Raw genomic sequence first — 229,638 nt, forward strand, 5'->3', positions numbered from 1 at the left:
TTTTCGTTATGATATGAATTTTTCATATACCGCAATACCGGTGAATAGCCCAAACAACGTCCGGAACGTGCGCGGCGGGAAAGTGTTTCAGCGGGGACCCATTTCACCGCTGCACACCACAGGCACGCTTGAGCGGGTGAGAGTGAGAGCATAGAAAAGTTTAGAGGCGAGAATGGCTGCCGGAGAGAGTCCTGAAAGCAAAGCAACTGTACACAGTGACCCAGAAGAACTCATACCAAAAAGAGCAGTGTTTCCCCTATATGCAACTAGCAGTGGCGCACCGCCATTTACAATTCTCCTCTGCCCTCTGTATCGCGCGCGGCGGAGTTTCGCCCCGATGCGCACACACCCACACACACACACACACACAGACAAAACGCGCACACACACAGGTGAGCACACTAGAGCACGGCTCGGGCCGCATTTTCCTGTCCGAAGACGACCCGTCCCGAGTCCAAGACAGTAACGGCCGGGCTCCGCGTGACACGTCTGCAGCGCGAGTCCCGTAGCAGCGCGCTCCCCTGTTAATCAGCGGCTCCACCGGCAACGGGAGCAGCGCGACAACCCCCATCTGTCGCGTGACAACACTCTATTTTACGCGGCTATTGTATTTTTGTTGCGCTACGCTCCCTTACGCGACTCTCCAGCAGATAAAAACTACATGAAATAGTGTGCTAAACGAGCACAATGTGTTTTTAAATGAATAAACCATTATCTGAGGTGATATGTCATGATGTTTTTTTCATGCATTTACCCATGTTTATCCGTGACATTTGAAAGCGAGTAGATGCCAAACAGTACAGTAAACTTGTAGATAACTCAAATATATGTAATAACTTAGGTGGAAAATGCTTTAACATTTCATGCAGCCTACATGCAGCCTCTCGGCTCGGCAAACGGTAAACAACCCCTCTGGCTTCTCTACGTGTCGCTTCCGTACGCAGTCAGTGGAGCCCAAATGAATGGAGTGGAGCGTGTGTTGCGTTCAGGCGTTGTCAGGTAAATAACAAATTCCGGCACTTGAATAGGCCATAGCACAACACCGCAGCATGTCAAGTTGACCGAACCTGAGCAAAATACCATGAAATACCGTGAAACCAATATGATTTTTCTTAAAACCGTGATATGAAAATTTTGTCATACCGCCCAGCCCTACAAGTGAATGTCTGAAATGTTCTTTATCTCTGACCCAACCAAAAGCTATTTGTCCTAGAGCATCCCTAAGTGACCGGAGGAAAATGCGTGACCCTCACACTCAAACGTAATGCCGGTATTGGAGCCAATGCAATGAGCAAACAGCATGGAGGGAGTTATCACCAAAACAAACAGCTTATTTCTTAAGCAAAATGCAAATCATTCTTACAAATTGTATCACTACACAAGCTGTATGCACCTCAGCAGAATATGTGCACATGACAGCTACACCCGTAACCAACGAAATTTAATAAGCCTACACGTCACACAAATGCATGCACATTGCAATATCAGCAGACATCATTAGATTTTAAAGATGTACCCTTTAAAAGTGTGAAGTTTAACAAATTTGAATTGACAAGCTTTGGTTTTTCACTATTGTCGTGGTTGCGCGAGCACAGCATTTAATGTTTTTTACAGGACCTGATGCAAACGGTTAATTTCTGGTGAATTTTTAAATGAGACATGGGGCTCTAGTTTCCTGGCACAGCGCAGGGTGGCGAACCCCGCGCAGAGCTAGTTTTGAGCAGCGCAGCCCAAGGTGCGCTCAGTTTGGTAGTTTGGCAGACCGAGGTGCGCTGAGATGGGTGTGGCGGCGCAGCAGGGGGAGGTGTCGACAGATCCAGCTTGGCGCAGTGACAGTTTCGTGCCAAAAGGCTTTGCCGAAGGTGCGCTAAAAGCTTGCCAGTTGAAACCAGGTCTACTGTCAGCACAGGCGGAGCACAGCCGGTGTAAGCCGAAGTTTGGCTGACCAGCGGACAGTGCGCACACGTCACCAAAACCTCACAGGCAGGTTTCCAGAATATCAGGCACATTAACGATGCAATAAATACCCACAAAAACCACTATTCAATGCAACTATCTGCAATCAGCACATAAATGTATCTCTATATCGATTGTCCCGTCACATCTGATGTCAGATCAAAGGGGATTGGCACCGTTTGGCACGTTTAGCACACGTAATGGAAACCCAACCTGATCTGATTAACACAGCAGCAAACTAATGAGTTCACATCCCTCTCAGCCAACCACAAACAGCCACAGCATCAGATAGGGAGTATATATTCAGCATCTGTCATCTTAGAAAAGTCAAAAGAAAAGAAACAGAGTGAGACTGCGAGAGAGAAAGAGAGAGAGCGTGCGCACGAGAGAAACGCAACATTGATTTACAGTTGTGGTGACCTCCTCCCAGGCTACCTTTGCATCATCAGCCTGTGGAGGTCTGCTCGCAGTTCCGTATATTCGGACACTGCGAGCTTGGACCTCCCGGACCAAAAAATCAGTTTCCTCCTGGGAGAAGTTTGGCCGTCTGACGCTGCTGCTCTCTTCTGCCATGGCGAATTGAGTAAACTCTCATTACGCCTTCGCGCGGCGCATTTAAGGGCGAGGAGAGGGGCTCATTTGATTGGTGTGATGTGTGTAAAACCCACTCCAGAGGTGGGAAAGAGGAGTAGCTGCGCCAGGCGCACGGTGTGCCAAACTAGCAAAATCCGCCTGGCCACACCCAGTTGGCGAAGCGCAGGTGTGCTGCGCCCTCGCCTCGCCCGGTCTGCAAAACTAGAGCCCATAGAATTAAGTGCATTTTAAGACAATATCCATTTTTTTTTTTTTCACAAAAACACATTTAGACCTGCCTGTAGGATTTTGGATTCAGAGGAGATTCAAACACAAGTCCCTCCTCATTGCTTGAAAAATTATTCGACATGCCTCACCAGTTTGTGCACCCCCCAGTCCCTAAGCAGCTACATTTTCAGACCGAAGCTCTATTTGTTAACTTGTCATTGGCTGACACGTGAATTAAATCTGGATTTTAATCAGTTTTTCTTGAGTGTTTTAGGCTAAAATAAACTGTAGTTTAAAATTTGGTGTTTGGGACATTAAAAGTAACACATAACTCTCCGAAAAGGCCTGGCAATGTTATGACAAGTGGTTTTATTCTGCTGAGAGAGACAGACCTCATCTGTTTGAACAGAATATAACTAGACTGTCACTCACTACAGACAGAGACAATTCGATTTAACAGAAGAGAAGATGCAGTGAAGACAGAAAAGTCCTTGTTGGGTCCCAGTACATCTTAACTCTTCCTGACAGTGTCCTCTTTTGTGTTTCTGACACAGAGTGAGAAGCTCTGGACATTTTTGCCAGACAAAGACTCATAGAAAACGTCTTGATCAAAACCAAAGCATGTCTCTCTGCCAGGCCTTTTTATTTTATAATAAGTGGAAAAAGAGGCGCTTTGCTTGAAAGACATTCAGTGTGTCTCAGTTTCCTCTGAGCTGCGACCCTGCAGGCTTTGGATCATTTTGGACATCCTGACATCCAGTAATCCCTTCTGTCTTTTCATTCACATTTCCAGTGGCGGGTTGACTGATATTATTTTGCAGCACAGCAGCGTAACAGCATGGTAAGAACTTCTTTTAACTGCCTATTTAAACTGTGCTATTTAAAGAAGAGCTTGCATACATAACAAGTAGAGCAATTAGAGGCACTTTGAAATATAATATGAAATGCATACAGTATCCACGAGGAGCTCACAGAAACTCTGTTATCTGATGCAGAAATTTTGAATAACTGTTCATCTGGTTTGTGTTGAGATACAAATCTCTGAAACAATTTTGTGCTGCACTCTAACATTGAGGCGGAGAATATTTTAAGATGTGAAAGAGTAAATAAACGTTTAAACTATTTAGATATGCAGTAGTGGAAGAAGTATTCAGATCCTTAATTAAAAATAGCATTACCACACTGTGAAAACACTAAGTGAAAGTCCTGCATTTCAGTCATGCAATGTTTCCAGTCAGTGTTTTACTCATATATATGATGTGTTTGGATTAATATTACTGCTGCATTAATGTGTGTGTGCTGCATATTACTGCTGTAGATGTTTAAGGTTGTGCTCATTTTAACTCCTTTATATACTGTTGGGTAGTTTAATCTACAACAATGCATCATATTCTATAAGGTCTGTTTGTAGCATCACTGTAGTAGTAGAAGAATTTTCTCAGCACATAAAGGAACACTTCATCCTTCAGTTTATCACAAACATTGAAAATCAACACATCTGGGAATACATGGTTTTCATTGGACAGGAAGGAGATGAAAACTTTAAATCTATAAAGTAACTAAAGCTGTCAGTCAAATGAAGTGGTATAAAAAAGTACAATATTTACCTCTGAGATGTGGTGGAATATAATTATAAAATGGAAACACCTAAAGCAGCCTACAAGTACCTCAAATTTATCCTTAAGTAGTACTTGAGTAAATGTTAGTTACATTCCACCCCCAGGAGCAATGTAGGGAAGTACACTGTAAAGATGACACCTGCTAAACATCACATCATCACACACGTTAGCATTTTAGCATTCTGACTTCAGCATGAAACTCTAGGTACTTTAAGTCCCAAAGGGCTGCCATGAGCTATTTTTAAAGGGACACTGCAACCCCCCAAATCTAAAATACATATTTTTCCTCTTACCTGTAGTGCTATTTATCAGTCTAGATTGTTTTGGTGTGAGTTGCAGAGTGCTGAAGATATCAGACGTAAAGATGTCTGCCTTCTCTCAGATATAACAGAACTAGATGGCACTTGGCTTGTGGTGCTTAAATCACCAAAGAATTCCATTTGAAAAACTCAAAAGCAATGTCTCTTTGCGGAAATGATGACATGATTACTCAAGATATTCCACAGACCTTGTTGTGAGCAGTTTTATGTGGGAACTACTTTCACAGACACTGAACTACACCCACCAATTGTATCACCATGCAGAAGGAAGCGTGCATCTACATAAGGATGAGAGGCTTGTGCTCGTGACAGTGTGAGATGTGAACATTAATGAACTCCTCTTCAGCTAAACTGCATCAATAGCTAGCTCAGTGGTGCTTGGTCAGCTAGCAGTAGATGCACGCTTCATTCTGTGTGGTGATACACTTAACTTGTAGTTCCTGAAACTGCTCACAACAATGTCTGTGGATTATCTTGAATAACTGGGTCATGATTTGTGGAAAGAGGCATTGCTTTTGAGTTTTTCAAATTTTTGTTTTGGGTGCTCTGAGCACCACAAGCTGAGTGCCATCTAGTTCCATCATATTCAACAGAAGGCATACATCTCAATGGCCGACATCTCTGCAACTCACACCAAAACAATCCAGATTGATCAATAGCTCTACAGGTAAGAGGAAAAACATGTATTTTTGATTTGGGGTGAACTGTCCCTTTAAGTTTCCATTAGCTTTACCTTCTTCTTTTTTTTTTTTACTAAGATGTAGCATGTTCTTTGTCACACACTGCAGCTGTCAAAGTATTTCAAACAGTTAGCTTTAAGATGTCAACTGCTTCTCAGGCTCAGTACAGTCTCTTTTCATTTACATCCTCACCAAAGCTCCACGTCCCTCTGAGGAACAAAAGCCAACCTGCCAGCAGGCTGAGTGATGTGCTGCTATATGCTCGTTTAGCCTCTGAGAGAATAAAGGCCTCATTGCTTTTTCCATGCCCTCTGCTTCTTTTTTATATCAGCATCCTGTGTGGAGTGACTGTACATTCCTCTATAAGCCCTCCTCTTGTTTTTTTATAATTGCTAGTGTTTGAACCTCTCAGCAGCTGCCTCAGGACACAGAAACAAATCATGTGAAAAATTGTGCTTTTAGCTTTTGTCGTATCTAAAATTACACACAGAAGCTTTTCCTTTTTGATCATTTAAGATTGCTTATGCAGTTCAGATTCCAGAATAGATTTATGATAATGAAACACTTTTTTCTGGTGATGAGATGTCCTATTTTTAACTTCTCTTCCCTCATATTTTCTGTCTCATGTCACTGCTTTTCTACAAAACAACCTTTTTATTTATTCCGCTTGTATAAAATGGACCCTTGGGAATTGTTAGAAATTATATATCCCTGTGAATTAGCTGCAGAAATGGTGGACAAAAAGCAGAAAAATCTAAACATCAGCTCTTCTCCTTCGCCACTATAAGACGGTTGAGGTTCATTAATCTCATTTTCCAGGTAGAAAGGAATCTCAGTGCGTTCTTTCTTTCCCTGTCAGTCCTCATCAAGGAGCTCAGTAAAGCAGCGAGAGGCATCCTCCCTTCTGACACAGTCTGTCTTTTTAGTTTCTTCCTATTCAGAGAGAAGTGAGCTAACACGAATGGAGTGAAGATCCTGGTTTCAGGGTTACATTGCGAGCAGCACCTCAGAGGATTGTGGGATTTGGCAGGGATATCTTATAGATCTGTGTGTTTTTTTCTTTTCTAAGAGTTTCCATTAAAGCTAAGATACCATTCAGCTGCACTTCTCCTAGCAAGTCAGAGGACGTGTGAAATCTCATGATAAGGTTTTATCTTATCTAAACCTTTTGGATCATTCTGTCACAATGGGGTAATTCTTTGTTTTTTTTCTCTTGCTTGTGAAAAAAAAAAAGTAGTATGAGTGCCTTTTAGTGGATTCAAGTCTTCTTCAAGTGACATTCTGATGAAATGCATCTGCTTTATCCATTTAGTTTGTTCCCAATAACACTCAGCTGGCACAGTTTTAGTAAAATAAAGGTAAAGAAGTCAAGATGGTGGATTGGCATAGACCAGGGTTCAACATTACGAATAGGTCTAAATGAGCATTCATTAATATGATTTACCACAAAATGGCTGCTCTGCAGTTGGCTATTTATAATTATTTAGTAATTTAACTTTGCAGAGTTGGTGATGAAAGCAAATTAATCTGTCCACACACTATTAAATCCTCTATTTTCTTTCAAGACTATTCCCTTTTTTGGATATGGAATCCATCGCTAGCCTTGCAAGAGAAACTCCAGGCTAGACACTGCTACTGAAGTTTAGCAAAAAGTACCATACCAGTGAAAGTATCACGGTTCTGAGTAGTATCACGGTACCACGGCAAAAAATGAGGCAGATGTGCCTTTTGTCATTTATAAAAAGATAAATCACTTTTCTATAATACATCACTGATATTTCAATGGAATAAAGGTTTGTGGGCCATTACTGACACAAAGACAGAAATGTGAACGGCTCGTTTGTCCTCTGACACGCCACATACCTGTGTGCCACCACGGCTCCGTTGTCCAGGTACTACTGGGCAGTCATGACACCAACGAAAGAGGAAATTACTGGACCTGGAGTCGGACGTCATCTTGCGCCGCGGAGCACTATGAGCCTCCGCCGTATTCCTGTCTGTGACCCCCGTTCAACCCACAACTGCCAGGATTCGCCTTTCCTTTCTGCTGCTGGTTGAAACGTGATAATAGGGGCGCCCCAGCGCCCACTCCACTAACATGACGTGGAAATGAGCGGTAGTCTAGAAAACTGGCGAGTTTTGTTTTGTTTTTTTCGCTTGTGCGCCCTCACATAGATTGCGCCCTGGGCGGTCGCCCACATTGCCCATAGCAAAACCCATCCCTGGGTGTACAGGAAATCTAAAATAACCACTTGTCAACCAGACCCGCTGTTGACACTAACCTCGCGACAACTGCCACCCAGGCTACTGCAGGTGGCAGTTCTCGCGAGGCTAGTGACAGAGTTCAGTTTGGAGAGGCAGAGGAATGTTTTCTTTTTTTAAAATTATATTATAATACGGGAGATTTACGGGAAAATACTAATACGGGAGGATGGCGGGAAAGAAGGGTAAAATACTGTAGTTTCCCGGCCAAAACGGGAGACTTGACAGCTATGAGAGTTGGTCCGGACTCCTAGAGCTAGTTACCAGCAACAAGCCAAGTTGTAAAGATAATCTACAGAAAACCAGTGTCTCCCAACTACGGTTCGGAGCACCAGACTGGAGAAAGTAACACAGTCTATCACAGTTTGTCAACAATTAGTATTATTAAATCCAAAATGGCGACGGCCAAAATGCCAGACTTTAGGCTTCAAAACAGGAGACAAAGCAGTGGGTTATTAATTTGAGATATAAACAGGCTCTGTGGTTAATTTCCCCATTTATGACAATTAATTTTTGTATAAAATACGTTGCTTGGCTTACAATTACGCATAATTAAAGGCGCAGACTCTTTAAGTGACAGATCAGTGCTGTGAGCTGATAACTCCCTACATTAGTTAGGCAATGTAACCATGGCATAACCCCCGATTGCCCCAGTGCGGCCTCACAGAGCTGCTAGTCTTAGCCATATTAGCAATACTGAAGGTTTATAAGGCAATTACAGATGACCTTTTTTGTTATTTAGCTATGAAGACTTGTCAGCTGTCACTATGAATGTTCTGTCTGATTAGATAAACATAATCCAGTCATAGTCTTTCTAATGCAGTGCAAGGTTTATTCTTACAATCTAGGCTGCACATTTGTTTCCCAGTTATTGTGTGGATATAAAATAAAACAGGATGACCTGACGGTGCATGGGTCACTGTAAACTGTCAGGAGGTGACATTACTTATCTTTTCTGTGCAGCAAACGTCCCCTCAGCAGCTGAAGTACTGCAGCACAATACAGCTGAAGCTATCCGCTGCCCTCACTGCAAACCAGGAGCAGAGATAGGAGAGAGTCCCTTTTAATGTTACACATCAGTCGACTTTATCCACCCACTCTGCCCTGTTGCCCATGCGAACAAAGGAACATGATATGACTCCTTTATCATTCTGCTAATAATCTCCCCATTTATATATCTGTCCGATCACATCCACCCACCTCCCCTCAGATGTCTGATTGGAGTGCACCGTCGTGAAGTTCAGCAGACAGATCTGAGTGGGCCATGCACTGCTGCGTCTGAAAATGAACAGCCAGCCAGCGGTGGCTGCAGATTAAAAGCTGCTTTTTCCTTGTAAAGCACAATGCAGTAATTTCTGGCCCAGTATAGAGTGTGTGCAGCCTCTGTGGTGGAGGCTCCTGGGGACTGCTGATAAGGTGGAGCGAGCATTTATCATTATTTATCCATTTAGTGGATCATATTTCACCATATGAATAACACCATTATTTAGAGAACTGCTGAAAAGCAAAATGGGGATTTGATGATAATAACATCACTTATTGGAGAGGCTGTCATGGCGCCTGCGTTTACTGTATATGCAAGCTTGTGGAAATGTTGCAATTCTACATAAACTTTAATGAAGCAGCAGCATCACATTATAGACTTCATTACTCAGTGTTCTCCTACCATTCCCACAACCCTCAGGATCCTCAATAGATAATGTCCACATTATTCAGCAAACGTTAAACCAGAGTGCCGGAGTTACTTCTTCTTCTTCATTTATGGATACACCTGTGCATGTCCAGGATTTATCAGCTCAATTAGAACTGAATGTTCTCATATAAGATGACTTCCTGTAACCTGCAGGAAATCAGTAGCACTTAGTAGCTTAATAGAAATGTAGTGACAATTTTGAGACAATCCTGTTAATGACAAATATTGTGAAGCTGGATTTCCAATAACATGCAACCTAAACACAGCAACAGCATCACTTTCAGGGCCATTTTGTTACATTACATGATACTGTAAGATTTTCCTGTTCCTCCTGATTTCAGGTAGTAATAAATTAATATACATATGGAGATGTTAACAGTTAAAAACCAGGGGGAACCAATGCAGTACAATATGTATGTGCAGTACTTGTAAGTATAAGTATATTATGGCAGTAGTAATTTGAAGTGGTGGTGAAATGAACGTTTCTTTACAACAGAAGCCAGCGGCCGTGAGCTCTACTGCACCCAGGGAGGAGACTGACAGCCAACCTCTTCCCCCAGGATGGAGGAGCTACATGTCACCTGAAGGACTCAAGTACTACGTCAACAGCTGCAGTAAAGGTGAGAGCGACACCTGAAAATATAAAGACATCTTAATACATCAGCTGAGGTCATGGTTTTGTGGATGATGGTCTGGTCAAATCATGGTTAGGACTGTTTTTATGTCAGAGTGTTCCTCTGGCTTTATATTCTGTGAATTTAAATATATCAAACAGAAAAGTATTTAGTATGAGCAGCATTTATTTATCAGCCTGGCAACACCTGTCCACTCTGACTGCATCCACCCTCATGTCACTCTCTCTCTGGCTCAACCAGCACACGCTCGCTACACCCTGAGCTATTCACTAAGATGACATTGACACATAAGGTAGTGAAGTTGATATGGTAGTGAGTGGGGGTGCACACTACGTGTTTGCACATTTCATTATTGAGAATTATTGGTTAGAATTTGGTAAACATCATCCATTAATTAAAAAAAATGAGGTTCTGCAGCCAATAGCATTTTAAAGCAGTTACAATAAGTCTTTCTGTTTTGCCTTTTCCATGCCCGTCAAAGTGATGGACGGCCTGACGATTATACACACCACTGCCAACAATTTGCCCATGTCTGGCAGGTGGCGGGTGCTAATTTCAGGTCCTGTTAATAACTGTAAAGCTGTGATCACTGATGGATCTCTCTAGCAAGACTTAACATGTCTGTTTCCTTTATAAAAAATTTCGATAAGAAATACTTGATATTAAGCGATTTTCATGCAAAGTTTCTCTGCCTTTGAGACACATTTGTGGGTAAATAAAAAACATTCTATTGATTCCATCAAACTCAATGTCACCTATCTGTATTCAGTAACCATGTGGTGAACTGAGCATCACCTCCTCTTGTGTTTTAGTTTGCTTATCATGTCATTCACTGCCTCAACACCACGAACTATGAGGGCTCATTATCATTCCTCCCCATCATTAGGTCTCTTAAGTCCATTCATGAGGACACAGGGCCTCAGATTCGATCCACTTTAATCTGATTATCTTAAACGTGTTGCACAGCAAGTACCTCAGCAGTAAAATCTGTGGATTCAGAGTCCAAGGGATATTTGTCTTCTGCTCTAATACACTGTTACCTAACAAGAGACTCAAGAGTTATATTAATGTGGTGGCTGGGAGGCAGGCGACCTTTCACAAACATCTGCTCCGGTGTGTGTGTGTGTGTTTTACACCTCATTTGGGAATGAATCCAGGGGGATAGGACAGACTCCCACGGGACAGACGAAAGGCTGCATCAACAACAACTCTGGCAGTGATTGCACTTTGGCTCACAGCACACACACACACTGAGCAGGAAAAAACAAAACACCCAAAAGCTATTTTTACATTCAGCAGCCATATGCTGCAGCAGTCACTTTTTATTTTGTTACGGTTTGTTGTTGTTTCGTGTCTGAATGTGGAGCTTCAGAAAGCTGCTACTGAGACTGTGCGTGTCATAAAGATGCCAGCAGTGTTTATTAGAAAGCTGCTTGTTGTTTATTGTCTGTGTCATTTAATGGAGGAGGTGCACAAATGAGGATCAGTTGAAATCCTTACACTTAATCCCTTTGGAGTTGCAAATATGACAGTGGGGTTTAAAATGATGAGAAAGAATTGCAAGGGGGAACTGAGGCTTAAAAAAATGTGATTGTGTATGAAGACATTTTTTTGTAATTTGGTACCGATAAGAAGTGACTGATATGACAGAAACAAAAGAAAATTTACAGTCAAGATAAGAAGACTTTTTTGATCCCTAGAGGGAAAATTGGGTTGTTGCAGCAGCACACAGAAATAAACAAAGTTAAATAGAAAAACTGTGTTTCTCATTAATTACCTAGAGTGTGGTGGCCTGCCATAGTTTCATAATGAGCCGAAAATATTTTTACATTTCTCATTATAATGTAAAAGATCTCTAATTTTGTGTTTTGCATGGTTACTTTGCAAACCATGCACACTTACACATACACATGTGCGCACACACACTAGAACTTAAATGGCTGCATCCCAGACACCAAGCAATTTTTAGGACGCAACTTCATTAAAGGTAAGTGTTCATTTACGTTACAGTATCCACTCCAGTTATCCAAACACAATTTTATCATCATTGTATGACCGCAAACACATAACATAACAAACGAAGCTTTTATTTACTTTAATTTCATAGATAAGAAACAATTTATTGTGTAGATAAGAAAGCCTCCACTAAATAGCAAGTCTTGAGTGTGATTTATCCTGGCTTCACGCTAATTTATACAATCTAAAATGCCATAGGCTTGTGCAAATAACGTTAGCATGTTGTATTTGTTGGGAAAATGTGTTCAGTAAAAGACAAGTGCTTTTTCTGCGAATGCTGCAAGTTATAGTGAAGTTGTTTTGTGTGTTTTGAATCAACTAAACTTTATCACACTTCACAGAAACCCTACCGCCGACTAGAGTTTTGGAGGTGTAACTGCAGCAGACACAACACCGCACAAGTGTGAATGCTCACAACGGTGGAGGCCATGTGCGTGGGCCACGTGTAGGCTCTGCATGGAGCTGACGCACACGTATAAACGCTGCTTTAGTTATCATTGATAATTTCTGTTAAAAGTTAGCTAAGCTAGGTGAAATTAATGGTAGCTAGTCTCTATATACAGACTCTACATTCACTGAATGTAGAGTCTGTAGGCAAACCCCGGAGATCTTGCCTCCGGAAGAAGAGCGGAAGAGCCCTGGTTTCCGGTTGTAAACTGTTTGTAGTCCGCATGATATTGACTGATCATGTTTGAGCCGGCTGCATTTGTTGCCAGGTTAAACGGTCCGTGCGGTGAACTAACGAGGCGGAACATAATTGGCGTCACTGCAAACTCTGAATCCATTGCAATGGCTCAGCATATTTACTTATATATAAACGGAAGTCGGAAACAGAAATTCGTCTCCTCCGCCCAAATCAAACCGGAATGCCTAAAAATCGGGGGTCTGCCCCCAGAGGCTGTATCACAATCTGCCGGAAGTCAGACGCTGAATACAGCTCATGGGTTCCGAGAATGAATGTTAGCTAACAACGTTAGCTGTCAGACTCCTCGCTTATGTCAGCTGCTTGACATGAAAAACAACATGTTACGTATGTTATACCTAGCTAGCTAATGTTAGCTAATTATCCTATGTTAACGTTATTACCAGTGGCTCTGATGAAATAATTTGCAGCACCTGAAGAGCAGGTTGGCCCATCTTGTAACGTAATTTTATGTCCAGGAAGTCATACTGATCTGGATTCATGTGCCACTGAGCAACTTTATCAGGAATGCCCCGCCTCGAACACTTTATCCATTTATTCATTCATTCATTTTCCATCATCACTTATCCTAGTATAGGATCACAGGAGAGCTGGAGCCTCTTGCAGCTGCCACTGAGTTAGAGGCGGGATACACCTTGGACAGGTTGCCAGACTATCACAGGGCTGACACACAACAACAGACAACAACTTGCCTTTACATTACCCCTACGGACAATTTAAAGTCACCATGTACATCTAACCTGCATGTCCTTGGACTGAGAACCTGGAGAAAACCCAAGCTGACATGGGGAGAACATGCAAACTCCACACAGAAGGGCCCCCGCAGGCCAATGGATAAAACCTGGAACCTTCTTGCTGTGAGGTGACTGTGCTTATCAATGCACCACCAGTTCTCTTTACACATCAATGTGAACAACAAGTGCATTGGCGTGCGGTGAGTCATACTATGGCTAATATAACAGGATGTCAAATATTGTATAATATAGATGCTGCAAAAATCCAGGGAAAGGAAGATGAGCTCTAAATCAGTATTTCAAATATTAGTGCTCATCATACTACAATATATTTAGCAACTGTGATTCTTAATTAAAATATTCACATTTCAGTCATGACTCTTGACTTTCAGCTTTCCATCCACTGACACATTTGGACATTTGTGCTTTGAGTTTGCTTGATTGCACTTAAGGATCCACTGAGAGAAACACAGATTCACCCACAGCTGTTACAGTGTGAAGGACTTCCTGCTCTACCAAGTGGAATGACTCGTGATTACTTCGTGTGATAGACGGCTAAAATAAAGGAAGCAAGTTGAAAATCCTCTTGTTTTATCTTACAGGAAATAAAGTTTATCTTGTATTTACCTGATGTGCTGGCCTGACAGGGTTACTGAATTACATTTAAAAAAGGGCAAGGAATTTCTTTAGAATTTCCTGTGCTTAAATTGGACTGGCAAGAAGCATACCACAAGGAAAATCACAATCGAAGGGCAAAATGTCCTGTTCATTGCTCAGGGAGTCTGTCGGTGGATGCTCATTACACACACACCCACAAAATAAAATGTTTCAGTAGAGCATAAAATATTTTAATATAATTCTGCATTTGTGCATGACATAAAACCATGTACCACATAGAAGTAATGTCACCCTTTGGTTTTTGGACCCCCGTTTTGAAGCCTTGAGTTTGGAATTCTGGTGCACATGATAGACGTTTTCCTTGTAGGGTCTCTCCCTGAGAGACCTGTCTGGGAGAATTTTTTTCATTTTAACCCAAATCACGACTTTTTTCCTAACCTTAACCATGAAATCCCTTTCTGGTGAAAACCCCTTAGGAAAACTTCTCCCAGCTGCCATTTTGGCCGTCGCCATCTTGGGTTTTTGGAGCCAGAAGTCACCCAAGGTGACTATATTTGCATAAGAGGTTGAAGCTTGGGAGAAGCTATGGGTGGATCTGTCCACTTAGATGTGGTGATGCCTTGCAGACAGCCTGTCACTCAGAGTGGCCATGCCCTTAATTATGCGTTCTTTAAGCCTTAAGAAAAGTAAAATAGGTGACTTACATAAGAATTCACCCTCCTTACAGTTGTCACGAATGTTGAAATTAGCTATAGAAAGCATTTTTGTACCAGGCTGTAAAATGTAAATTTGGGCATTTTAACAAGGGGGTCAGTGAGGATTCACTTGTTTAGAGAGCCAGACTTAAATGGCTGTTAGAGGAACTGCATTTTTTTACACTTCTGCATTGGCTTCATTTTACAACCCTGGAGGTTGCGACTTGCATAGAACATCCTTGTTTGCTGGTTTTATTTATCTTTTTCTAGTGGTTGATTTAATAATAGTTTTAAAATCATGTTTTATTTGCTCGAGAAGCTGGGTATCAGTACTGAGCCTGGTCCCACTCCGAAGACATTAAAATTTGGAGCTTGGGCAGTGAGTTGTGGTGTCAGAAGCCAACCAAAAAGGTGTCCTTTAATGTCGGCATGATACGCGGCCGCTTGCAGATATATATATATAACAGTGCCCAGCAGCATCAGGGGGAAACGCTGTGAAAAGTTAAGGTGGCGAAAGTCCAAATGGGGCAGGAAGGAGTGGTGATGGATGGGTCCAACAAGCACAGACTTTCAACCAAGAGAGCGGTGTTCGCGTCCCGTGAGATTGTAAAGCCAAACCCTGTTCCTTTTCCTAAACCTAACCATGTGTTTTTGTTGTTGAGGGAGAAAATTGTCAATTCGTGGGAGTGTACCAACATGGTGCGTTTATTTTGGAAGACACTCTATGTAAATGTTAAATTTCCTGTGAAAATGGAAGTGTGTCTTGAAAGAAGAGATCTTGACACGGTGTCCCAGAACGTCAACAACCAACACACCCAGGGTACCTTGCACGTTGTATGTGGACGTGGAAAGTTTATGACCAAAACGTCAATATGAGACGAGGTCGGAGTGAGAATGCGTTGCAGTACTCCATACCTTCAAGGTATCAACCAAAATAAACCGGTACCAAGTAATATTGAAATGTCTCCAGTCAAATGATACCTGCATGTGATCCTTTTTTAGCCAGCATGGTAAACAGAAGTTTAAAGTGGTGATTGCCTACCTCTGAGGTGGTCATACAGTCCCATTGGCTAAATTATTCAGTAGTAGTCCAAAAGGTTGTTAATATTGTTTTCAGAGGACAAAGAGAGGGGATGTGTCATCCGTGTGCCAGTTGTCATAATTCTCTGGTGCTATAAAATGACTGGCGTAACATGGTCCGTCTCCATCTGGCTGTCTCTACTTCTCTCTGATGCGCTCTCTGTCTGAGCTAGATCAGTTGAGTTCAGTGATTGAAGCAAATAAGAGCCCGAGCTATTGATTTAAGTTTTATGGTGTACTACAGGCCACTCCAGTCACATTATGGGTATCGAATGAAGTACTCTATTGGTATCAGTGTTGCTTTAAGGGTACTGGTATTGGTAGTGGTATCGTAATTTTTTAAACAATACCTAGCCCTACTGTTATGTAGGGATAGCCCCACGCTTACAATATCAAGTGCTCTGAGTGTGAGAAAACAAACTATGCACATGCCCAAAGCCTTTGGTGATGAAAGAAGATGACTGTAAGTTTGAAAAAGGTTTAACTATTACTCAGGTGTCAGTGTATGCGCAGAATGTATTACAGCAATGAGCAGGAAATGGGTATTTGAAGAAGGAGGATGTATGTACATGCTGCTGTCATCAATATTCACAGTTACAGGTGCACCTTGTGGGGTTTTGTAGATGTAGCTCACATAAAAGTTCTGCCAGTTTGGGCGTGTACATCACTACCTTTATCGAAAGTGGAGATGAAAGCTGTGCAGAGACATGTCGATGTGCAGAAGGAGCTGATGTTATGTAAAGCTGTGGCACATTTTTCTTTTTCAGCTGTCATCCTTCCTGTTGTTTATGTCGTTCCAGAAACAACATGGAGACGTCCCTCCTTGTCGGCTGAGTCCCCACAGAGACCGCTGGCACGACAAAACTCTTCACCATATGGTAAACTGAGCCTTTATCTTCGCAGCTACCCGTTCTTTGACACAATTTCTAAAAAGCACTAATATGTAGAAGAAAAACAACAGCACAGGAAGCACAAACACTGAAAATAGACGTTAAAGGAATGATGTTTTAGAGGTTAAGAGTGTCAGTCTTATATCTGTGTTTATTTCTAAATTGCTCTTTCCATTAGGATTGTTTCCGTTTAGAGCCACAGGTCATAACTTCATTTTTCAACATTATTCCTGTCAGATGGATTAAGCCCTCTGGCAGCCAGTCATCATCAGCAGTAATCTGCTTATTATCCTTAAACCAGATTCCTTCAGCTGAGCAGTTTAAGTGACACAATACAAGTAATCACACTGTATTTCCAAGAGACTTAGTAACATTTTCCCAAAAGGTTTGTACAAAACCTTTGACAAATCCCTTGTAATACATTTCTCTGCTATGTCCCACATTATCATGCACCTCATTACTGGAGGAAATCCTGCATTTTCTTAATGACTGGCTTATTATGTTTCATCGCTGCCAGCATCCTCACTAACGACATCTTAGCAGATAGCAGATGGTTTTCTTCTTTCTGCTGGCATGTGGCCTAAACACACTTAGAGGAAAAACGAGTCAGCTGCAGGGGAGTTTGTCAGCATTCATGCAGACAAGTGTGATCCTCCTTAGAGAGAAAGAAGTTTAATGAAGGCCAGGTTTAGATGTGAGCAGCCTGGACGTCTCCTCCAACCTCCGGACAGGAAACTGGGGATTTAACCGACTGCTTTGAGAGAGAAATAGTGGTGCAGTGTTCAGAGGGAAGTAGATAAGACTGAATTGCTGAACTCGGCCATAGTATTACAGGTACATGTAAAGGGATTAGCACATGTAATCTGGTTTGTTTTTGTTTGCACAAAGCGAGAAATTTCAACCCTTTTTTGAGTGCATTTATGTCAAAAGTCCTTTTTCTATTTCTGTAGAGCGTTACAGTATTTTTGAGGACTCATCTTGAACTCTGGAGTGTTTACATAAATGTCTCCATTACATGTGATTTAGGGCGACTAGCTAACATCTCTAAAACTGCACTTGACCGTTGGCTCAGCTTTCATATCAGCAAGTTAAGCTGTATCATAGAAGGATGAATGTGTTTGAAAGTCAGTCTGCAACATATTTCATCTACATTTCCCAAAAACGTGGCTGAAGGCTAATAAATTAATTTTCCTCCATCCTCTGATGTAACAATGTGGTAAGGTAGGTGTAGGTTTAGTTCACAGTCCATCACAGTTTCATAAAGCCCTGCCGTGTTTGCTAAACCACATGAACAAATCTGTGACCCCCTTTACAGCTTGCATTGAAATGCATTTTGGGTGATCGGATTACTGTCGGATAGTGCGTGACCACATGAAAGTTCAGGTGAAAATGCACCCAAAATACACTGAGGACTGTGATCTGATCAGCCAAAGTTTCTCCAGAGCTGGTCAGGGATGCATTGTGACTAAATAAATATGTAGTCATGTGCAACTGTTCCAAATCAGCGAGGCGGCAGTGGCTCTCCCTCATCTTGACATTCACTACGTTTACATGCACACTAATATTCCACTGTAATTCCTAATATGACAGTATTCTGAATTTGATGTGGGTCATGTAAACAGCGTATTCTGTTTGGATATTCCCAATTAGGCCTTCTTTCAAGTGACTTCCTCTTAAGCATTTTCCAATTAAGACATGTAGGATATGCATTCTCTGAACATTTATACGGAGCATTCTGATTATGTGTCTCAATTTGGGTTATTACGGCAGTTTGCAATACATGGTCAGCTCTGTGCGTTGTCACGGGTATCTTGTAAACAAACCGACTCGAAAGCAGTTTGTGAGGCTGGGGTAGAGATAATGCCCAAAAGAAAAGCCCACATATCTGGTCATAAAAAGAAACGCACCTATGTTTGAATATTATGAAAGACTTAGATATCGACAAGTTTTTGGATATCCACAAATATCGCAACTACAGCCTTTTCAAAAAGGTGGTTGAAGGAACAAAAGATGATGTCGAATATCATAAATTACAATTAGGGCTTTACAGCATATGACATCCCTCTGTCCTTGGACGAAGCAACATAACAAGCAGCTCCAACTGTTACACTTTTCTATATTTTGACTCATACACAACATGTTAGGGCTTGTGAATCAGAGTGTGCAGGGCTGCATGTAAACAGCAATATTTGTGGAATACAAATTTTCATAGGGATATTGTCTTATCAGTAAAAAAGACATGTGGGAATATTGTCTTTTTTGGTATGGACAGCCTATACTTTGTGGGCCCGAGGAAAAACAACACCAAGTCTCTGCTTTTACTTTGGTCTGAAGAAAGTATAAAAGTGAAAATTGGCAATTATCACAACAGAGCGATTTATGAAGCAGTGGCTGAGCAAATGGTGGAGAACGGCTACAACTGTTTGTTTGAGCTGAACAGAGCGATCAGATTTTAATCAGATCTCAGTGTGAAGGCACAATCTCCTCAGGTCTATCTAGATACAATCTTGATACAAGATGCCTTTTAATGCAAGGTGTGAAGGGGATTTGATTTTAATTTGAATCTCAACTAAAACCCGCACGTAGAAATACATCAAATTACAGAAGCGAGAGACGCTCCCACTTCAGCTTCACTGTGACTTTCAAGGGTAGTTAAATTGAAATTACAAAAACATATGTATTTTAAATTTTTCATCATTTTTTGTTTACTTTCCTCTTGTGGTTTCTAGTTGCACTATAGTTCCAATTGTATGTGCTGAGATTTGCTGCATTTGAAATGACTGCAGAAAAGACTAACAGAATTTTGTTCATACTATTGAAAAATCCAAAACTTGTTTACTTACATTTAAAACTCAGCAACAATGTGTATCATCAGACACACTGTCTTCAGGATACCTGTAGACCATCAGAAGGAGAAAGTCATTCCTGCATAGTTCAATATTGTCGGAAATACTTATTTACTTTCTTGTGAGAGTTCACTGAAAAAGACTGATATGACTGTCTTAAGTTCAGAACTGTAGCCAAAAGGGGATTAAACTAGATTAGTATAAAGACTGGCAGCGAGGGGAAACAGCTCGCCAGGCTGCCTCCAAAAGTAAAAAAAAAAATACACCTACTGTCACACCAAAAGCTCAATAATTAACATGTTAGATCTCGTTTGTTTCATTTGTAAATATAGACAACAATTTTATGGTTTAAGGGGGAGTTATGTGCTTTAATTATGAACAATAATTTATCCATCTGCCTCGCTGTCTCTCCTGCTTTAGGTCGTTATGCTAAGCAAGTTTAACCAGGTCCTGTTTCCAGCTCTGTACTTACCGCACAGCCACAAGAGTGGCATCAGTCTTTTCTAATCTCTCTGAATTCCAGAATTGGCTCATTTACAGCGATGCTGAAGTGTTTCTTTAATTGTACAGGAATGGGCCACAAGCAGCTCCATTTTCATCTAATAGTTAATGACAAAGCACGTTTTTATACCATATAGCCCTCATAGATGGAACATTACTTCTGTTTCTTATGGATACCTGCTCTCTTTTTTGAAAATGTGACTCACTGTTTTTTATATGTCAGGGACCTGTTGAATTTTACTGGTCACTAACTGAGGTCAACAAAAGGTCGATGCCCCTTTAAACAAAGTCACCGTCATTGTTATTTTTGGAGCCGACCTGTTTTTCGCCGGTCCTGCTTTGACCAGCATCCATGGCTGTGATGTGTGGCCTCCGGGGTCACACTCTGCTGGGCTCACGTGTTTACCTTCAGCTGGAGATGGGAAGATTTGATATGCAACGAGTGGACAGCTCATGAATCACAGGCGATGAAGAACCGTTAAGGGCCTAAAGGATGAAACCAGGGACATTACCACAGAGCTGTGAAGCCCCCTGGCTAGGCTCATTCCATCAATATGTGGATATATGTAGATACATGGCTGTGGGGAGAGAATGTACAGTGTAAAAACCTGGAATAAGAATAATTCAGGGACAGGAAGAGTCAAGAAATGCCCATCCTGGCCATAAATTGCCTGTGAACTTAACAAAAGCTGCATGAAATGGTCATTGTTTTGGTGTGAGGGAGAACAAATCAGTGTCTTTCTGCTCTTAAATGTAAACAACAGCTTGGATACACCAATATTAGGATGTTACACATCAAAATCTCAGTAAAAATGACCTTTTCGCTGTAATTGAGTTGCCTCTCAAACTGTTGATTCCTTGCTTCCCACCTGCTCACTGATGTGGAGTTACTGTACAATACAAAAACTCCAGCTGTCACTTTCATCACTAATGTGTGGTTTGTATTCTTTTTTGTCTTTAGCCAAGGGATGCCACGGCAGCACAAAGACCAGTGCGCCCACAGAGACTGCTGCTGTTGCCCTGAGGAAACCCACCATTAACAAACAGGTAAGTGTAAAGAGACAATTTCGCAGTAGGAATTGTCAGCTCTGTTTGCACACAAAGAGGTTTGACTGTCTTTAGTATGAGGCCTCACATGATGAAGCTGCTTTACAATGTCGGTTTCCCTTTATGGTTTTTTGTGGCCTTCAAACAATAAGGTGATTAACTGATTTGGTCATTGACCAACAAGTCCATAAAATTACGACAAAATATGTTTGAAATATGATCATGGTCATGCTGTAAAAAAATTATGTTGACGGTGGACTTTAAAGGTGACCAGTGGTCTCTTCTGTTAAAGTCTGATGTTTTATTGGTCCATCTACCTCAACCACTACTACTACACCCACTAGAGGCTTTGTCACTCTGAGGTAAACATATCATTCTGGAGATTTGCTTAAACGACTGATGCTGTTGTTCTTCTTGGGAGGACAGTCCCGTATTTATGTTCTTTAACTTAGATATGTTAGGTATGGGGCCTCACATATTGATGAAGATGAATTCCATGATGGTTTCATAAAGTGCTGAAACAATAAGTCAATTAGTGGATCTGTAGGTCGTCAGAAAATGAATCAACAACAACTTATAATCCATTTAGTCATTCCCATTTTACGGCCTCTCAAATTTAAGGACTTGTTTTCTCTGTTTTAAACTGTCGTAAATTGAATATCTCTGGGAATTTGAAGTTGATTTTTGACAATATAATAAAGGATCATTTGATCTTGCGATGGGCTCACTCCAGCTGTGATAAAGCGATTCATGACTTAAAACAAATCTGCGCCAGGGGCATGAAGTGGAGTAGGCAGTTGTGAATTCGCTACTTCCTACCCCCCTACTACCAGCCAACTTGCTCAGACCACACTCATCTACAAACTCAGCCTTCACTGTGATTCCAACTATGCACCTGTAAAGTTTTGTGACTGCATCTTGCTCAGTTCCGACATTGCATTAACTATATCGGCCCAAAGACAGACATATAAACACCTGGCGAAGTACTCAAAATGGCTTCTCTGATAGTCACTACAGTAGGTGTCACCGGGGCCACATTTTACCATGATGACGAACACACACACACACACACACACAGACACACAGACTTACATGGTGAAAACAATACCCTCCATCGCCACATTGCTGTGGCTGGTAATAACTGATAGCTTAAACAGTTCACCGTCCACTCTCACAGTCTCCGTCTTCTTGTCTCGTGTGGCCTTGGTGCAAAAACATCAAATCCACACTTGGTGCTTCCACACGTTCAGCTCACAATCTGGTATGATATAAAGCTGCTGCGCTCTGTCCACTGAAGGCAGGGCCGCTCCCGCAGCTCTGATGGACCCAGGCCAACACCGATTACATGCCAACCCACGTGACTAATTACGAGTCAGATGAGGGCATACCGTGTCATGATCACACAGGAGAGTATAGATGGACAGACAGTTGGTGCCATATGGACAGCTGAGATTTGGACTCCACTTCTCAGAGTTTGTCAGCATTGGAAAGGAGGCCAGCCAAGACAGTAGAAACTCACGCAGGGAGCGCTGGGGCCACAGATCACAAAACCTGGACTGGGACTGTGATGGTCAGAGCTGCCCGCCGCCGCCATGTTCTGTACAGCGAAGGTGAGAACGGGGTTGTTGTGCTCCTTGGTGTGGTTTGTTCTGGCTGTGATGGTGATGTCGGACCAGCGCAGGTGGATGTTGTGACAAGGCGTGAGCGCTGCTGTGATCACGTGTGCTGTCGTAGCTGCTCGGCTTTGCACACAGCTTGTGTTTGACGCCTCGGGTGAAACGCTGTCATACAGAGAGATGATAACGATGTCGCTTGCATGCACATATTTACTGTAAACATGAGCGTTGCGTTTGGCACACATACATAAATACACAAATACTCAGTTTTGTGCAATATTTTGACACACAGTCCTTGAATCCACCTCCTCAGCACACTTTTATAACCCCTTCGATCTCAGACACACATTTCTTTCAACACATAAACACACAGTCAGAGAGGCTGCATCTGATTGGCTGCCTGTTTTCCCTCCTGCTTTCTCTCTCCTCCCCCCTCCTCCAGTTTCCCTCCCAATCGTAATTAGTCTTTTAAAGATCATCATTCAACCATTTCCATCAAACCAACCCCCACCACCATCACCACCTTCAGCACTGCTGCTCCCTCCTCCCACACTATCTGCCTCTCTGGGGAGGGAGGTGTGGCAAGGATCATGTAAATAAATCCCCCTCCTCTCCCTCCTCCTCCTCCTCTTCCTACTATTTCTTTATGCTTTTTTTTTTTTCTCCACATCCTCGCCTTTACGCTCGAACATCTCCGTCCATGAGCTGGCTCAGTGCTCTCTCTCTCTTTCTCTCTCTCTCTGCATGGACGTCGTTGGGTGAGAGGTGGAGGTGAGGCTTGATGGGGATGGAGGGGACGCAGAGCCCCTGGCAGGCAGCATCCATCTCCTCGCAGCCTTCAACCTTAAAACTCGTGTGACAGCAGCTTAACCGGAGGCTAGACTTCATCACGCTCCCACAGCCGCCACCGATTCCCCCCCTCATAACCCCCCCTCCTCCTCCTCACCCCTAACGCTACCTTCCCAACGCTACATTCCCCTCCTTCCCTCCCCTGCTCCCCCCCACCCCCCTTTGCAACGCGACTCCTCTCCACTCACTGTGTAGCTTGTGAGACTGAAGGCAGCCTCAGCGCGTGGAGGGAAAGAGAGAGTGAGAGAGGAGAGAGTGAGGCTTTCCCAGAATAGAGAAGCAGGAGGAGGTGAGAGGGATGATGATGGAAGCCAGCTTTGACACTGAGGAGAGTTTTGACGATCCCTCCTGTCTCGCCCCGCAGCCCCCGGGCTCTGTTTCACCGGCCAAGAGGCAGATCAAGGAGGTCAAGGAGACCAAGATCACAGTGAGTATCCAGGAGCTCCAACTTAAACCTCCTCTCTTCTTCTTCATCCTCTGCCATCTCCATCTCCATCCTCTGCGTCTCCTCATGCTGCAGAACTTCGTCTTTCTTTCTTTACTATCTATCTGTTGACATCCTCCTCGAGCTTAAATCATAATGCATTGTGGGTCCTGCTGGAGTAACATGGGGTTCCCTGCATACTGGATGCCACATTAGTCTGAATGAAGAAGCCATCCAGGAGTCTTGTACTCATCTCTGTCTCACTGACTGACTGGCCTCGATCCATAATATTGATTTAATGGCTGCCAGCGATAAATTAATGTTGTCAAGACACTGCAGAGTGTGTCTTCGCTTTGCTTTTTGCACCATATTGAAATCTGGTAGACTACTGTTGGTATTTTTAGAGTCACTTCTGTCTGACAGATGAAGATATTGAGTGTTTTTGTCACCGAGTTGTTGCTCAGTGTGATACTGTTTCCCCCCTGCTCCACGTATAATCTGCAGGGCAGTGCGGGTCACACAGCAGCATTTGGGAAGTGAACACTTTGTGCGCTGAGCTATGAGGAACTCCCCCTTTTGCTTACAGTTGTATTTGGGTCTGCAAAGTCCCCAGTATCAGTCTGTGATGAGGCTCAATGCAAGACACAAAGGAGAAATTAAATGTGCTTTTCACCAAGTATATACAGTATCTTTGTCTTAAGATGCCCAGACAGAAGCTGTGGTTATGTAATCTGTTATAATGATGACTGCGAGGGGGTGAGTCGACCGTGTGGCAGTGGTGATGGTGAGGGGAGAGACAGACAGACAGAGGTGGTTTTGTGTCTCGCAAGGGTCTGATCTTGCGCTCGGTGGGCTCGCTGACCTGCTGCAGCCACGGGAGCCGTCAGTCTGGCTATTGTGAAAAACCCTAACCAGACCTGCGTGAAATGCAGCAAGTCCAGTTTCCATGGTGACAAAAGCAACAGCACTGATTAATGGGTGTTCAAATGGAAAACATTGGTATAGGAGAAGAGGGGGGGGGGGGGGGAGCCATTCAGAGATTCACTGAAGACATACAGTTTAAAAAAAGATTGTTTTCTCCCACTCTCTTTGCAGGGCCTTTTCTCGCTCACGGATCTATTGTTGACTCTTTGTTTCATCAGCATCCAGTCAAATTCTCCTGTAGAGCTGAGGCATGACAGCAATTTTTATATATTTGAAACCCAATTTCATATCTTAATAAGTTCCCAATTAACAGGATTGCAGAGACGTGTTAATTTTTGAAAATGCAGCTAGTAAACAGAAGAAAATATTCAGCAGTGTAAACAAGACTCATGTATGAATTTAAGATATTTCTGCTGCAGCTGATGAAGGGAAAACAAATACTAAATACAGGTGATAACGACTTAAACTGTAGCAGTGGCTGGATGACGTCAGTCCACAAAGGTGTCTTTTTGTTCGCCACGGTGCACCTCGCATTACACAACCCTCCACAGTTGTCATGGAGACGCACACATCCATGACTGTTGGCAAAATGGACCCTCGCAGGACGCCGAGGCTTTAACACATCAGATAGCAGGCACTGTAACCTTGTGTTCACCTTCAGGGACTGTGACCAATCAGAACAAATGCTGTTAGATGTTTTTTCAGCTTATTTAACATTCATTCACATGCGGTTTGACTTGTTGCTATGCTGCGTACGCTCCGGCGTAGGCACTTGGGGGAACAGCAGCTCGTTAAGAGTGTCATCTGGCCCCGTTGGCAGGACTCGGAAGGGGCTTTTTGATTGGTCATTGAGGAAAAGAGAATGGAAGGAGAATAGAGAGAATAGAGTCTGAGATTGTTTTGTTGTGTTAAGGTATGTGTGTGTGTGTGTGTTGACGGGAGGGGGGTGGTCTTTTACAGCAAAAGTAATTTGTCGCTTAGCAACAGCAGCAGAGCATCCTACAGTCACATTTGCTGAAATATTCCACTCAGAGATGTGAGAGAGGGTGAGTTTGTTCCACAGCCAACCAATTTATTTTTTTACGTCTCTCATGGGCTGTTTCTTCTTCCACTGTGTCATGTTTTTTCCCCCCCTGTATTCAGCAAAGCAAAAAATAAAAAATAATAAATGAGTATAAACATTAAAATGTGCCTGTAGCCTGGATACACAACCCTCATGAGAGCGAATGTTTATGAATGCTGAGCGAGGACAAAATGTCCCAATTCACTCAACAGATCTGCGCTCTTGTTGCTCGCAGCTTTGTTTTGTGCTAAACTGTAACATTCAAGTATATATACAAACACGGCAATGTAGCCTGCTGAGACAACCCACGTCCAACAGCTGGATATGAGGTCCCTCAGATGGATTTATTACAGGCTGTGTAATAAAGACAATCTATATTAATATTTTATCCCCGAACCCTGGAGCACCTCACTAAGCAGCCATAAAGGAGAAGTAAGTTAGCCAGACAGCCCTCCTTTAGATAAATGGTCTCATTTTCTGCTGGATGTGAGAGGCAGATAAACAACAGTCATGATAGATGTGGAGCCAACGTAATGGAAAATCTGGTGCCCATGACAATCAGTATGATCTCTGAGGCAGAAAATGAACAAAGTGACTGGTCGGCACACGGAGTAAATCACTCTGTTGTTCCTTTAGATTGTGAAGTGTTGCTGTGAGTTAATGTGTCTCTTGTTTATGCATGTTTTAGCTGTTTTCCGTCGTATCGGTTTGCTCGTTTGGCAAGTAGCCATTTCTGTATTTCCTCTGGATTTTTTTCAGCGATTATATAAGGGAGAAAGAGTATTACTCATCTGTTTTTGAAGTTGTTTATTGGAAGCTGTTCAGATCAAGTGCTGCGGTGGCAGCGCAGAGAATAAAGAGGTCAATGTCGAGTGTTTATTGGAAGTTCAGCTTTTTCAAGCTCAGTATGTTTTATGCAAAACTACACCCAACTCATCATCATGAATCACACAATGAGGCTGCAACAAAGAAGAGAATGTCAGAGACAGATGTTGTGCATTAACTTTACATTTTGAGGAATAAATCATCTGTGTGTGCGATATGAAAGGAGTCACAGAGCTCCTGCAAACTTGTCACCTTTCAAAGGTTGCGCATTATCTGTCTTTGCTATAAGATGGTCCTTCTCACTGATTAAGGCTGGCATCAACCTTATTGGATTGTCCAGTCAATAGTGTAGAAGCTCGGTGACGTCCACTTGAAGACGCCCTCTACCCTCAGCCTTGGCAAATGTGTCTTGCTTTTATTTTCGGAGCAACAATAATGTGCATTGTTACTGAATGATTGTCCACGAGTTTGCCATGGGTCAAGCACTGGGCAATATATCAATAATATATCAATAGCATGATATGAGCCTAGATATCATCTTAGATTTTGGATATCCTAAAACCATTGGGTGTTGCCTTCTCCGGTTTTAAAGGCTGCATTACAGTTAAGTGTCACCATCAACCCTAGGGGTGGGCGATATGGCTGAAAAGTATATCATGATATAGCTGGTTCATATTGATCGATAACGATAACTATCGATAATTTTTTTATAACCTATTTAAAATAAGGACCAGGAGAAAATGAATACATTTTAACACATTTATTTTAAACTCAATAGCTTTCTTCTGATTTCAATCACAGTCTTCAGTCAAGGCACATGGAGGAAAATGCAATGTCAACACAACAGTTAGAAAACACTCAAATAAATGAACATACACAAGATGGTATAAAAACTACTACTCGACTATTTCCTCGCTATCCGCACTAATTCTTGCTACTCACTTCACGCTGTGTTCAGTGTTGCCAGATCTTGGGAGAGAAACAAGCAACCAAAATTACTTTACAAACACATTATATTTATTGCCCTTGAACTCTACCAAACCAACTAGCCGACCAAAAACGTAAAGAAGTTGCATATATAACGAGCCATTTTACTTTCACTGTAACAGTGCTGGTATATGTTGGACAAGATCTGAATGGTGAGTAGGCTACATATTTCACACAGAATCTCAATCTGCACACTGCCTTTGAATCCTCCCCCTCTTTCTCTTTCTACAAATCTTTATTGTATTCTTTACATATTTTGTCTACTTGTTAGTGAAATAGTTAAAGAACCTCCATTAATTGCGCAATTTAAATGTGAAAAGTCTCATTGACTGACCGTCACCTGTGTGTATGCGGAGAAGGAGAGGGGCGGAGGGAGCGGAGCTGTGGAAACACCACGCAGTCCCACATACTATCATGCGCTTAAATAACTTATTAGACGGATATATATATAGAAAGGCGACGTTTAGAGAGCAAGCCCAAATAAGCAACTCCACTTTAGAAACAAGCCCAAAAAAACACAACCCGCGACTACCAATATTTGTTTTTTTTAAGATACTTTTTGGGCATTTTTGCCTTTATAGATAGGACAGTTGTGTGTGAAGGGGGGAGATAGAGAGGAGTAATGACATGCAGCAAAGGGCCACAGGTTGGAGTCGAACCCGGGCCACTGCAGCAACAGCCTTGTACATGGGGCGCCTGCTCTATCCACTAAGCCACCGACGCCCCGCAACTACCAATATTTGTAAGCGACTGGCAACCCTGTGGTCATACGCGAGGATGGCACAACCAAACCTGACGTTGTTAGCTGTTTGCGTGACACCGTTTCTAGGTTACCAGGGAGCAAGTGAGTGTGTTCATGCAACCAACCATGCACAGCCCGACTCCCCTCGGGCGGCTTTCCTCGTGTTTTTTCCCGACAGAATACAGTAACATTATCGAACGTTATAAGGAAGGTTTTTTCTATCGACGGCGCATAAGTGTTTATCGCGAGACGATATGTTATCATTTTATCGCCCACCACTAGTCAACCCCATAATATTTTGCAATATCAATATTGCAGTATTTGGTCAAAAAGTTTGTTTTATTTGATTTTTTTTAATAGCCCAGCCCTGAAGTCAAGTTTGACTGTTATCTGCAGCCTGAGCTAATAAAATGCAGTAAACCTTATTTGTTAATCGAAACTAGATGTTATTTTCTCATTGTGTTCTAACTTAAAACGCTCCAGAAGGCTACATTTGCAAATTAAAATAACTGTAATTTTCCTCCAGGGGAGAATGCCCTCGATTCCCCCTACCTGATTTTTTGAGTTTAACCACTTTCATCATCTTCAACATATAAAATTGTCATCAGCCATTTCCATGAAAACTCTGATTGCACATTACACTTCCTGCCCAACACCAAACAACACACAAAGTTAGCGACTATCAAAAGCGAGTACATTTGATCAGATGAAGACAGAAACATAGGGATGATAGTGGGATGAATAATATTGTTGCTCCATGTCTACTGGATGTAAACAGGCAACTGTAGTCATATAAACTGTAAAAGATGATAATACTGTATGTCAGTGTTGTCTTTACAGCTTAATGTGGCTATAATGGTTATTTTTACAATCACAATATATCTGATGATGATGAGACAACGTGAAAGGGGTCGCCAGTGATGAACCAGAGAGGAATCATCTGAATCTCCCCTCGGCTTTACAAAGCTGTATATTGAGTTTCAGCCAGCATGCTGTTTTTCTATCCGACCCACAACTTTTCCATTCTAGTCCACAGCTCTCATAGCGTAGTTTTCAGCTACAGCAGGGAGCTGTTTTCAAAGAAAAAGCAGTGAAAACCGTCTGTACACTACCTGCTCAGCAGCAAACAGCACACAGACACAGTTAGAGACTAGCTGGTGAACATAGTGGAACATTTAGCAGCCACAGAGACAGATAGTGTTACTAAAGACCAAAAATACAGCTACAACAGAGTGAATACTGGACTTACATTCATCACATGGACACAAACTCGAATCCAAATGTATCATCATGTTGCTCTGGAACTGCTGGATGTGTAAATACTGTAACTGTTTCCTAACAAGTCTATCAATATATTAACTGTATAAGAAATGTCATGATAGTGGACCATATGGCTCAAATGTTGATGGTACAAGGAGTAAATTTGTGTATCTTTTTGTAATGATTGTGGGTGGGAAAAAGTCCTCCAGCACACCTAACCTGCCACACATCCTTCCTCTCACTTGCTTCACCTCAGTATTCTTTAAGTTATTACAGCACCCCTTGTCCTCTGCACCATTTCACTGCTTAAATATGATTTGACTTTATGTATATTTCTGTGTATGTGATGGAATACTGAGAGCAACAGAACCAGAGTCAACTGGCCATTAAAGCTGATTCTGATTGTAAAGCATCCCACACAGCACAAGCTGGTAAACATGAACGCCCTCTGTGCAGTTCACTGACACCACGTTGCTCAGACGATTCCAATTATTCCCGTCACACCTTTTTATTGGAAAGTTAAAAGAATGAAGCAGTTCATTGGAGCTAGCTTGTAAATGCTGCGTGTTTTTCTTGAGTCTGTGTGACAGCAGTACAGTGGTGAGCTCATGCAGTAAACACCGTGACTCAGTGTGTTTTTGTATGTTTGTGGATGAAGCATCCTGTCTGGATGCCCATGTAGTTTGCAGCAGCGGTTGACATGGCACAGAGGGTATCTTGCAGTGCCAGGAGGGAGGGCTCACAGATGGTGAACATTACATAATTGCAGCCCCAAGAGTAATTGAAGACGCTGTGGACCATGGAGTCTGTATTCAGGCTGAGTGCTGGGTGTGTTTATCTGTAACACAACATATTCTCAAGTGTATAAAGCTTGTTCATACTGTAGAACAAAAGGTATCTCTGTGTTCTTTGAAGTGGACAGAGTTGTCTCTCTCTCCCCCTGAAGGCTCATGGGTCACCTTCCTTCTGGATGGCCAACGTTTGTATGTTTACTCATGCCTGACCTTTTTTTTCCCCCTCTCATCTGCATGATCCAAATTAACCCAGACCTGATAACTTGCTCTCTTAAAGACATCATTATATCTCCATTCGTTATGTCATCTCCTGACTTCTCACAGATCTGATAAATATCACAGTTTTAGGGTCAATGTTATAAATGATTTATATGTTTCTTCTCTTTTTGCATCAGATCAACTGTGTGACTTTCCCTCTGCCTGGTGAAGGTCCGGAGCAGCAGCTCCTGAAGCCCAACGAATGGAGCTACTGCGATTACTTCTGGGTGAGTCCTAAAACACAGGAAGTACAGTAGATCTATCCTTTGCGATGTGTTGATGACAATGAGTGCCAGCTAAATATAGACACCTGTTCAAACCAGTAAGATCAGGATAGATAGTCACTGTCCTCTGAAAACATAGGGCCAGTATAACAGCCAATAACTTACTGCAGATAAACCAGAAGTGGTGAACGTATTAATACCTCACTTAAGTAAAAGTAGTCATACTACTTTGCAACAAGTAATCTTACTAATCCTAATCTTACTTCAATTAAAATACACAAGTATTACCATCAGAATTTGTCCAGTCACAATAATTACATTATCGACTTATCGTATATGTCCTCAATCATTTTGCTGACAGAAACGCCAAACATATGTTGGAGCTACTTTAGAAACCTCCACAAAACACTGACAAGTTAATTTTATTACTGTAAAATGTCCTGATCAGTACACACAGAATCTGTGACAAATAACATAAACCCCATCACCTCCCAATATTCCTGTGTAATCAATGTATTGTATATTTATTTTATTTATTTGACAGTAATTAGTATCTAGACCCCAAAATGTTCAGGCAGAGGGTACTTGTTGTAGCTCTGGTTGAGGGTGAGCGGCTGCCAGTAAATAGCTTGTTGGGCACAGGGAAACAGAGAACTGTGTGGGTACATGACCCTAAGAAAGAGGGTGGATCACAACAGGGAGTACCACCAGTTGGTCCAGGAGCTTTACCTCGATGATGGCCGTCTCCAGGCATATTTTAGGATGACTCGGGGGCAGTTTGACAACCTGCTGTCTATCGTCAGGCTGTATAGTTCTGGGTATCCAGCAACCACTACCACCAGTTTCTCCTCCATTGTTTGTCAGCTGTAAACTTGTTGTCATAACCACGACAGTAGGCCCGCCTCTCGAATCATCTGATAGGACAATGGGGAAAAGGCGGAGATGACGTGAGGCATTTTTCCGCTCTGAGTTGACATTTTTTCAACTCTAACTTCAGTCCACTGCGGATAATAAATTGCACAGTTGTGGGCGGGAACCATGTGTGACAGGTCTGTGGAGAGTCTGAGCACCAAGCCACAAAAGGCGGAGATGACGTGAGGCGTTTTTCCGCTCCGAGTTGAAGTTTTTTCAACTGGAGCCATTCAGAGGCGCCCCAGCTGCTAAAATGCATCCTGTGTGATCAGGGCCTAAGAGTGACTTATTGAAAATGTTTATGTTAAAAAAAAATCTATGAATTACTGATTTTGTTATCAACCTCAAAAATCTGACCGAAACTGAAACTGTTTTGTTGATAAGCCTTAACTTGGTCTTGTAACTCCCAAGCCATTTTTTTAACTGAACCATAAGACAATGTTTCTAACTAACGAATCAAAGATTTATCATCCACTGTCTATGTGTTTGGTCCAACTCCACACCCAGCAGAAAAGCTCCAGAAGGTTCCTGTCAACACATCTTGTTGACCTTTTAGAACAAATCTTTGCTAGCAAATGTGAAGTGCAGTTAAAAGCATCTAATGCTTGCACTAAAAAAGCAAATGGATCCACTCTTCTTCTGGTTTAACAAAAGGTACAATTGGCTTTCATGTTGAAGGTTCACAAGTGGAAGACTGATCGTCTGGTGTCTCTTCAGTGATCATCCAGCTCTAAATGTCCCCCCAGTGGCTGCTGTAATTTTTAGTTTCCATACATTTCCATCCTAAATTAGATTTGTATCGAAAAGCCATTCAGCCTGCTTAACTGACTGAAATCCGATGCCCGTTTCCTCCACCATTATTGCTGTTTGGCTCCTTGTTTGCAGCCTGTCATGTTATTGCTGCTTGTGATGTTTGTACGTGCACTGACCTGCTGCTCAGACCTGCTGTGTGAAATAAATCTGACACCTCTGCTCAACATCAGTCCTGTCACATGCAAGACAAAGTGCTGCACATCACCCTGTTCTTGTGCACAGAAACACACACATAATACACATCCACCCGGGAGTGATTGATGCACACACACCAACGCATGTCCTCCTTGACATACAAGTGTGAGTCACACATTCAGAGCTCATTCTCACAAACCCCTACACGCTCTCAAACATAAACAACAAAGAGGTGTTGCTGGACGCTCTGTCCGTGAACTCATGCTGTAGCTGTGTTTGTTTATTGGTCCACTGCTGTTTTTGAATGATGCTCTCCTCCTCCTCCTCCTCCTCCTTAGACCGACAAGAAAGACCCCCAGGGGACCACCTCGGTGGCGGGCTTCGAGGTCCTTCTGCAGAAGCAGCTGAAGGGCAAACAGATGCAGAAAGAGATGGCTGAATTTATCCATGAGAGGTAACAGTTTCATTTCAGATCAGACTGTTATAACAACAAAACAGAGGCTGCAGTTTTGTTGACAGCAGCTTTAATTAATTAATAAACAAGAGTGCCAGACACACAGTGTCTTGAGACTCCGGAGGAAGAAATATTTCCATTGCAGGAGCCAGAGAAGCTTTTATTAGACCTAGTCCTCATGTATGTGGGTATTTTTGGAAACAGTGATAGAACCCTAAAACGTGTTTCATGCTACTTGTAGCTTTGACGCAGTGCGTATAATGAAATTGCGCAATTGCAGCTGGGAATTTTGCGTGAAGGGTCTGTGGAGGGTCTGAGCACTGAGCTGCACACCTCCAAGACTTCCTAACAATACGGATAGGGTCACCCTAGGACCTCTAAGTGCATATACGCTGTTGAAATTTCAGCACTTAAAAATTGGAGCGCTTTGATGAAATGTTGACTGAGTAAGCTGGAAAATATAAAAACCTGACAGCTTTGACTGCAGTCAGTACAAATGGCAAGACGTTTGTAGGAGACCATGCGCACCACACTCACCACGCCAACTGCGCCAAACACATGAAACTTGAAAGTCACATAACCCTAAAGCCGTGTGGGCCAATCACACAAGGAATTAAAAGATGTTGGCCAATCAGAAGCCTCGGAAAAAAACTGTTATCAGAAGGCTACTTGGTTGTAATGGCGCATCATAGCTGACGCCTCTGTTCTTCAACATAGTTGAAGACTAACTGTGCATTGATGTGTAAACATGTGAAAAGTCCTATTAGCAAGGTTAGAGCCAGAACTGTTTTTGCCAAGTCGGCCATATTACACGAAATGTCACCTCATTTGTGACGCCTTAGAGTAGACATTGGTTATATGAAACAAGCTAATATAAAAAAGTTTGACCTTGGATGATCAGTAAGCTAATTATTATCTCAGTGACCTCCTCACTTAAAATATAAGTGTGGCAATATTCTATGTTTCTCTTTTTGTCAACAAATCCAATAAAAATCCTGAAAATTAACGATAAATTGATCGTACTAACTAGTGTTATCTCCAGTGTGTATCCAGAGCCTGATATATCTTCTTCCTCTGTGCCATAGAGCTCCATTATTGTCCAAAAACTATTAGAAACACATCAGTGAGCCACACTGTTGCACTGGGTGACATGTTCCTTCATTACCATGAACACACACACTGTAGTTTAATCTGACTCAGTCCCGCACACACCGTCCTGCTGCCACAAATACCAAATAGAGCAACAAATGTGGATTAATCCGCCGCTGAAAATGATCCTCAACAAATGCCTGTTGTCATCCTGTTTATTTGATAAAACTACAATGAGCAGCTGTTTGGAGGTGGAAGTTACAGATCCTTTCTAAAAAATGAAAGCATATATTTTTTTAGTCAATTTACGTCTTGTTTGAGACAAAGGCATTGTTGGTTTTAGGATTTACTAACGATAATAAAATCTTTAACCTTCTTCTTTTAGATGGATTTCAGTCCAGTTTTGTCAATTCTGGTAAATATTCAACACAGCTACATTCTTCATCATGGTCAGAAAAATCAATTAATGCACCTTCTTAGTGTTCAATAGAGCCGTCAGAGTTTTATCTCTCTGTGTGTTATCACCAGCAGTATTTGTTAGTCTGTGTTCTTTTGTCCTTGTGGTGGCACGATGGAAACTTTGAGATACTTCTTGCATCATTTATTTTCAGGGGGAAACTGAACCTTGCACACATCAAGTAACACTGTGGCAGTTATAGTAATAACACCTAACATACATATAACCAGTGGTAGAATGTAACAAAGCACATTTACCTCTGTAAGATTTTGAAGTACTTGTACTGTGAATCAATACATCCATATAATGTATTGATTCACAGTACTTCAAAATTGTACTGAGGTAAATGTGCTTTGTTACATTCTACCACTGGTTATATGTATGACACTTTATACTTTTTATAGTTATAGTTATTGGTTATTTTGCAGGTTCAGCTATTGCATATGTTGAAGCTGGTCGTGGAACAGATATGTAGACAGGAGGAGATTTTAAAGGTAGGATCTGGAGGATTTTCAAACAAAACAAAATATAGACATATACAAATGAAATCCTGCTTAATCATCACCTATGGGCTTCTACTCATGTGTGGTGGTGACTCTGTTTGCAGAGCTCCTGCCCTTTAACTGTATTTTGATGTTTTTGTGAGCTTGGACCGCTTCTGGGCAGAGATTTCCCCAGCCAATGAGAGAGCGCATGTGCCGTGCCCGAGCGTGTCCGAGCGTGCACCAGCGTGAGCCTTGCCTGAACCTCTTCTGTGAAGCCTTCTTCCATACCTCTGGGCTCCGTACACCCGGGAGAGTTGAGCCTGATAGGAGGGGCCGAATTTGAATGTGTGTTTACAAACAGCAATTGGAAAATCCTCCAGACCCTACCTTTAAGGGGTGCAAAGGTAGTGGCCCAGGCTAAGCAGGGACAGTGGTTGAATGGGAACTGCCCATTGGTCGGACAGCCCATTGGTCCGACATCCCATTGGTCCGACATCCCATTGTTCCGACCATATAAAACCCATTGTTCCGAAGTCCGATCTGAAATCATCATGATGCCTTGTGGTTAAGGTCTGGTTAGGTTTAGGCACAAAAACCACTTGGTTAGGGTTAGGAAAAGATCATGGTGTGGGTTAAAATGAAAAAGAAAGTGACAAACACACAAGCTGTGAGCCTGCTTCGCCTCAAGCTGACCCAGAGCCGGTTGCGGCGCACCATCAAGGCAGAAATATGTCTGCCGGGAGCCGTTCAGCACCACGGACCGTCAGACTAATGGGATGTTGGACCAATGGGCTGTCGGACCAATGACATGGACCTGGTTGAATTGGGACGGTGTAGAGAAGAGGAAGCTTAGTTGGAGGGACCTGTGGAGTATGGAGGAGAATCGTATTATATTCCTGGTAGATATATACAATGTGTTACCAACCCCCCAGAACCTAAAACTGTGGGTAAATGGGGACCCATCATGCCCATTGTGTTCAGGTACTGCAACCTTAAAGCATATTTTGTCAGGCTGTAAAGTTAGCTTGTCACAAGGCCGATATACATGGCGACATAACCAGGTATTGAAAAGTTTAGCTACAGACATTGAAGGGAAATGATGACAGGTGAATTCAGAAGGTGTTAAGGATAGGAGTTTAGCAGTTCAGTTTGTCTGCGAGGGGGAGAAATACAGAAGGGATACGTTAGTAAGGAGGCAAGGGTGTGGCCACCTAGAAGGTGTTTGTGATTGGGAAATGCAAGTAGATTTAGGGGGAAAGCTTGTTGTTCCCCAGGAAATAGTTTGTACCAAGCAGAGGCCTGACTTAGTGTTGTGGTCAGTGAGTCAACGGATAGTTTATTTCACTGAGCTGACAGTAGTAGTAGTAGTAGTAGACTTAGGAGCAGAAGCTGAGCAACGAGGATGGAAGACTAGGATTTGTCCAGTGGAAGTGGGGTGTAGGGGATTCATAGCAAGATCAGCTGTCTCACTCCTGGGGGAACTCGGAGTGCGGGGACAGAGTTTGAGGAAGACAGTGAAGGAAATGTCAGATGAAGCAGCCAGAGCAAGCCAATGGATCTGGAAGAGAAGAAATAATGTCATTTGGGGGTCAGCAGGGGGAACTATTAAGCAGGGTACATAACTCCTTGAGATCAGGTGGAGAGATCCACTTCCTCTCAGGAGGAAATCCAGGAAGAGGGAGGTTATTTAATTGTGGGAGTGGCCTATTTGAATCCCTTTTGTTTGAGACCATGCTGCAAGGTGAGTGTGTTTGCTGATCCTGTAAGTTTATCTATCTCCTTTAACTTTAACTTATATTGTAGTTATGCTATGTAGCGTGTGAAATAGAGTATGGTGAATGTGCTAGGAAAGATAATATCAGCACTGTCTCTACCTGGAGCTCGCATAAACAAAGCCTGGGTTTGGTTGAAGGTGGCGGTGCTGTTTGGGCTGAGAAAGCCATGTGTAAGTAAGGTAAAGGAGGTTATTGGGTTGGTGCGGGGAGCAGTGAGACCTGGCATTAGGGGAGTGTCTCTGGGATGCCAGAGATCACTGTCTAGCCTCCTGGAGGTGTCGTGGGACCAACTAGACGAAACACCGGTGAAAGGAGGTTCCCACCCAATGACCCCGAAGACATGCTAGTTATCACTGCTCACTGGTCTGTATAGTTAAGCCTTGCCATACTAGCTTATCATAGGGCTTAGGAGGTTTTTCACTGAGTGCTGATCCTTTCTCTAGAGCACAAACTTCTTGTGTTTATTTGAATTGAATACATACCGGGGCTTACAGTATAAAATATAATGCTTTTTCCAGAGATTTAACTACCCAACAGTATTTAAACTAAGTAAAAATATCAATGCAGGACTTCTACTTGTAACAAAGTATTTTTACACTAAGGTACTTACTGATTTTACAAAATTATCTGAATACTTTCTCTTCATAAAACACGACATTTCAGATTTACAAAATGTATAAAAATGTTTGTTCTTTATGACCAACATAAATAAAATCAACAAGGCAAAGCTGCACCATCTTTCTTTATCTATCTTGACCAAATTATAAGTAAAGTATTTTCGCTATTTATGTATGTAAACAACCTTGGAAATCATGATTTCATCATGATGTATGTAAAATACATAACAACACCCCAAATTTGAGTGAATGGTGTGTGTGAAATCTTTTCAAATGTGGCAAAATGCAAATTGTCTTTATTGTTCTTTACACACATGAGACGATCATGAAGCTCATTTTATAAAGGATCCGTAGGTTCCAAGCTTTTGTGTAAAGGCTGAGGGTTGAAATAATTGCTTGCACTCAGTAATTAAAGGGGCTTTAGATCGCAACTGAGCAAACAGGAAATGCATAGATTGCTTAGATCCTAGTGAATCTGAAACAGGATGTCAAAAAACAACATGCATAATTAGGAATTGGGTTACAACTTTTACATCCGCTCTCACGTCTTTCTATATAATTAGCTCCAGCTAATTGTACAAAAGCTCTTTTCACAACCTGGTCCGAGTCGTGGGAAGTTAATGAGGATTTGTCTCTGAATAAACTCATAGATTTGATTCAAGAGGCCGCCGTCTCGCAAATCCTTCAGTTAGATTTCTATTCAGCGCTGACCTTTCCGTGTTTCGCCGTGTTGCTTGGTGCTGCTGCGTATCTGAACATTAAGTCAAAGCGTGTGCGTTGTGACCTTCTTTAGGTGACAGATTTACTCAGGTGTGGATGGTAAATGTGAGACTGGCGCAGGAAGTGAATGTCACAAAGGGCACAAACATGGCTACCCTGGTTGAATGGCCCTCGGGGTTAATCTGAGCACATCTTATTTCCATCTTCCAAACGGAGAAGGAAATGAGAACAGCTCTGAAAAAGTGCTGCTCTGTACAATACTGCAGCAGAGTTTCTCAAAAGTACAATGAGATTATTGATGTACGTGGGTCAGGGCTGGATTTTGCAGCAAATTGTAGTAGAAGTTTCTGTTATTCTGCTGCAGTGCACCCCTGAAATCATCTGTGTTGAAAATATTTTTACCACCTCACTAAAGCAGTTTCTGCCCTCCCTTGAGCCAGGCAGCTCGGGTTTTCACATCTTGGTTCTTTGCGTTTCAGGATAAAGATTGAAGAAGAATATGCCAAGAACCTCTCCAAGCTGTCTCTGAGCCCCCTGGCAGCACAGGAAGAAGGGTGAGTGCAGTAAGCAGATGCTGTGCGCAGCTTGAAAGCTTCCTCTGCACAACACTATATAGATTTAGTAATTACAGACCTGTGTCTAAAAATAGTTGTTTTTAAAATAGACTTATTCCCACACTACTTCTTGTTTTTGACGCACCGTGTTACTACCATCAAAGAGCAGTTGTTTAGTCTGTCAACAAAATCACACTGAAATCCCTGAGAACATCTCAAAATCAGTAGACAGAAAACTTTTGGCTCGAGAAACAGTGGATTTTGGTCGCTTTCCAGCTCTGGAAATTCCACTATTACAGAACATTTTTGTTATTGCCATAAAATTTTGACAAATGTGAGACCCACACACAAGTCCTGATGTCAGGTTTGCAGGGTCAGACAATCAGAAATTTTGTGAACAAGCCAACAGATTAATCAAGTTTATCTGGCAGGGAAAATGAAGGCAAACAGTAATTTACAACCCGAACTGTGTGTTGTAAACATCCATCACAGTTTACAGCCTGACTGTGCTAATCTGGCAAAACTGCTGGCTCGTTTACAACTTGTCTGATTGTCTGACTGCTTGTGTTTGTTTGAGAAGTACGCAGTTACTTTAGTGACTACAATATTATTAACCAACGGTGTAAGTATTGAGAGATATCCATCATAAGTGTAAGTCCTAAATTCCAACATTTACTAAAATGAATGTACTAAAGCCTTCAGTATTGTAAAATGTAAATATACTCAATATGGAAAATGGCACCAGTCCAAGTCTTTTTTAATCAGTTTTCATATATATATACACATTATTGGATCACTGACACATTAGTGTACTGTGTACAACTTTTTGGCAAGTTTTTACGTTGTTTGATAGTCTACTCTGTAACAGTGGATCTTAAAATGAAAGTAACTAATAAAAAGCACAATATTTCCCATTAAAATGTGATGAAGTAAAAGTATAAAGTATAGATAGATAGATAGATAGATAGATAGATAGATAGATGGGGGTTGTGACACAGATGTCTCTTTTCCCATGTAACTCTATGGGAAAAAGTCTTTTTGGGCCCAATGGCATCATGTGATGGACCCAGGAGGTCTGGCTCACTTCCTGGGGTCCCAGTTTATCTGCTCTTCCATAAGAAGAAGAACATACTGTATATTTTATTAATCCCTGAGGGGAAATTCAGTTTTTCACTCTGTTGTCATATACCGAACATTCCCAAACAGGACTTATACATGCATGAAATGGAGAGATGTCAGAGTGATGGGGCACCCAGGGCAGTTGGGAGTTCAGTGTCTTGCACAAGGGCACCTCGGCCCAGGAGGTGAACTGGCACCTCTCCAGCTACCAGTCCACGCTCCATGCTTGGTCCATACAGGGACTTCCTGAGCCAAGTCCCTATGGGCTGAGCTACTGCAACCCCTAAGCTGTTAAAGTTAGCATGTCTGGCTAACTAGCTCACTATCTGCAGTAATAAGCTAACTGAGCATTACAGAGTTAGCATAGCAGTGGGTAAACTGTTACAGTTATCATTTCCCTGATTATTATGACTAGCACCTCCACTGTTTGCGATAAACTTTAACTTTAAACATCTCTGGGGGAATAGTTTTGGAGAATTGTTCAGTGTTTATGCTCTGTAGTATCTGACGTGCCATATGTTATGTGATGACCAGGGTCTTATATGATCAGTTAGGGGCCCATGGATTCCATCTAGATTGTCTCTCTGTCACTTGTCACATTTTGTCTCTCTGAGTGCTTTCTCTAGTCCCATCACAAAGGTGCTTACGGGTGTAATTTATTTTGCATGGCTATTTTCTCAGGACTCTCGGAGAAGCCTGGACTCAGCTGAAGAAGAGTCTTCATGATGAGGCCGAAGTTCATCTAAAGTTCTCCAACAAGGTAATAGCTGCTGAGGACACTGTCGGAAAGGAATGCAATTATTGTGATGTTTTATCTAGAGTTGAAAACCACTCATTGATAGAGTACTTAATTGACAGAGATATTAATCTGCAACTCTTCTGATAATGGATTAATCATTTTGTTCATTTTTCAAGCAGCAATGAATGAAAAACACTGACTTTAGATTCTTAATCTGCTGCTTTTCTTTGTGATATATGAGAGTGAACTGAAAATCTTTGGGTTTCCAATTAATGGTCACATAAGCAAGAAATTTTTTTGACAAAAACGATCAATTAATTTGTAAAGATTTTAGGTGTAAATAGTAACTAATGGATTAAGTAAGTAACATTTATGGCTTTCTCTAAATCACAATCGTTTAAGAGTCCACTTTCATCCTGGTGTGGGTGCTTTTGTTGCGCAGATCTCTGCACCTTGAGGTCAAGTGTGTAATGTTTTCAATCAACTGAAGTAATGGATACTTGATCTGACCACATCCTGAGGTGACGGGGCTTGTTTACCTCAACCTTGTCAGCGCTGACCGAAGAAAATGACCTGTCCGCGGTCCGATTACCAGCGATGCAGAAACGGCACACTGGCCTCAGACTTAAATAACGCAGAGGCTGCCTCTGAGCTCTTCCATAGCCCTCTGTTGTCTAATTAATTAGTTTCGTGTTCTGACGAGCCCCCACCCAGGGCCATGCAGCCTCCTCCCTGCTCCACCAGTGCACTGACACTCCATGCTTCATTATGAGACGGGTGAGGAGAAAGTAATGCATGGTCAGGCAGGGAATGAGAAGTCTTATCAAGCCTGCAGAGGCGCTGGCTCATTTTCTAATAAGCTACATTTCATCTATATCTTCCAGCTCTGGCATTTGCACTTGATTAGCATTCTGTGTGGAGAGCCAACACTGCTGACAAGCACTTTGCAGTTTATTAAAGTGTCATAAAAAAAAGTCTTTTTCATATTATTGGACAAGTGTTTGGTGAGAAATAGAAACTGAGACTAAAAGTGTAACAGTCTCCTTTTATGGTGATAGATGTGACTTTGTAGAGCAGGAAACAGGGTTTCTTCAGCAATAAGCCCGAAGAAGCTATAAAATGCACCATGTCAGGAGATGTATTGATCGTAGAGAAAGGTATTGGCACGTAAAGATTAAGAAAAAGAAAGTAAATGTTCTGTGAACCTTTTGTTTCGAACAATAATGAAATAATAATAAAAAAATAATAGAAAGTGAATGTTCTGCCAGGGAGTTTAGTTTATGAGTGATACCTTAACAATGTATAACAATGTATTTGCCAATCTGCACTTACTTTAAGTGCGTGTACTGTAGTGGCGGTAGTAGTTGACTTCTTGTTATCAAACTTATAACAAATGAATAGTTATGTGATGTAGTCACAGTTGTGTACCACTAACCATCATATATTTAGTCATGAGATTGCATAACAGTACAACATACAGTGCATTCAGAAGCAGGGATTTTTTTTGTTTTGTTTTTTTCTGCCATCTTCAACAAGAACATTTCAATTACCAACAGCTGACTTGTTTTCACAGCTCCACTCTGAGGTGGAAAAACCCTTGCTGACATTCAGAGGCGACAACTTCAAGAAGGACCTGAAAAAGTACGACCATCACATCGCTGACCTCAGGAAGCAGCTGGCAAGTCGCTACGCAAGTGTGGAGAAGGTACTGAGTCTAACATGCTGGTAGATTATTATGATAAAGGCCAAACGCAGCACACCGTGCATTTTTAGACGGCAGATATTTGTACATATGAATTTGTTCCTCGTCATTCCTAACTGGCCAACGTTTCTCCCAAATAGTGCAAAACATTTCCAATGTCAATCTCCAAATAGTGATAGTGTAGCTGCAAAACAAAATACACATCAGTGTTTGTATATGTCAGAGAGTTACATAATAAAAAGAGCTCCAGTAACTCCTACACTTGGAACATATTGGTGCAATACTTTACTGCTTCCCACCTGCTAAAATCATTTCATGAATGAATTCCCTCTGTGTACGCACATTTGAGTTTTTTTATTTTCATACATTTTCTTGTAGGAATAATGCATGCTTTGAGGGGACGCAGCAATATGTATTATGCACAAAAGACAAGAGGCAAAGTGGAAGCAAGAATATAATTCTACATTTCTTTGTTGATGGACCAACATTTTCACCTCAGCCAGGAATCATATGAGATATTGATAATATTATGGCCTTTTGACAAATGTATGTGCTTCTATTTATTTTTATTTTTTCAGTACACATTCTGTATATGTATAAAAAAAAGAAGAGCCTTAGCGGGATTTATATTTGTGCGTCAGCTCTATGAAGACCCTTTGCCGTAGCCTACGCACGTGGCCTAGGCCGGTGTGAGCATTTATACTTGTGCAGTGGTGTGTCTGTGTCACTCTGCAGGTACACCTCCAAACCACTAGTGAGTGTCGAGGTTTCTGTGAAGTGCTGTAAAGTTTAGTTGATCAAAGACACACTCAAAAGACACATTAAGAATAACTTAATAGAGACAATTTTAAACACAAGTACACTTATCTGCTTCATTATAACTCACAGCATTCACAGACCTTTGCTGGACACATTTTCCCCACAAATAAAACATGCTAGTATTTTTAGCACAAGCCTATGGCATTTTACATTGTATAAATTAGCCTAGCAGCTAGTGGACTTTTCCTCTACTCACACAAAGCCAAGGACAACAGCAACATTTAACAAAGGTATTGGTACATAATTTGGCTCCATTACAACTCACATGGTTCACCGACAAAACAGCAGTCTTATACTAAACACGTTTTCCAAACAAATGTAACATGCTAACATTATTCGCACAAGCCTATGGCATTTAACATTGTATAAATTAACCTAGCGACGAGCGGAGATTTCCTCTTCTCATATGAAGCCAGGATAAATTCCGAAGTATAAATCCCCAAAGGATAAATCACACTCAAGACTTAAAATGCTATTTTGTGGGGGCTTTACTGTCTTCACAATTTATTGCTTCTTATCTGTGAAATTAAGTAAATAAAAGCTTTGTTTCCACTGAGAGAAATGGTTTTAGCCTCCAAATATAGACAGGAGGTCTGCATCGCCGACAAATAGTTACATTTCTGGGGTGGTGTCTGTTAGTTGGTTGTGTGTTCATTACCTCTGTCATTCATTTGGCTGTGCTTTTATTTATTTTTTTACCTATTTTTCATTTAGTGTTTTCTGTCTTTGACTAAAGTTTATCCCTGCTGTAAAAATGATTTCCAGCCAAAAACAAACTTTTGGCTCCATCACTGCTTCGCTGCATTAAGTGACCTAATCAGTGGGTTTATGTTGACTCCATTACACGTGTTTATTTTCTTTTGTTGTATGTTGACAAATCGAAATTTTCTCTGCATCACAGTTAGTGTATGTTCACTTTTCACACACTGTTTCACTGTGACCTTCAGAGAGGTGTCTCAATAAGAGGAAAGACTCAATAATATGGATTAAGAAAAGATTAAAGGATGAGACCAGGATCGGACGTCAGTAGTCAACATGAAAAGGCCGTAATGACTCTTGTAATAGATGTAGCCACAGTAAATCTGAGGATTATGCTGAATGAGTCATTGTGTCTACCTTCACACATCCTGCTTGATGTGTTTGTGTGTGTGTGTGTGTGTGTGTGTGTGTGTGTGTGTGACGCAGGCCCGTAAAGCCCTGGCAGACAGGCAGAAAGATCTGGAGGTGAAGACCCAGCAGTTGGAGATCAAACTCAGCAACAAGACGGAGGAAGACATAAAGAAGGCCCGGCGGAAATCCACACAAGCAGGTCAGGAGTCACAGAGCTTTATGAGAGAGCCAGTCACAGTAGCCATGTTTGGAAATAGTTTATTTGTGCTCTATTTGAACTTTACTTGTCACCAAGTTACCAGACAACTGCACCGAGACACACGAAACAACTCCGGGTTTAAAGTAAACTCAGGGTTTTAAAAACACAAGGAAACAGACTTTAGCATCTGTTAGCAGTGTTGTAAAGGTAAAGAAGGTGAAACACAGCCAGAAATATCCGTCACATGTTCAGCTAAAATTAAGGCAACTACAGTCTGATTTATTTGTCTGTCCTGAATCAGACATCGCCTTTAGTCTGGTTTTGCGTAGGCTAGTTTTGTAAGTCTTAAAGGAATAGTTTGACATCTTATTCGCTTTCTTGCCAAGAGTTAGAAGAGAAAATTCCACTCTCATGCCTGCACAGTTAACATTAAGCTACAGCCAGCTATTTAGTTTAGCTTAACAGAAAGACTGGAAACAGGGGGAATCAGCTAGCCAGGCTCTGTATAAAGCTAACAAAATCAATATATCAGTTACTTAGTCTGTTAAAAAAAAACATTAAAACAATGACAGCTTTGTTGTTTTACAGTTATGTGTTGGAATATTTTGTGGCTGGAACTAATTCAACATTGTAAAATCAAATTAACTTCACATTACAACAAACATGCATCAAAATCTGCAAGTTGAAATTGGAATTCATAGTTTTAAGACAGTAACTATCCACATGTAACCCATTCTTTCTCTAAACTAGGGGTGGGCAATATCACGATATTTCAAGGTATTTTTGCGATAACGATATTTTTGATGATATGACAAGTTAGTAAATATATGTTTTATTATTAATTTAAGAAAAAAGAATTGCAACAAAATAATTGATATAGTTTTACATGTCAACCAGTTTGCCTTTAAATGTTCAGTAAAAACTAAAGAAAAATGATCTCTCATTTCTTTAGTTTATAAACAACAACAGTAACTCAGAGTGCGATTCAGATTCTGTTTACAATATTAATAGTTAACAAAATAAATTTTACCACAAATTACACATTTAAACAGCTCCCAAATACAAAAAGTGTACCCTGGGATCTATATATATAAATCAACAGGTGATTTCCTTCTTTTAGCAAAATTCTAAATGATTGAGTTGTCCTTTTTTTTCCACCTGGACCTTTATGCTCTGCCATTTCTCCTAATCATCACGCTGTAACCTGTGACAGGCTGTTATGCTAACATAACTATTGCACATTCAAATATAATATATGCAACAAAAACTACATATTGTGTAGTTACAAAAAAAACCTACATATTATGTAGTTTTCCCATAACTGCATATTATGTATGTGTTTTTTGTCGAGCCGCGAGTGTCACGTAGGTTTACATTGACAGACAAAATCACTTGACAACACAGACTCCCGTGTGGACGAGAGGAGGAGACGCTGTGCTGCTGCCGGAGGAGCCGCTGAATGAGAGCGGTAGCTCGCTAAAATAGTCTGTACATAAACACTACTGAGGCTGCTCCTCTTTTTGGAAGCATCGTGGAGTTAGTAATAATTCCACTTTCAGCCATGCTTGTTGTTGCCGTGAGTAACAGTATGACGTCAATATGCCAACAAGTCAAAATAACGCTAGTATCACGATATGAATTTTTCATATGATTTTAAAGATTATAGAGGTATTATCATGAACAAGATGATATGGCACACCCCTACTTTCAACCAATAAAATGCCAATCTGCCCTACACGTCAAACTGTGATGTGCTAGGTACCCCACTAGCATCAAATTTGGATGCTCAGTGACTGCTTGTGACATGCATTGTGTCTTTTCAAAATAAACCTCCGTTTTCACAGGAAATGTAAAGTTTCTGCTCATTAAATGCACACAGTCTCTTTTTAAAATAAACTTAGACCACAGGTAAAAACTTTGTTTTCAGGTTTACTTCCATAGGTTTAGGCAACAAAAGGGAGTAACTTAATTGGTCAGGTTTGGAAAAACACCCACTATGGTTCGGCTTAAAGTAACTACGTTTGTTACTAATGTTATGTGAAGTCGTCCCCAGTGTAGCATGCTACACATATTAGCACACTGCATTGCTAATAAAATAACTCCATTGATTGACTTGTGGTTTCACAAAGGAAAGTCTGGAGTTTGTCTGACCAGTCCACCTCCCTTCCCATCTCTTTGCCTCCCCACCCACCCACCTCTGCGGACTTTCTGGCTCTTCATGCTACAGCATGCTGGTAGTATCAAAAACTGCATTGCGTCTCATACCGCTTCTGGAGGGTGCCTTGCTGCATTGGTATCTGACACCAAGGGCCACTGACCAGGTGTCAGATTGGAGTAAAACCAGACTGCCACAGGAAGAATTTATGGAAATCTGGCTAGAATGCTTCCGTATTGAGGAACGAGCAAAAAAGAAAACCCACTGATGTCAAAATTTTATTTGCCCCTTTTTATAATCAAATTAAGAGGTTCCATTAGCCGCACTCTTATCTTTTATTTGAATGAATTAATGTTTGTTTTACTGGCTGTTCACAGAGGCGACACTTCACTGGTCCTCTCCAGCGTGTGATATAACATTAAATTTGATGTGAAGCTAATTTGGTTTTGTATTGTGTAATTAGTGTAAATTGTAGAAACGGACGAGCACAGCAAACGACAGACATCCCACCTGAGATACTCTGTGTTTGACATTTTAATAAGAAAGAAGATGAGTTAATGTTGTAATTGTTCTGCTCGGCTTCAGCAGACAGAACAGCACTGCAGGAACCTATCTCTGTCTGGCTTTCTTCCACTCAGTAGATTAGTCACAGTCCACAGCACTAATCAATAGCGCTCAGTTACAGTTAAATTATGTTGGCCTTGTGTCGGTCATCAGCGCTGCTGTGTCAAGGTTGGGCCAAATGTCATTACGGCTGACTACAGTCGCTGTCAAAGAGAGGGATGTGTTTTACCTTCACTGAATGAATTTTAATAAGCCTCAGTCATGTTTCTGGTTTACTATCTGACACTCCCTGTTTTATATAGATATACAGAGAGCTGAAATATTCTGCAGTGTTCGGCCAATTGACAAAAATTGAAAGAAGATCTAATTAGGATTTGGGACAGAGATACAATAACTAGGAAAAATCTGAAGATTTATACTCGGCTCCTTTGCTGAATTTTTAGAAAAAAAGCCCAAAGTTGAATTCAAACTGCGAGCAGTTCAGGTTTTTAGCACTGGTTTAAAAATAGTAATTGTCAAACCAAATCTGAGACCTGTTTCATTTTTGTCCCAGAAATGTGCAGCATTGTGGGCAAAGGGAGTTTCAGCTGTCAGGAGCAGTTATTTTCAAGAAACCATTCCACATTTTTGTTGTAAAACAATCCCAAGATATTAGAATAGAACTCATCCAACAGTACAGCCTAATTTAGACCATATAACAACCATGACAACATGTTCAAGTCCACGTTAAACCATGAGTGATTTGTGAGCGCCCTCTGCTGGTCCTTTAGGTTTTTGCTCGATGTGTACCACAGCTCACACTGATAATAATAACAGACATGCATCTGAAAAGGAGCATTTAAAAAGCCTGATGGAAAAGAAGTAACCTTGTAAATGCTGACTGGTGTTTTCTTGTGAACTGACCTCTGACCTCTCCTTCATGCTCTTGTCTGTATTCTCCAGGAGATGACCTGATGCGCTGCGTGGATCTGTACAACCAAACCCAGTGCAAGTGGTTTGAAGAAATGGTCACCACCAGCATGGTAAGATCTTCTCTTTGGAGAGAACTAATGTTTAGCCTCAACAAACACACTTGAACTCAACATTGTTTGATAACTTTGATTAATTTTATGAGAATCACCTATAAGATTAATTCAGAAATGATACAGGAAAAGGACCATTCCTTCTGCCCAGGGGGTGTTAGGGACCTCAGTATGTAAAATACAGTTACTTTTTGTGGATTTTTATTTGTGGACGATTTTGAAAGGACATTTTATACAGAATTACCCGTATCAAATCCCATATAAGTGTATTTTTTCTTTTGTTATTAGAGTATTACAACATAAAGTAAAATTTAAAAAAATAAGTCACACTTCCCATTTCTTTGTCTGTGAATGACTTATGGTGAAAAAGGATAAACACTTGCTCATAAATATCCAATATAACATAAAATATTTGATGTAATAACAATGTTTTATCACCTTCATCAAATATGCAGCTTAATTTGTGTCACAGGAAACTTAAATACTTTTTTATGAATGGGGATTTAACATGGTGATAGGAAACAAGAGAATATTTGAAGGGACAGTTCACCCCCAAATCAAAAACATATATTTTTCCTCTTACCTGTAGTGCTATTTATCAGTCTAGGTTGTTTTGGTGTGAGTTGCAGAGTGTTGGAGATATCGGCCGTAGAGATGTCTGCCTTCTCTCAAATATAATGGAATAGATGGCACTCAGCTTGTGGTGCTCAAAGCGCCACAAGTCGGCGAAAAAAGGTTGATTTTGCAATTATGATTATCATTATCATTACTGGCAGTAGTAGCAGCAGGAGTAAACATATGGCAGTCGTGTCAAACAAAGAGGAAGAATAGCAAATGTCAACAAAACACAAGGGTTAACAACTTCTCTCAGCTACTGGCGATGAACTTTTGTCTTTCTTCCACTTCAGGAGCTGGAGAAACTGGAGGTTGAACGGATTGAGTGGATTCAGCAGCATTTACGCCAGTACACGACTCTGCGGCACGAAACGGACATGTTCAATCAGAGTGTGAGCTCCTTTTTCTTGATTTTTCTCTGTGCATGTACTGAAGATAGGAACTTAAGTTGATATCAAACTGATGTGCTATGTATGAGTATTGAATACCCTCTAGAAACAGCCCTTTAAACGTGCTTGATTTTCTTTTAGGTTGGAGATTATTTGCATTTTGAATCAGTTCAACAGCAAACATCTGAGCATGCCATTATTAGATGTGCCAGTGATTGCAACTGGTTTTGACATGATTTGCGTGCCACTTTGTGTAACTGCTGTGACACAGTGTGCCCTACAGTTGGTCTTTCCCCCTGCCAGCCTTTCATCCAACACACTGACGCTGTCATCACTGTGTGCCCCAGAGAGAGCCCACCCAGATGCTCTGCTTATTTAGGAGGGGAAGAGTAAACCCTGTAAATCAAATGGGACGTAGTCTGCCAGCACTGTGGGAATAACAAGGGTGCTTCTCTGTGTGAGGCTGATGAGACAAACTTCTAAGAGATGATACACACACTAGAGATCAACCTCTTGTGATGATTTGTAAGCAGAGTTTATATTTTAAGTGTTCTCTTTTATATGTTATAATACTCACTGACTTACATTGATGTACAAAAAAAAACAAAAAAACTGGAACAATTCTTTAGTGTTTTACCCAGAATTTAGCTCGTCTGGATAGAAAATTATTTAATCTCAGATTACTGATAAAGTAATTACAGGCATTTTTGTACCTTTAACCCTTTGTAGGGAGATTTAAAATGCCATGAAGGGCAAATACCCATCTAAAGTTATGCTAACAGAATGTCGTGAATGTGAAAACCTCTATAACAGTGATTTAATAATTACTGTAGAACAAAAAGGCATTCTAGCATATTCTAAAAGCATCTCTACACTTTGAATACAGACAATAAGGTTTAATTCTTTGTTACATAAAAATGTGTTAGTAGAGTGTTCACAGGTGCAAAGTACAGTATAGCAAAAGGTTCTTGATTTTACAGAAAGTAAACATAAAACTCCTCATCTGTAGCCTAATGTTGATCTGTTTCAGCTGTCTCTGTTTTATTATAGCTAGCCAGCTAGCTTAGCAAGCTAAGAACCCTAGCCTGGCTCTGTCCAAAGGTAACAAAATCAGCCTGCCAGCTCTTCACCTATAAACATGTTACTGCTCAATTGCTGCACCCGCATCCTATGATATCAGCCCATTAAATGGCCATTATCTGTTTGTTTTTTTTAGCCATATACAGTACATATGGATTAGAAGGGGCCTGCTGCACCCATTAGGTTCAAAGGCCGTTATCAGCCCATTAAATGGCCGTTTGCATATCCAACATTGGGAAATGGTCACAGTTTTTTAGGCTTGTTTTTTTACTTATGTTAAGTATAGGCATAAAAACTAGTGAAAACAATTGTTTCTTGTTAAAGTGAATATTGACTTTTTGGTTCACTTAACATGCGAATCCCACTTTCCTGAGTAAAATTCCTGTTTTGTTTGTTTGTTTGTTTTGTTTTTTATCCATCTACCACCCCTTCCTCTCGCACAACATGTACTTTCTCACTTTTTATTTTACATAGCCTGACTTCCCCCTTTGCTCCCATAATTATTATTACTGCCACCACAATAAATGGCTATTTTATGGCTTGACAATGACCCTCTGAGTCTAAAACTGTAGTAGGTGTGACAGACCCCTTCTAACCAATCTCTGAGATGCTTATAATGACTGATAATGGCCATTTAATGGCCTGATAACAGCTGGACTGGCTGGTTCAATTCAAGTTAAACACAATAATTCCCCTTTTCCTCTCTTTGTGCTAAGCTAAGCTAACTAGTTGCTGCTTGTAACTTCATATTTAGTGGACAGACATGAGAGTGGTATCCAGTAGTGGACTGTAACTAAGTACAATTACTCAAGCACAGCAGTTGTACTTTACTTAAGAATGTTAAGTTTCATGCTACTTTATATTTCTACTCCACTTCCTCCAGAGGCAGATGTCATTTTTTACTCCACTACATTTGATAACTTTAGTTACCTAACAGATTCAGATGATAAATACAAAATATGATAAATAATGATCAGTTATTAAGTAATAAACCTATGAATGCATAATAATTATAATCCAGTAATATGATATATGATTTTGAAATGAGGCAATCTACATGATGAGTACTTTTAGTTTTGGTTCCCTAAGGTTTATTTTGATGCTAATACTAAATGGCTCTCTGCCATAAAGTGAAAAAGTGTACAGCTAGTTTCCAAAATGTCAAATTAATAATTTAAATCATGAATACCAAATTTTCTGCCAGGTAGTTGTTGAGAACTCAAACTTTGCACCAAAATGTTGGACGGACAAGCACCTTGAACCAGGCGAACAGACGCAGACATTTTATGGTGTTATGTAACTTTTATTATGTCTGTAGACGGTGGAGCCGGTCGACCAGCTGCTGCAGAACGTGGATCCAGCCAAAGACAGAGAGCTGTGGGTGAAAGAGCACAACACTGGTGAGGTTCGGCCAGTGGACATGGACATATAGACTATCCTGACCTGGGATCAGCCATTCTGTCTTCAGTATTACAACACATCCACAGAGTCCCAGAACCCTTCTGATAACACTGATCCAAGGACAGTGCATGTTCAGACTGCTGAGTTCTGCTCATCCTCTCTCTGACTGGAATAACAAGAGGAAAGGTTCATACTTAATGCAGTCAGGAAACAGTAACAGATCAAAGTACCAGCATGTTCCTTCTAAATTTTAATCCTCTCATAACCAACATTAGCTTATTGAATGCCATTTAACATATTCTGCTGTTTAACCTGTTGTAAAGTTGACACTATTAGAAAAAAATTATATGTATTTTGAATCGTTTAGTTTAGCTTCAATTGACACTTTTCACAGTTTGAGTGAACCAAACAAAAAAAAAAAAAGTCTGATTATTGATATTACCTTTATTTTAGATACGGATATTGAAGCATATTGAGATCCTAGACTGAATATGATATATTTTCATATTTTGCTGGTTCATTTTTGGTGGAAATGCATGTTTTGAATATCTTGCTTTTTCTGTATATGGAGAGCTGCACAATTTGTGGAACCATGATGGTTGTTTTTGGTGTAGTTCATTGAATTTACACAAGGTATTCTGCATCTTGTAACTGACAGAATCTAGGAGATTTCTCAAAAACACAAAAAACAGAATTGACGTGTACAACGTTAATATCCAGTAACCTCAATTGTTTTAAAAAAAAAAAATACAAACACACACAGTGTTTAGGAATGTGATTTTGATTATGCTCGCCACAACTCAAAACAAGTGGTGGATCAGATTTAGGCCAGGGTCTATTTTGGATCAGTCCGGAGGAAAAAGGTGGTCCAAGTTACGCTGAAACACCTTTTAGTGCCTAACGGTTATATACCTGGAATGTCCTTGACATATTCTACTCTACTGCATCAGTGTACATTTGTACATACAGGCTAGATGTATTTTGCTGTCAGATGTTTAACAGGCCCAAATGAGCTTTGAGGCCGATGAGGTGTTTGTACTGTACAATGTTGTTTGTTTTATTTTTGGTAAATGTACAGAGAATATCTTTACGATGGTGGTTGAAAGCAGAAAGCAAAATTCAACAAATTAAACGCTCCAAAAGAGAAGATAAGGTAGTGAATTTGTGACATGGCCAGGGCGTTATGGATCGATCCAGTCATCCCAGCTGCACAATTTAAACATTTTATCAGCGACTGCATGAACAGTATGTGTCTATGTTTACATGTGTGTGTCTGTCTTTGTCTTAACATTTCTGTTGTGGTCTATCTGCTCTGGATTTATTTGGATTATTACCTTTCTGTGGCCGTTCTTCTCAAATTTCTCAAAAGCACGAAGCTGATCAGATAACAGAAATCATAATCCAAGTCCAGCTGCTGAGCACAAGAAAAGAACTGCTAATAAAAAAATATACAAATGCTTACCTGCCTTATCACCAACTTTGATAATGCATAAAGTGCATTACATTATTTTTGTGTTAAATGACGAAAAGTCATCTTTATTTCAGACTTTGCATTAAACCCAAGAGGCTTCATGCGCAGGTTTAAATAGCATATCTGTTGTAGAGGTTTTATCAATGTGTCAATGTTGTGCACTAAATGTAACAAGTTATTATGTTCCAACTAAATGTTCGACAGTTTCATGATGACGTAACGGTTGAGTTTACTGCCCTTCTGTGATTAACATTTTCATAACGTGCATTAAATCCGATGTTCCCGATGTTTTACGAATGTTTGATCATAGGTGACCTCTGTCCAGACGGTGTACTGTGGAATGCAGTGTCCAAAATAAATCTCCTCTTTGAAAATTTAATATCACGGTGTGTTATGTAACTATTGGGAAGCAATATTTTCATGGTTTTCAACACACGCATGTGCACACATGCACGCGCGCGCGCACACACACACACACACACACACACATATCTGCCTTCCCAGCTGAAACTTTGATCTTTAGTTTAAAGCCTCACCAAACGGCACTGAATCCAGTCCAGTAAAGATTGGAAGGGACAGCAGGACAGGTGGATGGACACTAGTACAGTGTGTGTTCTGACCAGGTATTAACCTGAGCCAAAACAGGCTTAGGACAACATGAACCTTCCATTCGGCAAAGCACCATTTTTCTGATGAAGAAGCTTGACTCTGGGGGCTCAGATTTCATACTGATTCTTTTGATGTAACTATTTATATAATTACCTAGAAAAGTGCACTCAGTAGAGTGCAGATATTCGTCAGGCGGCCGCCCATCCTGATCGCACTTTTTCCGCCAACAGGCACTGTATGTGAAATATAGATACAATGTAACTACTGTATGTGAAAGGATGTATTTTAAATAACTGAAACACAGCCACAAATCTTTGATTCATGTGATCCATTTGATGATTCGATCCGTTCAAAAGTGGACTTTTAACAATATTAACTTTGTCTGTAGGCTACAGAACAACAAAATAATTACTGATAACAATAAACACCTATAAAAGGCCAAAAAAGAAACCATTTATCTACTGAAGCCTACTTATTTGCTTAGGGTAAAGGGAAATATCAAGGTAAAATGACCAAATCAACAAAATTGTGCAGGTAAAGTGCTTCCAGTTTGGTATGGCACCATGCAGCACACAGAACAAGCAGCCCGAACAGCTGCACCCAGTTGAATTGTCCCTCCCGCCTCCCCACCTCCCTTTCTGTCAAGATTGCAGACCAAATGTTTTTATGGGTGTCAGTTTTTTTAGCCATGACGAAGGCCAAAATGTGACCAACAGATGGTCAAGCTTGTCATTTTCAGCCAAGCCGGTATCTGTAAAACTTGCACCCCATAGAGAGTGGTCAAGGGCTCATTTATGCTCAATGTTAGATACAGTACAGGCCAAAAGTTTGGACACACCTTCTCATTCAATGCGTTTTCTTTATTTTCATGACTATTTACATTGTAGATTCTCACTGAAGGCATCAAAACTATGAATGAACACATGTGGAGTTATGTACTTAACAAAAAAAGGTGAAATAACTGAAAACATGTTTTATATTCTAGTTTCTTCAAAATAGCCACCCTTTGCTCTGATTACTGCTTTGCACACTCTTGGCATTCTCTCCATGAGCTTCAAGAGGTAGTCACCTGAAATGGTTTCCACTTCACAGGTGTGCCTTATCAGGGTTAATTAGTGGGATTTCTTGCTTTATCAATGGGGTTGGGACCATCAGTTGTGTTGTGCAGAAGTCAGGTTAATACACAGCCGACAGCCCTATTGGACAACTGTTAAAATTCATATTATGGCAAGAACCAATCAGCTAACTAAAGAAAAACCAGTGGCCATCATTACTTTAAGAAATGAAGGTCAGTCAGTCCGGAAAATTGCAAAAACTTTAAATGTGTCCCCAAGTGGAGTCGCAAAAACCATCAAGCGCTACAACGAAACTGGCACACATGAGGACCGACCCAGGAAAGGAAGACCAAGAGTCACCTCTGCTTCTGAGGATAAGTTCATCCGAGTCACCAGCCTCAGAAATGGCAAGTTAACAGCAGCTCAGATCAGAGACCAGATGAATGCCACACAGAGTTCTAGCAGCAGACCCATCTCTAGAACAACTGTTAAGAGGAGACTGCGCCAATCAGGCCTTCATGGTCAAATAGCTGCTAGGAAACCACTGCTAAGGAGAGGCAACAAGCAGAAGAGATTTGTTTGGGCCAAGAAACACAAGGAATGGACATTAGACCAGTGGAAATCTGTGCTTTGGTCTGATGAGTCCAAATTTGAGATCTTTGGTTCCAACCGCCGTGTCTTTGTGAGACGCAGAAAAGGTGAACGGATGGATTCCACATGCCTGGTTCCCACTGTGAAGCATGGAGGAGGAGGTGTGATGGTGTGGGGGTGTTTTGCTGGTGACACTGTTGGGGATTTATTCAAAATTGAAGGCACACTGAACCAGCATGGCTACCACAGCATCCTGCAGCGACATGCCATCCCATCCGGTTTGCGTTTAGTTGGACGATCATTTATTTTTCAACAGGACAATGACCCCAAACACACCTCCAGGCTGTGTAAGGGCTATTTGACCAAGAAGGAGAGTGATGGAGTGCTGCGGCAGATGACCTGGCCTCCACAGTCACCGGACCTGAACCCAATCGAGATGGTTTGGGGTGAGCTGGACCGCAGAGTGAAGGCAAAGGGGCCAACAAGTGCTAAACACCGCTGGGAACTCCTTCAAGACTGTTGGAAAACCATTTCAGGTGACTACCTCTTGAAGCTCATGGAGAGAATGCCAAGAGTGTGCAAAGCAGTAATCAGAGCAAAGGGTGGCTATTTTGAAGAAACTAGAATATAAAACATGTTTTCAGTTATTTCACCTTTTTTTGTTAAGTACATAACTCCACATGTGTTCATTCATAGTTTTGATGCCTTCAGTGAGAATCTACAATGTAAATAGTCATGAAAATAAAGAAAACACATTGAATGAGAAGGTGTGTCCAAACTTTTGGCCTGTACTGTATGTACATGCACACAGACAAGCCTTCTGTTCGTACACTGTGCTAATTTCTTTGGTATTTCTGCATGTTTTCTGAAAGCTTATGGATACAGAGAAATCGGCGCACTACCAGTGGAGATCGTGGGGGTGGTGGAGTGTAGTTCAAGCGAGACATCACCACAGGACATGACAAAGACATTTGAACGAAACAAACTGGTAAGAGAGACTGTCTGTTCACATGTCCTGATGCATTTAATGACCTCACAGACCATCACTGGCTACAATGCTGCCTCCGTTAAATGAGTACATTATTACAACCTCCTCTACTGTCACCATGTTGGTGACATAAAACTTTCAACTCTGCCATCTAGTACCATCTAGTGGATGTATCTATGCTATGATAAAGGTTGCATGGAGGTATGTGGGCAGTGACATTTACGTTTGAAATGACCGCATCTATTTTTGTATGTAAATAAAGTATAAATGGAGAATGGGGAGTCAGCAGTCAATGACACAGGTTTTGGAGCAATTTTGAATATATTAGGCTGATTGGTCCAGTAGTATGCCAGATTAACTGCGTACATAGCAATACATACACTCACACGCGGAGATAAATGTATTGCAATAAAAAATTACAATACCCTCCCACCACCCAAATAATTTCCATACTATCCCTTTAAAGTCAATTTTGCACATGTTTAATGAGGGAGGACATGCACACAAAGCATTAGGAAACTCCACAGGGTACCATGAAGTAAAAATAGTGATTTCAAAATGTACATTACATAATCAAAGTAAGCACAGTTTTCTTCTTTGTCACTGATGACATCGATGTGGTAGAAGCCCAGTGTTTTCAGTTCTTACATTTCCATGGACAACATTTCCTTTTCTCTTATTCCAACATATCAGATTCAAACTAGCTGGCACACATGGAGGGAGACTTGGGACGTGGGAAGAGAATGTGAATAAAAACAAGTAAAAAATTGTCACACATCATCACATATTAAAGCTACAATACGCTAGACAACAGATAACAGCTAGAGAAAATACATTTATTGTTATGTTATATTACTTGGAAGGTTATCCACGATTCCAAGATTACTGTAACTGTTAATTTTATGACACATCAAAATTCCATTACTTTTCCAAAACTTTAAAGGATTTTACTAATTCCATGACTTCCCCATGCCTGGAAAATGAGATTGTGAAATTCAAAGACTTTTCCAGATTTTCCATGAGCGTGGGAACCCTGGTCTTTGCATATTCCATACTTTAACTACTTAAAGTCAGAGTATTTGTCTAAACTATTGCATTAATTTCTCCGTTATCACTTATAGCTTGCCTAACTATATTTATAACTAAACATAAATGCTATCCAGCAGTGCATTCTTCACTGTGCCAAGCTCTCATTATCCTTACTAGACACCTGAGTAAGGAGGTTGTCTCAACTGACCTTCAGCTGCTAATCGGATTGGCTAATATGGGTGGATTGTTAACCTGAGCCTAATTCCTCTCATAAGGAGCTCTCGTCCTGACTTTCATGCTATCAACCTAATGAATGAATCCAAGTGTGAACAAACATTGCTGCTCTGTTGCCAGACATGAGAGAGTAAACTGGTCATCAAGGAAAAGCTGTGTGTAAACACAGAGGGGGGCAGGGGGAGCCAAGAGACATGTTGAATTCTGCTGACAGCAATATCTCCAGCTGTACCGTCACAACCACTAACGAGGCTAGCAAGCATGCTAGAGAGTAAATAGCGAGAGTGCGGATGTAATAACTATGCACAAGGCCCTTTGAACTCCTGCATAAGCGACACATTCTCACTCTGACCTCCTCACATATCAACGTTTGGTCAAGGACTGTCCATGTCGAGATATGACATGCAAGGTACCCTGGGTGCGTTGGCTGCGAATTGACGTTTTTTTCATTCAACAGCAAACGCACGTGGTTACATTTAGCCAACACATGCATGTGGTTGGGTTTAGGAAAAAAGAACAGGGTTTGGCTTTACAATCTTATGGGAAGAGAACACTCGCCTCCTGGGTGAAAGTCTGTGGTTGTTGGACCCATCCACCACCCATCCCATCCACCCCACTTTTCACCTCCCTATAACTTCCGTCATTGTCCTGCTGCATTTCCCCCTGACGCAGCCAGCCGCCGTTACTATTGCGCATCATGCCAATGTGAAGGAATGGCTTTTTTAGTTGGTGTCTGATGCCTGAAATCACTGCCCACTCGCTAAAATTTGACAACTTTGGAGTGAGACCGGGTTGGCGTACGTGATGTCAGCAGCAATAAAATCTGAACATAAGTGGTCTGCTGGAGATGCATGGTAGACACAGGTGTGAATGGCGATGTGTCTTGGCTGTTATCTTGTGGTTAGATCACCAAAACGTATGATAATACAAGGGCTGCGTTCAGCCGTGACAAAACATAGCAAAACATTTAAAAGGAAACGGTGGTGCGTTGAACAATCTGTTGTCCTACACTGCCTTTAATATGGTAGGGTTTCATTCAGTTCAATTCAAAACGGCTTTATTTATATATATTCATTTATATACACGTTGCTGCTGATTAAGTAACACCAGTGACACACCCACCAGAAAAGAGAAAAACATATGCCTTCCTCAAAGCCAGTTGCACACCGTCTCACGAGAACATGTTGTTCAGCCTAAAAACTACAACCTGAAAAGTACAACCTTAAAGATTGACCATTCCCCTGGTATAAACAGGTTCACACAGGCTAAAACAAAAACAGATGTACTGCACTGGAATGGACATTTCATAGGAGGACATACATACCGTAGCACTGTTGTTTGGGAGGCCAGTATTTTTAGCTTATGTTTTCTTAATCTCTGATGAGATATCATGCCTATTACATGACTTAACACAGTAGATATATGACATATTGTTCCTTTAATTGTTCTCTGGGTACAAAGACAAAAATACAACACTGGCTTGTTGCTATGGCCAAAAAATTAACAAAATAGAAAAAGAGAAAGGTGTAGATCAAGTGGTCAAGACCCAGATCATGTTAGAATGTAAACAGAAAAATAAAACAGTCTTAAGATGATATGAGGGGGCTTTCTTCTGTCCCCCTTTGCTGCCAGTATCTTATTGCTTCTTCTCTTTGAGCTTGTCTTTAATTTTCTGTGGTTCGTCATATTGTATCAATCGCAGGATGTCCTTGTTGTCCATCACACCTTGGATGAATTCTCCCTCTGAGATTTTGTCTGGCAAAGGATCAAACACGGCACAATTAGAGCAGTATAAAGACACGTGGCTGCTTGTGAAGGAGCAGTAAAGCTTGATAAAGAAGATAAAGAGAGTGAATGAATTGTGAGTTACCGTTGTCCTTCTTCCCAAAGAATTCCCAGATTTTTTCCGCCCTCTTCTCCGGCGTATTTTCATCCTCGGGGAGGTGCTTCTGGTCATCAACAGGAATCATGTTGAATATTGACTGCAGGAGATTAATTTTTGAATGTCTTTACAGTGCATGCTTAATTATATCACAAACAACACAAAATAACATTTTAAAGAATATAAAGCATTTACTGGTTCCAGCTTCTCATGACTTGCTACTTTTCTTTGTATAACTTTATATTGAATATACTGGGGTTTGAGCTCATTGTCTGACTAAAGGAGCACTCTAAAATTGGGAGATTATGATGGCAATTTACACCATTACACTTTTATTAAAGAAAATAATTGTGTAGTCGAGCCTGGTTATTATTCTGCTCATTAGAATTTAAAATCATGTAACCAAGCCTGCAGCATTATGAACTCATTAATCATTTACTTACAACCCCTTTTGTTTCCATTACACGTCTTTTTGAGGGATTACAGGTGTAAATAGCAATACATAAATTGATAAATTATCTGCCAAGCAGAAAATAAATAAATTAAACCCAATTATGAAACAATGCACCATCTTGTTTTCAATGTTTATTCATGTTAAAGGCTTTGGAAAGAGCCCAAGAGGAAGTCAAACATTATTAATTATTGCAAGAATGAAAAAAATATAGTATAGACGAAGGTATAAGTACCCTAACAATCTCTAGGATTTCACTTTTGCTGATGGTTCCATTCCCGTCCACGTCGTATAAAGCGAAGGCCCACTCCAGCTTCTGCAGAGTCTTTCCCCCGGATGTCAGGTGCAGAGCAACAATGTACTCCTTAAAGTCCAACGTGCCGTCCGCATTGGTGTCGAAACTCCTGAACACATGCCGTGCGTACTCTGTGGGGTCTGCGTTTGGGAAGAAGCTGGCGTAGATGCCTTCAAACTGCTGCTTGGTGATCTTCCCGCTGGGACATTCCTTCAGGAAGGACTGGTACCAGGTACAGAGCTCAGCCTCTGAGTATTTTGTGTTGGATTTCAGTTCCTCCAGGAGCTCCTTCGACAAAGCACTGCTCTTAGTATTTCCCATCCTGCAAACTGACTCTCACAAAGGTGACACGTCTTCTTCTCCCTCTGTCCTCTTGCTTTTCCTGTGTTTGAGGTTAAAACTTCTGCGGCGCTTGTTGGAGTCACTCTGCCTCGTACTCACCCTGGCGGCCCTCAAGGTGCCAAACGGGATTACTGTCATCACTACCTAAATCCAGACAGCTGTCTTGAAGATTAAGGGGATAACCACGACACAGCACTATGACACCTTTTTGAAGACACAGTTAAATACTGTAGGTATAAGCAGTGGATTAAACACAACAGGTGGCTAACACTTTAAAGGTCAACATCTGGGAGACCTCCTATCCCTTTTGCAGCATTATTGCATAAACGGCAATCCCATCTGCCATACCTGGGCTAAATAACTTTCTGTAATATTGAGTTACATTGGACCACTTATAATTTGATGCTATCAAGCCTTTATACGTTCCTCCACTTCACATAGATTTGCCTTTAATTTAGCTGCCATTTTACAGTATATTTTTATTTAAATTTAAAGGTATAATACGCAGGATTGTTGGTTACCGTTTGTAAAAATGCTCGCCAGCAGAAGTGAAAGTAAAAGCCACACCAGATTCATTTTTGTTTGGTGTCTCACCTCGCTACATTTGTGTTTTTTCAGCACTGTGTCTCATGAATTAACAGTCCAATGTTAATATACAGTAGACTACATATAGTTTGTGATACAGTTAAAATGGCCAAAAATGTGAATAATTGCGTTGCAGGACGATTTAAGGCGCACCCCTAAATTTTCTGCTTGTGCTCCTAAAATTTTCAGTTAGGGGCTACAGCACTACTAAATAAGTTAGTCTTTAGCCCTTAACAGTCAATAAAATTAGCATCACGTAATCTTACAAATTGCTGAGCAGAAAAAAATAAACATACATAAACTAAGAGCTTCCAGTTGTTAATATGCTGAAAATTATTACTCACCCTTAAAGGCTTGGACATTTTTATACACTGAATGTCGGTGAAAAGCTGCTGAGTCTCAGCTATATAATGTGGTTTCCTTGTATATTAGCACCTCCATTATGTGAAAATTGTAATGACACACAGTCCTGTTTTTTAATTCATAACTAATCAGAGACTTTCAATACATCCCCAAAAGGAAAAGGTGGTGTTTTCACAAAAGATGATGTTTTATCAGGTTGTTTGTTGGTTGCTCTCGGGACCAGCTCAGTTTACGTGTACTCTTTAATAATCAACAGTAAACCTATTTCAAATCAAACTCTGAAGTTTTTTATTGAGGATTAGAACAGTATGGGTGACAGTCTAAGAACAACTGGCCTGCATGAAGATTTGTATCCAACAGGGTCTGTGTGAACTCTTGTGGACATGGGTGGATGGCGACATTTAAATCACACAGACCAAAGCAGACCCTTGCAGAAACTATGACTTGGCCTTAAGGGTACAATTTCAGTCCACGTCATAAGTATGGAATTGACTGAACTGAACGTATTCCTAAAAGGAAAAAGGCACAACAAGCTATTGCTTGATTTAAGATGATTGTAGTTGCACAATGTTTTTATTTTTTCCATAAATAAAAAGTATTTGAGCAAGTCAGCAACGGAGCTACTTCCTGAATCCAAAGGAGTTCCCTCAGGGATCTATCCTGGGTCCTGTTCTGTTTACCTTACACATACTGTACATTATATTATATCAGCACATCTCTATACCAATGACAAAATCTTATATCATAATGCTCAAACTATGACCCTATTAAACAACTACAGCTTTAACAATCTCCAAAGAGCACTGACTAACTGCTGTTTCAAACATGTTTTAAATGCAGGCTAAACTAAATTCATTTTGTTTTCCGAAGTGACAGACTATGATAACTTACTTGGGCTACTAGGCTTTACTGACAATAAGCCTTTTTACGCTTATCATGATTATGTATGTTTGTGAGTATTTGAATTTCTCATTGGTTATCTCAGCTTTTCACTGCACACCATGGGTCTTGGTCTAGATCCAGCAGACTGACAGTGAAGGTTTTGTTGAAAACAAGGCAGAGACATCAACAGCGCTAACAGGGCGGTGAGGGATTCAGACGAGGCCGGCCGGACGCTGGGGGTCGTGGTGAAGCCTCTTTGTGGTGTGGGCTGCTCCTCCACAATGAATGGGATGAGATTATCTGTGTCTCCAGTGTAATAGTCTCAGGCCAGATTACAAGACCATCTGCTGCAGTGGTTCCAACACCACACCACAGTGAGTGAAGGTAATTTATAAATTGGGATAAGTGGGATGTGTGTTGTGTAATGGTAATGTCAGTATAAGCTAAGATAAAAGATAGAAAACAGATGTGTTCCATGTCCTAATAATCCTAAAATCCTCCACTGTTGGTGATATTTTTTGATGCACCTAATGTCTGATTGATGCACACTGTAGTGATCTCAAATGACACCTAAAGCCACATTAAAGTACTCAAAACAAAGGTAAGAGAAAATAAGTGAAATATATGCATAAAAGAGATACTGAGGATCAGTAGAGACCAACTGGTTTTCTCAACTGGTAAATGGATATAGTCCTCTTTTTGTCTAAATTGGAAGCATCTATCTGAAACTCTGCATAGCTACCTTTGCAAAATCAGATTAGGAAACCCAAAATCATTCTTTAGTCTTTCAAATGTCATCATGTACTTTTACATAATCACATAATATTTAGGTTCTGTAATGAAATGCACAGAATGTCGAGCATCCCTGCCTTGGGAGGAAATCTCACATCTGTCAGTGAAACTTTGATATTACGGTTTTTACTCAGAACGAGTTTCCCTTTAGCAGGTATTTATTATGTAAAAAAGGGATAATCTGGGAAATGTTGACTGTACAAGAGGCTTACTGCTTCATCAAGTGTGATGCTGGACTTATTTTTCCTGTGTAGTGTTTACATTTTTATTACATGGAAGCTAATGTTCCAAATAATCTCTTTGTGTTCAGGGGAATTACTCAGTGAGATGCTGGCTACGACTCAAAGTACTGCTCTCAAGTTTAAAGACAAATTTACCTGACTCAACATGAATAACAAATCAACATTCATTGATGCAAATACTTAACTTGCAAAGAGATCTAAGACTCTAAAGGCTTTTCTATGTTCCCACACATCAGACCTTCATACCCATTTGTGAACTGTTTGAAGAAAATTCTTCACCCACAAGATGACCATTTGTATATCAGTTATTCACTGCATGAGACCTTGGATTTGCGAAGAAGGATTCGTCACTTGAAGCCCCGTGGCCCAAAAAGACTTCTTCTCACTGACTTACATTGTGAAAGAGACATCTGTAAATCAGTGAATACATTTTTTTGAGCGGCACAACCCCCGCAAAATTGCATGTTTCACAATCAGGATTTGATTCATTCGCTCTAATAACTTTTCAAAAGTCTAGATCATTTTATAGTCATTCAAGTTACTGGAGGGCTTAACCGGATGTAGGCCATTCAGCCAGCGGAAAAGGACACTCGGCTGCACTCTGTGGCACTCAGTCGCTCTAAGTCTCTAGTACGCCAGCTCTATGGGCCGCACAATGCAAAAGCAGTGCCGATCATCTGGGTAATTTTATACATAGCAGTTGAGCCATCCTGACTTCATGTGCCACTGAGCGGCACCTCATTAAAAGGAAAGGGGCCCTGTCACCAATGTTGTATCCAGTTTCCTCTAATGCATTGATGTCTGAAGACGAGATAGTGTGGATGGGGAAGACCCGTAAACACTGACCAATCAGAGCAGACTGGGCTTTCAGGGAGAGGTCTTAAAAAGACAGGTGCTAAAACAGAGCGATTCAGACAGAGACAGAATACCAAGTGGCAACCTCCAAGGCTGAGAAATGAAGCAAATGCCGAAGTGCCAAAAACTGCAGTTCATCAAGGTCCACTTGAGACTGGCTCCAAAACAGAGTCAATCCCCACAGATCCCCATGTTAAAATGCCCGACTTTACAGCAGAAATAAACATGTTAATGGCCTGGTACAAAAACAGGTTTGGTCTTAATAGCTAATTTCAATATTCATGACAACTGTACAGGGAGGGAATTATTATGTAGCTCACCCGTATACATTTTATTAAGGCTCAGAGTTATGTATTACATTTTACAGAAGAAAATAAAAAAGGTTTTTTGATGTAAAAATACTCTGATGATGATTTATTTGGCTTATAACATGAAATAAATGATCAAATTACACAGGGACACAGGATGAAAACTAGGGAAATGTATTTTTAATTTCTCTGGGTAGGTAAATACTGTATTTAGACCTTTCCACAAGGGCAAGTCAACATGAAGATGAGTCTAAATTGGTGGAGTTGCAACTATACACTTATACTGATTAATTGGTGTGCATGCAGCTTATTAAAACCACATGGCCATCATTAAGAGCATGTGTATATTCAAATCAATATACTGCATATCTGCAGTATACTGCAGTTTGGCTTTTTCCTTTTAGTGAAGAAATGTTATTTTGTTGTAGTTCTCTACTTATCTAACCAGTCAGAGCATTGCATATCACCAAAGAAGCAATAAATGGTTGTTTTTAGTGAAAAGATAAAGCACACTGTGATGTTACTAATAGTTTCTATTCTAATATTGTTTCTTTATACTATAGACCACACTCAGTTTCGGTGATCATTTACAGAGGGAGAAATACTTGAAAGTATCTGCAAATAACTGTAAACCAAATTTAAGGGACTGTCCTAAGGCCTGTTGTGTATTTTAACCTCACTGTATTCTGACTGCATGAATAGTCTCTAGAGAGTTTGTAAAAACTAATGATGTACAGCGAGACATTTTTCTTCATACTATCAGAGGCAGAACTCATATAGTTAGGAGATTGTTTGCATAAAAACATGTTTTTCATGTGGCATGTAGCTGCTGTATTCTATGGTATGTGTCACTGAGATTTACTGTAAGCTTTAGGGTTCATTCTCAACCGTAGAAATACTTAACTGAGAAGATTTTACTCTGAAAAATGTCATCGTGGCCAAACTCAGATGCCTCTGGTGCACGAGGTAAGATAGACTCAACACAGATGAAATTTTACATAATGCTAAATGTCTGTGCTTTGAAAACTCACCAGGGACACCAATTTGTTCCCTAGCAACACGTCTTAAACAACAGAGCAGCTCTGTGTCACATACTTACTGTACAAGGAGGAACATTATTGGAAATGTGTCACATACAGTACATTCAATGAAACCACACTGAGCAAACACAGCCTCCATTGGTTAGTTTTTAACCACCATAAAAAAGGCCAACCTAAAAATATAATAATCAGTTTAAGTGTACACGTGGTTCAGCAGTCAAGAAACTCTTAGTAAAAAGTAGAACTTATAAGCTTTGTATAAGACTGCTTAATTTACCAATTTAAACCTTTACCAGTTTCACACATCAATCCTTGTTAGGGCCATGAATAGATAAACTATCCAGTATTTTTACCATAAAATATGAGAAAATAAACATCATTTTATCTTGCAGCACGGCTCCAAGCATGGAAATGTTTATCGGTCAGTCGACCACTTTGGTTGAAATATTTCTGGATGATTGATTGATGATTGATTTGCTACAGACATTCTTGGTACCCAGAAGAGGAACCCTAATAACCCAGGTGATCCCCTGAACCTAGGGTTGATACTTGTAGTTTTGAGTAAAATATCTCAAGAAGTATCAGATGGGTTGGTCTTAAATAGGCACAGACATTCGTGTTTCCCACAGGATGAACTGTAATAGCTTTGGTGACTCTGACTTTTCATCTGGGCAAACATTAGGGACATTTAAATTTGTCTACCACTATAGTTTAGGACCAAATACATACAAAACATTAGCCTTTGCTTTACTTTGTGTTTAGTGCTACTTTGCAAATATTAGCATGCTAACACTGGTACTGAACTAACTAACTAACTAACTAACTGATGGTAAACATGGTAATTATTATACCAGCTTAACATCAGCATTTTAGCACTGTCATTGTGAGGATGTTAGCATGCTAATGACACCAAGAAACAGTCTCTTGGTCTGGTTCTTGTTAGCCATTTTCAGCCTGCCCACTTTATCTTGCCAATAAACAGGCTGGTGGTACTGCATTAATTCCTCTTAGTGTCACCAGACCGTTTCTCTGCTCATTTACCCATGTTTTAATCCCAGACAACACCATCTGATGTTGGCGAGACTTGAAAAAGGTATGCAACTCACATCATTTCAGCTTTTAAAATGGCACTAATTTGCCTGCACTAAACAGCTGAAACCAAAGGTGACACATTTGTTACTGAAACTCTGAGCTGCAGAATTCAATGACAAAATTAATGGAGTGATGGAAAATTATCTAGAGTTAAGGCAGCAGATGTTTTCTCCTAACATCTGTCATCTCCTTCACGTACTTCTGTAAGTTATTTGTCTTCATTTGCGCTACGTTTTCCCATATCAGCAGGCTATTAGACATGAGGAGATTTGTCCTGCATGCACACACATTGGATGGATGGATTTTCATATGAGACTGTACACATTATGTCACAGGTCACCGACTGTAAAACAGGCACTTGATCTTACATCTGTGGCTGCAATTACTTTGAGTTACGCTTTGACATAGCATGCAGGAAAATCAGGGGACTGTAAACTTGCACTGGATTATAATCTAAGCTCATAGTAATCTTTTTTTGTTATTAATATGCTCAAAGGAAGTCTGGGATATAATTTGCCATTTGTAATGGATAATATTGCAGGAAAAGATTTGTAGAAGGGGAGGAGCGAGGATGGGGTTAGACGAGCAGCAGAGAGTGAAAGAGTTCAAATGAAGCAGAGAAAAGCAAAGACTGCCATGGGTTTCTATTGTTTCTGTGGAAGTGGAGAGAATGAATCCTTTAATCAAGGTGGTGCTGCATCATTAGAGCCGGCAGAGGGATGTACAAAATTCTCACCCAAGGAGCCCCAACGAGATTATGAAGATTTGATATATCTGCTGGGAGGCGAAACACGGTGGCTACATATCGAAAGCCAGGATTAGTTGCCTTTTCATTTCATTTCCTCTGGCCTGGCCTCGACCATGAGGCTAGAGCGCGGGCGGCGGGCTTCTCTGGCACTCACCCTCAACTTTGTGGCGTTTGCTTTTGCCTTATCAGCGGTGACCACCAGCTACTGGTGCGAGGGGACCAGGAAGGTGGCCAAACCCTTCTGCACAGGACCGCCAGTGAAGGTGAAGCAGTGGTTCTGCATCCGCTTCAACAACTCCAACATCAACGACAGCCGGTTGGTCCAGTACATCTTTGAAACCGGAGAGGAGAAGTTTCTTTTAAGGAAGTTTCACACAGGAATATTTTTCTCCTGCGAGCAGGCCGCCGACATGAACGGTAAGCCTTCAGCTTCAGCGAGGTGTTTGAAAGCAGGAAGTGATGGTGGAGGAAACAAAAATCTGACTCCTTTGTCAATCTCAAGGTTCCGAATCTCAGCATCGTTATTACCAAGACCATCTATTCATTGGTGAATACACTGGATGTGTTTTATCTACAGTAACCGTAACACTACTTTATTTACATCCATAGGTGTAGATGTAGCAGAGTACTTTTACTGTGACAAAATTAAAGATATTTACACCATAAATTGATGCAGAAAAGGCACAAACTGTGCATAAAAATTCACCAGAATGCAGGAAAATAAGGGTTTGATGCTGAAATTTTTCTGGCAGTGGACCTCAAACTCCCTATTTCATAGGTGTCTCCCCCAGTGTATAAACAAAACCTACAAATGTTTTTAAAACTGTGACAACATTTTCCATGATTTACAGGATTTTACTTTTTTTTGCTGTATTTATGTGTATAAATAGAGAAACAATCATTTGTACAACCTTGAACTATCCTGTAGTAATGTTTTGAGTGATCATGACTAAAAATATGTCCAATTCTATAGCTGCTTGTGTCACTTTTTGTATGGCAGCTTTATACTTTGTTAAATGTTCACAATGATAAATAGCATTCATTGGCAGTATAAAATGGTGCTAAAGAATGCATAGAAAGTCTTTAAAAATGAATGAAAAATCAGCCTAGAGTTGATTTAAGGCTGTGAGATGTTGCTGCAGGTACCCATATAAATGTCCTACATATTGCATCATAGACGTGAGTTATTCACACACAATCGCCAAGTTTAATCAACATTAATATCAAAGCTAAATATTAACAAACAGAACATAAAACTTACCTACCTGTATACATTTTCTCTGTTAAACATTTAACCAGGAAATCATATCGGAAGGTAAGTTTGCCTGCAGTCTGGATCTTTATGAGTAGTGGAGAAAGTATTCAGATCTTTTCAGAACATAAAAGTAGCAATAACACAGTGTAGAAACACTGCACAGAGTCCTGCATTCAACATGTGACTCAAAGTACCAAAAGTAAAAGTACTGATTGTGTGAATGGCCCATTTCAGAGATAGTACTGGATTATAATTACTGATGCTTTGGGTGTTAATGTTGCTGCAGGTAATGGTGGAGCTTACTTTAACTACTTAATATATTACAGGTATCTTAACATATGATAATCCATCAGGATTTATTTGTTGTTGTGTTTTGTATTAATCTTAATCTGCAAAGGTAAAGCTGTCATATACAGGTAGCAAAGTTTAAAAAGTATATCATTCCAAAATGTAGTGGAGTGGAACTTTCCCATGCTGCAATATTACTCTTCATACTGAAAGTATTGCTTCAAAAGATGATAGTAGGTCATTCTGTAAATAAAACTGCAGCAAAAACATAAATTAGACAGGTCTTGTCATAATGCTACAGTTCTGTATGTTCAGGTTTACAGTAGATAAAGTTATTGTTAGCCTCTAAGAGAATCTCTACTGATCAGAAAATTACTTTAATGACTTTTTCATCAGGACAGGGCAGTGAAATTGATGACTGGAGTATTGCTTCACCCCCTCCAATGCACCTGTCATACATTCAGATGTGCAGAGGTTTTTTCAGAATAATTCGTGGATCAAAGTATTTGACATGAACTTTTTCTAGTGGAGCCCCACCCACTTTATACCCATGAGAAGAGTTTTGAGGTGAAAAAGAAAACATACAGAAATCTCTCCTGTGAAAAACACAAAATACAATGAAACTGTCGTTGACTTGTGTGTGTGTGTGTGTGTGTGTGTGTGTGTGTGTTCATTAAGAAAAATATGTTTTCAGGTCCTTTAAGTTTCCCCTGAGCTTCCATCTTTCAAGTGTAATTCCAAGTAACAAATAGGAGTGAGCAGAATGTCTCTGTGTGTTTATCAGGACGTGTAACTGTTATCCAAATGCAAAAAAAGGGCAGATGCATAATTCATACTCCTCACACATGTATTAGCAAGTCAGAACTGGGTTAAAACCATTTCTCTTTGTGTTGCATGCGAGCCATCCCATTTGGCTTCATAAGCTCTGCTAATAGTGAAGAATAAGATTGTCTATGGATTTGCATGCAACTTACTGACTTCTATCAATATGACTGGTACACAGTGTGCAGGTCACCTTCTCAAGAACACAATCTGATAAAGGGCTGACTATGAAACGACTTGTTTGTTTTTTGGTTGTTGTTTTTTTTACTTTTTTACTCATTTTCATCTGAAATTACTGGAACAATGCTGAATAAATTGGATTTTTTTTTTGGTTAGTACAGTAAAGTGTTGCACCAATTTTAAAAACAACAACTCAACAACTAAGATTTTATAAAAATAAGTCCATATATTTCAAGAAAAATATTACATAACATGCTACATTTTCCTCTCCATATTACAAGTCAAGTTTACAGGCCTGTAAAAAAAAAGTAATTTCTTTTTACAACAGCTTAATTTTACTGTAGTTTTTCTTCTGCTCACAGGTTTCGACTGTCGAGACTTCTCAGAGATTGCACCAGAGCATGAAAGAGGTAAAGTTATTAAGTTTGACATTTTAAACTATGAGCAAATGTTTGGTTTGAAAATTTATAGAGAAACAGAATTGCTTGATGCATTCCTGAACACGGTAACATTATTTAGATGGATATATTACAGCATGGCTACCTAGATTTCATTATTTACCTTGACTTCCACTGTAGTCAGGGAAACAAGCAAGTTTTAGTGTAAACCACCAACCAGTGTCATATCAACACTGGAATACGCTAATTTTGATTTAGTTATTTTGACACAATATTAAAATATTTTGGACACCCCTTTTATTGGAAGTAGCCCACCAACTCAGTTCAGATTTGTTTAAACTTTTTATACAGACCTCTTAACATACTCCCCACACTCAGCATGGGAGATGAACTGGTAAGCTTCTACTAAAATGTAAAACTGGGATGTGTCTACTGTGGGCATATACATCTGACTAAAATATAGAGCAGCCCAGGTAGCAAATTATGAAGCTATACTGTGAGCTTTTAAACTCCCACTCACAATACTGTAGTAACACTATCCCTGAAAGATACAAGAGTGTAATAGAGCATGAATGAATTTAAAACTATTTATTCCCAAATTAGGTGAACAACACTTCCCACTGCACCAGCTCTGGTCACAGCCTCTGAAGCACACTATCCACAGAATTAAAAATTACCAATATACTTACTGCCTTTAAACTACAAATATTTAATTTATCACAGTTCTCAGTGTCCATACTCACCCAGAAACTATGTGCAAAGTGTCTTTTCTTTCACACGTGGCAGTAGGCTGACCAAACGTCCTCCTTTGCCTGGACATGTCCACTTTTGACGTCCTGTCCGGGGCGTCCGAGGGGTGTTTATAAATTGATGATAATGTCCAGTTTTCCTTGTGTGTGTGTGTGTGTGTTAGAGTGCGGCATGGGCCGCATATTTCTGTCCGAACCCGTCTGAACCCGACAGTCATTCTGTATTTGTATGTCCAAAACCGAACCGAGCCATAACAGTTGTTATGGTTACAGGCTATTTAACAGGCCGGGTGTGCACCGTGGGTGCTCCGCAGAGAGAGAGACCTCCGTGATTGAGACGGGAGCGGGCAGCGGGCAGCGGCCGGCGGGAGATCCAAGGCTTCCAACGAGGGGAGAGAGAGAAATAAAACAAAATAAGATAAAATAGGAAAAACCTGTCTCCCTCTTTTAGCCTATTTAATTTTCAGCATTTAATCAACATGGAGGCGGGCGGTGGGAGTTCCGAGGCTTCCAGCGAGGGGAGAGGTAGAAACAAACAGCCTATGTGTGTGTATGTTATGTTTAGGTGTTGTCAAGTAAATAACAGTCCAGCAATAAACAGGACAGACAATAGGATTTTATTTATTTTTACACTACATTTTCACTGAAAGCTGACCGAATCCGACCCGAGCCCGAATACAATTTATACATTTTTGACCAAACCCGGCCCGACCCGTCAGGTAGGCCTGCCCATCGGGACCCATCGGGCTCAGATCGGGTAGCCACACCCTTGTGTGTGTAGGCTATGTGTCCCCTATCTATAGGGGCCTATCTGAATTTCTGTCTTTGAGAGATATTAGTTTGTAATATAACTGAATATTCTATTCATACATATAAACTTTAAATATATTAAAATTATAAGGCATCTTTGAGTAAACGGCAAGTATCATTTAAGTAGGCTACCTCATGGCCGGGCTGAGTGTCCTCTTTTTTGGAAATCAAAATATGGTCACCCTACGCAGCAGTCACTTCTCTTCCATCCAGCACATGGTTGCTAGCTAACTAAGCTAACTAGCCACCAGTGGCTGATCCTGACCTGGTTTACAGTCAGGGCGGGATGTAAATGTAAAATTTTCTTTGTCTAATATAAATCACTGAAAGAAGGTTCATTTGTAGTTCTAAACATATTCAGGGTGGTTTTTTTACTCAGTTTTTGTCTCTCCCACGATGTTATTCCTCTCTCCTACAGTAGCCATTACAATTACATGCATATGGACAATTATGCAAATTATGCGATGACGTCATTTAGCGACTTCTAGCGACTTTTAGGACAGCCAATAGCTACTTTTCTTACTGAGGAGTTGGCAACAGTGCTAGCCACAGCTCACCTGGTGCTCAGAGTTCATGTAGCTTAGCAAACCACTGACTGAAAATGACGTCAAACACGTTCCTCTGGTACTTTAACAGAGCTACAGACTGATACACTGATAATATTTGTAACAATATGAACATAGTAACTTTAACAGGTTTAATGAACTTACAAACAATATCTAGCATCTCTGTGTTCACTTTCAACCAGTGAGATAGCAGAAGTAGCATTAAGCTAGTTATTTCCATAGACTGTCTGTGGTTAGTCCTAGTGGCTACTCTTGGTGGCTAACAGCCAAAGCTGGTTCTTTTCAAAAGTAATTTGCCTTCAGTTTAGCAAATACTGATTTATTTTTTATCACATTTTTAAATAATGTGAACTAGAAAATCACTCGTTATAAAATAAATTCAGCAACGTACCTTGAAAAAAGAAAATAAGTATTTACTCATTAGAGCTGAGAATGTGTTACTGATTTACTGTACTTTCTTTGTATCACAAAATGAACGCCAAAAGTTATTTCTTTTGCTACTACTTTATATTACTATTACTGAAGTCTGCTGCGAAATTCAGCATCATGTTTCACTCAGAACAATTTTTTAATAAATCGGAAGTTTAAAAAAACGTGTAAACTGCGTCGTTAACGCAGACGAGCGGAGGATTAGCTGAGAAACATCAAATTTATTCACTTTACATGGAGCTACAGTTAATACTGAATTATGTTAAATATTTGCTGAATGTGTTAGTATCTCTTAATAAGTCATCATAAATCATAAATCATCTTTAGAAGGAGCAGATGTTTACCTTAAGCTAGCTCGGGCCACGTTAAATTCAATATTTTAATGGAGCGAGGCAAGCTATTTGGCAGAGGTATGATTTTTTTTTTTCAAGATACTTTTTGGGACATTTTTGCCTATGACTGATAGGAAATCTAAGTGTGAAAGGGCAAGAGAGAGAGAGAGAGAGGAAATGACATGCAGCAAAGGGCCACAGGCTGGAGTTGAACCCAGGCCACTACGGCAAGTGCCTTGTACATGGGGCGCCTGCTCTATCCACTAAGCCACTGATGCCCCTAAGAGACTCATCTTTGATAAGCATTGATTGGTTAATGACAGACTGACATCTAACAACAGGACTTGTATGTTTAAGGACATTCAAGGTGTAGGAAATTGTAAAACCTACTGCAATATACATGTCTTCACACTAAAACTCTGTATATTTGTCAACCAAATACAAATGTATGAAATAAGATGTGAACAAATTTAGTAGGGTACTACATAGAAAATGAGAATTTATTCATTTGTCATGCTGACAATGTCACAGCTAGAACAGTTCTACATTTTGGATTGGTATGAAACTTCCCTGGGTGACTTATTGGAACAAAAGATTAATACAACTACAACAATTCCCATGGTGCATTTTGGCTAAAACATCCAGTCACTGAGGTTTGACTTAATGTAGACTGGAAACCAGACTAATATGCAGCTCATGTTTCATTTGCTCTGGCAGATGTGTCCGTTCATTTCCGTTCAGACAGTTTTTTAGCAAGGTTGGCCCGGGCTGTGCCAGTTACAATGATTAATCTACAAAAGGGTGGTTTTGATACGATGACTGACAATAGTGCATCACCTGTCTCTGTTCTGTCCAGCACAAATACACCAGGCTCATGAAACTCAGATCAAACTGTCAAACTAGGCATAACTGATTAAATATGAATCAAGATTATGTCACAGTGTTGTTTATTTCCCACCTAACATATTTTAGTGTACTGTTTTACTTCAAATTTGACATAGTTTGTGACCAGGCTGACATTTTTTTCCTGCCCGGACCAAGCACAGTTGGTCAGTTAAGATATCATTAAAAGAAAAACTCGATCAATTGGAAACATTTTACTAAACAAAAACCTGCACTGCACTGTGAGGTCTGACCTTTGTGCAACTTGCATGTTACGAACAACTAGCATCAGTAGCATCCGCCCAGCAGCTGCTGCCCCGATTTTATTAATCTGTCCGGTCCCAGACGAACAGAATCAGATCTCCAGACCTAAAAGGAGCAGACCTGTTGTACCCACATGCATCCAGTCAAGTGGGATTATTCATCAGCAACGGGGTATTATAAGGACAACACAGCTCAATTCTGTCTCTACCCGCACCCTCCACCCTGTTTTCTGCATCCCCAGGTGTCCTGTGGTTGTGTATCGTGGCTGAGACTCTGTACCTCACCCTGCTCTTCACAGGCGGGGCTCTGATGATTCTGGAGCAGTGCCCCTGCTTCAGTATCATGAACAGACTGAAGCTCAGTGCCTTCGCTGCCTTGTGCACTGCCCTGTCAGGTACCACTGCTGTTTTCTTCTCTTTCTGTCACTGTGTCATCAAACAGATGACAGCAGGTGTGATGTTGGACCGGATGTTTCCACTTGTTTGATTCACAGCAGCTGACGTAGACCTCCAACTGTCTCGATAAAGACGCTCCACATAGCAATGCCACAGTGGGTCTGACTGGAGTCACAGTTATACAAACACAGCTCAGAGGCAGAAATAATCTGACTGGTTGAGGTTAACCTCAGTGAGTATCATTTAGCTTGTTGGCCTGCTGAGCATCCAAATGTAAAATAGTCACTCTATTCTCCAGGTGATAGTCTCGTTCAGGTCCTGGAAGGACCCATAGATGAAATGAAACCACATTTTTTATACTATTTATAGTAGTGTCAGTAATAACTTCAATGCTTTTATATCCTGTGATCACCTCTCTGTATGGTAGTTTGCATTGCTGGTGGCGGAGTCCGCCATTTCCATCCTTATTTGAAATTGCCTTCACACACGAAGGAAACAATGCGGTGTAATTTTATCTTCCTGATATCAGCCTCACTGTTTGCTGTTCTTATTGCTGCTACAAACCCAGCAAAACATGAGCAGGCATTTATTGTGAAGGAGTCACAGGAAATACAATGTAAATGCAATGTATTTGTCACAGAAAAAAAATAAATACATTAATTAATTCCAATTTTCTTTTAAGTGAAATATGATTTTTAAAAAGATGCATTTTACAGTGGTATAACAAGAATAAAATTTAAAAGGCCATTGAAAAAAAAAATTAATTTATCAATGTATTAATTATTTAAATTAATTATTTAATTTCACCTACTGAGGATCAGCTCAGTCACTGAAATTACTTTTACAGTTCTGCCTCTGAAATGCTCAGTTTTACACTGAGCGACTACCGCTGGGATCACTCAACTAAATCCAGCTGGGCTGAACCAATCAAAGGGGTGAAACCACAGCGGGACAGCCCGCCACAGGATGTCAGTTTAAACTGGACACATTAGAGCACAGAAAAGAATTTTCTTGATTCCTGCCATAAATCTGGATTAATAAATTCACTTTCTGTTTTTGAAATAATGTCTGTATTTCTAAATCTTCAGTTTAATCCTTATTTACCTGTAAATAAATGCAGTATATATGTGAAATCAAACAACCCTCAACTCTGTGTGGGTATTTTCCCTAAATTATCCAAACTAATTATTTAAGTAAGATAAGAAAATTTGTCTTAATGGTTATATGTTATGCTTTAGTCTATTCAAATCTGATGTATATGAAATCACTTTATTTGGCTTTTATTATGGTTTTAGTGCACTACATTGTTGTTGTATGTAGATAGAAGGGCATTTTAAGTGTTTATGATGACATATTTTCTATTACTGACACCTGAATATGTGACAGGTGTGTCAGAGGGAAGAAATCTGCACAATCTGCGCAAGTTACTATATTGTCATTAATTGTCTATTTATACACTGTCAGATGCACACAAGAGGAATTATAGTTGTCTGCATTATATGCCCTCATATCTGCTACATTATAGTGTGTTATATACCATTTCTTAAATGTTTTAATGGTACTTATAAATGCTTAATAGGCGGGGTTAAAGTCATACAACTCTATAGTAAACATGGAGCTGTATTTTAGGTGAAGATAACTTTGCTGTAAATGAGGAAGAAGAGGAGCAGGGCAGCAGGTCAGGCTGGTTGACGGTCAGTCAGCAGCAGCGAACACACAGAGCAGCTAACTGAACTGCATCCACTCACTTCCTCGGAGGATTTGCTGGTTTGTGGACTAATCGGATTGGAGCCGGGGCAGCGGTTTTGGGCTGTGCCCAGACCTGCCCAGAGGAGCTCCCTCCCATCCCCCCTGTTGTTATGAGTTAATCCCAAGAAAAGCAGCTGTGGAGAGGCAGGCTGCTGGATGAGAGAGGGTCAGGATAACAGAGAGGCTGGTTCACCTCCACCCGAGTCTGAAATACAGTTGTACTGTCAGTATTCATTCCTTAAAGATTGCTCCTCCCATTTATTTGTGAGAAAACTGTAATATGATATCTATCTACTCTGTAAAAACCCAAATTCAGGACAGTAAAATCAACAAAAGGTTTGTCAGTTTAAAGTCTCATTTACTTAAAGCTGCACTAAATTGTTTTTAAACTAACAATAAATAGATGATTAGGTGCAATGTGACAGATGTCAGGTGTCACTTAAAATGATCACGAGTGGTTTCTCATTCTTTTGGTTTTACAGTCAACAACTTTACTGTTTAAGTTAATTATCACTGTTTTTACAAACCATGTTTCCTTTTCAGCAAAAATATCTCTGACACTGTACACCCACTGTACCTGCTCAGCAGCAAACAGCAGACAGACATAGTAAGAGACTAGCTGGTGAGCATAGTGGAAGATTTAGCAGATATTTCCCACAGGAGTTGGTAGAGACCAAAAACAGAGCTAAAAGAGAGAGTGTTGGACTTACATTCATCAGGTGGACACAGGGATATGGAGCCCCTCCCTTCAGATTATTATCTTGTGAGGACAAGTTAATTATGTTGTGTGCATAAAAAAACTAACTTGTTCTCACAAGATAAATATCTTGTGGGAAAAAGAAATCACGTTTCGGGACTTTAGGGGCTCCATACAAACAGGACTCCAAATGAATGATTATGTTGCTCAGTAACTGCTCAACCTTTAAATATAGTAATCTTTATTTTTAATGAATTGCCTTTCAAAACAGTTTCAAAGTGCTTTACAGGTCAATAATTAAAACAGACATGAAAACAACAACTTTTAAAAGAGCTGATAAAAAACACTTCAGTATATAAAAACTTAGGAAATAAAAGACGGTCTAAAATCAGGAAAGGCTCTCCAATAAAAGTATCTTCTGAGAAGAGCCTTTAAAGTAATCCATAGAATCTTAAAATCTATTCTAAAACACATTCCTCTTGTCCTCAGGCCTTTGTGGGATGGTGGCCCACATGATGTTTACTACCATATTCCAGCTAGCTGTTGCTATGGGGCCAGAAGACTGGAGACCTAAGACCTGGGACTACAGCTGGTCTTATGTGTAAGCACTTTGTATTAAAAATGTAGTCAAACTGTCAATGTAGAGACAAATGGATAGAAATACCCATATAGATACATATATAAGACATATCCCTGTTAATTTGTCTATTTAATAGAGTTCCTATATTTGCAGCAGAGTGACTTTAATCTAATACTGTTTTCAAACCTCTTCTCAGCTTGGCGTGGGGCTCTTTTGGCACCTGCATGGGCTCTGCAGTGACGGCGCTCAACAGGTACACAAAGACCATCATGGAGTTTAAATACAAGCGGCGGAACATAGAAAAGACCCTGATGATCAAGCAGACAATGATTGAGGAGGACCTTCCAGAGCAGATGTGGGACATGTACCTGACCGCTGTGCCCGCTGACGCTGAGGCACAGGTAGAACTGCCGGTCAATGGCCACAAGCCCTCCACAGGAACAACATTTGAGGTCGAAATGGACAATGAACCAGAACCACAAGGAGAGGCATATTGTTAAAAAATGGAGTCCGTGCCCCCCGTGCCCCACTGCAACAGTTTTCAGGGTTGATTTCCTGGACCTAGATTGACTCTTGTTCCTGGATTTATATTTTTTAATACAGGAGATATATTTGTTTGTTTTGCTGCCACACATCAAAGGTTCGTCTAGGACACCAGAGCCCAGATTCTTATATTTAGAAAACAATGTTACATGGTCGGCTTTGACACAACATGCATTTCATCAAATCTTTCCATGTGATATTATTTGTGGGAGGAAGGGAAGACGCCTGCGATTTCAGCATCTTCACACTAATCTGTGGAAGCTGCAGGATGTGCAGGCTGCTACTGCAGCACACATCATATACATCTGTTTCAACTTTAAAGATATTTTCTTTGAATTGGCCTTTTCTTTAGCCCATGTTACATCAAATTTTATATGTGTTGCTCTCTGGAAGAGGCACAGTCATCCAAGGTGGACAAATTCTCTCAGTGAGAAAATACTTTATTGTACCATCATAGATGGATTACTGAATGGGCTGAAGGGGCTTATCGCACGACTGCATGCAAACACAAAACAACTACAGAGAGCCACAAAATGACTATGCAAAATTATTGGAAAGAGATGCAAAACAACAAGATACACAATATGACCACAACAAATCCAAAACCACTACAAAGACGCACAAAATAAACACAAAGACACAAAAAAATGTCCTTAAAGTCCTTCTTTGACACCTATTAAAGTACGTAAAAATACTTAAACCAATAATAGTATTTTGTTTATCATGGTTTACCTACATAAAACTTCAAAGAAAAACGCTGAAAAGGGGCTGGAAGCAGTTGTACTCTTCCTCCCTCATTGAGAAATTCTGGATGTGGCCTCCACCCCACCCTGTAAAAGAGCGATGCACATCAAGATGGCTGCCGTTAGCAACAAAGGAAACATTGGAAAGACTCAGGCATACAGTTTTAGCCTCAGTCAGACCCAAATTCAGCTGAGGAGTCTGTTGTGCACCTAAATAGGCGACCAGCAAACATAAGCCCCTTTTACACTGCCAGATTTTCTGCGAATGTTGGGCTGTTTTGCCAGCAAGCTGCGAGTGTTTAGACACACAGAGCCGGATTGGTGAGTTGATCCAAGGCGCCCAATTTTTCGCCTCGTAGGGTAGTCATATTGGCGGAACCCTTTTAGTTTAAACAGACTGAGGAGGCCTTCTGCAACGGGAGGGGCTGTTGAAGACTTGTGCGAGGAGCTGTTGATGACGCCGCACGTGCGACCCACTGGCGGTGGATAAACAGGAAACAGCTGATAGCAGGAATTAGCGAGCAGCTAGTAGCAAGAGGGAAACACAAACCTGACAGACACTACAGTAAATATAAGCAAGTGGGGAGACAAAGAATTGCGCGCCCTCCTTGTCCTCGCAAACAAAGAGGCCATTAACCGTCAGATGACAGGGATGGTGAAGAACGGGCCGGCTTACGAGAGAAAGCACAGAGCTCCCGAAGGACTGACTATCCGCGGCTTCCCTCCCACGTCACTGTTTACGTCACATGCTGAGCTACACATTTTGTTACTTGCTCACGCCCCCCATTGCCCCAAAAAGGCGCATTCTGTGCACCCAAAAGTAGGTAGGCGGCATTTCCCCACACTCCCCGATTTTGTTTTTATACTGCCAATGCTGAAAAAAGACTGATTGGGCTTTCCTGCAAATTTGCACAAATCCGATCTAAAACGGGCTATAGGCTATCAGACAGGTAAGTGTAGTCAGCATCTTTTATTTCTTTATGCTGTTTGTTAGCTTGTATGCTAACTGGCAGTGGCTGATACAGTGTGACTAGCTGTGAAACATACAATAATGTCTGCCACGATGGGGTCTTTGGTAGATAGAGGAAGGAAGCTCCAGGGTTCAGTTTACATCCAAGAACTGTACTCTACCATGTTAACTGTCGAAGCTTTCACTATGCTAATGCTAACTCTGCTCTCTGTACTGACAAGTTCACTCTGTGGTGGTGGTTTCAGGATTCTTTGCTGGTGTTGTGTCAAAGTTTGGTCCCCCTACAATATGTGTTCCAGTATTAGACAACAATTGGTTGTCATAATAGTGACGTACCTAATCTAGTTTACCAAGCGTATGTTGGAATCTCAGATTTTGGGGAAGTGAACAGACATCGCCCCCCCCAGAGGAATGTGAAAACACCTCTACAGTGACTGCACCGATACCAGCCAGTATACTGGTGTACTACCACTAGATACATGCATACGTTTACAAGGAGGAAGTGGGTATACTCACCTACATATTCCAATGTCTTTTTCGCTGATAGGTGGGTATACTGTGAACGGCCAAAGAAAGAGGTGGGTATACCCTATATACCTGCGTATACCCTCCACTTCACCACTGGGTGTAGTCAAGGTCTGACAATTTAGGGAATATATTTTTTTAGAGGAGGGGGACTTTAAGGACACACAGAATGACCACAAAGACACAAAAACAACCATATAGGGACAAAACACCCACACAGACACACAAAATGAACACGACACAAAAAAGCTTTTAATCATTTTTAGTTGTTTCTCTTTTTTATGTGTCAGTCTGGGTGTCTTGTTCTTATATATAGGAGGGGTGGGAAGCCTTTTGTCATTGTCTCATAATCCCTCCGTGCATACCATAACACATCCGAGGAGAGAGATTATGCTTGTCAACAAACTGTACATCTTCTATGTGTCTGGATCCGACAACACTGTGAGTATTATAATCATGACTGTTATTCAGGAGCAGATGGGATGAGCTGATGTCTGCGCTCGGCTCATCATACAGCTCATATGGAGCTGAGAGGATGAGCCGGCGCTTGTTGCTATATTGATGATCTCTACTTGGCAGGCAAATTTACGGTACGTGCATATGCAAGGACGTCTGCGAATATGCTTAGGAAATGGCATTAAAAAGCTTTTTTCCCCCACAATTTTTTTGTTATACATTTATAATATTTTAACAAAATAACATTTTTATCCATGCTTTGATTCTGTCACTGATGGTTTAAAAACATCAACATTATGTCCGATTTTAAATCAGGAATTTGCTTTTTAGTCAATTCACATACCTTTAAACCGCCTCTGATGGTCACAGTTCTCTCATGATTTATCTTGGACTGACACTTTTTATTGGTCAAATGAATGTTAGACATTTTCTACTATGAGATATAAATCATACATTGACTTCACTGTACCAGACCAAATGAGAATGAAGGGTCTTTAATGGAGTAAGACTGACATCTATTGGATCAAAAGTATATGATAGGAGCAACTGGGAAGGCTTGTTTGTATTTCTAACACAACACAGAAATGCATTTCTGTATCATTTAATTATACAGTATAGGCTACCTGTTACTGAAGATGTAAAATAAAATTGTACTCAAAACATACTTCTCCACTGGGGCAAACAACTCCACCAAATTCAATTAAAACCTACATTTTTATTCAGTCACCTCCAAGTGTCACGTCTGTTATATCTGCTCATCTCTTTGATTATTTGTTCTTACCAGAGGCATCATTCGACATAACGTCCCCTGCAGACAACCTGACGCTGAGCTATTATTTCTCCTGCTGTGGTGGAAGAAACAATCTCATTAGGCAGCGAGGATCCAAGATATAACATGCGATTTCATCTTAGATTCTGGGCTCATGGGGACCTCGCAGCTCAAGGAAAATTCCTGTTTCTTATGAAATGGGTGTTATTTTTTTTTTTACATTTTTTGCACCATGATATTATCTTGTCATACAGCGATGCAGTGACGATATGTACTGTATATTAATATTCATATAGTTGTTGTGATTGACCATCAACACTCACACAGGAAACAACCCACCCATCCCCTGATAGCAAAATACTCAGTGAAGAGAGACTGCATTTTAATTAATCTACAAAAAAATTTACACAGACAGATACAGACACAATAATTAAAAAAGTGCAATCTGATATTAAAAAAAGGATCAATTTGCTTATTTCAGATTGAAAAAACAAAAAACTGAAATAAAATCAATATCACGCAGAAACACCATCATTGAACCCTCAATTTCTTTTGAGAGATTTTGAGTAAATTTACTCATAATTAATAGGCATTACATTTATGTTCATTACAAAGTAATAAAAAATATACTGTCCCTAATTTTAACAGGTTTAATCAGGCATCTATATAATTTGAAATATAATGTGAATTATGACTTTTAGATGACGCAGATCAAGTACAACATGTTTCACATCCTCCATTTGGCCTCTGCAGCACAATACAGTTATTTACATGAGGTTATAGTTGATTTGAGGTAGAAGTACTGGACCAACAGGCTGCAGTCAAGTGATGATGAGTTCTTTATAATTTTTTTGAGGGTTTTCTTCAATGTATTTGTTTATATACCAACAGGAGATATGAGCCTTGAGGTTTTCTTCAACCAGGAAGTCCATGGCAGCCTGCAACAGGAACATTAAATATAATAAAAACATAATTACAGCTTTTTAAAACCAACTGACGCCTGAAAAGTTTAACTTACCTGTGACAGCACTGCAGCAACACCCTGGCCCCTATATGTCTCTGGTACATAAGTTGACATTAAGTCCACCTCTTTCTCCCCAGTGAATCTGTAGTGCAGCACCGCACAGTCATGGCCACCTGCAGACGGAGGAAAAGAAAGACCAAATGTAATCTACTCGAATCATAATAAACATAACACAGCTCCTTGGGGCATCGAAAACAAAAAGAGACCCCAACATGAGCAAATTCAACATCCAAAATCAGCTGTTTACTATGAATTATTGAGTATTGAATTACATTGAGTATTTATTGAATTATTGTTTTTTTTTATTGTGGGAGCAATTACAGCCTCTTTTGTTTAATTTTAATGCTATGAGGGACATTAGGAGGATGTTAAACTCTGCATGAGGCCCCAAAGAGCCCTTAGCTGCCCCTAGATTAACATATTGATAGACATTTTTAACAACACCAAACTCCCTCCAAGAATAACATTATTTAAGTGGCCCCCACTTGCCTACTTCCGCTGTACTACTGTGGCCAACTAGGCAAAAATGTTCTGAAATGTATTGTTATGGCATACATGATGTATGCCTAACTGTTAAGCGGCTGGAAAGAAATTGTATAAAGTACACGTCATGCAGATCAACAGTGCGATCTTTGCCTTGGGCAAACTCACATAAAATTCCTAGATTTCTAAATGAAGTTTCGTTGACTGTTTTCTTTCCTTACAGAAACAACATGGTCAATATTTGAGCAGAACTCAAAAAAAAAACATGTGTATAGAAACTGCTGCATACTCTGCATACTCAGTAAATTATTCCATCGCAAAGATTTGTGTTTCAGTAGGCCGCGATTGGGCACCGGGCTCCCTTACAGGATCTCCACCAGCACCAGAGCGTCACCCCCGGCTCTCTCTGCTTACCAGCCCCGCTGCTCGGACAGACGGTGAAGCGCCGGTTCTGTCGGTCATGTTCCACCGTCAAACTGCAGCCGGAGTTTAACGTGCTGAAGGCGGCCGGATTATACCTCAGTCGGACATTTAACGCAGTGAGTGTGGACAATATTTTATAGGCCATTTATACATGAGAAACACACGTAAGACTGAGCAGCATGTAGTAGTAATTGTAAAGGTTGACCACTACAGGGCGCCACATGCACATAGGACAATAATTAACTTCCTCATGACCTTTCCTTGACCTCTACACTACATAACAAACAGGTTACACTGTTTTTAAAATGTGGCTTCCACTGCTTAATATGTAATTATTTATTACAGCCACCATGTCATGATGAGAAATGTTTCATATGTTTTGACAACAAATGTACAGAATGTAAGTCTGTCTGTTGACGCTTCACTTTACAGTTCTGTAATTTACAAATAATTTTCAAGAGAATGTTCTGGAAAGAGCTGTGTAATTTGGTATTAACTGCAGAGAAGACAGCAAAATTATTCCATCGTTACTCACAAAAAAATCAATTGTAATTAACTGCAAGCATAACCAAGAAACATTCTGACAAAAACTGAGTGATGAAATAAATATTTTGGGTTTGGTTTAAATTGAGCACTTATTAAAAAAAATCAGAATTTCTAATATAATTAGTAGCAAATGGACCTGTACAAGAAAAAAGAAAAAGAAAGAAAAAACATTTTCTTTTATCAGCATGTAGTCCTGGTGTCAGCACTAAACTGTAGTGATAATGTAATTTTAACTAGAAAAAATAAATAATAATAGTAATGATATGAATTAAGATAACTGTGAAAATAACTTTCACAAAACTTGGGCTTACACGACATAAATACTTTTATTTATGTTCTCAATCCACAAATACAACAACAGATACAATGTTTTCTCTATAATCAACTATTTTTATGTAAATTCTGCACTATAATGATCATTTTATGTATGTTAACCTGCAAAGTAAACAGAATACAACTCTTTCTGATGGACAAACTATGGGAAATCAATGTATAACTCTATATGACATGTACTTCTGATGTCACTTCAACCTGTTCTTTACAGGCCAAATGCCCTATGGACATTTAAAAAAAAAAAAAAAAAAAAAAAATCAGCATCTCAAGTTTAAGACGATATTCCTGTCAAAACATTTAAAATCCGCACTTCGATGATCTGAATGCAGTCTAGGGGTTCACATCTTAATTGTAGCCTAAAAGAATTAAAAGGAAAGCAGGCAGTTTTATTATTTTATGTTGTCTGCATGGATGAATAGGTGCTTCATTGGGATGTACACCAGCAGCACTACATGCTCTCAGAGGCAGCAGCGTTGTTCACTCCTGCAGCCATCACGGCGAAGAACACATTAGGGAAGAAGGATCTGGTGTAGATGGCCACCTTTGGGAGGGAGGGAGCAATTACCACCTCCTTCCTCTTGTTGCTTAGGGTCTTCACAATCTCAGCCGCTGCCTCGTCAGGAGAAACGCCAAGTGGTTTCTTTGTGTACAACACTGCAAAGAGCAGAGACATAATACGGTTTTTATTTATAAAAGTATTTCGACAACATCATCTCAGTAACTTTAAACTTAACCAAAGTTTATATATATCTATTTTACATATTTGTTGTATATCAGTGGTGGAATTTATCTGATTGTACTAACGAACGTAAGTCTGATGTACTTGTAATTGAATGTTTCTATTTCATGCTACTTTATACTTCTGCTCAACTACAGTACAGAGGGAACATATTGTACCTTGTACATCACCACATTCATTTAACAGCTCAAATTACTTTGTACTCTAAAGATCAAGATTTTATACATAAAATATGACCATTATGTATAAAATGCAGGTATATTAATGATACTTATACATTCATAAATCAGTACTAATGATATGATACATATAACACTTTTATTGGGGTCATTTTGCACGATGATTACTTTTACTTTTGATACTTTAAGCACATATTGCTGGTAATAATTGAGTACTTTTACTCGAGTATGATTGTGAATACAGGACAAACGTTTGTATTACTTGACATGTAATGGAGTTTTTTTTAATTGTGGTATTACTACTTTTATTTTAGTAAAATATCTCAATACCTCTTCATTTCACTTTTTTCTTTTTTTCTTTTTATTTTTCTCTGGCTATCAAATAATGGTTAAATGTAAAAAATATATATTATATATAAATATAACATATATTTTTAAATTTATCAAGTCATGTCTAGATATAATAGTTGTGGTAAATGTGTCTAAGAATATTTTTTTTAATTTTTGTTTTTATGACCATCTCATTTTTGATTTTATAGATTTCTTTTTTGTGTTTTTTCCCTGGTAGGGATGGAAGATAAACACATGTTTATACCAGGGCAAAAATCAACTAATACAGTTTAAAAATTAGCACCATGTAAGCATGATATCAGCTTAAATATCAGAGGTGATAAAACTCGGCTTTAAGTCCAGAGCTCCTACACGACAGGCCTCGAGATCAGGTAGTCGCAGGTGTAGTAGATGTAAGAGTCACCTTTCCATTTCAGTTTATATTGATCAGTAAATGACATAAATAACCTGAATGTATTGGCACACAGTAAACCTAGGGCTGCTGGCCTCTGGTGGTCTGGGATCAATAATGCAGGACGTAGCTCAGAATGAGAAACATAGTGATAATTTTGCCTTTAAGGAAAGGGTCAGCTGGCCACCGATAATTCGTCCTCTGTGTGCCACAAATACCCACAGAATGCATCAAATCTGTCCTTTAATTTGTCAAAGACCAAAGTGTTGTTAAAGGAAAATCTGGTCCTGATGATGTTTCTCGACCAAAGGGCAAAATCAATCAGAATCATCCTCTAGGGACCGTGAATATACGGTAGTTATTAAGGTAATACAGGTGCTGGTCATATAATTAGAATATCATGAAAAAGTTGATTTATTTCAGTAATTCCATTCAAAAAGTGAAACTTGTATATTATATTCATTCATTACACACAGACTGATATATTTCAAATGTTTTTTTCTTTTAATTTTGATGATTATAACTGACAACTAATGAAAATCCCAAATTCAGTATCTCAGAAAATTAGAATATTACTGAAGACCAATACAAAAAAAGGATTTTTAGAAATGTTGGCCAACTGAAAAGTATGAACACGAAAAGTATGAGCATGTACAGCACTCAATACTTAGTTGGGGCTCCTTTTGCCTGAATTACTGCAGCAATGCGGCGTGGCATGGAGTCGATCAGTCTGTGGCACTGCTCAGGTGGTATGAGAGCCCAGGTTGCTCTGATAGTGGCCTTCAGCTCTTCTGCATTGTTGGGTCTGGCGTGTCGCATCTTCCTCTTCACAATACCCCATAGATTTTCTATGGGGTTAATGTCAGGCGAGTTTGCTGGCCAATCAAGAACAGGGATACCGTGGTCCTTAAACCAGGTACTGGTAGCTTTGGCACTATGTGCAGGTGCCAAGTCCTGTTGGAAAATGAAATCTGCATCTCCATAAAGTTGGTCAGCAGCAGGAAGCATGAAGTGCTCTAAAACTTCCTGGTAGATGGCTGCATTGACCTTGGACCTCAGAAAACACAGTGGACCAACACCAGCAGATGACATGGCACCCCATACCATCACTGACTGTGGAAATTTTACACTGGACCTCAAGCAACGTGGATTCTGTGCCTCTCATCTCTTCCTCCAGACTCTGGGACCTTGATTTCCAAAGGAAATGCAAAATTTACTTTCATCAGAGAACATAACTTTGGACCACTCAGCAGCAGTCCAGTCCTTTTTGTCTTTAGCCCAGGCAAGACGCTTCTGACGCTGTCTCTTGTTCAAGAGTGGCTTGACACAAGGAATGCGACAGCTGAAACCCATGTCTTGCATACGTCGGTGCGTGGTGGTTCTTGAAGCACTGACTCCAGCTGCAGTCCATTCTTTGTGAATGTCCCCCACATTTTTGAATGGGTTTTGTTTCACAATCCTCTCCAGGGTGCGGTTATCCCTATTGCTTGTACACTTTTTTCTACCACATCTTTTCCTTCCCTTCGCCTCTCTATTAATGTGCTTGGACACAGAGCTCTGTGAACAGCCAGCCTCTTTAGCAATGACCTTTTGTGTCTTGCCCTCCTTGTGCAAGGTGTCAATGGTCGTCTTTTGGACAACTGTCAAGTCAGCAGTCTTCCCCATGATTGTGTAGCCTACAGAACTAGACTGAGAGACCATTTAAAGGCCTTTGCAGGTGTTTTGAGTTAATTAGCTGATTAGAGTGTGGCACCAGGTGTCTTCAATATTGCACCTTTTCACAATATTCTAATTTTCTGAGATACTGAATTTGGGGTTTTCATTAGTTGTCAGTTATAATCATCAAAATTAAAAGAAATAAACACTTGAAATATATCAGTCTGTGTGGAATGAATGTATACATTATACAAGTTTCACTTTTTGAATGGAATTACTGAAATAAATCAACTTTTTCATGATATTCTAATTATATGACCAGCACCTGTACATGTATGCATGATTTCACTCACATGACCAGATGGATTTGGAGGCGGCTGCGTCTGCGTTTTCAGATGATGCAGAGGGGCTGATGAAGGTGTGGTTGATGGTGCTGATGGAGATGCCATACTCTTCCACTTCAGCTCTCAGGCAGTCAAAGAAGGCCTGGACTGCATGTTTAGAGGCTGCATCTGCAAAATAACACAAAGTAAAACACAGCATCTTTATAATATAGCCATGTACGCCCTAATCACTACTTTTACCTCATATGCCTCTACAAAGCTCTGCATGTGCTAACGGTATGATGAGATGATTTTGCTGAGTCTGTTTCATTTTTCTTTGCCTATCATACACATTATTGTTATTGTTTTCACTTTTATTATTTATTCATTTATTATATATGTTGTTATAGTATTTATTGTATAAAACATTTGTATTTCATGTGTCAAAAAAGCAGGTCTATAGCCATGCTAATGTCTCTGTGAGGCTGTACTTTAGGCACAGCGCTGCTTTGAGCTAAATGCTAACATGCTAATGTTTAGCAGGTACAGTTCTTACAATGTTCAACATCTTAATTTAGAATATTAGCACTTAACCTTAAGTACAGCTGAGGCTGATGGGAGTGTCATTAGTTCTGCCGGTATTCAGTCATAAACCAAGCATTAATCCTGCTAAAAAATGCCGACCCGATGATGGCGCTGGATGAAAAGTCAGAGGATCACCAAAGTTTTTTTTTTTTTATCATGAGGGGGAATTAATGTGTGAACTAAAATCTTATGTCAATTCATCCAGTAGTTGTTGAGATATTTCAGTCTGACCCCAAGCTGTGGACTCACCGAAGAGCCAACATTACCATCTCTGGAGAGGTGCTGCTAGCATGGCTAAAAATGTAGCAGTAGTAACCACAAGGCCATTCCTATCGTTTATTAGTTAAGGGGATTAGTGGGACTTCATTAGAGTGTAGACTAATAAGTGCTTTGGGGCAGTTGTGGCTCAGGAGGTAGAGCGGTCTGTCCAATAATCAGATCTGCAGTTTGATCCCCAGCTCCTCCAGTCCATGTGTGTCCTTGGGCAAGATACTGAACCCTAAAATGCTCCCAATGGCTCCCATTGGTGTGTTAGTGTGTTTTATACAACTGCAAGTCCATTTTCCACTTTCTGTACCCTAGACCCTCAAATAACAATCATACTGTAAATGTATTTCCCTTCATAAACCTCTGAACTCACATGCAGTGCGAAAAGGCACGGCTATTTTCCCCTGGATGCTGTTGACCAGGAACAAGTGACCAGTTCTCCTTGAGATCATGGAGGGCAGCAAACCTGAAACAGAAATGTTACAACTCACTTCAAAGCAACAACAACAACAACAACAACAACAACAACAACACTGTTATACTTTTACAGACTGAAATGTGTTTCTATCATCTACCTTTGGCCAGTGTGGCCGGTCCAAAGTAGTTGTTGTCCATCAGTAACTTGTCTATCTCCAGAGACACAGTCTGGGCAGGTGCTTTGACCTTCATACTGCTGTTGAAGATGAGGATATCCAGGCAGCCGTAACACTCCAGGATCTCTGAGATCACATCAGGCATGCTGTCCATATCTCCAAAATCCAGCAGCACCAGTTTGGAGGGAAACGTCTGGGAAACAGTGATAACAAGGAGGTACCTTTAGTCAAGTACAGTTTTGAGGTACTTGATCCATATTATGCTAATTTATACTTAAATTCTGCTACACCTATCTGTCAGCTGCAGTTATATTGATAAAGTTTAAACCAGTGGTTTCCAGTCTTCTTTCCTTATGACTTACGTCTTAAGCCAATTTTAGACCAAAGATTCGTGACAAGACGAAACCGTTCTAGAAAAGTTGTAGTGGTGTGAAGTGGCCATCTGAGCTTGACTCAAGCTGGTCAAATCGCCGGTGGCTAGTTTTATAATGTATTGTCATCTGTATCTAAAGCCCATCAGCTTATAGTGAAGTCTGCTGGTCAAGTCATAACCACAGACGGCGTGTTTGCCTGCTGCTGCAGGTGCTCTGTCCCCACCGACCCCCTTGTTTCCATCCTCACACACAGACACACACACACACACACACACACACACACACACACACACACACAGTCATTGACTTATTATTTGGCGCTGCTTACTTGTATTATTGTGGCATATTTATTATGAATATAGTCCATCTGATGTTTGTTTGGTGTATGTTTTTCACTGTTTCATCACCACTACATAATGCAGCCATAGCCAGTATCTCATATCACTATCCTCATTTATATTTTAAGAAGCTACAAATTATGTTCAGCCACAAAATGAGCCTGAAAAGCTGCAAATTATGACAGACAATGCCGAATGGCGCATTGAAAGTAGTCGTCTGTTTTAACTCGTCTCGTCACAAATCTTTGGGGTCCAACCCCTACTTTTACTGTTGATACTTTGAACATATTAAGTTGATAATTCTTCTGTACTTCTACTTGTCAGATTCTAAATGCAGACGTTCTTCTTGTAATCGAGTACTTCAGTATATGGTATACTCACTAAAGTTGGGTCTGAGGCGTTTGCCAACTCATCTGCAAGTTCCTCAAGTTTCTCCCAGCTCTTCCCACAGAGGATCAGCCTCGCTCCTCCTTTGTGAAACACGCCTGCACATTCTGTTGATACGTTTATTTTTAAACGTTGAAAACAAGATGATAAAATCAAATGGATGATCAGAGTCTTAGTACTTTGCAGAGTAAGTTCTTATTTGTTTAAGGACGTTACCTTTCCCAAGCCCAGATAAAGCATCAGTTATAACCACCACCTTATTGCGTACAGATGTTTTGGACAACAGACCCATAACAACACCATAGAGATAGAAAAATCCAGCTGTCAGCACCACTACAAATGGCACCAGGAGAACAGTGGTGGTCCACACTGAGTCCATGTCCTGCAGGATGTCCTGAAAAATGGGCAGAATTAAAATAAAACAAAAGGACATATATCTTTGTTATTGCTTGCACATTTTAAATGAATAGTTCAGCATTCTGGAAAACACGCTTATTTGCTTTACGTTAGATGAGAAGATTTACACCATGCTCAAGTGGTGTCATCTCATCTAAATCTGGGGAGGAAAGCAAATAATTGTGTGAGTATTAGCTAAAGGTATTTGTTGTTAAAGTATGCTCAGTGATTTGAACATACTTCATAGATGGAAAATGATTTCTCTGATGATGGGGATGAGATGAGATGGGATGTCAAAGACCACTTCGGATCTATTGAGTATGATTTACATGAAAAAGAAGCGTTTCATACCCAAAAGCTCTCCGGCTCCGTAACATTGGAATCCATCTCACCCTCTACAACCATTTTTAAATCTAACTATGCTTACAGGTCTGAAATAAAAACAGAGAAGGCATCTTTTAACCATCTTCTTACATTAGTAATCAAAAGCAAAGAGTAAATGATAAATACTGCATCTTGAATGTATCTCTATGACATTTGTGCCTACTGGATTGTGTACAATCTACAGACAGTCATTGGTGCATGAGATAAAATTACATTTCTACATCCAAAACTGAAAATAAGATTTGTTTATATTAATTGTGAATGTAATTATAATTCAAACATAGATGACACAAAGACAGGCAAAACAAAAACAGAGAGAAACAAAAAACACACACAAAAGAACCACAAAGATACACAAAACTAACCACACAGTATTGCAGAATGACCACAGACCACAGAGACACCTAACAACATCAAAGAAAAACAAAGTGACTATAAATTAACAAAAAATTATTACAAAGACATATAAAACCACCACAAAAAGACACAAAATGACCAAGGAGGAGAAGGAAACAAAACTACTATAAAGACAGGCCAAACAAAAACAAAGAGACACGAAATGGCCACAGAGAGACGCAAAACAACCACAGATGTAAATAAGAGACACAAAACCACCATAAAGGGACACAATGTCACTACAAAAAAAAAAAAATACTACTAAAACAAGCAACAACCACAAAAAACACAAACTGTCCAAAAAGAGACGCAAAAAGATCACAAACAGACACAAAGTCACTACAGAGAGATATAAAATTACTACAAAAAACAGGCAAAACAAAGACAGAGACACAAAACGACCACAAAAACACGCAAAACTGCCACACAGAGACAAAACAAACCAAAAAGACACAAAATGACCAAACAGACACAAAATCACTCAGGGACGTAAATATAGACAGTGCAGGTAGTGCGGTTGCACTGGGGCCCATTGGGTCAAGGGGCCCGTAGAGAGTGTGGGCCCTTGTAAGTGATTCAGATTGCCACCTTGAATTTATTCCTGTGTTCAAAGAGCAATACTGAAAAAAAAGAATGTGCCTGATTTCAAAATGGTGCCACTATTTATGTCCTCAAAAAGGCAAACTCATGTGCAGTACGTCATGGTTTACTCTTTTATTTATTTATTTTTTAAATAGTCAGTAGCTAGTTAAAACAAAATATTATGCTTTTTCTACGTACGCTTCAAAAAATGTAAATGTATGTAAATGTTGTCCAATCAAGTCTCTATTTGTGTCAAGACAATACATGCACAATAACGTGCTCTAGGGCCCATCATTGTAGTGTGCACTGGGGCCCGTTGTAACGTCCTTATGCCACTGAAGTCACTACAAAGAGACAAAAAATTATTACAAAAAAAGGCAGAACAAAAACAGAGACACAAAATGATCACAAAGTGACATAAAACAACCACAAAGGGACACAATGTCACTACAAAAAGAAAAAGCAAATACTACTAAGACAAGCAAAACAGCCACAAAAAGACACAAAATGTTCACAAAGAGATGCAAAATGACCATGAGCAGACACAAAGTCACTACAGAGACAAAAAATTATGACAAAAACAGTCAAAACAAAGACAGAGACACAAAATGACAGCGACACACAAAATAACTATAATAATTACATAAGAGATGCAAACCAACCACAATGAGACACAAAATCACTTTAAAGGCGGCACAATGACAACAAAGGGAGCCAAAACAACTGCAAAGAAAGCAGGAATTACCACAAAGACAAGCAAAATGGCCACAGAGAAACACAAAACAACCACAAAGAAGCTAAATGACCACAAAAAGACACAAAATGACCACAAATTTTTCAGTTCTTGCTCCCATGGCTGGGGAGGCCTTTTACATGTCTGTGACTGGGGGGCCATTGTCTCATGATCTGTCCATGTGTCCATGGTGTCTGTCCTTCATACTGTTGGAGTCACAGAGTATCTTTCATAACGGCTCTGGAGAGACAGTCTTTCCTTCATAAAGTGTAATCTGTTGGAAACTGCTTGACAAGGTCAGTTTTTTGTCATCGGATGATAAAAACTGACATTCACATGTTCTAGATTTGTCCAACCAGGAATCTGAAGATAACCTTTTGGTTTAGGTTTACCATGCCGAGCAAGCACCGGCTGTTTGTCTAAATATAAACTGCCCTAGAAATAGATACTGTATCTCTCACAAAGACTCAGTGCCACAGAGTAGTTGCCACATTATTCCTCAACAGAGTCAAGAGATGAAGAAACATAATCAAAACCTGAACAGGACAAAATATATAGAGCACTTTTTATTCTATACAGCAGCTTTGTAGAATAAAATTAAAGATAAGATCAAAGTGTTAAAGCCCTCCAGTCAGTTAACAAGGTGTCCTGGCACCTTGCACAAGTAATGGAGAGCTGGACATATCTAACTGACCTCAGTGTTGTAAGAAATGAAATTCCAGCCAACACTTACTGCTTCTCAGGCCTCTGCAGGTGCTCTGGACTCTGGGTTTATTCGTCTCCTGAGGAGCTGCACGCCTCAGCAGCTCATTCACAGAGCTCCTCCGACATGGCAGCCTGCAGAGCTGCCAGAGCAATACTCTGGGATTTGAGCTCTTTTAATAGCAGCACAGCTGAGTCAGTTATTTTCCATGTATGTTGTCAACATGTTATGTTTAGAATGACAGGAGAGGGGGCTGCTGGGAAAGAGAGGTGTTTCCATTAGCTGTTGTTTGGCTACATTTGGGTTAGATTTCTGATGCCAAGAAAAACACTTAGAGTAGTGCAAAACAGATTAAACAATAGATGCAATCTTTATTTGAATCATGCTTTTTAAAATGATCTGTGTATTCAGCAGCTGTAGGTAGCAGGCTTTGAGACTAAAATCTCCTTAAAAATTAGCAAAGGATAGTCTGCCATATAACCTGTGCGAATACTACTAACTCTAAAACACACAATTCTCCAGGCATGGTGGCAGAAATACTAACAAACACCAACATTTACAAAACCTACATTTTTCATGCCCCTAAAGACCCATAGTTGATTTCTCCTGATTGGGCTATAGACATTTATTAAGTTTTAATTGTGAAACCTCATTTGTGTGTGTGTGTGTGTGTGTGTGTGTGTGTGTGTGTGTGTGTAAATGAGAGAGAGAGAGAGAGAGAGAGAGAGAGAGAGAGAGAGACTCGAAATTAAAGGCTCTAAAATTCTGTCACTCAAGTTTAAAAAAATTACATAGTGTGACCGGATGTTGACATTTCCACAATAAAAGCCAAAAATATGTGCACATGCCCTGCGGTTTTTGTACAACTTTATACATAAAAAGTGTGTGCAACAAAGTCATTGTTGACATTTTTTGTGCAAATAGTGAAGTGTGGTTGTTTTTGTTTGCAAATTGAGTTTGATATTTTCAACAGGCTCATTATTTAATGGCAGGATTATTATTCTTTTTTCCATATGTGCATAAGTGAAAGGTGTATATAGTTCAAATAGTATTGAGTGTATAGTTGTGTCAAAATTTAGTACTTTATATTCAATATTTTCCTTATACTGATATATATCTTTTTGTATTTTATATTTATTCTGTAAGTATTCTTTTGCCATTCAAGTTGCTTTTTATCTGTGCTATTTGAGCAGCTGTAACATGTGAATTTTCCTGGTGTGGGATAAATAAAGTTTTATCTTATCGTATCTTATCTTATCTTATCTCTTAAATCTAAAATCAACCAATCTTTTGTTTATAACTGAGAGGTCACTTTTTTTCCAAAACATAATTGCATTAATATTTTCTACAAACTATTTTTAAAAGCATTCATTTTTAATTGTGTAGGCTACCATACATATTTTATTTAAGCCAGTGTTTTTTTTTTTTTAATGTATTAATTGTTTCATTCCATATGATTTCAGCTGGTAGCCAGATCCTTGTATTGGCTTACTTTATATGATTTGCATGAAGGAGCTGCATCTATTAAACACAGTCATTGACAGACAAATACTCTGCAACTATTTTGATGACTGATTTTTTTGTTCAGTCATCTAAAACATAGTTTTAGCTTCTCAAATGTGACAGTTTACCGGGGTTAAGCAAGGAAACTATAAAAGTTTAATTAAGGTTTGGGGTTGGGGGCATTTCTGGAAGTAAAAAAAAAAACCCAGTACGGCTGAGTACTTTTATTTTGAAGGTTTTAACCGGATGTTGTATATATACATTGACTGTTTTGACACCGGGAATATTTCAGTGGTTTTTGCTGCACTGACACACACTCACACACACACACTGGTTGGTTTATCGCCCCCCTCAGAAAACACAGACCAGCTTTATTTTTATACACCGAGAAAACCGCTATAATGTCGGATTTCGAGGAATTTGAGAAACAGCTTAGCGAGAATCGCCAGGGTGAGTATTAACGGTCTGTCTGTGCCCCGATTTGGTCCTCCAGCTAGCATAGTGCGCACCGTTAGCTCCCCTGATTATTTTATGAATGAATAACCCGACCTGACAGCAACTTCAGCGTGTAGTTTTCCACAAAATGACTAAGCTAATTTATGTTAGCATAATTAATATGATCCTCGGTGATATCATCCTCATCATGTAGCCACTAACGTTACAACGCTAAACCTTACATACATCACTGAACGCAGTCTGGGTACCGGCGAGAGTGCACAGTGAACTTACCTGCCATCCTCCTGCGCGAGACAGCTACATGCCAAACTGCATGAGAATATGACACCTTTTATAATGTTTTCCTCTTGTGCAAAGAGACACCGGGTAGAAATGACTTAATATAACATGTATCCAATCATTATAGTGTACTTTTCAATTCGGCATCCATTGTTAATTGTTGCAACACAGTATTTATAAAAAATAATACAAAAATCAGTCAGTAACTGATATGTGATATTCCCCTGACAAGAGCAACAAAACAACAAGTATGATAATAAAAATCCTCATCATCAAGATCATAGCTTTGATTTATGTTGCCCGCCTGAAAAACAAAACAAAGTCTCACCATGCTTAATAATCAGAAGAAAAGAGTGTGTAGAGCCGAATTGATTAATTGATAAATTGATCAGTCAGAAAAAAATAATTGATAAAAAGATAGGCATTCCCCTAGTGCCATGATCTTAAATGTGAGAATACCCTACTTTCCCTTGTTTCATGTGATAAAAACTGTAAAGCATCTATTAAGAAGCTTTTTGGGCTGTTGGACAGATAAAACAATCTGAATTTGAATATTATGATGGGAGTGTTTCACTATTTCCTGACAATTTAAATAAACAATTAATCTGTCAGACTAACTTACATGGATATAAATACTAATCTCAATTCCAGTGAGGTGGAGAGGTGAAGAAGTACACAATACAAAGCAGAAGGCTCCCAGACACAAAGAAAGAAAGAAAAGGAAACATACTACATTTAAAACTTGACATTTAATCAGTGTAGAGCTTCCGGTGGATAAGATCTACACAGAAATCAAGAGTACCTCTTATCGATTTGTTAAAAAGTCTTAAGTCATGTTCTACCTGATGCTCCCCTTTGCCAAGAAGAACAGCCACATTAAACTGTCAGATTTCGCTGAGAAATATGATGCAGCTGTCTCTCCAGTCCAGAGAGGAGACTGGAGAGAATCAGAGCAGGGTTTTTTTTAATACCATGTGGGATCAGAACAATGTAATAACTTTGTATTGACAGAGTCATTTCAAGGTCGTTGCAGTAATTATAAAAAAGAAACAGATCCATCAATTAAGTTTTGATAGTTTGTTAAATTTATTTATACCAGGGACCATGGGCAAAAATACATTAATCCCAAAAAAGAGAAGAGATGTTTTGTGCCAGATTTGGCTACTAGCTAATTTCCACCTGTGGTCCATGGGCATGTGAAAGTATTGTTTGTAGCATAATCTGAATAGTCTGTAAAGAATATGAATAATACAGTAATACTAAATATTAGGGCCGGATTTTACTTTTATTTTCATCATCAATCAATCTGCCATTTATTTTTTGATTAATAAGCGTTTAATTATTTAATCAAAAAAGAAAATGTCAGAAAAATGTGAAACACACCCATTACTACTTCCTAAAGACTGACAAACAGTCCAAAAGCCCAAACATATTCAGGTCACCATAATTTATAGCCAAGCGGAAGATGAATAGGTCCTTCATTTAAGTATTAGTAGCAATATCACAGTTACAAGTAAAAGTCCTGCATTATTATTAAGCATTATTATTAAGCATTATGTTTGTTATAGGTTTTCTGTTATTATAAAATCAAAGTCACTACTGTATGGCTGTTAAATAAATGAAGTGGTGTAAAAAGTACAATTTTTATACATTGTATAAGTACCAGAAATTACAAAATACTTAAATTAAGGTATTTTACTTGAGTAAATTTACTTAGTTACACTCCACCTCTGCATAAAGCACATGCTAATGAGATGCTGCTCAATGATTTTTTTGGCAGAAATGTAGTAGTTATTTCTTTCTGCTGCACAGAGAGAGAAAGAGAAAGACACAAAAAGAGGAGTCGCAGTGGATCTCCTGGCCGAGGTGACAAGCATCGCAGCTGGAGCAAAGACCGAGGGAGTCGCAGTCGAGAGAAGAGAAGCCGCAGCCGAGACCGCAAGAGCCGGGACCGCAGGAGCTCGTCCCGGGACCACAAGAAGCACAGGTCAGTGGGTGAAAGATGCAGCACTAGCCAACTCATTGCTGCAGGAAATATCTGGCTCTTTAGATGCTAAATGCTCCACTATGTTCAAAAGCTTGTCTCTAGCCGTGTCTGTCTGCTGTTGTTGAGTAGGTAGTGTTCAGAGGGTTGTAGAGCTTTTTTTACAGATTGCACATAAGTTTCACTGTGTAAATATGGTCCTTGAGCTTTTATTTTCGTTTCTCTGCAGCCACTCTCCGAGGCGAACAAGGAAGAAAAGGACCTGCAAATACTGGGATGTGCCTCCTCCTGGCTTTGAACACATCACACCAATGCAATATAAAGCTATGCAAGGTGCTTATCATGTTCTCTCTTTGCTTGTTTAGTCCCGAGTCAGACTTCTTCAGAGCTACACCTACATTAATGTTTTTGAGCTTGTATCCAGGCTCGAACACGGCTGTAGTTCTGCTTCCAAAAAAGGGTAAAATTCACCTTAAAGCTCAAATTCATACTCCCTCTTGGAGTCATAACTCAGTCCCTCTAGAGCCTGCCTGAGAATCATCATGTTTTCAAGTTTTCTTCAGCATCAGAGTAATCCAGTGATATACTATTTGTAATAAGGAAGCACAGTTTGCTGTAGGTTTGTAGCTGAGCTTCCACTTGTTCCTCTCTCTCTTTCAGCGGCAGGGCAGATACCAACAATAGCTCTGCTGGCAACATCCACCACCACTGGAGTGGCTGCAGCTCCAACACAAGTGCCCATAGTTGGCAGTCAGATGACAAGACAAGCCAGACGCCTTTATGTTGGAAATATTCCCTTTGGAGTAACTGAGGTAAAGTCTTATTTGACGTCCTGTTTTTTACATTAACTGTGACATTTACACCAAACACTGATGTGTTCATGTTGTTTCCAGCCATGCTGTTTGTTGTTTTCCTCCTCAGGAGTCTATGGCAGAGTTCTTCAACGCTCAGATGAGACTTGCAGGCCTTTCACAAGCCCCAAGCAACCCTGTGCTCGCTGTGCAGATTAATCAGGATAAAAACTTTGCTTTCTTAGAGGTGTGTAGAAAAACTTTGCTTTCCTAATGTAATGTATATTATTATACTATATATTATATTATTGCTGCTGCCTTCATAAAGTCTGCATTTAAAGTAATACTTTTACATTTTGGAATACATGCTCATTCTATATTTGTCAGATGAGAAGACTGATATCACTCTCATGTTTGTTTAAAGGGGCCCTATTATGCTTTTACATTTTTCCTGTAATATATAAATACAGTGTATTGTAACAATGTCAGATGTTCATTTTAAACATGGAGAAATTTCAAATAATGGGTAAAGTGTATGTAAAAGTAATCCCTGTGAGCAAAAACCTCAGGGTTCAAACCATTCATCTACTTTAGAGACAAGTTGAGGTCAGCTTGTGAAAGATTTCTTTTTCTTACCTTGCTACATGTAGCTACATGCTAACATCAGGGAAACATGTTATCTTGGTTGAAGATATTGGTAATTTCTCCCAAATTTCGCATCATATTCCTGATGGAACATGTCTGGTTGTGAAGACTTTGGCTCAGAATTTTTTATTGGTGTTTTTTCACGGTAGAAACTGCTGCTACACTCCGTTACAGTCATTCCCTGGCTGCAAGCACACTGCTACATGTATGCTAACGTCAGGGAAACATGTTATCTTGGTTAAAGATATTGGTAATTTCTCCCAAATTTCGCATCATATTCCTGATGGAACATGTCTGGTCGTGAAGACTTTGGCTCAGAATTTTTTATTGGTGTTTTTTCACAGTAGAAACTGCCGCTACACTCCGTTACAGTCATTCCCTGGCTGCAAGCACACTGCTACATGTATGCTAACGTCAGGGAAACACGTTATCTTGGTTGACGATATTGGTAATTTCTCCCAAATTTCGCATCATATTCCTGCTGGAACATGTCTGGTTGTGAAGATTTTGGTTTAGAAGCTTTTATTGGTGGTAGAAACTGCTGTTACTCCCATCATTCCCTGGCAAGTACACTGCTACATGTAGCTACATACTAACGTCAGTAGAGCATGTAATCTTGGTTGCTAATGTCATTAATTTCTCCCTGATGTGAGATCACATTCCTGCCGAAATGTGTCTGGTTGTGTTATTGGTGATTTTTTAATGTTAGAAAGTGCTGCCGTTCTCCGTTACAGTCATACCCCATTTGCTATGACAGGTAAATACAGGTGTTCCAGCAGAAAGTGTTTGGAAAACAAAGTTTTTTTTGAACATGTGTGAACATGTTCTTGTAGAAAGCCAAAGTAAAACTGAGAACATGAAAATGAGCATAATGGGTCCCCTATAATCCATATAAAGACTTTACAGGGATTTTATTTTATTTGCTAGTTTATTTCACAGACACGACACACAAACATTATTAAACGTAGGGTTTTTTGTTTGCATCATGTTACTGCTTTTTTTAATTTCCATTAATAAGATTTTACCATTAATAAAGACATTATCCACAGACGTGTGAAATGTTAATCAAATTGGATTTTTAAAAGCCTGTTATCATCACATGATTTGAATATAAAAAGATAAGAATGTAAAAATAACAGATGTGCAGATTTCAAATGTTGTTGTTGGAACAGCTGAAGTCTCACATTGATTTTCCTCTTTAGTTTCGGTCTGTAGACGAGACGACGCAGGCGATGGCCTTCGATGGAATCATTTTTCAGGGTCAGTCACTGAAGATAAGAAGACCTCATGACTATCGGCCTTTACCTGGTATCTCTGAGCAGCCTGCTTTCCATGTCCCAGGTTTGTCACTGAGTAATACGGTATTAAGTTACGGTGTTAAGTAATGACATATTTTATTTCATGATATAAGAAAATGTTTTTCATACTTGTGATTTTGTTCTCTGTAGGCGTCGTCTCCACAGTCGTTCCAGACTCCCCCCACAAACTGTTTATAGGAGGCCTTCCGAACTACCTTAACGATGACCAGGTATTTAACTGAAACAGACTGAACAGGTGCACTCATGTTTCCTCATTTTACTCACACTTGCTGAGGTTTTTTTGTCGCACTTTAAACATGGCACAAAATATGTTTTAAATTTCTTTATGAAATGAAAAATCAAAAACTGTGTTGTGGTAGAGAGAAAACAGAAGTTTTCCTTGAAGAGTCAAAAACAGCTGTTTATTAGAGCCAGAAACAGAACGTGACCCCAACGTGATATATACAAACAAAGACCAAAAATGACAAAGTTAACAATAACACCATACATGGAAAACATGAACAGGGTAATATTAAATTCCGTTTTGTGATTATTTGTGAATATGTATCTGATATTTTCCTTTATCACAATGGACAACTTCTATAGATAATTAGCTTTTATTTTTAATATTTTGCCTAAACTATCTGAAACTTAAGTCATATCATGTCATTAATCATATATGGATATTATAAAAAGGCTTTTTGTGACTATCAAAGTAAACTGCTTATACCTTTCTCATGTTAAGCATACTGATTAAAGAAAGGTAAGCAAAGTCCAGTATGTTCACATAAGAGGCTGTATTTATTTCTGTGTGATATTTAATCTTGAGTGCTGCTACTTGTTCATCTGAGTCTATGTTGTCAAAGAAAAAGTCCACCTTAAGAAAACAGGATGAGTGGCTGTCACACAGCCCATAGTTCAGTAGCTGTATGATTAGCTGAAGAAGTTATTAGTTGACCCGCAGCAAAGTTAAGTGACAGTATCATAATTAAATGTGATTAGTTGTTTTTTGTGTTATTTCATGACTTATGTGATAATAAACTTTAATATTTGAAATCTTAAAGTTTTGGTCGGGCAAAATAAGAAGCGTCTGTGGCAGTAGGACTTTTAATTTCAATAATTATAAATTTTTACAGTTTTCTTGTATTTATAAACGATTTATCAGTTGATTGATAAGAAAATTAGCAGCAGAATAATCGCTGATATGAGCCCTGATCGAGTAATTGTAAAAGTCACTTATCAGACCGAAATTGACAAATATTTTCTGGTTCTAGCTTCTCAAACATGAGAAGTTGTTGCTTTTCACTCTTTTATATCATTATTTATTGCGTATCTTTGGATTCTGGATAAAACAAAGAGTTTGAAGACATCTTGTGATGAGCATTTTTTGAATATTTTGCTTTTTGCATGTTTTTTTTTAATTTAGTTGACCAAGTGATCGACAGACTAAAATCAGAAAATAGTAATTGCTTGCAGCTGGAGCCAGAATAATATATAATAATTATAATATATATATATACATATACAGTACAGGCCAAAAGTTTGGACACACCTTCTCATTCAATGCGTTTTCTTTATTTTCATGACTATTTACATTGTAGATTCTCACTGAAGGCATCAAAACTATGAATGAACACATGTGGAGTTATGTACTTAACAAAAAAAGGTGAAATAACTGAAAACATGTTTTATATTCTAGTTTCTTCAAAATAGCCACCCTTTGCTCTGATTACTGCTTTGCACACTCTTGGCATTCTCTCCATGAGCTTCAAGAGGTAGTCACCTGAAATGGTTTCCACTTCACAGGTGTGCCTTATCAGGGTTAATTAGTGGAATTTCTTGCTTTATCAATGGGGTTGGGACCATCAGTTGTGTTGTGCAGAAGTCAGGTTAATACACAGCCGACAGCCCTATTGGACAACTGTTAAAATTCATATTATGGCAAGAACCAATCAGCTAACTAAAGAAAAACCAGTGGCCATCATTACTTTAAGAAATGAAGGTCAGTCAGTCCGGAAAATTGCAAAAACTTTAAATGTGTCCCCGAGTGGAGTCGCAAAAACCATCAAGCGCTACAACGAAACTGGCACACATGAGGACTGACCCAGGAAAGGAAGACCAAGAGTCACCTCTGCTTCTGAAGATAAGTTCATCCGAGTCACCAGCCTCAGAAATGGCAAGTTAACAGCAGCTCAGATCAGAGACCAGATGAATGCCACACAGAGTTCTAGCAGCAGACCCATCTCTAGAACAACTGTTAAGAGGAGACTGCGCGAATCAGGCCTTCATGGTCAAATAGCTGCTAGGAAACCACTGCTAAGGAGAGGCAACAAGCAGAAGAGATTTGTTTGGGCCAAGAAACACAAGGAATGGACATTAGACCAGTGGAAATCTGTGCTTTGGTCTGATGAGTCCAAATTTGAGATCTTTGGTTCCAACCGCTGTGTCTTTGTGAGACGCAGAAAAGGTGAACGGATGGATTCCACATGCCTGGTTCCCACTGTGAAGCATGGAGGAGGAGGTGTGATGGTGTGGGGGTGTTTTGCTGGTGACACTGTTGGGGATTTATTCAAAATTGAAGGCACACTGAACCAGCATGGCTACCACAGCATCCTGCAGCGACATGCCATCCGGTTTGCGTTTAGTTGGACGATCATTTATTTTTCAACAGGACAATGACCCCAAACACACCTCCAGGCTGTGTAAGGGCTATTTGACCAAGAAGGAGAGTGATGGAGTGCTGCGGCAGATGACCTGGCCTCCACAGTCACCGGACCTGAACCCAATCGAGATGGTTTGGGGTGAGCTGGACCGCAGAGTGAAGGCAAAGGGGCCAACAAGTGCTAAACACCTCTGGGAACTCCTTCAAGACTGTTGGAAAACCATTTCAGGTGACTACCTCTTGAAGCTCATGGAGAGAATGCCAAGAGTGTGCAAAGCAGTAATCAGAGCAAAGGGTGGCTATTTTGAAGAAACTAGAATATAAAACATGTTTTCAGTTATTTCACCTTTTTTTGTTAAGTACATAACTCCACATGTGTTCATTCATAGTTTTGATGCCTTCAGTGAGAATCTACAATGTAAATAGTCATGAAAATAAAGAAAACACATTGAATGAGAAGGTGTGTCCAAACTTTTGGCCTGTACTGTATATATATATATTCGATATATCAGCCAATATTCGCTCATTGCAGATGTATTGATGTTGGTGTACACATAAAGTGATAGAAGCAGTTGCTCAGGGCCCCCCTAATTTTTTTTTAATGAACGTGAAACAATAACAACAAAAAATGTAACATCTAAAAATGTCCTAAACACAAGCAGACAACATTTCATAACATTATGCCAAAAAAAAAACCCAAACAAACAAAAAAAAGCAATAAGCTCAGAGATGGGTGAAATAGACAATTTGGGTAAGCTAAGTAAGTAGTTTACTGTAGCCGATGAAAAAAAGCACTCCTAGGACTCTGTTGTATAATATATACATACACAAAATATATACATTTTGCAGCTGTATACATGTACAACATGAAAGAAAGTGTAACAAAATGAATGACCAAGAAAAGAACAAAAGTCAACACTTATTGGGATAAGTATCTCCAGTATCTTCCTTATAATGTTTGCTTAAACCCATATTTACAATATACAAATTGGTCCAGTGCCATGTGAAGTGGCAACACATAACAATGGGGGGCCCCCCCAAACCAAATCCCGCACAGGGCCTTGAGAAATTTAGGGCCGGCCCTGTTCTTATATGTCGGTCGATAAGTAACAAGAAAGATCAGTACAGAAATACCAAACTAGGTCGCTTTTACATAGTTTGTCAACCAGAGAGCATTTACAAGTTGATTTTCAGCTGAAGAATGTCACATTCAGTATGTATCTTTGTCACAATTACCTAAAAAACAAATCTGATCAAGCAGATCTGTATCAAGATTGTTTATGTGGAAAAAAAAGATAATGTAAGATAGAACTTTATTTATCTCGAGGGAAATTGTTGTGCAGCAGTTACAGCACAAAGCAGGAAAACACCCAAAAAATTCACACAAAAAAAGAAAATTAAAAAAAAAGGAAATTAATTGAACATTGGAAAGTAAATAACAGTATAAGTATATAGGTGGACTTTTTCTTTGAGAACATCAAAAGTTACAGTAAATATTTGCTTATAAATAGGCTGCACTCATAACTGAGTCTAATACTTTGAAGGACTAAACAGATTCACAGCTCCATCTTTGCTCTCAGGTGAGCAGATGGTGTAAACTTACACAGTGAATTTAACTCTTACCTGTCCATTCTGTCTCATATACTCTAACTACCTTGCAGAGCACATGTAGCCTGATGTATATTATTCACTGACTTATTTTATTTTTTAATTCTTGCAGTCACTTGCCACTGCGTTGATACTCACAGCTCTTTCATTTTTGTTCCCCCACTTTGTCCCCAGCTAGGGGCCTGTAAGATCGTTAAGTCTGCGCTCATAATTTGTTCAGTAGTACTCATCTACTGCTGCCATGCCAACATGTAACACAAGGCAAGTAAGACATTCTGGTCCTCACACGGATACACTCCCAGCCAGCAGGCTCCCTTACTGGCTACTTTCTGTCTCCCATCATGCTTTTGGAGCGCGTTTAGGACCCGGGGATTTTGGGGATTAAGGCCTGATCATTGTGACTTGGGGATGCTGTTGTTTATGGTGGTGGGTTTTTTTGGGGGGGGGTGCTGTATTCAGCTTTTAATGTAAAGGTAAGAAAACATATTGTCCCACTGGTGTGATGTAATTTGCCTGTAGTTGGCAAAATACAGTAATAATCAGTCTGTTAAATCTAAATAAGATCATTTATTTTTTATTTTACCCTGCACCATTTACAGCTCAGCTTGCCGTAAAAATACTTCCAACTTTGAATATGAGAATTTTTCTCTTTCAATATAATTTGCATATTTAAAACTCTGTCTCACTGATATTTCAGGAAGTTATTTTTATGTTCCCCAGATGTAGCTCAGTTCCGCATCATCAGCCCTTCACATCCTCCCTAAACCCTCAAAAGACATGAACATTTTTATCCACCGCCGTCTCTTCTTTCTTCTTTTTATAGCAATGCAGAATCTGTAAAATGCACAAATGTACAAACAAGCAAAGCGCATTAACTGCATACATTTTACATCCAGTAATCATGTTATAAATAGACTGTGATGTGACTGTGACATTTAGAATTCACTCTGTAGGTTTCTGCATGGTCACTATGAATTATTAGTCTCATATTTTCATCTGATTCTTGTTTGCAGGTAAAGGAGCTCTTGACATCGTTTGGGCCTCTCAAAGCGTTCAATCTTGTGAAGGACAGTGCCACGTCACTGTCGAAAGGTTACGCCTTTTGCGAATACGTAGACATCAGCGCCACTGATCAGGTAATGGTTATGTGCAGTTTATATGCCTCCATCTATACGTACGTCCCATTCACCTCATTGCAGTATCTCAAGAACGCCTCAAGGGGATTTCTTCAAATTTGGCACAAATGTCCATTTGGACTTCAGGATAAACAATTCATTTTATAGGCTCATAAGTCAAAAGTCAAGATCACTGTGACCTTGTCTGTGTCATTCTCCTGAAGGTGATATTTCAAGAAAACCTTGAGGGAAATTTTTTCAAACAAACGTTTACTAGGACTCAGCGATGAACTGATTAGAATTTGGTGGTCTAAGGTCAAAGTTCAAGGTCACGTGACCTCATGAAACATGTTTTTGGCCAGAAACTGAAGAATTCATATGCTAATTATGACAGTATTTTTCATGCTTCTGCACCAGGAATAGCCATGGCCAGAGGAATTATGTTTTGGGGTTTTCTGTTGATCTGTACATCTGTTCCTTGCAACCTTGCGTCTGTCTCATTCTTGTGAACATGATTTTCAAGAAGACCTTAAGGGAATTTACTTAAATTTGGCAAAAATGTCCACTTGGGCTCAGCGATAAACTGATTAGAATTTAGTGGTCAAAGATCAATGTGGCCTAGCATTGGTCTCATTCTCATGAATGCAATATCTCAAGAACACCTTGAGGGAATTTCTTCAAATTTGACACAAACATCCACTTGGACTGAAGAATAAACTAATTCCACTTTGGTTGTCAAAGGTCAAGGTCACTGTGACCTCACAAAACATGTTTTTGGCCATAACTCAAGAATTCAGCCAGTAATTATAACAAAAAATCCCACTAATGTCTAATAAAATAAAATAATTAAAGCTATAGTTGGTAATGTTGGAGAGCTAGCAAGATTTGAAAGCGGCACCTCCTCTAAGCTCCACCCCCTCCTCCCCCTCCCATCAGTGCTCCGTCCAAAACCATGGCTCTACAAGCTTGAACGCGCATCCTGCAGTAGGAGTCAGCAGGGCAGAGGAGAGCTGAGTAAAATAACAAATCCCCCCAAAGCAAACAAATAATTACCTGTCTAACAGAAAGACAGCAACCTCTGCATCACTTTTCAGGCCCTTCAGCTCCCTCAGTTGTCTCCACCGTTCAAAAGCTGCACCGATGTTGGCGTCTGGTTTGTCCTCTCGCTTTATCCAAAGCCTTTTTCGTCACAGCCTTTTCTGCCTCCAACTTTCTTTTCTTAGCCTGTTTAGCGGGGCGAACAGTTACAAGTAATGCTGGAAGTGGTACTTTTGGCTGCATTTTCCCTGCCATTGTTCAGCAAACTCCTGCTAACTCGGTATTTCTGCTGAGGAGTGTGCTGAATATGTCCGGCAACGGTGACACGTGATGAGTGCACGCAGGGAGGAGGGAGGGAGGGACGGAGGGGCTTGGGCAGGACGAGACATGAAGGCATCTGATTGGTTCTTTCCATTCGCACCGAATGGCAGGGATTGGTCAGAGTTTTTACAGGCCTGCAGCTGCCACAGAGGTTGGATTTTTTTCATTCCTTTTTCTGAACACATTATGTATTGACTACTCTCAGGGTGGAAGGCCCATTTCACCCAGTATAACAAAAAGTGTTTCTGAAAAGGATTACCAACTATAGCTTTAAGTGATGACATTTTCTATCCAAAAGGTCAAAGGTCAACTTCACTGTGACATCGTAATGTTCTGCAAAAACACTTTTCTGGCCATTTTTCAATGCCATACCTCATGAACAGAAGGGGAGGCATTTAATGTGATACTGAGTTGGTGGCACTAATCACAAGCGCCCTCCTTTAAACTGTGCTGATTGTATAGATCCTCTGTGCTGTGTGAAGCATCCCTGTTTTTGCATCTTGATGGGTTCGTGGAGGCATACAGTCACTAGGCAGTAATTCTAATTGTGTGTTGAGATTATTAGCTGTGGTGTTTGTTATTAAATGTAAATGGTTGTGTGTTTTCTCCATCAGGCAGTTGCTGGGCTTAATGGGATGCAACTGGGCGACAAAAAGCTGATAGTCCAAAGGGCAAGTGTGGGAGCTAAAAATGCCAATCCTGTGAGTCCTTGTACTGTTCCTTAAAGATCACTGTGGAAAAGTGCAAGTGTGACAGCGTGCCAGCATGCACGACAACGTAGAATAATATCCTGGTATTTCCCTGGTATTTTTTTTTTTAATTTGAATTGTATATTTCTTTCTACTTGTTTTCTCTTGTTGTGTATTTATTTAATATATTCCATATATTCTTTCAAAATGTACGTTTAAAAATCCAACTTCATTTATGGTTAGAAATTTCAGGCATCCTGAAAAGAAACCTGATCTATTCCTAAATGTAATTCAGCCATCATTAATTAGATAATTTGTATCTTTGGTGTTCCTCCTGTTTTATGTCATGTCAACTCTGATTGGACAAAAGGAGCTTAATTTTCTCACAGTGGCAGATGGTGGGAGTGAAAGGTCAGTGGAAAAATGACTTCCAGCATGTTTATCCACTGAAGGAATGCCAAAGATACAGTAACAAGCGGAGGGAGGGGGGGACAGGAAGCAGCTCTACAGGAAATATATTTAGTATAAGACTGAATCTGGTAGTCTGTACCAGAGTCTTATTTAAAAAAAAACTGACTCTAAGCTGATGTGTACAACTCTTCCTCCACACCCAGACCTCCATCATAGAGACCCCGGTGACGCTGCAGGTCCCTGGGCTTCAGAGGCTGCAGAACTCCGGCATGCCCACTGAGGTGCTGTGCCTTCTCAACATGGTGATGCCTGAGGAGCTGGTGGATGACGAAGACTACGAGGAGATCCTTGAAGACATCCGCGAAGAGTGCTGCAAGTACGGCAGCGTCCGCTCCATTGAGATCCCCCGACCAGTCGATGGTGTGGAAGTTCCCGGCTGTGGAAAGGTGAGCCTGGTGTCTGAACATGTTTAGACTCCAAACATAGATTGTTAAACTAAATTAGCTCCACAAAGCCAGCACACAAATTTCTGCTTGTCTCATTCTGGTCTGGCAAACCCTCAAACCCATCACCCACTGGGTTGTTACTGGTCTTTGCTTTTTGACTTTCAAACTGGAAAACATAGTGAAAAATGATAGTGAAGTTCTGATGAATTAGACACCAAAAACAGTTCTTGAATAAAAGTCTGAAATCTATTAGCAACCACAGGTCATGGTGATTTGTGTCTTGGTAAGCCTGAAAATTAATGTTCCATTACCATTTTCAGAGCAATATTTTATAAACTAGTGCTCTCATGACAACTTAGAAGAAGTAGCCCCGTCTTGGACTATCTCATCGACTATGTGGAATACTTCTACAATGACAATAAAGTGTCCAATGTCTTTAACAGAGGTGGGTAAGATAACCAGATGTACATTTGTCAAACCAACCAGCTGGACTTGATCCTTGAAGTCTCTTTTAAAACCTTTTTTTAATTCTCGATACATTTTTCTTTATGAAGCTTAAAATGAAAAGACGTTAAAAACAAAATCCCATACATTCACCAGGCTGGTCAGACTAAAAAAAACTGTTACAACTGTTACAATAAACATATGAGCAAAATAGTCCTGAATCCTAAGCAACTGATTCCGGTTTTAGAGAATTGGTCTTAAATGACATTCTGAGTTGAAAAAAGTTTTAAAAAGTCTCAAATCTGCCTTAAGGTGTAGAACTAGACTAGAAACCCTGAAAAAACAACCACAACCTTAGTGTCAGTGGGTGTTTTCTGCTCTCAGGCCTCAGGGGGCAGTAATGAGCACATTACAGTTTGGCACACTACAGTAAGCCACACTAGAGAATGTACTCACACAAGTGGCACAAAGGTCAGATTTGTGCGTAATTGGAATTGTTTTGTGGCACCATTTTTTGATTTTACAAGAGAAAAGACTGCAAGGTTGAATACTAATTGGTTTGTTTGACAAATGTTCGTCTTGTTTCCCACCTGCAGTAAAAAGCAGCATACAACTGCTTTTCTAAGATTTTCTTTTATCTGTGAATACATCTAAGATCCTCCGCTCATCTTCATACTGTTCAGGACCTGACCGACTGTTTTTTATTCTAGATCTTTGTGGAGTATGTTTCTGCAGCAGACTGTCAGAAAGCCATGCAAGCTCTCACCGGCCGAAAGTTTGCCAACAGAGTGGTGGTCACCAAATACTATGATCCAGACATGTATCACAGACACGAGTTTTGAAAGCACAGACGAGTCCTCCTTTTCTGTTTGCGAGCTTGGCTCCAGTCGGTTTCTTTACTCCTCTGAATGTCGTGAACGCGTCCAAGAAAAGACTTGTTTTATTACATCTTCTACTTAACAAACTGGACTGCAGTGTGTGTTTCTCCACTGAATATCTAACTCCCAGCTTTAGCTTTAACACCCACACAGTGAGCCGATCTCATTATGAATTCAAAAAATACTGTAGTATCCTTTACATTTGTAGTAGAATGAATGTGACATGTATCTTATCTACACTAATACTGCCTGACAATGCCAGAGTAGCTGTCTTATGAAGTATGCACTATATGAGAAAAAAACAGTCTAATGTTTAGATTTCCCTCCTGAGCACAAACATTCATTTCTGTTTTAGATTTGAGAAGCCATCATAGCGTTTATTGTGTGGCTGTGAGAGAAAAAGGTTTTTATTTATTTATTTTTCCAAAGTAATATTTTCCTCTATACATCACATATTAATGTTCCTTAAACATATATGATGCTATTACCTGCACTGCTTACACAGACCAAATGTTTACTTTTGTTTTTATCAGAGCGGCCTCAAAGGTCATTTTGTAAATATGAAACATTAATATCTAAAAGATAAGAAATATATTAAATTGGCCATGCACACTGGAAGCTACTTGAATTAGAAATTGATCTTTAAAAGGGAAATTTGTCTTGGTTGAAACCTTCTTATTAAACACTGACTTTTGTTTGTTAAGCCCCTCCCCCAGGAACGGCCGTTGTCCGATTATAGCTTAGCAACCGTAACTAGGGCTGTAGTAAAAGCAAAACTTTTACAAAACCAAGCCAGATGTAGCTTACTAGCTACGGTAGCTAACTGAGCATTACCTCCAAGGAGCACATTGCAAATGCTAGCCAGTTTGTGGGGTTAAAATTAGCTAGCTAGGTAGTGTTTCTCTGCTGTGTGATGATGACGCAATACAGTTATCCAGTAAAGACCTAATTTATTGGCATATTTCTCGATCCAGTGGCTTATATAAAGTGTACGGTAACGTCATAACATTACAACATGTGGTGTTTTTCACATACGTTGATTTATTTGTGGCAACTACCACAATATCAGCATTTACTGCTACATATTGTTTGGGGTAAAAGCTTATTTTATTGTAGAGTTGCACGCAATGATTCTTCTAGCCCCTTCTAGCCCTGCTTACTTGTCAGACCAATAATGACACAAGTTAAAAGGCATAGCTAGCTAGCATACCCAACAGTCCCTCCGCCTCACTCCCCCCTTGGAGACTCCTTCACCGGGGGAAAGAAGGCCACAGCTTCGGACATGGCACTTGGGTTTGTAATGGCTGAATTCAAGTTGCTCCAGGGCGCTAGCTACCCCACAACTGAATATGCCACATAAAGTTAGCCACAACAGTCAGCTCATCTAATGCTAATTGTGGGTTAGCAAGTTAACGTAATAGCTAACATCACTTGCAGCCGTTTCATTAGAATAAAATGACATAACTGAAATAATGTGACTAAATGTTACATGGACAAAACTCAGAACACATTTCCTTGACAGTGAACAGAATTTCTGCCTGAATCATCATGTCAGATTTTCGTCTGTGGTTGTTTAACAATGAAGCCAACAACTCCTATTATCCCACACTACTTCAGACATCTTCAAAGTCTTTCTTTTGTTGCTGTTTTGATTGAGAGACCCCTAGTGGCAGAAATGACATAATGTTGTTTAATTGACATAGCAACTGTATCAAAAGGGGCGGGGCTTAATGGATGGTCAGTGGCATCTATCTAACCAGCAATATTCAACAATTTGTCTTCAAAATCAGAAAAACAAAATCAAATCAGTCTTCGTGGTCTCATTGAAAAAATAAAGTAGTTATGCACATGTTGAGAAACGCACTTTTAAATTTTGCAGATATCATGTCAAATGACTTTTTAAAAGCTTTATTCTTTGTGTGATCTGTCACAGAAAATGTATTAAATGAAAGCATTAATTTATTATGAAATAACTTTTATCTTCTTGAAAAATGCAGGCCCAAATACCCAAACAAATCTGTCTGACAATGGGATGTGAGAGAATAACCATTTGGACATCACCTGGTTTGCACAGAGGCTGCAGCAAACAGTATGTTCTGTTTCAAACTGTATTTTAGTGTAATAAGTGGAACATATCAACTAATGATAAACAGCCGCTGTATTTTATACATTTTTGGATGGCCAAACATTGAAAAACATTTTCAGTTTGTACAATCCCTGCCACTGCCATTGCCTTGAATAAATGCTTGCATCCACTGTCAGTCTGTGTGTGGGGGAGTCCTTTTTCTGCACTATCCTATCAAAACACAGGGTCAGTTAGAAGTGCTTGTACAGATAATTAACATTTATTTTACAAAGGGTTTTCAGCAGTGTTTGTGTTGTTTCTGGTTAGACTTGTGTAACAGTATTTATAAACGAGAGTTTTCACTGTCCTCCTGTGGTCATAATGAGAAAATGCAACACTATATTTAAACTATGGCTAACACATATTTTTACCATCAGTATAATCATTATAAATATAAGCGTGTATCAAGTATCATGATTTTTCACATAGCGTGATGTTAAAAATAAAAATAGTAACATCAGTGCTGGAAATAATCATGCACTGGCAATAAAAAAAAAAAAGACTGAAAGCTGTTTAACAGTTTTGTTGTGTGGAGATCACATGTGTCAAAGAAGACATAATACAATCCCTTACTTCTGGTTAATACTTTCAAAATAAGTGGATACAAGCAGAAAAGGGATGTCTGTTGCCAACTTCTCCGAAGATGTTATCAAACAAAACCTTATATGCCAGATGTATATTTATTGTAACATTTCTGTAACCATTTTATAAGGTCTTCAGTTCAGAGCAGGAAAAGTATCATATTACAGATATATTTTTTGTTTTGTTATTGCACAGTTTTCCACTTAAATTGAATAAATAATTAACTGATTTGACATAAGATTGCAATCGGTATGAATAAAGCTGAAGGTATTTTACACTGAAATTCTTAGTTGATTTAGTGCGGAATTATACGTTTGTTTGACAGTATATAGCATTTTTTCTTGAGTGGGTACTATAACACACTTGGATGTTTTAACTCAGAGTATCAAGTTCAAACAACAAATGATAATTTGTTTTAAACACTTTGTATATGCTATGGTTTTTGAGTTGAAACAAAGCTTATCTTGAAGTTGCTTTTACTCAAGTTTGTAAGCCAGCAAGTGAACATACATTTCTAAGTTGAAACAACTTGAAATTTATTAGTGATGAGGTGGTGATTTTGTATAGTTTTTTTATTTCCATTTTTATTTTCTATACTTCTAGTTATTCAATTTTATTTTATTTACCTCTCTGTTTATCTGATTTATGAATGATATGATATTGTTATTTGCTCTATATTCTTTTTACATATAACTTATTTTCTATCATATCATGTAATCTTTTAATTTAATTTCATTTTCTTTTATTTATTTATCTATTTTTAATTTCATTCTATTAGTATTTATTTGTTTTTTAAAGAAAGAAAGAAGTCGTTGCTGGTTTTATTTTGTAGGTTTGTGACCGGATGTTGTGTGGTGGTAGCGCGTCACATGACATGCCCATGGCGACAGAGGGTGAGGAGCTCTGTGTTTGACAGATGTTCGTACAGGATCAACCGCTTTATTCAAAGGCGAGTACCGGAGGAGGGACAGCGGACTGTGTTTGGATTACTCACCGGCAGAGGACTGAAAGATGTCGGGAGAAAAAGCGTCGAGTCCCTGTAACAAATTTCAAGCCAACATTTTTAATAAAAGTAAATGTCAAAACTGCTTCAAGTCCCGTGAGCTGCATTTGTTAAACGACCATGACATGGAGAAGGTAAGCTTAAACTACACTTTTTTTCACGTGTTAATGTGAGTGTTTGTTAATTAATTGAAAGAGTAAGTTAAAGTCATTTTATCCTAAATTATTAATAGTGGAATTAAGTTCTGATACCATCCAGAAAACATATTTGTAACTCGTATTGGCCGTAGTTGTCTAAGGTTAACGTTAGTCGTAAACCGTTAAGATGTTAACCGCTAGCTAGTTTTCAATTAACGTCAAACTACACTTTTATTCAGTTTTTTTGACAGTTAGTCAAGTAATTTAGGGGTAAATAAATCATACCCTAACACTATTAATTAAAAGAAATTTCTGTCACCATGTTTTTACATCAAGAAAACACCTTTTTGTCACTTACATCCGACGTAGTTGTCTTCTGCTATTTGTTCTCAGCATCCTAAAATGACCGGATATTAGCTAGCTTTATTTAGTTAATGTTAAATAATTTATTTGTTCACACAGCCTTCCTTTAAGTCCGAAAATATACAAATTTGAAATGTAAAAGTGTTATAATGATAATTGTTATTATTATCATGTTGTTAAAAATGTTAAAATACAAAGTATCTGCCATTGTTTGTACGATGTTAGCTAGTTAAAATGTGCGAAAATTTGTAAAGTTAGGGACTGTACACAAATTATTAGCAGGAGAGTTAGAGGAGGTCATATAACTGTTATTAATTATTTCAGGACGAGCAGAGAAGTGTCTGTTGATTTTATAATACCCCAAATGTATGTGTTTCCCCATCAAACTTAATTTTATTGCGACCAAAAGTTTTTTTGTTTTTTTTTTTGTTTTTTTTTGTTACTGCATCATAGCAGAAGATAAAATAAAGTTAAGCGTTTCATATATGTTAGCCTCTTGTTTTGTTTGTTTGCCATTAATTTAGAAATTGGTAACAAGTTGGAAGGGTGCAGCTTAAGTTTAAACTAAAATAAATTTAAAGTACCTAAGTAAGTGCTTGCTCTGCAGACAAATAGTCCCTGTTAGTAAGTATATTATTTTTAATTTTTAGATAGTTAATACTGATGCATTAATTCATAAGTAGCATTTTACTGTCGAGGCTTGTCAAAGTGAAGCTAGTTTTAAGTTTTAAGTAGACTAAAACATAAAGTTTGTCCCCGTAAAGGAGAGTGTTAAGTAGCATAAAATGGAAATATTCAAATAAACTACAAGTACATCAAAATTTTGCTTAAGTACAGTATATTCTTACTCTACATCACTAATCCCAAGGCGTAGTGTTATCTGATGTTGACTTGCAAGGGATGTATGGGGATTCATCAACGAATCAGTTCTATTCTGTGTTTGCTTGAGTGATCATGTTGTCCATGAAATGAAAAAATAAAAACAAGTACTCTCCACAATCTTACAATCTTATACTGCCTAAAGATACCTGATATGAAAAGGAATCTCTGACGGTGGAATCAGAAAATGTCAGTCCACATATTGGTAAACCATTTCAGCGGTTAAGACAAGTCTTTTATTTACTTTGAGCTTACAAGAAGTGTCTAAACACTTGGTTTAGTGCTTCTGAAAACATTGTTCCTGCAGGATCTGTCATGTGGAGGTGATGTAAGGAGATGATCATGACAGTTTCCTACATGCCTTACATTGTTAAAATATGTTATTACTCTGCCTGGTTTCACTGTGCCCTGTAATTTTAGCACTGTTGCTCAACCTGCAAATACTACACATGGTATTACTCTGACTCAAGTCAACTGTGCTCACAGAGAAAAAGCTTCTGTGGAGCATCTTTTCACTGTTTTAAAATGTTGTAAAATACGACATACTGTGTGCATATTACTTTGTTAGAAATGCATACAGCCATTGATGTTTAAGTGCAATTAGATAGCGCTTCCAAACCTAAAAACTTTGTGTAGAGCTGAAATGAGTAGTTGATAAATCGATAATTCATCGCATGAAAATTAAATGACAACTATTTTGATAATCCATTAATTGGTAGAGTAATTTCTAAAGCAAAATGGCAACACTTTCTTGTCTATCAGCTTCTCAAATGTGAGAATTTGCCGCTTTTATCTTATAAAATAGTAAAATTAATATGTTTAAGTTTTGGACTTTTGTTTGGACTAAACAAGCAATTTTAAGACCTAACCTTTGGCTCAGGGAAATTGTCATCATGAGAAATTATTTGAGACACGTTCTGACATTTAGCCTAACAGATCAAAAGAAATCAATAATAAAAAATAATCATTAGTTGCAACTCAGATTGTTGATAAAAGATCGGTTTATATGCAGGTATTCAGCTTTTATTTTGGTGTTCCACGTAAAAGGATTTGCCCCCAGCTGAAAAGAAATGCTTTGGTATTTTTTGTATTTACTTTTCAGATTTAAAGATATAGTGCGTAACTTCTGTCGCCTCCCAGCGGATAATGCGTTATTACAACTAATAAGCCGGCGCCACTTCCATGTACACAGAGTAACACTGGCCTGTCGCCACATACCGTGAACACAGAGTAACACTCGCCAGTCGCCACACATCGTGTACACAGAGTAACACTCGCCAGTCGCCACACATCGTGTACACAGAGTAACACTCGCTTCACACCGTGTACACAATGCTACACAACGTGGCGAACACCAGGCTGCTAACATTGCATTACGTTTATAGCACCATTTCCAAGAAAATAATAAAGTACTAGGTCCAGTACATGTAACAGCAACACATACTACTCATAATTATAAACCAAGTCACTTACTTATCCAACAGCAGCAAGGCAACATCCGTGTCTGCCCTCAGCCCAATTTCTTCCTTCAGGGCTCTCCACCGAGGAAAAGCAAGGCCAATACAAATCCTTGTTTGCCTCCTCCATCGGTCACTTTCCTTCTTTGCTAATAGACCTTCAGCCGAACGTCCAGGCTTTTTCTTTGTGTCTCGGCCGCTTCTCCGCCATGTTGCTTTCTCTTTCTACCTGCGCTCTACCTCTTGCTATGACACTCTCTGCTCTTCCTCCCCCTCCCTTCTTGTTGTGAAGAAGCATTTCCTGTGCACCAGCGCGGGAATGTCGCCGGTCGACACGCAAACTAAAAATGATATATATTGAAAAATACCGCGAGATGTTAGAGGAGCCGATCGGCTTAATCAGCATTGTGTCATCTCCTCTAGTAATGGCTTGGGTGAAACGGACATTTATGGACCTGTAGAAGTTACGCACTATAGCTTTAAGGGTCAGAAGTTAAAAGTGTTGATTGATTTACAGGTTTTTCCACTATGATGCTTTCATGTGCAGTCAAACAAATTAGAAAGTGGCTTTGCAAATATAGAGGTTAAGTGCTTTAACACAGAACAGCAAAGCCTCAAGCGTTGGATGTTGGAGAAACAAAACACTGTAAATACTAGCTTTCATTATCAAGTCCTTGTGTATATTTTAATACAGTATATATCAGAAAGGATCCTGTAAGGCAGCAACTAACGATTATTTTCATCACTGTTAATTCTGAAGGTCTACTAAATGTCATGAAATGGGTCTTGAGACTGATCCCTTAGATTTCTTTTTCGTTTGTCTCTAAGAATTGTAATGAAGATGAACACTGAATGGGACATTTTATAGTTGAAAAATGTAAACTTGTTAATGCTGCCACTGTTTCTGAATGATCTCAAAACTACTTTGGCATTTCTGTACTTAAGGTTCTTGTCACTTTCCGGGCGACATGATCACCGACACCAATGTGTCTTCTGTAATCTCAAATCCTCACATTCGAGAAGCAGGAACTAGGGAACACTTTATGTTTTTCCATTAAAAAAATGATTCATTAATTGATTGTATAAACAGTTGCCAATTCAGTCGACTAATTGGTTAATGGACTAAGTGTTTCAACTCTGTGCATTAGTTTAGCGACTTCTCAGAAGCTCAGTGCTCGACTTTATTCATGATTTACAGGCAAAACCCATCTATGGAGGCTGGCTGTGTTTGGCTCCTGTGGGGACAGATTTTGACAACCCAATGCAGAGGTCAAGGGTAAGACATGATGAAACTGAGCTGAATTACACACATGTATTTTCTAGTTCTTTATTGTTGCTTTTTCCTCAAGAAAAATGGTGCTATGGTGATTTTGTTGTTGTTGTTTTTCAATGTCAGAAATGGCAGCGGCGCTTCTTTATCCTGTATGAAGACGGCAGCCTGCGCTTCGCCCTCGATGAACTCGTAAGATGTCCTAACAAAAATATACATGATGTAGCAGTGTACAGTATTGCCTGTTCCGTGTATGCATCTGCATTTATAGTATGTTGGGAGCAAGCAGGCATCTTTAGGCCAGATGTTGCGTGCAGGACCACAGCAGATGATTTGGGCTTAGCCTGTCCTCTAATGCACACATCCCCCTCTCTCTGTGATCCCCTTAAATCTCTTTCATTCTACACTTAACACCACAAACTACTCTCTGTTTAACTGTCACTCATCTGCAATTTGGTGATCAGTCCTTACAGTAAGCCAGATTTTGTAACTAGCTCTCCAGAATAATTCAGATGCTCTGATTCCCCTCCAGCCGAGCACTTTGCCACAGGGAACTGTGAACATGAATCTGTGTACAGACATCACTGATGCAGAGCCCAGGACGGGACAGAGAAATGCACTCTGCATCGTCACACCAGAGCAGGAAATATTCATCCGTGGTGACAATAAAGAGATCATTAATGGGTCAGTATAAAACTGTAGAGAAGTTACAAGAGCAGTTTATAATCAGGTTTCCTGTATCTAATGTCCTGTCTTTGCTGTTTCTGTCTTTGTTTACCAGGTGGAGTGAACAACTTGCTGTCTGTCTACGGACTAATAAGCAGAATCAGAAGAAAAAACGCAAAGTGGAGCCTGTTGCCACCCAGGTAGCAAAGCAAACGTCCATCAAATGCTTCAGTTCACATTTAAGCACATATTGGTTTTTTCCTGCTAGCTGTAGGGCCATTTAATTCTTTATAGATACACATGGTCCTCAGAGGATGAATCCTAATTATTTTGGTGACCCCTAATCTTTTACTTTGGATTTTTATAATTTATACTGAGGGGAACGAGTCTGAACCAAATTTCATGGATCCAATAGTTGCAGACACATTTCACCCAAAGCCTCAAATGTCAACCTGCAAGTTTTGCCATAGAAAAAGTCAAAGGATGACGACATCAGTAAGATTCAACCTCTGGACACCATAAATGTCTGTTCAAAATTACATTGCAATCCATAGTAGTTGCTGAGATATTTTAGTCTGACTAAAGTGGTGGACCATTACCATCCCGAAAGCCACTAGCATGACTGAAAATATGAAACTCTATCGACCAGATTGCTTTGAAAGTGCATTCATGTTGTCCAGAGGACAAACCCATTTCCAGTTTGCACACAGAATATCTCATTTTGGTTTTAGTGCCGTCATGGCCTGTTTTTATTCTCAGGCATGAAGACATTAGCCCCACTGTTGGTAGGGCTGAAATAATCAGTCCGTTCATTGTTTAGTCAATGGGGAAAAAAAAGAACCCGCAGCCTTTTTTTTTTATCATTTAAGTGCTTTTGTCAAGTAATAATGCCTAATGTTCATGGGTTCTGGAAGTTTAAATGTGTGGATTTTGTGAGTCACAGATTATGTTCTTAATTTATAAATCATTAAGTCTAAAAAAAGGAAAATGTAGATGTTATAGTCGTTGAGCTGTACATCAGTAATGAATTGTATCTGCTTACAATTTCATTGTACTGTGGTACATTATAAACCCTTTATGAAATGTTTATGTACTGCTAATAAATGCTCAATCGAGGAGGAAGGGTATAGGAAAATACAAATAAAAATGTGTTACTGAATTATCATTTTGTTTTTCTAACAAAACATTAGGAACCCAGCCCAGCAAAGATGGCTGCAACTGATCCAAGTTTCCCATCCTCTGAGAACGCTACAGACTCCGGCTGTGGTAGGTGGCAGGAAGACCGGCAGCAGGGCAGGGGACCGGGAGAAACCCCCAAGTGGACTGTCCCAGACTCAGAACCCCCAGGCCCGGAGAAGACCCCTGCAGGTGCAGCAGAAGCAAAACACACACACACATACCCAGGCTTTCATGTCCGTCAGCCAATTATAGCCACTTCCTGTCCTCTCTCTCACTGTCCTAATGTCCTGCAGATGTTCTCACACTTCCAGCTTTTTATTTATATGTTTCATTTAACCCTTGTTTAACCAGGCATGTTGACCCAGTACTGACTTGTGATCATGGGAACAGACTGGAGGAGTTTTAGCAGGAAGTTACATAAACACAGACTTGCAGACAGAAACACACTGTGAGATGTGCGGGAAAAGTGTGTCTCCAACCTTCAGGCATCATAAAAACCAAACATGATCTATAAAAGACCTCTTAAACACGTCCTAATAGGCTTGATGATTAGCACAGGACAGGTATTTCTTCTTACTGGAGCTTTGTGCTGAGACAAAGTGGACACCATCTGGCGTCAGACTTATTGCAGGGTCTGGAAAGGTCCTTTAATAAAGGCCTGGATTAACTCCTTCTGACTGTGCCTGTAGGCTGCTTCGTTAGAGGAGTGAATGTTATGCACAAGTGACCATCTGAGAAGCAAACAGGGAGGCAGTCTAATGAATGATGCTCTGTCAGGATTCCTTCTTGTCACTGAATTCCTGGACTATAAATAAAATTATTTTAGTTATCTTACTTTTAGCAGCATTGCAGTGGAAATAAAACAGCTCACCCTTTTAGACCAACAACATTAACGGACACATACAGTCAAATATTTAGGTCATGGATCCACTTTGATTTATATTCGGAAACTCATAAAACGGTGATGCTGCATGTTATGCTAGTTTCATGAAGCATCTTGGCTTATGCATCTTAATTTCCCCTAAAACTGCACTTGAAGCTGCATGGAACAATATTTTTATATTAATGGTTTACTATGCAGGAACTGACCTCTTGCTAAGCCCATCCCTCGAATGCAGACCGGCCAATCATAGCATCGCATTGACCAGCTCCAACAAGGGTCTGACATATGCAAGGCTGTGCTCCATAGACCGTCATGCAATCGTTTCAGATTTTCGTCATTTTCAGGCTGTTTTTGTGGATTTTGAGCTAAACGTTGTGTCTGGGGCACGTGCATTAATGATACTTCTTACATGGAGAGTCTGGAAGGAGATATATGTTTCTTCCCTGTTCCAAAACCAAAAATCAAACCTTGAAAAGTATAGGATTAGCTAGCTAGCTCTACTGAATGCATACATGTTACTTCTGCTTTTGTAATGATTGTCACACTGAATAAAGACCTACCCTGCTTTACTGGAACCAGTGAAGGGAAACAGGGAAACTCAACAATGTTTGGCATCCCCCAGAGCTCCCTGCCTGCCCGCCAGCTGAGATCCGTGTGCTGGTGGCATGGGGGAAAGCCAAACACTTCATCTGCGCACTCTGTAGTGGCACAGTTTCCCTTTATTTCCTTCTGTCTCAACAGCCAGTGATGTGGTGGTTCACTCTTACACTGTGATCTGTAGCCTATAGTTCGGCTTTAGTTTCCAACTATCTTTATCTTTTTTACCGGTTTTTGCTGCTGAGGGAGTTTGACATCCTGGATATATCCTTCAGATGCATATTGTAGACCTCTTTGTCTGCTTCTGTTTGAAATTGCTTTTCGTTGTTCAAAAAATGTGACAATATTAATTCAGGGAGTCCAGTTAGTTACATACAGTGTGGGCTCTATGTTAGCTCCGACAGCTAGCAAACAATCACAAAGGGGCGCGGCTCAGCAAAGAGTCATTTGTCAGTTGTCAGCAAAACAAGAAGTGAGAAGAAAATACAGCCAGAGGGCAAAGCCACTGCAGATAAATACACACTGCCACAAACTTATAGTGGGTCATAAGTGATGATTGAGACTGATTCCCTTTGTATGAGTCTAAACATTGTTTTTTTAGTAAATTAATGCATAGTATACCTTTAACAATTAATCAGATGACTGTGTAATATAAAAGGACTCGCAGTGACGGACCCACAGAGAATTATCACTCAACTCTGCGGTTCTATGGAGCATTTTATAATCTTACAGCTCATTTTATTTTGGTTTTTATTTGGTTTTTGGTTAATCAAGCCTATTAGGACGTGTTTGCACAGTTCAGAGTCACCGCTCTGAGCAGCCTCGTCTCTCTCTGAAAGCTTTGATTAGCCCACTGTACGCTGCCTGCTCAGCAGCAAACAGCAGACAAAGCTAGAGACTAGCTGGTGAAGATAGTGGAACATTTAGTGGCTAAAGATACACTGAGGAGTTGGTGGAGACCAAAAACAGAGCTAAAAAAGAGTGAGTATTGGACTACTATTCGCCAGTTGACCAGAATGCAACTCCAAATGAATGCTTATGTTGCATCAGGTCTGCTGGATGTGTAAAGAAGCAAATGTTGCCATATAAATTTGTTAGAGTAATAATATGACAATGTCATCAGGGTTCAACGCTAAGGTTTTTTTTCACTTGCCCGGTCGGGCAAGTTGGTCAGAGATCTACTTGCCCGAAGTCAGTTTTTACTTGCCCTATAAAAATTGTTTAATTTAAGCGGCTATCAAATAACAAAGACTGCAGTTATTTTTATGTTATGTAATCTTTACTCACACTGTATTTATTAATTAAAACAACATATGTCATGTATTGTAGCTTAATTCCTACACAAAAATGACAGTGTCAGGGCTTAAAGTGAAAAATTTGTCAATCGTTCTCTGTCTATAATTTTGCGCCCTACTTGAGCCATGCCCACCTCTATTTATTTTTCACCCCTCTCTCCAGTTCTGCTGTATTAATACCGGGTTTAATATATTTTGCTTCTATCTCTCTGCCCTGCTCTACTCTACTTCAACGCTACTTAGCTCTCTCTCTACTCTACCAGTAGACTACCACATCCACCTGTTGCACAAAATGCACACAGCAGTGTTTCCCCTAGGATGGAGTTGTAGCAGCGGAGGTGAAGCACACGCATGAAAAATAATTTTCACATGCCTGAAACTTTTTTGTATGCTTGCAAAGCACAGCCTGCTGGGATGTTTCTATGTTTCTATGTTTCTAGTAGATACATAGAAACATCCCAGCAGGCTGTGCTTTTTTGTATGCTTGCAAAGCACAGCCTGCTGGGATGTTTCTATGTATCTACTGGCACCATAAGGGCTCTTTAGGACTAAGTACATACAGTACATTTGTGCACAGTAATGAGCAGGTGAAATGTCTGTCTAGCTTACATATGAGGTGTCTCAAGATTTAGGAACATACAATTTTATTGAATATAATAAAAGTAAAAAGTCACATGACATGCTGCTGTTTTGTGCTATGACCTATTTAAGTGTTGGAAGTTGTTATTTACGTGACAACGCCTGAACGCAACACAAGCTCAGCACGAGTGCTGTGCTGCGCTGCTGTGCAAGCAGCTGTTTGTCTGTGCATAACAGCAGTCTGTTGCTGGTTATTTACACAGTGTCCATAACAATAACTTTGTCAGCTGACAAACTGCACCGGGATCTTCAGGCAGAGAGACCGCTGCATCAGAGCCGAAGGAGCACGTTTTAAAATACATTTATTTTATCAATTAGTTATTAACTTTTACTATTTTTAGCAACTTGCCCGATCGGGCAAGTGAGTTGTTAGTTTACATGCCCAACCTTGAGTTTTACTTGCCCCGGAAATGTATGCTAATTTTACATGTCAACGTATGTTGCCTTGTTTTAGGCTTACTACTGCATATGTGAAAAAAGTAGTATGTGTCTCCAGAGGGAGCTGTGTGAAGTCCGATGAATGACCTCAAGTGATGTCACGTGAGTCAGCTTCAGTAGGGTCTGACTGCAAGTTTGAAAATGACACAAAATCTGGAGATGTGGAGTTAGAAAGAAGTGAGCTTACCAGACCTTTGCAGTCCACTCCTTGTCTCTGCTGCAGGCCGAAGGCTCCAGGCTACATGAACTTCAACCAGCAAAACATATCTGAGTCTTCAACGTGAACTGTCGGCAGTCAGGTTGCATTGTGGTTAATGGAGGCACCAAGTTTTAACAAGGAGGAAGAATCTGTGGAGTAAAAAAGACAATACCTCTGATTCTGTTGCATCGATTTAGATCCTTTCTTTTAAGCTGCCCACCATGAATCTGACGATGTTATAGGAGTGCTATAAATTGGTAGAGATTTTTTTTTAAAAATAAATTACTTTGTAACTTAAGGTTCTTCCTTTATCTCAAGTCATTTCTTTTAAGTTAAGCACAAGGACAAAAAAAGCAAAATGTCAATAAAAACTGAGGTCATGTTTAGTTTAGTCATTTGTTTCCTTCAGTGTTTGTCACATGAAGTCATCTCCTCTTTCATCCAGTGTTTTATGCTCGTTTTTATTCAGGATTAAGTCAATGTAGTTAGTCTTTTCTTTGTGTTTATATGTGAATGTAGCCCAAATAAAATGAATAACTACAGTAGCTGTCATTTTGTGTGCGGTTCTATTTTTAGAGAAATACTTAACATTTTTTAAGTAAAATGTCGAGAGGAGGAACTCTGGAGATTGTATGACACTGGCTTCAGTGTGAACCCTGACATAGTGTTGTGTGTTTAAAAAAGAATGATTTCATCCAGTTTGTTGCCTGCTGGCTGTTAAAGAGAGTCAGTGTGGAATTACACCAGACTGTGTTTGTGCTTCCAGGATATTTAACAGTCTAAAACCCTTTTGTGTTGTTTTCTATATCCAGGCAACACATCTAGCTACCTGTGCCCGGTCTCTGCTGGCAGTTTCAATATCCCAGTCGGCTCGTTGGACTTGGTGACCAGTGGAAACACCGAACCCGGCAGTAACAACCAGCTGGCTGAGTCAAACAACATCCAAACATCAGCAAACAACAAGAACCAGAGCCAAGACAAAAGGTCAGAAATGAATCAGGGGCAGATTTCCAGCTAATTTTGATGATAATATGTGGAAAGAACTCTTCTATACATTGTGTTTGGCAGCAGTTGGTGTTTATTTTCTTATGTTCATATATTCTGTTTCTAACAGCCATTTCTAAAGTGCCTTGGCAGAGGAAAAGGGGGTAAATGTGCAAGCAATTAGCACAAAGGACATCCAATGCTTCTCTGCTTCCCCCCAGTATAAAGCCGAACAGCCATCACACACCGCTAAACACCAGATCAAAGGCTCACGCTCTACCCCTCCCTTAGAGATCAGACTGCCGCATTTTTAAATTTAGCTTAAAGAAACCCTCCCAGTTTGTGCCCCAGCAGCATGTAAACTGGTCACGTGAGGAGAATACATCTCATGTCCTCACTTATTGCCTTTTTGGGAAATAAAAACACAAAATACTTAATACCCCCCAAATAAGGCCAGAAATTCCAAAATGCTGGTGTAATTAGATATCTGAGGCATTGTTTCTCAGGACCTTAATACTGACTGTCTGCCTGCCTGTCAGAGGAAGTAGATTTCAGTTTAATGCTCAGTTTGTAGGGCACAAAACTGTCTGAGGGCACCAGAGGCAGAGTGGACACTAAAACACCAACAAAAGGTTACAGATGTTATTTTATGTGTGTTGCACTGAAAGTTACACAGAGATCTGCATGTGATGTTTTAGGTTATTACAGACTGTGTTAAATACTGTAAAAATAGCATATTAAAAGTGATGTCAAGTTTTCATTCTGACAAAGAAAACTGAAAACTCACATCACTATTTGGTAATATTGCTAGATTAATCTTTTTAGCAAAGAAGCACAAATATGCCAACAAAAACTAGTGCTCTGCCTCAAATCATATACCTCCGTTAATACATGTAGTACACTGTGTTCACTATGTACTTACTTACATAATGCTCAAATTCTGACATAATAGCGACTGTGACTCCGAGGTAGAGCGGGTTGTCCGCTAATCGGAAGATCGACCGTTCTTCCAGTCTGCATGTTGAAGTATCCTTGAGCAAGATACTGAACCCCAAATTGCTCCCGACGGCTGTTCCATCGGTGTGTGAGTGTGTTAAAAAACTGAGTAACAGTAGGGCTGTGCGATATGACGATATATATTGTGTGACTAGAGAAAAATGTCTATCGTTTCATATTTTGCTCTATCATTTATATCGTTGTGACGCAAATTACACTTTTTACGGCAATATTTTTCATCATTTGGAGTATGTCCATCTTTTGCACGGATCACATTGATAAATTACTCTCCTTGGCTTTTTAATTCGTGAAGCTTTTACGGCACTTCCAGTAACATAACAAGTTTATATAATTCCGCTGTCTGTCTCTGCTGCGCTGCACAGGGCTGCCCCGCAGCACTCAGAAAGAGCAGACAAGCGAGACGCCGACAATAAATGACAGCAAAACATATTCAGACCAAATCAGGTGGTGCAGAGTACAGCCTCAGTGTTGAGAGGAGGTGTGTGGGTGTGGGCTTTTTATTCATTGGATTAAAATGTGCTATATCGTGATATGTATCGTTATCGGGATATGAAATGACCTACAGTATATCTTGATAGCCTCGGCCACCAGTGTGTGAATGTGTATGTGAATGGGTGAATGTGACTCGTAGTGTGTAAAGCACTTTGAGTTGTCAGAGACTAGAAAGGCGCTACAAGAGCAGGTCCAATTTCCATTACCATTTGTTTTAGATCAAACACAGACGTTGCACACTTACTGGCATATTTGACAGTTTTCCTTCTTCTTATCAGCAAATTACAACCAAGCGGAGCATTAATGCCAACATTTGACGAATGCTTTTGTAACTCGCAAAATATGTGTTAAATCTCTTTTGTTTGCTTACTTGACATTTTCTGTATTTATTTATATACAGTAAGGTTGACAATTTAACATGCATAAACACCAAATGTCACTTATGACCATAGATTGTATAGCTTGTGTCACAACACAGGAAATGTCAATGCCTGAGGATAAAATGTGCTGCTGTTAGCTAGCTAGTTAGCAAAGTAGCTAACTAGCTAGCTAGTTAGCTTTATTGTTTGCAGTACCAAATTATATCAGACTTAACCCAATACACTAACTGACGGCTTATATCCGACAACAGTATGGTGGTAGTGAAAAATACACATGTATATTTGTACAGTTCTTCGGCGCTCAATGTGTCTCCTCCTCAGTCGTCATTTTTCCAAGTTTGAAGTGTGTTTGTTGTCCTGTCCCTTCTGCTCAGGCTACCATGAAAGTAGTTGAGCCTTTCAGTTCATTTTAAAACTACCAACATTACCATCATTGTGTTTATTTTGCTAATTAGCAAATGTTAGCATGCTAACACATTAAACCAAGCTGGTGAACAATGTAAACATACAGAAATAAAATTAATACTATTTCTGTGAGTAAACATCATCAGCATGTTAGCGTTATTGTGAGCATATTAGCATTTAGCTCTCTTGTCTTGTTTTCACTATCAGTTAATCTGCTGATTATTTTTTCATTTCAAGGCTCAATCATTTACTCTAAAAATGGTAAAAAAAACAAAAGATAAATAATAACAGCTACCAATCAGAAGTTACCAGTACCCAAACTAATATCTTACAATAAATCTTTTTGTCAGATCAGTTGTGTAAAAAAATCAAGGATAGTCGTCTTAGATCATTATCAGAGAGAGAATTCTGACATTTAAGAGTTGTAACCAGTAAATGTTTTGGTATTTTTATTTGATTAACAATCAATGCTACGATTAAAATTTGCAGAATTAACCAATTAATTAGGTAATTATTTCAACACGAGTCAGATGTAGTTTATGATTGTAACTAAAAATGGCACATAAACTTAGAAAATGACTCAAAAACCTGCAAACAAATCAACGTCTTTACAAAACTCTTTAAATGAAAACAATGTAAATGTTACTGCCCCAGCATCAGCTCCGTATCAGGATCACAGTCACGTAAACTCTCAACCTTTAACTGACAGCACTGGTTTTCATCACTTGACAGTTGTGAATTATATCACATTACTTTGTGGTGTGTGGCCTGTGTGATACCTTCTCCACTTCCACACAAAGCAACTCTGACACCAGTGCAAAGGATGTCAGCTCCTATTTAGCAACAATAACAGTGGTGACACTCTGATTGTCCTCTGGGCTCCTCTCTGCTGCACAGGTGCTGTTTGGAGTCTGTTATCAAGCTGTCATCCCCAGTGTTCATACGGGTGGAAATTATGTCAGATCCCACCTGTGTTTTAGGGAGGTCGGGGAAGATACACATACAGTTTTTCACTAATTAGTTGTTCATGTTTTCCAGCCATGGCAGCCCAACAGAGAGGCTTCTGGGAATGGGGGCCACTGAGAAAGAACAGGAAGAAGAGGAGACAGCTGTTTCCAGGACAGGCAGGAGTGAAGCTCGCACCAACAAGCGAGAGGTAACCACACCCAGTGCACATTTAATGCTATAGTATATCTTTGACACTACACTGATCAAACTGTCTTTCTATTTTCTGACCCTTACTGGGAGTAGGATTTTAAATGGTGTATTTAGCTTGTAGGGTAACTACAGCCACAAATTCTGTTAGGATTCTCCCTGCCAGCATATTTAAGAAAATATAACAGTGAAGTTGTGGGCAATGGGCTATAGGAGGCATTTAGAAGCTACTGCCAGACTCTGGATTTCTCCACTGACAGGACTGTGGGACTTTTACAGTCACCATAAGTACATTTATGGCCCTTTGAAAGATTCACAGTGTGGGCAGTCTCAGAGCCCATCAGTCTGATGACGATAAGCCTATGGGGGGCAATGGGCAGTATTTCATGGGTTGCAGTGCAGCCAGTGGATATCCAGGACAAGACTTCCTCTTCCCTGTGCCTGTCATTTTGGCTAATCTCTGTTAACAGATGTCTACCCGCGAATGCTGATAAGAATTTTAAAAAAAGAAAAAAGAAGAAGAAAAAATTTAGGGAAAATTACCTGTATTAACACCATGCACCGGCAAGAATAAAAAATGTGAAGTTCCATTTTAAGAAGAATGAGATTTTTCTCAACCCATAAAAAAAAAAATCTCCTTTTGATTAAAAATCACCAAATTTGGAAATACATGGTTTTCATTGGACAGCGACAATACGTAATCCCTCTTTTCAACGTGTTCTGGGTCTGTCACGGGGGTCTCTTCCCAGTTAGACGTTAACTGAAATACCTTCAAGGTGAGTCATCCTGAAGGCGTGTTTTGTTTAATCACAAACAGTAAAGTACTTTCAAATCACCACAGCACCATGTTTGTGTAATTTCTGCCAGTTGCTGCATGTTTCATGATTCTTGTCGTCACTGTGAAAAACACTATGTGACCTTTCGAGACAGCTCATTATCAGAGTATGTTAAAAGAGCTGTTTGACATTTAAACACAAATGAGAATTAACAAAACAAGGCAAATGGAAAACTAAGAAAACTAAAAGGTGAACCAAATGAAATGAGGGAGATAAAAAAGTCAGCTATGTCATCACTAGCTGGCAAGTATAAGAAACAGAGGTATGTGTATGAGGTAGTTATGTTTGGATAGGGGGGGGCGCCTGAGATGAAGGGGTTGTCACGTTGTTGTGTAGAAATACCTGACGTCACATTATTAATTTAAACAGGTGAAAAAAACATAAATATTTCTTGTGAAATTACTGTTATTGTTGAAACTCTGACAGCAAATAGTAGGTTCAGAGCATATAGTAGGGGCATTATTATGGAAATAGGTTTTCAGGGCTTTTAAAACCAATTTCCTGACTGTGGTCATTTGCTACCATTTGATAGTAATAACCATAAATAGGAATTGCTGATTAAGACCAGTCACTGTATCCAGCTGTGTTCAGCTGTGTTCAGCTTGTGCTGGGCTGTGGGCTGGACTGGTTTGAACATGATTCACACAACCAGGTGTTACTCTGAGAGTAACGTCACTTTAACGATGAAGCTCTGCACGAAGTAAAGCTCCGTTTGCATCAGTCAACTAATGCGTGTAAACATGAGACATGATTTATTTGAGTCCTCTGCATTGCAATAACTCAAATACAGACCATGCTGAGTGCTAAAAAAAGTGATGAGAGTTTGGCATGAAACACAGTCAACGGTGCCGTGTCAAAGCATGTGCTTCATCCAAGCATGAGTGGGTGCATGTGTCAGCAGGTGGGAGAGAGGCAGTGATTCACTCAGAGCTGCATTTTGTTTGTGAACAGAACTGGTTTTGATGCCCTGAAGGCGTTCAGCCCGCCTCCTTTATGTGCGTGTCGTAATCTGGGAGACGGTGTTCCTCTTACGGACATTTTCCAGGGATTCCTCAGACCTAAAACAAGATACAGTGTAATGTTGGGAACTCTCAAGGACTCTTTACGAGAATCTCAAAACTGTGCAGACAGACTTCAGAGTCACATGTCACAGTCCGTATTTAGTGAACCTGATAAACTCAGGAAGTCGTGCCTCCTTTCCAAGTGAACATCTGTTTGTGAATGATAGTCACTGTGTGCTGTCAGGCTAGACCCCAGTGATTAAGGAGGTGAGTAGATGTTAATGTCTGTGTGTGACAGTATCAACATAATGTAAACATGAAGCATAAACAGTCCACATAAAGCAAGATGACCCGTTAAACCAGGTTTACTTCAGCCACATTTCATTGTGCAGTCTTGTATTGTATAATGATAATAACACTGGACTTTGAACCTTGATTAGTGGGTTAACCGGCTATCCTTGGGGTTGACTTGGCATAATTTGGAGAAAAAAATATTGAACAAAATCACTGCCATAAACAAAGCAAAAGAGAACTTTTGGCAGGAAGTTGTAGATCAGCAGCAATCTCACACTCTGTCAGAGACAGAGATGAACTCAAGTCAGCTGCATTCTGTTAGCTCAGTTTGTTGCTGCGTTTGCTGACATCATGACATTGTGGGTTCAAATCACATGACTGATGTGAACTCTCTTTATACAATTAGTGCTGAAAACACAGGAAGTATTAGATGCAACACACTATTAAACAAGTTAAAAAAGTAAAAGTATTATAAATAATTAGCTTTTTTTGTATGATAAATAACTTTAAAAATTTACTTAGTTTGTACAAGTGACATAACAGTGTCCATATGGTAAAAAATAACACCCTCACATTGCCTGTCTGCCACTTGTCACATTTTTATTGAATAGATTTCTGGGTTTATGGTTCTTAAATTATATTTAGTGACATTTAAAGAATGAACAAATGGCAGAAATGTTTCTCACAATGAGGATGCAGCCATGGGTCAAAGCTTTTTGTGAGCTTTATTTTAAATGCAGTGCATTTAAAAACACAAACACTGTGTTGACTGGAATGTATGATAATTTAGAATAAAAAATGTATGACTTCAGATTTTTGACTCGAAAATGTTAATACAATGAATTGTATCCCATATCAACATGTGTGTGACATGTAAATTTTGCATGTAAAGAAAGGAACTTCTGGGGAGAAACCTCGGAGAAAACTCTGTTCCGCATTAACAGAAACGTCCGTTTTAAACCTCCCGTATGAAACAGAATTTCCTGAAAATAAGCCTGACTTACATGAAAAAGCCTGCTTTAACTGGTAATCTTGCTTTATGAAACACCCCTCAACATCATGATACCAATTATCCAGGACTGCCAATATTAGGTAACCCAAAAAGGGCCAGACTAAGCTAAACTTGCTTTTTTATACAAGCCCTACTGATCAAAAACATGATGCCAAAAGTTTTCTCGTGCGTCATTTACGGCAGGGCCTTTGTCCATTATTGTTTACACTTTAAGTCTTACATTGACTTGGTGAAGAAAACTTTGTATTTCTACATGACTGTGCATCAGATCAAAATCATTCATCAATTTAAGTAAAATGTGGGCCATGTTTAACAACAGCGAAACTATATCAAAACATCTGATTCCAAACTCTCACACAACTTGTGCAGTATAATCGAAGTCTCATTTACCCAGTCGCATGCCCAGTACTTCCAAAACACATGTATTAAAATAAAATTACAATTCAATTAACAATTAAAATAATTACACATTAACAGTGCAGGCACACTATTTGTCCCTGCATGAGACAGTTAATGTGTAATGTTTTAAAATGCTATGCTTTTTGAGAAAATACATGTGTGTTTGGGAAGCGCTGAGCATACGATTGCATAAATGAGACTTGCGTTATACTACACAAGTTGCTTGAGTGTTTCGAAACAGATGTTTTGATATAGTTTTGCTGCTGTTAAACGCGGCCCCCCTTTACTCTATTTCATCAAGAATTCTCTCCACTTTTTGATTCTTCGTTCTCCGACCATGGAGGCATACAAGCAAAACAAAGTTTTCTTCACAAATTCACCATAAGACAGGCTAAAAAGGTGGTTTATCATTTGGTGGATGAAGTATTCCTTTAAATATTTTAATTTCCATTTTGTATGTTTAATATCTGCTACTTGAGGGCCATGAACATCAGAGCATTGTTGTTACATCAGTTTACTTTACTGAGAATCAATGTGAACAGTGCTTGATGTTTCAGGTCAGTGTTTCAAAGAGTGAAACAAACAAATAAGAAGAATGGCTTGACTTCAGCTCTGAGTTGGCTTTTATGTAACAGTTTAATCTTGGTTAAGTTTATAAGCCTCATTCATGCCACTTTCCTGAGCCACCTTCATGAAACAAGTTCTCAGCAGTCAAACTGACATGGAAAACAAGTGTATAAGTATGGTCACAGTATCACATATTCATTTTCACACAGATGGTCATCACTGTGGCAGCTGTTAATCTTTGATTAAACAGACAGGCTCATTTCAGAGGATTTGCCTTTTAAATAAACCCAGCAGCACATTTTATCCCATGTGAGGATTTATGTGTCTTTGGGTGCGTTTGTTTTGGTAGCCAGGAGAAGGTCAAAAGAGCCTGTCCGGAGTTCATTCAAGCCCTCAGAGCTGAGATTCCCAAGAAAGCCTCCTCCTCTTCGTCCCCCCACTCTCCCCCCTCCAGCTTTGGGAGGCTTCTTCACCAAACAGAGGACAGGCTCTGTCTGCAGCGGTCAGCGATTGTCTGAGAAGAAAAAGAAAAAGATCACTGCAGCCCAGAGCACTGTGTTCCTCCATGTGTTGTGTCCTTGGATAGTTGTCAGTGTAAATGCCAGGAAAAGAAAAACACAAAGAATGTTCTGTAGCGATCAAAGTGGTCATTTTTTCCTGTTAAAGTGGTTATGTAAGAGGGAAGAATGAATCTTTTCAAGTAAACAAAAGATGTACCCTTGTTTCATTTAAAGCGGTGTAATTCAGACATGAAAGAGACCCTGATACGTGCAGCTCTACGAGCCAGCACGAAACCTGATCATAAGAAGCATGCAGGGATCTTGCTCAGTGTTTCTGGACTTGTAGCATCATTTTTGAAACAAAAAGCCACAGAGTATCAGGGATTATGTAGCGTCTAAAACCCTTTCATGCATTCCACATAGCCAAATGCAGTCATGCGTGTGCAGTTCAGTGGCGATGTGAGTAAGAGTTTAACAGGCAGTGTAGAAAAGCCTGTTGGGCTCCCCGCAGTGCTCTACAGCAGGCCTAATCCTTACAGCTGACATCTCTGCCAAGGATCCAGACTATAGGTTACTCTGCTTGATGGAATGCAGGCCGCACATACAAACTGCCACCATCCTGATTCAGAAATCGCCTCACGTCTTCAGATAAAAAAAAAAATGCTGCTGATGAAAGGAGTTGTTATCATTTCATTTTTGCCTTTCACAGAAGCTGCAGTCATGTGGAGACATAGCCCAGCTCACTGCGCCCCCACCCCAGAGAAGAGCCAAGTCTCTGGATCGCAGGACGTCTGACAACGTCATGACGGTGAGTCACCATACAGATTCAGTTATTACTAACAATTAAAAACAAAATACTTCTTATTTGTGGCTCTAAGTTCAAGCTACATCAGGAGTGGTAGTGTAGATAGAAAGTATGGCCACCCCAACTGCGACCCCTAAAGGCCATACAGCTCATTACACTTCATGTAACCAGGGAATCCTAACATGTCATAGTACTGACAAACAGTGGTGAAGTATTCACTTATGGATACTACTGAAGTAAAAGTCCTGCCTTTGAAATATTACTTAAATAAAGGTATGTGAGTATTATCAGCAAAATACAGTTAAAGTATTAAAGATTTGTCACTTTTCCACATTAAAATACCTGAAAATGATTTGACCAACGTAATTTGTTTTGCTCAAACATTTCCAACAGTATTCAAACCCAAAGAAATCTGTAAGTTTAATGAAGGACATGGTCCATGTTATTTGGTCGCTGTCACCTGTCAGTGGGTTCATATCCCCTTTGTGTTGTCTGCCAGAAGTTTTTCTAAATTGAATGACTGATTGCCTGGTCCGTTTGTTCTGGAGAGGAAGAGACCTCTTCAGATGATTCAGCTCCCGGTAGAAACCTCCTGATGAACAATGAACAACAAAGAATCCTAACTGGGAGAAACTGATTGCAGTGACATCATTGCTCTGTCTCTTGTTATTGTTTAGATTGAGAGATCCCAAGAAAATATGATATTAGCAAATATGTATTACTGTTGTGTGAATATAAAAGCAGAATTTGTAGTTGGTTGAGGTGGAGCTCAATTTGAGCATGATCATTTGAAGTGATGATTATTTTCATGATGGATTAATCTGCTGATTGTGATTAGTCTGCTCCAATAATCGATTGTTTAGTTTGAAACAATTCTGAATATAGTGAGAAATGCCGTCACAATGACCCAGAACCCAAAGTGACACCTTCACAATGTTTGTTTTGTCCAACCAACAGTCCAAACCTCGGCATTAATACTAATGCATTACGATTATTATAATTATTAAAAAGAAAGGCAGCAAATCTCTACATTTGTGAAGGTGGAACCATGCATTTTTGTACATCAGAAATGACTTACCGTAAAACAGTCAAAATAGTTGCGAATTAGGTTTCTGTTAATCAACTAATCACTTAATCAGTTAACTGCTTAGTAGACTAATTGTTGCATCTGTACTTGTATAAACTGTTGGGTAGTTTAATTTCTATCAGAACATCATATTTTATGTTCTCTTCACATGTTGTGTATGTAAAAATCATAATTTGTAAAGTAGCTAGTAACTAAAGCTGTCAGATAAATGCAGTGTAGTAGAAAGTACAATATTGTTTACAAAAATGTGAACCAGTGCTGTACCTGCAAAGATGGAAAGTCTCACTACAATTTAAAACACTATACATTTCTCATTACGAACATACATTTGGGGCAAAAAGCAAAGCTAGAGAGACTCCATTAAAACCACATTGGTCACTTAGATCACATTTTGTAATCAAACATAGTTCAGTTTCATCGGGCGCATTGAATCCCTTTTTCATGAAATATCACAAATCAACAAAACCTTTCAAATACTTAATCTACACACAGGTCTGATTACTGCTGTTAATAGCAAACATGTTAAAAGTGTGTTTTCTTTACAGCCAGATTTATTAAACTTCAAAAAAGGCTGGATGGTCAAATTGGATGAAAATGAACAGGTAAGCCTTTTTTTGTTTTTATCAAAGTTCAAAATTAAGGTTCTTGATTGAAATGATTTCTGTACATTTTGTTTGTTTAACATCCTCTTGCTCACTGCACCTTTTATTTGTCTTTTGCTTCCCTCTAGTGGAAGAAATACTGGTTTGTGCTGTCGGCTGATAGTCTGAGGTACTACAAGGACTCAATGGCTGAGGAGGTATTTTGATATTAGTTGTTGTATATAGAATACAAATAAGAAGTATATAAGATGTTCAAATGTCTTTTTCCTCTTCCCCTCAGGCTTCAGATCTTGAAGGAGAAATTGACTTAACAAAGTGTTACAATGTGTCTGAGTATCAGGTGCAGAGGAACTACGGCTTCCAGATTCATGTAAGAAAACTGCTCTGACACTAATTAGGCAAAACCTTTATCTTGTGCAATAACAAGAAGTTGAGTAAATAATTTTTTTTTTTTTTTTAGACCCCAAAGGGTGTCTACACGTTGTCGGCCATGACTTCAGGGATACGCAAAAACTGGATCCAGGCTCTGATGAAAAACGTTCGTCCAGCTAACGCCCCAGATGTAGCCAGGTAAAGTCAAATTTAAATACTCAAATTTAAATACTTAAACATCTTAAGACATCTTAAAAAACATAGATATTTAATTTATTGTGATGTGGAATGGAGAAATGCAGAAAAATCTCACGTTTTAAACAATTGATTGGTTGTCAAAATGGTTGGTGGTTACGCAGCTGATGAAATCATCAACTAATTGTTTCTTCCTTTCTCTACATTGTGATATTTTCCTCTCTTCCATCTAAACATATCAATTTGTTGTGTATAGTTTACCTGGCCACCACGTTCCCTGCAGCCCACCTGAGTCCCTCCCCAGACCAGATGTGACTCAGGACTCTCCCCCCGCTGACATTTCCACAGAGCGAGACCCTCATCCCAAACACAGGAGTGTGATGGAGAGACGGCGGGAGGGACGCTACAAAACCTTTGACTGGGCCGAGTTCAGGCCTCAGAACAAGCCAACTCCAGATCCCCAGAGCACTAAAGCTCTGTGTTCACTGGAGTTAGGGGATCTAGAGAGGAGGAAGAGGAGGGAGGAGAGGAGGAGGAGGTATGAGAGCATGCTGGGCTTCTCTCTGGGGTGGGAGGTGATTGGAAATAAAGCAGCAGATGGAAGTGTCCGAGCACTGAGTCCAAAATCACAGCAGAAAGTGGAAGAAGAGATTGAAGAGTGCTGGAAACAGGTGGAGAAGACGATGTTCAGACTGGAGAGCAGTGTCCCGCTGTTTACTAAAGACAGAGACACTGTGGAGATGGAGAAGCTACTGGACAGTTACAGGAAGGGGGTGAGAGCTTTTAGTCTGAGTTCAGTATGAATATAATTATGTATATTTTATTTGAATTATTAGATTTTAGTTAGTCTTTAACAAATAATCACGTTCCCCAGAGGATAAATCCTACATACTATAGTGGTCCCTGACTTGTCATCAAGTTTTCATTAATCCAATGTAGGGTTACAAACCCTCTTTTATGACATTATATCTAACGAGGTAGCATTTGCTTTCTCTGCTGTACCACAGCTTGATGGTCATGTTTACTAACTGGACAGAGGAACATGATTATAAAGGACTTGATATCTTTTTTAAAGCCATGTATTAGACTGATTGTTATGGATTTGAGAGGCTGTTAACTGGTTGTCTGTGTGTTGTTGAAGGTGGAGGATCTGAAGGCCCAGCTGGCAGAGTCGGAGCATCACAGACTGGAGCTGGAGGCTCAGCTCATTACAGCAAGATATTATCAACAGCAGGTCTGCCACATTTTTGGCCTCGGCTACTTGTTTATGTCAGTCTTTGATACTTGTATGATTGCTAATCCTCCATTTTCTCTGTTGTGTTTCTGAAGCGGGACCCTCCTCTGAGTCCTGAAGCAGATTTTTGCCCATCAGACACAAAGGAAAAGCCATTAAACAGCAACACACAGACACTGACGAATGTGTGCAAAGAAACCAGAGAGCTCTTACAGCAGCAGAACATTATCAACATGCAGGAGCAGCTTAGCCTTGAACCGCCTTCATTACCACCTCAGACTCCCAGCATCTGGCTGCATGACGCAGAGGGCAGTTTACAAGAACTGGTGGATTTGCTTCCTGACACAGCAGAGACACCTTTATTATTATCACCTGCATCAGACAACCAGGACGTATTTTCTCAGAGTGACGGACAAACTGTAGACTTAGACGTTGCAGCAATCAACCACCAGAATCAGCAGGACAGAGATGACTGTGAGCAGGTTCCTAGCTCAGAAATACAAATAAATAATAGTGAATATAGTTCATTAAGTCTGGAGAAGTCTGCAGACGCAGGTGATGACTTGCTGAGCTGCTGTGTAGAACAACATATACCTCCAGACCAAGCGATGGTGAGGAGGCTTTCCAAAGAGGTGGAGCTGCTCACCAGTCAGAATGAGGCTCTCAACCAGCGCAACCAGGAGATGCTAAACCAACTGACCGAGGCTGACCGTGAGATAGAGAGGCTGAAAGTGGAGCTCAGCAGCAGGTACACTGAACCCCATCACCTCCCTGAAGTGGAACAGCTGGAACAAACAAGGGTTGAAGATCTGGAGAGGGAGCTGAGCTCCAGAGACCAGCAGCTCCTGGAGGCCCAGACCTTGATCACCTCCCTGGAGGATAATCTGAGGGAGACGGAGGCACTGCTGCAGCTGAGCGCCGCAACAGAAACAGAAGAAACAGGACAGGAAAATAAGGGATACCTGCTTCGATGTTTTGAGGCCACCGAGGCCAAGCTTACAGAGCTGGAGAGACAGGTCAACGAATCAGAACTGGCTTGCAGGGAGCTCCAGATGCAAAATGCAGAGCTGAAGGAAGCTAAGAAACTTTACCTTCAAACAGCTGCAGAGGCGGATGCTGACATCAGGAGGCTGAATCAAGAGTTGGAGGAGAAGGAGAAGTTGAAAGATGGAGATGGCAATAGATGTGTTTCTGGTGAAGAAAGGATCCGGCAAGTGATAGATGGGATGGTCATGAGGTTGAAAGCTTTGGAGGGATTACTGGAGGTGATTGACAAGTTGGATTTTGATATGAGAAAGGAGGAAGAGGGGAAGCCTACAGTAGTGAGTCAGCTGAGTTGGGAGGAAGAGTTTTGGAGTTTGCTGCTAAACAAACTAAATGCCAATCCCTCTCAGCTTGATGAGGAGAAACCTGTACAAGTGCTTCTTAGTGAGGGGATGGAACGTATGATAGCAGAGAAACAAATGCTGCTGTTAGGGCATGGTTTACTCTCTGAGACAGATGAAGGGAGGGGATGTTTGAAAGATCTGGATATTATATGGAATACTGCAAGTGAGTCAGAAACCAAAAAGATAGATGAGAGCAGGACATATGACTTAAGCGACCAGCTGTGTGAGATGGAACATTTTAGAGACTTCACACAGAAGAAAATTTCTTTTCTAAACCACCTGGCCTCCTCTGTCGACACCTTAGGCCTCGACAAACTCAAGTTTACAGCTGACAGACTCTCCAACCAGCATCCTTGGTCTGGTTTCATTCACTCAGCAGCAACTGAAGCATTTTACTGCTGTCACTTAAGCAGACTTCAGTCACAATATGGGAGGCAACTTGAAGAAACCAAACAAAAATTGCAGAGTTCATCTCTCATCTACAGCAAGTGTGTCGACTTGATGGAAGAAAACAGGGAGCTCAGAGAACGACTGTCAAACCTAGAAGCACAACAGTCATCGTCATCAGGCGATAAGATGGACAGGTGTTGCCAGACAGAAGAGACTTACCTACAGGACACTGATATTGAGTTAAAGGTAGCAGATGAAAGTATTGCAGATGAAAACGGAGAAGAAGAAGTGATGGTTGAGTGCCTGGATGTCCCACTTCCATGTGTTGAAGGCCAGTTGGGAATCCAGGAGAGAGCAGATGAAAGCACAGAGAAAAGCGGTACATCCCAAAAGGAAACTGATCCTTTGGGCTTGGACACAGAGCTAGTTTTAGAGCTGAGAAGAAGAGTGGAGGAGCTGGAGGAGCAGCTGGCTGTCATGGCGGAGGAGATGAAAGAAGAGTTTGATGGGAAGATGAGTTCTGTTCAGATGCAACAGGAGAGGGACATGGAAAAGCTGAAGGTAGGTAGAGCTGGAGAGGTTTCCATCAGCCAGTGTTTAAGATAGAAGCTGCCTGTAGATTGAATTTATTTATAGTAAATGTTGTCTGCACATTTGACCATCTTCATGCCAGACAAAAATAAATCAGAGGGAAAATAAGCAAATACAGTTTGAGTGTTATGGACACCAATGGCAGCCTGAAATATAAGACATGAAGTACATGAAGACAAACCAGAAGAAAACAAAGTAATAATCATGATAACAAAATAATGATAAAAATGAAAATAGATAAATACAAAACTAAGATAAATAAATAAAAACTAGTAAATCATAAAATTTACCAACAACAGGAGAAAGGCAGGGGTATTGTTTAATCCTCTTTCATGTCTGGTGCAATGTTCAGCAGGTCAGGGATAATCCATAAAATGGTTGCAGATTTCCTGCATCGTTTTTGTTGAGACCATGAGACCTCTCAAGTTTTTATTGTGTAGAGCTTCCTCAATCCATCTTGCAAGTAAAGTGGTGAAGGCCAGGGCTGGCTGTGTCAAGACAGAGAGGCTGACATCAGGTAGTGCACCAGAGATGACAGATAAAGGTTTAGGGGCAATGACCACATTATAACCTGGCTATTGTGGCCTTCTTGATTTTAAGGGACGCAAGACAACTTATTTTAGGAAGGAAAATGGTTAAATAGGCTTCTATCTCAATGTTTTATTCATTTCTGTGAAGAAAGCTTAATTACAATTTTATGTTTAAAGTTTGGATAATTATTTAAAGGCGCTGTATGTAAGAATGTGGCCAAAACGGTTACTGCAATCAAATTCAAAATACTGTTGCGAGTCGTGTCCGCCCCCCCTCCCCTACAGATTCGAGGTTGCTGGACTGTGGCACGCTGGAGACTGATTTGTTTGCCCCAGGGCGGCTGCTGTGGCAGGGCCACGTCGCCGTGTCCTTGATCTTCGGTTTTCCAGTGGACCGTTCAAGCAAGTCCGGCTTCTCTGCTGCTAACGCTGCTGCCGGGATACAGCTGAGGAGGAACCGGCTGCTAATGCTATGTACCGGGACACTGCTAACGCTGCTACCGGGATACAGCTGAGGAGGAGCCGGCTGCTAATGCTATGTACCGGGACACTGCTAATGCTGCTTGCTGTGCTGCTGTAGCTCAGTCATAACTGTAACTGATGCTGAGACTCTACTGACTGCGCAACTGGTAGACAGCAGTGGGTGGTGCAACAGGCCAAAACACAAATTCAAAATATAAACGTGATTTGCGGACTGTAAAAAAATTTTTTAAATAGTAAATGGCTGTACTATTGTTGTCTGTGAGATCAGTATGTTATATGAACATTATTCCTTAGTCTCTGTGACATATTAGGATGATTTTACGACTATTTGCTTTAGATTTCTTACATACAGCTCCTTTAAGATACAAACTCAAAATACAAATTCACAGGGTAAGGGCACAGTGAGGAGCTATATTTAGAGAGCCTTCTCTCTGCTAAACAGCCTCATTCTGCATTAGAAAAGTATGCAGTTAAAGCAACCAAAGAATTAGTAGAACAAGGGTCAAGCGTCAGGGAGAGGAAGCACAAAAAATGCCTCTAGCATATTAAGTATGAAAAAAAAAATATGGATGTAGAATTGTATTAAAAGTTACTAAAAATAACAGAAAAACTCATCTCTGATGCTGATGGAGTATTCACAGGAAATAATCTGCTCCTCCACATTGCTCGTTTTACACAAACTTCCTGCAGTTATTACATTCACTATTTGGGTTAATTGTACAGTTTATCAGTTGTCCTGTCCTGTAGCTGTCATGCATTGAATATAATATGAAATACCCATAAAATGTCACTTTGCCAGGGCTCGTCATTTTTCTCAATGATTTAAATAAGGGATCCCGTAAGGAAAAAGGGTTAGGAAACTTTTAAAATAAGCTGACATAAATGCACAGTATTTGTTTGGTTAATCCAGTCAATCACATGTCTGATTACTCAAGTTATTTCATTACATTCCTGCAGAGTTCATATCAAAATAATTTAATTAATTAATTTAAATTTTTACCGTAAAGCAGTCCTGTTTATTGATTTGCTAGGCTGGCAACAATAGTACTATACCTTATGAAATATTAAACTTTAAACTATCCTTTAACCCATGTCACAGTCCTGATAAAAACCTGGCTGATTTTAATTAAAGGAAACCAAAAAAAAACTTCAGTCCACATGATATAAAAAAACAATATTCTAGCAGTCATATTATTGTCATTATTAACTTAATTTGATTAAAGGCTCTCACCACATAGCTCTTAAATGATAAAGATATGTGATAGAGAAGCACTTACTCTAACACCCTGACAGTTATAAATAAATGTGACTTGTGTATCGTCTCCTTCAGGCCACATGTGAGCGTGGCATAGCCTCCATGGAGGAGTCTCACCTGAAGGTCGTGGAGGAGCTGCAGCGTCGACACCAACAGGAAGTGGAGCGCCTCGTGTTGGACAGAGACAGACTGCTGGAGGAGGAGAGCGCTGCTACGGCCACTGGTGAGGAGAGACTCTGGTCACTCTTCTCTGCAACATATTATATTGTGAAAATCTCGACAAGGAAAATAAAAACCTCGAGTTCTTAAGGAGGAATTATGTGGCTTTAACCTAGTTTTCTGTTTTAGGTCTGTCCTCACTGTACAAAAACCATTGTTTATGAAATAGATTTTGTTCTTTGTCCTATTTCTGTTTGGGCATGATCATGCTCCAAGTTTTGCAACTACAGTTCCCACAATGCTTTGGGGGATGAATTCAAATACACACACAAGACGTTTGTGCTCTAGAAAAGGATCAGCACTCAGTGAATAACCTCCTAAGCCCTATGATAAGCTATTGGCAAGGCTTAACTATACAGATCAGTGAGCAGTGATAACGATGATATTGGGTGGGAACCTCCTTTCACTGGTGTTTCGTCTAGTTGGTCCCACGACACCTCCAGGAGGCTAGACAGTGATCTCAGGCGTCCCAGAGACACTCCCCTAATGCCAGGTCTCACTACTCCCCGCACCAACCCAATAACCTCCTTTACCTTACCTACACATGGCTTTCTCAGCCCAAACAGCACTGCCACCTTCAACCAAACCCAGGCTCCGTACATGCGAGCTCCAGGTAGAAGCAATGCTGATACTACCTTTCCTAGCACATTCACCATACTCTATTTCACACGCTACATAGCATAACTACAATATAAGTTAAAGTTAAAGGAGATAAATAAACTAACATGATCAGCAAACACACTCACCTTGCAGCATGGTCTCAAACAAAAGCGATTTAAATAGGCCACTCCCACACTTAAATAACCTTCCTCTTCCTGGATTTCCTCCTTACTTACACATGGCTTTCTCAGCCCAAACAGCACTGCCACCTTCAACCAAACCCAGGCTCTGTACATGCAAGCTCCAGGTAGAAGTAGTGCTGATACTACCTTTCCTAGCACATTCACCATACTCTATTTCACACGCTACATAGCATAACTACAATATAAGTTAAAGTTAAAGGAGATAAACTAACATGATCAGCAAACACACTCACCTTGCAGCATGGTCTCAAACAAAAGCGATTCAAATAGGCCACTCCCACACTTAAATAACCTTCCTCTTCCTGGATTTCCTCCTGAGAGGAAATGGATTTCTCCACCTGATCTCAAGGAGTTATGTACCCTGCTTAGTAGTTCCCCTGCTGGCCCCCAACTGACATTATTTCTTCTCTTATAGATAAACTGGCTGGCTCTGACTGCTTCATCTGACATTTCCCTCACTGTCTTCCTCAAACTCTGTCCCCACACTCCAAGTTCCCCTAGGAGCGAGACAGCTGATCTTGCTATGAATCCCCTACACACCACTTCCACTGGACAAATCCTAGTCTTCCATCCTCGCTGCTCAGCTTCTGCTCCTAAGTCTGCATATCTAAGCTTTTTTCTTTCATAGGCTTCTTCCACTGAGTCTTCCCAAGGAACTGTCAGCTCAGTGAAATAAACTATCCGTTGACTCACTGACCACAACACTATGTCAGGCCTCTGCTTGGTACAAACTATTTCCTGGGGAACAACAAGCTTTCCCCCTAAATCTACTTGCATTTCCCAATCACAAGCACCTTCTAGTCAGCCACACCCTTGCCTCCTTACTAACTTATGCCTTCTGTATTTCTCTCCCTCACAGACAAACTGAATTGCTAAACTCCTATCCTTAACACCTTCTGAATTCACCTGTCTTCGTTTCCCTTCGATTCCTGCAGCTAAACATTTCAACACCTGGTTATGTCGCCATGTATATCAGCCTTGTGACAAGCTAACTTTACAGCCTGACAAAATATGCTTTAAGGTTGCGGTACGTGAACACAATGGGCATGATGGGTCCTCATTTACCCACAGTTTTAGGTTCTGGGGGGTTGGTAACACATCGTATGTAGCCCCTACCAGGAATCTAATACGATTCTCCTCCATACTCCACAGGTCCCTCCAACTAAGCTTCCTCTTCTCTACACTTTCCCAATTCAACCACTGTCCCTGTTTAGCCTGGGCCACTACCTTTGCACCCCTTACTATCTCCTCCTGTCTACGTATCTGTTCCACAACCAGCTTTCTTTTATCTTTGAGACCTGCTGTATTCCATACCGGTTTACCTGAGCCAAGCCCCAGGCCTCCCCGGCCAAACTGAACATTACCTACAATCTCTGCATGTCTAAGAGCTGCCTCTGCCTCCTGAACTGCCGATCTTGGGTTCCACTTCCTCCCCTTGGTTGGATTTGGAACCACACTCCTAACTACCACGTCCTTACTCCCAGATAACAAGAGCTCTGTCCTGACCTTGGTACATTTAAATTCCTCTGTAAAACTAGATACTGGCAGCTGAAGTATCCCTTTTCCATACAATGCAACACTACTTAGGCATCTAGGAGCGCCCAACCACTTCCTAATATAGGAGCTAACCGACCTTTCAATTCTCTCCACAACGGATATTGGAATTTCGTAAATTGACAATGGCCACATTAACCTAGGATATAGCCCAAATTGCAAACACCACAACTTCAACTTTCCCGGAAGTTCTGATTTATCTATTCTATCCAATCCTTCAGCCACATCTTTTCTAAATTTCACCACCTGTTCCTTATCATTCAACTCTACATTGTACCATCTACCTAAGCTCTTTACTGACTTTTCCCTAATTGTTGGGATGTCCTCATCATCTATGACAAACTTTCTATCACTTAACTTCCCTCTACGTATCGAGATGCTTCTAGATTTACTAGGCTTGATCTTCATGCTGGCCCACTTGAGGTTCTTATTTACCTTCTCTAGTAGCCTCTTTGTACATGGCATCGTTGTGGTCACCAGTGTCATGTCATCCATGTAAGCCCTAACTGGTGGAAGATGCAACCCGTTCTGTCGTCTCTCTCCACCTACCACCCACTTAGAAGCCCTGATGATTGCTTCCATCGCCATAGTAAATGCTAATGGAGAAATTGTACACCCTGCCATGATGCCTATTTCTAGCCTCTGCCAACCTGTTGTGAAGCCTGCCGTACTTAGACACAACCTAATATCCTGAAAGTATGCTTTCACTAAGTTGACAACTACCTGTGGCACTCTGAAATAGTCAAACACACTCCAAATGAGGCTATGCGGTACTGAACCAAACGCATTTGCAAGATCTAAAAATATTACATGTAAGTCCCTTTTGTCAATCTTCGCTGCCTGAATCTGATGCCAGATCAAGCTAGTATGCTCTAAACACCCTGAAAAACCTGGTATTCCTGCCTTCTGCACCATGGTATCTATTAAGCTATTCCTTTCTAAGTAGCTAGCCAATCTCTGCGCAACTACACTAAAGAAAATCTTCCCTTCCACATTCAAGAGAGAAATCATCCGGAACTGGCTAAGGTCCACAGACTCCTTCTCCTTAGGAATGAGGACACCCCCTGCCCTACGCCATGCTCTTGGTATAATTTATTTTTCCCAAACTATTCTTAGCTGTTTCCACAAAAATTTAAGGATGTCAGGTGCACTTTTATAAACCCGGTAGGGGACTCCATTAGGCCCTGGGGCCGAAGAAGCCTTTGCACGCCCGACCACCTCCTGAACTTCCTTCCACCTTGGTGGCCTGACATCCATCTCATGCTCTATCCCTCCTAATGGAGGGATATCGGGTGGGAAACCTACTATCCTATTCTTCTCTAAATCTGAGTATGTGTTTCTCAAATATTCTTCAACCTCTAGCCTTTCTGCTTTAAGCTGCCCTCCCTTTTCCTGGCTGAACAATCCTTTAACAAACTTAAAAGGGTCCCTGAAAAAACCTGTCCTAGCATATTCTTTCTTTCTCCTCTTTTTCCTGAGATGCTCTGCCCTTCTAAGAACTGCTAGCCTGCTTCTCAACTCCTCTTGCAATACATTACTTCCCTCCCTTTCTTCTTCTATAGCCTTTTTCCACTGCTTTCTTAACTGTCTCCTTTCATTGACTAACTTCTCTATTTCTCTTTGCCGCCTAGACTTACCTGACTGTACCCTCTCACTCCTCTTTCTTTCATGCACCCCAAACCTCTCTACACCATATGAATACATTATATCTCCCATCTTTTCTAACCTTTCTATTGCATTTCCTCTAAGCCTACTCAAGATTACTGACAAATCTCTATTAACTATCTCCCATTCTTTACTGTCATTTGCCCTAGGCCATCTAACTCTAACCTTTTGCTCCATGGTTCTCTCTCTGACTGGCATACTGACCTCAGTGTCACCTGCATCCTCTCTTACTACCCCCTCCTCCTCAGTGGCAGTGTTACTGATATCCTGCGAACTGTGGTTTTCTACCTGCCGCTGGACTTCATCCGACTGACTCGACTGACTTCTTAGGAAGTACTGATCAATGCAGCTACTCTGCCCTTTCTTTGCCACACACTTCTTCTTTCCCTGAAGAGTTCTGAGGCCTTTTACTGATGTTACTTTCTGCCAGCCGCAAGGACAAACCTGAAGCATCTTGTTCTCAACTGTGCTACTTTTATCCTCTACAGATGCGCTCGTCTTACCCTGAGTGCTGCTAATTCTAGCCCTGGTGGATAGGTCCGTGCCCCTATCCTTCACTGAGTCACAGATCCAAGTCATAGTCATGTCCGTTCCAATGTCTGTTACTGTGTAATCCACTTGTGAGTCATCTTCCACCCCTGCTCTCGCTGACTCTTGGGGTATTTTCCCCATGTTGGCTGTAGCTAATTTTGGTTGTAGTAAGGCTGCTAGGCCTCACCACTGCTACCATGGGTTGCTAGCCCATGCCAGCACCTTTGGGGTTTTTCCCCTCCTGTCAGCTGTCTTTCCAAGTGGTCACATGGTCTTTCCCTTGTTGTCAGCTGCCCTATTCACAGCAGTCACTAGCTGGGCTAGTTCTGAAAACAGGACATGTACTGTTACTGTTGGGTCAGTGAGTCAGCTGTTCTTCTCTTAGCAATCGAAGCTATCAAGAACACCCACCGGCTGGAGCTGGAGAGGGAGGTGCAGAAGAGATGCCAGTCAAAGAACAGCACAGGAAACACACACCTGGAGGACATATACAGACAACACAGGTATGTCTTGCATGTAGGACCCTTTATCCAAACAAACTTTGTATTAAGGGATGTCTTGGTGGAGCTTGTAACTGATGACTGAGCTGCTATATGCAGGAAAAATATACATATTACTTTGTTTTGCTGGTCAGCTATAGTTTCGTATGATGTTGATATTTATGTTGAGTATCTGTGTGTTTGTGAAGTGAGGAGCTGGCCTCGTACCAGCGGGAGCTCGAGGTTTTGTCACAGCAGTTTTCTCTGAAGTGCCTGGAGAACGGACACCTTGTTCAGGCTCTGGATGCTGAGAGGAAGGCCTTGTGTCAGTGCCAGCAGGAAAACCAAGACCTGAGGACTAGAAACCAGGTGAGACCTCTTATACATACTCTTTAACACATCCTTTAAATGTTCTGCACAGTGGTTAACCACATTGATCCACGATGTAAAACTGCGCTCAGTGTTTTAATTTAAACCCCTTATATGTAAAATGTTTAGACATTATTACAGTACTTTCCAAATTACTCTGAAGGAGTAGGTTTTTGTCAACAATCCTGGGGAAATTTAAATTTATATTTGACACAGTGTCATTGAGCAAGAAGCCTCATTGTTGTCTTGTTTCTGATGTTGTTCACCAGGAGTTGAGCGGTCACCTCGCTGCAGAGATCACCAGACTGTGTTCTCTGGCGAAGCAGGATGCACTGCCACTCAGTCAGGGTATGGATGTGTACGAAATGGAGGTAAGTCTTCTGCTAATTCTTCCCCTGAGCTTTGTATTGAGTTTCAGCTCAGTGTTTATCTTTCCAGCCCACAAAATTACCGTTCTGCTCGACTCTCAGCTCTGTAGTAACATCATTTTCAGAGAAAAAGCTGTAAAAACCCACTGTACACTACCCACTCAGCAGCAAACAGCAGACACAGTTAGAGACCAGCTGGTGAACATAGTCGAGGATTTAGCAGCTAAAATGACAGATATTTCCATCAGGAGTTGGTGGAGACCAATAACAGAGCTAAAACAGAGTGAATATTGGACTTGCGCTCATCAGGTTGACACAAACATGACTTCACATGAATGATAATGTTGCTCCACAACAAGTTCAGCTATATAAACTTAAAAAGTGAAGATTACTTGTTTCTGTTGCACTGAAAATTTACAAAAAAAGATCAATTATTACAGGTTAGAATAACAATTTAAATATATGTGTGAAAAAGATTCGAACACTTCTTTCACCAGTGATAATAATCTTCTGGAGGATTAAATATACATTTAAAAAGAACATGCAATATGTAAAGTTTTATTAGAGCAATGTTGTTCACCTTCTCTGAAAAGGAGACAAAAAGAATTTGATCATTTAGTGAAAAGAAATGGCATGCATCTGGATGTCTTTAGCTTCCATCATGATGATTTGTGTTTACTGAACCACTCCAAAAGGACGTGGCTCTTTCTGTCAGTAATTTTGATTGCAACTGCAATAAAAATGAATACAGGGGCACCCTCTAGCTCACCTGGTAGAGCAAGTGCCCCATGTACAAAAGCTGTGTCCTTGCAGCAGCAGCAGCAGCAGCAGCCATAGGTTCAGTTCCAGCCCGCGGCCCCCTGCTGCGTGTCACCCCTCCACCAAGCTGATTATAAGATGTTTTTATTTCAGATTACCCTGCGAGTGAAGGAGTCTGAGGTTCAGTGTCTGAAGCAGGAGATCACATCCCTGAGGGATGACCTGCAGTCAGCACAAAGGGTGAGAGTCACACACATACAGTAGCTGGAATAATAAATGATAACTGTGACTTGAAGACAGGAAATGAACCTGATAACTGTCACATTACAGGACAAGAGAAGCGCCACAAAGAAGTACAAAGACATGGTCACGGAGCTGAGCATCACGAGGGCTAAAACAGAGAGGGAGACGGACGAGCTGAGAGAAAACCTGAGGCTGGCTCATAAAGCTCTGGACCAGGCTTCATCTTAAAAAGTGTCAACATTAGATTCTTCACTGAAACACGTAGTCGTCTCCCTTTAGTATCACCACCCAGAAATGTGTTTAAAGCAAAAATCTTATCTTTCGTTTTATTTAATAAACCCAGGACCTCTTATGCACAATCTCCCTTCACACGCCTTTTTATATTTTGAGATAAAAATGTTTATGTGTTGTCTGTATGTTGTTTATTATGTCTGTATCAATTATTAACCTTCTTGACACTGAGTTTTTTTCATCATTCACAGTGATTTCTACTGCAATTCTCCTGTAAAACTGCAAGTTATTTTAAATGTTTCCCAAATATTATCATAAAAATCTTAGTAGTTACTTTGTGTGTTGTATATATATTATCTGTACAGCCATTTTGTTACTGCAATACTTAAACTGACTTGGACAAATACATATTTTATCATGTATTTTGTCATTCTCTGCTGTATGTCCTCAAACTTTTTAAGCAGTTTTTTTAAATCAAATTTTTAAATTAAACACATTTATAAACATGTCAAGTCACTTTACTGGCAGATTACACAATCTGTCAATTATATTTGTACCCTGCAGTATTAATATAAATGTTTTTTTATTATTATTAATTAAATCAAATTGGCAGATTAAACCTATGCTGTCTCGGTTATTTCCTTGTCTTTTATCATGCCACAGGTTTGCCCAGGGTTGCCAGGTTGAAATGTGGGGGCACGTGTTATTTTATTTTTTTAATTTAATCTCAGTTTGTACCTGAGAGATGAAGAAAACTCTTATAGCTATACTGCAGGCATTTTAATTTTAATATTTTGTGAAGATAGAGCAAAAAATATTTAAGGCATCTGACAGTATTCAGCACTCTATATAGGGGGGAAGAAGAAGTATGGCTTTGCTAAAAGTACAGCTCAGAGAAAATATTTCAAAATAAAAGCCTGTCTTGCAGATTTGACGCATCAGTGTCATCAGTGTTCAGTTAAAGGTGCTTTATTGCTGCATGTTACAGTGTAGTGTACACAGCATAGGGACAGTGAGATTTTTAGGCTTCAGGCTGGATCCAACTCCTGACAGCTGAACATAAAAGAATGGGAAAATGTTTAAGTAAAGGGACATTGACATAAAGTAGACAAATAATCTATAACCTCTCTAATTGAAATACTAGTGGCGACACAACTGCTTGATTTTATGCTGTTTTGATTAGTTTGTACAATATTAGATAGAAAAATGTTACATTTATAGACATGGTTTAATTTATACAACTCTTCAAATGATCCATTATTTCCAAAAACAACAACAACAAAAGATTCAAGTCCAAAACATCAATAAAAGTGTGCTTCTTTCATCTCCCATTAATCATCTCACATCTCCTCAGATTGATCTGGTGGCCCTTTGGAGAGGTCCGATCCCTAGTTTGGGAACCACTGAACCGAACTGGCTAACTGTATATAAAGTGGTTAAAACTAGTTCCACCTGAGCAGCATTAGTATTAACGATCTAATAATATCAGATATAATTGTGTATGCAAGAGACATTTCACTGCAGAACAAGTACTTTCACTCTTGATACTCTTAAGTAAATTTTGCTGACACATCTGTACTTTTACTTGAGTATGGTTTTGAATGCTGGACATGCGATTGAGTATTTTTACACTGTTGTAGTACTTTTACTTGCTGATCTGAATACTTCTTCCACTGCTGCTCAATACAAAGCTACAAAATGTCTCATTCAATAAGCAGAATAAGCATCAGTCACAGATATTGGTATTCTGTATTTAAACTTAATCTATATTTTTGTTTCTTGTCTATGCACAAAAACACCAACGCAAACTTCTTGTTTGTGAAAACCTACCTGGCAATAAACCAGATTCTTACTCAGGTTTTTACTGCAGAATGTGTACTTCTGATACTTTAGGTGTGCTTTGTTGATCACACTTCTGGACTTTTTAAATGCAGGACTTTTACCTGTTGTGAAGTATTTTTACATGTAACTGAACATTATTAGCTGATCTGTCTCATCTTAAACTAGACTTTTGCTTTATTTTAAGTAGGCATAACTTGCTTTAGTTTTTGATTTCATTCCAACAGGCATCATAATGCGCTGACTTTTCATTAGAAAAAAATTAAAATGTTTTTTTAACTACATCCCCAAAATAATGATTCATACATGCCCTACTTTAAAGAGATGTTGTCTGTATTCCATATGTCATGGCATATTGGATTTGATCTGTAAATCATCTATAATGAGAGAAGGTCTACATGCCTCCTCAGAAATAGCCTACCTAATTGTAAATGTGTCCTTCAAACATATTCAAAAATACTTCCCTGCCAATCACTAAATGCAGAAAGTAAATTAAATTAAATGTTCTGTTTGATGAATATTGGAAACAGTTTACAGGATTTGTCTGTGATCATATCTTTAATGACCTTTCATTGCCATGGGAAAAATGTGGTGTTGGGTTTATTCGAAAACCCTGTAAAAGAAGACATATTTTTGACAATAATGTTGGAAAAATGAATAAATAAAGAAAGTAATCAATATACATTAATATTAAATAAAAACAATAGTTATTAAAAATATAAATATCATTATTAATAAAAATCATAAGCATAAATGCAAATTCAGCGATGAAAAAACGTATTTTATTGTTCTCTAGAAGAATGTTGAGCAATATTTGAAACAACGTTTTAATTTGACTAAAAAGGCTTTAGAAACGCTTAAAATTCGTGTGTTTTGTAATATTTTTTGTCTACGGTGATAAACCGCTGGCTTTTGTCTTTTACTTTGAAAGCCCCCAGTTTTCTTCCGGTGTCATCCTGGTTGTTTCGGAGTGACTTGACGCTGAAGAAAGATGGTCTCCATGATGACAACTTTAAAATACCAACAGTAGCCAGAGGGTTGAAACTGCCTGCTAACATTTATTTAACAAAAATGTTTATGTGTCGTTATCACGTCGAGTGTCGGCACCGTTTTGAATTAGCTTAGCAGGCTAACGCTAGCTAGCCAGCTAGCATGAAGTCGCCGCTTTTGTTTACATCCAGTCCTGATGACGGGCCCGGAGAGGTGTGTTAGCTAAACCCAGCTACACGACTTGTTTGAGGGTGAAGTGTCCTCCTAAAGCCCGCTCTGTTAGGACCGGGGTCGTCTATCGGAACTGCTGCCACCTCAGGGGTAAGACCATCACTAGTTGGACACTTTAAAACACTGAACACTTATTGTGAGTTACATCTACATTACATGTCATTATTTATAGGCGGGTTATATTACCTTTTACATTACTCATGAACGGGCCTACCTGTTAACATGGGATGTGAGGAGGCTCAGGTAAGGAGATGTTCTGCTCCTCATTGTTAACAGCATATGAAATATAACATATATAATACACATATATAAATAAATAAACACGAAATAATAGTCTAGTATCTGCAAACTAAATCCAATCCAGTGTGTGTTTTTGTTGAATTTTGCCTTCATATTACAGCTGCACAGGACACTGAGACTTAAGTAACATTATTAAATCAGTTAAAATAGGCAGGGTAGCTCTGCTTTAAAAGAATAAAACCTGCAGCTCAGGGTTTTTTCAACTGATTTCTCATAATGTTTTTATAGTGTGCTGTAGTGTGTAGTAAATACAGCACACTTAATATAATAATGATGATGAATATAGCAGAGGAGAGTCAGTGCGGACAGGAGGCAGCTTCTCTTCATCTCCAGTGTTATCTAAAGAAACTGAAGTTCACGTGGAAGGGCTGCAGCCAAAAACTATTTTTAATATCAATCAATCTGCCATTTATTTGTAAGATTAATCAATTACTTATATAGTATATGAAGTCTCAAAAAATGTGAAAAAAATACTTGAGCTTCAACGGTTAGTTGTCAACCAATAAAATAATCACCAACCAATCTGATAGTCGATTAATCGATATGAGAAATTTTATAGGAAGAAGAAGTCCAAATATTCTGATTCCAGACTCATACATGTGGATATTTTCTGGTTTCACACCTCTCTGTGACAGTAAACTGAAAATCTTTGGATTGTGGACAATGCAAAACACTTGAGGACGCCATCTTGGAATTTTGAAAACACTTACCAACACTTTTTTACCATTTTCTGATGTTTTATGGACCAAACAGCTAATCGATTAATTGAGAAAATAATCAACAGATTGGTCAACAATGAAAATTAGCGTTAGATTAAGCCCTAAAAAATGCATCAAAACTTTCCAGAGCCAACGTCCCAAGGTAATGTTTTTAAATTTTGTGTTTTGTAAAAAAAAAAAAAAAAATAACCAAGGACATTCAGTTTATTGTAAATTATGACAATTTAAATCAGCAAATTCTGTCATTTAAGAAGGCAAAAGAAAAGAATGATTGGCAATTTTTTTTTACATTTTTGCTTCTTAATAATGTTTTGTTTTTTTGTTTTTGTTTTTTGCAGTGATGGAAGTGTCGCCTCAGGATCCATCTCTAATGGCTATGGACCTGTCAAAGGGCTACTCAGTCAACCCACTGACCCGCAGCCACACTGAAGCCATGGACCTGGCAAAGAAACCCGAGTGGTACCACAGACGCCCGCCGAGCTGCAGCACAGAGATCAGCTCCCCGTTTCGACCCAGAGCCTCGTTCTCCTACAACTCTCAGCTGCATCCTGAGCAGGGTGCACCTGTCCACTGCAGAGACATGGAGCAGAGCCCTGAGGCATTAGGCAACTACATGAATTCCACGCTAGCTCCGGGGCTCGATCTGTATCGTGATGGAGTTCACGGCAACCTGTGGCATCAGGGTTTCTACGGGCCTGACCAACCTGGCGGTGCAGTTCCTGAAAGCAGCGGCGGGGAGGAGAGTGACAGCGGCTCTGATGTAATTTTCCTTGTCTCTTCCGCTAAGGAGCCACTCTTATGCAGTTCTTTTATCCAAGACAGTGTGAGGCACATAGTGGAGCCCCTGTCCCCAGCTGTGTCCCTGTCCTCACTGGATGAAGGGAGAGGTTGCTATCACCTACCTCAGCCTATGAGCTCACCCAGTCCTGACAGCTCATATTCAGAAGACTCCTCAGATAGCTCAGTTGACATTCCTATACATCACACCAGACCTGTAGTCCTCCTGTCAGACCTAAGTGCTGTTTACGGCAACGCTGCAGAATCTCCAGTTGATATTTCAAGCGATGACAGCGATGTTATTGAAGTTTCGATTACCAATGAAAAGAAAAAAAGCGACACCTTTCCTTGTAAGAAAAGTGCTTCTTGTAAGAAGAGTCTGGTGAGAGAAACTCCTCCTCAGAGCGAGGATGAAAAAGCTCCAACCAGAGAAGTTCGGCGAAGTACCCGAATCAGAAAACCCGTTTCTGAAACGCCTCTGTTTACCTGCAGTGCATCTCGCCACAGTTTGAGGAGACGAGCTAAAAACAGCGCCGTTGGTATTTATAATGAAAGTGGTGATTCTGAAGACCTGATTGAATACGCGACGAGGTTGTTCAGCTCAGACGCAGAAGAAGCAGCCTCGCAGCCAAATGTGTCACAAAGAGTAAGCAGTAATTCAGAGGAGTCTGATGTTGATGCTCGGACAGACAGGAAGTCACCGCAGAGAGAGTCGCACAAGGAGCAGCAGCCTCGCCGCAAAGTGTCACGCACGAAAAGCATAAATCATAAACAAAAGAAGCCCCTCCCCCTTTGTAAAACTAAAAGGTTAAGAACTAAACAGAAACAAAACTGCAGAATCGAACCAGAGGAGCAAGAAAGGAAAACAAACAAAAAAACAGTTGCAAGACAGAAGAAAAAAATGCGTTTGCAGACTGGACCTTCTGCTCTGTTTCCCGCCAGGGAGCCAGAAATCAAACTTAAATATGCAAAAATAAAAGAGGAAAAAAAGGACAAGAAATTGGGGAGTTTTTGCCCTTTTGTTCACATGGAGAAGAGGATGTGCACTGTAGTCAACTATCAGGAGGAGGAGGCGACAGTCAGGAGCAGCAAAGGAGGACGGCAGCAGACAGCCACAGCCTCTGTGTCTGGCTTTGTTCCCCACACGTCCTGCTTCCAGCTGGGTCGGTTCAGTTTGGAAAGCAGGTCTCAGGCCACGCTGTTGTGCTGCCTGTGCGGTCAGACGGCCAACGCTGTGGGCCTCGGGGACCTTCACGGCCCGTACCATCCCACTGGTCCTTCTCTGGACTGCAGGACTGAGCCGAAAGAGGAGGAACATTTACTTGTCAATAAACGTTCAGTAAACTCCTCAGGCGATGGGCGTGATGGTTATGACTGCTCTGCCGTCAAAGGTTTGCCTGAGAGCAACAACCACTCTCTCCCAAAGGTGCCTCTTCATCTGGACGAGTGCTGGATTCATGAGGACTGTGGCATCTGGTCAGCTGGTGTCTTCCTGGTCAGAGGGAAGCTGTATGGGTTAGAGGAGGCTGCCCGGCTCGCACAAGAAACAGTGAGTGACACAGACCAACATCTTTTTAAACAAAATTACGACGATCAGCTGTCTATGGTCTCGTGTCACGATTATGTATGTGTGATCGCTTTTACAAGTTTCTGTCAAAATAATGTTGAGCAGAAAATTAGTTGTTCAAGTTCTGGCTTTATGTGTGCTAAGAGTTTTTGTCTGATGTAATAGCAGTTTATATATTTTATATGTGATTTCGCATACATACAGAAATACAGTATGTATCAATGTAAATGAATTAATACTGTAATATGACTAAGGCTCCAAACTGGCCATTAAAAGATCCCTTCAAATGCACTTTCCATGTAAGTGATGGCGGACAAAATCCACAGTCCTTCAAAAGTTTAACCTGCAGCCTGAAACTGTGAAATCAAGCACTATGGGCTGCAACTAGTGATTATTTTCATTATTGGTTATTCGAGATGTCTATGAAATTACCAAAAGTTGTAGAAAAATCCCCAGCACAACTTAAAGCCCAAGGTGAGGTCTTTGTTTTGTCGTGTTTTGTCTGATCTAAGGTTCAAAATCCCATATTATTTAATTTACAATAAAAGCAGAAAAGCCCCAGAAAATGTGTAGCATAACTGCACTATTTTTGCTTGAAAAACGACTGAGACAATGAATTGATTATCATAATAGTTGATTATTTTTACTGGCCTTGGACTAATTAGTTAGCCGTCTAATTGTTTTAGCTGTAAAGTGGATATTTTTTCAAAGGTACAGCCTTTTGTTAAAACTGGAAGAGTCCCCTTTTGAATTACAATCCTCACACTGCAGCCCAGACAGAAAACAAAGAGGGAATTTAATTTCAAACAAAAAAGACAATCAATTTAAAGGAAGCCATCGTGATCTGAAGTATTGGGTGCATTTTTACTCAATGAGGAGTAAATGTGTGTGGAGGATCTTTTCCCAAGCACAGTGGACTGAAGTTTCTAATACATCTTTTTTACATGATTCTGCGTATTGTGATAAAGTGTGTTTTCTTTTCAGATGTGCTCATTGTGCCAACAAACAGGTGCAATAATGGGATGTTTCCAGAAGGGCTGTCCCAGAAATTATCACTACAGATGTGCCATTCAGTCAGGTACAGTATGACATATGTCAGAAAAGTGTATCAGCTATAAAGGGACATATCAGAAGGTCGTTAGTAAATATGCTCAGAAGATATTATCACATGGTTTTCTAAAAATGATGAGAGATTAAGTCTTCTGTGCTTTACTAACTTGTGTGCTGTTCTCACTTCTGCTGAAGTGATGAATCTCAGAAGGTGTGAAAGCTGATTTTGTGCATTTGTGTGTGGTTTTTTTTTAGGCTGTGTCTTAAATGAGGAGAACTTCTCAATTAGATGTTCAGAGCACAAGGTGAGTTTTGACCTTGTTAGTGAGAAAAGAGCTTTCAAGTGTGTAGGTTCAAAGTCTTTGAGTTTATAAAGTGTGAGGAGCTGCATGGCCTCTGGGGGTCACTAGTGTTTTATTGAGGCTGTTGTACTGTTTCCAGATACTTTGTTCTCCTCTACACATGAAATGTTAGTGTGCAAATGTATTACTGTGTATGTAAACGGTACAACATAGACGGTATCAAGTGAGCTCAGAAAGTGCACGACGTGATCTTTAAGAGAAAACCCCGGAAGGGCAATATGGATATTATATGGAGATTATATGGAAGGATGGATGTTATATATGATCTACTATGGACAAAGAATTGCTGTAAACTGTGTCTTACGGAGATTTGCCTTTCCAAATAAAAAGAAAATTTCAACAAAAAAAGGAAAGTGCACCATGTGGCCAAAAATATGTGGATATCTTGGTCTGTTTGGTCTGGTCAGGGTCTTAGTCAGACCTCCTAAATCTTAATACATATAATGCCCTAAAAAAATAAAACACACCAACATCTGGCTAAGAGCCCACTCTGAATTTGTGACATTTGTCATATTGACAAGGGTTTTGGCACAGAAATGTATTATTCTGTAAAAATAGCTTTTGAATTTGCAAAAACTAAACAAAAAAATTGATCCAAACCACAGTAAGTGAACACAGTAATATGTGGCTTGTAGATGCCGCCAACACATTTACTGCACTCTGATATGTGTATGAATATATGTATATTTACATACCATATGTGTATATCTATATATGTGTGTATGTTTATATTAGAGCTGCAATGATTGATGAGCGATTGATGTCGATTGACAGAAAATTAATAATAATAATAATAATAATAATAATAATAATAATAATCGAATGCTCGCTTTAGTAAACAAAAAGTTTTAAGCAAAAAAGCCAAACATTTGCTGGGTTCCTGCTTCTTATCATACATGGCAATAAACTGAATAGCTTTGGATTTCTGAACTGTAGGTCTGATACTTACATTTTTTCGTCAAAACAATGAATTGAGAAAACAATGAGCAAATTATTCAATAAAGAACTTTATTGTTACTTGATGCCTTGTAAATACTATGGGTGCAGTCGTAAATCCAATCCAACATGCTACACTTACAGAGCACTGTTGGTTGAAGAAACAGAGGGTTATTTATTATTTCTACATGAATTAACGAATGGTCAAGTTAATCACTCCTCATTCACATTCATTCACTCTGCTGCTCTGAGAGTGCAGTGCTCTGAATAAGAGTTCCTTCCAACAAGGCTCCACATTTACAGACGGTCCAGTTTGTGCCAGAGTGTGCTGCGGCACTGGGAGCGAGTATTTATGAATGCACCCAATATCTGTATTTATGTATGCATTATATCTGTACAGGTATATGTATATAGATAGATAAATCCCTACAGCCAGTCTTTTCTAGCAGTTTTTGACTCAAGTGGCATACATGTTATTTGATGTGGTTTCAAATTGTAAATGAATTCATCATGTCGATTTCAATATCGATATTAATATTGGAGAAACACCTAGCAAAACAGAGATTCATTTAATTTTTATAAGCCACTGTACAAACTTTAGTTAAAATGCACCGGACAGCAGAAAGACATCTGTGTTTCGCCTTTTTATTCAGTGATTATCCCAAGCCAGACTGCAGAGTTTTTAGCTATAATGATGTAGATTGTATGGCAGTTATCAGGGTGTCTCACATTTCATTTATTTGTGGCGACCCACATAATTAAAACATCCACCACCACAAACAGATTTTCTATTTTTGGAGCAGGACTGTTCATTAGGAGTGCTTTTGGAATATAAAAACCGTGTGGTTACAACATTACACTGTCGGAGCGCAGAGATGTAGCAGCAGAATACTAGGCGCATTGAAAGTGAAAATTAAAGGGAAATTTTGGTTTATTTCAACCTGTCTCCTATCGTCCTAAATTTGTTTCAAGTGACTAGTGAGATAAAAATAATAGTTAGCATGTTAGCCGTTAGCCTAGATACAGCCGGGGCGCATAGTAGCGTCAGACCTGTTAAAACGTAAGTGAAAGGGCATACTTCAAGTGCAAAGTTAGTCCACTAAACGCTAAAGCTTTTTTTCCACAAAGACAGCCTCATATTGTTAGGATAAATGTCAGAGAACATATAGAAAACGACATGTAAACGTGTTGTCTTACCTTACCGGTGTGGTGCCATGTTTACCATCTAGCTCTGCTTTCCAAAGCACGGCCGAAATATCGCGACAACAAGCAGCGATCTCATACGTTTGCATTCACTCGCAGCAGCTGCTCCTCTTATGCGCTGATCTGATCAGATCAGCTCTGAACAGCTCGACAGATCAATTATCCACCCTGTGATTCATAAACTGCTGCTGAGGAAAAAAGGACTCATGGAGAGGTCCATTTACGCTGCATTCACAGACCTACAAAAACCTCTGAATTTAGAGAACAGACACAGAATTATACAAAAAGGGACACACAGGTATTTAAAAGAAAAAAAAAAGTTTGCTGTCGCTGCCCAGAGAATTTTGCCTTTGTTTTTTTTTTTTTTTTTAATTCTTGATTAATTATCAAACTAGTTTGCAATTAATTTAGATGATAACTAGCCAATTAATTTTTGCAGCTCAAATATACACAGATAAACAGATCTGCTTGTTTTGTGTTATCTGATAATCATCACATGTTATGCTTTGGAAAATGATTTTTGGTGAGGTTATTTATTTGTGTTTGTTATGTGTTTGTATTCAACAGAACAAACCCTTAACAAGTGTATCCAGACAACACAAGAGATGACGTGAAAGACATTCGGGGGCACTGGAGGTACGTAATATTTAGTTAGGATGATTAGGATGATGGATAAATGTGTAAGAATATAATTAGTTTATACCAAAAGATACATTTCTTCATCATTAGTGCCTTTTTTCCCAGAATGATCCACAGATCTCCTCAGGGTGTGACGTGATCTGCCTGATTTCACCTCTGCTGTTTTATAACACTAATTAAAGCTCGAGCAGAAGGAAAACCTTCTGGTAAGACTTCACTTGACGTCAAAGACAGATCAACCAGGGGCCACTTTAGGACTTTTATAAGATGTGTTTTTTTTTCTGTCTCTTTAACAGACAGTGACAACAATTGGACAAAATGGTGTGTATGTGTGTTTGTGTGTGTGTTTGTGCGTGTGAATGAATATTTATTCTTCGTAAAGATCCACACTTTGACTAGCCACGTCACAAATACAGTTTATTATTTGAACATGATAATTATATTAGAGTTTAAATGAGCTTTATTGATTTGTTGTATAGAATATGATATCTTTATATAAGGTCACTTCTTTTCTTTCTACAGTTTTTGTACTACTTTTTTTTTATTACTGTTAGTTCTTCATCACATAACAAAACCTAATTTATTTCCATCGTGTTGCATGCTCAGTTGTTGCTACAATGCACTTTATAGTATGATTTTATTCCTTCTGCTGTTATTTATGTCTATTTGAAGACTTTGTTTTTCCATTTTTTACTAATAATATTTAATGTAAAGCTGCACTAAGCAAGATTTATATATAAAATTATGGAATTCCTGTTAGAATCTACAGTAAAACTGCAACAGAGAACATCCCGTCCCCTCTAACTGAGACCACAAACTGTACATTCACCATATTTTAAGCACATTTATTTCTGGTGTCAGGTGTCGATGCTTCTACTGCTCGGAGGATGTGGAAATGTAAGACCGACAAACGGAACACAATGTCTCATAACAGCAGGGAGAGTTTGGTCCAGAAAAAGATGCGTTCAGTGCTTAGTCTCATTGTTATGTTACGGAATAGTGTCAAGTGAAAGGGTCAGTTCAGTGAAATCACAAAAAGGACTTACCGTAAAGATTGGTGAGGTTGTTTGACAGATAATTAATAAACAACAATTTTAGTTGTGAATTTATTGATTGTTAGATTTTCCAAAAACAAATGATAATTCCAGATCTCTGTATTATATAATTGTGAGTAGAATATGTAGGGGGTTGTAGACACAAATCAAACTATGTTGACTGTCACTTTGGGCACTTTGGAACAACAGTTCCCATAATGTTTGGGCTTCGGGGGATGTAAACAGGAAGTACAGGGTCATCATTGACTGAGTGAGTTAGCTGACATAAGGGTCATTTTTGTAGCCTGTATTTATTTACATTTTTGGCAAGTTAGCCCCATGAAAATAATGCCGAATTGGCTATTAGCACTCCCTGTTTGCAATGTACCCATGGATGTACAGACCACTATCACTGGATTACTATGATACTGAAGAAAACCTGAAAACGGGCCAATTCTCAGACTCAGAGTTCTGGAGTTAAAAGGAGCAGCTTTTTGTTTCTAAGCATAGGTCCCATTTTTTTAGGGTACATTTGCTAACACACTTGGCAGATTAGCTCAATGAACAGAATACTATTGCTGGATTACTTTGATAGACCACACTGGCACTGCATCATCAACAAGGCCACGCCCCCTTTTAGGGTAAAGAAACATGCTGCCACATCAGAAGAGCAACAGGAAACAGCAGTAAAGCTGCTGAATAAAGGGTTAACCAAGGCTTTCACACTGAAATTAGAGGCACATAAGATGTGATTATTTAGAGTGGTAAATCACTACATCAGTAAATTGTGCTGGTGATAGGTACTGCCGAAGGATCGCTAATGTTAGCTTGAGTGAGAGGCTGCTTATGTAGAGTCACACAGAGTAGTATCAGACTGTTCTCTTAAATCTCAGACAAGATGAAACAGTTGGCTATTAACAGGTTGGCTATCGTCTAACGGCACCTGGTGATCCAATTCAAATATGTAGAGATTAGAGTTCGGCTCAGGCTGCATATCCTTGTCCGATCCCGACACAGCTAATACTAACACTGTTGTTGTTACTATGGTTACAGCTTGCCTATATACCATTATTACACACATGGCACCTTGTAAATGACCGTCAAAGTGTACACACGTCGCACACACACATTACGCAATGTCATCAGCAGTTACAAATAATAAAATTTAAGTCTTAATATTGGCGTACGTCAACTCCTTATCTCCTCTCTTGAACTGTAACTGCTGTTTACTGAACTATTTACATAATTCGACCATCGTGGTGTATTTGGAGTCCACTATAGATAGCTACAGCGCAGTCCCCCTCCCCTTTATTTAGAGCACAAAAGTCTTGTGTTTATTTGATCAGTTTTCCAGGAACACCTGATTAATAAAGGTATCGCGTACACTCAGGTTTAGGCAAGGTCATAAAACAATTAGTAGACATGTCTATAAAACAAAGGCGAGTAAAAATTAGAATCCTTAAACAGACGTCAAATTTACATCTATTTAATCTTCAGTTTTCTGTCTCCCAGAAAGGAGCATGTATGTGCTGGTCTGGTCTATACCGAAAAAATTAAATAAAATTGTAAAAAATGTGATAATTCTCAGTCAAGTTTTGGAGTTATAAGAGTGTCTTTGTTTTCTAAGCAGATTTATAGACCTTTATTCAACCAATTGTAAGAGATAGTGAAAATTCTCCACACTGAGATTATGTGGATTATCATCGGCCAATAAAACTGAGCACAGAACATGATAAAGTGCCACAGGAATAAGTTGTAAAATATGATTTTGTGATTTGGCTGAAATGACCCTTTTAATATGTTTAAATTGCTATGTAGAGCTAAAGTTGCCTAGTGCAGCTTTAATAATCCATCTGTGTGTGAGCTCTTGTATTTCAGTTCCCATGATGTGACAGATGACAAACATTCAAGTGTTAATTGTTTAAAAACAGAGGCTTTTAAGTTTATTGTCAGTTTGCTTTCATGCCTGCACTTTTTTATTATTTGAGGAATAAAAAAAGATAATTAATGTTATTTAATAAAAGTCTATAAAACTGAACCACTTGTCTTTCTCTCTCTTGAAATGAACAAGTAGATTGAGAAGCACTGATTTATGCAGCTTGTTTTGTGAATGTTTGTGCAGAAATCGGGCTCCACAATCGTTATTGCTGCTCCTACACAGGAACAAGATGTTCTTGCTGCAAGAAGTGAAGTGTGTCTGAGTTTTGGCAAGTTGCCAAATAACTGAAGGGGGTTTATTCTCAAACTTTATATCCTTGTTTTTCTAAACAAGTGAAAATATCTGCAAAGTCTGTGATTACAGCACTTGCTTTCAAGCAGATATTCAAATCAAGCAAGATCACAAAAGTGCAGCAGTTTTTCTTGTTATTCAATGATTGATTGAAGCTCTTCTTCATTGATAGCATAGACTGTGTGTAAAGATAGATAGACTAAGCATATCCACTTCCTACCACTGTACAAAAAAAGAAGGCAAAATATCCCGGATATAGCCGCTGCCATCTTGCGCTGGTGACGTCACTTGGATCTCAGCAGCAATCAGGAGGTAGCGCCATGGTATCAAGTTCTCACCCAATTGTGAGCACACCAATAGGCACACAAAGCTGCCAATCATGATGTCACATCCCCTTTTCATAGCATCAAATAACTAATTAAAACCAAACTTATCAGTAAAAACTACCTAAAATGACAGAAACCATTGCTGGGAAAAATTTTGTTTGACATCCATTTTGACTTTTTATTTTGGCCTCTGTCCCACCTACTAATATTGAGGGGGTGGGGTTTATGACCTTTACTGCAGCCAGCCACCGGGAGGCGATCAAGATGATCTGTCATGTTGTCCATGTTTATATACAGCCACTGATTGATACAGCTTGTTTTTGGTGTTAATGGAAGAATGTAACACATTAAGAAGTCTGAGTTTTGTTTTCAAAGTCTCATATTGAACATCTTCAAATATGGATGTACTGCACCATTGTTTTTTTCTCAGGATGACCAGGGTTATTTAAAAAAGAAAAAAATTAAATAAAACTTAAATTAAACGCCCAGTTCTTTTACTAGCCAGGTGTAGCTACACATTTTGACAAATAAAGGCCTGTCTCAATTAGACGTCTGGTCTGGTTGCCAAGCAGTTCACTTTTTTAGAAGTTCTTTGAATGTATAGAACCAGATTGTTGGCTACCCATGTGAGCTAACCTTAGTTAGCTGTATAGATCACACATACAAATATGAATGTTTGAATTTTGTCAGTATAAACATGCTACACATCGTTAGCTTGGTTAAATTCTTCACCAATCAATCATTAAGTTCCCTTTACAGAAACCATGAGCAGCAAAGATGAATTCAGATTGACCAGCATGGTAAACAAGAGGGAAGAAGAAAATGGCGACTCCCTTTTTCTGATTAATTTTTAAACAAGTAATATTCAAACTAGTTCACTACAAAAAAAAGTAGTTCAGATAAACAATTTGATCATATTTTGCCATCTTTGCTGAGCAACAGTTTTAAAAGGAATTAAAGGCCTGTCCCAAATATAAGCCTGTTGAATCCTGTGATTTAAGCAAATAATAGCCCGGGCTACTAATTGGAGTTTTACGGTATATATTAAAATTTTAAAATGTACATGTGGACGTTTATAATAATTTAAAAAAAAAAAACTGATAAAATGCAACTTATTAAACTTTTCAAACTTCTCAAATAGGATAGCTCATGATAGTAATCCAATTAATGAGTCACATCTGTGAGTCTCTTAGCGTAACTAACGAACAGCCTCAAAACCATTCAATAAAACAAATGAAAACTTATAAACTGCACTAATAAACATCTGCTTTTTTTACTCTTACTTTGTTCTTCATCAAACTTTCACACTGAGCTTTTTGCTTTTTGAGTCACTTGGACAGAAATAGTCTCAACACGTGCGTCGTAGTGATAAAATCTATCTGAGGAAGCATTTCACAGCTCTTCTCCGTCACATCATTATCAGGCTGCGGTGTTGACCTGTGGCAGCACGAGGAAAGTGTTTCTCACCTTGTTGCACTCAGAATAGACTCGCTGCTCTCACCTGCTGAAATAGTCTGAGACTGTGAGAGCATATGGACACTGTTACCATGGCATCTTTTTAATGCGGTGTTGCTGGTGTGTGTGTGTGTCGCTCCAGCTGAAGATAAAAGATCAAAATAAGCATTTAATTAAAAGGAGGGTGAGCTTGCACTTACTAGGGCCAGTCTTTCTGAGGAATCAGAACAGGAAATGTATTAAAACTGGGGTTAGATGTTAATAAATATTCATATAATCTGACATGCATTTAACATGCTAAACTGACATGGTAAACAGCATGTTGACACACGGACGTAATCTTTTAGCAGTAATAGTTGCCTGGGTTTATGTTGAAATGCACACATGCGTATATAACATCACTACAGCTGCAAATGAAGCTTCTCGTTTTTATTTCTCCTCTTACATTGCCTTTCTTCCCCTTTTTATTGTCTTCCTCCCCTTCACCATTTTCCTTATCTTTCTTCTGTTCAGTCCTCATTGTCTGTCTCTTTACCTTCACCATCCATCGCTCAGGCTGCAGGCTTATCTCTGCTCTTAGAACTGACAGGATCACAATCCTCCTCGCTATCTCTGCAGCACAGATCTGCTGCTTTAGCAGGCGCTTCGGCACAAAATACAGCTGATGATTTTATGCTCCTTCATACTTCTACTCCGCTACATCTCAGAGGGAAATATTGTATATTGTACTCCACTACATTTGTCTTACAGCTTTAGTTACAGTAATGTTAATCCAGAAATATCAGATATAATAATAGAACACTGACACGGCACAATGAGTACTTTTCCTTTTCACACTCACTACTTAAGTAAGGTTTTGAATAAAGGACTTTTACTTGTAGTGGAGTATTTTCACAGTGTGGCATTAGTACTTTTATCTAAGTTAAGGTTCTGAGTACTTCTACCACCACTGACTGAAACTGAAACAACATGCAAACAACTTTTCGTTTTCAGCTGTGAGCCATGCTTTGTTGCATTATATAAAACCATCAGCAGAACAGAAGGAACATGCAGTGTCTTGGGAACATTCAGTTCATGTTGTTGATCAAATTCTGCTTCATGTTGGTAAGCTCACAGAGAGCATCATGATTTATGGCCTCATGCTGTGTCAGCAGAGAAAATCGTCTCAGCAGCACAAACACAGAGTCAGGTTTGCTACCATATTATTACCAACAGTGGAAGAAGTCATCAGATGTTTCAGCTGAGTAAAAGTAGTACCACCACCACAGTGTGGAAATACTCTGTTCATGTATTTAAATTTTTACCAAAGTGTTAGCATCTAAATATATAATATAACAGTAAAGTACTCATTATGCAGAATGTCCAGCTTTACAATAATATATATGATAAGATGCCCGAACCACCTTAACTGACCCCTTTCGATGTGAAGGAGCAGCGGCTCTACTTCCAGCTCCCTCGAGATGTCTGAGCTCTTCACCCTATCTCTAAGGCTGAGCACAGCCACGCCACAGAGGAAACGCATTTCTGCCGCTTATAACTGCGATCTCATTCTTTCAGTCACTACTCAGAGCACATGACCATAGGTGAGGGTTGGGACGTAGATGGACCAGTAAATCAAAAGCTGCCTTCCAGCTCAGCTCCCTCTTCACCAGGACGGTCCAGTACAGCTCCTGCATCACTGCAGAAGCCGCGCTAAGCTACCGATCCATCTCATGCTCCCTTCTACCCTCATTCGTGAACAAAACCTGGACATACTCCCTCACTTGAGGCAGTAACTCTCCCCCCAACCTGGAGGGGGCAAACTACCGGTTTCCTTCAAAGAACCATGGCCTCAGATTTGGAGGTGCCGACTCTCACCCCGACCACTTCACACTCGGCTGCAAACTGAACAGAACCACATCATCTGCAAAAAGCAGAGATACAATTCTGAGGTCCCCAAACTGGACCCCTTCCTCCCCCCGGCTGCGCCTCAAGATCCTGTCCATGAATATCACAAACAGGATCGGTGATAAGGGACAGCCCTGGCAGAGGCCAACACCCACCAAGAGTGTGTTTGACTTTATGCAGAGTATGCGGACACTGCTCTCACTTTGGTCATACACCATTCACCTTCGCTACATGTTTGGGTTTACCAGATTCTGTCTGTCAGCATCCCCCGCTATCTCATCCAATTCACCACCAGGTGAGTGTCCTGAGTGTTCAAGACATGCAGCAGCAGATCTGATGAAACGACCACAAAGTCGATCATTGATCTTTGGCCTAGAGTGTTCTGGTACTAAGTACACATATGAACCTTCCTGTGCTCGAACATGGTGTTTGTTATGGCCCATCCATGACTCGCACACAAGTCCAATAACAAAAAACCCCTGGGGTTCAGGTCAGGCAGGCTGTTCCTCCCAGTCAGCCCCCTCCAGGTTATTCCATCATTGCCTATTGTGATTGAAGTCTCCCAGAAGAATTATGGAATCCCCCACTGGCACCCCTTCCAGGACACGACCCAGAGACTCTGTACTGCTACTCGATGCGTGTGCACAAAAAACAGTCGGAGACCTTCTCTCAGCGACCGACAGTCCCGTCGAGGCAACGCTCTCGTTCTCTGGGGAGAATCCAACACAGCAGCGCAAAGCCGGGGGCTCGTGAGTATTACCACACCAGCCTGGGCAAGAACCAGTGCTTCGCATGGAGGGTAGCCCAACTATATCTAGTTGGTACCGCTTAACCTCCCGCACCAGCTCCTTCCCCACCAGAGAGGTGGCATTCCACGTCCCCAGAGCCAGTCCGTGATGCCAGGGATCAGCACGCTCGGGGCCCCGCTGTCCCTGCAGGTGGTGGGCCCACAGGGCAACAGCTCTATGTTTTTTTTTTGGACTGGGCGTGAGCGGGCCCCACGGCTCCTTCCACAGCTCAGCGATATACCCAGTTCGGGTTAGCAGTTCTCCTTCTCTGCTGAGCACAGCCTAAGACAAGCCCTGTTTTCCCTTCCTGAGATGCCTAACGGTTTGCCAGAGCTTCCTTAAGGCCAGATGGAGAGATGGGTCTCTATGGAGAAGGACTAATGATGTATTATTATAGATTAAACTACCCAGCAGCAGTGTTTAATGTAATGAAAATTAGCTCCACCTTCACCAACTGCAAAATTTAAGTCATGAACACATTAAGTCATCAATCATCATAATCCAGTAATATGTATTAATTTAAAATGGGCCACTCTGCATGATGAGTACTTTTACTTTTGGTCCTATAAGTTTATTTTGATGCTAATACTTTTGTACTTTTAGTTACAATTTTAAATGCAGGACTTGCAACAGAGTATTTTTACAGTATAATATTATACTTTACTCATGTAAGCATCTGAGTACTTCTTGTGCCACTGAACATCAGTCACAAAAACAGAGCAGCTGAACATTGGTTGTATTTACTCTCCCCTTGGCCTTCTTGCTGGTGGTGAATATGTAAACACGGTGGTGGGAGAAACACTGAGATCAGTGAGTGCAGCTGTAATTGCTATGCTGAACATGCAGTGATGCTCAGCTGCACTTAGCTGTTTTCCTCCCCTCAGTTTCTTTATATCTGAGCAGACTTGAGTTTATTTGTCGGGCTAACATTGGAAAGACAATTTCATCTTCCTCTCTGGTATGAGTCTGTAAAAACACGTGTGATGTCCACGTCTGCAGTCAGTTGGAATTTTTTTACTCGGCTGCATGAGAGGAGATGATGTATAGATATATTTTTTAACTGTAACATTAAATCAGATCAGCACCTCGGTGGGTGTGTTATGTAATTCAACTTCCAGCGAGGTTTTGGAGGCAGACACTGCTCATTACAGCCGAGCCAGAAACATGCCTCAGTGGTTTTACAGCTTTGTGGGGCATTGTGAGTTTATTGGGGCATAATTATGTGACCGACTTACAGTGAAGCTCAAACTAATGCGCAAAATGATCTGAATCTGATCTTGTAGTCTATTGTCATTGTGTTCTCTGTGAAAAGGCTGAAGCAGGCATGTATATCTTGATAAGAGCTGATGTCTTGGCTTTAAATCTGCAGTTTGATCAGTTAAAATGACTTGGCATTAAATATTATCAGGAAAATGTACATGATTATTTAAACTAAAAGTACTCAATGCAGAAACATGTCCCTTGTAAATGTTATACTATTATACTGTATATTATATTATTAGATTATTAATGCATTAATGTAGAAGCAGGATTTTACTGTTGTATTTGGTTGAGTTGGAGCTCATTATCAACTATTAGTTTATGATTATTTCTACTATAGATTATTCTGGAAATAGTGAGAAATGCTGTCACAATTCCCCAAAGTCCAAAGTTTAACCTTCACAGTGATTGTTGCTATGGCATTTTTTGGTGACTATGACTCAAAATTTTTTTTGTAATTATTTATCACACTTTGACCATTAATGATTTTTTCAGGATTAAAAAAAATAACAATAATAATAGTTATAAAAAAAATAATAATAATAAGATTTTTTTGACATACTATACTTTGGCTTTTTGACATTTTTTTTTGTTATAAATTACCATTGCATTTGACTCTTTAACTTTTTACGAGATACTTTACTACAACGTTAAGGACATTTTTATGACAAACTATAACATTTTAGGGAATTTTTTATGGTGTACTATACTGGGACTATTTAAGGATTTTTAAATGACTTTTTTTTTTTTACTTTTTAATGGCATACTACAACTTTTTTACGGACATTATTTTATGGTACACTATACTGAGACTATGATGACATACCATACTATAACTTTCTTAGACTTTTTTTTATAACATACTATGTTATAACTTAAAAAAAATGTGACATACCATACGATGACTTTGAGGAAATCTTTTCATGGCATACCATACTGTAACATTTAGGGAATTTTTTGATGGCATGCTATACTATGACTTTTTGGAAAATATTTTATGACATGCTATTCTACAATTTTTTATAATCTCATACTAAACTATTTTTTAAAATGACATATTTAACTTTTTTTGACAATTTTGATGCATGCTATGCTATGATTTTTTGACATTTTTTGATTTTATATAAGGATACTTTAATACAACTATTATGACATACTATACAACCAATTTTTGAAAAAAATAAAAAAATAAATAAAAATCTGATATAATATTTTTAGGATTTCTCCATGATATACCATACTATGACTTTTTGACATTTTTATGATACACTTTTGAATTTTCTAAACGTTTTTGTGACATACTATATTACATTTTTTTTAGAAATATTAGTACGTACTTTAACTGTTTAAGGAAGTTTTATTACATCTACAACTTATTTAGGATTTTTTTTTAATGACATACTATACTATGGCTTTTTTAGGAATTTCTTTACCACATACTATATTGTGACTTTTTGACATTTTTGTGACATACAATATTTTTTAACAAATTTTTAATGACATACTATAGTATAGTATGTCATTAAATGTCAAAAATAACATTTTTTTCTAAAATTCATAGTATAGTAACTATACTTTACATTTACAGAATTTTATGAGATATACTACAACTTGTTTATGACATAATGTACTAAAAATTTTTGGACATTTCTGTGACAAACTATACACTATGACTTTTTAGACCTTTTTATAAGATACTTTACTACTACTTTTAGGATTTTTTTATGACATACTATACTGTAACTATGACACTTTCTGTGGCATACGTTATGATGACACTTTATGCTACATTTCAGCCTCCTATAGAGCACAAACTGTGTCTGCCGAAGGGTTGGGAAATGTCTGTTGACCGACCAACCAACCAACAGACTGCCCTATAGAGAGAGAGAGGAAAAAAAGAGAACACAGTGGACTTTTAATTATCGGGGTGTTTATTTCAACAAATGTTCACCACAGTAATAATCAGTTCATGCAATACTTCTGAAAAACATAAAAGAGAGATTTCCAAAACATTTTAATCCCGAAATGTTTTCTACATTCATCCATCTTGTCACATTTTCAGGGTTAAACCTTCTAATTATTTTAACAGCAAAAAATTTGAATAAAAAGTTGAGGGCAGGTTGTATCCCCAAATACTTCTTCAATTGGCATATTCAGTGTTAAGGATATTTTCTTGCCTATTATTCAGAGAAAAAAAGTCCAAATATCTCTTTAGTAATTATGTTAACTGTTTAATGAAAGGTACAATGTCAATTGTCTTTGTCAACCATGCAAGCAGGAAAATTAGGAATATTATTTATACTTTTCTATGCTTTCATCCCATTTGTTGTATTACCAAATACATAATTATTATTATTGTTATGTGATTTTCTCCTTAAAGAAATGGGCTGTGGGCGTATTTGGTTATGGTCCCAGTATACTGCAGTTTAATGGGAGGACAGTCTCGCTGACTGTTCAGTGCGCTTTCAGCCGCTCATAGTGTTGGTTGCTACTGTACAAGTGGGTTTAGGCATCACAGGCAAACATGAAAAAGGACATTTTAGGTGAGAAAGAACAGTCTGTGTATTTCTGCTTTTATGGGAGGTCACGACAACATGATGACAAACAGATAAAGAAAAGTAGGTCTGTGAAAGCCTCCTGCTTCTACAGTAGTTCATATTTCTAATAATTTTCATTTCTCAGAGAGAAAATTTAAAAAACAGGCTTCTGATCTCTCATTAAACAAATCATAATTATGTGTCTGATATAAATAAATAACTTAACTCCAAATTAAAAACAAATATACAAAAAAAAGACACTTTACAGAAACATATCTACCAAAACATGAAAATGTACACTACAATAAACACACAATAGTACCATCAACAAATCATATTTCTAAAAGCCTCTTTTTCTTCACAGATTATTTTTGCAGTGACTGGATTATTCCAAACATTTGAACATATTGCTTGTGGATTATTTATGTTTTTGTCTGCTCTTCTTTTCTTTACAGGTTGTCTGTTGAGTTCAGTTCAGTATCTTAAGTATAAACCACATACAGGAGGCTTGCGATCGTCCCTCTGCTCATTTCCTCAGAGCTCATCTTCATCAGAAATGAGTAAATCCGCAGTGAAGCTACAAGGTATGTCAGAGTGTTGATCCTGACGCTAAGCACCAGTCGCCACACTTTTCTCCTTCCTCTTTCTCACACTCGGAGAAAGCTTCCTCCTCAGCTCACACCAGCATCACACGTGAGCAGGCAGCCTGAAACACAGCATCCGCCGCCTCTACACGCAGATCTCAATGGGTGTCGCCACTAGCATGCGTCCTCTTTCGTTGTTTTCCCTGTTGGCGCGCTCGTAGCTGCCGGTGGAGGACGGCGAGCTGTTGGTGGACATGGAGGAGTAGTGGGTGTCCATCATGATGCTCCCCTTCGCCACCACACAAGCAGGTGACAAGCTCTGCTGCTTCAGTCTGTCCACTAATACATCCTCTTCAGATGAGGAGGAGCTGATGTCCAGAGGGGGCGCACTGCTCGCCAAGCTGCTGCTGTTCCCGTTCTCCGTGTCCAACATCCAGCACTGGTTGAAGTAGCTGAAGACTTCTTTGACAGAGCAGCGGCGCTCTTGCTCAATAGAGAGGAGTCTACGAAACATTCGTAGAGCTTCGTCAGTGAAGCGGCGCCACTGTGACGGCACTGAGCCTGTTCGGCGACGCTGCCAGCGCACAAACTCTTCGTAGAAGGCGTCGTTCGGCATGGCCTTCTCCCAGGGGAAGTTTCCTGTCAGCATGCAGAAGAGCAGCACGCCAAACGCCCACACGTCTGTGCTGTAGTCCACGCAGAAGCCCTCGTGCCTCGAGGTGTCGCACAGCTCAGGTGCCGTGTACGGGATCGTGCCGCTAACGCGCTTCACTGGAGAGCCAGCGCGCCGCGTCATGCCAAAGTCTGACAGCTTGACCTTTCGGCACTCTTTGTCAAAAATAAGGATGTTTTCGGGTTTGATGTCTCTGTGGACCAGCTTCTTACAGTGCAGGTAGTCCAGGGCGATGGCCACCTGGTGGACGCAGCGCTTGGCCACCGTCTCAGGTAGTCCCACCTAAAAAGAGAAGAACAAAGTAAAAGAAAAAACTCCAACACTGTTACAATGATGTCTGTCCACATACAGTATATATGCACACACCCGTCTACAACCTGTTCTTATTACGTAAATACTGCACTTTAGAGTTATAGTATTACATAAAAAATGTCAAGTCATAGAAAATTTTAAAAAGTCAGTAAAGTATGTTCAAAACGTAAAAAGTCTTGGTATAGCATGTCAAATTTGTAAAAACCATAGCATGTAAAAAATGTCATATTAAAGTATGACATAAAAAAGTTAATAGTATGTCAGTAATGTCAAAAATGTCAAAAAAGCCATACAATAGTGTGACATGTCACATATGTCAGGGAAGTCATAGTTTAGTATGTCACTAAAAAAGTCATAGTATTCTCGTATTCTGTGTCAAAAATGTTAAAAATGTCAAAAGTTAGTATAGCATGTCAAAATTGTCATAAAGTCATAGTTTAGTAAGTCATAAAAAGTCATAGTATATTGTGTCAAAAATGTCAATAGAGGTCATTCACACTGAGTCATTAATAATTACGTTAAAATTGTTTAAAAAAAAAGAGTCATAGTTTAATATGTAAAATATTAAAAAGTCCATGTTTAGTATGTCATAAAAAGTCATAGTATAACACTTCAAAAATGTCAAAAGTCAGAATAGTATGTGCTTAAAATAAAGCCAAAGTATTAAGCCATATTATTATTAAGCCATGGGCATACAAAAAGTATGCCGAATGAGCTTTTAGCACTTCCTGAATTAGCTTGATGCTTAAGAAATTTTTAAAAATGTGATAACTCTCAGGCAACATCTGGAGTTATAATGGGTGGTTTAGGGACATTTATTCACAATGGACATGGTGTCCCCAAAGAGTGTGAGTGTCACAAAAAAAAAAAAAAAAAAAAATTACACCTAACCATTTTTCTTACCTGGGGAGGGATGATGTCAAACAGATCTCCTGCCAGAGCGTACTCCTGAGCAAAGATGTAGTACTCGTCTGTTTCAAAGGCGATGCCGTACATGTTGATGATGAAGGGGCAGGGCGACAGGTAGAGGGAGATGCTGTACTCTCGCAGGAAGCTCTTCAGCTTGGTGGTCTTCTTCCTCAGAAACTTCAGGGCCATTTTTGTGCCTGGAAAAAGGAGGACAGACAAATGTTACATAACTCTATAAGTCTCATTTCCAGATTCTTCTTGTTCTTTTTCCAGCATATTAAAGTGTTTGGGGGATTTATTCACAGCCTCCTAATTGCGTGGATGGAACTTAATTAAAATCCAAATTTGATGAATAATTAAGATGTTCAGTGTCACTGAGCTAAATCCTGCTGTTTTTCACATCCTCTGCCAGACAAGTTATGTTCCCACAGAGTGACCACGAGGTTGATCTGCCTTCATGCAGAGCTAGAAAGTACAAATACCTAAAATCTGTACTTAAGTAAATGTTCTTTTCACCACTGCTTTTATGTTGTGCATTTTGTGATGTTTCTAGCTGTAAACATGTCCTCACAGAGAGCTGGGCATGAGATAAGATGTGAATAAATTCCCTTGATATAAGAAGGTAAAAGGATGCACAAAATGCATTTAGCTGTCTGGAGGGAACACGGTAAAGTTAATTTGTGAGGTTCGGAGGCTCAGCTCACCTCAGCAGACACTTAACTGCAACAAGAGGAGCAGCAAGGGGAGAGAAATCACCAGAGCTAATCTGAAATACCCCAGACAATATAAATCTGGAGAGCTGCCACCACGTCTGCCTCTCTCTGCACCAACAGTCAGTGTGTCAGCTAAGATGAGAGGGGACACTTCTCCAATACCACTGGATCAGCTCTGCAAAGTGCTTTGTGCAGTTTTTACAGTGTGTAGACACTTTAGAAAAGGTCAAGAGGGGGAAGGCTCTCGGTTTGGTCTTAATGCCATGATGCAAGAGGAGTTTCCTCCATGCTGACGCTCTGAAAATAAATAAGTAGATACAAGGCTTAGTGCAACTGAAACTCATTATTCTTTCATTTACTTCTATTTTATGCTGGTCTTGCACTTTTTTTAAGTACATTTACTCATGTTCTTTACTTCAGTACATTTTTGAGGTGCTTGAACTTTACTTCAGTCTTTCCTTTTCATGCTACTCTCTACTCCACCACATTTCAGAGGGAAATTATGATTGTTTTTTTCCATCAATACATTTATTTGACAGATGTAGTTACGTGTTGCTTTAACAAAGCTTCAAATTTTATAACTTCTTCATGTATTTGGTGTGCAAATTAATCTTTCCTTATTAAAACAATCAGTTGACTAATGGACAATCATCAAATTAATCTGAAAAATTTGAAAATAAGTCATAACCATCTAATATTCTAATATATAATAGTAACCTAGTCTCAGTTAAATGCACAGTCCCTTTTACTAGCCCGGTGTGGCTACACATCTTGACATATAAACGTCTCCATTAGAGGCCTGGTCTGGTTGCCAAGCAGTTCTTTTTTTTATGCTCTTTGGATGTATAAACCTGGGTTGCTGACTACCTCAAATTATGTGTCAATTCCTTGATTACCGTGTAATTTATTCATATTCCTTTAGTCCATACGGGTCCTCAGATCAAAAGAATTAAAATGTTTATTCATACAAATTATTTCAAGTTGTGAGTATTTTTTTAACAGGATAAAGTGGGGCTGTGTTGGTATGCAGGGTGTTGTACTCCTCTCTGAAGCCCTGTCTGTCTGAGTTAGATCAAATTAATTTGATATATTATCTATAGCCTAATTTCTATACAATATTCATACTGGTTTAAATAAACAATTTGATTGTATTTCCCATCTTAGTTGCACTTTTGTGTGAAAGCAATTAAAGGCCTGTCCCAGATAGACACCTGTTCATTTCAGTAGCCTGGGCTATTAATTGAAGTTTTATGGTAACAGTCACAGGGACATTTTTATACTTTCATTACCTTAAGTACATTTTCCTGATGATACTTACATACTTTTACTCAGGTAACATTTTTCAGTGCAGGACTTTTACATTGTGGTATTCATACTTTTACTTAAGTCATGGATCTGAATACACCAGTGCTCATTCCCACTATAACAAATATTTCTATTTGTACTATAATCTAAACTCAGTATTTATACTATAAACACTGCTTTATATATATTTTTGTATGTACACACTAGGCTTGGGCAAAATCTGTTTCTTTATACCTTACAGACATTTTCATACGCCATAGGGCGGTATTTGTGTGTGTATTGGTGCTATGTTTCTAATATGCAATTAGGCTACTTAGACAAGTGTTGCTAGGTTTAAATACTTCTGGCCCATAGAATAATGAATATTTAGGACATGCAGATGATGCTTACTGGTTGCAGCAGATACCGTCATATCAGCAGGCTGAATGGAGATGTTGAATAAAAATCATGTGGCTAATAAATTGCTTTTGTAGTTGGAATACGTCATTTCAAAATAAAGTTATATGTGGCGATACTGCCAAACAGTAGCAGAGGCATTTTTCTTTATTACTAGTCCTATAAAGTTATCCCCACCACCCACAGTCGCCATCTTTCTCAGCTCAAGCTGCCTGTTCCACCACTGGAGACTGACCTCTGGTGCCACGTGCTGTTCACAACAATACTTCGCCTCAATATCAGTTTAATAGAAAGAGAACCATCTGTATTTTTGACGGTATTGAAAATCATACCTTTGGGATTTCTAAATAGCCTGGTATTGTACACAGATACTGCAACTAGCCCAAAACACACATACTCACACCTTCATGTAAATGTAACTAGTATCTTCTTCTGATTCCATTAATAGGCAGCGACGTTTATGTAATAGCTCCCAAACACGCCGTGAAAGTTAGCATATCATCTCTAAATGTAGCAGACAGCTTCCTCCCTGCCCATGCAGCATCGTCTGATCTGCACAGCAGCCAACAAGCAGCAGCTTGTGCAACTTGTTGCTATAGTAGTTTCATGTTTACATGGAAAATGAGTTGCTTTGTTAAATCAGCCTGCTGGATAATATGCAAAGACAAACACCATCTGTTCAGAGGAACTCAGCTACAACTGTGAGGGTTTCAGGGCAGAAACTAAAGCTAAAGATAACCTACATTTCTAATCTGCCCCACTGACCTGTAATGTTACTGTATCAGCCCGTAACAACGCATAAACAAGGTTTTTATTTTACTTTGTGACAATTTAACAATGTTACTGCATCACTGTGAAACCACGACTTTTCTCTCATGTATTTAGATGGAAAGTATCAGATTAATTTCAAATTTTGGAACAGTAAATGGGCATTACTGATGGTTTACACTGAATGCAGAGACAAGATTTAAACTGGCATCTGCCCTGTTGAAGAGTCCTCGTGCAAGAAACTGAATCTCTGAGAGCTCCGTGCCGTCTGCTGACTGACCCCTGACTGATCCCCTCACTGTGGAGATTTTCATTACCTAATGGATTAAAATTGTAATTAAATAAACTGTTCAAACCTATAGTGATAATAAAAAAAATAACAAACTATTATTAATCATAGCCTTTAGGTTTTTTTGACGGGGATGAAATGTAACTAGGCACTTACTCAAGTATTTGTACTTTACTCGAGTATTTTCTTTAATGCTACTTTATGCTTCTACTCCACAACATTTCAGAGGCAAATATTGAACTTTTTACTGCACTACATTTATTTAACAACTGTAGTTACTAGTTTGTTCAACAAAGCATTTTATTTTATATCTTCTACATATATTTTGTATTTAAAAATCTTTCATTTTAATAGATTAAACATCCTAAAAATTCACTAAAGTGGAGCTGGAACAAGTAATCAGCTGAGAGAAAAATTAACTGTCATTTATTTAATTGTTGAAGTCATTTTACATGCATAAATAGCAAATATGTTATGGTTCTAGCTTCTAAAATATTTTCTTTTTAATTATTATTATGTTTTTCTAATAAGTCTTACTTTTTTTGCTGCTACTTTTACTTTGAATTCTACAACATACATCTAATACATTTACCTGATTATACTTTCTTACTTTTAGTTTTAAAGGTCCACTGTATAGGATTTAGGGGGGATATATCGGCAGAAATGGAATATAACATAATAAATATGATTTCTTTAGTGTATAATGACCCGACAATAAAAATCATTGTGTTTTCTTAACCTTAGAATCAGTCATTTATATCTACTTAGGGAGCAAGTCCATGAAAAACACAGACTTTTAATGTGAAACAGCTTTATTCAGTTATTGTACTGGTATAAATCACCGGGGCAATTTGTTTGGAGAGGAGAAGCTACCTTATTCTCGGTTTTTACCAGTTTTAATCACCTGGTCGGTTTGTTTTGGAGAGAAAGAGACCTTTGCATTCAACTAAGATGACAATTCAGCTCCCGGTAAAAACCCCCCTAAACAATGAACACTACAGGAATCTTAACCAGGAGAAGTTTCAGCTGGTTGCAATCTGCGATCCTCACCACTAGAGGCCGCTAAATCCCCCTGAATCTTAAACACTGTTCCTTTAAGTAACATTGTCAATGCAGGACTTGTAACTGTAATTCATTTTTTATGGTGTGGTATTAGTGCCTTTATTTAAGTGAAGGATCTGAATATTTCTACACAGGCACTCCTAAGCACAGACGTTATACCAAACACTAAATGACACTACAGAGATGCAGGTTATATTTTCTTAGAACATTATAGAGAGCTCTTACCCCATTTTAAACTGTTGTACTAACGTGACTGTATTTTAATGAAATGTTACTGTAGCATCAGTTTGCAGCTGTAATATGAAGGAAAATATGTACAAAATAAAATATTGGATTTGGTTGGCAGTTAATAAATATCAAAACACCATCAAGGCGTCCCTACTTCTCACTGAACTCTGTGACCAATTCACATTTGAGTTTCTTTCGTCACTGAGTGCATTTGCACACAATTGTGATTCAGAAAGGTCAGAAATTACGTGGCCTTCAGCCCATTTATTCTCATAGTTAACATGACATTTCCACTGACCAGCGTCACATGATTAAATCTCCACTGGCTCTCTAACAACTCTTGAGGGGACACTGGTGATAAAGTAGCAGATAATGAAACCATGGGCACGTGTTGTTGTTGTTGTTTTTTTTAATCCAACTGCACACTTTACAGACTGGAAAAGGTCAGAATTCATCTCTGTGACAGACTGCAGCCTCTCTAAAATGGCTTCTGTGCTCCATAAAAAGAGACGATTAAGAAGCTCGGAGCAGATGGGCAACACTTTGGGGCTTTTAATGTGAAAAGGTTGAACAGATTTTCCATAAGTTAAGTAGTGAATTGAGGCTGTCTGGATCCAGATCTGAGTTAAATTACTGCATGAAAAGGTGGCCTACATTACCTCGGATTTGGTTTGCAAAAGTAAACACTTCAGTGACGAATGAGAGTGCTTTACCTGATTGAGGGAGAAAACAGGATTATTGTTGATTCTCTCAGTGCATGCTGCTGCCGTGATACCAGAGTGAAGCATTTTAAAGCTGCACTGTTATATAAAATAACCCTGTCTTATCGCTCTGAATCACAAAGTAAGGGCCACAGAAAGAGAGCAACATTCAATTTCCACCAACTGCAGCCTTGAAGATTTGCTCCCTCTGGACTAATACATTTCTGGAGGTGATGTCTTGTCCTCCCACAAGAGGTGATGAATTGAAACTTAAAATGCAGACCGTCTCCTGTTCCATCCTGAAGAAAGATGGACTCATTGATATTGGATCTTTCTATTTCCTTTTGGACTAAAGCATCAAACAGCAGCCAGATGGTGAAAAGTTTTTACCACTTGACAGCTTTAGTTACCTCGCAGATAATTAAGATTATTAAGCACAAAATATTAACCCACTGATAAATTATGATGTGTAACTATTGGTTATGCAACACAACAGTGTATTACCAGCTGCAAAATTAAAATGACAAACACATTAATGCATCAATAATTATTCTGAAATGGGGCATTCTGCATTTTACTTTTAGTAGTTTCAGTATATTTTGATGCTAATACTTTTGGATGTTTACTTAGGTAAAATTTTGAATGCAGCATTTTTATCCCTTCTCCTTCATCCTACATATTTGTCCCGCATTTTGATTGGCTCTAGCTTTCACAAGTCAAACCACTGCATGACAATCATGTCACAGGGTTGGAATGGATGTCAATCAAACTACGCGCACATGGGTCAAATATGCTACGCCCAATGGGGAAAATTGTGAGTCTCCACAAAGTCACAAAGTATGCGGAGACTGCGGGAATATAATGAAAACTACCACAAAGAGGAGGAAAGACAGAATAGAAATGTTTATGTTTTAAGTTAGACAGACATTATATCTAAGTTTTAGACTACCTCTCAGCATTGGTAATGTGTCCCACATTGTCCCACACAAACATAATTCTTTGTCCCATGTTTGGCTTGTTGGGATCTGGCTGCCTTCACTGCCTCTGCTAGCAGTTTAAAAAGCTCAGAAGTACAGTATTGGTGGTCAGTGTAGGTCAGGGGTCAGCAACCTTTACTATCAAAAGAGCCACTTTTGGCAAAACAAAAAGTCAAAAAATCTGTCTGAAGCTGCAATACATATTTGTGCCTTATAGTGACGGCAACCCAGCCTAGATGATCTACAGCTACTCTGCAGTGGACTATTCATGAATATTTCGTACTTAATCTTTGAAGCGTTTGTGATGAAAGCAAACAAATCTGTCCACTCACTTTGAAATTCTCTATTTTCCTCCAAGACATTTTCTTTTTTGGGATTTGGAATCAATAGCCAGCCTTACTAAAGAGACTCAAGCTTGGCCATCGCTATTGAGATTTGGCAAATTTCAGGAAAAGGTGCCAGGCCGTAGACGTATGACGCACATAGCTGACGAGATGTTAAAAACATTTTTTTTATTCAGTGTGTAGGCTTCACATTTATACAGCTGGAAAATGTAAGTATCACTTTAGGGTTACAACAATGATGAATTAAACTGAAATGTTGAAAAATAACAGTTATTCATTTCATTATAATATTTCATCAAAGCCACAGAGAATCACTGGAGAAGTGTTTACTGAACTGAACTGTACTGAAGCTGAAGTTACCGAGAACACGAGAGATACATTATTATTTCCCAACATTTCTATGAATTCATCATCAGCTGTTATTGTATATCTAGGCTTCTCTGAAAGTTTAGCAGAGGTTGAGATGCATATTTTGAATGTGTTGAAGCTGAAAACAGTGTTAAGCTGCTCTTTAAACACAAAGTATTGCTTTTATAACAACCCTACAAACAGCACTTGTGGAGAAAATCAAAGCTTGACGGACCTGCTTTGCCTCGCTTCAAAACACATGTAAATGTGGGAAACATCTAACATTTAGTATCAGCTCAAACTCTCTGCAGTTACCTCTGATTTTGTGGATGACCAGGTCCACTTTCCCATAGGTGCCCTTCCCCAGCTCACAGACGACCTCATAGTATTTGTTGATGTCCAGCTTTTCCAGGTTCTGTGCAGCAATCAGCTGGAGTTCCTCCAGGATGTCGATGGAGGCGCGGGAGCTGTGGGGCGAGGAGTTCATTGTTGTGGAGAGACGGGCCGGGGCCAAAGGTCTGGTGTGGAGACAGATGTTCCTGTAGGACAGGAGGAGCAGGAAGGAAAAGAAAAGGTTCACTATGAGACCTGTTGACTCCCCACTGTATACAGAGCACACCTACTGTATTGTATCTACACGTATATGAACAAGAATGCTTTGAGCTCAGGCCAACTGAACTGTTACACAACCTTTGAATCGTCACGTTGCGCTCAGGAGAAATTTATTTTTTCAAGATCACAGGGCTCCATCAGAAGGAGGGAGAACAGTCACAGTGACAATGCTAACATGCTGATGTCAAGCAAGTAGGCTATTATTACCGAGTTTACCATCTTAGTTAAATGCTATCATTCGCTGATTAGCACTAAACATAAAGTACAGTTAATGTCGATGGGAATGTCATTAGTTTTGCAGGTACTTTGTCATATACAAGTTATAATTTTGACCTAAAGATGAAGATAAATGAAAAATCAGAGCATCACCAGAGTTGTTACATTTAATCCAGAGGGGAACATGAATGTCTAACCACACTTCCTGGCAATCCATCCAATAGTTCTTGAGCTATTTTGTTCAAAACTAGGGATGTTACGATATATTTTTGATGCAAACTGAAAAGATCAATTCATCTAATCATATTTAAGTGATGCCTTTTTAAAAAAAAAAAATTCTCATGGCACATCTGTGTCCCGTTTTCCGTCCAAGCACATCGCCTTCCCAAACATTCAAACAGTGCAGCAGCTGAGCACCAGGCAGACAATGAAAAGCAACCAATAAAAAGACAATGAGGATAATTACCAATATCATCTCATATCACAGGCCCCTGAACTGAATCAAAATCTTACTGAAGCAGACCTTGTGATATCAACATAATATCGTATCATGATGAAACTTGTGACGTACACCGCTACTCAAAACCAAGAATGTCAAGCTCATGATGGTGCTACAGTTAGATAATCATCATAGTTATTACAAGTCATCCAGTAGGTGATCATGAATGTATAAACCAGCAACCTGCGAGGCTGAAAAATGAAGCTAACATGAAGTGCCAAAAACTGCAGTTCCTCAAACAACCACTTGAAGCTGGCTCCAAGACGGAGTCAACTGCCATATAACTTTATGTTAACATGCCCAACTTTACAGCAGAAATAAACATGTTTACAGCCTGCTTTAAAAAAATGGTTTTGGTCTCTATCTTGGTGAATTCTGGTGAATTGCTTTAACTTTAAAGTTAGTCATAATTAAGGGTGGGTTGCTTTAAATGACAGGCCATTTGCCGCTATTGTCCCCATCTTCTCAGTCAGATCCACCCCTCACTCCTCCACAGTGCCCACCTCTTGTCTCAATATGGTCACTTCTGGCTCCAAAAAACCAAGACGGCGACGGCTGAAAATCCAATGGCTGATGTCACAGTAGCTATGCCATTATTTTACACAATCTGTGGTCTAAACCAAAAATCATAGCAATACATAGTTGTTCAGATATTTTAGTCTGGACCAAAGTGGTGATATTTCTAACCCTAAAGCTAAAAAGCTTTTTAAGAGGAAGGGTTATCACTAGCTTGAATGCAAATTTAGATTTTTACAGTAAGTACAGTACAGTAAGTAGTAACTTCCTGCCCAAATTGGCTGCAACAGGAAGTGAATTCTTGGCTGTGAGTAGCCATTATTCTAACATGATCTGCTCATTAGCAGCACCAACCTGGACTCTTTTATGTGTGGTGTTTGCATGTTCTCTTTGCCCAAAGACACTAAACTGCTCTCACAGTAGGTGTGAACAGGGGAAGTGATATATCCTCTCGTAGACTGCCTGTCAGTCAATGCATGCAGTTATACACTGAGCTCTGAGCCAGGTAAAGAAATAAAATCAAGTGTGAACAAGTCAAATTGGATGTGAGAGGAGCTAAGTTTTGCTATTTGTGGAGCTGATCCTCTGCAGCTGATTAATGATTCTCCGGCGTTAATGAATGTCAAATTCTGATCCATGTGTTGCTACTCCGTCGCGCCTGCTGGCTTCCAATCTCAGCAAATCTGTCTCACCTTCCTCCTGCTACCACAAAAAGCCAAGCAACACTGCTGTATCCTCCATCGCTCATCACCCACAGCGGGCCAAGCTCACAGAATGACTGGAGAGACTTTGCAGCCCTGATGGCGCAGCACAATTGTACCATCTCTCATTAACAGGGATGAGAAAGTGTTGAAGGAGACAGGATGCTAGCCACATCCTGTGCATCAAGTCCATCTGTGCTCTTGTCTACACTGTGAGTGTGCAGGACAGTTAAATGTGTGCACAAAACGCAAGTGAAACGTGTGAAAACAATAAAACCAAACACAAAAATGACAGTATGTTCCGCTTGAAAGAACTGCAGTGACAATAAAACAGTGGTTATGTTATTCATGCTGAGAGAACAACTCAGATCTTTTTAAACAAAACTAGCAGTACTGTACCACAGTGTAGAAATACTGTGATAAGTAAAAGTGCTGCATTCAAAACTTTACTCAAGTCAAAGTACAAAAGTATTAGCATCAAAATATATTAAAAGTAGCAAAAGTATAGTACTTTAAGTATATTGTAGTATGGCCTATTTCAGAATAATGTATATTAGACATTACTGGATTATAATTATTGATGCATTAATATATACATCACTTTAATGTTGCAGCTTATTAAGGTGGAGCTATTTTTTATTATTTCATATACTGCTGGGCAGATGAATCTATAATGATGTAAAAAAAAAAATTTAATCTATAATAATACATCAAAGACGGAATTTTTGCTTAGTTTTCAGCGTGATCTAGATTGAAAATCTGCTGAATTTAGCAGAATTACTTTTGCTTGTAATATGATAGAGAATATTTATTTCAGAAAAAAGAAAATCTGCCGGGGTGTCATCAGAATTCTGCAGGTGCAGATTTTTTGCGGGCCTGGATGTATTACGATTAAATTCAGCCTGCCCTCGTTCCTACGGTTTTAAACAGTGAAGCTTTGCCAAACCCCTTGACGTGTGATATCAACGCCAAAGGCACCCTTTAATGTGTTTAAGATTGACCAGGCTTTTAACTAACTCAAAAGTAAACCCCTCTGCAGCAATATCTGACGCTGAAAGCAAGTGATGTATTATAAAGACAGAGAAAGTTTGAATGTCGCCGGAGAGACAGTGTGTGGTCTATGAGTCTACAAAACCATACATCAATCTAGCACTCCGCTGTTTGTATTATGTGACACAAATGTCAGTGTTGTTTTAACGTAAAGTTAATTTATATACCTATGTCCCGTGCAAAACCAAAAATCAATGTGACACACTCGTGACAAATTTACATCATGTTCCGTAAAAATGTACTGATTTAAACCCAAAACACGATGTTTTATCTAAACCTTACCAAGTCGTTATGTTCCCTAAACCTAACGTGACCGTTTCACAACCACATGTTTTTCATTTCATTTCATTTATTTATTTATATAGGAAAGGAATTAAAAGGTAACATTGTGTGTTACAGTTAAGACTGCTGACTAAGTTCAGGAAAAACAACAAGTCTTACAATGTGCTTTAGCTGTGCATCACATAGATACGCTAAAGGTGGCTCGGTGCATTGCTATGAGATGCTGGGGAGAGTGACAAAGGATATTTGACCATCTGGAAATGAGAACCTGTTGTGACATTTGGTATTAATGGACTAGGAACTAAAGCTTTAAAATACCTGTAGTGGAGTGAAAGGAACAATGTTTGCCTCCAGAATGTTTTGGAGTATAAGTATAAAGTAACACCAAATGGAAATACTCAAGTAGTGAAGTACAAGTACCTCAAAATCATACTTAGGTAAAGTACTTGCGTAAAAGACCTCTGTGAATTTCCACCATTGTTGACTTCCTAATTTAAACAACACTACTGTGGCCCCACCTTTCCTGTCTGTCTTGTCAATAAAGGCAAAAACACCAAAAACAAAACTATATTAAAAAAACAAAAACAAAAAAAACAACAACAGTATGCAATTCCTCCGCACCCTGCACTGGCTCCCAGTGGCTGATCAAATCCGCTTCAAGACACTGGTATTTGTCTATTGTGCAGCTCAGGTCCATCCTACATCCAGGACACAGTCAAACCATAAACCCCAGCCCGTCCACTCTGCTGCTGCCAGTCGGCTTGCTACTCCTTCAAGGCCTACTTAGTCCAGACTGTTTGCTTTTCTGGCACCTCAGCAGTGGTATGAACTCCCCACTGACATCAGAAAAGCAAAATCGCTACACATCTTCTGTCGCAGACTGAAAACTCATCTGCTCAGACTGCATCTTGGCCCATGAAATTTTTGCTTTAATTAAGAAAATCTTTATCTCTTATTGTCTCTAAATGTAGCACTTGCAGTAGATCAGCGTATTGGATGAAGCTGAAGTAATTGCTTTTTTCTTGCGCTTTTTACCCACACAGTTGAATGCACTTCTGGTAAGCTGCTTTGGATTAAAGTGTCAGCTAAACAAATGTAGTGTAATGAAATGTGACAATGTCAATTTGTTTGATTGCACTGTAAACAGATACACTGATTGGTCGTCTTTCTGACAGACTTGCTGCTCAGTGAGTGTTTGCTGTAGTATTAAACCGCAGCTGCTGTTACCAAGGTAACCACCGGTGTCACCAAAATCAAACAGGACTGAAATCCTTAATATCAAGACATTACTTTACCCTTCTTTGGGTAAGTTGACTGTACTGAAGATACAGAAATTAAAAACCAAATGGTCACAAATGCTTAAAAAAAAAAAAAAACATGAAAGGAAATTGGATGGTCTTGCATCGACAGTGGAGGGTGAAAATGGCTCCAGACACAAACAGTATGTGCTGAGCATAAAAGTACGACAAGCAGTTAAAAATGAGGAGTCAGCTGAACCCAGAGGAGCCAACTGGCTGTCCATCACCGGTCCACTCAGCATCCGTCTGACAAGGTCAATAAAACAAACACAGAGTGGGATGAGGCAGCCAGAGTGTGTTTGGAGCTGTAAACAGAAAAAGTACCTGAACACACAAACAGTCTTTTCATTTTCTGGTCCTGAGATTTGATCAGAATTAAAATTCAAACTCTTTTCTAAATAATGACTGTTTTGTTCAGTTTATCTGCACCAGGGTTTAAGTGTCCAAGTGGCCACATTATCAGCACAATAAATGAAAATGGGTTTTCTGTCCCAGTGCATAAAGAGTGGCTTTGACAAAGCCTGACCTCACCTCGGCTTTCAGCATTTTCAAATAATAACAGGTCCAAGAGGAGACACTTTAAAGCCTGTTTCTTTGTTCATGTATCACGCATAAGTACCAATACTTACAGAAAATTCACAGAAAATCAAAAGGAGCAGACTGATCAACTTGTGCAAACAGAACAAACTGTGAACAAGGCCACTCTTGTAATAGTGCAGAGCTTAGAAAATCTTTAATAATAGACAATAGGTGGGTTTCCAGTCACCTGTTTTATACACGTTTCCAATCTGGGTATTAAAACTAACAAAGAGGTCAAAATAAAAAGTGTATTGACAAACAAAAATGCAACAAAGTGCAATGGAAACAGAAGGTGAATAAATGACGATGTACATGAATCACTTCCACTGAAGAGACAAAAACATCAGATCTGTGTGGAGTGATAAGAATACTGCAACCTTCCTCACATGAATACATCAAACTAACAGAAATGTCATCTTCACAGGTTTTTCACTTTGATTTCAATCATTTGAAGTTTGACTGGAGCTCTTTTAAGTATGTCTTTCTTTTTTGTAAATTTGTAACAGAAATTGTGAAGCTTCAAAAAAAATTAAAATACTGTGCTGCATTTGGATGGAAACTACTGCTTGTGTTTATTATTTTAACAAATGTAAAATAAGGGTTATATTGCTAATATTAACTTGGCTTTGGCAGATCATCTGCATCTATAGCCCCTGTTTAACACTGCCTGTTCAAAGTAGGAATATCCTGCCGTTATTCCTCCTCCGCCATTCTGTGCAAAAGGTACGATCGCGGAATGGGGGGACAGAGTTGCCTGGCCTATAAGCCTGGTTAAATGAATAGCCGTCAGGACAGGAGCACGGATGGGATGAGTGTGACCTTTCTGTTGATATGCTACATGTGCCACCCACCACTGTGGATTTAAAAAGCAGCTAGCAGCAGTTAGCAGCTAACTCAAAACAGCTCAGAGAGTTAGGTAAGAAAATGAACACCCTTCAGACGTGCATTCATTTGCATTTTATTTTGCTTCTTTTTATTATTATTATTTTTGTTTAATCAGTTTCAATTTGTGCTTCATTTGGATGGAAACTTGACAAATGAAAAGAAGCTGATGAAAAAGTATTTTTATTCAAAACTTTGAAAAAAAATGTAATGATCAGAATCAAGACAATTTAGAGTATCTTGGAAATATTAAACCTAACAATAGTGTGCTGGATGTATATACAAGCTCCTACACACCCATGCATGTTTATATTACTGCACGCACTGTTTATATATGACCTGTAGCGTAATCATATTTATACTACTGTCTGTACTGTTTATCTGATCCATAAGCATATACACCCATATTCATTTTCCACTTCCCACTATTGTACTTCTACCTGCATTGTGTGCTACATTTGCTGAACATGTTCCTACTGTATATAACAAAACATATTCTCAGTACTTGAACTCTGCAATGATAATAGAGTTGAATATACTCTAACCCAATCTTGCTCAAACTTTGTAAAATAAACATTCCTAACCACTTTATTCTGGGTATTTTCCAAGGACTGAATTGTCTGAGTGGGACAACATGTTCACTTGCTGCCCTGTTGTATTCTTGGCTCCACTTAATACCATAACAACCTTGACATGAATGCATGTAGTATGCACAGTTTTACGCTCAATTTCTTCCTCTCATATAACCTCTTGAGCATTAAGCATATGCTCATATGTGCTCTCACACTGCCGTCATATCAAAGAGGCTGCACATGAAAGAAGTCACAACCAGCACTAATTAGGAGCATCTTCTGTTCACGGCAGCTCCTTCTCAGGGTAACGGTGCCACGGCGGCTCCCCAGAGGGCCTCGAGGAGCGCCAAGCCCCATTTGCCTCCCGGACAAAGGGAGGGGGGGTTGAGACTGCCTTGTTGTCTTCGTTTTCACTGAGATGCTTGTCTGTAATCAAAGCTGGAACTCGGCCAATCTGCTTTGCGTCATTGCTGCTTTTCTCTTCATATGTATCTCCTGGCTAATGTTATCTGCCGATTGCACCAAACAGGACAGGAGGTGAATGGTTCAGTCTAACACCTGATGGGCAACAAGCTACAGGGATAGCACAGAGATGAAAACCCCACAGGGTTAAAAACCTCTGATTCATCTCCCTGCACCAACAGCAGCAATCTGTCATGTCTGCTTTGTGTCTCCATGCAGACTAAATACTTCCTGGGGATTGTCAAAACACCTTTTTCTACTGTGAATTGTATGTATGTATGTATGTATGTATGTATAGATTAATATGTAAATAATATGTATCTTGGTCACAGACAAATGTAAAAAAAAATCTAAGGGATCAGTATAAAGACTGTTTATTTATACATGCATTTATAATAAAATGAAAATGGTATCTGCCTCAAAAATCCAGTATTGTTCTGTAAATGGGCAGGGATGAAACAAGTGGGCCCAATCATATATTTCACTTCAGCAAAAGTAGGAATAAAGCAGTTTAAAACTAGGGTAACAAAATAAAATCTGCATTTTAAATTTTACTTCAGTAAAAGAACAAAAGTATTAGCAATAAAATATCATTAAGTACAAAGAGTAAAAGTACTTATTATGCAGAATAGCGTAATCCAGACTCATATTCCTTATGCTGCAGCTAGTAAAGGTGGAGCATATTTCTTTACTATATCTACCGCAGCTTGTGAATTTCAACAAGGGATCAACATAGCCCTATCTTTATCCATAACAATACACTGTAATACAATAGTTGATTATATTTTGTGTTATTAATCTGAATCTACAAAGTCAAAGTCAGTAATACCTCAGAGTACCTCAAACTTGTACTTAAATACAGCACATAAGCAAATGTATGTAGTTACATTCCACCACTGATAATAGGTTGGAAAACAAATTTGGGTAACTTTTCGGTAAAACGGTCCTCTCCATCAGACTGCACCATCTTGTCTCAACATAATAAAAACATATCCAGATGGAGTACCACGAGGCTCAAATCTTGGTCCACTCACCAGTTTACTGTATGTTATATTCACTCAACCATAATAACCTTGACATGTGTGAATGCAATACAAACAATTTCACTCTTTTTCAACCATATTGCCTCCTGAACATACTCATGGAAAAATGGAAAAAATAGCAGTAATTAGTACCAGATTGCAGCTTCTGCTTGATTTCCATATGGAGTGTCACAAGGCTCAAAACTAGGTCCACTACTTTTTTAGACTTTATATATTTTACAGCTAGGGATGATCCTCTGCAAATACAGTACACATTTTCACAGTTATGCTGATGACTCACAGCTCTATATAGATGTTGATCCTGATAATCTGAGCTCCCTTTACCGCCCTAGTAAGGTATCTCCATCCTCTAAATGCATCAGGATAAAGCTGAGGTTCTACTTTTCCTAAAGTATCAAACTAATTACAGTGAAAGCTGTCTTTACATCCATCGGTACACTGCAGACAGGAACTGCTGATAGCTAATTCTGCATAAAAAAAAAAGGCTAAAGTTGTAGCCCACAACTTAACTCACCACATCTATGGCAGCATTATGGGAACTGTAATTCTAAATAATCAGCGTCAAAAGCTAATAATAGTATCTACTTTTTTCATGGTGCACTAGGCTATCAGTATATTATTTTACATTAATTTGGCTCAGAATGTCCAATCAACATGGTTACTACATTCCTGTATCAAAGACACTCTTCTCTACAATCCATATACTTCAGATATTATTGAACACCAGTGGACATATGGACAAAAAAAACCTCAAACACCATATACATAGTAAACCTCACAACCATTTGTGAGCAGACCAACTGCAAATTAAGAGAGAGAGAGAGAGGAGGCTTAGACATTATACCGTAGGCAAGAAATGTATGCGTGACTGACTACGGTCTCAGTCTAATTTTCTAGTCACAGAAAATGAACATAACTAAAAAGGTCAGTATGTTCTTTTTCCCCTCGACACACAGCGACTTGTGCAAGCTTTTATTTCAAGCAGACTTCAACTACTGCAATGCAAAGCTCTCAGGTCTCTCCAAAAGTCAGTAAATCAATTACAGTTTGTATAGAGTGATACTGCAGGAGTTTCAACTGGAACAAAAGAAAATAAATCGCATTGCTCATGTTCTAAAGTCCTTGCACTGACCTCCAGTCAGTTTCAGGATAGATTTTAAGATCATAGTACTTGCTTATAAATCTAATCATGATCCTGGTCTTTCAGATCCACAGAGCCTCTGCTGCTCACTGGACAAAAACTCAACAAAATACCAACACAGAAGCTGCTATTTGCATGTTTATATCATTCAAACATCAATGGACACCTGATAATATACAACTACATATTATAACTACATGCAACTGAATGTAAAAGCTGTCAAAACTGCTGAGTAATGTCCTCTCTGTTATTAAAGTACACACACATTAAGCACTGCAGAAAAACTGCTTCTGCCACCTCATTTGTGTTTAGGCCAACATCGACTTGTAAAACATCAGCACCTAATTAATCATTTGTAATGCTAAATCAATATGTCAGCCAACTAAAAAATACTTAAAGAACAAATGCTACCATTTTAAATTATATCTGGCTCCCTACAAAAACTCTGTTAAACCCCCAAAGGGTTCTAGAAGGAGGAGAAAACAACACTTTTTCCTTTTAAATTACGCTGTATATCAGGAGTAATTTGGTCTTTGTTTCGCACTGAAATATCTCAACAACTTTTGGATGGATTGCAATTACATTTTGGACATTTATGTTACTCATGGTCACCAGAGGATAAACCCTACTGACTCGGGTGATCGTGGCATTTCTTCTAGTGCAACCATGAGGATGAAATTTGTGGTTTTGTTTTAAGTATTTTGATATATGTTGGATGGACTGTCATGCAGTTTGGCACAAACATTCACATTCTCATCAGAATAAATTCTAACAACTTTGGTGAACCCTTATACGCTTCATCTAGCACAGCCATCAGGTCCAAATCTCACTTTATGTAATACTTTGCTTTAGATTAACTATCTGCAAAACTACTGACATTCCCTTCAGCCTCAGCTGAATGTTAGCTTGCTACCATGCATGATCAAGACGGTAAACATGGTAAATATTATACCCGCTTTACATCAGTCAATCACTAGCACCTATATAATAGACTAATATGAAATAGACTCTCAGTAGTTTTCTAAATAGAGATTTTTAAACACTTATAGTTGGTGCTAATTAGCAAATGTTAGCATGCTAACATGCAAGTCTAAGATAATTAATTTCTGCTTATAATCAGCATGTTAGCATTTAGCTCAGCACAACTGTGTCCAAGTAAGGGAGACTGGGGATAATTTGACAGGGAGCATTTGTATCATCTCAAATTGCACCAATCAGAAAAAAGAGCCATGAAACTGATTATGTTCATAGTTGTGATGATATGTCTTTGCCTGTCAACGGACAAACTCAGGTCTCACATTTTTTAAAGTTTTCTTTTTATATTTGTATAATTACATGACTAATGATAGGCCTACTGTTTAACTTAAACTTGGATTAATTGTTCAGTGGATACTAAACAGTTTTAACTATATCTATATTCTTGGAAGTTAATTGTTGTCCGTGGTTTTTATATGAACATCTTAAATGTGTTGTTACAATTGCCCCATTAAATGTTGCAATCACCCCTCTGCACATAGTGGCAGATCTAACATTTGACCTCTTTTGTTTCATTTACACTGCTTGTAAAACATTTGATGACTGTTTATGAGTAGAACACACCATAAAATTGTATCCAGATAGATCAAGAGGTTTTTCAAAACCAAAAAAATTGTTACAAGTGCCCCCGGTCTCCCCTACAACCTTACAGAGCTGCGAGCCACTTTTTTTTCTTTTCAATTAAGAGTAGTAATTCATGAGAAACAGCAATAAAGCTGAACAAAGACTTGTAAGATTGAGAAAATCACATCTGCATTTTGACAAAAAATTATCACCCATCTTTAACCCAAGACCTCACTTTCATCCAAATTTGAATAAACATGTGAATGTGTTTTTCAGATACTCCTGCTCACACACAAACAAACAAGCAAACTGACAACAAACAGGGCTGAACATAACCTCCTTTAACTTCCACACCTCATTAGTTGAAGTAATAACCATGTGCAACAATCAGCATCCATGGTTTTGCCAAAACATCACCATGCCTGAGCTATTTTATGAGCTTGACTTAGAAATTTGATCCACAACCTGTCAGGGTTAACAAAAACATAAAATGTCCAACAGCTAACAACCCAGAGAGCTCAAATCCGTACAAGGGACTAATTAACTCCTCTCGGTCTGAAAACACCAAAGTAGGATGGACTATATTGACTTCAGTGTATTAAAAACATAATGATGGGATGAAGGAAGTTTAATAAGTGCCGTTTGATTTATGAAGTCAGACATTTCACGCTGTTATAAAGTGGAGGACAGGCTGCTCAGTATCAAATAAAGACAGTGGGACTCACATCGTTTCAGCATTTTAAAGGACATCCAAACACTGTCCTGCAGGTTTATTAGAAAAGCTTTCCTTTAAAAGTTAACTGATAACAAATCATTAGTGAATGTTGCTCCAGTATAATATCTGAGGCAAGTTCGGGTCACTGAGTCAACATGATTGAATTTAAGTTTTGCCAGTCTGACAGGCTGTTTAATTATTTGTTGACCTGCTGGGCCAGTTGAGCTTTTTTTGTGCTTAAATAGAAAGAAACAACCTTGCAAACAATTTTTTTATGCTGAACTGAAGGATGAAGGCTAACTAGAGCTGAAATGATAGCAGATTTATCACTTTTCAAGCAAAGATAGTGAAAAAATGCTGCACAATCTCCAGGTTTAGCCTCTAAAATGTGAAGCTTTGCTGCTTTTATTTGCCACATTTCTTTGTAAACTGGATTATTTGAGGTTTTGGACTGTTGGTTGAACAAAACATTTTAAGACATCATCTTGGGCTCTGCGAGATTGGCACTTTCTCAACTTTAACATTTTAACATTTCATTGAAAATCTAATTTTCAGAATAAACATATGAAAATAAGTAGTTGCTGCCCAAGGCTTCACATGTATTTACTGCCTAAAATCTCAGAGGCCGAAATCTTCTCACTGGATAAATTAAAGCTCTGAGGGTGAATCACAATATTTCTGCCTATGTGACGAAACTTAGTGAAAGACATAAAAAAGTAAGGAAGCAAGAAGCCTTACGTAGCATTATGCTAATGACAGATCCACTCTTAGAAACTTAAATTAGGTTAAAATAGAACAAACACATGGCTCAATAATTTCATAAAAAGGGACGTTACACTCAAAGTAACCAAACTAGTTATTCTCCTTTTCAGTGAGCAATTCAGTAAACCAGTACTGGACAGTAATATTTTAACATATAATTTTAACAAAGATAAAAAAGCAATAGTTTAAAATTTGGAAAATATGCTTTTCTAGCTAATCTTGTGGTTATTATGTACTGGTTTTTCAACAGATGAAATAAACAAGACATAATGTGTTATATCAGAGGGCGGATTTTGTTGACTTTGGTGGTTTCGTGTCATCAGTGGAAGTTTCACATGCTTCATGTTTGTCATTATTTATTCACTGAGTCGTTTCTGTTGGGGATTCCCCCAAAATACAGTATTGCACCTGGATGGGTGTGGTTTTGAAAGAAGCAACAGCGCGTGCTTCAGTGAGCTCCGTGACCGTCTCAGCCTGCTCTCTGAATGCACATTCAGATCTTATGAGATTATCTATGTGCACCTTTACAAGAGAGCACAAAAAAAAAATCTAGAAATATTTTGGTATGTGCGTATGTAAGTAAGTACGGGTTGGTTTTAGTTCTAAAGCTTGGAAAATTAGGCACAACTATGAAGCATGCAGAATATGCTAATGATGCTTTTCAACAATTTGTATATGCATTTAAGCCTGTGTGGGCATGATGCCAGATACTACAGTGATATCACAGGCTCCCCCATCTGAGTAGAATTTTAATGTTGTCCATTATTTAGCCCATCTAAATGTCAATATATTTTAGAACTATTCAGTTGTACATATTTTCCAGTGTAACGTTATGATGGTCACTTTGAGAATTTATCAGCAGTCATTTGGAAATCAACAGGGAAGACTAGTTGCAGTTGCAGCTGTGCTAGCAATACAAGGAGCAAAAATCGAAGTGTATCTTTGTAAAACAATGATCACAAAACCAAAAAAATAATTAATAAATAATTAATAATTTTAAGTTACCTTAAAAAAATTTTTAAGTTACCTTAATGACAAAATAGGTTGATTTTCACTGACTCCTTAAATGACATATTACTCTCCTAACAGTTGCACTATTGAACACGTCCTTAATGTCATGAAACTGTTGCTGCTTCTAAACTATCTGGTTAAGTTCAGGCAACAAAGCTATGTGGTTAGGTTCAGGAAAAACATTATGGTTTGGCATTAAATAATGACTAGCATACTAGGCTATGTTGTTATTAAAAGAAGTCAATGTTGACTTCAGGATGCTAATACTGGTTTCCTGAGTGAAAGCCCTGTGTTAGTTTGACCAACTCACCCTGTAGGGGCTTCTTCAGTGTCAGTACAACATTACGCAGACTGTCACTTTCTAAGCTATGTTACGTCACTTCCTCCTCTGCTACTGTAATTACTTTGGCCACTAGAGGGCACTGCCTTACAATAAACATAGGTATGGGTCACAGTGACCTACTTGCACAGTCAACCTATGTGGACGGTGAAGTTAGAGTTAGGCATAAGGTCGTCTGTCAGATTAATCTTGGGCTTAAGGCAAAGATTAGATAAATAAACAGCTACGCAGGCAATGGTTTTGCTAGCTTATCTAAATAGTGATGAGATGACCCAATGCGTCCTGTCGAGAACGTGAGTCATGGGCAACACTTTGTGTGATGCAGGATGTAAAACACCACCTCAAGGTTTAACTACCAAGTTCTGAGGGATTCCCTTTCTGTTGCACTTTGTCACATTTCGTTTTTATCAATACACTATCTATTCCATTTCATCCAAGCAGAAAAACATGTTTTGCAATATATTTTACCTTTTCAGGTGTCTCCACTCAGGGTTTTTATGCTCAAACATTAAACTAAAAATGCTCACAAAGAGAGGTGAACATGAACTTACCGACTGCCGAGTTTCATCTTTTCAATGAAGGCTAGAGTGCACAATCGAACCTTAAAGTCTTGACATTTTACAGGCTTCCCCTCCTGCACCCGTCTCTATGGGCCCTTTGGTCACATCCTTTTGTCATTCTTACCTATTCAACCCAGTGCCAGTGAACTAACATGTGTAAAGTGTTATTCTCTGAATCTGCCCGCTGAGATAACAAAACCAGGGAGATTATTTCTGCACCACGAGCAGTTCTTTCCTCCAGAAATGTTTGCAGAGCTACAAACCGTCACAGCCACAGCTTTGGGCTTCAGTCCCACTCGCTGTCCCTGTGTGGCGGCCGGCCTGCAGCTCGGCCCTCCGGTGGGGCTCGGCGGTTGGCTCCCACAACGCTCATGGAGCTGTGGAGCACATCAAAGCAGTGAGACTTTAACCGGCTCGGCCTCCAGCATCTGCGAACACTGGGGCTTTGTGCCTGCACGCTCGGCGGCACATCACTGGGCGCTCTCCTTTAATGCCAACTCATTTCTGCTGCTGTGAACCCCACGCTACAGTAGGTAACGTTACCCCCTTTGTCTGCTTTAATCTCTGCTTCTCTTTCTTCTTCTCTGACTTTCTTTCTCTGCACTGTTATTGTGTGATCCTCCCGTCTGCTGGGTGGCTGTGTGTACACATGCATCAATGTGCAAAGAAAACCAGACGCTCAGTGTCAGCTGTAGGGCTGCAGCTAATGATTATTTTCATTATGGATTCATCTACAGATTATTTTTTAGATTATTTGATTAAGCATACAGAACTTCACAGAGCCCAAGGTGACATCTGCAAATGTCTAGCAAAACCTGAAGATATTCAGTTTAGTGTTTTACAATGAAAAAGTAGCAAATCATTTCATTCAAAAGGCTAACAGCAGAGAATTTGGAGCAGTTTGTTTTTACAATTTTTTCTTGAGAAATACCTGACACAACTAATCGATTGGTGGCTGTTATTATTTGCTGCAACCAGCAGCTCTACAGCTCGCTCTGTCAGTCAGTTTGTTGGTCCGTCCACAATAATTCCCCACCCTTTGGCAGCCACAGTACCCATAGGAGGCTGAAATTTCACTTAGAGGTCAAGTGTGTGTACAGGTGTGTGTTTGCGTTCATGCCAATTGGCTAAAAGGGGGTGTGGCTGCATACAGGATATATATGGTGGCAGCTCTTAAATTTGGGCTTGTTTTTCTATCAGTTAACTACACATGCATCGATGTGCAAAGAATACACTTTTGGCATCAGCTGCTGAGCTGAAGAACTATTTTCATTCACGAATCATCTGTAGGTGATTTTCAGATTAATTCATTAATCATATATCCAACACAACTTCCAATAGTCCAAGCCGATGTTTTCAAATGGGTTTGTTTCATTCAAACAAAAGTCCAAAACCTGAAGGTCAAGGTAAATTTGTCTCTTGAAAGATCTGATTGTCACCAGCTGACTCATGGCTACGTACATGGCATCATGTTGACAGCACGTAAACAAGGCTGCAACAAATGATTATTATTGTTATTGATTAATCTCCTTTACCGCTAATTGGGTCAGCATATAAAATGTAAACAAGCTGAAAAAACATAACTTTTGAGAGCCCAAGGTGACATCTTCAAATTTTTCGTTTAATGCAAACAAGTCCAAAACAAATGGATAACAGTGGTAAGAAATACTTAATAATTCATGAAGCAGTGTGTCCTTGATTTTAGACCAAAGTAGACACATTTATTAGCTAGAAAAAGCCAACGTTAGCTTTGTTGGTTATTGGAAAACACCATCTCATGGCTATGATGCTCAAAGTTAGATATGTACACAGATGAAGCCGTCTGTTCTGCGTTCACTTTGTTCGTATTTGTGCACGAAAAAAAAGCTTAAGGGTACAGATGAAACAGAGCAGCACCACCAGAGGTCGTGGGGGTTTTGTAGCGTAGTTCAAGTAAGATACAACTGTCGGAGATGACAAAGACATTTTAAAAATGGTGGAACAGAACTAATCTCTCAGTCAAGACCATCACTGTTTACATCGCTGCCTACATTAAAAGGTACGTTGTTACTTCCTCCACTGTCGCCTGTTGTTGTCAGAAACTCTGCGTCTAGTGCCATCTACTGGTCATATTTATGCCAACATAAAGGACGTATGAGCGCAGTGATGTTTACAACATTTGGAAGGGAGGTATCTATTTTCATACATAAAGGGAGTATAAATGAGCCTTGACAATGTCAAAGCTTCATGTTCCTGCTGGTAAACAGGGCTGCAGCAATTTTTATTTTACATGAATCATTTTGTTAATAAAAAGGCCAGTAAATAGTAATAAAATTTCCCAGAGCCCAAGGGGCATCTTCAAACATTTTGTTTTGGTCAGATATTCAATTACGACAATGAAAAAGCAAGAAATAATCTAATTTGAAAAGCTAAAACCAGAAATTTTGGAGCAATTATTAAAATTATTTTTGCTGGAGAAATGCCTGATAAGATTATTCGTTAATCAAAATGTCCCCCCATTATCTTTATGTCAGTCAACTAAATGATTAATCAACAGTCATTTCAGCTACGAGAGCCCTGATGGCCTCATCTCTGCAGCCCAGTTCGAGGGTCTAAATGCTTTTTGATGCAGTTTCCCCCTCAAAGATGAAGAGAGTTCCCATTAACACAAACAATAATTACCAAAAAAAAATAAAGGTTTTAAGCATCCACAGTGTATCATCCTTCACAAGACTCACTGAGGGCTGATGCCAGTAACATAGTTTACAGTCTGGGACTCATAAAATCTGCCACAAACTGCAGCACAAAGACATGAAGTGTGTACCACCTCTGCAGACACAAAGCATGCACTATAATCAATACAACATTTCGCACACGTGAACTCAGGTAGAGCAGGAGGGAGTGCACGTGAGCATGTTTGTATGGGAAGAAATCAAGAGTAAATGTTGAATGCAGATCAATAAATGCTCAAATCACAAATATTGGTGATGTACGGATGTGAAGATGGGACACAAAAGATTGACAGCAGCTCCATTGTTCTGCACAGTCAGTGTTTGGTCACATGGTATCCAACTTTTGTATTTTTGGGTATTTAAAATATGATTTATAATTAAAAACCAGCAGTTTAAATGAGAATAATTAACAAAGCCGGCTTGTCAACACAACAGTAGTCCAGTGTGATGCTTTGCAAGAGAGCAGCACACAGACACACAAAGACATGCAGAGAATAAAAAGCACAATCTGAGCTGTGAATTAATAAAACAAACATTTAAAGACACAAACCATCATTTAATTACCACTTAATTGCTTTACAGCGGTCAGAAAATGATCTGATCTGATCTTACCTTTCACAATGTGCTGCATGCAATCTGTCAGTCCATCCAGACACCTGACCCTGTCACTAAGAGACGACACAGATCCTTTAATTTTTTTTTGTTTTATCTTCTTCTCGGTGTTCGAATGAAGCAGGGACCTCTGCCTGTGTTCACCGCCGCTGTCTGTCACAGTCTCCCTGCTGCTGGTTCACCCATAGATCTATCTCTCTCTCCCTCTCTATTGTCTCTGCACTCCTGCAGACAGGCCCCGCCTACAGCCACTAACGTCCAATCAGAGCGCAGAGCGGCGGTGCGCTTCTCTGCGGTGATGCTGCATTCAAGGAGTGTAGGAATTTAGTGGTAACTACAACTGGAGAATAAAGTGGCGTAGTGATTGGCTCAGCAGTGAACCTTGAGACTGAACATTTATGTGTGGAGCTGGAACAGTTGTGTTTAGTTCAGGGTTTGGGGCTTGGCTTGGGAGTGGGAGGGGTCGCTGGCTCAAGTCCCCCTACAGACCAAGTATAGAGCGTGGACTGGTTGCTTGAGAGGTGCCAGTTCGAGCTCCTGGGCACTGCTGAGGTGCTCTTGAGCAAGGTATTGGACCCCCAGACCTGTCCATGGGCAGCCCCCTCGCTCTGATATCTCTCCATTGAATGCATGTACAGGTTCTGTCTGTGAATGTGTGTGTATTTCAGGCCTGTGTGTATATGACAACACAGTTGAAAAAATATTGAATTTCCCCTCAGGGATTAATAAAGTTAATCTTTTTGTTTGAACCCCATTAACTGCTCTAACAACAACAGTGCTCTTCTGGGGTCCACAAAATGTTTTACAAAACTTAAATGAAAAAAAAGAGAAAATTACTGCTTTGTGGGGTTGCAACAGTATGAAATTTTCATGGTACAATATTCTTCTCAGAAAATACTGCAGTTTCATGATATCACGGTATTATAGAATTTATATTATCAGTCAGAATGACCCTTAAAGAAATGAAAATGGAAGATTTATTTTTGGTCAAACAAATGTTTTTTTCACTGTAACTGAAACTTGAAACCATTTTGTTAATGGAGGTATGTGTAAAAAGTCTCTCCTTTGACAGTAACTTAAGGGGAGATTCTCCGTCCAGCTACATTTTTTTCCAATATCGTAGATAAGCAAATGTACATGGTATGATGCCCGTCAACTTTTATATCATTGTATAGCTACAAACCAGTATGTTGCTGCAACCCTATCTCGTGCTTGTTTGCCTCTGCACACCAGTCAACTTGCACTTGCACAACTGCACATATCTTAAACGTGGCACCCAAGATTAGTGTCACAAATTCAGTATCTGAAAAAATGTCTCCCCTTCTGTTCCTGAGATATGAGGTTGAGTAAGATTATGATGCCACTTTTTTTTTGTTCCATTGTAGTACTTTTTGAGTACATTAAAAGCAGGTATAGATATCAGATAATGGATCAAATATACCTAATAGTATTTCCACTGATTTGGGCCATTAGTTTATTTCTGTAAAAGCATGTGGGATAAGGTTTTATTAGATGCAATGATTTTGCCACACCATGCTGTTTATTGATTTGAAATATTGAAATCTTGCTAAAAATAAAGTAGTTTGCACAACCAAACAGTAGATATGTTCCATTCAATTAAAAAAAAATCTACCAAGAAGTGTTTAAATATTTGTTTTGCCCTGTAGCCTTAGTTCAAAGAGGTAAGTCGTTTTATTTTCCAAAATTCCCACGCCCATGAATGCAGCATGAGTACAGGCAGGAAAGCAAAGCACAAGATGTTCTGGATGAAATGTGAAGCTGTGGAGTCACACACATTTAAATCAATGGTTTACAATGAGCGTCTGTTTGTAGCTGCAGCAGCCAGAGGGGATGAAAAGGTGTGAGTGACATCAGACACTCTAAGTGTGATTTTTTTTTCCTACTGTGGTGAATAAAAAGTGGTGAAAGCTAATTCAAGAGACTGAGGTGTGGTTTTTTTTTAAAGAGTGATGAATGCATGATGTTACGGTTTGGAGTATTTTTAAATGTCTGCCATGGGATGCCTTATGATCATGAGGATTATGGGCCTAGTTTATCTGCTGGAAGGCTTCACATGATGATGCTGGTTTGTAGCATCATCACTAATGCATTTTATTATAGGTGCCTTTCAAAACACTCAAGGACACCTTACAAGACAGAGTTAAAAATTAATATGCAGCAATATATTCATAGATCACGAATCCATTAATTCAATAATATAAAATAATAAATTTATAAAATAACGAGACAAAATACATGATCATAAAAATTAGGTATAAAATCATCATCATAAAAGCATTATCAGTGCAAGTCTCAATATGTGTGTCACCATTAAAACAGACTGAATATGCCAGCTTGAAAAGGTGTTTTCAGATGGGATATATATATATATATATATATATGTATATATATATATATAAAATTCACATTAAACAAACTGTGACAAATAATGTCCATGTTACTTGTGATAAGGGATCACCAAGTAGATAGCTGCTCAATTTTAAAGGCCCAGACACACCCACCAAACCAACTTAAGAAAACTAGCAGCAATGAAAGTCCCCTGCTGCGTTGTCTCTTGTTGCCTGTGTCTCGCCCAAAAATGTGCACACACCTCAAAGACTTAACCAATGGCCAACCAGCACATATATTCTGCACTTGTGTGAGAGGAAATAACTCTCCACACCAGCAGATGGCGGTCATCTGTAATCGTCATACAAAAAGGGAAATCGGAAGACCGTCTTAATGCTAATTAGCCAGTTAGCACATCCATTCCAATCCAGTGTTGAAAGAACAGAGGATATTTACTGTGCACCAGTGAACAATAACACAAACCATTAGTAAATGTGTCTGCTAAAGAGTTCAATGACTAAAGAAAAATAATCTTACTTTAAGTAACAAGTTTGTTTTTGTCTCAATCCCTCTGACTTTAATTTTTTGTTTACTTTCCTCACTTCTGTCTCTTGTCTCGTGCGCTGAGCTGAACTGTCAATCAGAGTGAGTTCATTCACAGACGGGTTCTGCTGATGCCGATTCAACATGCTGAATTAGCTTATGTTTACGCTGGGAACCACTTTAAACAATTACTGAACACAGAAACACAGGACTTTCCAGATGATGTAATGATCATAGATTTATGTTATGACCACCAGTTTTACTTATTTCAACTTTGTTTCTGAGAAATCCTGTTTGCATGTCATTTTGGCAGAGGGCTCTAAATACTACAATACCCATAAGCCTCCATTGCTCTGGCGAAGGAGCCAGTCAGAATAGTAACAAATTCAAAATGTTTTGTCATAGTTGTAGGCAATACGTGGTCCTGTGGTTTCTGAATTTATCCAAACTATTTACCTATAAATCCAATGTGAACAGTTTCAAGCTGTACAGGTTGTAAATTCAGTTTCCTTAGTGGCAAAACCTTTCACTCCTGCACCTTTAACCTTTTAAATAACCAGATATTTTAAGAAAATGTTAATCTTTTGTACTGATGATTCATCCAGAAGAGGCCATTAAAAAAGCTCAGACTGTGAGTCATATAACCTGTGGGGAAAATTAATGGGACACCCGAAACAGCTCCACCACTTCGCAACTCTACGGCTGAAGCTTTAGTCAGAGCTGTGGGTGCAAACAACAAAGCAAAGATCACAGCCACAATCAAAACAGCATCCACTCATAACACACTGCAGAGACCTGGGTTAAAGGAATACTTCACCCCCAAATGACCATTTGTGAACGAAGAATCCAAAAACAAAAAAAAACAAAAACAACTCTTGATGAATTAAAAAGTGATTGAAAAAGCACACACACACACACACTACTCATCCATGAGTGATACTGTTGTTAAATGTGACACCTTATGACTTTAATTCATCAAGAATTTTTGTGTTTTGGATTCTTCCTTCACTGTGAAGGAATGCAAGAACAAGTTTGCTTCCTGAATCCAATGTAACACACGGTGAGTAACTGACAAATGATCATTTGCAGGGTGAAGTACTCTTTTAACTACTGTCGCCTCCATTAAATATCTCAACATCAGCTGCAAGTCTTGCTGAGGGTGCACCCACTCAGGCCAGCTGCTGCATAAAATATTATATTATTCATCTTCGCTGTGTGCTGCCGTCAAAGCTCAACCTTCTTCTGTGAATCAGAGAGAAAGCAGAATGTGTTGCAAGGTAACGCAGAAAGTAGCTGAAAGACAAATGCCAGAAAAAGGAGCAGAAAAGATAAAGAGTCAAACGAGAAAGGGGTAAACATGAGAAATTAAATTAGCTTCTGGGGAAAAGCAAGTTAAAAAGATGAGTTTTAAGTTTCAAAAACCAATTCATCCGCTACATTTAAACCATGAAGACTTAATTTCCCCATAAAAACAAACATGAACAAAAACTTAAGTGTGATAGGGTTAAAGGTCAGAGTTTGGGCTTCCTGTATAGTGTGATATTTAAATGATAATTATCAGCAGGTGTCAGAGAGACATCACAGACGTGAGCAGAATATAGAGCAGAAAAATCGACTTGCAGCGATTTTAATTATTCAGCGAGCATCCTCACCTGCAATGTCAGAAACATGATGTCAGAAGATCATTTTAATTCATGGCGTCCTGAGTCATTGGCTGCGTCACCAGAGCTGATTGTTATTCTGCAGGCGAAGGAATTAAGTCTCAGGGGAGACGAAGGAAAACAAGCAGCAGTGAGGAGAGAAACGAAATCAATTTCTTTCTCTTTTTACAATGAAATCGCTGCTAAATTAATCCAGAGTTGATTATTTAGTTTTCACCATGAACATCTCTGTATCTGTCTGAGAATATGTTGAAATGCAGCTCACATTTTAAATATGCAAAGCAGACAAAGTGGCGATTCGCTGCCCCGGGATGAGAGCTCCTTTAGAAATTGACTAGCTGTCAACACCTTAAATTAGACTGGAGGAGGTAAATCCCAGAGGAGGAGCAGAGGAAGAGGTGATTCTGACATTTGTGTATTTCTCCAGGGACAGGTGTATCCCCACATAGTAATTATGGGAGAGTGTATGTGTGAGGACAGAAACAGGAACAGGAAAAGAAATTTGATGAGGACATACCTTAAAATGACTCAAAAGCCACATTTCCACTGAGCAGTGTGGAATGGTACAGTTCGGTTCGGTACGTTTTTTTTTCCTGTTTCCAATGTGAAAAGTTGTGGATGGTACCAATGGAACAGTTCCATATCATCCTCATTTTTTGGTCACCCCTTCTGTTGGGATACCTAGCACACAGATCTGGGACTAAAAGGTGAAGCTGTGAACACTGCAGTCCATTGACTGGTCAATAGCGGATGGTCGTTCTCGCATGTCACAATGTAACCTCGTTCTGTGGACAGTGAACGAGGTGCAGACTAAATAAGGTGTGAGTGCTCGACAGAGCGGCGGGTGACCACAACCTTGCCCACATTAAAGATTACTGTTTGTGGTGGAAATGCTAAGCAGACCTAGGGTCTAGGTACCATGTCTGAAGGGATACTTTTGGTTCCAAAGGTACCATACTGAAAGTGTTTGGTGGAAACAGGTAGATGGTAAAAGTTTGCAGGGTTACGAACACGTGTCTCCTGGGAGAAAATCTCCATTTTTGTGACTGCTCAGGACAGCCCCCTTTTTTTTACACCAGTTAGCGCATTGGTCACATGATCGCAGCTTTTCAAAACATGTGGGATTTATACGAATTCGGGTGCATTACTTTTCGTGGGAAAACTTACAAACAGTTTATGAGACCAGCCTGATTTGTTTTGGTGCTTTTAGCCTATTTCCATCTTGCTCCATTTTATTCGAAAGAGGGCAGACATCATTACAGCTGATTCACCAACACTTGGCATCATACCAAAACAATCTAGACTGATAAATAGCACCACAGGTAAGAGGAAAAATATGTCATTCTGATTTTAGGATGAACTTTCCTTTAAAGTAAAAGATCTGGAATACTTTGCATACCAGTCTCTTTCTGTATCTCCTGTTGTGGTAAACAGTGTGACCTTGTCAGCTTGAAGGTCGGTGATCAGAGTCCATCCTCCTCTTTTGGACAGTAAAACGAGTTGATTGCTGGCAGTGAAACACAAACTGTGCTGAAAGCCAGAGCAGAGAGTTTTCCTATAAGAGGTCTAAGAGCAGATAATTAGTCGTCTGTTGGCTCATTATCATGGCGGCGTGTTTGACTGCATTGTTTGATCAATTCTCCTCAGGCAACAGTAATGAGATCCCAGGGTTGAGAGAAAACACTGGGAGGAAGTTACTGTACCTGCACACACAAACACACTCTGACACTATCTGACTGTCAGGTGAAACAAACCTGAGAGCACTGGATTATGTTTTCATGTAAAAGTGCAGTGTTAAGAGGGATTTGTGGCTCACATTTGTCCTCACTCGCACTTTGTTTACCACCAGACTGAACAGCTGGGACTCCTTGAATCAAGGTTATGGCGGCAATCTCACAGAATGTCACGCGGAGCCATGAATCCCCCCCCTGGGCTGACATCCAGTGTTTTTAATCTCGCCAGGAGTCAGACGCAGGGGAGCCAGTTACTGCCCTGTCTGTTACAGCTTCTCCTCTGATAACCAGACTCAATTTCCCAGCCTGATGACAATCTTTGTGAGGGCTGAAGCAGAGCGATAGATCAGGTGAATGATTGCTGGTGTTATGTAAGTACGTCAAATGTTGCGTTAGCAGAGCGAAAGGAATAAAACGGTGGCCTCGAGCTGCAGCAGTGATTCATCCTAAAAATTAAGATGTGTCATGTAATGAGTCTAGCAAAATAATTCTGCCAATATTGTGCATGACTGTCACTTCCTGAAACATCTGATATTAGGCGTCGTCAGACCAGAGGAACTTTTTCATACTGTAGTTCTAAGAACCCAATTTTTTTTGTTATATCCACACAGAACAATTGTACTTCTTAGAATGCTATTTTAGGGATTTTTTTTAGGTCTTATTTCAATGTAGGTACTCTCCCAGCACAAGAGGAATCATGAATGTTGTTGCTGTACAGTAGTTGGTATCCGTGTATGTTGACACATCCAGTGAGTCACTGGCAAACACCATTTTTGAAAATAAACAACACACAAACAACAGCTTGTAAGGAAAAATGGAAAGAAAACGTACAAATGGACAGACTGTGAGGTCCAAGTTTTACTGAGCGTAAATGCAACAAGTGACAGTATGTCATTTCAGCATTTCTCCAGGTATGAATTTATGTAACATAAGTCAAATTTAATTTATGTTTTGGACTGTTGTAGTTCTTCAATTTTATTTGCTCTTAATATGTTTATTTTATGTTTATTGTATGTAGCAAACACCAAGGCAAATTCCTTGTAAGTGAAAACCTACTTGGTAATAAACCTTATTCTGAGTCTAACTGCTTCAACCATGTGGCAAATAGCTAGCGCTTAGTCCATTAAGTCGAAGCTAACAGTTTGTACTGCATGCTCATGCAAGCAAATCTAAAACTTCATTCAGTGCTGACTGGCTCTCCATTCACTCTGTCTAGTCTTATCTGCTCTGTGTCCTGCACATTTTGGAGTTTCCATCCTCATCCAACAGGGCTGGATACCTCTCGGTCTGCTTTTCAGCATCTCCTCCATATTGCAGTCTGGTAGTCAGCAGGTTTGGTATGTTGTAACAAGCAGTCAAAGCAGGAAGGCAACTGACTCTCAATTTCCTCTTTTTTTGTCAAAGTAAAGGTGGTACCTCAGTTCATTAACTTTGAATGCAGAGGATTTGGAAGTATAGAGAAGGGAGGTGAAAGTCTGGTATAAGTTCCTGATCCTTGCTTAACTCCACGAGGTGTCTTGGACTTCTGGTCTGTTATGTATTATCATAATTACAGCTGTCTTTCCTTTTCTTGTAAACGTAGAAACTGAATCACAGCCTGTATGTGAGTGAAGCTCAATAGGGAAAGCACATCTTGTTGCAGTTTTCCCCAAGTCCACCAATCTTACATGTGATCTTGTGCTACATTGCACGACTAGGAGAAAGTATACCTTGTTGAGGAATGCCAAACACATCACCAATATGTCTGTGTCCTCTGAACTGTTGATGATGACTTTATGATCTTCTATGATGCACGAGCAGCATGCAGAAGCAAACGTCCATTGGTTTCTTCTTGTTCACATCTTACTTCACTGATTTCCTCACTTCTTGTGATTGTGACAAATTTCTACAGCAGCGACAAACTTTCTCGCCTTTACTTTTTGAGTACTCTTTATGTACTGTCTTTGCTGTGGATGATACTCAAAAAGCTCCTTCACTGTCTCACAAGCTGTGAGGCTCAAGTGCTTTGCAGCTGGTGTGCTCATTCCTCTCCATGAGATGATTGTTCCGTACCCTTGATGCACATCTCTCTGTATGTGTCAAAGATGACAGAGATCCTCTGACTCTTTGGCAATCTTTACAAATGTGGTTAGATCCCGCCTTACCTTTTGATCCAAATGCATGCCATCTGTTGCAGAGTGTGCTGGTATTTCTTTGGCTGAGTGGACAGCTTTTCTGAAGACAATTCTCTCTCTCCTTCCCCCTCTTTGACTTATTTGGACCCACTCTGGCTTCTTCTTTTTTCTTTGAGGGGTTGTTTTTTGCCCTGGCCTGGGGTGCCCTGAGTGAGAGAGGAGAACCCACCACTACATCCTAGTTGACTGAGTCAAGTATGACCAGAGGCACAGTGTCTTATCTGTTTATTTGTGAAACTTAAAGGAAGTGTCAGTGGTCTCAACACACACAGACACACACAGACACACAGACACAGACACAGACACAGACACACACACACACACACACACACACGCACACAGAGGGCATGACAACTGCATCTGTGCCTCTTATGGCTTGTGTAACACTCAATGGCATTTTAGGTCCCACAGAACTTCTTATGCTAAATGGGCAACATAGCTTAATTAGCTAGCTAGCTCGCATTGTATTTCTGTTTATGGTTCTCCACACTTCCACGTCACTTTGGTGGGCTTTATTTTGCCTATCAGAGAATGCTTCCTGCAACGTATGAATGGTTTGTATATCCTTACCTAATTAACGGTACAGTTAACGTTAACATTACAGTTAACGTACAGTCATGGAGGCTAGGTTTAGACAAGTAAAATTACAGCGGTTAACTTTAGTGAAAGAAACACGGTGAGGACGACTCTTACAATGACTCAAAGTTAGCACAAAGTTCACACGGTTCCGAACACCTGTCTCCCAAGGAAAGTCCTGAAGGAAAGTCAGTGTTTTTGTGACCCGTCCACGACCCCAACTGCCTCCTTACAAGACCACTTGGGAATGCTTCCTTGTTTACTCCTGTCAGCGCACTGGTCACGTAATTTATGAGAACAGCCTGCTCCCTGATAAACTCTCTGTCAAAAAAAAAAAACAGCACTAAAAAGGTAGTTATTTTCATGAAAATACAACAAACTCCCAAAATGTAATGTTACGTTGTATTCTGATTTTTAGCTTAAACACTAATTTGAGCTCAGCACATCCGTCTGGTTCTTCAGGTCTGCTTCAAACTCATGGTGTGAGCAGTACCGGAGCAAAGTTGGAATGGGATGCAGGGTGGGGGAGGTAATTCGACACTCCAGCTTCTTAAAAAATCAGCTCTGCCCTCTATCACTATCCCTCATGCTTTGCTCGCATGCTCTGGTCATCAAATCACTTCAAATATAACAACATAATAGAATATTGTTAACTTACTCAAATTCCTTTTTCCTCCCTTCCACTGAAGAGGGCATCATTGGTGCCAAGGTTAGCCTCGTTGTCTTTGTGATATCAAACATTTACTTAGCCGTTATGGCTTTGTTGTAGTGTAGTAGTATAAGTGTAGTTATGTGATTGTTACAGATAGGCTGTAGCCTAGTCACAACTGTGACTTGTTCTTCTTACTAAGGCTGGGTACTGTCGGTATCTGTAATTCGGTACTGGCACCCAACAGGCTAACAGTTGTGGAGGGTTTGCTATGGAGGGTTTGACCCTTGGATGACCCCTGGACATTGTTGTCCACCTCCCCAACTTCCCAAACTCCTCACGGTCAAACGAAAGGTCATAGGGGGGTGATTTTTGGCAAGGGGGGTGTATTTTTGGGTAAGCTCTGGAGGTCCCAACTTTTAGCATGCAAGTCAATTTTTGGGCTTGTAGGGGAGACTGGGGTAAGTTGAGCCAAAGGGTAAGTTGAGCCACCCCTAGTTGCTAGGAAACCGTAAATAAAATTGAGCATGTGACCAAATATTTAGGAGGAAGGCATCATTTTATGGAGTCTGTGACGGTAAGAACCACATGAGTTAAGTGGTTAGAGATTTGTCCAAAAAAGCATTTTTCACTCATGAAAGTGAATTTAGTTCATAAGTTTCATGGGGATTGTATTTTAGACCAAACTAGATAATTTTTAATTCATTTTATACATCAATTGTGGTATCTATTAACTACAAAATTAGGTAGTACAGCTAGCATGAAAGTGCACCATTTTAGCTGTGAGGGCTAATAAATTCAATATGGTAGCTATGGGGTAAGTTGAGCAATTTGAACAGGGGTAAGTTGAGCTGTAAGTTTCTGAGAAGAGGCAAAGCTGGATATGGTAAACCAAGCTTTACTTTCAAGGAGAAAGATGAGGGATTCTTCCCAAGAAGCGATGTAATCGCAAAACTCCAACCAAACCTCAGAGTCCCAGCAGTTTGTATTCCCCTGCAACCTGGACAGGTGGGATATTGAGTAAAGGGGCAGGTGGGATATGGATGGAAGGAGGGAGGGGGATATGGATGGAACGAGAGTAAGATGGAGGGAGGAGTTTAGAGAGGATGAAGGAGGACATATAGAGGAAGGATGATGAGAGAATGAGAGTTTCGGTTCAGAATGCTCAAATGTGTTAATAAACAAGTTCAAATTATTATAATACCTTCATTTCCACAATTGGCCCTCCTGTTAGCAAGGACACCAACCTAGGATTGGAAGGAAGGAGATGGCTCAACTTACCCCAGACACGGGGTAAGTTGTGCCATGAGACCACTTTTTTTGGACATGCTATATTATCAAAACAGTTATGTTTACACTCATTCTGTTTGTTTGTAGGGATGCACAACATCCTGAAATATATGCACATGTATTAGTTAGCAACAAAACTATAATAGCCTTAATGTAGTGATCCTGAGTATGAAAAGTGGCTCATCTTACCCTGGTCTTCCCTAATCAATTTTAAAGCCACACTGTGTAGGAATTTCTCCCGTCTAGCGTTGAAATCATATATTGCATTCAAACAGATGGCGCACTCTAGCGCCTCACTGTTTCAAACACGTATTGCAACAACGGTAGTCGCTGTGTACCATAAAGCTATGATAACATTGATGAAACCATGTCATCCGATACTTCATGGAGTATTCATTCAGGCTCCTACACAGACACACGGGACTGGCTGTGTTTACAACGTAGGACTGTTGCGGTGGGTGTAAATCGAAACAAACCAATCATGTCTTGTCCTTTGACAACTAACAAGTGGCTCAACCTCACACACCTCATCCCTCTCCTCGCAACACTGTGCCGCTAACAGCTGTTAGCCACTGTTAGCGGCCAGCGCCGCTGCTACCCCGGCACTACTGCCGCATAACAAAGTCCCACTCTTTGAGCATAATGCAGGATAATGTATTATGCAGCATCACGGGAGGAGGAGGGGGGAGTTTAGAGAGGATGAAGGAGGACATATAGAGGAAGGATGATGAGAGAATGAGAGTTTCGGTTCAGAATGCTCAAATGTGTTAATAAACAAGTTCAAATTATTATAATACCTTCATTTCCACAATTGGCCCTCCTGTTAGCAAGGACACCAACCTAGGATTGGAAGGAAGGAGATGGCTCAACTTACCCCAGACACGGGGTAAGTTGTGCCATGAGACCACTTTTTTTGGACATGCTATATTATCAAAACAGTTATGTTTACACTCATTCTGTTTGTTTGTAGGGATGCACAACATCCTGAAATGTATGCACATGTATTAGTTAGCAACAAAACTATAATAGCCTTAATGTAGTGATCCTGAGTATGAAAAGTGGCTCATCTTACCCCGGTCTTCCCTAATCAATTTTAAAGCCACACTGTGTAGGAATTTCTCCCGTCTAGCATTGAAATCATATATTGCATTCAAACAGATGGCGCACTCTAGCGCCTCACTGTTTCAAACACGTATTGCAACAACGGTAGTCGCTGTGTACCATAAAGCTATGATAACATTGAGGAAACCATGTCATCCGATACTTCATGGAGTATTCATTCAGGCTCCTACACAGACACACGGGACTGGCTGTGTTTACAACGTAGGACTGTTGCGGCGGGTGTAAATCGAAACAAACCAATCATGTCTTGTCCTTTGACAACTAACAAGTGGCTCAACCTCACACACCTCATCCCTCTCCTCGCAACACTGTGCCGCTAACAGCTGTTAGCCACTGTTAGCGGCCAGCGCCGCTGCTACCCCGGCACTACTGCCGCATAACAAAGTCCCACTCTTTGAGCATAATGCAGGATAATGTATTATGCAGCATCACGGGAGACGGAATCCTCGTCGCCAAGAAGGCGCAAAAGGGAGTCAAAAAGGCAACGTGACCGGCGATTGCATTACCATTCTCCTTCAGCAGCTCTCTCCACCTGGAAAAGGCTACCCCGATGTGGACCCTCATTTTTTTAATTCACCGGTCACGTTGCCTTTTCTATTCCCATTTGTGCTTTCTTGGCAACGAGGATTCCGTCTCCCATGATGCTGCATATGCATGATCATGCATTATGCTCAAAGAGTGGGACTTTGTTTCAAATTTGCCAGGGTAGTAGCGAAGCGCCTCTTGCTCCTCTCCTTCAGCTCCTCAGTCACGCAGCGCTGGCCTGGCTCTCAACGAAAACACCGAAGGCGGGGCTGTATGTCCCTTGCTGGCAGATGTATTCTCAAGATGGCAAAACATTATGGAACCCCACAGACGACTTACCCGCACAATGTACAAGCAAATCCGAAATTCTCCTTTTACGAGAATAAGTCAGATTATTGGTGGAGGTAATAGTACACCAGTGATGACATATTTATGAATGCAGACATCAATTTTTGCCAATAAACAACTGAAAATGTTACACAATGTCCCTTTAACGACATCCATGATCCTTCGTTATTCATGTTTCACGTTTTTCACTAATACTTCACCCACTTTTTTCTTTCTAGGTCTTAGCTAAACTTAAAAGTCACTTTTGCCATGGGTTTCAAGATTTTGACCCAGTTTGACAATAGAGAAATAACGTGTGTTTACAGAAATAACATTTGGCCTGGAAGGGGTTAATTCTGTGTTTCCAGTTATACTACCATAAAGAAGATCTGCCATTATGTTTTGTTTTATTGCAGTGGACCAGCATAATGTCACCCTAGTGTGTAATTTTAGATATCTTGCCAGTGTACTGGAAGCAAAGGAGGTGTGACCTGTAACACAACAGTGTCAGCATCTACTGTGACAGCGTCCCCATTTTACATACAGTAGATGTCCTTTCAGCTCTGTTGCTACCTTTGCTTCCAGCTTAACGGTTTTATAGAGAACAGCGAGGCACAGAGAAGTTGCAACAGGGTCTTTGACATCCAAAGTAAAGCTATTGATTGTGTGAACAAAAGTCATTATTATTGGTTGGTTAGTTTGTATCGCCATCAACAATTTGCATCGAAAAAACTGCAGATAGGCTCATTGACAAAATAAATACTCAAGTAAAGTATAAGTGTATTATGTGTACCCATAATTGTACTTGAGTAGGCCTACACTACTTGTACTTAAGTAAATGTATTTAGTTACGTTCCACCACTGTGAGTAAAATCCCCTACACTGAGTCTCACATCTATAAAATCATTGATTAGATCTACTGTATGCCCTAAATCAACCATGTCCTCTCCTGCAGCGTGTCAGTAGTATATTCAGAGGGATTATAAAACAAAGCTGATGAGGACTCTCCAAACTGGTCTTTCCTCTGTCTCTCAGCCTCCTGGGTCAAATCCTCCCGCAGTTCAATCCCCCCTGCTGTTGTCGCACATGTAGACTACAGAGGACAGAAACAAAATCAGGTGAAGGGTGTTTGGATCTGCCACAGTGAACATCTGCCATGTGGCATGTGTGCTCTTTTGACTGCAGAGAAAACGCATCCACCCCCACGTGTCCACAGTACTCCAACAAATGAGAGCTCCACGTGTAGCAGACAAAACAATGCATGGACACGTGCGTACAAGGAAAAGAAAGTGAACCCTGACATCGCTCTTGCTTGCTTGCTTCGATTTTTCCTTAGCATTTCCTTGACAACAGTGCTGTGGGGAGAATATTTATTTTCAGCCACCATCCAAGGCTCCTTTGTTTGTCTCTGACCAAAACCATCTTGTTAATTGAAGCAAGTGGTTTATAATAATCATTAACATATCAAAGTACAATAGCATAAATATTCTGGGTTGTTACAGTTTCGAGATGGGGATGGTTACAATGATTAAAGTCCTCTCTTGGCTGCGGTCTAAATCACAAGGCCAGCAGCTGGTTATCCAGCATCCACTGGCTGTAAACAGTAAATTAGAGCAGCAAAACACGTTGAGCTTATAGCTGTAGAGAGGAGAGCTCAGCTGATAGAAGTAAACCTCAATCATATGATTTGTATCCACGAAATTATGAGCTTTTGAGAGAATACAAGTTTCTAAACCAGTGGTTCCCAAACATTTTTAATTGGTGGCACCACTTTATGGTGATTTTTAGCCATGCTCTCAGTCGGTTGGTCCAGACTATTTGTTTTTTGCACAAACACATATGGTCTCCAGGGAATGAATCCTACTGACCTTAGGGATACCCTGACTTTTCAATGAGGTTGAATTTTGTGCTTTGGGGTCAAATATCTCCACAATGTTTGGATCGATTGCCATGAAATTTGGTTCAGACATTTATGGTCCCCAGAGGATGAATTATAATAACTTTGGAGGTCCCTTTACTTTCATGTAGTGATGTCATCAGGTCAGAATTTATTTAGCCAGCACTTGAATTTACCAATCTTTCCATCATTGCTCAGTCAGTTTCTGACAGCTGGAAAGTTCCTGAGCATGTTGCATTATTGACAACTGGCAACCAATAGTCACCAGTTTCATCCATCCATCCATCCATCCATCCATCCATTTTCAACCGCTTATCCGAAGCCGGGTCACGGGGCAGCAGGCTGAACGCGCTGAGCAAAGTATTCCAGATGTCCCTCTCCCCAACAACGCTTTCCAGCTCCTCTTGGATGAGATATGTAATCCCTCCAGCGTGTTCTGGGTCGGCCCCGTGGCCTCCTACCAGTGGGACATGCCCAAAACACCTCTAGCGGGAGGCACTCATGAGGCATCCTGATCAGATGCCCGTACCATCTCATCTGACCCCTTTCGACGTGAAGGAGCAGCGGCTCTACTCCGAGCTCCCGCCAGATGTCCGAGCTTCTTACCCTGTCTCTAAGGCTGAGCCCAGCCACTTATTTTGGCTGCTTGTATTTGTGATCTCAGTCTTTTGGTCACTACCCAGAGCTCATGACCACAGGTGAGGGTTGGGACGTAGATGGACATGAAAGCTTTGCCTTCCGGCTCAGCTCTCTCTTCACCATGGTCTGACACAGTGCCCGCATCACTGCAGACGCTGCACCAAACCACCAATCCATCTCACGCTCCATTCTACCCTCACACGTGAACAAGACCCCGAGATTCTTTAACCCCTGCTTGGGGCAGTAACTCACTCCCAACCTAGAGGGGACAATCCACAGAGAACCATGGTCTCAGACACAAAAAAAAGCTGTGACAAAATGCATCTTTTTTAACAGGGTTTAAATACAATGATTCAGATGATTATGATTTTGTTTTAATACATTTAAAAACAACATGTTGTTAATGTAAATGTCACATTGTTTTGTTATTAAAAGAAAAAATATTTAAAATGTGCTGTGAAAAGATCTAAACTGCACAGAAGCTAAAATGTCACATTAATTTGTCTAATAGCTGCTGCAACAGCTGAGACTGTATTGCACATGGCTGATGGTAATGTGTTCCTCGTGTCACAGATGAGTATAATTCACTGTGTCCAATATGCCGTCTTTGTGTTTCAGAGAGTGTAATTAATGAGTGTGTGTGCAGGAACAGGCTAGTGATTTTCCTCTTCAAACACACAGAAACTGTGTGAGGTTTGGCCACACGTGCAGATAAGGATATTCAGAGTGTTCACTGCAGAGATGTCAGCTCCTCCTGACCCAGCGCTCACTGCTCTGAATATTAACTCTGATTATCAGCAGACTGCAGATGTGCAGACCTCCACGCTGAGATAGAAGGAGACAAAGAAACACACACCATTGCCACATTGTAATATATGTCTCCAATTTCAGCTTTAGGTATCATAAAACTCACATTTTCAATGTCAAACACCCAACTGCTGAATGGCCCATTCCCTACTTTCTACCCCCTACTTCTGCCCCCTTGGACCACATTACTCATCTTCAATCTCAGCCTTCATTTTGATCTCAGCTACACACATGTAAAGTTTCATGACTGTATCTTACACGGTTGCAATCACAGTGACAAAAATCTGTCCACAGACAGACATCCATAAATACCTAGCAAAGTCCTCAAAATGGCTTCTGTGGCAGTTCAATACAATAGGTGTCACCAGGACCACATTTGCCATGATGACACACAAACTCATACACAAGGTGCAAACAATGCCAGCCATCCATAGACTGCGGAACCAGGGGGGCCAGGGGGGCCATGGCCCGGATAACTTTTGTACTCTGACATAGAAGGCTGCATTGGGATTGGGTCCCGCTGGGTCCCGCTGGGTCCCCATTAAACAGTAGAAGAAGAAGAAAAAGAAAAGAAGAAGATCTTGGTGCACATGCATGAGCGTTTCCACTCCATATTTATTCATAAATGGGCGAATATGCCCTGAACCAGCTTTCATACCAATTTGCCGCTTGCTCCACCTGTCTGTCTGTCTGTCTGTCTGTCAGCTCCATCTGTCATGAGACAAACATGAAAGAAGACGTGCAGTTTATTGTGTTTCACCGGCGACTATTACGCACGTCTGCGGGCTCTTTATAACTCACTGTGTGAACCTATGTTGCATAATAAAGATTTGCCCCCTCATAATTTTTAACCGCCCCTTCAGTAACTTCATCCTAGCGCTGGGCTTGCCTTAAACTCAATCACTGCGTGATTATATAAAGGTAGAAAAATAAATAAATACAGAGGAGGAGAATAGAATATGAAACAGCCTTTATTTCATTAAAAACTAAATGAAAACAACGAAATAAATAGGAGCGCTATTCCTGACCAGTGTGTCAAAAGACATGCAGACCAGGGAAACGAAACAAACAACCCCATGAATCTCTTTATTAATAGCCTATAAAATGACTTGTTTTCTCCTGCAGGACGGGAGAAGATACAAAATCAATGCATCTCTATTATTGTGCGGGCATAAATTCTCAGAGTTTTGCGGGAGCGGGCAGGAGTGGACATACACATTGCGGTTGCAGGCAGTAATGGTCAGAAATTCAGCGTTCTGGTTACTTTTCAGTAACTGCGCAGCTGCGCTTGTTTTGTTGTTGGGTGTGTGTATGTGTGTGTGTGTGTGTGTGTGTGTGTGTGTATGTGTGTGTGTGTGGCTCTGCACATCAGTCTGATATGAGTGCTGACTTGTCATGATAATGAATATGGTGTTGATTTAGATTCAAGGCAGCAAGATGAGTTTTGGTTGTGGTTGTGGACTGGATGTACTTTGCTGTTTGCTATAGTTTCATCTGTGTGTTTATGTGTAAATAGGCTTGGCCTGTTGTGTGTGAATGTTAGAGTGGGATCAGAGGGGTTAATCTGAGCAAGCATGTGTTAGTGTTCATGCGTGTAGGCCTACTGTAGATGTGACTGTGTGGCGTCGGAATAAAAAAAAGTGCTCCGCAACGTTATTTAATACATCAGTAATATTGTCTGTTTGAATGCATATGCCCCCCCACCCCCTCCGCGTGACTTGAAATTATGGCCCCCCCTTGTTCAGATGTGTTCCGCGGTCCATGCAGCCATCACAATGCTGTTGCAGCTGGTGGTCAATTTAAACCTGCGCCACGTCCCAAGTAACAAAGTACAGTAGCATGGCTGATGCTGTATGCATGTTAACAGTATGTTCCTATGCAACTAGACAAGACGCTCCGGGATGTTAACTCTACTAGCATCTAAATCAACTATCCAATTAAAAAATTGACAGATGTTTTCGTAAAAGAATTTATCATGCATAGTTAAATAAGATATGTGCATATTTAACGATGATTCATAGCATGACCCATCATACATATCTCCAGGTTACCATACGAAAACCAAGAAGAAAGACTTTTTGTCATGAAACTGTCACTATATACACACAGCGGTAAATGAGACAGATAGTCTGTGGGGAAAAAAAATCATTCTCCTCTGCATACTCTATGGATTGTAATACTTCTGATGGCATCACACACATGAACAAAAACAACAATTGGAGTTTATGCAGCTGTTAATCATGTCAGTCACCGCTCGTGAATTGCAGTGAAACTCGGCAGTGCTGATCAAATATGAATCAGTATTTTTTTGATTGCATTGAGTATAGTTTCCTTCAGATGTATTCAGAAACCTATTATAGTGTATTGTGTAGCTGTGAAATGAAAAAGTTTTTGACTTGGTTGCCATGTTGAAAACATTAATTTCATTCATTCATTCGCTCATTTTCTGTAGCTGCTTATCTTGTAAGGGGATGCAGGGGGCTGGAGCCTATCCCAGCTGACGTTGGGCAGGAGGCATGGTACACCCTGGACAGGTCACCAGACTATCACAGGGCTGACACATAGAAACAGACAACCATTCACACTCACATTCACACCTATGGCCAATTTAGAGTCACCTAGCCTGCATGTCTTTGGACTGTTGGAGGAAGCCGGAGTACCTGGAGAAAACCCATGCTGACACGGGGAGAACAGGCAGACTCCACACAGAAGGGCTCCCCCACCCTATCGAATACCCCATCCTGGGATCGGACCAGCAGCCCTCTCGCTGTGAGGCGACAGTGCTAACCACTGTACCACTGTGCCGCCTAGAACAAACGTTCTCATTTTCACAGTTAAACAGTACACTAAAATATTTTCTGAAAACATCAGAGGGGAGAAATATTTGCTCAAAAGAAAAAAGCCAAGATGGTGACGGTTGAAGCAGTTGAGGCTTTAAAATGGTAGGTGCGTCCATTATTTTATCCAGACTATGTCTTTCTCTGGGGTTACTTGCAGCACCATAACCTTATTTTAAATATTATTGCTGAGTGCTCACTTTTAAACCCATGATATCCATTGATCTCTCAAACTGGATCTGCAAACGTTCCCACTGACTGCTCACAAGGAATGTCAAGACATGTATTATTCCAATTTCAAAAGAGGGTGCAATGCATGCTTTTGCACCCTTGTAGAGCTGGGCCTGTGGTACATAACCTTCAAAACAGGCCACAACTAAACCATGCACATGCATGTCAGGTGTCCTCCTGTATGAAGCACTCCACCCCTGGTAACATCTCTAACCAGAACCACTACTTTACTACATTAGCTCCTCAGTTATAATGAAAGTTAACAAGCTGTTTACCTCAATTAAGTTAAATAGTAGCTTTGTTTCTCTCCCTCAGTTATGATCTTCCAAATGCATACTTTTTAGATAAAATAGGCTAAATGTAATCAAACACACTTCTGAAGATGATAACTGTATTTGATGGAGGAACTAGGAGATATTCAGGTTTTTTACTGATAAATAAAAACATATATCTGTGTCTGTTTAGATGATACATCCAGTATCCTCTGCTGAAACCAATTCACATGCTCCTCACATAACAATGATCCTCAAGGACAGCTCCAAAGTTTCAGGTAGCTGACGATGATGTAAAGCTGCTGGGTACAAACACAAAGTTGAGTTCAGGTACAGATGATGGTCACTGCTTTTATTCAAACACAATGTGATTAGTCAAGAGGAGCTTCTTGTGCTGCAGCCGGTGAGTCAGAGAGTGCTGTTTATATAAATGTGGAGTGAAAGGCCACTCGCATTAATTCACCAATAAGAAAGTACAGCCGCTCTAAAACTGATCTGTGGTGTAACGGAGACATGAATCAGATCTTTAGAAATGTTAACACTGACAAATACAGCTGACATGGATTTTGTAATAATTTTGTTAGTAATAGGAGAGGACTGTGATAGTTCACCTAAAAAAAAACAAATACAGGTTTACAGTCATGTTTTAATTTATTATAACTTTTTCATCCATTTTACAACAAAATCCTTAGTAGTTACCAAAGAACAAGTGAAGAGTGAATAAGTAACCTGGGGGGCAAGATATTAAAAATGTGTGACAAAGATAGTGTGAATGGGAAGGGGCTTTATAGTGGGGGAGTAAATGGGACTGATTACAAAAGCCTAGAGGAAAAAAGTTTGGTTTTGTTTTGTTTCCTTTTCAAAATGAAAACTGGCTGAATCAATCAGTTATAGCACTGAACTTTGTATAAAAAAGGCTCTGCTCACCCCTTAAAGGTGCAAAATGGTTTAGTCCGCCCCTGCACTTAGATTGTCTCTAACTGCAGCAAGAGCCAAGTGAGTGATGCTTATGCTGCTGTAGGGCTGCCCCCAATAGATGACCAAACATTAGTCATTGGAAAGGTCATCAGTCAGCAGGATTTCATTGGTCGCTTAGTTACAGAAAAACAAACAGAAAAACAAACAAACAAAAAACAAAACAAAACAAAAAAAACAAACAAACGTGAAACTCCTAAATGACTGGACCATGTGGGAATTTAATTCGAAAGGACAGACACAGGAAGTGTCCAGGCTCAGCAGTCAGACAGGAGACATATTAATTTACAGGGCTGGTACCTGCGGTTATTCCACAAGCTAGTTGATAATAGGGCATTAACGACTTTGATTTTTTTCAGGTCGACTTATCTGTCAATAAAGTCAAAGTCGAGTCGACAAGTCATTTGATGACGTCATCGCATTGACACGGCGGAGGAAAGTGAAGTATCTCCACACATGTGATGTGTGTCTGTCAAGGCCCGAACATACTCAGGCGGAACGTACGCGGAACGGACTCTGCGGAGGTCCGCGCGGACTCAAAGCGGACGTCCGCAAGCCCTGTGCATGCAAAGTTCAGATTTTATGCGGACTTCGCTCTGCGCACCAGTGACTGCTCGGCATGTATTTTTCACATCGCTGGGATTTTTCTCGGACATTTTTACAGGAAACTGCAACGCGGAAGTGCGCTCGACTATGAAAGCCCGAATGACTGGACTAGTACGCCCGAGTATGTTCACTTAGTCAAGGATAAAGTATCAGTGTAAGCCAATCAGAGGCAGCGATTGCATTCCGTACACAAGCACAGAGAGAGAGAGAGAGGGAAAAAACACACGACTTGTGTCGTGGAGTGTCGACGTCAGTGTCGACTTGTGCCACTGACGTCGACACGTCAACAAATCGACTTTTCTGTTAATGCCCTAGTTGATAACATGTCGGGCAGAAAATCCAAAGTGTGGCATCATTTTGAGAAGGTGAGGGACAAAACCAAGGTGATATGTAAACTCTGCAGGCAAAGATTTGCCTTTCATTTGTCGACTATAAACATTACAAATCATCTGAAACATGTAAGTAGCTACATAGGCCTATATTAATGAAGGTTCATTAGTACAGTTGTGTATTTCTCTGTAATGTCGCACAGTGTTAACAATGTTACTGATATTATTCTTTCTCAGACCTTGAACTCATACCATTGTGTTGCCCCCCCCAAGATATATAATTAAATTAATATCGTAAACATGCGGGTGACTAGTTGACTAATGGCCCTAAATGATGACTATTGGTTGATGAGGAATATTCTTAGTCAGGTGCAGCCCTAGCTGCGAGAGCATCAACGTACACTGTCATGATTTTTCCCAAGAAAGCGAAACTGGGATTCCAAAAAAAGAAAAGACAGAAACAAGGAAAGGGAAAGAAATTAAACTGACTTTGACTTTGACATGGATCAAGAGAGGAAGAGCAGGGCCCAAAATCTGCTGATGCATAGGGCCCAGAATTTGATGCCACGGCCCTGTTAACAGGACAAGGAGAGAGCTTTAGGTAACAAATCTGGGCCTATTAAAGCACTATATAACAGACCTTAGGCTTGGTATTTATTTTCAGGCATAGCTATTAAATAAATGAGGTCCTATAAGCGTGCTATGGGAGTGAAGCACACGTTAGACAAGATAGTTTGAAGTATGTAATGTGTCAATGAAAACTGACAGCAAAAAACAAGTTCATCCCTGTTTTCCCATGGGTCTATGTTCCTATGGTCCTTGTGGCCTTGTGTTGAGATTTGGGCATGTGTCTCTTGTTTTAAAGCAACATTGTCAGAGATTGGTAAGCACTGTCTCCACTGTCCAAAAAGAGTGGTGCAGGAATGATAGAATTTTTGTGCTCCCGATTTGTCTCTAGGTCAATGGTTTTTTTTTTATTGGGTTTTTGGTTAGATGCCTGAAATAAAGTCTGTGGTTAACACAAGCTTAAGAGACTTTCATGTTCTGTTCTACGACAAAAAATATGTTAGCAAGTACCTCATTCATAAATTTTGAAGCCTTTAAGTGTCTTAAAAAAGGCGGTTGCTAACAAGTGGCTACAGAGACCATGGAGCGTCATCACATAAGCCCATCCCTGCGGCCTTGTTGGGGTAGGGATGTTAAGTCATACGACCTTAGTGTAGTTCCTTTATAGCCTGACATTAGCTTTTTACTTCGAGGCTTCAAAAAGCACAAAAGTGGTGTGCATTCGTGAAGATTATCTTGCTGAACAAAAGGTTTAAGTATCATAAATGTTTGTTTGCCACAGAGCTTGTTTTCTGCAATACTACAAAATCCATTCCAATCCAATGGAAAAATCACATTGCCTTTTTGTTGAGGGAACCAGGGCGACCTTACTTCCTGTGCTGGCCTACAAATACACTCATCCATGCATCCTGGAAAATCTTCCCTCTGTTTTTCAACAGTTTTGTAAAAACTAAACTTCCATAACCAACAGGTCATTCTTTCAGGACACTGAATATTTCTATTACCTTCATGGCTCACAATCTTCTCATCTTCAACCGCAGAATCAAAGCCAAAGGATTAAAGCTGCCTTAACCTTTCTTGAAATTCTTATCCACAGAAGAAACGCCAGTACATAGAATTTCACTTTGAACTATCGTCACCTTTTTCAGGCCCATATCGCATGAAGAAAGATAATTATTAGTTTGAAGTTTGCAGTTAACTTCAAGTTCACACATCACTGCTGAAAGAGCAGCTTCATTATCCAGTTGGAAGAACTAAAAGATGATGACTGTGATTAATGATGGGGTGAAATAAGTGATGGTAAATGAGCTCTGTGGCAGTGACTCCAGACAGCCTCTGTGGTCTCAGTTAGCCACTTGTTCGCAATATCCATTTTTGAAACACCTAAAAGCTTATAAATTCATAGTATTTAGTTTTGTGTTTTATGTTAGAATAAAACGTGAACATCTCTTAAGCTTTATTAGCCAGGGTCATTGGTCCGACAGCCCATTGGTCCGACATCCCATTAGTCTGATGGTCCGCAGTGCTGAACGGCTCCCGGCGGGCATATTTCTACCTTGATGGTGCACCACGACCGACTCTGGGTCAGCTGGGAAAGGCTTTAGGCGGAGCAGGCTCACAGCTTATGTGTTTGTCACTTTCTTTTTCATTTTAACCCACACCATGATCTTTTCCTGACCCTAACCAAGTGGTTTTTGTGCCTAAACCTAACCAGACCTTAACCACAGAGCATCATGATGATTTCGGAACAACAGGACTTTGGAACAATGGGTTTAATATGGTCGGAACAATGGGATGTCGAACCAATGGGCAGTTCCCATTAACCAGACCTTAATTCGGGCATATAACAATAAAACCATAAAAACAAAACAAAAAAAAAAAACACTGACTTTCAGACGAGGGAAGCGAAGCGCAAAAATGCTAACTGATTTCCGAATTTTAGGGCTCAATTATACAGCACTGTATTATATTTAGGAGCTAACCTGAGCATTACATGTATGATGAAGAAAAACTTTTTCCCCGCTTAGCTGCTTGAACAAAACCTACCCCATATTTTCTTTATTGTTTGTATTTTCAAATATGTTAAGTTTAACATTGGTAAGATAAGATAAGCGCTACGTGGAAAACATGATGGTATCTCTGGCAATACTGGCTGCAGTTGTTGGAGGGTAAACTAGCCTAACCCACATCCAATGAATGCTGCTTTCAAATGTGGTCGTGTTTACAGTGCTCACGAGAGGAATTCGTATGAATGCCCTCTGTTGTGGTATTCATGACCTCATAAGTGGAAATTTTCTTAATGCTCTGAGTCCAAGAATTCTTGTTCGGGACTTCCTGTGTCACAAACATGAGCTCACAAGTTTCATTTGAACGCAGCAAAAGAGAGTTACATAGGAGACATTAGGCCCCAGAAAACCCTTTATGACAGAAATGTTTTCATTGTAACCCAAACAATATTTTTTTCCTAAACCTAAAGGGCTTTGGCAAACTTAATGACGCATAATAAGCAGGACAAAACATTATAGTGGATGTGAAAGTCATGGGGTTTTTCTTATTTTTTTTTTTAAATCAAAACCTGTAACCTTACAAACTAACATTGTGTCATGCTCATTGGATTCAGAGGTAACTCTGACTCATTATAGATATTAAAGTTAGCCAGACATGCTAACGTTTGTTTTTGAGAAGGGTAGAAAACAGGAACCAGCCACCCAATCTCTTTAAATACTCAGTATCATTCTCACAGCCCCATGCACACCACTGAAGGCTTTCTCACAACAACACATTTTAAAGGTTGTTGGGGAAAGGTGTCAGAAGAAAATGGGATGCAGCACCTCCAGCTTTCTCTATCAGGTATGAAAGATTTCTCCCGCCCCATCATCACCTGCACAGTCTCCCCGTTTACACAAATTACCTTTTGGTGTTGGCCATGGACAAAACAAGCTTGCCAAGTGCAGTTTGCCGGCACCAAACTAGGGATTTCTGGGTAATTATACATGAACTTTCCACACAGCGACTTCCCTCTGTCATTTGAGGCTGCCTACATGCACAATTACCAAAGCCAAAATGACATGTCAGTGAAGTTTAGAGATTTAGGAGTCTATTTATTTATCTACTTGATCACCACTCTGCAGGAGCTGCTGCAGTTCTAGCCTCAGTAAAAAAAAAAAAAAACAGCTCATCCATCTCTGTAAGTGAATTTTGTTATATTGGATTTATAAGGGAAGAAAAATAATGTCATTAGTTTCAATGTCAGGAATAATTCAGCCTTTTGTCTCGGCCCTGCACTGCTGCAGGCAGTAATTTATGCAGAAACATAATGGCCTCATGGAATACACCGGATGCTCCCTGAGCACCTAAACAACACAGGGAGCAAATTTACATTCATTTACATCATTGGCAAAAAGACCAAAGATATTCAGACAGGCGGTTATATTTATTCATTTATTACAGCAGAATAATCTGGATAGCAACTGAAGAATTAGGCCAACTGTTTCACCTGCAACTGAAAATCCCTCCAAATAAACAGATTAATAGAAATGTCTGTGGTAAATTATGTCTTTCTGCAAATTATTATCTAACTAACTAAAATGTGATGTGTCCCCCTTTCTTATTAGCCTTGCATCAGTGTGTTAACTTATGACTTTTATAGAAGTTTTGTCATTTACTATCAGCCACAAGAGCATTGAGATGGCTGGTATTGTTTTCACTTTCTGAGTCTATCAGTACGTTTACACGCACAGTTAAGCTGAGCTACGGTTATAGCTCGAGCAGGCCATTTAATTGGTCTCCTGTCCTTGTCCCAGTAAACAACCACAGGAGAAGTATCAATTTATTGACCAAAGTATGTCCGATTCCACTACGATAGGTGGCGATGTGCCCCCTTTCAGCATGTTAGGATTGGACCTTTTTACGCCACAGACCAAACAATCAATAAACAAGTTAGCCACGGTTAGCTAGCAGCAAACTGGTACCATAGGGGACAACTTCACAGCTCGGTACATTTTGTCCATCCAAACATGCACGGCTCTGGATGTAGATTTCACCATGTTGTTATCGGCTTCTTCTTCTGTATGCATTTATTGCTTTCAGTTTCTTGGTCAAAGTCCGGGGTGGACACTGTGGAGCATTAGCAGAGTGCCTCAGCCAGTTTTGGTCTGACTGACTGTATACTTAGGTCAGTATCTGGGTGTGTTAGTCCCACTTTGAGAAATTCGATTTAGTACGATTTCAGTCAGACTCACGTGTTTTAAAGTCTGGTTTTAGTCAGACTAACACAATAAATTGATTTTCTCTAATGTCATGAAAACGTACTGTATGTGTGTGTGTGTCATCATAGCTAATGGTGACACCTATTATAGTGGGATCTACCGCAGAAGAGTATTTTGACAGGTGTTTATATGTCTGTCTGTCTGTCTGCCATTGGGCCCTCTACTTTATGCCCCTGGCTCACAAAACTTTACCATAGTAGATTACAATAAGCAGGGGAGTTGGGTTACAGGGGGTAGGGAGGGGCTGTGGGTTGCTTTGTCATGGCTGGAGTGAACCCATTGCAAGATAGTCTCTAGTTTCCATTCTGAAAAGCTGTTGGGGTGTTTTTTAAGCCATAGACCAGACAGATAAATGTGGATACTTAGCAGTCGGCCAAGGCTGTAACCCTTTCTGGGGGATAGAAAACCAAAGATCCAAAGATGTCAGTGCAGTTTACGAGGAAACTTTGCTTTCATGTCAGGTAGTATTGTGCTTGAGATGGGTTCCGCTCTGGCCTGTGAATCAGGAATGAGTGATTTTGCTGTACATCAGGCGGATCCATCTTAGGAACAGGTCCTGTATGATGCTGTGACCTGGGTCCAAGAAGTGGAACAGCAAGGACCGATTCTGTCATAACTTCAACAGTGTTATAAATAGCTGGTCTTCAGTGGACATCTTAAACTTTTCCTCAGATCTTACAAACTAAGCCACTAATCCCAAAACACATTCTATGTGAGCCGAGTCATGGATTTGCGTACCCTGTCATCCTCTTGCACAGACTAAGAAGAGAGCGGCTGCTTGGTCCAATTAGCTGTCACAGCATCCCTCTCTTTAAATGCCTCATTTCTCTCTCTTCTCAGATTTTCTATTTCGGCAGTTAGAGCCCTTTTACTTTTTTTCTAAAGGCCTTAAACCCACCCAATCTACTAGGAATCCTCAAATGGAAAGAAAGTGTACGATTTATATGCAACTTCTTTTTATCTAGTGGAGGATTCATAGTAGATTGAGAGACAAACCTTTAGTTGTATTTGGCTCAGATGGATTTGGGAAAGATAGTATGGGTGTACTACATTCAGCATCATGTTTCACTCAATAGAATTAGAGTTATACAATTATTTGAAACTGCCTTGTTAAGGCAGACCAGTGGAGCATTAACTGGGAAACATCACGTTTATTCATTTTTCATGGAGCTAATATCAATACCATATATTCGTCAAATGATAGCGTCTGTTTATGAATCATAAGAAATCAAAAGGAGTTGTTTACTGCCGGCTCTGTTAAATTTAACAATACCTTAATGGACAAGACAGGCTAATCACTAAGGCTTGGTTAAAAAGGAGACAACCAGTGCTTTGAGGTGGCTGTCAGAGATGGCAGAGGTATGATCACATTATCAGAATCAGAATCAGAATCAGCTTTATTTGCCTAGTACGTGTGTACATACAAGGAATTTGTCTCTGGTAGACTCGCTCTCAATGTACCAGAAATGACATAAGTACACAAATTTAGGCAAGAAGTGGAATATACAGAATATACAATATACAAAAAATATACAACTATACATCAAATATTAAAAACTATTTTAAAAAATATTTTGAAAAAAATATATACAATGAACAAGGTTGCAGTGTTGTTTGACCTGCCACTCTGTGACTGTTTAGGAGTTCATCGGAGCGACAGCCTGGGGGAAGAAACTGTCTTTGTTACGGGTGGTTTTGGCAAACAGTGCTCTGTAGTGCCTACTGGAGGGGAGGAGTTTAAACAGATTGTGTCTGGGGTGTGAGGGGTCCACAGTGATGTTTCCTGTCCGTTTCCTGACCCTTGACCTGTACAGGTCCTCGATGGCGGGAAGATTAGTCCCAGCAATTCTCTCTGCACACCTGATTGTTCTTTTCAGTCTGTTTCTGTCCAGTTTGGTGGCAGATCCAAACCAGATGGTGATGGATGTGTAGAGAGCAGACTGGATTATGGCTGTGTAGAACATGATCAGCAGTTCCTGAGGCAGGTTGAGCTTCCTGAGCTGTCGCAGGAAGTACAGCCTCTGCTGGGCCTTTTTCCGGACAGTGTCTTTGTGGGAGGTCTACTTCAGGTCCCAAGAGATTGTGGTACAGAGAAACCTGAAGGTGTCCACAGTAGACACTGAGCTGTTGAGGAGGGTGAGGCGGGGCAGTGTTGGGGGGCTTCTTCTGAAGTCCACTGTCATCTCCACAGTCCTGAGTGGGTTCAGCTCCAGGTTGTTCTGACCACACCAGAGTAGGGGCGTAAATCACCAGCTTCATCACGATACGATATTATATCGATTTGTTTGGATGACGATACGATGTTTGCCGATATCACAAAGTCTGTCATGATACAATTTTGATTCGATTCGATTCAGGAGCCTGCGATCGATATGACGCGATATCATATGCCCATCTAACACAATCATTTACATCAACTCACAAAAACAACTAGAATATGATTTGACAATTTTATTTCTGAGCTCTGTTTGTTGTTTGAGTGGAGGTGCGCTTGCCCAGAAATGGTGACACAGACGTGCTATGTGAATTTCAAAATAAATGTGTATCTTTAAGATGACGATACGGATCGATGTTTTCATTTTGCATCGATATAATCGGATCGTTAATCAATGAATCGATGTATCGATGTGGATCGATGTATCGTTACACCCCTACACCAGAGGACCAGCTGCTCCACCTCCTGTCTGTAAGCAGACTCATCACAGTCTTGTATTAGACCGATGACTGTGGTGTCATTTTCAAATTTCAGGAGTTTCACAGAAGGGTCCCCTGAGGTGCAGTCGTTGGTATACAGGGAGAAGAGCAGTGGGGAGAGGACACACCCCTGGGGGGCGCCAGTGCTGATGGACCGGAAGCTGGATGTTATGCTCCCCAGCCTCACTCGCTGCCTCCTGCCAGTCAAGAAGCTGATAATCCACTGACAGGTGGAGGCAGGCACCGTCTGAGGTGTAACAGGTGGTATGTTCCCCATGTTTTATTCCCTGTTGCTCTAAGAAAGCTGTAGCATACTGTTGGAAAACGTCAGTTCCAATTTGTTGACAGGACACGCCATGAGTCACACCTATAATTCATGCAAGGAATCATGGGGGCTAGGAATAAGTGGATAGCAGGTCCTGAAAGACATTTGTCTCATTAGTTGTTGTCAGCTCTTGAGTCTAAAACATTTCTGGTCCTTAAATAAACAAAAAATAAATAATTAAATCATGACTTATTATTATGATGTATTGTGTTTTTGTTGAGCTCACAATAATTAATAATAAAAAAATGTTGTTGGATGTTTGAGCTCAGAGTGGTGAAGGACTGTGCTGTCATCTGACCTGTGATGAAGAGTTTGCATTGGGGGGCCCGGGAAATAACAAAGGCTCTTATCATCCTGCTCACCAGTCCAGCCACGCAGGGACAAGAACACTCACCGAGGCCAGGCCGGCCTGGACAACCTCGTTTCACTGAAGCTG

At 39.8% G+C, this 229,638-nt stretch overlaps 9 protein-coding genes across 12 annotated transcripts; 5 read left to right on the top strand and 4 right to left on the bottom strand.

The window, feature by feature from the left end:
- The first annotated feature begins 22,475 nt into the window (after window positions 1-22,475).
- On the top strand, window positions 22,476-53,837 carry gas7a (growth arrest-specific 7a). Of its 3 annotated transcripts, none has more exons than XR_013488079.1 (11): window positions 22,476-22,706; window positions 23,926-23,988; window positions 30,976-31,065; window positions 33,261-33,376; window positions 38,999-39,073; window positions 40,874-40,952; window positions 42,505-42,636; window positions 44,638-44,761; window positions 48,423-48,502; window positions 49,411-50,031; window positions 51,905-53,837. XR_013488079.1 is itself a non-coding variant. In XM_033644962.2 (11 exons), exons 1-11 carry the CDS (start codon window positions 22,689-22,691, stop codon window positions 52,016-52,018), a joined length of 990 nt encoding a protein of 329 aa, XP_033500853.1. In that variant the 5' UTR covers window positions 22,476-22,688; the 3' UTR covers window positions 52,019-53,837. The 3 variants fall into 3 exon arrangements, 2 of the variants coding, with proteins under 2 accessions (XP_033500853.1, XP_033500852.1); XM_033644962.2 differs by having other exon boundaries at window positions 49,411-49,509; XM_033644961.2 differs by lacking the exon at window positions 22,476-22,706 and having other exon boundaries at window positions 23,322-23,988; window positions 49,411-49,509.
- A 5,220-nt stretch (window positions 53,838-59,057) lies between these two features.
- Window positions 59,058-60,987, bottom strand: rcvrna (recoverin a). Its single transcript, XM_033645672.1, has 3 exons — window positions 60,533-60,987; window positions 59,835-59,946; window positions 59,058-59,719 (listed from the first exon to the last, which is right to left on the bottom strand). Exons 1-3 carry the CDS (start codon window positions 60,911-60,913, stop codon window positions 59,601-59,603), a joined length of 612 nt encoding a protein of 203 aa, XP_033501563.1. The 5' UTR covers window positions 60,914-60,987; the 3' UTR covers window positions 59,058-59,600.
- A 6,751-nt stretch (window positions 60,988-67,738) lies between these two features.
- Window positions 67,739-79,846, top strand: LOC117267733 (germ cell-specific gene 1-like protein). The gene is made up of 5 exons (XM_033643723.2): window positions 67,739-68,258; window positions 70,749-70,796; window positions 75,058-75,210; window positions 78,147-78,258; window positions 78,434-79,846. Exons 1-5 carry the CDS (start codon window positions 67,955-67,957, stop codon window positions 78,735-78,737), a joined length of 921 nt encoding a protein of 306 aa, XP_033499614.1. The 5' UTR covers window positions 67,739-67,954; the 3' UTR covers window positions 78,738-79,846.
- A 2,762-nt stretch (window positions 79,847-82,608) lies between these two features.
- LOC117268802 (protein NATD1-like) lies at window positions 82,609-84,382 on the bottom strand. The gene is made up of 3 exons (XM_033645500.2): window positions 84,165-84,382; window positions 83,262-83,380; window positions 82,609-83,181 (listed from the first exon to the last, which is right to left on the bottom strand). The coding sequence occupies exons 1-3, from the start codon at window positions 84,316-84,318 to the stop codon at window positions 83,065-83,067; spliced, it is 390 nt and encodes a 129-aa protein (XP_033501391.1). The 5' UTR covers window positions 84,319-84,382; the 3' UTR covers window positions 82,609-83,064.
- Window positions 84,383-85,026: 644 nt separating this feature from the next.
- On the bottom strand, window positions 85,027-94,588 carry dhrs7ca (dehydrogenase/reductase (SDR family) member 7Ca). 2 transcript variants are annotated; one of them, XM_033643819.2, is made up of 7 exons: window positions 94,460-94,588; window positions 91,452-91,629; window positions 91,230-91,342; window positions 90,119-90,329; window positions 89,917-90,009; window positions 88,722-88,880; window positions 85,027-85,706 (listed from the first exon to the last, which is right to left on the bottom strand). In XM_033643819.2, the coding sequence occupies exons 2-7, from the start codon at window positions 91,612-91,614 to the stop codon at window positions 85,501-85,503; spliced, it is 945 nt and encodes a 314-aa protein (XP_033499710.1). In that variant the 5' UTR covers window positions 91,615-91,629; window positions 94,460-94,588; the 3' UTR covers window positions 85,027-85,500. The 2 variants fall into 2 exon arrangements, with proteins under 2 accessions (XP_033499710.1, XP_078017630.1); XM_078161504.1 differs by lacking the exon at window positions 94,460-94,588 and adding an exon at window positions 91,983-92,068.
- Window positions 94,589-96,216: 1,628 nt separating this feature from the next.
- LOC117269033 (splicing factor U2AF 65 kDa subunit-like) lies at window positions 96,217-113,258 on the top strand. Its single transcript, XM_033645848.1, has 11 exons — window positions 96,217-96,382; window positions 98,480-98,654; window positions 98,881-98,984; window positions 99,312-99,463; window positions 99,573-99,689; window positions 101,290-101,428; window positions 101,536-101,615; window positions 106,669-106,791; window positions 108,744-108,830; window positions 109,433-109,675; window positions 110,830-113,258. The coding sequence occupies exons 1-11, from the start codon at window positions 96,334-96,336 to the stop codon at window positions 110,959-110,961; spliced, it is 1,401 nt and encodes a 466-aa protein (XP_033501739.1). The 5' UTR covers window positions 96,217-96,333; the 3' UTR covers window positions 110,962-113,258.
- A 1,316-nt stretch (window positions 113,259-114,574) lies between these two features.
- On the top strand, window positions 114,575-150,523 carry LOC117268737 (uncharacterized). The gene is made up of 22 exons (XM_033645381.2): window positions 114,575-114,841; window positions 118,742-118,819; window positions 118,940-119,005; window positions 119,346-119,497; window positions 119,595-119,679; window positions 120,670-120,847; window positions 125,522-125,693; window positions 129,026-129,143; window positions 134,461-134,559; window positions 136,189-136,245; window positions 136,374-136,442; window positions 136,526-136,615; window positions 136,706-136,815; window positions 137,069-137,585; window positions 137,954-138,046; window positions 138,142-140,385; window positions 142,759-142,906; window positions 147,841-147,958; window positions 148,144-148,303; window positions 148,573-148,674; window positions 149,584-149,670; window positions 149,761-150,523. The coding sequence occupies exons 1-22, from the start codon at window positions 114,716-114,718 to the stop codon at window positions 149,899-149,901; spliced, it is 5,010 nt and encodes a 1,669-aa protein (XP_033501272.2). The 5' UTR covers window positions 114,575-114,715; the 3' UTR covers window positions 149,902-150,523.
- Window positions 150,524-152,914: 2,391 nt separating this feature from the next.
- On the top strand, window positions 152,915-160,761 carry LOC117268994 (uncharacterized). Its single transcript, XM_033645803.2, has 6 exons — window positions 152,915-153,054; window positions 154,322-156,309; window positions 157,312-157,405; window positions 157,633-157,682; window positions 160,446-160,514; window positions 160,623-160,761. Exons 2-5 carry the CDS (start codon window positions 154,324-154,326, stop codon window positions 160,485-160,487), a joined length of 2,172 nt encoding a protein of 723 aa, XP_033501694.2. The 5' UTR covers window positions 152,915-153,054; window positions 154,322-154,323; the 3' UTR covers window positions 160,488-160,514; window positions 160,623-160,761.
- A 10,646-nt stretch (window positions 160,762-171,407) lies between these two features.
- On the bottom strand, window positions 171,408-199,961 carry unm_sa1261 (un-named sa1261). Its single transcript, XM_033643852.2, has 4 exons — window positions 199,807-199,961; window positions 181,959-182,182; window positions 174,507-174,709; window positions 171,408-173,573 (listed from the first exon to the last, which is right to left on the bottom strand). Exons 2-4 carry the CDS (start codon window positions 182,128-182,130, stop codon window positions 172,764-172,766), a joined length of 1,185 nt encoding a protein of 394 aa, XP_033499743.1. The 5' UTR covers window positions 182,131-182,182; window positions 199,807-199,961; the 3' UTR covers window positions 171,408-172,763.
- Window positions 199,962-229,638: the final 29,677 nt, after the last annotated feature.

Source organism: Epinephelus lanceolatus, chromosome 18 (genome assembly GCF_041903045.1).
Source record: "Epinephelus lanceolatus isolate andai-2023 chromosome 18, ASM4190304v1, whole genome shotgun sequence".
Classification (NCBI taxonomy): Eukaryota; Metazoa; Chordata; class Actinopteri; order Perciformes; family Serranidae; genus Epinephelus; species Epinephelus lanceolatus.

Coding starts and splice junctions, on each gene's coding strand:
- LOC117268737 (XM_033645381.2), top strand. CDS start 114,716: ATGTCGGGAGAAAAAGCGTCGAGTCCCTGTAACAAATTTCAAGCCAAC. Junction 119,498..119,594: donor AATAAAGAGATCATTAATGG/GTCAGTATAAAA, acceptor TTTGTTTACCAG/GTGGAGTGAACAACTTGCTG. Junction 142,907..147,840: donor GAGCGCTGCTACGGCCACTG/GTGAGGAGAGAC, acceptor TTCTTCTCTTAG/CAATCGAAGCTATCAAGAAC.
- gas7a (XM_033644961.2), top strand. CDS start 23,860: ATGATGATGGAAGCCAGCTTTGACACTGAGGAGAGTTTTGACGATCCC. Junction 31,066..33,260: donor GCTACTGCGATTACTTCTGG/GTGAGTCCTAAA, acceptor CCTCCTCCTTAG/ACCGACAAGAAAGACCCCCA. Junction 49,510..51,904: donor CGGACATGTTCAATCAGAGT/GTGAGCTCCTTT, acceptor TTATGTCTGTAG/ACGGTGGAGCCGGTCGACCA.
- dhrs7ca (XM_078161504.1), bottom strand. CDS start 92,036: ATGGTTGTAGAGGGTGAGATGGATTCCAATGTTACGGAGCCGGAGAGC. Junction 90,330..91,229: donor ACGCCTCAGACCCAACTTTA/GTGAGTATACCA, acceptor ACTGTTTCCCAG/ACGTTTCCCTCCAAACTGGT. Junction 90,010..90,118: donor ACCGGCCACACTGGCCAAAG/GTAGATGATAGA, acceptor TTTCTGTTTCAG/GTTTGCTGCCCTCCATGATC.
- LOC117268802 (XM_033645500.2), bottom strand. CDS start 84,318: ATGGCCTATAAAATATTGTCCACACTCACTGCGTTAAATGTCCGACTG. Junction 83,381..84,164: donor CTGTCCGAGCAGCGGGGCTG/GTAAGCAGAGAG, acceptor CTCCGTCTGCAG/GTGGCCATGACTGTGCGGTG. Junction 83,182..83,261: donor TTGCTGCAGTGCTGTCACAG/GTAAGTTAAACT, acceptor TTCCTGTTGCAG/GCTGCCATGGACTTCCTGGT.
- LOC117268994 (XM_033645803.2), top strand. CDS start 154,324: ATGGAAGTGTCGCCTCAGGATCCATCTCTAATGGCTATGGACCTGTCA. Junction 156,310..157,311: donor CCCGGCTCGCACAAGAAACA/GTGAGTGACACA, acceptor TTTTCTTTTCAG/ATGTGCTCATTGTGCCAACA. Junction 157,406..157,632: donor CAGATGTGCCATTCAGTCAG/GTACAGTATGAC, acceptor GTTTTTTTTTAG/GCTGTGTCTTAAATGAGGAG.
- LOC117267733 (XM_033643723.2), top strand. CDS start 67,955: ATGAGGCTAGAGCGCGGGCGGCGGGCTTCTCTGGCACTCACCCTCAAC. Junction 68,259..70,748: donor GCAGGCCGCCGACATGAACG/GTAAGCCTTCAG, acceptor TTCTGCTCACAG/GTTTCGACTGTCGAGACTTC. Junction 70,797..75,057: donor TGCACCAGAGCATGAAAGAG/GTAAAGTTATTA, acceptor CTGCATCCCCAG/GTGTCCTGTGGTTGTGTATC.
- unm_sa1261 (XM_033643852.2), bottom strand. CDS start 182,130: ATGAACTCCTCGCCCCACAGCTCCCGCGCCTCCATCGACATCCTGGAG. Junction 174,710..181,958: donor GGTCATCCACAAAATCAGAG/GTAACTGCAGAG, acceptor TCCTTTTTCCAG/GCACAAAAATGGCCCTGAAG. Junction 173,574..174,506: donor TTGACATCATCCCTCCCCAG/GTAAGAAAAATG, acceptor TTCTCTTTTTAG/GTGGGACTACCTGAGACGGT.
- LOC117269033 (XM_033645848.1), top strand. CDS start 96,334: ATGTCGGATTTCGAGGAATTTGAGAAACAGCTTAGCGAGAATCGCCAG. Junction 98,655..98,880: donor CGGGACCACAAGAAGCACAG/GTCAGTGGGTGA, acceptor GTTTCTCTGCAG/CCACTCTCCGAGGCGAACAA. Junction 98,985..99,311: donor GCAATATAAAGCTATGCAAG/GTGCTTATCATG, acceptor TCTCTCTTTCAG/CGGCAGGGCAGATACCAACA.
- rcvrna (XM_033645672.1), bottom strand. CDS start 60,913: ATGGGAAATACTAAGAGCAGTGCTTTGTCGAAGGAGCTCCTGGAGGAA. Junction 59,947..60,532: donor AAATCCTAGAGATTGTTAGG/GTACTTATACCT, acceptor AATCTCCTGCAG/TCAATATTCAACATGATTCC. Junction 59,720..59,834: donor CTTTGGGAAGAAGGACAACG/GTAACTCACAAT, acceptor ATCCTTTGCCAG/ACAAAATCTCAGAGGGAGAA.